The 288,358-nt window shown below is 39.1% G+C and overlaps 2 protein-coding genes and 4 non-coding genes across 15 annotated transcripts; 3 read left to right on the top strand and 3 right to left on the bottom strand.

Moving 5' to 3' along the window:
- Window positions 1-27,307: 27,307 nt before the first annotated feature.
- NR4A2 (nuclear receptor subfamily 4 group A member 2) lies at window positions 27,308-45,191 on the bottom strand. 5 transcript variants are annotated; one of them, XM_032755672.2, is made up of 8 exons: window positions 35,342-35,582; window positions 33,524-33,647; window positions 32,180-33,045; window positions 31,272-31,401; window positions 30,719-30,882; window positions 29,595-29,797; window positions 29,025-29,203; window positions 27,308-28,875 (listed from the first exon to the last, which is right to left on the bottom strand). In XM_032755672.2, the coding sequence occupies exons 3-8, from the start codon at window positions 33,041-33,043 to the stop codon at window positions 28,619-28,621; spliced, it is 1,797 nt and encodes a 598-aa protein (XP_032611563.1). In that variant the 5' UTR covers window positions 33,044-33,045; window positions 33,524-33,647; window positions 35,342-35,582; the 3' UTR covers window positions 27,308-28,618. The 5 variants fall into 5 exon arrangements, 4 of the variants coding, with proteins under 4 accessions (XP_032611563.1, XP_058297842.1, XP_032611564.1 ...); XM_058441859.1 differs by having other exon boundaries at window positions 32,180-32,867; XM_032755673.2 differs by lacking the exon at window positions 35,342-35,582 and adding an exon at window positions 44,899-45,191 and having other exon boundaries at window positions 27,336-28,875.
- Window positions 45,192-99,883: 54,692 nt separating this feature from the next.
- Window positions 99,884-99,955, top strand: TRNAA-CGC (transfer RNA alanine (anticodon CGC)). The gene has a single exon. It is a non-coding gene; the product is annotated as a tRNA-Ala (tRNA).
- Window positions 99,956-100,261: 306 nt separating this feature from the next.
- Window positions 100,262-100,332, bottom strand: TRNAG-GCC (transfer RNA glycine (anticodon GCC)). The gene has a single exon. It is a non-coding gene; the product is annotated as a tRNA-Gly (tRNA).
- Window positions 100,333-109,415: 9,083 nt separating this feature from the next.
- LOC116809968 (small nucleolar RNA U13) lies at window positions 109,416-109,518 on the bottom strand. Its single transcript, XR_004370122.1, has one exon. It is a non-coding gene; the product is annotated as a small nucleolar RNA U13 (small nucleolar RNA).
- A 9,487-nt stretch (window positions 109,519-119,005) lies between these two features.
- Window positions 119,006-284,795, top strand: GPD2 (glycerol-3-phosphate dehydrogenase 2). 6 transcript variants are annotated; one of them, XM_058441852.1, is made up of 17 exons: window positions 119,006-119,023; window positions 176,149-176,258; window positions 196,249-196,420; window positions 211,479-211,603; window positions 212,908-213,005; window positions 214,030-214,193; window positions 248,084-248,248; window positions 249,082-249,226; window positions 256,182-256,375; window positions 267,572-267,706; window positions 268,108-268,283; window positions 268,832-268,963; window positions 269,882-270,040; window positions 277,654-277,766; window positions 277,848-277,926; window positions 278,436-278,534; window positions 281,514-284,795. In XM_058441852.1, the coding sequence occupies exons 2-17, from the start codon at window positions 176,157-176,159 to the stop codon at window positions 281,637-281,639; spliced, it is 2,184 nt and encodes a 727-aa protein (XP_058297835.1). In that variant the 5' UTR covers window positions 119,006-119,023; window positions 176,149-176,156; the 3' UTR covers window positions 281,640-284,795. The 6 variants fall into 6 exon arrangements, with proteins under 6 accessions (XP_058297835.1, XP_032611559.1, XP_032611562.1 ...); XM_032755668.2 differs by lacking the exon at window positions 119,006-119,023 and adding an exon at window positions 137,111-137,441; XM_032755667.2 differs by lacking the exon at window positions 119,006-119,023 and adding an exon at window positions 137,713-138,133.
- LOC116809948 (small nucleolar RNA U13) lies at window positions 123,868-123,971 on the top strand. The gene has a single exon (XR_004370108.1). It is a non-coding gene; the product is annotated as a small nucleolar RNA U13 (small nucleolar RNA).
- Window positions 284,796-288,358: the final 3,563 nt, after the last annotated feature.

The raw sequence follows: 288,358 nt of genomic DNA, 5'->3' as shown, positions 1-288,358 counted from the left end.
TTATAAATGCTTTATGAACCCTGGCTTCAGTGTTTTGGGGCCCCCAGGCACTATTTCATATATTGTTTTAAAGCTTATTATAAACCCAAAGGAATTAAAAAGAAAAACTTAAATCAAATATGGGTTGTCAGTTAGCGTATGGTAAGGTATAAGCATATCTGCTACAAAGAAAATGCATTCCTTCATATTCTTTACATGTAACTAAATTATTTCTAAAATGTGATTTTTCCACAATTCTAAATTCTGATGTGATTTGGGAAAATATGAAATTGATCTTGGGAACCTTTCTCCATGTGAAAATAGGTGGATTCTTTCAGGTATTACCAACTTCTAAGCAAGCAAGGAATCTCTAACAGATTGTCATACAAGACCACAGTCACGTGTCAATCCATTTTTATATCTATATCTCTGCCGTGCACTACTCTGTGTCTGCAAGATCAGATTCTAAGAGCAGCAGACTATTGAAATAAATAATATCCCAGATAGTTCTGTTCTTCGTTTAAAAACTGCTGTCATCCTCTCCAATAACTACTCCTATTTCACTCCACCATCAAACCCCCAACACAACCACCACTATTACTATGCCTATTACTAAGAAGCCACTGTGCTGGGGCCATGTTCTTTCAGAGTTGCCTTTTTCTTGCTCACTTACTGTAGTCTTTTGGATGCTCTCTGTCTGGAATAACTTGTTTTCAGTCCGACACATGTCTATTCAGTCATGTTGGAATTAGTGAAATTTCCCCTAAGATAATACAACTGTATAATTTGATACTTGAAAAAAAGCATGCGTTTGTTCTCTTACCTAATGAGCAGTAACACTTGGTTGTTTCACCATTATTTCACCATTATTCCACATTGAATGCATTCAAAATGATCTGATTGGCTTTCCAAGACAAGACAACTGAATTGAGTTCTATATTTCTGTCAATAGCATTATTTTCACATTTGTCAAATCTCTTAATTTGTTATTTGTTCTTTTTTCCTTCTTATTCATGCGCCATAGCAAATTAATCCATAGGTTACATTGGAGTTTCTCTCTAAATGTTTCTCACATTCCATTCCCTTCCCTGTCATTCCCTATCAAGACCAACATTCACCATTTCATGCCTAGTTTATTGCATGAGCTTCATAAATCACTTCCATTCAATCTATTCTACAAATTGCTTCCAAATTGTATTCCAAAAATACAATTTTTTTTGCTACTCCTCTGCTGAAATTCTTTCGTGGATGTCCAATAACTAAAAACGATAGTTCAAACTCCTCAGTTTAGAACATGTTTCACTTTCACTTTATCAAAATCTATCCCATGTCAGAATTCTCTGATTCCCCTAACTGTCGCAGGATTGGCATGGGCAATCTGCACCAGAGGCAAGTCAGAGTGCAACAAATAATGCACTCAAATTCAGAGAGGCAGGAATCAAAGCCAAAGACACAAAAATTTAGAGTTTAAACCCAGTGGAGAGACACCTACAAATGGATCAGAATCAAGGAGCAGTTCCTAAGAATGAAAGACCTTGTTGATTTACATGATCAAAGCCAAGGAAGATGGCCCTAATCCAACCTTCGAATCTTCACTTTCATATACTACCCAATATAAGGTTTCCACTGAGGGCAGCAGTGGTTCTCAGACTACCTACAATACTTGTTAAAACAGATTTCTTGTTAAAACAGATTTCTTGTTAAAACTACCTATCTACAATACTTGTGTCTCTGAACTACCTGCAATACTTGTTAAAACACGTTTCTTGTTAAAACTCCCAGAGTTTCTGATCCAATAGGTGTGAGGTCAGAAAATCTGCGTTTCATTTCCAAACAAGTTCCTAGGTAAGGCTGATGAAGCTAGTCTGGGGACCATACTAGCTTCAGTGTGAGAATCAGTGCCCTAGGTAAACACATTCTCTGCTCTCTCTTAAATGTAAAGACCCATTCTGAACTCCTACAAACTGGTTAGGATGACCACTTCACTTCAACCAATATACAGCCTACTCAGACTACAATCTTACATGTAACTCTCTTTTCTTCTGGTGCTTACATCTTTATTGTCTGTGTCTCTAGCACTGTTTCGTTTTGTTTTGCATTTTAAGAGATACAGAGAGAGAGAGTTATTGAAAGTACACATGGTAAACTTGGATCCTACTCTTGCCTCCTTGGACTCTTATCCTGTCTCCAATGGTGTGATTTTAACCAAATAATTTAAGCTCTCAAGGTCTCTTTTCTCATTTGTGAAACAAGGATAATAACATACCTTTATTTTGTGCAAAGATACCAAAATTTTGTTAGTTTTTCCACCTCTACTAGTTACTTTCCAGTTATATAGTCTTGGTATTATGACTACCATTTAGAGCTTTTCCCTGCCTTCCCAATTCTGGAGGTCAACATGGCCACAAAACATTTGTTTTATGGGACCTTATAAACTCTAGTTGTAAAATTTCCAAGGTAAAAATGCTCTGGTGATAGTTAAATGTAACCCCCTCATTTGAACTCATTGTCAGAAATAACAAATTTGGTACATGATATATCAGACTCAATGTACTTTTTTGATCCCACCTTCTCAGCTTTTATTGAGGTGAAAATGTTGTCGACATGGTGTGAATTGGTGTAGTTAGTGGAGAAGGGGGTAATTTGGCCAAGAAAGTCAGAGAAACACCACACAGGAATTCTTATTTAAAAATATAAATTCTATCGTTACTTAGCCCATTATTGTACCTTTGCTTCTCTTAGTCTTAAAAGTCAGTGGCCCTGGCAATCTATTGCTCAGTAGGAAACTACTTAACAATCATTTTATTATGCTTGTGATTCTGTGCATCAGGAAATCCAGGCAGGGCACAGCAGGAATGGTTCGTCTCTGTTCCATGATGTCTAGGATCTTACCTGGGATGGCTCAAATGGGTGTATTATAGATGGCTGGGATAATTCAATTGGGACTGCATGTCTGGGGCCTCATATTCTTAATGTGGCATCTGCTGGGGCTGGAATGTTTACAATGAGTTTCTTCACTCACATGCCTGGCATTTGTGCTGGGGTCACTGAATCAACTGGGGGCTGGTCTACATCTCTCTCTCTCTCCACACATCTTTCTGCATGACTAGCTTAGGCTTCCTTCCAACATGGCTGTCCAGGGTTAACTTCAAACATTTCTGAGCAGCAACAATTCATCTCTTCTTCACTTATGATGCAAAGTTCTCACATGCTCCTATAAACACATGCTTTTCTTTAGTCCATGTTTTATTTTATGTTATGCCTCTTACTTCTTAACATCATATTAAACCCTACTTATATGGTCTGAACGATTGCCTACCCCTAAAATTCACATATTAAAACTGAATCCCCAATGCAATTGTATTAAGAAGTGGGGCCTTTAGAAGGTGATTAGGTCATGAATGGGATTTGTGCCCTTATACAAGAGAGTTGAGAAAGCTTGTTTGCCCCTTCTGCTGTGTGAGGACACAGCAAGATAGTGTTATCTATGAAGCAAGAGAGCAAGCCCTCACCAAATATTGACCTTGATCCTGGAATTTCCTGCCTCCAGAACTGTAAGCAATAAATCCCTATGGTTTATGAGTTACCCAGCCTAAGGTATTATGTTCTAACAGACTAAGACACATACTTTGCATTGAATCCTAAAACCAGCTCTGACAAATACCACTGTAATATCATAGTAAATATTTGATCAAAATTAGGCAGCACATCTACTATAAGTAATCACAGTACTTTCAGAGGCTCGCACCTGTAATCCCAGCACTTTCAGAGGCTGAGGTGGGAGGATCACTTGAGCTGGGAGTTTGAGGCCAGTCTGGGCAACAATGGAAGACCTTATCTCTTCAAAAAATAAAAAATAAAAAATTTTAAAATAAGACAGGCATAGTGGCATGCACCTGTAGTCTCAGCTACTCAGGAGGCTGAGGTGGGAGGATGGCTTGAGCCTGGGAGGTCAAGGCTATAGGGAAATGAGATCATGCCACTGCACTCTAGCCTGAGTGACAGAGCAAGATCCTGCTTTTTTAATCAATTAATTTAAAAAACGAAACTAACTAAAAATGGGAGCAATAGCTCTGGTGCCTAACTACCAAGTGTCAGTGTCAAATCCTGGCTTCAACACTTGTTGGCTGTGTGATTTGGGGCAAATTACTTAATCTCACAGTGCTTTAGTTTCCTCACCTCTAAAATGAAGAATATAAATATACCCTCTTTACAGGATTGTTTTGATGATTAAATGAGTGAATGCACATAAAGGATACATCGTAAGCACTCCATAAATGATAGTTGTAAATAATTATTCATTGATTAATAACTGGCCTGTTCTCAAAAGGTTTAAACAAGCCAACTGAATAATAAGACATTATACATGTAAACTTACTTCATACTTACGATGTTATCTTTCTAGGAGTAGTAAACAAAGCACGTATCTCCTGAACAAGGAAAAACTGTGATTCTCATCTGTAACTACTATCAACTAAAATCAAATTTTTTAAAGACTCACTACTACTCACTACTAAAGACAGCTACTAGTGAGAAAAAAAAATTCAACAACTAAAAAATAACACAACAGTGTGGATTCCCTGTTTAGTTGTCTATACTTTCCACTAGATGAGCAAGCACTATGTCTATCTTTTGCATTTTAATTCCTGCTCTAGCATATTGCCTGGCACATACTAGGTGCTCAATACATTGTTAAATGAAATAACACTAAAGTCTTGAGTAGCAGGGTTGATGGTACAAAACAATAAATTCATATTTGTCTCAGTAATTTCTTTTGTAGGGTTATTTTTCAATATAGTTATTCTACACATCAAATTATATTAAGTTCTGACATATGTTTTAGGCCAACCTAAGACAATGAAAGTAACAAGGCCATGTATGCAATGTTGTTTACAAGTTGGAAAAGGGTTGTACACCTTGTGAAGATTTCATACACACACATGCAAAGATTAAAAGTATTTTTAAATAACTTCTATAAGCTTCATTTGTCTGGAAAAAAATTATGTATCCAGATTTTTTCATTTTACAACAGTGTGAAATAAATATGCCTCTCCCCTGTGCATACTTCCTTGCAGGCACTGCTCATGATATAGTGTCTCTGCTGATTTTTTCTGAATGCTTCATTAGACTAAGAGTCTATGTCTTTCATGTTTGTTCTCCCAGTATCTGGTATACAGAAAAAATCTATATGTTATTTGTTTAATTAATTCACTAATACTTTATTTTCTATATGAATTTCCCCTTTAGGCATATTTCACCACAGAAAAAATCATATTTATCTAACTCACCATCTTCAAACAAGAATGAAAATGGCTCGGTTTTCATCGTCAGTGACCACCCATGGCCCTCCAGATAACGTTAACAATATTTACAGGATCTTGTGTGATTTGACTCCTGCTTCTGTCTCCATACCCATTTTGTGCCATTTTCTACCTCACAACGTCTCTCAGACTCCAAGTGGGATGTGTTTTATAAATTGGCTAACCAGGAATTCCTTGAATTGGATCAAAAAGAAAAACTTTAAGTCTCTAGCTAGCCTATTATTTTAAAAAGGAATTTGAGGTAATAATTTTTTTGTCTGGTAGGGATCAAGAAGAAAGAATGCAGCTTATTCCACAAGGGCTTCAGTGATGGCTCCTTTCTCTGATTTTTGATTGTTCTAAACATGATATTATCTCGTCCTTGAATTATAATTTATTTTGATTAGAGATTGATTCTTTCTTTAGTAAATTATGTATAACCTTGAAATAGATACATGGGCAGCTACAAATACATGATTTTTAAACAATAGGCATTACATTTGTTTTTTACCATAAAATTTCAAGGAAATATAAATGACATGATTTTCATGGACATATTTGCTTTTTTCTAACCATAGTTGAGTGCTTTACACACCTTCATGAAATAGCAATTTACCTATTCTTGTTTTAGAGGATGAAATCTTCACTTTTGTTCAATCTATTACATTGTCTAATTCTTTGAAAAACAAATGCTTATTTTTAATATGAGCTATATTTTCATATGTACCAACATTCATTTGCTCTTCCTCTTACATAAAAGATCATAGTTTAAATATATGAATATTTTTGTATAGCATTTGTGTTTTTCTTTTCTCTAAGAAAGATTGAGCATTTACATTACCCTACTTGAAAAAGAATGGCATGAAATGGACACTTTTTGATGTATAAATAAAATAGCTTTGGAATAACAGTGACATTTCTCTTTCAAAATCCCCTACCCCTGATTTTTTGGTTTACCTTTACAGAAACTTCAAATGAACAATTATGACATACAAAAATAATAACAATAATAAAAAGTCACATTCTACAAACATCTGCCTATGGAAAAATTCATAGCCTTCAAGTGGACCATGCAATCTGATGCTCTGAAATGTGACCCAGACACACAAAAGCTGCCTTTAAAACAGAATACAGACCAGGCGCAGTGGCTCACACCTGTAATCCCAGCACTTCGGGAGGCCGAGGCAGGCGGATCATGAGGTCAGGAGATCGAGACTATCCTGGCTAACACGATGAAACCCTGTCTCTACTAAAAATACAAAAAATTGGCCGGGGGTGGTGGCACGCGCCTGTAGTCCCAGCTACTCGGGAGTCTGAGGCACGAGAATTGGTTAAACGTGGGAGGCGGAAGTTGCAGATCGCACCAAGGCACTCCAGCCTGGGAGACAGAGCAAGACTCCATCTCAAAAATAAAATAAAATAAAATAAAATAAAATAAAATTGGAACACAGTAACACTTTGTGGCTCCAGGTTATCTTTTGCACAAGATTTGCCAGCAGCAAAATACATGACGAATCTGAATCTGAACTTAAGAATCTGAAACTAACAGGTGATACAGAGAACCCCAAATGGACCTCTTCATAAAGAAACCAGAGAGAAAATTTTTGCAACCTACCCATCTGACAAAGATCTAATACTTAGAATCTACAAGGAACTTAAACAAATTTACGAGAAAAAAAAAAAAACACATCAAAAAGTAGGTGAAGGATATGAACAGAAACTTCTCAAAAAAAGACATTTCTGTGGCCAACAAACATATGAAAAAAAGCTCATCATCACTGGTCATTAGAGAAATGCAAATCAAAATGACAATGAGATACTATCTCATACCAGTTAGAATGGCAATTATTAAAGTCAGGAAACAATAAATGCTGGCGAGGCTGTGGAGAAATAGGAACGCTTTTACACTGTTGGTGAGAGTGTAAATTAGTTCAACATTTTGGAAGACAGTGTGGCGATTCTGCAAGGTTCCAGAGCCAGAAATACCATTTAACCCAGCAATCCCATTACTGGATATATACCCAAAGGATTATAAATCATTCTACTATAAAGACACATGCACACATACGTTTATTGAAGCACTATTTACAATAGCAAAAACTTGGAACCAACCCAAATGTCCATCAATGATAGACTGGATAAAGAAAATGTGGCACAAATACACCATGGAATGCTACACAACCATAAAAAAGGATGAGTTCATGTCCTCTGCAGGGACATGGATGAAGCTGGAAGCCATCATTCTCAGCAAATTAACACAGGAAAAGAAAAGCAAACATTACATGTTCTCACTCGTAAGTGGGAGTTAAACAATGACAACACATTGACACAGGGAGGGGAACATCACATACTGGGGCCTATCAGGGGGTGGGGGACAAGGGGAGGGGGAGCATTAGGACAAATACCTAATTCATGCGGGGCTTAAAACCTAGATGACAGGGTGATAGCTGCAGCAAACCACCACGGCACATGTATACCTATGTAACAAACCTGCACCCTGCGTGCTCTGCACCTGTATCCCAGAACTTAAAGTAAAAAAAAAGAAAGAAAGAAAGAAACCAGGCAACATAAGGATATTTTCAAAGAACCGAATGTTATCAGCTACCAATTTGTGATGACAGAAAAGAATATCAAAATCCTTTAAAACCCTTGTCTTCTCAACACAGGTCAGTTATGCACAGGTTGTTTGTTTTTTGTTTTTTTTTACGTGAACCATTATTGAACAAGTTTGCATTCTTTACAGCAGTACGTATTTTTAGTTTCAATATAATTCCTCTTTATATGAGCAAACTTTTCTCCATTTTATAAAGTTTTCAAGGATTTAAAAAATTTAAAGTCTTCATATACTATTTATTCTTCCACAATAGCATTAAAAAAAAAAACTAAGTCATTCACATGGGAAAAACTGGAACTCTTGATCCTAGGTTGAGTCACATGTGTGGTAGCTGATTTATTCCTGCTTCTCTCTTCTCACTAATCAAAACTGATTATTAGTCATTCCTTGAGACTTTCATAGCCAAAGGCTGTTGAACCAATCTTGATAGATTTTCTTTATACTCTGTACTTGATGCATTCTTCAAGAAAGGCAAAACATGTTAGAAAATAGTAAGTGACAAATAGGTTTTCAATTAATACATTATAAAACACTCAGAAATAAAATGTTGCTTGTTGCATGATTATAAAACCGATTCTCATACTAGGATGATCATAATTTTTAAAATATAGATTACAATGGTAGAAAATATTCAGAAGCCACAGGATTAAAATAAGGGATGACTATCAAAGCTATCTCTAGATTCAATGCAATCCCTATTAAAATCCCAATACCATTTCTTACAGAAATATAAAACATAATTATAGGCCAGGCACGGTGGCAGGCGCCTGTAATCCCAGCTACTTGGGAGGCTGAGGCAGGAGAAATTGCTTGAACCCGGGAGGTGGAGGTTGCAGTGAGCCAAGATTGCGCCATTTCACTCCAGCCGGGGCGACAGAGCCAGACTCCTTCTCAAAAAATAAATAAATAAACAACAAAAAATAAAACACATTCTAAATTTCACATGCAACCACAAAAGGCCTTGAATAGCCAAAAAAAAAATTTTGTTGAGAAAGGAGACAAAGAGGAGAAGAGAAGAGAAGAGAAAGCTGGAGACATCACAATTCATGATTTCAAAATATATTGCAAAGCTATAGTAATTAAAGTAGTATATGGCCAGGGATGGTGGCTTGGCCAGGCACAGTGGATCACAACTGTAATCCCAGCACTTTGGGAGGCCGAGGCAAGTAGATCACCTGAGGAGATCAGAAGTTTGAGACCATCCTGGCCAATATGGGGAAACCCCATCTCTACTAAAAATACAAAAATTAGCTGTGCCTGGTGATGCATGCCTGCAGTCCCATCTACTCAGGAAGCTGAGGCACGAGAATCGCTTGAACCCTGGAGGCTGAGGTTGCAGTGAGCCGAGATTGCATCACTGCACTCCAACCTGGGCAGCAGAGTAAGACTCCATCTCAAAAATAAAAAACAAACAAAAGTAGTATAGTACTGGCATAAAGACAGATATATAGACGAATGGAACAGAATAGAAATCCCAGAAATAAATCTACATATACATATATACAACTCATCTTCCACAAGGGTGCCAAGAATACTCAGTAGTAAAAGGACAGTCTCTTCAACAAATAGTGTTAGGAAAACTAGATCTCCACATGCAAAAATTGGACCCTTATCTTACACTGTACACAAAAGTCAACTATAAATGGATTAAATATTTCAACATAAGACCTGAAAGTATAAAACTTATAGGAAAAAATTTAGAGGAAAAGCTTCATGATACTGATCTTGGCAATTTTTTCATGAATATGACCCCAAAACCACAGGCAACAAAAGTGAAGACAGACAAATGGGACTAAATCAAACTAAAAAGCTTCTATACAGCAAAGCAAAAAACCAACAGAGTGAAAAGGCAACCCACAGAACAAGAGAAAATATTTGCAAACATATACCTCATAAACCTGATACAGGGTTAATTTCCAAAATATATAAGGAACTCTTACAATGCAATAGCAAAAGAAAAAAAAGACTGATAACCCAATTAAAAATGAGCTGAAGACTTGAATAGACATTCCAAAGAAGACATACAGATGGCCTACAGAAAAGATAATCAAGGTACTAATCATCAGAGAAATGCAAATGAAAACCACAATGAAATCCAATAGCCTCACACCTATTAGGATAGCTATTATCAAAGATAAACAAGAGAAATGTTGGCAAGGATGTGGAGAAATTGAAACCTTGTACACTATAGGTGAGAAATCAAAATGGTTCAGCTGTAGCTGGCACAGTGGCACACAACTGTAGTCCCAGCTGCTTGGGAAGCTGGGGCAGAAGGATTACTTGAGCCCAGAAGGCTGCAGTGAGCTATGATGGAAGTACTGTACTCTAGCCTGGGTGGCAAAGCAAAATCATGTTGAAAAGAAAAGAAAAAAAGGAGAGGAGAGGGAGAAGGAGAAGGGAAGAGAATAGAAGAGAAGGGAAGAGAGGAGAAGAGAAGAGAAGAGAAGAGAGGAGAGGAGAGGAGAGGAGAGGGAAGAGAGGAGAAGAGAGGAGGGGAAAGAAGGGGAAGGGAGGGGAGGGGAGGTCAGGGGAGGGGAGGGGAGGGGAGGGGAAGATGAGCTACATTGAAAGGATGGAGGAAATTGAAATGAAAAGAAGCAGGGGACAGTAGAAATAGCTTGGAAGACAGCCCATTTCTCAACTGTCATAATGAGAAGTCAATAAATAATGTCCAAAACTGAGAAATCAAGAAATAAAAATGTAATCAATATGTTTAGAAAAACCACTGAAAGTGATTCCTTCTAGGAAGAGAGACTAGGAAATGGGGAGAGGTAATGTCAAGAGACTCCTGTACTTATAAGCCTTTACAAATGATTTACTTTCTTTAAATCATATAAATATACTGCTTTAATTAAAAATTAATTTCTATATTAGGAGAAAAGTATATACTGTATGTATTGTAACAGGAGTAGGGAAAGGTTCTTAGGTTCTTGAAGTTCTTACATTGCCTGGTGCAGCACACAGATGAAAAAAACCAAGATGAGGTATTTAGAGTTTCTAATAATTGGTCTGTCTCCATAGCGTCTATGGCCACCATCCTAATGCTCAAACCTGTATAGCCAGAGTGATTTTTATAAAAATATAATGTTTTATTTCCCAATTCTAGTTTCATAAATTGCTTCCTATTGCCTATTTGTCAAAATATAAAATAAACTCCTTTATATGGCATCTTAGTTTATTTTCTGCTGTTATAATAAGGTACCAGAGACTGGGTTATTTATGAAAAATAGAAGTTTATTTTGGCTCATGGTTCTGGAGGTTAGGAAGTCCAAGGGAATGGCACTGGCAAGAGTCATCCTGTAATGGAAGGCATTACATGGTAACCTGTCAAGAGAGACAGAGAGAGAAAACGGAGCCAAACTCATCCTTTTTATCAGGAACACACTTCCAAGTTAAATAATTCACTCCTCAGGTAACAGCATTAATCCCTTCATGAAGGCAGAATTCTCATGGCCTAATCAACTCTTAAATGTCCCTTCTCTCAACACAGCTGCATTGAATTCAGTTTCCAACACATAGACTTTTGGGGAACACATTTAATCTGCAACAAATGGCTCGCAGAATCTAGATTCTTTATATCAGTCCAACTTCATTTTCCATTAATACCTCCTGAGTTTTATATACACCAGCATTTCCCAGAAAAATCCCAGATCTCATATCTTTATGCCTTCAATATTTCATTTCCTTCTTATCTAAGAACCAAACTCCTACCCTTACTACATCCAACACATGGCTCATAGGCCCCCATTAGAGTTCTTCACATATTGTGTTGAAAGTGTTTGTTTTCATGTATGTCTCCCTTACAAGGTTGTAAAATGGCTCAGATAAGTGACCATGGATTTTATTTGTCTTCCCAGTATCCCTACCCTCTCACACATAGAGAATTTGCCACAAAATTGATCAAATACATGAATCCAAAAGAGGATCTTTACATAGAATAGCAGTACAAACCACGAAGTACAACGGGAGAATCAATAAGGAGGAAAAGCAGAATTGAAATAGAAAGTAATTGTATTCTCAGAGCTCAATAAGATTGCAGTAATCAAAGTAATAATAGCTTACCAGGAATTAATCACTAATCAGGCATTGTTCTAAGCATTTTATACATTTAAACCTCGCAACTACCCTAAGAGAAGATCATATTTTTATTTCATTTACTGATGAAGAAACTGAAGCATAGATAGGATAGGAAAATTGCCCATGGTAACAGCTAGTAAGTGGCAATGCTCAATAAACATGGATGTTTGGTCATTTACCAATTGTATTAGTCCATTGTCACACTATCTAAGACTGGGTAATTTATGAAGAAAATAGGTTTAAATTACTCACAGTTTCACAGACTGTACAGGAAGCATGGTTGGGGAGGCTCCAGGAAAATTAAAATCATGGCAGAAGGGAGAAGTAAAAGCAAGCACCTTCTTCACAGGGAGGAGCAGGGAAGGGGGAGAGAAGAGGGAAGTGCTACAACACACTTTCAAACAACCAGATCTCATGAGAATTCTGTCATAAGAACAGCAAGGGAGAAGTCCACCCCCATGATTCAATCACCTCCCACCAGGGCCCTCCTCAACACTGGGTTCAACACGATATTTGGGTTGGGACACGGAGCTAAACCATGTCACCAATGATACCTAGTTTTACTTCAATGTTCATACGAAGTGCCAAAAATCCCAACCTATCTTACAGGTGATACAATGCATTGCATTACTGAGTTATACAGTAACTACTATTTTGCAATTGGTCAACCTTCACATTCATATCCAAATCTTTGGAACTGTTCCCCTAGTACTCCTAAAAGATTCTAAAGCTACCATTCCACTGGAGGCTATTTCTTTCATTCTCTGCAATTAAAATAAAATATGTAATTTTCAGCAAGGTGACTAATTAAATTCCCAAAGTGCTCCTAATATGAACACAAACTAGGCTGACCCTTCCCTTGAAAACTCCAAACTGATCAAGACAAAAGGGAGGAAGATATGTAAACAGAGTCTGGTATACACTTATGGAAAATAAAAAGCTCAAAGACAAGAGTTCACCCTACTGAACATGCCAATTCCTATTTCCACATGCCTCAAGACCCTGGACCCTCAATGGGAGTTCAAAGTCCTCAGAATGATGCAAAGCTGGGCACTGTGGCTCTGTCTACTTGCTTATGTTTTATCTCTCTGACCTGGCCTGTTTTAAGCAGATGAACTCTGAACCTGCAAAGAAAGTTTTAGTTTAATTATGAAACAAATGTTTTGCTTGTCCTTGGTTAGGTATACCATTATTTATGCCCCAATCAGTGTCAGAGCAATTTAGTATCTGTATATGTAATAATATATGTTGACTGCCTCAAGCATTTTTTTCTGCATTGTGTGCAACTTTAGAACATGTCATTATTTATAAATCCACCAAGAAAGTGTTAAGCAACAAAGCTCACCATTGTCAAAAACTCTCACATTCATATGAACTTAAATATTTCTTATTCCTTGGAAAAAAATCAGTGGAAGTTATTCACATATGTTAAAGAATCATCTCAAAAAACTACTTTTTCTATAAATAAATACATTTTGTATAAGTAAGCCAAATGTACATAATGTAATTTAGCTACACTTGGCATCCTAAAAACACTTGGGAGAGTATTCACTAAATCATTCACTAAATGCTATAATATTCTGTCACTGTATCATAATATTTTATATGCAAAATATGCCCTGCCTAAAGTGGGCCTAAAAACAGTCATTTCTGAGACGTTTATCTGGAATATAAATGTGTTAATGCACTACAGGGTAAAACACTGGAGTGCCTAAGAATTTCCACTGAGCCCCAGAAACTTATCAAAAGATAAATCTTTCATTCCTTTTAATGGAATATTCAAAGTACTCAGCATCTAAATATTCAAGTGCTCATAAAAATTTTTTTCAAATTCCTATCCCTTGACAGGTTACCCTTTGTTTAGTTGGAGTTAAAATGGAACACTGTCATTGGCATCCAAGGGAAGCAAGACAATATTGGGCAAGAGAAAAAAGATAGCCTTAGTCAACCTGGTGAGATCACTTCAAGCTTTATCATTTTACGATTCAAGGAACAAACAAGTGCTTATCTTTCTAAGAAGATAACAAATGTTAACTGCCTCAAAAATGAATAAAATTCACAAAATAGACATTATAAATATTGCACAATGATAATAATAATGTTCTCAATTATAAAACTGGAAACAAAAATCAACCCCCTCGTCTCTCCACATTGGAAGTTTTAAATTCGCAAATAGTTACAGCAGAAATGTTTCGTGTTAGAAAAGTTTATAATTAGTCTTACAAGAAAAAGTCAATGATTGCAGCTTTCTTTGATTAATTTTTTGTGCAAAAGTAAGGTCATTTTTCTATCGAATCACTAAGACAGTAGCACAAGTAAAGCAGTTTAACAATTATAAACGTTTGCTTACAGCATAGTCTACCTGTGTAATCTCTTCTTTATCACTTTTTAAGACAGAAATGATTAAATTAAATCTCTGGGCTGAAGAGTTTGCTAAAATAAAAACAGAAATTATAACCATTTACAAAATGAAGAAAATACATACTGAAATCTTACAGCATCTTCTCCACTTAATCAAACTGTCTAGTAAATATCATTCATTGACTTTTATTAGGACAATGCAGTTTTTAAAACTGATTATTTTTAACAGATAATAATAATAAATAAAAACACTTGGGATCTCTTGCAGCAGAGTAAAAAGGTACCATGTAACATTTTGTCACCTTGAAACTAAAATTATGTGGAAAGTTTTGATATAAAACACACCTAATAGAAATTTAAAGACAGTACAAATAGAACCAGTTAGATATAACTGACCACAAACCGTCACATATGTACTGGCTAACACAACAACAACAATCCTTTAAAAAAAATAAAAACAAATGCTGGGATTTTTTTTCTTTTTTTCTTCCAATCAGTACAGTAAATGCACCAGAATTCAACGTTCACTACCTAACTTAAGAGAAAATATCTACGTGCACCTCCAAAATGATACCTCACTGTTAGAAGCTTAAATTATAAGTACAGGAAATATCAGTTGAAATAAAGACAGACTATAAGTCAGTATTATCATGGAATCATACACAGGATCCTATCCAGAAATAATTACACTCAGCCTTCTGCAGCATGCACGTCCTGGAAGCCTGCATATGTTGGCTTCTCAGCAGCCTGACAGCAGGCAGTTTCCAATTGCATGGAGAAATGGAGAGAGCTCATGTTAATGAGATTCTCCTTCTGCATCTCTCTACCTCACATACTGCATCTTCTAGCACAGGAAAATCACTCTTCTACTAAGACAGAGAAAGCAGGAGATCCTTATGGGCCTTCAGTTCACTTACATTTTTTCTTTTTCTACCCTTAATGTTTTATAAGGCATTTATGTTCCTCCTTGACACTAGAAGAAATCTTTTCCTATGCTTGGCTTCTAAGATAGGATGCTTTGTAATATCCTTTCCCTCACTTTTATGCTTATATGACTTAAAGTGGCCACTTCATTTCATTCATTCTTTTTCCTTCCTAGTTGAGCCATGTTTCAGAAGGAAAAGACAAGAAAAATAGTAATCAAGGACAAATAGAACACTTCTTACTTCTTTTATCAATTTGATAGTGAAGATTGTCCCATCAACATCATTATGAGGACAATCATTTCATGAGAGGAATATTTTATTAAAAGAAAACATTAGAATCCTTTTATTACACTGACCAAGCTAAGATTACCCTACTATAGAATATATGGTTGACAGTACATGTAATGCTAAGAAGAGCTGTGAAAGCAGGAATGGTCCTATTTTTAGGACAGCTTCATTTAACATTCACTCTGACCTTTATTGGAATGTGTCATATTTAATTTAAACTACATATGAAGCTCCTCACATTCTAAATTGAAGTAAACTATTGGGTTTTTCTTTCTTTTCCTCCTCATCTAAAAGTTTTCCCAGTAGTGAATAAGCAGTTTCTTTTTGCATTTTGAAAAACAGAATAATAAACCAATGCAGTTTACTAATTCCTCAAAATTGTTTCCATTATTTTATAAGTAACATCACTGCAAATTATGTTTTCATAATCTACCAAATTATTCTTTACTTATTTCTTTCCCTGTACCTCAAAGTTATTGCCACTTTGGACCAATCTAAACAATTCATCTCCTACCTTGGTATTTACACTCTTCAAGTAATCATACATGGTTTTCTTGTCTCTCCTCCCCACTCTGCTGCCCGTCTTGTTTGGGTAAGCAATACATAATTGGTTCTTTTAATCTGTCCTCATAAGTCAATTGCACCAGCCCCTTAATCATTTTTGTTGTGCTTCTCTGAAATCTGTCCAATTTGTCAACATCCTTCTGGTGCTGGGACATTCAGAACTGCATGCAAGATTCTGGTACTGCCTCATCAATGCTTTATACAGAAAAAAGATGATCACCTCTCTTATTCTCTTGGTGAGAAGTCTCTGGGCATGCAGCTTCAAAAGCATATGAGATTTTTTTTGCTATAAGTTTATACAAAATATTTCCAGCTAATTTTTTTCTCTAGCCTTCATTCCAAGCATTAGCATTTTACAAATATTTCTCTTGAACTCATACTTTGTATTTCAAATTTGTGCTGAGATTTGTATTAGATATATTTGTTTTCATCTTTCTCAGCTGAGAAATGCTTTATTTTTTCCATGTATGCCTGACCTTTCTTTGTGCCACTGTATTTCTCCAGCGTCACCAAGATCTCGATTCAATTCCATTTATGAGTGTAATTAATATGATCTTTGCCCATTATAAGGGTTATTAATAATAAGGTTAAATAAAAACCTTATAACAGCACCCCCACTGAATCACTCCACACAAGTCAGCTTATTGCAGAATAACAGTTCATTTTATTTATGGTCTCTCAACCAATTTTCAGCACATGTGACAGTGGCCATGTTAATATGAATAAGATTTGAAATAAGGTTTTCTGAAACTGTATCACAGGTTTCATATTCCTTTTAGTTACCGGTTTTGATCAAAAGGTTGTTAAGTTTGACTGCTGTGGTTCAGTCTTCCATTTTGGAAGTTACTGTTATTAGCTAAAGGAAAAAAAATGATTAGGCTATTCATAGTACCAGAAGATTGATTTCTCTAAGTAAAAGCCATAGGAACACAGACTTTTAAAAATAATAAGCATTCATTGTAAAATCATATACATTTAATAATATGCCTAGTTTCCATATTTATGGTCCTGTTTCACTAAGTTATCATCAAAATTTATGAATATGTCCACATAATACAAGTATTTGTATTCAAGTAACAGAAACGAAGAAAAGTGCTTATTTACAGCTACTTGTTTATAGTACCTGCCTTTCTCTCATACATTGCTACTTGCAATCTAATGAATGATGCATTTCTCACCACACCAACTTTCCTATAATCATCAAATTCTATAACTATTTTACATGATGCTACATTGGAATGCTTATTTTGAATACATGTTAAGGGAAATTAACTCAAGGAAAAACAAGCACTTGATTTTCTTTTTCTTGCTTTTCAGTTAAGTACAGACAAGGAACGTAATGAATGAATCAACAGTACATATTTTGATGAAAGCAATGTTGAGCATACAAAACACTGCACATTCAAGAAAAGCCTTGCATTTTTCCTAACTCATAACATTGAAAATGAGATTCACAATCTTGTTAGTGTCAGACTATAATCATTCACATTGCTCTACAAATCAAAATAATATTTTTTAAAGAACAACACTGCACTTTCAATGTTAAAGTTTTATGTTGTTTTGTGTTTTATGAATGAAATTTTACTCAGGAAGATCCTCAAAGGGATGTGAGAGACATCGAGGCTTTGTTAGTCAAGAACAGAACATGAGAAGGTACTCTTAGATAGTGCATGCAAGTTGGTCTCTTGATACCATTTGAATTGTAAGAAGCAACATTAAATACCTCTGCTTACTGAAAGTAAACTTATGCTATCCTGGTCAAACCCCAGGCCACAACTGCTACATGTGTCATGGAGGTGATGTGTTAGTCTCCAGGGAGAGGGTACAAAGGAAAGTGCACATAAAACTTTCGCTCCAGAGGAAAAGAGCCCTGACACCCTGGACAAGGAAAGTTGCCCCTCTGTCCTCCCACCTGAAGGTACAGTGCTGTCCTGGCATGTGACAACAAGTGAAGATTAAAAACAGGAGAAATATCTGGGGCAAAAAAATGTCAAAGCCTTAGAGTCACTTACAGTCTTAAAGAGAATAACATTTAAAGGGAAGCCACATTATTAGTAACATGGGCTTTAAAGAGGAAAAAGGTAATTAGCAACATCTTAATTCTGAATTATGAAACTTTCAGCCAAATCTATCATTAGTCAAGTTAGAATAGAAATTAGAATAGACTGTATAGCATTCGGTTTTATCACAAAGGTAAAAACGTGATAGTTAAAGCTTTTCAATCAAAAATTTTGCCTTTTCTAATACTCAAAAAAAAGTAGCATCGTAGTCATAAATTTGAAAAATGCTTCACCAAGGATTAGTTTTAAACTCACTTATTGAATTCTACCTAGAGAATTAATATAGATGATACGAAAGGAGATGACCACAGTATCAAACATATATCCTATTCAGTGAACACTATTGACATCTGATTCTACATATACTTAGGTATGTGGTTTTTTACATTATATTTACCTCAAGGCCACCCAGATTTTCAGTTCAATTGGCAATTCTTTACAAGGGACCCTTTTATCCCTTCCAAATATAAATGGAGGACAAATTTACATGCTGCTCAGACTGATTTTTAAAATCTATATTCATTACCCAAGATTCAGGTGCACAAATTCCTTGACTCCAGACAGCATAATCACTCCATAGAATTGCTTTTCCTTATTTACTAACCCAGGACCACTGCAAGTTGGAGATATGTGGCATTTATCGAATATATTTTATCATATATTGCTTCTTTTAAAATCAAAAATATCTTTTTATGAATTCCTCTTTTATGCTTATAGTATAAAAATCAATAATAGCCTAATTCATTAAAACATTATTTGCATAAGTAACAAGCAAATCATTCATCCAATAAGCAGACTTGGAAACCCCAAATATAAACACCAAAAGCTGCATTTTAGTAAGAAAATATGCACTATTGGGGAAAAAATGCAAGACAGACAGAGCAGTGCACCATACATAAAATGTCAAACATGTCAAAACACTCATGAATACCAACATCTCCCACCACACCACGACCAATTTTAAAGGTTATTTAGGGCTCACACATCTACAAGTGCAGATTTTACAGCAGCGGACTTTATTTTTCTCAGATATATTAAAAATAAGTCACTGATGTGTCAAATGTTTTCTATGTCATTTCCACACATGTGGCCCATGTAGAGAATTCTGCCCAGAATTTCTGAGAGCAGGACAATTACACAGAACACAGACTTCTGGCACCGAATAGATTCATTATGGATTTGTTAGAAGCTTGTTTTTAACTGTATCAATTCAGTATGCAGGGAGGATAATTAGTCAAAAGACCAAGAAAGCAAATGTAGCTATCTTCATTCCTCAAAAATAGAAACCCCTGTTAGGGTCTCCATAATTCAACTTTTCAGAACTTCATTTCAGAAAGACACTTTGAGAACATGTCACAAGGCTTCCTTGTCCCTAAATCACTGATTATGAATTATTTCCGGATTACTGCAGACAAGTAAGTCTTATAAAACAAGAAGCATAACACATGCAGAACATACTTATCCTACTTCCAGCCCTCAGATAAGTGAAGCTTAAATTAAATGTCAAAAGACGAACAAAATCTATTGTATAAGCAAACAGCTGACCTAAATCCACTATATTTTGTTTGTCGAGTGTGTATATTCTAATAAATTTTATAATATAATAAGACTATTTTTGCCACCCTTTGACCACACCAAGTTAGACGCAGACAGTCTTCTGAATAAATACTACTCTCTGCTTGACTGTTTCAGCAAAATCTATTTATACCATTTGTTAGACTGTGAGAGTAGCTCTTAAGAAAATGTTAATAACAGCTAAACACTGTCTACCACAAACATAGAAGAAGTAGAAGAAAGAATAAAAGGTTTGTGCATAGCCAGCTTTTCATTTTTACAAAGTGGCCTGCTCAGGACTGTGAACTAACTAATATGCAATTTGGTTTTCCTGATAGGAAACCTAGAAGCTTGCTGAAAACTCAAATGATTAATATAAGGAAATTGAAACAGCTTGAGGACGAAAAACAGTTTTCTTTTTTACTACTTTTAATATGACTTTCTCAATGGCATAAACACATGCAGCAATCATTCCCACTCTTTTCTTGGGCAGCAAAGCAAGCAACTCAGAACTTCTTCACCCATAAACTACGAAAAGCAATTAAAATAATCCCTTCTTTAAAATTTCAGCGAGAAGAACATTATGCTATTATCACTTACCCCACTGTGGTTTCATGTCAATGCTCCCCTCCAGAAGTCTGAACATGCCTGAAGCAACATCCTCAACTCTCAGCAGGTGAGAAAATCTTTAGTTAGTTTCTGGAGAAGCAGAAAGTTACAATCCTTCTGGGACAGGCAGTGCTAGGCAAGGCACTTGTAAGTTCATATCCTGGCTCTCAGTTCGAATTCCAACTCTTCCATGTACTTATAGGCCAAGATACTAAACGATAGCTCTGAACCTCATCTTTTCATTTGTAAAATGGAAATAACAATGCCAACGTCATATTTGGAGTTGAGAGGATTATATGATATGAGATCTGGCTTTGCAACATGTAGTAGACAGAGTTATTGTAATGGAGGAATGTCAGAAACCATGGAATGTGTCCTCTGTCTGCCACCTGCTTCTGCCCTTCACAATGGCCCAAATCTTTGAAGGAGTCCACATCACCCCTGCCTAAAGATTGCAGCACCACTTAGGAAACAAGCTCTCTGACTAGAATGGAATGATAGGAAATGCAAGTTTCCATGCCAATGATTTTGTTCCTTTTAACTCCTTTATGACGTACCTTGAAAAATCTGTGTGGTCCTCATTAGCCCAGAGCTTCCCATACTTAGAGCTACACTCTCCTAACATAGTCCTGCTATGGCCTCTATATCCAACTTTCACCTTATACCTACCTGCCTGCCCAACACCCAGCATCCTCCATGTGCCCTTTTTATTCACTTCCACAGATCTCTTCTTACTTTAAACTCATTCACATTATTGTTGGCACCCTGGCCATTTTAGTCCTCTCCTTCTCATCTCTGCCTTCAACTCTAGGACTCTGATTAAATAAATTCTCTAAATTGCCTCCTCCTCTTCCAACTTCTCAGTCCCTGCTCACCAGATCATTCACAGTATGGTTCATTATCTTCATCCATCCCTATCTCTACCCATTTCCCCCAAAAGCTTTTGCTTCCTCCTTCGTGTTTGGCAATAGCATATAAATGAGAAGGCCTGTGACATGGACAATGGGACATGCACTACGGTCCCTTTTCTCTAGCTTTCCTCTATGCCGTTTTTGCTGTTCACTCTCTTCCCAGGTACCAGGTTGCTGAGGAAGATGAAAAGGGGGTGGCTACATGTGCTTATGTGCTTGTCCCCCTGGACCTTCCTTATGACACCCACCTGGCTTCAAGCAGATAACAGGCCAGAGGATAAAGAGATACAGAAGTCCATTGGAGTGGTGACCAAAAACGAACAAACCAGAGTGAAGAAAGAGGACTGGCCTGAAAACCACAGTAGTAGGCCAGGCATGGTGGCTCACACCTGTAAGCCCAGCACTTTGGGAGACCAAGGCAGGTGAATCACCTGAGGTCAGGGGTTTGAGACCAGCCTGGCCAACATTGTGAAACCCCATCTCTACTAGAAATACAAAAAAAAAAAAAGAAGAAGAAAAAGCTGGGTGGGGTGCCCACACCTGTCAGGGAGACGGAGGCTGCAGTGAGCTGAGAACGCACCATTGCACTCCAGCCTGGGCGACACAGCGAGGACTCCATCTCAATCTCAAAAAAAAAAAAAAAAAAAAAGAGAGAAAGAAAAGAAAAGAAAAAGAAAAGAAACCACAGTGCTGAGATTCCCTTATCAGTATCTGTCAATAAAGGCAGCCCTTTCTCTCACTTCCTGTACAATGTGGTCCTCAGTAGTGACACTATCAACCTTTTTAACTGAGATCCCCCCATAAATATATTTCATAGTGTCACCCAAGAAAAATTGCAGCAAACAATGCTTAGACGTCTTATATTTTTGCTATCCTGCAAAGCCCTCATAATTTCTATTCTGTTATTCTTTCATTTCTTTAGAAGAAAATTCTGATGGCAACCCAATATAGTATCTTTGAAAACCACTAATGGGTCAGGACCCTCAGTTTGAAAAACACTGGCCTACTTGCAGCTTATTGATGAGGAGTCCTCTCTGTCCTTACCCTTCTCAAAATCCCAATTTAATTTGAGTTTGTCAAAACAATCCTCTCGTCCAAGCTTCCAGAGCCAAGAAATCGTGGTAGACTCAATCCCTCTGGAAGTCCCTCTAGTACCCGATGAAAGACTTCTCACACTCGCAGCAGCCGCCCTCTACTGTACCAGGGACGTCTCTAGCAGAAACTTGGGCATTGTATCTGCTAGAACGGGTGACACATGTCCTGGAAATTCTAGTTTATCTAAACACAGGTTGAGATAGAAATAAGAAAAAATGGGAGTGAGAAAGATTAAGTGTGGGAATAAGAAATGAGGAGAAAAGCGTTGAAGTTGAGCTCTCCTAGGATCCTGGTGCTGGCTCGGCGCTGTGTCCAGTTAAACTGGGCGCGACAGGGTTCAGCTAAGCCAAGAAGGGGGAAGCGAGCGGCCCGCAGTCAGCATCTTGAAGAGAAGAAGGAGCGCTCCCAGCCGCGGGAAGATAAGCGTACAGGCGGCCCCAAGGCCCACACAGGCGCAGCCCTGATCTGGCCACTTGACTAGACGCTCGCTCCAGCGCTCGCAGGCCTAGGGCTCCTTACAAGCGTTGCGAGGAGACCTGAAAGCGGGGCGGGGACGCGCAATCTATCTTCAGAGCTTTGGGTCGTGAGCACACGTGTGGAGCATGGTTGTGGCATGGGCGTCTGGCCCCTCTCCTAGACCTCCACGAGGTGCGCCCTCACCACTAGAAAAAGAGTTTTCCTCAGTGTCGCGTGGGAGGTCGCCCCAGCCCAGCTCAGCGTTCGAAGAGACCAGAGACTGACCGGGAATCGATGGGTGCAGGGAGAAGCAGCAGACGCGCTCCGCCTCCTGTGCTCGTGCCCTAGCGCACCAGACCCGACCTAGAGCCGACTGCAGCCTGTTGCGGCCTTCGCCCTGAGGGTGGGGGGCGGGGGGATGTAGAACAGCTGAGAAAGACGCTGGGAGCAGCTGAGGAGGAAAGGGAGGGACACCGAGGAAACAAAGTTCACCCAAGTGAATGCGTCTAATTACTCCAGGGTTCTCTCCGCAAAGTCTACGACTGCAAGCAGCAAAGTCAAACTACGTCTCCAAAACGCAGTGGGCAGAGCAGGAGGGCTTGTGTCTCCATTTTCGCCTCAGGGCGGATCGCGGACACAAGTCCTCTCCAGTAATTCCGAAGCCTCGAAATAAGACTATGCTGGGAGGAGGGGTTGGGGGGTGACTAATAAGAAGGCGTGGGGGTGGGGGTGGGGAGTACGCGGCAAGAACCCTGCTTTCCAGAATTCTCCCGCCACTGTCTGCAGGGCCCAGAGCGCACGTCGCGGCTAGGGACCAAAATTGCCGCTCTCTTCGAGCGCCCCCAGCGTGGGGTGGGGCCCTGCTTTCCCGCGCCAGGACCGCTCCACCAGGCGCCCTCCGACGGAAGCTGGACTTTTCTTAAGGAAAGGCAAATTAAAAGTCGGAGGAAAGATCTTTCTTGCGGCCCCAGCTGTCGTTCCTAGTGGTCTCGGGGAACATACTAAAGGAAAATGACTTTAAATGACAGTCTTGCCATCCTAAATAGTCATGAGCAATATTTTGGTTTCTAGCAAAATTTAAAAGTAAAATGGGGATTGCCGTATGTTCATTTTATTATTAAAAACGAATTACTAAAAAGTGATGACCTGTTTGGAATTCATATCTTGCTTACCAGCAAAGTCAGCCAGTATCGACTGAACACAATAAATGCAGGGGTGCGAAACGTGATTGCTCGGGTTCGAGTTCTGTCGGATGCACCGATCTAAGCAGAACTTTCCCGAAGACTTGGAATTGGGTGCGCTTTTTTTTTTTTAAGTCGTGGCTGAGCCCTATGGGGAAGAAGGGTTAACTGGGCGTCGGCTGAGACCCCAAACCCTCTTCCTCCTCCATGAGACTCCAAAATTGAGTCAGTCCCAGCCCGTAGTTGCCTGGGAAGCTTGGAATCCTGACAAATTCCAGGGTGCGGACACGATGCAAGCGTTCCTATTCTGACAGCGGGGACAAGTGGGGAGGGGACCTTACAATCTCCTTTGCAGAAGAATGTACGAGAAACTAACTTCCAGGCCTCTATTCAATAGTCAAAATAATACTGAGAAAAAGTTTTAAAATCTCCAAGAATAGATACTCTCCTTTCCCCTTCCACCTTGAGGGAACCTGTCTCCATTTTTGACCTGGATTTGAGAGCATCGGGGCTTGAGACAAGCGAGTCTTCCACAGAGAGAGGCGAGGCCCAGGCGGGGAGCCCCTCAGCCTTTACTCTCGGCACCTCGGCGCTGCCGCGCGGCGGATACAAAAGGAAATGGACGAGCGTGCGACGCGAGGCGGGGAGCTGGTGGCTCGAAGATGCGCAACACGCGCAATGCCTAGAAGTGCTCTGGTGTCACTCCCCTGTACAGGACCTGGAGAGATGGAAATGTATCCTGTACTGGAAAACTCTGTGATCAAAATATTGCAATGAAATTAAACTTTTCCCTCACAGGTCTGTTTGTATCTTGGAAACATTTCTGCAATGCCGTCGCCTAGGTTTAAAATACAATTAGATAATTTGATATTCTCGTTGACGCACTGACACCGAGAAAGCCAAGAGATTCTCCAAGCAAAGTGAAAATGAACCTTCAAATGACATTCTTAAGTTTTCAAGAGTATCTATATCTCCTTGTTGTGCTCCTTGCATGCAGAGAACCAGTGGCCCCGTAAGACTTATGACCGGTGTTTTTTAGGGGAGGAGGCACCTAAACTATCTAGGAATGGAGTTCAGCGCCAGAAAGAAATACACAAGATAAGGTCGTTGGGTGCCGCTGTCACTGCAGGGCGCCATCGGCTCCCTGGGCCTTACATACGTCTCTTGTGAGAATCGGCACCCCAAATACACTCTCTCTCTGTCTCTCTCACACACACACACATCCACCCATCCACAGCGGAAGGCCAGCAGGGCACCCAAAGAAATTGTGGCGGTCGCCTGGACCGCAGAAAGGCAGACCTCAGAAAGGAGCAAGCGACCAGCGCTGCTCACTGCTCACTCGAGCTTTGAATTAAGGGCGTCTTTCCATAAACTCAAAATGGGGCTAGATAGCAAAGACTTAAAATTAGACCTTCCCTCAGAGCTGAGAACTGTATGGTCATGTCTTCGGAACAATGATCATATATTTTCCATTGCTGGAACGATGCACAATAACTGAAATGCTTAAGAGGACGTGGGAATACCAGGACGGTATGAAGCCCTCATTACAAAGTTTAATCTCTTTCTGAAGAAGGTCATGCAACGTCTGGCTTTTGGCAATGTAGCGTGTTTGTTGTTTTTCCTCACTTTACTCCTAGAAACATTAGGACAAGAAAAGTCCTCAGCTGCATCTGAAAAGATGCAGGAGCAATGCATGCGACGCTCTTTACCCGAGCAACTCGGTGCGCGGCCGGGAGTTTGACAGCGACTCTGTGAAACAGAAAAGGCACTAGCCAATTTGCAACTTAAGAATCACAACTGAATGTTCAGCGAGCTGGTGCAGTCGGCACGCGGACGTGGTGGAGCGTCATCTCTGCCTACTTTGACCCCAAATTCCCAGGAGGCGAACTACCCGACACCCCCTTGGCCTTGGGTGTTGCGCCGCCGCTTCCTTAAGGGAGAACCAGTCACAGAGTTCGTTTCTGGGTTCAACTCTCGGGGATTGTGTGACGGAATGTCATTGCCTCGGTGCTGCAGACACCTGCGAGGGAGATGAGTGCTGAAGGCTCTGCAGATTCCCAGCATTTCTAAAGAGCTTTTCTCTTTCTCTTTACTTACTGCTTTGTGGCTTTTCTTGGGCATAAGATGTGAAAACAAAATGATAGGGCTAGTCTCATCCTTTCAAGAAAGTCAAGAAATTGAACATTTCGTTATTATTTAATCTCTTAATGTGGCCACCCTATTTGTCCCTCAGTTGCCCGGAGAAAAACGCATCTCGTAAAAATAACCTTATATTGCTACCGAGACCTGCATTCTCTTTTTGCTGACCCGCAAAACGTGTCTTAAAAAGAGGGGAAACAAGCAAAAGAAAACCTGAGCGCTCTCATGACAATTTACAGTTCTAACTCTGCATATTAAAAACAATAACACTCTTCGTAAATTTCAGTGACCCAAAGGCCATCTGTAATTCACTAGGGTCAGCGAAGGAGACTGTCCCCATCTTATGCTCTCTATGAATTCATGGCTACCCTAAGGTGAAACTCATTGGACCTCATCTGCCCAGCGACAAGGGTTCTGGGCGGAAGCAGCTTCTACAGCATCAGTTTCCTTTCTTTTTTGAAAGTTGGTGCTGGGTGGAATCCTAGAGGCCCGGCTACAACATGCTTATACTAGGCCCAAGACCCAACACACAGATATTTTATCATGTACCTGAGAAACTTACATGGGAGAAATTATATTCTAAAACTACAAATTGCACCTCATCACCATCCACTGAATGAGGAAAATAAAGAGTTGTAAGAAATACCTCTACTGAGCTCTGCTCTGTGCCAAAGTGAACCAAGGCTCAAAGGGCCTGAACTGCTTTGCCCTTTCTCCAAGACCCAACAGTTGTAAATTGAGAAATTGGAAAATCAGAGATTACACACAACACTCCTCAAATCCATGTTGACTTCTTGAGTCTTAAAAAGATAACTTCCTAATCACTGTGCAAGACAAATACTTGACAAGACTCCGACCTTGTTCAAGTTCAAAAGCTTTTGGGTCTCCAGAACTTCTCTACTGAAAGCTACACTTACTTGCAAAGTTAACAAAAGAATTGAGATATTCTAAATTGATTCTAATAAATATTGGTCACCAGACTGGAAAATTCTGGTTAAGAAAAAATATTTTACTGAATTATCTGGATAATTATTCTGGTTCACCTGATTTCTTTTGCCAGAATAGATTTAGGCTGTCAGTTTAAAATTCAGATATTGAATAAGTGACCTATTCCAAATTAATCTCCAACTGTGTATGTTATGTTGCTGTTTAGTCATTATTTTTTCCTGACCCAAAAAGAAGACAAAATTCTGTTCATTTACATGGTTTATTGTTGTAAACATTAAAATTGTCTTTCTCAAAGAAAGAATTTATCAGAAAAAAAAATCAGCGTCTCTAACTTTCATACACCATAGAAAAAAAGGCAGTGACTCATATCATGTGCCATACTAGAAATATACAAAGAAAAATACTACAGAATATGGCAATATTAAAATTCTTACTCAAATAAAATAATAAATTAACTGACAATTTTAGACATAAAAAAATTCAAAGTGCTCAGTAATTTCCAGGGAGTTATGTATATTATAAGCACTCTGGAAACAGTCAAAAGCTGCTGCATGCAAGTTTTGTTTAGCTTTAGACAACAAAATAATCAAGATATAAACTTTCTTTTTATCAACATCAACGGTACATACAACACTTACAAACAAGGAATGTTGGACGGTGTTACAAACACTATGTGTCCCTTTTGTCAGGATTTTCTGATGTGTAATACTTGTGCCCACCTATTTTACAATTGAGAAAATGTTTAAGCTCAGATAACTACCAATCTTTATAAAATCTAACAGACTACATAGTGTCTGAAATACTATTTATATAATATAGACATTACTGAAGTAGCAAGTGCCTATAACATTTTCAACCTAGAATCAACATGCTTGTCCCTTTTTTATGTATTTATTTTCTTTTTTTTTGCAAACACACTTATCTTTTAGAATTTGTAATATTTATTCATAAATAGGCACAAAATAATTTAAAAAGCCAAACTGCATTGGGTAAATTTACAAGCCTTTGCCTTCTTCAACTCATGCCACCCACGCAACATTTAGTTTTACTATATATTACAGCTTTCTTTACAGCAGAAAACTTTGAAGTCTTGTTAAAGGGCAATACTTGTGGGTCCCCTTAAGATGTGTCTGTGTGTGTCTGTGTGTGTGTGTGTGTGTATGTGTGTGTGTTACATTTGTCTGAACTGCAACAACCGAGCATGGCCAAACATTTCCCATTATACATTATAGCAATCTTTCTTCTGAACAACAAACTGATTTTTAAACTGAGAATAAAAAGTTTATACCACTGTATTGTGTGTAGTCCATGTTCTAAATCCAGGATGCCCCGGAGCCAAAATGCCCTTTCAGGTTCTGCCTGCAGGTTAGGAAATAGCAACAGTTTTTGTTTGTTTGTTTGTTTTCTTTAGGGATCAAGGGGGCTGGGAGGGTTACAGAAATGGGGGGCAGCTTGAGCTGAGACAGCTCACACGGCTATCTCTGCCCATGTGACTTGCCCCCTCTGGACAGTTTCCGTTATCTTTCCAGTTCCTTTGAAGTGCTTGGGAGGAGGTCTTAGAAAGGTAAAGTGTCCAGGAAAAGTTTGTCAATTATTGCTGGCGGTGGCACCAAGTCTTCCAATTTCAGGTAGAAAATGCGCTGTAGCCCCTGTGTGCAAAGGGTACGAAGTTCTGGGAGCTTCCCCAACAGTTTGGACAAATAATTGGGGCGGTTCAACCCCCCATTGTTGAAAGTCACGTGGTCTTTGAGACAATTTACAATCTTGTTTTGCAGCTCTTCCACTCTCTTGGGTTCCTTGAGCCCGTGTCTCTCTGCAGAAAACATAATCAGAAACAAAAGAAGAATGTACAAGACAGTTAGCTAGTTGGCAAAACCAAGGAGAATATGTGACAAGGGAAACTCAGGACAAATCCTGCTAGGCAGTTCTGGAGGGGAAGCGCCCTGCGCCTGCAGTACTGACCTGTGACCATAGCCAGGGCAGCAATGCAGGAGAAGGCAGAAATGTCGATGTTCATATTCTGCAAGTTGGAGGAGAATTCAACAATGGAATCAATCCATTCCCCAAAGCCACGAACGCATTGCAACCTGTGCAAGACCACCCCATTGCAAAAGATGAGTTTACCCTCCACTGGGTTGGACCTGCAATTAATACCAAAGAGAGAGAGGGGAGAAAAAGAGAGAGAGAAAAGCTAAACAACTAATTACTTGAAGAGCAATAAATGAGGGATTTAAGAGGCACCTAATTACTGAAGAGTTAATAAAATGTAGACCAGTGGACCTTGAAAGGGTTTAATTTCATAACAATCAGGAACGCCCCCTATCCCACCTCCATTCCATTCATCCAAGGCTTCTGGGCTCGCTCCCTCCCTTGTCTTTTTTTTGTTTTCTTTCTTTTTCTTCCTTTCTCCGACTTTCATTTCCTGTTCTGTCTGTTTCTCTACCCCACCCTCTGGTTTCCCTTCCTCCCTTTCTTTTCCTTTCTCGATTTCTCTCACAACCTCCCTGGATTGTCTCCTCCCTCCCTCATTACCTGTATGCTAATCGAAGGACAAACAGTTCTAAGAAAGCTGATTCAAAAAGCAGGTCTTGGTCGGCTTTGGGCAGGTCTGCGAAGCCAGGGATCTTCTCCGCCCAGCCCCGGATGATCTCCATGGAGCCAGTCAGGAGATCATAGAATTGCTGGATATGCTGGGTGTCATCTCCACTCATCTGATAGTCAGGGTTCGCCTGGAACTGGAATTTCATTTTAAAAAGCACTTAATGAGGTTCTCTAAAATATATAACCCGTGAAATTGCTAACCCCGTTTCTAGTAGGGGAGCCAGGTTTTTATAACAATTAAACCTCTCTCTGACCAGTAAGGAAATTAGATGTTCCGGGGCAATTAATTCAATTAGGGATGGTGCTACGAGGTCGCTGCTTTAAATATGTAAATTACCATTTCCATACAGACTAAATACAGTGCCATCCAGCCCTGGGAAACGTTCACTCTTATCTCCACAAAACAATTGACACGTTAGTATTCATGCTAGTCCCAGAGTGGGCCTCGAGCTGAGAGGCCCTTTTGCAAATCTTAATAAAATTGCAGTCGCTACCAGGTTTGCTCAACATACTTCCTCCAATTAAAGCCCACATATTTTTCACAGCTGGAGTAAAAAGGATCTGACCACTTGATCCCCCACCCCACTGCCATTCTTTACACCCTCTCCTTCTCTTCCCTGACCCCCAGACAGGCCCCACATCCTTCCCCAGCACAGTGCCAGGAAGGATGAGAATTAAAGCAGCTATCTCTACGGAGAACTGGGAATAAAGTAGATTGGGAAGGGGGAGAGTTTGTACAGCCCCTGGATTTCATGGTAGAGGCACTGGTGTATATGAAAGAGGAGGGGTGATGGGGTAGTGGGAATTCACACAGCTTCAAACCCTGTGGCGTGTCCCTCTCCTCCTTCCTCTGTCCTGTCCTCATGTCTATGCCCCCAGCTACATGGATTGTCTGAAGGTCTGAATCCTGAGGCCCTGGCCAGAGCTGCGAGGCATATACAGCCTTGCTTGCCTTCTTTACCCCCATTGAATCTGAGAGTTAATGGTGGATGTGGGGAGGGGTCCTGCCCATCTGTCGGTTTGTCCACATGATATCCCCCCCGCCAGCTTCTTACCCTGGAATAGTCCAGGCTGGTCATAGCCGGGTTGGAGTCGACATGGGCCCTGACGAGGGCACTGATCAGACTCACCGGGGGCGAAGGGGGAGAGGGCTCCTGTGGGCTCTTCGGTTTCGAGGGCAAACGACCTCTCCGGCCTTTTAAACTGTCTGTGCGAACCACTGCAAAGGAAGAGCCCTGTTAGCGCCGCTTTTCCGAGCCCAGGCCCAGCTGCTGCCTCGGTCCCTCCCCGGGGAAGGCCGCAGCCGCGGGGCACCAGGCTGAGCAGCTCAGGGCCCCAGTGCTCGTAAAGCCTTTACTGACTAGAAGCATTAAAAAATGCGGGGTTATTTTATGTCTTCCTCCAAATGGGTCGTATAGTTAAAGGAGAGAAGGGCCTGGCGGCTTTCTCTAGGGGAGGCCGGGCAAGCAGGCAGCTGCAGGGTCCTGGAGGCCAGACTGAGGGGGTGTCGGAGATCCCCAGCACCGGGAAGTGGCACATGATGCTGGAGTATGAGCAGTGGTTTCCTAAGGGCGCAAACTGGAGGGTCGGCAGCTCCCCCCAACCTACCTTCTTTGACCATCCCAACAGCCAGGCACTTCTGAAATCGGCAGTACTGACAGCGATTCCGGCGACGCTTGTCCACTGGGCAGTTTTTATTTGCTAAACACACGTATTTTGCATTTTTTTGCACTGTGCGCTGCAAAAGGAGACAATATAGACCAACTTTTTTTTCTTCTTTTGAAAATCAGGCAACTCGGAGAAAATTTCTATTATGTGGCTGGGATCTATGATTCCTCCCCACAAACAAACACATACACACAATTCCATTTTATTTTTTTCTCTTCCTTTTCTTTCTTTCTTTTCTTTTTTCCTCCCCCAGGGCATTTAACAGAAGAAAATTGATAGCGTTAACATTTGAGCTAACCTTGCCGCTCCTTGCTGTGTTTTATATGCCAAGAGAAGGAGAAGGAGACGCTCAGTAAATACAAATCCGTGGGCATTCATATTATTTACATTCCTTGGAGACCTTCTCTATTTAAAATGATAAGATTATTCAATCAGGATGGCGAAATAAAGAGATCACTTAATTTGACCATAGGGAATTCTGTTCCACTTGGTTAGCTCAGACACGGTTCTCTGTCCTAACCAATTTCATTCTGAACAGGGAAGACAGCTCCTAGCACATGCAAATGACCCTCTTCCAACTCCGGCTCCAGCAACTTCGGGCGGGGTCGGCTGAGTGCGAGAGGGATGCGACCCTGGCCTCCCAGTCTTTCTGCTTCCCTTTCTCAGACACCCGGAAGTCCCCACCGCAGCCCATGGTCTGCTGCAGGGCAGCTTCGGCGGACCCCGGAGAGCTGGGCAGTCCCCGAAGAGCTGGGGCTGGGCTGCTGGCACCTAGGCGGAGGGCACACTCCGGGGTCCCGGGCATTAGGGGCTCCCTACCTGCCTACTCCGCTCCCGCCAGTGCTCACCTTAAAGAAGCCTTTGCAGCCCTCACAGGTGCGCACGCCGTAGTGTTGGCAGGCCGCGTTGTCCCCACACACAGCGCACAACCCCTCGTTGGAGGGGGAGCCCCGCGACGGCGGTGAGGGCACCTGCGTGTCGAGAAGCTGCGACGCGTGGCCGATCTGCAGGCCAGGGAAGCCCATGGACGCGGGCTTGCGAATGGGGTTGGGCACAGCGAAGGTCTGCCCGTCCACCACGTGGTGGCTGCCGGCGGGCTCCGGGTTCATGGGGACGTGCAGGGGCCCGTCGAAGCGCATTTGGCAACTAGACACCGGGGTGCCAGGGGGCGATTGCTTAAAGGAGAAGAGGGAGAGGCGGGAGACTGGCGTTTTCCTCTGCTCGATCATGTGCGTAGTGGCCACGTAGTTCTGGTGGAAGTTGTGGAGAGACCCCGGGTCGTCCCACATGGGGCTGTGCTGCACCTGGAAGCCCGGGGTGGTGGGCGTCGGGGGCGAGGAGGGCTTGTAGTAAACCGACCCGGAGTGCGGCATCATCTCCTCAGACTGGGGGGGCAGGTGGCTGTGTTGCTGGTAGTTGTGCATCTGAATGTCTTCTACCTTAATGGAGGACTGCTGTCCGGACAGGGGCATTTGGTACAAGCAAGGTGGCTTGACGTCGTAGCCTGTGCTGTAGTTGTCCATAAAGGTACTGAAGCTGGGGAGAGAAGTGGTGGCAGTGATTTCAGTGTTGGTGAGGTCCATGCTAAACTTGACAAACTCTGGAGTTAAGAAATCGGAGCTGTATTCTCCCGAAGAGTGGTAACTGTAGCTCTGAGAAGCGGGGCTGGCTCCTTGAGGCGAGGACCCATACTGCGCCTGAACACAAGGCATGGCTGGAAATGAAACAGGGTGATAACACACTCAGCCTGGTCAACTGAACACTTTCTCCCGGGCTGGGGTACACCTGGAGCTACACCGGCAGCCCGCGGCAGTCAGAGAGCATGTAGGGGCGCAAGAGGAAGGGCAGGAGAGAGAGAACGCTGCAGAACAACAGTGTAGGGCGTGGAAAGACTAACCAAATAAAGACCCAGAGCTAAAAAGCTACTGAGGGTCTACACTCCTGGGTATTTCCAAACATCTCCCCCATACCCCCCACTCATCCCACTCAGATGAGCCTCTTCTCTGAAGCTCAGATTCAGCAGTCTCTTTCTAGAAATGACCATCTAGAAATGCAGTTGAATTTCACAATGAGAAAGTTGTTCCCGAAGGCGATGGGTCGGGCAAACCTTAAGTTACAGGGTTTGCCTTGTCCTGTTTCTTGATGTTTGGGGAACTCCGGAGAGTAAAGGAAAGAAATGAAGTTGCACTAACCTTCAGCCGAGTTACAGGCGTTTTCGAGGAAATTAAAGGTGGACAGTGTCGTAATTCAATGAAGGACAAAGTTTCCAAGATTTTTAGAAAAGCAATGGGGAGTCCAGCCTGTCCAATCTCCTCCCTGAAATACAGACACAGGAAGCTTCAGGGTTTCTTCCCGACAGAGATTCAGCTGGGCATATGTAGACTCACCAGGCAGGCCCTTCCATGCCTTCCCTGTTTGTCTCATTGGAAATGAGTGGGAAGCCTTTACCAAACACAGCACTTAAAATGAATGTATAAAAGAAATGACTTGAAACAACAGAAAATACCACCCATTGCACTGTGTAAATCCTTGCAGAGAGAGGATCCTGCAAGAGGAAAGCTAGTCCATGAACTCATTTAACATTTATGATGTAATGAACTGGCCCCTTCGCTATAGTGTAGGTGGAGAGGTCATTTCCATCTTAGGTTAATTCAGGACCTGAGTATGAAGACTAGAGTCTGAAAATACAGCATTGGAATCTTCTCTTGCATTTTTTTTTTTTCCTGTGGTGAAATTGCCTTTTCTTTTGGTAGAGGGGAAGAAAGTAGAAGTCAAGAATATAAAATGAGAAAACAATCTTCCCCCTTACAAAATGTTAGAAAGGCCTTGACTGAGAAGGCAATTTGAGTGGAAGCATCCTTACTTCTAAAGTGCTTTTGACAGAGCACTGGGATTGGAGCTACAGATAAATTGATGTTCACTTTTCCAGAAAACTTGTCATTCAGCATCTTTAATGGTCACAAGGCTTGATGGTCACAAGGTGGGAAGAGGGGATTTACTTTTCCAGGAGCTTCTTAGGTCAATTGCAGAGGGGGGACATACTGCTTATATGGTATTGGCACCAATATTAGAAGTGTTTCCCAGCACAGCAAGATGAACACCTTCCCCATAATGCCTTCCACGATCTGCCTTTCTGGAACAAGGCATTCTTGTGTCCTAGTAATTTTCAGATGTTCCCACTTGGAAGGCATTCTAGAGCACAGTCAATCTTATTACTAATGAAAAAAGAAAGCCAGTATCCTCTCTTTTTATTCTTTCCCCTCCTCCACAATCTTGCTTCATAGTGGTGGTGGGGGTGGGTGGGAGATTACCCAGAAAAAGCAGAAAGGAGACTCGAACCCCACAGCCCTTAGAGATATTCCTGTGTTGGATATTAACCCCCTGGTAGCTCCACAGTTTCATAACTGTACTCTTTACACATTCATATTCTCTCTCTCTCTGACACATTCGCAAACCCAAGGACAGCATATGTCAAAACCAGAAATTTCAGGCAACTTAGTAACAGGACACGCTACCAACACCACCCTTACTCAACAATACCAGGGAAACATCGCGCGCTGGCCAGCCGCGGAGACACAGTTCCCAAGCAACGCATAAACTGAAGAACTTTCTCTCCCTGTCAGTTTGTGGGCAGCTTCCCGCGTATACATAGGACTTGGAGTCTCCGTGTTCACAGGCCACAATCAATTCCTCACTAACAGCAAACTTTGCGCACATTTCCGCGGGCTAGTCCTCAGCTCCCAAACTGTGGAGTCTCCCTTCCACGTCTACCAATGAGGAGCCTGGAAGCCTCTGTCGAGAGCCAACTCCCCACTAGTGCCAAAGCCGAAGTTCGAACAAATGCCCCCGGTAACTGCGCGCACGCACTCCCCATCCTTCGGTCCCACTCTCACTAGAAGCCTCTGGCTCCCACTTCCAGAGAACCTGTCCCACACAAGTGGAAAGAAGAGACGTGCAAAAGAAGGAAAAAGCATAAAAGAAGGCGAACTGCATGGGCTGCATCTACTCACTTAGGAGTTCTCCGCGTCTCTCTTCATTCATTCAACTCCGCCGAAGTGCAGTTCTCTCTGGGAGCCCGGGCGCCGGGGTCGGGGAGGGGTGGGCGAGCTGGGCGAAGGGAGCCCGGACACCTCACGGAGGGAGGGAGCAGGGACAGGCGGCCGGCTGGACAAGCAAACGGGACCGCCGAGCCGTGCGCGAGCCGCCAGGCGGACTGGCCCTGACCGCCAATGTGCCTTTGTTTATGTGGCTCGCGCTGCCGCTGCCAACATGCACCTAAAGTCTCCGCGCGTCAGCGCGCGTCAGCGGCCCGCCGCCCAATCGCCGCGCTGCCGCGCTCCCTGGACTCCTGGCCCGCGCTCGCTTTGGTATATTTCCGACCTGACGTCACGAGCAGGGCCGATTTTAAGGTGGGAACCGCTCTGCGTTCACCTTGGTAGCCAACTTGGGTGGTTTTTGGTGTTTTCTTTTTTTCTTTTCTTTTTTTTTCCGAAAGAGGTGTGACCTCTCCCAGGTCCGCGCAGCCCGCAGGGCCGCGACACTTCACTTTCCCCGAAGCCCCTGCGCCCTCGCAGCGGCTCGGCCGCTCACATGTGGGGAGGGTGCAACAAAAGCACCGGCGGAAGGGAAGGCCGGCGTGGGCCAGGTAGCACGCACCTGGAGCCGCACGGAATGGGATGTGCCTTGCAGCGCCCTAACCTCTCCCACCCACCTTCGTCACCCCCTTAGCGGAAGAGCTTACAGATGTCCCATGACACGAGACGCTCAGAGGGCTCACGCAGTTCGGGTGGGATTTCCCTACCCGGTTCATCCCCTTTTACTCCCTTTTCCTGTCCCAGGCCTTCTCCTCTTCTGGCATATATTCATTCTCATTATCTCTCTCTCTCTCTCCCCCCACCCCCACCCCCCACACTCCCATCTGAAAGGGAATGGGAGTGGGGGTAGGGCCTATTTTTCTGTTTCCTTATTTCCATGCAGTGCCCACGTTCGATGGAGGACGTGGTGCGTGGGAGGGGTGAGGAAAGGGAGAGGGTAGACAGTGACCGTGACCCAGCTCTTTAGAAACCCCAAAAGTCAGAGTGAAGCGTCGCCCCTTTTCCTTTCGCAGGCAATGCAGCCGAGCAGCAGGCAACAGGTGCGCCTTCTGCAGAAAGGTACTCTGATTCCCACCTTCTGCAAACTCTCTTTCGATACTCCTCGGTGCCCACCAACTTGTACCCCTTCCACGAGTTTTAGGGAAATAAATCGACCTTCATTTGAAACACAAGGTCTATCACAGCCTCAATCTTAGAGCCCAGAAAGACTGGACAAGAAAAGCGAAGCGGGTGGGGATTGGGGGCAGCGTCTCCGCAAAGCGTAAGGTGTGAGCCTACAGCCCAGCCAGGAGAGGGGCCCCGAGCTGGCTGTGGGAGCGTGTCCCACCCCCGCAGCCGTCCGAGTCGCCGCTGATTCTGCTTTGCAAGTCATTTCCCCTCGCCACGCCGAGGGCGCAGGGAGCTTTCTAGCAAAGGCAACGCCACAGCTCCGGAGGGCAAGCCCCCTCCCCGTCTCCCCGCCGGAGCTGGGAGGGCTTCCTAGGGCTTCTCCCGCGGGGCTTCCAGCGGCCGGGCCTTGGGAGGGAGAGTTCGGAGCCGCCCCCGCTTTTCTACTCGCGCAGAGCGTCCCAGCAGCCCCTCCTTTCTCGGTGTGGCTCGCTTCCAGGCCGCCGGGACCCTTTTGCAACTTGCCCCCCTACTTGTGTTCTCAGTACCGGCTGATGGCTCCGTGGAACTATTCAGGATCCCGGACTGCTCAACCCTAATCTGCAGCCCCGCCTCTGCCTACTCCCTGCTGCCCCCAGCTCGCCGGCGGCTGGGGAGGCGTTGCCATCAGATGCCCTGCGGCTGCCCCAGGAAGCCGCGGGCTCTTCTGCGCCGCAGCCTCGGGGAAACCTACGTGACCACCTTAAGTTTCCCCCAGATGTTGCGGCTGCCGCTGCTGCTGCCGCCGCCGCCGCTGCTCGGCGATGCCCTAGCGGGCGCGAGAAAAAAAATAAAACCAGGAAGTGGGTGGGGGGGGGCGGGTTGTGGTGGCGGGTGAGGGTGTGTGAGCAGGGGGATGAGGAGGGGAGGGCGAAGAATAGCATATTAGCATGAGTTCGGTAGCGTCAGCGCCCCGTGGGCAGAAGCGATTCCATGCGAACGAAAGGGAAAAAGTGAGAGTTTGGAGAGCTGGGGAGAAGGAAGGGGGTGGGGGTGGCGGTGACGCAGGGGCGCAGGCATTGACGCACCGGCCAGGCTGGGCCCAAAATAGCAGCAACTCCAGCTCAGAGGCGCCCTCCCGGGTTCCCTTCCCCTTCCGCGAGGGAGCAGGGTGCGGCCACGGGAAGCTTTCCTTGATCCCCGCGGTGGGCGAGGCTCCCGGCCACTATTTTCAGGCAGTCGGAAACTCAAGCACAGGCACGCCAGGATGGCAGTTATTATTTTTTAATATAGTCCTAGGAAAACGGGGGCCGGTAGAACTTTAAGGTTGTAACCACCAGCCTCCATACACATACTCCCGTTTAAGGAGATACATTCACTCTGCACGCTTCCCCCTCCCTCATTGCCATTAAAAACACATTCAGTTTAGGTTAGGTTGAACCTGGGACAATTTGAAAATGCCTCCCCAGAGAGCTGAAAAGTGTCCTGGAGTTCTTAAAGTGAGCTCCAAGGAAGCCAAACATTGTAATACGATGCCTTATTCTTTAATAGCAACCTGTCGAGTGCGGCTTTCTGATAACAGCCTTTGTCCAAGTCTTAATGCAACCAAGAATGAAGGGTAGTTTTCACAGCAGCTTATTATAACAATTATTAACAACTGGGAATAGAATGATTAAGTATAAAATTAAATATAAATTAAATATAAATTGAGAGAAAGGGGAGAGCTTTCTCATCTATTCTATCATCTGTGTAAGAGTTCTCTCCTCTTCAAAGTCCTATTCTGGTTTCTGGGAAGCTTTTACTGTTTCTTAGGAAGACACGCCGGATGTAAGACTGTTAAACTCGTTTAAACCAATTTTGAATAAGCTGCTTCTTAGGCTGGGGTTTCTGTAGGGCCCGGATGAGCTGGGTTGGAAAGGATTCAGCATATAGATCAGAAAGTGTTTTTAAAAAAAAAAAAAAAAAGGCCACGCTCAAAACCCCAGACTAGTTTTCCTCACCAGATTGTGATGGGACGATGTCTCAGTAGCACCGCCAATGTGTGTGTAATTGACTGATCCAGTCAGTAGGGGGCCTGACTCTACAACGTTCAAGAGAATCACACACACACACACACACACACACACACACACACACACACACACACACGCTATTTACTACCTAAGCTAAACCAAAGAGAATGCTGCAGGCCCAAATATTCATATTGTGCTGGAATTCATAAATAACTAAAAATTTTTTATTCTATTCTATTTTCTCCAAAAGGGAAACAGTTTTAACACATGGGATTAGGTTCACAAAAGATTTTCTTTATTTCCTCCTGCTCATGCGTAACTCACTGTTAGGTCACAGAAGGAAACAATCAAACTGGTAATAAAATCTCTCATTTTATCACCAAGAAGTTCAAATTGGCATACAGTTTGGAAAAATGAAAGCATGTTTTAAAATCCTATGATTACCTGTTTAAATAAATTATAGTTTAGAAGGAGATTCCTGTGGGTATATTTGCTAGTACATAAGAGAATGCTTTTGTGCATACAGATTTAATTACACATATGGAATCAAAATGTAGAATTGAACAACCTTTCAGAATATGTTAAAATGATGCTTTAGGCTAAAAGAAACTGAAATTCTGCATTTATATGACTGCAACGCTTCAAGATTCTTGAACATAAATAGTTCAAATAAAGTATTTTATAACTCAATTAAAATGACAATAATGGCTTTTTCAGGCCCCCACAGCTGATATAACTTCAAACTATTGCCATGTATAAATGTGTAAAGTTACCCCACAATGAAGGTCTATTTTCTTAACAATTTTTAAAATGGGAGTAAAAATTGCTCCTATTCTCTTTTGAAACCAATTGAAATAAGTTAAAAAGCATTACTATTAAGAAACACTATTGGATGACCACAGAAAAACATTTAGGAAGGTAATGTTACTATATTATCTTTTATGACATTAACCAATATTAAGCAGAACATATTGGTACATGTAAACATATTTTCATTAAAAATCAACATAAATAATACATATACTCACATCAAAACCAAAGTATTTTATTTTATGCATGGCTAGGCAAATTATACTTAATAAAATTGAGCTTTTGGCATAATTTAGAAAGCAAACATGAATGTAATCCCATAGGATTTTCTATTTTAATGCATGGGAAAGAGACCTTTAGGGATTTATTTCACCATTCTTCCCAAATGAATTCAGAATAGACCTTACAATGCAGATACAGTGAGACAGACATACCTGTTATGCTGTAAGAGTTGAGGCAACTTTAAGATTTTTCATAATAAAATTACTTTGTAGAACCTATTTTTAGCATTAAAAGATATATATTTTAAATTACATTTAGACAAACTAATTCACAGCATTTGTTGCCATTGGGCAGTAAGTCACATTACTGATAGAAGAAATAAATTTTCACTTTGAAAAAAATCTGTTTCTGAAAATACAAAATTAGTTTTTACTTCTGAAAGTTTTTTTGTTGTTTTGCTTTTGCCATTTCATTTGCATTGACAGGATATTAACTGACCAAATTGTTTGTTCCTTTCTCATAGGATGATTAAAGAACAAGTCAATTGCTTTGTTAATATTCACATTTTGGGTAGTTGTAGCTTTTATTCAGTATTTCTCAGCCAATTTTTACCAAAAACCACTTAACGCAAATACTTTTAAAATTATTTTTCTTTGATACAGAACTCAGTACTAGAAATGTGTAAAGATGTGCAGAAAAAAAAGAGCATTCTTTTTTCTAGAAGCATCTTCTTGTAAATTAAAATTATAAAACTGAACATATGGTAAAACCTCATGCCACTCAAAAAGTATTTTGCATAATAAAATTCCTTCTTTTTTTGTTAATACTTGACACACAGTAACCATCTCCTAAATACTTGCTTTTAAATTAACCACTTAATATTTTCTTATTTAAGAACTATTTTTTATTAGGCAAAGAAGAATAACTTTGGTTTTAGATTTCATTGCTAATTTTAGTAAACATGGGTATCACTAAAATGTACAAAGTCCTAAAAGACAGTTTAAAGATTCTGAAAATAAGTTGCTACATGCTAAGAAAATATCAAATATCTGCAAATTCTAAAAGTAGTTAATAACATTAGTAACACTACCAGTATTAGATAGCATTTATTTAAATTTAGATAAAATACATACATTTTGCAAGTTTTTATATGTAAATCACAAGCTGGCTAGTTTTTGTTCTATCTTTAATGATAAAATAACCACTTTTGATTTTTTCCTCAGACTAATTGGTGGATGGAATGTCTTAATTTAATTTTAAAAATGAAGGTATTGATAATATTGCAACAAAGACATATATGCCCTTTTCCTCATCAGAATTCTGCAATTATCAAGCCTACAATTTTAACACTACAAAAGTAACTTAAAGCAAGGACCCTTATAGTGATAAGTAATAAATCTAATTACCATATCCTTTGAATAGATGTAATATAAATTTCATTGCTCACTTAAAAGTTCTAAAGTTAACAGCATAAACTTGAAGTTGAGTAATTAAGTAATCCTTATATAGACACTTATTAAAGTATTTATACATATTATCTTAAATCTACATCTATCATTTTGCCAATTAAAATTAGGACTTTAATTGCAATTAAGTAATTTAATTGCCAATTGAACAGCAAAATTGCTAAGTGACTAATTTTAATGCCTATTTTAATTACCAATCATGACTGGGGAGGGAGCTAATCAAGTTACATCAAGCAGCACCAGAGTAATGATGTGAAAAAAAAAAAAAAGGTAGAACAAACATTCAAGGCTACATGCTTCAAAAAAAGAAACATAAATTAAATAAATGCAAACACAATCCCATAAATGTATAAAATACTGTATTTCAATATCTTAATACAGAACATGAAAGAAAACAAGATTAATGAAAGAAGCCCCTGTCAATCTTCAAAGTAAAGGCAACCAAAGTCAAATTTTATATGTTATTTACATGGCAACCATGCTAACCCAGATAAAAACAAAAGCTGTATACAGTTGAGAATAAAAGGCTGTTTCCTGCTTGGCTGGTTAAATATTTACAGACTGGTAGTTAAAAAAAATTCTTAAATGAAATACCATAAAACAGAGAAACAAGTTTCCAAATGCAACAACGTGGATTTTGCATTTGAAAAGCCAACAGGGCAAGTGCAATGGGGCACTATACTCTTTCCTGGTTGTTCCTCTCAGCCACACTCACTTGAATGAAGAGTTCTATGAGAGGCCTAATGCCTATCCATAGCTGTCCCATGTTACCTTGAGAAAAACAGACACCTGGCCAATCTTAAATATTTTAAATTTATTCGGGAGTAAAAATAAGAAAGCAGCTAGGATTACATCACAGTTAAAATTACTTAGCATGGGGAATATACCTAATTCAATAGTCTTTCTTCATTCAGTTAGAATAAACATGCCCACTCAAGATAAAGACTGAAAACCAGCAGGCAACCAGAAACACTGGTGAAATTTTTCTTGGACAACACAAATATATTTTCAAAAGTTTTCATATTCAGACTAATTCTCAGATTAGCAATATGGAGGGGCACTATTGAAAGGAGGAGGTGAAGTTGAGAACTCAAAAAATAGAAAGTGATTCCCTGTAGACAGTAACAATTCTAGTACTTTCTGACTATAGGGTTTCCCTTGGTAGCCAGCCACCTCATTTAGAGTAACAATGGACATCCATCAAATCTTCATTTAAAATAAAAGTCATGCTGCAAGATACATATTTTATTTTTGTTGCCATATATATATACCAAAAATATACCTACTTATGTCTACAAAAGGGCCCAAGATTATTAATGAAATATATGTAAGCCTGTAACTTGAGGAAAAGCAAATCGTGAGGCTTGGGATTTTATTTACTAATGGACTTCAATTCTGAAATGAAGCACAGCAGGACTTTTGGCCTGGCTTTTGAAGAAGGAACACTTTAATAATCACTGGGCCTGACAAAAGACTGCAATATCTGTTCATGACAATAACAGCTTTATAAAGCAAGTTCTGTGTGACTGATTAAAGGACACACTCACCGCCTATTCACAAGTCATGGAGATGGAGTCATTATTGACAAGCTCACCATCACTACTGATCATATTTAAAACACATCGAGTGCTGGTGCTACAAAGAGAAATAAAACCTCAGCCATCAAAAGATTTAAAAAACAGCCCCAGAAAACAAGATTGCCATAACTTATGTATATCTTAATGTGTTCTGTATAAGATTTTCTCCTGTATACACACACAAAAGATCTTATTTGATAATAATTATCCAAATTATCGAACTAACTCAAGCACTAGGTAACAAATCAGCCACTACAAAGGAAAAAAAAAAGGAGAAGCATCGTCTTATAATTTCACAATAATTCTGAAAGGACATGATATATAGACAAACTTTTAAAATGTTAACACTTTCTGAAACTTGACATGACTGAAAGTAAATACTTTTTCGGACTGTTCATGTCTATCTTGGGCATTCTGCTAGTCATTAGTTTACATGAATTAATGTTTACATAGAGCCAGAAGCAAAAAGTTTTAAAAGTATGTCTCTACCTTTCAGATATCCCTTAGTAGGTAAAAGTAAACATAAAGTTTAGAAATTCTAGTAAATTATTTTACTTTTTGCCCTTATTGTCTTCCCGTGTGATCTATCTGTATTAGTGAACAGAAAATAAAGGATACAGTAAGACGACCACGTTTATAATCTGAAATTAAATCAATCAATTAAAACATTTTATTAGTCACCAGGATATTTAAAAATGAGACCTGTGAAATATTGCAGAATCACTCCACTAGGAGAGAAGCAGCAACTTAAGTATGCTGTCACTGATATGTTGGGAGGAAAAAGCAAACTACCAGTACCACCATGTACATGATTCAAATTAAGCTACATAAATCATGAGTGCATGGGGTTGTGGGTAGAGAAACTGGTTCGCTGAGGAGGTGCTACTTGCATTTCCTGTATTTCATATTTCTGAGAACTGTCTTCTGTAATTTCCAAAGTGTAGGAATGGTTGAAGTTTGAAAATAAATGGAGAATTTCAAACAGTTAATGAATAGATTTAGGAGCTATACTGAAACAACTAGCAGAAAATACATTTTCCGGAGTCCTTTAATTTTGTACGCTTAAAAGTATGGTGTTCCTAAAGATGGCTAATTCTTGTTGAAGTAACTAGCTCTGGAAGTCATATTTTCCATTTCTCCATACTTCATCTATTAATCAGTTGACTGGCAATTTCCGACACCACAGTTTTGCTAAACTTTATAAATTTTGCTTCCTCCAGAGGTAGGAGGGGGAAGGAGATGGGCAATACAGAAACAGATTTTACAGCCAGAATATGACAGGGCCCCTTAAACTACAAATAGATGTTGTAGAATTTGAAATGTAACTCTGTAGCTCAATTTATACCACAGAAATTGCGAGATGCTATCTTCCTGTTGTTATAACGTATCAGGTCAAGGGATATAAATTGTACCAGGTAATTCATTTTGCTGTTCAGAGAGTCATTAAGTTCCTCCCAGAATATATGTGATTGATATCCCTGGAGGTGAAAGGCTAAAGGAACCATATGGCAACATGTTGCATTCCGTATGCTATCTGCCCATCCGTGCTTAAGCTGTCATTAGCAACATCTGTACCTTACGGAAATCCAGCTGCGCCGACGACGGCTGACGGAATTGTACTTGGGTGGGGGGGAATCTAGCTTAGCGCCATTAACTTGAGACTTAGAGTCTATCTACCAGGACGGATGGAAGCTTTCACAATTAGACGAGACGACACAAATGCTTTATTAAAGTTTAATTTTGAACTCCCAATTAGCGAAAGTGCATTACAAATCGATTGCAATTTCCTAAAAGGTGCAGCAAGTTCTCTGCCTGCCTGCCACGTGCGAGACGCTCCACAGCGAGCTTCCCCAGCTCCCGGCAGCAGAAAGGGGATGGTTCAGAGCCGGTCTCCGCATCCCAGGAAGTCCCTAAAATCCGCGCCAGCCCCTCCTCCCGCAGGGCGGGGGCGTCCACTGCGCGAACCCGCCAGAGGTGTAGGGGGAAGTGTGGGGGGCTGGTCCGCAGCCTTCGAGGGGTGGGGCGACAGGAGGGAGCGGCCGGGGGAGGAGAAACAGGCGGGCGGCGGGAGAGGGGCCTCTATTATCTCGGCTTCTCGGGAGGAGCCTCATCTAGTCAGTCACGCAGAAGTTTCTCTTTCGCTCTCCGCGCTACACACGCAGATTGGCTTCCAGCGCGCAGGCGAGGGGGGCGAAGGAGGGGGGACAGGAGTCGGGGAAGGGCCGGCCGGCGTTCACACCCACCCCTGCTCCGCTCCTCCCGCCCCAAAGTCACCCGACTCTAGGTCCAGGATACGTTACCTGCCCGGCGCTCCCGGCCCCTCGGTCACCGCATCCCCCGCTGGGCGCGCCTGGTACGGGTCCCGCTCCCCGGGGCTCACAAAGTGGCCGCCCCCGGCTGGGTAGATGCCCCTCTCTCGACATGTTGGGGCGGTTTTTGGGGTAGAGGGAACGCGGGAAGTGAAAGCGGAGGCTGGGGCAAGGGGAACTTACTGATAAAATAGAAAAAAAAAAAAGCCCACAGGGCCCATGTCCTGGCCGGGGGCGAAATAGGCCTGTTACCTTTCGGGGGGTCGCGGCCGACAGGGAAGGGAGCCGGGGAGTCGCCCGCCCCCCTCCCCCCTCCCCCCGCCCCCCGCCCCCGGCCCCGGCCCCGGCCCCGGCCCCCGGCCGCCGGCGGCGGCGGCGGCGGCGGCAGCTGCACACACAGAAGCCCATTGTCACCGGCGCCCGGCGCGCAGCCCCGCGGACTCGGCCCCGCGGCCAAGCGCGTCAGCGGCCCCGTCAGCCGGGCCGGGCTCCGTGACGCGCGCGCAGCCCGCGCTATAAATAACCTGCCGCCGGGCGGCCTGGGCGGCTTTCCAGTGACGCTGGGGCCGAGGCGCGGGAGGAGGAGGGCGAAAGGAAACAATAAAACCGCCCGCCAGCCTCCCAAGCTTCCCTCCTCCCTTCCTGGGCCGCCCGCGGCCCTTCGCGCCGCGCTCCTCTTTCACCGCCCCGCCCCGGCGCGCCCTGCGGGGAGCGCCGTTCGCGGGTGGGAAGGAGCCAGGCGTGCCGGCGTCCCCGAGTGCTGCCGGGGCCCCGGGGCTGGAGGGGGTTTTCCCCGCACCCCGGGATGGCGAGGAGGGAACTTGGCGGCAAGTTTAGCGAGGGGATCGCTGTATTCCTTTCTAGTCCAGTTAAAATGACCCGAGCTTTTCCCGCTCCCTCACACACCTATTCTAGTACAGGTCGGATGCGTTTTTGTGGTAGTTAAGTCCTCAACCGAAAACAAAAGCGAAAAACCTGTCGTCTTCAACGTAAGCATTATCTGGGTTTTTGTGGGGCCAGGCTTGCATTAGTGTTTTCATTCGGGGGGTTGTATTATAGAAAGGGTGCCCCGTAGTAGCAGCGTGGGCAAGGGTTCCAGGACCCAGGCTGTCAGCTCCGGTGCATTTACAGGTCCTTTTGCCGTAGAACTTAGCGTAGGCCTGAAACATGGCATAAATGAACTTTCTAAAAGTCTATAATCTCAACGTTAAAGAGATTACTTTTTAACTTTGGACTTTAATAAAGGCTCCCACTTAAAAGGGGCTTTATAGGAAAGTATTAATATTTTTGTGGAGACTCTCATTGCTACCTTCCATACTCAGGCAATTCTGTCACACACCCTGACACTTGTCCTACTCATTAAGGTACCCACATACAACTGGAGGTAGTCTGTTTTCTTGGGACCATCAATTAATAGACCATAAAACTGTATTTCGTCTTGAGCAAAATGTCTCAGCTGTGAACATGTTTTCTGAGGTGCTGGTGTAGATGTAGATATAAATTTGCAGATGCAAGCAAGGTAACTTGGCATGGGTAGAGTGAGTTACTAGTGTTGGGGGAAATGGTTCTTAGTTCACTAGTGAGGCAAAGTGGTATAGTAGAAGGTTCTCTGAGCTGGGGTTTAGAAGATAAAGAAATTTGAATTTTAATTATGTCTTCACTGTACTTTTCTGTGCCACCTTGCAGAAACCACGGCCTTTCTCTGCCGCACTTTCTTCATTAAGGACTGATAGTTCCTTTTCTACCCTAACATTCTAGGATGTTAAAGGATATTGTCGTGTCCAGGGATAAAGTGTTATCAAATATTCTTCATTAAGGACTGATAGTTCCTTTTCTACCCTAACATTCTAGGATGTTAAAGGATATTGTTGTGTCCAGGGATAAAGTGTTATCAAATAAACATAAGCACCCAATGTCTCATGGGAGACAGATAACAAATGTAGATTAATTTGGTCTTCAGACATTTTAAAATTTTGTACATCTTAAAATATATTAGGACCACTTCAGGAAAATAATGAATTAAAATATACCATTAAAACTATTTTAAGAGGAAAAAACAGTTGTCACAGTCTGCCTCATTTACAGGACAGCAGACATATTTACAGTCTAATGATGTCACAGGCCCTTTTCAACACCACGTTTTCTCGTGTGAGCAAATGGATTATGGGTAGCAAAATGCAATGAGATCACTTTCTCCAATTTTGCTCCCATTTCTGGTTTGTGTGGTTTTTAAAAGGAATGTTTCCGTTGAAAGACACTGAATTGTTTATCACTAAGTGGTGTTATTGAGACAAGGGAAAGTTTTCTGATTTACCTTACCAGTCAGAATATACTTTATTCTTCTTTCTTCAGGTTGGTGAATCAGAAAACATAAAAGTGGCAAAACAAGTTTAGAGCCAAAACGTTTGCTTCATATAGACACCGCCAAAGTGTGATCACAACTAAAAGTTAACCAATATTTTTCCAGTTCCAAAAGCACATCTGTCTCTCTTTCCCATAAAATGTTTGATATGTCTAATTTAACTTAGCATTAAGGTTCTTTCTTCTGCTCCTTATAAAGAGGTATTTTTCTTTCACTGCTATTTTCCTGAAACACTGAGCTTCTCTCATAATTTTAAATTAAAGCCCTTTGCTTACTTCTTATCCCTTTTTAACGTGATGAGTTCCATTTTCCATTATCCCTGCCCTTAAAAATTTAATAGGATGAGAACTAGCATATATTGGCGAAATTTGAAACATGCCCGATTTTAGAGGGGAGGAAGGAAACAAGATTAGCTTTAGAACCAGTAGAAATACAGTAAAACAACCAGTTTCCTCAAAACTAACAAAAATAAAAAAATCATAACAAAATTCGTGAAATAGGGGACTGAAAATATGGAAAATATTTTATCTCGATCTCATTGATAACATAAAGCTTGTTACAATTTTTCAAACATAGTGAATGTTTTAGAATGTGAACATTTCCCAATCTTCTGAAGTTTCTGTCTACCTGAGGTTAAATCCTTTGAAAGACTCCTCTACAGCAACAGTATTGAAGAATTTATTAGAGAAACTACAGTGAACTCTTGCCTTATTACTCAGTTAATCCTGATCTATATTTAGAGAGTGGTGCCAGCCAGGTTGAGGCTTCAAAGGAATGAGCACAAATATTTACCATATCCTGTGCAGTAGAGTTTTGGTGATTGAAATGAAAATTCATCTTGGAAAATATCACTGAAGTTATAGTATAAGCAAATCTCAGCAACCTTCAATGGATAAATAGAAGGTTAACAAGAAAAGTGATGAGGGATTCTCAGTATTCCAAATGAAAGAAAAGGGACAACTCAGATTTAGAGGTAGGAGCCTTCTTCATTTAAAAGGCCAAGAAATTCAGGCAGACAGTGTCTTAAAAATAAGGGTGACTAAATTTAGGAAAATTATAGGGCTCCCAACATCAGTTAAAAATGTGGACATATACACACATAACCGGCCCTTCTCATGAGGCTGTCCTGATTTTAATGGGTAATGCCTCAAGCTGCCCAGACTTTGGTATCCCATTGATGGGAGCCACTGCAAACAACTTTGTTGTTCTAGTATAAATTATCAACCCCCAACTAGGATTTGTTAACTATGAATTTTTTAAAATCCTTTGTGTGGGTTTAGGGTCCTAGACTTGTTTGCCCTTGGGTTCATTCCTGGTTCTTCTTTCCCCTCCTCTGGTCCATATCACAGGGACACTAATCCCTGCAAGCTGCATTTCCAAGCTTCCTTGTGAGCTGGTTGCCAGCTGGGTTTGAATGGGAAGCTGGAGGAGGACAGTGGAGAACTGGAGGGTAGGAAAAGCTAGGGTGTTCCCCACCACACCGCCACACTCCAGCTTCGGCCAAGTGACCCATGACCTCTGACCCTGTGCCCCAGTATCACAGCCTTTATTCTTCCATTTTGGAGTCATAGTGGCTTCATCCTTTTGAAAAATAACTGTCCCTTTTTTGGTTTCTTAGCTCTCTTCTCACCTGTTTTACAAATTTATTGAATTAAATTCTCCCTATGTTAAATACTCAGAGCAGTTTCTGTTTTCGTAGTTGGAGCCTGAATCCATATATCCCTTTGAGAGGAATTACTGGACCGTATACACGGAAAATTCAATTATTCCTTGAATTTCTTTTGCTAGGAATTCTTTTTTAAAATGTGCTACTTAGAAGTGCTAATAAAGTGTTCAGTCCTCAGAAAAGCAGGATAAAACCTAATACACTTTAAAAAATCAATTTCCCATGGGCATAATATTAAAAATTATAAACACAAAATATTAACTTCACGTAAGTCAGAACAGGGCAAATACATAGCTGAGGCTGAGACATAAATTCCACGCCAATAAGAAGGGTGGCATATAATACCTGTCAAGGCTTAATTTACATCACACATTTGTGAGGCCTACTCATTCACTAGCTTGTTTGCCAATGGTCTCCGCCTCCTCAGATCTTAAACGAGAGAAGGAGAGACAGAAAGAAGAAAACACCTACATTACTAATTTGAAACCTTATTATATATGTGATTCCTTGGAATAATATTTTGAAATCTACATCATGTCTGTATTTTTCGTCTCCCTGTATTTTCTGCTATTGCTTCTCTCCTCCCTCTCCACCCCTGTAAGCAGATCTCCTACTGGGTGTTCATTGTCCCAAGAAGAGGTAAAAGGAAATGCAAACAAAAATGATCTATGAATATTTCTGGCTTTGTTTTATAAAATCCTAAATTCTTTTTTTTTTTAATCCTAAATTCTTAAGAAAAATAATCCAAAGTATCTGGAAGAAGCTTCAAAGGGGAAAATATTTTTCTGAAACTGTTAAAAGGATTCCCATGGGCACATACAAGGGGAGAGAGACAGAATGATTAGGTTTCCTGAGGGAAACTTAGTGGACGGTTTTTACCAACATAGGGAAGTGTAATCTTCTGCACAATGTTGTGACCCCAATGTCCTACTGGGGAGAATTCTGGCGAGTAGCAGGGAAATGTACAGCAGCCTGCAGAGGAGCATGGAGGAAAATGTGGACTATAATTGAGCTGTGGATGCTCAGATAACTCAGGAGCAGGCAGGGAAAACAAAACAAGAAAAAAAAAAACAAGTTTGTTCTCAAGGGTATCAGAGCTTCCTGTCAATTCTACCTTTAAACACCACCCACACCTGCCACTTCTGCCAAAGGGAAAAAAAAGTGGCTGTTTCTTTCCTCTTCCTTTAACTTTCATTGTTTCTTACCTGGACTTTGGCAACAATGCCTATGTTGCCTCTTATCATCAGTCTCTCCCTCCTTGCTCTGGCCTGTGCCTGCTGAACACCTTCTTTATGGTTGTCTTTCTAAAGAGCCCTGAGGACAGTTGCAGTGGCTCACACCTATAAATCCCAGCAGTTTGAGGGGCTTAAGAGGGCAGATCGCTTGAGCAAGGAATTCTAGATCAGCCTGGGCAACATGGAGAAACCCCCATCGCTACAAAAAATACAAAAATTAGCTGGGTGTGATGGCCTGTGCCTGTAGTCCCAGCTACATGCTGATGTAGGAGGATTGCTTGAGCCGGGGAGGTCGAGGCTGCAGTCAGCCATGATCTCACCACTGCACTCTAGCCTGAGCAACAGAGCAAGACCTTGTCTCAAAAACAAAACAAAACGAAACAAAAACAAAGAGCCCTGGCTCATTTCCCTTCCCAGTGTTCTGCTAATATACCTGTAAAAACCTTTCTGCCTGTTTATTGGCCTCAGGATTTCCATTGAAAGCTGCTCCTCTCATTTGAAGATTTAGGTATTCAAAGCTAGTGAATTAGGCCTTTTGTAGAACCATTAAAGATGTGTTATTTTGTTCAATTAAGAAGTGCCCTTAAAGTCATTTGTCATGCTAAGAGGATTCCATTTAAAGATTTACCCATTTAAAGATTACCCAGGTTTTCAGTATTGAGACAGATGGTACCACAGTAAAAGCAATGATGTCCTTGAAAAGCTGTTAATTTTGTTTGGGAAAGAAAATGTTCATATAGTGATCAATAAGGGTTGTAGGATATGCATCTTTAATAATTCTATAATTCTGTCAGATATTTCTGGTCCTAGATGAATCTGGGTGAGGAGAGATGGTAATATGGCATCTGATAGAGAGCATGGTGAGGTTCATGAATGCAAATTTTGGATACAAATGGATTTGTCTTGACACATTAGTTGTAGAATTCATAGGCAGGACTCTTCATCTCTGCACCATATCATCATAGTTACATCACGGTCTTTATGGCACACATAGCCCACTTAATTTTCTGAAAAGTAGTTATTTATGGCATTTTCAAAAATCTCCTATGAAGTTAAGTTTATGCCTGAATTGCTAATACACATAATGGGCAGAGTTATAAATACATACAAGAGAAATGAAGAACCTAACAACATCCCCCTGTAACCATGCCATTGTAAAGGGACCCAGATATAGCTTTGAAATCTAATGGGAATTCCTGTTACCCCTCTCTTTTCATATCTCTGGTCTATGTTGATTGAATGGATAGCATAAGGCTGGTATATAGAGTCTTGTCCTCATCTGTATCATAGAGAACTACATGACAGATGTCTTCATGTCTTCATAAATATCATTGATATAAGATTTCTCCTATATCAACAATGACTTTTAATACCTTCAACTTTGGTATTTAGTTTACATGCCTTACATTCAAGAGCTCTTCACCCACTGATGCCCACATATGCTAACAACTGTTCTGATCCCAGCAGGAGTAACAGATTTTATTTCTTAAGCATTGCAGAACTACGACCAGAGTGTTATTATTAGATGAAAGATCCTCATACTGGCTTTGCAATAGAGAAAAAAGAAAGAATTGAGATGAAAATAATCTAGGCTATTTAAAAATGCCCCACATTTTCAAAATTGTAACTGAATTTGATTTTCAAAGGCAACATATTCAAATGCTCAAAATTCAAATGATACAAAATTTTATACAGAGAGTAATTTCTATGGTATCTTTGTTCCCCTGCCATCCAGCTCTTTCCAGTCTAAACCAATGTTATAAAATGTTTGTATTTTCTCACAGAGATAGTCTATGTATATAGAAGCACATATATGTTTGAGTATGTATGTTGTCTATTTTCTTTAAACAACTTCTCTTGGGGATAGTATGAGCACATAAAGAGCTTAAAAATTTTTTTTTTTATTATACTTTAGGTTTTAGGGTACATGTGCACAATGTGCAGATTTGTTACATAGGTATACATGTGCCGTGTTGGTTTGCTGCACCCATTAACTCGTCATTTGGCATTAGGTATATCTCCTAATGCTGTTCCTCCCCACTCCCCCCACCCCACAACAGTCCCCGGAGTGTGATATTCCCCTTCCTGTGTCCATGAGTTCTCATTATTCAATTCCCACCTATGAGTGAGAACATGCGGTGTTTGGTTTTTTGTCCTTGCGATAGTTTACTGAGAATGATGTTTTCCAGTTTCATCCATGTCCCTACAAAGGACATGAACTCATCATTTTTTATGGCTGCATAGTATTCCATGATGTATATGTGCCACATTTTCTTAATCCAGTCTATCGTTGTTGGACATTTGGGTTGGTTCCAAGTCTTTGCTATTGTGAATAGTGCCACAATAAACATACGTGTGCATGTGTCTTTATAGCAGCATGATTTATAGTCCTTTGGGTATATACCCAGTAATGGGATGGCTGGGTCAAATGGTATTTCTAGTTCTAGATCCCTGAGGAATCGCCACACTGACTTCCACAATGGTTGAACTAGTTTACAGTCCCACCAACAGTGTAAAAGTGTTCCTATTTCTCCACATCCTCTCCAGCACCTGTTGTTTCCTGACTTTTTAATGATGGCCATTCTAACTGGTGTGAGATGGTATCTCACTGTGGTTTTGATTTGCATTTCTCTGATGGCCAGTGATGATGAGCATTTTTTCATGTGTTTTTTGGCTGCATAAATGTCTTTTTTAGAGAAGTGTCTGTTCATGTCCTTTGCCCACTTTTTGATGGGGTTGTTTGTTTTTTTCTTGTAAATTTGTTTGAGTTCATTGTAGATTCTGGATATTAGCCCTTTGTCAGATGAGTAGGTTGCAAAAATTTTCTCCCATTCTGTAGGTTGCCTATTCACTCTGATGGTAGTTTCTTTTGCTGTGCAGAAGAAGAGCTTTTAAATTTTTTTGTGGTTACATACTATTCCACTGCAAGAATGTACATAATTTATTTCAGTACCAAGTAGATGGACACTTAAGTTGTTTCCAATATTTTGCTAGGACAAAGGTATGCTTGCACCTATATCATTTTGCTTATGGGTAGGTATTTCTTTGGAATACCTTCTTAGAAGTAAAATATTTTTATTAAAGGTATTATCGTCATTTTTAAGGAATGTAATTTATTCCTTTTTAACTGTGATTTTGAAAATTCAAAGAGAGGAAAGGATAAAATTTGGAAAAATCAGTCTTCCTCATACTCCCTTTGCCCAACTACACTTTTCCTTTCCCCAGGAACAAATATGTTGCCACTTCATCTATATCCTTGCAGAGATTTTATACACACACATACACACACACACACACACACACACAAGCTTACACATATGCCCATGTGCACACATGAAAGTTCATATAGGATAATTTAATTTGTTTGTGCAAATTTGTGTTTTCTTCCAAATTGCAGTCTACAAAAATCAGAAGGTTATTCCCAAGTTGCTGGCTGAAATGCTTCATTGTAACCACTTAAGACAGAAATATACTCTTATTGCCTCATGTGTCATCATCATTTAATGTGATAAAATAAATTCCACCAATTTTCTCTATACACATCTGTTCTGTGTGGAGGAAAGGGAGCTATAGAAAAATAGCCCTCCACTGTACTTAGCCCCAAAATTTCTGACAAGATCCAATCTAGATTTTCTCCTGTATGCCTGGTGAAGAACAGGCGCCCTGTAATCCTAACCTTCCTCTAAGCATTCCCTTCCCCTTTCTCTTGTGCGGGATATCTTGTTTCCTCCAACCCATGTAACCCTCTTTTTCTTAATGTTCTTTCTGGCTCTCTGTCTCCCTACACCCCCTTACATGCATTCTCACTCTCAGAATATATCTTCCAATAACCTCAAAGTAAGCAAGAGTGTCTGGGAAGTACATTTTTTGAGATCTTGCGTTGCTGAAAATCTCTTTATTCTCCCAACCTACGACTCCCACCTCCCAACTGCCATCTGATTAATAATTTGGCCAATAATAAGAGTTCTAGGTGGGAAATTTATAGGCATTACTCCCGTCTTCCTGTCAAATCCAATGACATTGTGATCCGTGATCTCCTTCTTTTTTTTTTTTTCAGTTTGTCACTCAGGCTGGAGTGCAGTGGCATGATCATGGCTCACTGCAATCTTGACCTCCTGGGATCAAGCAATGCTCCTACATCAGCCCTCTGGGTAGCTGTGACTGCAGGCCTGCATCACCAGGCTCGGCAATTTTTTGCATTTTTTGTAAGAGAGAAGGTTTCTCCATGTTGCCCAGGCTGGTCTTGAACGCCTGACCTCAAGTGATCCGACCACCTCAGCCTCCCAGAATGCTGGCATTACAGATGTGAGCCACCCTGGCTGGCCCTCATTGTGATTTCTGACTCAATTTTTTTTCTCTCTGGAAAATTTCACGATCTTCTCTTTGTCCCCAGTGTCTGTATATTTTATTTTTTTCCCTTTCTGAAATTCCTTTTTTTTTTAAATGATGGACCTCCTGGACTGGGAGTTTTTCTATTTCTTCTCTATTCTTTTTCATCTCATTTTGTTTTTGCTGAGAAATTTTCTCAATTTTATTTTCCAACTTACATTCTTATATATTCAAAATTTTATTTATTTATTTTTAATGTGGCAAAATACACATAAAATTTACCATTTTAATCATTTTTGATTCAGTGGCTTATTAAGTATACTCACATTGTTGTGCAACCATCACTACCATGCATCTCCAGAACCTTTAAATCTTCCCAACCTGAAACTCTCTACCAGTTGAACAAAAACTTCAAATTCCCCTCTTCCTCAGCCCCTGGCAACCAACATGTTCTGCCTCTATGAATTTGATTACTGTGTATGTAACTCATGTAAGTGAAATCATACACTTTTGGCCCTCCTGTGACTGGCTCATTTCATTTAGCATAATGTCTTTAAGATGCATCGATGTTGTAGCATGTGTCAGAATTTTCTCCCTTTTTAAAGGCTGAATAATATTCCACTGTGTGTACAGTTGGGCTTCCATATCTGTGGGTTCCACAACTAGATTCAACCAACCCCACATAAAAAATATTCAAAGAACAATGACATCTGTACTGAACACGTAAAGACTTTTCTTCTTGTCTCTGTTCCCTAAACAATACAGTATAGCAACGAATTACATCACATTTACATTGTATTAGGTATTAAAAGTAATCTAGAAGTTGTTTAAAGTATATTGGAAGATTGTGTAGTTTATATGCAAATACTATGCCATTTTGTTTTTTATTTTAATTTTTATTTATTTATTTATTTAGAAACGAGGTCCCTCTCTGTTGCCCAGGCTGGAGCACAGTGAAACAATCATATTAATAGTTTACTATAGGCCAGGTGCAGTGGCTCAAGCCTGTAATCCCAGCAGTTTGGGAGGCGGGCAGATTGCCTGAGGTCAGAAGTTCGAGAGCAGTCTGGCCAACATGGTGAAACCCCATCTCTACTAAAAATAAAAAAATAAAAAAGAAATAGCCGGGCGTGGTGGCATGTGCCTGTAATCCCAGCTACTCTGGAGGCTGAGGCAGGGGAATTGCTTGAACCAGGGAAGTGGAGGTTGCAGTGAGCCGAGATCGTACCACTGCACTCCAGCCTGGGAGACAGAATGAGACTCAGTCTCAAAAAAAAAAAAAAAAAAAAGTTTACTATAGCCTTAACTCTTAGGCTCAAGTGATCCTCCAGCCTCGGCCTCCAGTCCAAGTAGCTGTAGCTACAGGTGTGTACCACTGCATTTGACTTACACCATTTTATATAAAGGGCTTGGGAATCCATGGACTTTGGAATCCTTGAGAGATCCCTGGTAACCAATTCCCCCATGGATACCAAGGGATAACTGTATCACGTTTTTTTATTAATTCATTTGTTGATAGACCCTTGGGTTGCTTCTGCGTTTTGGCTATTGTAAATAATGCTGCAATTAACATTGATGTATCATAGTTTTATTTGTACTATTGTATACATTTTTGTTTTTTGAGAGTTCTCTTGTTCTGTGTTCCATTTTTATACTTTTTTTCTTTTATCAAAGCTGTAATATCTTTTCTTAGTTCTCTAAGGATATGAATGGTATGTATGTACATATATATGTATATTAAAATATGTATGTGCACATTTTTAAAATCTATTTTTCTCTGCATGGTAGCCATTTCCTCAAGTTGCATTTGATTGTTTACTTTGGTCTCCCTTTCCATGTTAGAAGTTTTTATCAGATTTCTTGTAATTCTTGATTTTCTGCTCCTCATAATGAAAACTAAAAATCTGATTGGGAGTTCTGCAAGCCTATGAGGCTCAGTAACCTTGAGCTTTACTGCAAGATGAACTGGGAAGACTGTTGGGTATCCTTGTTAACAGTATGTTGATGTCTTTCCACAGTCTGTTCAGTTTACCAAAGAAAAATCTACCTATCTCCTCCCTCAAGGGTAGAGATCCCGCTCTAGAGATGGAGTGTCCTGGGTTCCGAGTGTGGAAAGGGGAATAAGAGAATGTTTTCAATAGAATATTCAGGTCTTCAGACATTTGTATCCTTCCTCACTCCAGAAGCAGTACTGTACACTTCTCCAGAAAATAAAACCACAGACTTATGACCAAACTGGGAGAGTTAATCTCCTAGTGGCATGGAGCTGGGAAAGACAATAAGGAGATGACTACATCTGAGTCAGCTTTCACCTACTCCTTCCTATTTTAGCAGTGGTCATCCTTGCTACATTTTCAGTTCCAGAATTATCTTGTCTTACGATTTCTTGAAACTTTTGAGGATTCTCTTGTATTAATGGAGATGCTTCTCAGCTTTCGCCATTATCAACTTGGTTTCCACTCTCTGGGGTCTGCAAAGGCAGTCAGGTTTCATTCATCTCCTTTTCAGTTTTCAAAACTCTGTTGCTGTTATCTCCTCTTGCTCTCATCCTTTTGTGTCTTCAAACAAAATTTCAAGGTTGCTTTAACAGAATTTCCCGAAGTGGTGGTGGTGAATATTGTGCAATCCTCACTCTAACTGAGCTGGTATAGCATAGTACATGCTTGGTGGGAAAAGAGGTAAGGATCTTCTTGATTCAACAAACTTCCAATAGATTTAAGGATTTAGAATTTAGTTTTATGCCATTAACTTAATGTTGCCTTATTGAAAATTTTCTCGTTTCCTCATCTGAAGGCAATATCTAGAAATTGGCTTGTTTCTCTACAAGGAAGACTTTAAACTTCGGCCTTAAATCATATAAAGTACCATCCTGAAAAGCCAGTTGACATGTCAGAAGTTAAATCTATTTTTTAATGTAAAATTTGCTTATAGATACTCTACTAGAAGGAATCACTGAGAAAATTGTAGTTACTTATGATGGACTTTAAATTATAAAGGAGGGCCATGCAAGGGGTTCATGCCTATAATCCGAACACTTTGGGAGGCCAAGGTGGGAAGATGGCTTGAGGTCAGGAGTTCAAGACTAGCTTGGGCAACCTACAGAAACCCTGTCTCTACAAAAAAAAAATTAAAAATTAGCCAAATGTGGTGGGTTTTGCCTGTAGTCCCAGCTACTCAGGAGGCTGAGGTGGGAGAATTGCTTGAGCCCAGGAGGTCAAGGCTGCAGTGAGCCACAGTGGTGCAGTGAGCATCACTGCACCCCAACATGAGCAACAGAGCAAGACTCTGTCTCAAAAAAATTAATTAAAGAAAGATAAATGATTTGGATTGTTTGGTCCCCACTTATTAGAAAAGGACTCCTCTAGGAGGTCATTTTGAAAAATGTGTTATTTGAGATCATTACAATTGGTCAAACTCAAGTAGTGTTGCAATAATCAAATGAACCTTCAAGAAAAAAATAAAAATAAAATGGCACCTGGTTATTACCCAGATATATCTGTTCTCTCTGCTTCATTTTAGTCATAGCTATTTAATTTCCTGAAACAAAAAACAAACAGATTTTTCACTAATGTCAGTACTGCAGAGCTAGCACAGGACAGAAGAGCCAGCTGTACTCGATTTCGTCTTATGCATCATCAACAAAATTGGCAGCTAAGTTCTGATTTCAGAGTCTTTATGGTTAATGATGATGTACAAGCTGTGCTTGATTTTCAGATACAAGACTGATCTTACTTTGCTGACAGAAAAATCTATTTTTGATATGTAAATTGAACAAATTTCATGCAAAATTATTGATGTAGGATAAACGCAGATCATGAAGATACCATTTTTAAACTCATCTTTAACCCTAAAACCATTTAGGTTTATTATTATATCTTCATCATTCCTACAATTATTAGCGTTACAATGATGGCAACTAAGCATTTAACTAAAATTGCATTCATGTTTTATGAATGAGTCATATATTGATAACTATTATACTCTTAAGAATGTGATTGCAATGAAAAGGAGCAACAGAACTAATTAGTAATTGATTATATTAGCAGCCCTGTTCTGGGTATAATGCTAATTCTGAGCCGTGTTACAGGTGATCATGGGTAAAATCTAACATTATGTAAAGAATGGTGGAACAAATAGGTGTGAAGGAGAGAAAAAATGCTTCCTTGATTATAAACTCTTTGACAATAGATATTACATCTCAGTCCCTGCTTAGGAAAGCTACTACACTTTTAAATTCATACAAGTTTATGTGATTGCACTTGCTAATGGTATACCATTGGATTTTTTTTTAGAGGCAGCAATATTGGCCTTATGCAAAATTATATAGCTATAAAATCTTGTCTTAGCTTTTTTTCATCTTGTCTCCATTTTGGATTTCCCACCACAGATACTCAGTTCTTTTGTGCTGCCTGTTTCTTGAAGGTATTACTCCCTACCCACCTCCTACTCAAGTTTGCCTCTCCCTTATTCCATACCTGTTACTCCTTAACCTTATCAAAACTTCCCTGTTCTTTATCCCATTCTTTTAAGATTTTGCAAGGGCACACAAGTGAAGAGCCTAAAAGTATTTACTTTTTAAAATATGTTTTCCTTTTAGGAATATAGATTTGCATTTTTAAGAAGAACTCTTGAAGACCTATTGTTAGCAGTCAAAATGTCACATCTTTCTGTCTGTCAAGAATGGCAAAAATCCATATTTTACAATAACTGGCTTTTACTTATTGATTCTACCCAGCTTAAAATGTGTTTCTGAAGCATAATGAGATAGAGATTAAGATCAAGGGCTTTGCAGTCAGACAGACGTAGTTTTGAAACTAAACTCTATCCCTTACTGGCTGTCAGTGATGATTTACTTACCTCTAAGATGGGACAGTGGTACCCACTTCATTGGGTTGTTGTGAGAAATAAATTCATTAATGTTACGTAATATGAAGGGTCCAATAACTATGAACTGTTATGATTATTTATGTAATTGAAATTATATAATTCAAACATTTGTATAATTGAAACATTGCTTTTTATTGGTCTCAAATATAGGTCACATACATTTACATATAGGAATACTTGCACTCTATACAAAGGAAATGTAAACCTAAGTAAACCAAGGATATGTAAAGCATCAAGCTTTATTCAGCTTTGTTTTCCAAACAGTGTGTAGCACCGACTTTGTATATAATCATTGCTAAATCAATGTAGAGTTTTATTCAATCACCATGAAATGTGTTTAATAGAATATATATTTCCTATAAAGCAGAAATAGCTCCAACAAAGAAAAAAGATTTGCACACTAATGTACTTCAGTTGTATTAAACCAGTCTTGTGTTTTTCTTCAGTTAAAATCAAATGAAGTATTCTCTTGAAAGATGGGTCCATTTCTTTTGTCATCTCTATAGCAGAAATCTCACAAGTCATAAGCAATAAACCAGTATCCTAGGGCCTAATTTACTATCAAGAAGAATATTAGATACCTTCAGATTACTAGTAAAGTGTGCTAAATTGTACCCCAGGGGTCTAAAAGACTTCATGTCTTCCTATAAATTACAACCTTGCTTATTATCAGGAAATAATTTAAACATTTGAAGAAGCTATTTTAATAATATCAATAAAACAATATCATTAAACATCAGTTTTTATAATATCAACAGCTTACTATTAAGCTGTTTTAATAATATCAACAAAATATCAAATTGGACCAAAAGTGTGGACCAATTTGGTAGGGGATAATTAATGACGTGGGAGTTAAAAATCTTTCAGAAATGGGGGTGAATACCTGTTATTTAGGAATCATTAAAAATGGGCATCCAAGAAGCCATCTTCAAGTGCAAAGCTAACTTAGCATTTGAGGTAAATTCAATCCAGGGATCTTTTAAAACTGTTAATACAGGTTGAGTTCAAGCCTCTGTCATAATGACGGACTAGTGACTCTAAGTTTGTCTGGTGCAAAACACCAGTCTCTCAAAGGGACAATTTGATGTCTCACAAAATCTAAAAGTCGCTTGATTGAAAGCTGTATAATCATTTTTAAATATTAGAGAAAGCCAAATTAACCTCCTTAGCGACTGCATTTTAGGATATAGACATGGACTGAGTAAGAAAATCTTTCCTGTTTCCATATTTACCAGTGCTTGTGTCTTGCTTCTTTAGAAACTCCAAGTGTTTGTACCTTGCCCTTTCCCTCTTAATTGTAGTCAACTGATTGGAGTCAACAATACTGGGCATCCTGGGAAAGAGATGGTCCCAAGCCTCTAGATGAGAGCCACATCTTGTGTTACACTGGGGCCTCTCAAAAGCAGATATTCTCACCAAAATTTCTGCTCCTGGTCAAGAAGTCACAGCAGTTCCATGTCAAGGTCTTTTTTTAATCCCTGGCTACGACATCTGGGAGCAGCAGATGTTTGGTAGCTTCACAGCTTCTTTCTTAAATGGGCAATCCTCCTTCTCCAGGAGAGTATCAAATACTCCCATTTTAACCATGTTTCTGCTTTTTCCCTCACTGATCATCACAAGCCCAAACTCTATTACCAGCTCTGTTTATTACAGAGTCAAATCAGCCAAATTGAATCCACTCCCCATTTTTGTAAATAAAGTTTTACTGGAACACAACTATATCCACTTCTTTACATATCGTCTATGGCTGCTTTCACTCTAAAAACGCAGAGGGTTGGCTTTAGCTCAAGCAGTTAGACTCTCCTCATGCTAGAATCTCCATCTGTCCAATCTCCCTGCTGGGGTCCAAGACCCACAGATGCTTACTGACTCTTTAAAAAATTAATTAATAAATAAAAATTTGTAAAGTAAAAGGCAGAGTTGAGTACTTGAAATGGAGGCCATGTGACCCACAAAGCTTAAAATATTTACTATCTGTCCCTTTATTTAAACAATATGCTGACCCCTAGCCTAGATATTCGTTCTTGCACTACTATGTATATCTACTCATCTGACCTACTCTTTCACATCTGCCATCCCAACCCCTTCCACTCAGCCATCTACAGCTGACAATCCATCATCAACATGTGTGACTGCATCCTCAACATCATCTTGAATGTTCCCTTTCCTTTCTTGCTCTAGGTAAAACCTGGCTGTGCGCTGTTGAAATCAATTCTGTTGCAGTCATATGCAGTGGAATCTGTTCTTCTTTTGCATCCTACCTAACCAGACCCAGCTCTGGGGTGAGTGCTTTTCTTGTTCTCCAGTGCCATTTTCAGACCTATTGTCTTCCTACATCCTTCCAAACCCCAGGATCTGTTAAAGTTGTGCCACCAGAGTTTTTTGGGTTTCTGTAAAGATGAGATCTCACGATGTTGTCCAGGCTGGTCTTGAACTCCTGGGCTCAAGCAATCCTCCTGCCTTGGACTCTCAAAGTGCTGAGATTACAGACATGAGCCATCACACCTGGCCCTGTGCCATCAGACTTTGGTACCTATTCCCCTTCCTTGTTGCTGTCATCTAGAGAATTCAGTTAATTCATTCTTTGATAAATTTAGCACCTGGCTCGTTGGGGCTTTTTTCATTATTATTCTGATGTTATTCTCACTCACTTCCTTCTTTCTGATTTCAATGCCCACTCAAATAATACATCTAATACCTTAGACTCCAGTTTCCAGATCCTCCCACATTACAATAGAATGATATTATTCTTCACCCACCATCAGCTATCCACTCCTGTCTAAGGTCATACTTCTGACCTTGTAATCATCAATAAGTCCATCATCTCCAATATCTCTAGTACAAGCGTCCCATTCTTTGACTATTGTCTTCTATCCTAAAAGCTCACTAAACCAAGAATATCTATACAAACAATATCTTGCCTTTATTAAGACTCTCTAATCTGGTGAGTCTATGACTGAATCACTATCAATCTGTCCTTTTCAGTTACTCCCTTCCTTATTCACTCACCTTAGACTCTGTAATACATTATTAAGCCACTGTTTGATAACACCCTTCACTCCCTTGCCTCTGCCACCCTCCTTCACCTTAGCTGAGCTGCAGCCCTCTTATACCCAATGGTCCCCATGCAACAACACAACTGAACACTGGTGAAGACAAAAAATTATGCTTGCTAGCATCACTTTAAATTCTGGCTATAAATCTCAAGTGGGTAGTCGAGCAATATTATTAAACCTGTAGGACTTTTGCATTCCCACTTTCCAAAATGATAATTTCACCTCATGTCTTAACTCCTTAAATCTCCTGACCCATTTTACTGTTCATACTCTCAGCTTATAACATTGCTTCATAAATCGTTGAGAAAATAGAAGTAGCTTGACAAGAATTCCCTCACCTTTCCAATCAAATATTATCTATCCTCCTCACTCTATACCTATTTTCTGCCTGCTCAATTTATTGTAGAGCAACTGTCTCTGCTGCTGTCACTGGTACACCCTCTGGTTTTACTCTGGAATTCATGCCCCCTTCACCTTATTAAAGGTTTTGTTTCTCAATTCTCTGCTCATTCTTCCCTGAATCATCACTTCTTTCCTCAATCACTCCCACTGTCATATACCAGTTCTAATAATTCCTTTCTTACACACACACACACACACACACACACACACACTGACAATTAAAACAATAATAATAGCAAAAAGAGCAGCATAAAGACCCTCACTTCACCTTCCATCCTCTTCCAGTGGTCTCCTGTGTCTCAGCTTAAATGTTTTCCCAGAGGGGTCTTCTTTGTCCACCCATTTAAAAGTAGCAGCTCAGTTACTTTTTATCATATTATTCAATTTGAAGTCTCTACATTGCATTTATCACTCTCTTATGTGTATATATGTTAATGCTTGTTTACTGTTTTTCTCCACCTCCCCCCATATTAGTGACTTCTGTCTTTTCACGTCTGTAATCTCAGCATACATGATAGGCGAAGAAAGTCCTCAATAATAATCTTTGAGTGAATGAACGAATGAATGAATGAATGACTCTGTGTGTGTGTGTGTGTGTGTGTGTGTGTGTGTGTGTGCGTGTGTGTCTACAACTAGACCATAGGATTCACCAGGGCAAGGACTTTGTGTCTTATAAGTCTTTGTAGTTGGTGTTTAATAAACACTTGTTGCATGAGTGAGTGAATCATTGCTCTAAATGAGCAATAATCTAAAGATAAAAGTTATTAACATGATGTTCCGCTTTTAAAATTTGCATTGGCATTTTTACTTTAACAAAATCAAAATGATTTCTTTTAGGATTATACTAATTCCTTTTAAACTAGTGCTAATTTGTGTGACTTATCCATATGCATCTAAATTAATTTTTCTAACTTTAACTAGAGCTTATAAATAAATAAGTATACATATATGTATGTAGATGGATGGCTATATATACACCTACCCACACATATATAAAACATATGTTAGTCCTGTTCTAAGGATCTGCCAAACTTTCTTGGTAAGACTTGCCAATTGCAATCATGTGACAGGATGACAGTTCTCTTCTCTGGGAGAAGTCCAGACTTCCAGTGTCTGGGACAGAAATAATGTAGACCAAGAAACATATATAGCTGATGATGGATGATTTTTGGCTCTCATAATGTGAGGTTTGGTCTTCTTATTGGGAGACTATGAAAATCATTAGATCAGAAATTATTTTTATTTCTACTCAGCTGAAAGAAGTTTTCCTTCTAGTATTTCTGTATGCAGGCATACTGCAAAGACAATTTGCTTGGTCAATATGGGTTTATACTAAACTCTACAACTCAAAGATAGGATGAGATCCTTTTGCCAGTGTAGCTGTCTTATTTTTATTGGCATAGTAACTGTGTGTCCAAATATACACCAATTATAGATGTTTTCCTGTTGTCAGTAATATGGTACTGTTTAAGAGTGAAGACGTTTTCACTCTCAGGCAAAACTGATTCTGAGGACACAACAGGGATACTTCAGTGATTGCATTTATGCACAAAGAGGAGGTTAACAGTTAGGAATGCTTTCAGTTGTAAGCAACAAAATAATTAGCAGTGCTTCAACAAATTGGGGCTCAGTGGCTCAATGACATAAGGAGTGCCATCTCTGCAATTCCATTGACCTTCCTGTCAAAGTCGAATGATGGCTGCAGTGCAAAAGTGTCCTAGCACACCTGTCCTAGCAAGTGTGCTTTTGCTAGGACAGGTGTGCTAGAAGCAGGAGGTGGTGTGGACAGGTGAGTTTCTCTTTGTGCTAATATTCTCTTATCAAGGAGATAAAAACATTTATCCTCCAACAAACTCCTCCAACAAACTTCCCTTTACATCTTATTGCCTCTCAATTTGTCCCATGACAGTTCCTAGACCAGCTGCTGAAGCTACCTTTCCTGAGAACTAAAATCCTTGCCTGATTTCTGAACAAATGGGGGCTCCACTTGAAAGAGTGGATAGGGGAATGGTTTTTGTGATGGCAAGGAATAGAGCCTGCCACAGCAGGCTAACAACCACACTCATGAGGTTTCATGGAGGAGATCATGCGTATGTTGAATTCAACAGAAGCTGACAGGTAATAAAGTTGAGAAAGGTTGAAAAGGCAGAGAGAGAGAGCTGCTTCTGCAAGTGTATTGAACAATCAGAGGCAAATAGTTCATTACAGCTGGGCATTCTGTACATGTAGATTAGTGAGACATGACTGCAGAGGTCAGCAGACCTCGTGCCATAAAGACAACATGGAAGCAGGGAGTCAAGTTCTCATACCTTTGGGCATTCATTCTGAAATTGCTAAAGGAGCAAATAAATATCTGTCTGGGCTTTCCTGCCATACATGACTGAGAAAATCCAGACATTTCTCTATATTAAAGAAAAAGGAGAGAGCAGTCATTACTTAGAATGTCTTTTTGTGCTTGTGCGCACGTGCTCTCTCTCTCTCTCTCCCCTTAGCTAAACCTTCCCTGGGGAGTTTTCTGCATTTTGCTAAGCTAGATTGTACTCAATGGGTTATAGAGCCCCAGAAGATTTTTCAGCTACACTTCGCCCACTAAAACCTTTCGAGAAAACAGGCTGAATGCTTGCAGTGAAACTAGTCCTGCTACCCTAATCATTGTTGATCAGGCCAAGAAACCAGTACCTGAACCCAAATTTGTCCCCATAAGAACTCACCATATTGGGTAATGACAAACCAACAAAATTAGATCTCCTCACCTTGAGAAGGGAAACTGAATGAGAGATGGATGCTAGAAATGTCAGTAGCAGAAGCAAGGTGCAGAGGAGGGAGGAGAGAGGGCAGAGGGAAAGAGCTAGAGAGAAAAAGAAAAAGGGGAAAGTGAACAACGGCTGGGCTCTGGAAATTAACATAATAAGTCTCTGGCTATTGGAAAGTGAGGAGGAAAAAAGAACACAGAAAGTGTCAATCAACTCTCAGACAATTCTTTAGTGACATGGACCATATTATCATGATTATCATCAGCTCATAGGAATCATTAAATCTATTCCCAAAATGCAATCTAATATTCTCCCAAGGAATATAATATATTCAAATAAAATTGTTGACAAAGGTTACAATCGTAAATTATTTATCAGGTTGAATTACTCCCCACCTTCCAGAGAAGTCTCAGGTTGAGGTCTTTGGAAATAGTCATGCCACTGTTTCCTCTTTGAGTTTATGGTTAATGGCTCGGAGAGAAGTCTTTTCTTCCCTGGGTAGTTCTGAATAAGAAAACAATAGTCAAACTTGAATGTAATCACTGAGGCAACAAGATAAAGAAAAGTAAGGTTTAGTTAACAGAACTGCAGACCGGAAGACACAGGATTCATGGATCTGCCAAGGTGAGGAATACAGCCTGAAATGCAAATAGAAGCAGATTGGAGAACAGGAAAGAAACTTCTGGAGAAAGCAGGCAAAGGGACCTGTTCCAGTGGAAGCACACTTTATGTCTCCCAGAATAGTAGTTCCCCATCCTGGCTTCCTGTCAGAATTACCTGCAGTTCATTTCAAAAAACACATTTCCAGAACTTGCTCAATTCCTGCCGAATCAAAATATGACTTTTTATGCAGCTGGCCTGGCACCCACAAATGATGAACTTTTTCCTGTCCAGAGGAAAATATCCATGATGATGGCAAAAGTCCTTTCTTGAGAGCCATCTTTTATTCTTGGACTAAGGTCATCTTAATTTTTTATTATAATATTCTTCCTTTTATGAAATTGTTATGACAAAACATGATGAGGTTTTTTTTTAATGTTCTTAGCAAAATAAAAATTAGCAAAACTATTGCTAGGTCTATGACCTTGGATGGTTCACCAACATCACCGTCACTAGTTCCTGATTTTAAAATAACCTGGCTGGGCACAGTGGCTCACACCTGTAATTCGAGCACTTTGGGAAGCCAAGGCAGGTGGATTGCCTAAGGTCAGGAGCTGGAGACTAGCCTGGCCTAACATGGTAAAACCCTGTCTCTACTAAAAATATAAAAAGTAGCCTGGCGTGGTGGCAAGCACCTGTAATCCCAGCTACTCCGGAGGCTGAGGCAGGAGAATCACTTGAACCCGGGAGGCGGAGGTTGCAGTGAGCTGAGATCGCGCCATTGCACTCTAGCCTGGGTAACAAGAGCAAAACTCCGTTTCACAAAAAAAACAAAAAACAAAAAACAAAAAACAAAAAAAACAGTAGTAAAACCTAACAGCATTATTTTGTGTAGATTATAGGAAATAACATGTATAATACGGCTGGTACATAAGAAACACCAAATATGTTCTCTGTGTTATCAGGTAAAATACTTTGGTTTGACTCTTGTTACTCAAATGATAGGATGATTTATTGTTTCAGGTAAGTGAAACGTCTTGACATTGTGATTGGCGTCCATTCTTGTTCAAACAGGACTCTGCTTTTCTATATTTCTTTCTGTTGTACCCTCCACTATGTTTTGTATATGCCTCTGGTCTATTTTCTCAAGGTAGCCTCCAGGATGCACAGAGTGAGACAGGATGCTTTTCCCTAAACCAGGAACAAAATTCCAGCCCTAAGGAGATTGGACCACTCCCGACCAATGAGTTTGGCCAGGGAGGTCATGCACTGATTGGCTCAACCCTGGATCAGTCTACTTCTCAACCAATCAAGGTGCTAAAGGAAATAGGATTACCCTAAACAATTTAACACACCAGGACTCATTCCTGAAGCTGGAGATACTGTAAACACCATCAAAACTGTAGGGCTTAAAAGAATTTAAGTTGTAGGAATTGCCACAATTCCCTTCCTAGACTTATTCCCAAATATACTTACTATGGACTACCTGCATACAGCAGCCCCTTCACATATTTTTACTGCCTGTCATAAAGTAATTTGGGTTACATTTAAAGAAGCTGCCAGCACTTAATGCATAGAAGTACTAAAAATTTGTTACTGATGTTTGAAAAATATAGAAAATTAGAAGCAGAATGGCTGGGTGTAGTGGCTTACACCTGCAGTCCCTACGCGTTAGGAGGCCAAGGCAGAAGACTGCTTGAGGCCAGGAGTTTGAGACTTGGGCAACATAGCAAGGCTTTGTCTCTACAAAAAATTGAATAAATGGATAAATAATAAAAGAAAAGGAAAGAATAAAGAAAATTAGAAGGGGAAGAAGCCTCTTATTCCACCAGAAAGGGTAAATGATTATTAAAATTTAATATATTCTTGTCTTCTTTGCATTGTGTGCATGTATGTTATGTTACATATAAAATTGCATATGTTTATATTTTATTTTATTTATTTATTATACTTTAAGTTCTAGGGTACATGTGCACAATGTACAGGTTATTACATATGTATACATGTGCCACGTTGGTGTGCTGCACCCATTAACTCGTCATTTACATTAGGCGTTTCTCCTAATGCTATCCCTCCTCCCTCCCCCAACCCCATGACAGGCCCTGGAGTGTGTTGTTCCCCACCCTGTGTCCAAGTGTTCTCATTGTTCAGTTCCCACCAATGAGTGAGAACGTGGTGTTTGGTTTTCTGTCCTTGCGATAGTTTGCTGAGAATGATGGTTTCCAGCTTCATCCATGTCCCTACAAAGGACATGAACTCATCCCTTTTTTATGGCTGCATAGTACTCCATGGTGTATATGTGCCACATTTTCTTAATCCAGTCTATCATTGATGGACATTAGGGTTGGTTCCAAGTCTTTGCTATTGTGAATAGTGTCACAATAAACATATGTGTGCATGTGTCTTTATAGCAGCATGATTTATAATCCTTTGGGTGTATACCCAATAATGGGATGGCTGGGTCAAATGGTATTTCTAGTTCTAGATCCCTGAGGAATCACCACACTGTCTTCCACAATGGTTGAAATAGTTTACAGTCCCACCAACAGTGTAAAAGTGTTTTTGTTTCTCCACATCCTCTCCAGCACCTGTTGTTTCCTGACTTCTTAATGATTGCCATTCTAACTGGTGTGAGATGGTATCTCATTGTGGTTTTGATTTGCATTTTTCTGATGGCCAGTGATGGTGAGCATTTTTTCATGTGTCTTTTGGCTGCATAAATGTCTTCTTTTGAGAAGTGTCTGTTCGTATCCTTTGCCCACTTTTTCATGGGGTTGTTTTTTTCTTGTAAATTTGTTGAAGTTCTTTGTAGATTCTGGATATTAGCCCTTTGTCAGATGGGTAGATTGTAAAAATTTTCTCCCATTCTGTAGGTTGCCTTTTCACTCTGATGGTAGTTTCTTTTGCTTGCTGTGCAGAAGCTCTTCTGTTTAGTTAGATCCCATTTGTGAATTTTGGCTTTTGTTGCCATTGCTTTTGCTGTTTTAGTCATGAAGTCCTTGCCCATGCCTGTGTCCTCAATGATATTGCCTAGGTTTTCTTCTAGGGTTTTTATGGTTTTAGGTCTAACATTTAAGTCTTTAATCCATCTTGAATTAATTTTTGTATAAGATGTAAGGAAGGGATCCAGTTTCAGCTTTCTACATATGGCTAGCCAGTTTTCCCAGCACCATTTATTAAATAGGGAATCCTTTCCCCATTGCTTATTTTTGTCAGGTTTGTCAAAGATCAGATGGTTGTGGATGTGTGGTATTATTTCTGATGGCTCTGTTCTGTTCCATTGATCTATGTCTCTGTTTTGATACCAGTACCATGCTGTTTTGGTTACTATAACCTTGTAGTGTAGTTTGAGGTCAGGTAGCCTGATGCCTCCAGGTTTGTTATTTTGGCTTAGGATTGTCTTGGCAATGCGGGCTCTTTTTTGGTTCCGTATGAACTTTAAAGTAGATTTTTCCAATTCTGTGAAGAAAGTCATTGGTAGCTTGATGGGGATGGCTTTGAATCTATAAATTACCTGGGGCAGTATGGCCATTTTCATGATATTGGTTCTTCCTACCCATGAGCATGGAATGTTCTTCCATTTGTTTGTGTCCTCTTTTATTTCGTTGAGCAGTGGTTTGTATTTCTGCTTGAAGAGGTCCTTCACATCCTTTGTAAGTTGGATTCCTAGGTATTTTATTCTCTTTGAAGCAATTATGAATGGGAGTTCACTCATGATTTGGCTCTCTCTTTGTCTGTTCTTGGTGTATAGGAATGCTTGTGTTTTTTGCACATTGATTTTGTATCCTGAGACTTTGCTGAAGTTGCTTATCAGCTTAAGGAGATTGTGGGCTGAGACGCTGGGGTTTTCTAATTATACAATCATGTCATCTGGAAACAGGGACAATTTGACTTCCTTTTTTCCTAATTGAATGCTCTTTATTTCTTTCTCCTGCCCGATTGCCCTGGCCAGAACTTCCAACATTATGTTGAACAGGAGTGGTGAGAGGGTGTCCCTGTCTTGTGCCAGTTTTCAAAGAGAATGCTTCCAATTTTTGCCCATTCAGTATGATATTGGCTGTGGGTTTGTCATAAATAGCTCTTATTATTTTGAGGTACATCCCATCAATACCTAGTTTATTGAGAGTTTTTAGCAAAAAGGGCTGTTGAATTTTGTTGAAGGCCTTTTTGGCATCTTTTGAGATAATCATGTGGCTTTTGTCTTTAGTTCTGTTTATATGTTGGATTACGTTTATTGATTTGCATATGTTGAACCAGCCTTGCATCCCAGGGATGAAACCAATTTGATCATGGTGGATAAGCTTTTTGATGTGGATGTGCTGCTGGATTCGGTTTGCCAGTATTTTATTGAGGATTTTTCCATCAATGTTCATCAGGGATATTGGTCTAAAATTCTCCTTTTTTGTTGTGTCTCTGCCACGCTTTGGTATCAGGATGATCCTGGCCTCATAAAATGAGTTAGGAAGGATTCCCTGTTTTCTATTGATTGGAATAGTTTCAGAAGGAATGGTACCAGCTCCTGTTTGTTCCTCTGGTAGAATTCGGCTATGAATCTGTCTGGTCCTGGACTTTTATTGCCTCAGTTTCAGAGCCTGTTATTGGTCTATTCAGGGATTCAACTTCTTCGTGGTTTAGTGTTGGGAAGGTGTATGTGTCCAGGAATTTATCCATTTCTTCTAGATTTTCTGGTTTATTTACATAGAAGTGTTTATAGTATTCTCTGATGGTAGTTTGTATTTCTGTGGGATCGGTGGTGATATCCCCTTTATCATTTTTATTGCATCTATATTATTCTTCTCTCTTTTCTTCTTTATTAGTCTTGCTAGCAGTCTATCAGTTTTGTTGATCTTTTCAAAAAACCAGCTCCTGGATTCATTGATTTTTTGAAGGGTTTTTTTATGTCTCTATCTCCTTCAGTTCTGCTTGGATCATAGTTATTTCTTGCCTTCTGCTAGTTTTCGAATGTGTTTGCTCTTGCTTCTCTAATTCTTTTGATTGTGTTGTTAGGGTCAATTTTAGATCTTTCCTGCTTTCTCTTGTGGGCATTTAGTGCTATAAATTTCCCTCTACACACTGCTTTAAATGTGTCCCAGAGATTTTGGTATGTTGTGTCTTTGTTCTCATTGGTTTCAAAGAACATCTTTATTTTTGCCTTCATTTCATTATGTACCCAGTAGTCATTCAGGAGCAGGTTCTTCAGTTTCCATGTAATTGAGCGGTTTTGAGTGAGTTTCTTAATTCTGAATTCTAGTTTGATTGCACTGTGGTCTGAGAGACAGTTTGTTATAATTTCTGTTCTTTTACATTTGGTGAGGTGTGCTTTACTTCCAAGTATGTGGTCAATTTGGGAATAAGTGTGATGTGGTGCTGAGAAGAATGTATATTCTGTTGATTTGGGGTGGAGAGTTCTGTAGATGTCTATTAGGTCCACGTGGTGCAAAGCTGAGTTCAATTCCTGGATATCCTTGTTAACTTTCTGTCTCATTGATATGTCTAATGTTGACAGTGGGGTGTTAACGTCTCCCATTGTTATTGTGTAGGAGTCTAAGTCTCTTTGTATGTCTCTAAGGACTTGCTTTATGAATCTGGGTGCTTCTGTATTGGGTGTATATATATTTAGGATAGTTAGCTCTTCTTGCTGAATTGATCCCTTTACCATTATGTAATGGCATTCTTTGTCTCTTTTTTTTATCTTTGTTGGTTTAAAGTTTGTTTTAGCAGAGACTAGGATTGCAACACCTACTTTTTTTTTGTTTTCCATTTGCTTGGTAGATCTTCCTCCATCCCTTTATTTTGAGCCTATGTGTGTCTCTGCACATGAGATGGGTCTCCTGAATACAGCACACTGATGGGTCTTGACTCTTTATCCAATTTGCCAGTCTGTGTCTTTTAATTGGAGCATTTAGCCCATTTACATTTAAGGTTAATATTGTTATGTGTGAGTTTGATTCTGTCATTATGAAGTTAGCTGGTTATTTTGCTCATTAGTTGATGCAGCTTCTTCCTAGTATTGATGGTCTTTACAATTTGGCATGTTTTTGCAGTGGCTGGTACCGGTTGTTCCTTTCCATGTTTAGTGCTTCCTTCAGGAACTCTTGTAAGGTAGGCCTGGTGATGACAAAATCTCTCAGCATTTGCTTGTCTGTAAAGGATTTTATTTCTCCTTCACTTATGAAGCCTAGTTTGGCTGGATATGAAATTCTGGGTTGAAAATTCTTTTCTTTAAGAATGTTGAATACTGGCCCCCACTCTCTTCTGGCTTGTGGAGTTTCTGCCGAGAGATCAGCTGTTAGTCTGATGGGCTTCCCTTTGTGGGTAACCCACCTTTCTCTCTGGCTGCCCTTAACATTTTTTCTTTCATTTTAACTTTGGTGAATCTGACAATTATGTGTCTTGGAGTTGCTCTTCTTGTGGAGTATCTTTGTGGTGTTCTCTGTATTTCCTGAATTTGAATTTTGGCCTGCCTTGCTAAGTTGGGGAAGTTCTCCTGGATAATATCCTGCAGAGTGTTTTCCAACTTGGTTCCATTCTCCCCGTCACTTTCAGGTACACCAATCAGACGTAGATTTGGTCTTTTCACATGGTCCCATATTTCTTGGAGGCTTTGTTCGTTTCTTTTTATTCTTTTTTCTCTAAACTTCTATTCTTGCTTCATTTCATTCATTTCATCTTCAATCACTGATACCCTTTCTTCCACTTGATCAAATCGGCTACTGAAGCTTGTGCATGTGTCACATAGTTCTCATGCCATGGTTTTCAGCTCCATCAGGTCATTTAAGGTCTTCTCTATGCTGTTTATTCTAGTTAGCCATTCGTTTAATCTTTTTTCAAGGTTTTTAGCTTCTTTGCGAAGGGTTCGAACATCCTCCTTTAGCTTGGAGAAGTTTGTTGTTACCGATCATCTGAAGCCTTCTTCTCCCAACTCATCAAAGTCATTCTCCATCCAACTTTGTTCCACTGCTGGCAAGGAGGTGCATTCCTTTGGAGGAGAACAGGCAGTCTGATTTTTAGAATTTTCAGCTTTTCTGCTCTGGTTTCTCCCCATCTTTGTGGTTTTATCTACCTTTGGTCTTTGATGATGGTGACGTACAGATGGGGTTTTGGTGTGGATGTCCTTTCTGTTTGTTAGTTTTCCTTCTAACAGTCAGGACTGTCAGCTGCATGTCTGTTGGAGTTTGCTGGAGTTTCACTCCAGACCCTGTTTGCCAGGGTTATCACCAGCGGAGGCTATAGAACAGCAAATATTGCAGAATGGCAAATGTTGCTGCCTGACCCTTCTTCTGGAAGCTTCATCTCAGAGAGGCACCTGGCTGTATGAGGTGTCAGTCGGCCCCTACTGGGAGATGTCTCCCAGTAGGCTACTCGGGGGTCAGGGACCCACTTGTGGAGGCAGTCTGTCCATTCTCAGATCTCAAACTCCGTGCTGCGAGAACCACTACCCTCTTCAAAGCTGTCAGACAGGGACGTTTAAGTCTGCAGAAGTTTCTGCTGCCTTTTGTTCAGCTATGCCCTGCCCCTAGAGGTGGAGTCTACAGAGGCAGGCAGGCCTCCTTGAGGTGTGGTGGGCTCCACCCAGTTCGAGCTTCCTGGTGGCTTTGTTTACCTACTCAAGCCTCAGCAATGGCAGACGCCCCTACCCCAGCCTTGCTGCTGCTTTGCAGTTCAACCTCAGACTGCTATGCTAGCAGTGAGTGAGGTTCTGTGGGCATGGGACCCTCTGAGCTAGGCACAGGATACAGTCTCTTGGTGTGCCATTTGCTAAGACCATTGGAAAAGCACAGTATTAGGGTGGGAGTGTCCCAATTTGCCAGGTACTGTCTGTCACAGCTTCTCTTGGCTAGGAAAGGGAATTCCCTGACCCCTTGTGCTTCTCGGGTGAGGCGATGCCCCGCCCTGCTTCAGCTCACACTCTGTGGGCTGCACCCACTGTCCGACAAGCCCCAGTGAGATGAACCCGGTACCTCAGTTGGAAATGCAGAAATCACCCATCTTCTGCATCACTCACGCTGGGAGCTGTAGACTGGAGCTGCTCCTATTCAGCCATCTTGGAACCGCTCCCTCCTATATTTTATTTTAAATCAAGTTTTAAACTAATAGATGTTTCTTTATTATAAGGGAAATATCCAGTCAACTTTTAAAAATAGGAAAATTTAGACATGTGAAACAAAAAAGAAAGGAAATGAGAAAGGGAAAGAGGGAGGGAGGAAGAAAAGAAGAAAGGAGGGAGGGAAGGAATATAGAAATCTTACTGAGATATCATCTCTGTTTTTCAGTATGCATCAAATATTTGTTTTATGTAGTTGAGGTAAAGTTATTTATACTTGTGTTTTAAGCATAATTAACAAACATTCATTTGTCTTAGATGACAGATAATATCTACCACTGGATGGTTTATTAGTCTTTCCCAATTAAAAAAATGACTCAGTTAATCAATATGAAGTTTAAAGATGTGGGAACTTATAATTCAAGTTTCTTAGCAATAAAAATGATCACTATATTGCTGTATGTAGATCTATTTTCTAGAATGGAAGAAAGAGACTATAATAATTCTTGGAGTGTGGCTCACAAATTTGTAAATAGTTTAGCCCTTATTTTAGAATTTTATCAAAGTAGTACATGTATATGTTATGCCCTAAATGTTTGTGGTCCTCTAAATTTATATGGTGAAATCCTACCCCACAAGGTGACAATATTAGGGAGTAGAGGCTTTGGAAGGGATTGAGTCATGAGAGTGGAGGTCTCAATGGATGATATTAGTCTCCTTATAAAAGAGGCCCTGGGGAACTCATTGCCCCTTCCACCTGTGAGGATACAACTGGTGGTGCTGGTCTGTGAACCAGGAAATAGGACCTCACCAGACACTGAATCTGCTGCGGGCTTGATCTTGGACTTCTCAGCCTCCAGAACTCTGAGAAATACATTTCTGTCATTTATAAGCCATCCAGTTTATGGTACTCTGTTATAGCAGCCCAAATAAACTAAGAGACCATACAATTTTAAAAAAACAAATGCAAACACAGAAGTCCTCCATTCTACCTCTCCTAGTAGTTCTTATTTCATTTCCCCAGAGATAAACACTTTCCATTCTTTTAGCTATCTCTTCTAGACTCTACTGTCTTAGGTGGGTGTGGAGGCCCATGCCTGTAGTCCTAACTACTCAGGAGGCTGAGGTGGAAGGATCACTTGTGCCTGGGAGATGGAGGCTGCAGTGAGCTATGAATCATGCCACTGTACTTTAGCCTGGGCAAAAGAGTGAGACCCTCTCTCAAAAAAGAAAAAGACTACTGTCATAGCTCTTGACCAATTTAATGCCATTTATAGAGGTACTGATTTGAGACTTAACCTTTCGCATCCTAAATCTGAAAGATAAAGATCTAGCATTCTTCTACCCCCAATTTTTGGTTAAATGAATACAAATTTGTTTATATTGCTACAACTTACCACATAAACATTATTTATAAATCAGTATGTAATTTATTATGATTTACATTTCCTTTCTTCTATGACTTTGATTTCTTGAGCTAATTATTGTTTATTCTTCTTGTTATTATAGTTATGTTTGCTTTACTTTCTTTATATCTAATATTATTCACCCTCCAAAAATCTTTTTTCAAAATAATTTCAACTTTTATTTTAGATTCATGGGGTACACGTGCAAGTTTGTTATCTTGGTATATTGTGTGACATTGAGGTTTGGGGTGTGAATGATCCCATCACCCAGGTACTGAGCATAGTACCCAATAGTTTTTCAACTCTTGCCCCCTTGCCTCCCTCCCTGCTCCAATAGTCCCCCCGTAGACATTTTTATGTTCATGAGTATCCAATGTTTAGCTCCCACTTACAGGTGACAACATGCAGTATTTGGTTTTCTGTTCCTGTGTTAATTCACCTATGATAATCACCTCCAGGGGCATCTATGTTGCTGCAAAGAACATTATTTCATTCTTGTTTATGGCTGTGTAGTATTCCACGGTGTATATGTACCCACTTTTTTTTATTCAATCCACAATTGATGAGCACCTAGGTTGATTCCATGTCTTTGCTTTTGTGAATAGTGCTTCCATGACCATACAAGTGCATGTGTCTTTTTGGTAGAACAATTTATTTTCTTTTGGATATATACACAGTAATGGGATTGCTAGGTCAAATGATAGTTCTCAGTTCTTTGGGAAATCTCCAAACTGCTTTCCACAGTGGCTAAACTAATTCACATTCCCACCAACAGTGTATAAGCATTCCCTTTTATTCACAACCTCAACAGCATCTGCTGTTTCTTTGACATTTTAATAACAGCCATTCTGACTGGTGTGAGATGGTATCTTACTGTGGGTTTGATTTGCATTTCTCTAATGATTAGGCATGTTGAGCATTTTTTCAAATGTGTGTTGGCTATTTGTATGTCTTCTTTTGATAAGTGTCTGTTCATATTCTTTGCCCATTTTTTAGTGGGGTTATTTGTTTTCTGTTTGTTCAGTTAAGTTCCCTATAGATTCTGGATATTAGACCTTTACTGGATGCATAGTTTCTGAATATTTTCTTCCATTCTGTAGATTGTCTGTTTACTCAGTTGATAGTTTTTTCCTTTTTCTTGCTGTGCAGAAGCTCTTTAATTTAGTTAGGTCCCACTTGTCAATTTTTGTTTCATTGCAGTTGCTTTTGAGGACTTAGTCATAAATTAGTTCCCAAGGCTGATGTTCAGAATTCCTCCAAAAATCTTTACATTGATAGTTTAAAATCAACTACCCCACTGACAGGAGAAATGTATCAATAGAGTCAAATATATCAAGTTCCTATTTCTTTTTGGTTTGGTTGATTTGTTTTTTTTTGTTTTTTTGTTTTTTTGGGTTTTTTTTTAGTGATATCACTTCAACCCCATCGTTGCAGTATCAAAGACCAACTACTTTCTAGACCTTCTGCATAGCTGTTGTCTTGGGAATTCCCCTTGCAACACTCTATGTTGACTATTTTCTAGACCTAAGACTTCTCCTTTTTTGATGTACTCCTTCACTTTTGTAAAACAAATCATACATTGGAGGGCTTTTTTTTTTTCTTGAGAAGTTCCTTTGTCTGATCAGTTTTTCAATTTTTACTTACACTCAATTGATAGTGTGGGTGGGTAAATAATTCAAGGCTAAACATTATTTTCTCTTGGATCATTAAAAACATTTTTTCACTCTTCCGGCATCCTGAGTTTGGATATATTCTTTGAATATAATGTCTGCTTCCACTTACTTTTATCACAGGTGTTCTAAAATGTTATCATGTGCTTTGATGTCGGTCTCTTTTTATCCATTGTACCAAGAACTCGTGAGAATGTGTTCTTTGGTAACAATATTTTCTTATATTATTTCTTTTGTCATTTTTCCTATCCATTTTTTCTTCCTCTACTCTGGAAGTCTTATTGATCTGATTTTCAACCTCTTTTGTTAGCATAATTGATTATCTTATTTTTCCTCTCCTGTGGCTGGCCTTTTTGCCTTTGCTAGTATTTTCTCTGGGTGATTTCCCCAACTTCATATTCCAAACATTCTATTAATCTTTAAAATTTCTGCTGACATATTTTTTAATTTCTAGAAACTGATTTTTTCCCTTTTCTTCTCCACTTCTTTTTCTTTAATAGCATATTGTTCTTGATTTACAGATAGATCTCTTAGATTTCTGATTATATTAATTATAGGTTTTTTAAAACACAATTTTCTTTTAAACTAAATTTAACTTAAATTTAACTCCCCCTACCCTGCCATTTTTGTTTCTTCTGCATTCAATCTTATCTCTTTTTAAATCTTTTTTTTCTAGTTTCTATTTTGGAGGTTTCACTCACATTCCTGGGCTATTTGGCAGTCTGTTCACATTCAAGATAGAAGCTCTGGATGCTGATTAGAGGCTATGTGTGCATGAGCACACTCATGGAAAGGGGAGGCGGGGGAGGGAATTTGAAGTGAGAGGGAGGTTTGCTGACTAGAGGCTTTACTACAGTAGGGTGAAAGGAAAGGCACCTGGTTGTGCAGTCTCAGTATTTGCTGGCCTTTTATTTCAGCCAGTCTTTTTGTACTAGTTTTCTATAACAAATTACCACAAACTCAGTGGTTTAAACCAACACGAATGTGTCTTACAGTTGCATAGTTCAAGTCCAACAATGGATCTCACTGGGCTAAAATGAAAGTGTGGGCATGACTCTGTTTCCTTTGCAGAGAATATGTAAGATAATCTGTTTTCTTGTTTTTCTAGTGGTCAGAGGCTGACCACATTCTTTCACTCATGGCTCCCTCCAGTTTCAAAGCCAGCAACGGCTGTGGAGTCTGTCTCACATCTCATTCCTCTGACACTAACATTTCTGCCTCCTTCTTCCACATTTAAGAGTCTCTATGACTACATTGAGTCACTTAGATAATCCAGGATAATCGTCTTATTTTTACATCAGCTGATTAGCAAACTTAATTTCTTCTACAACCCTGACTCCCACTTGCCATGTAACATAACATATTCACAGGTTTGGGGGATTAGGATGTGGACGTCTTTAAGGGGTTACCCTTCTGCCTATCACACAGTAAAATCTCCTGTCTGATGATCTCTTCTAGGAGCAGAGCAGGGTATAGAGCTGAGATGTTTCAATATTTTGTGGGAATTTCACACATTCCCTGTTTTCTGTGGGGGCTCACTTCTGTTTCTCTGATATGTGTTGTTTCCCCAAGTGTGGATTCTCTATGGTTTAATTTATCTAGAAAATGAATTTGGCTCTTTCCAGAGATAAAAAGAAATCCAACCAGATGCTTGAAATCTGCTTTAGAAGGTGATCTGATAGTTCCCAAGGGTTGGCATGAGGGGTACTCATGCTGTATGGGTAGCTGCTGGGCTGGGTAATGTGGGATAAGAGGCTGCTGGAGGCTAACAGCTCCCTTTTCAGACATTTAGACATTTGAATAATCCTTCCATTTTCAATTCTAGCCAACACTCCCACCTTTTTAGATTCCTGGTGAGCCTGAACCTTCTAGGATTCATCCATCTGTTTTCCATCTTTCCACAAATTAGACCCCTCCTATAATTTATTCTCACATTATTTTTCCCCTTAGTGGTTTTATACTTTATTTTATTCCTTTATTTTTATTTTACTGGTATTTCTGGATCAGAGATGAACTAATGTGATCATTAACCAGAAGTTAGCATTTTTTAACAGTGATAAAACCAGAGAACAACAGATATTATTTTCAGTTGTCACTAAACCCGGAGAAAGCTTCCATATAAATTGAGAGGTACAGATTTGCAAACAAACATATATGTTTAGCAATTGCAAAAGTAAACAAGTAAAGTAAAAAATAAAAAAGAAGAGGCTAGGCACAGTGGCTGATGCCTGTAATCCCAGCACTTTGGGAAGTTGAGGCAGGCGGATCACAAGGTCAAGAGATCAAGACTATCGACCATCCTGGCCAACATGGTGAAACCCTGTCTCTACTAAAAATGCAAAAAATTAGCTGGGCGTGGTGGCACTCGCCTGTAGTCCCAGTTACTCGGGAGGCTGAGGCAGGAGAATTGCTTGAACCCGGGAGGTGGAGGTTGCAGTGAGCCGAGATCGTGCCACTGCACTCCAGCCTGGTGACAGAGCAAGTCTCCATCTCAAAAAAAAAAAGAAGAAGAAAGAACAGATTAGGGAAGCATTGCAGATTAAGAATTTTTCAAAGCTGCAGAATTCATCTATCACGTTTTCAACTGGATTAACAAGGGGGTTCAGAGTAAATGAGAAATGCTATGCAAGTTCATTCGTATCACTACTTCTGCATTTTTGAATTCTAATTTTTAATCACCTCTGAGTTATCCAGATTATAACTCCAGGACGTACTATTTTCTCAGACAATGTTTATCTGAGAGTGTTTTCTTTTTGCCCTTCTACCCGAAAGAAAGACTGTTTGTTCAACTATACATTTTTTAAAGTTTTTTCTCGAGGTCTTTAGATGTTTCTCCATTGTCTTGGGAAGGTATTGTGTAGAACTGTGAGGCCAGTTTGATTTTTGTTCCTAACAGCCTGTTTTGTATGTTTCTGAGACTTTTTTTCTTTTATCTTGTAGGTTTTGAAACCATAAATGTAGACAATTTGAGCTCGATGCTATTAATAGTCTAAAAATAACAGCAAAATTGCTCTAACAGATATATGTATTGACACATTTCTGAGATTAGGGTAAAATAAGGAATAATGTTACAATCAAGAGCTCTTGGAATCAAATATAGTCCTGCTTAATTATCTGTCCTAATTAAAAGCTGTCTTAAGTTTTAAATCAGATTTTCTGTGGGTCCACAACTGGGATTATAAATTAAAATTCTGTAATAAGCAGGATAACTTAATTGTCTGGAAATTTCTTACTTTAAAATCTATGTGAATCTATATAACTACTTTCACCTTCCTATTTCAGAATATCAAAGCCATAAAGGCTAGTGTTTACCCTCTTTGTAGGCGCTAACATATATGTAGAGCTTTAGCTTTTATTACAGAGTGTACATTGTTATAGTCTGACTTGGTCATTTTGGAGGCAAAAAAAAAAAACTTTCATAGATTTAATTATCATTTTAATTTTTCACTTTAGATAAATTCTCTATTCAAATTACAAGCATCATTTTGTGTATTTCTTTTTTTTTTTTTTTTTTTTTTTTTGAGACGGAGTCTTGCTCTGTGCCCCAGGCTGGAGTGCAGTGGCGAGATCTCGGCTCACTGCAAGCTCCGCCTCCCGGGTTCACGCCATTCTCCTGCCTCAGCCTCCCGAGTAGCTGGGACTACAGGCGCCCGCCAACACACCCGGCTAATTTTTTGTATTTTTAGTAGAGACGGGGTTTCACCGTGTTAGCCAGGATGGTCTCGATCTCCTGACCTCGTGATCCGCCCGCCTCGGCCTCCCAAAGTGCTGGGATTACAGGCTTGAGCCACCGCGCCCGGCCATTTTGTGTATTTCTAACTCGTTGTCTCAGGGTGTCATTTTTGTAGGGCCAGATATTATTCATTTCTATATTTGAAAAGCCAAGCCCAACAATAAACTTGCAAGGAGCTGAGTGGGGGCAAAATGTGGGTGGTGTGTATTTATAACAAACCTGTATTTAAGAAAGGAGTCACAACAACCCAACCCCCATCACTCTACGCTCCTCTGGGTCTCCTGTATCAGGCAGTTTAACCTCTGGTTTTAATTATGAACTTCCCATCTGGAGGCAATGGGTTGGAATTGAACATACACAGGATATTTGCCTTTGGGAGACCTGTTGGCCACAGCACCCATGCAGATTAATTGAGGAATGGTACTGTCAACAGCATTATTTAACAAAATCTTGAGAGTTTGAGGTCAGGGAGAGGATCCCTGTTGTGAAGCTGTAGTGCAGTTGAATCAACAGTGAATACAGTGAAAATGTTGCAGGAGATGAGAAAGGAATGCAAGTCCTGAAACCTGCCCAGGAAGAGATTTGCCTCGATGGCAGGACTAGAGAACAACATAACACATCAAACAATTAATTGCTAAATTTTTGCACAGAACATAAGGAATTTGGTCTCATATATAACCCAAGGGAGTCTCAGTACTGACTGAAATAGGCTCTGAAATGTTTAGGGACACCACTATTATCTCCATAGCCTCAGATATATATATATATATACACACACATATATATACACACACATATATATACACACACATATATACATAGTAAATTGCACTATAGTTTACTCCCATTTAAATTAAATCTATTTAATCTTCATTCTCCAATGGAGAATTTTTAAATTGTGCTCCTGACCATTCCTTTAATGAACAGGTAAAGTCCTGTCAGTAAGTTAAATATTTCAACAACTGTCAAGTGCACTCATAAGCAGAAACTTCTCTTATTATTATTGCTGGGTCATGGCCAATAGAATGGAACTTCTTTTCCTCATCAAAACAAGGTAAATCAAGAATTCATTATCTTGAGTTTCACTCTGGATGTATGTTTCAGCTTTTGGCCTTGCAACTTGTCTGTGACAGATCTGGTTAGAGTTGATGAATGGTCTTAATGGTGAGTAGAAGTAATACTCTTGCCCTCTCTCACATTGTTCACTGGCAAACTATTCCAATATTTTCTGGTACCTTTGTCTGATAGAATTCCAGGATCATGATGGCTCAGATTAGTCAAAATCATTCAGAAAAGTTTTCATTCAAATCCCAAAACCATCATGACATGGATATCAAAACTATATATCATCACAACTATCAGCCACAGAAGAATTTTTAAATACCTCTCATTGTAGAATTATTTCTTTATGATGCAAATTGAAATTCAAGGCAAGAAGTAAAATTCTTCAAGCCAACAAATAAAATAAATAAAACAATAAAATATAGTAAAAATTCAAGGCAATAAGTAAAAAAAAATAAGGCACTTATCTCAAATTCCTTCAAAATTATCCTACCTATATATCCTGGGGATCTCATGTATGTAAGTTTCTAAGCTCTATGATATCTATATATTCCTGGTAACTGATCTATATAGTCTGTTTAATGCAGTTTAGAAATAGCTAATATTTATTATTTCTATGTATCAGGCACTATTATTCTAAGTGATTTGTGTATATTTACTACTCAATCTCCATTTACCTTTTGTTATTTCTATTTAAAAACTAAGGTACGAAGAAAAAAATAACTTTCTCAAGGTTGCACAGGTAGGAAGTAGCATAACCAAGATCCAATCCCAGGCAGTCTGATTCCAGCATCGAAGTGCTTAATTACATACAGTAATGTAGCAAATTAAAATTCTTAATTTGCTACACACATTTATCAAATCCTATGATTTTAAATAGAGTTTCGACTGGGAGGGGGAAGCAAAGGAGAACTGCTAAAAAAAATGCAAGAATCAAATGTTATACTGCTGTGTTCCTTTTAAAAAAAATCTTTTACTGTCCTCATGGGTACAAAGAAATGTGTCACCACCCAGATACACACTAAATTGGATGTTCCAGAAATGGATTTGAATTCAAAATCTTTGATAATTATAGATAACAGACATGGGAGAACCTAATCTAAACAAAATCATTTGAGCTAAACACAAAGCTCAAATTAATTGTATAACCTAGAAATGCTCTCTGAAAGGCTAAATCTTTGGATTTTCATACTATTTGGAAAAGGAGTAGGTTCTGTTAATAGGACAGACTTCGTGCAACATATGTTAAGAAAAAAAATTGGAAGCACTTAAAAAATACAAGCTTGGAAGCTCAATCTTGCAAAAATGGAAAAAAATTCCTTAAAATATTTTGGAGCTTTTAGGAGAAAGTCAATATTAAAATTAGTACGGAACATAGAGAAAGGGCTTTATGAGTCGAGTGACTGTTGTTTTTCTAAATGTCAGCATGGAAACCCAAACAGAAAGAGGTGAGTTGGGTCCCTGGAAAGACTGACTGGGAAAGCTGAGTGTTAAGTTTGTGACGTGGTTGATGGCAACCAAAAATTGTCAAGTGCATGATGACAAAGTATTTCCTGGAACTAGGGGCTGCTTCAAGACATATAAACAAGGGTCATGTTGTGGGGGCATGTGCTTTAAACCAACATAGGATCTATATGTGGTGATATTACCAGCGGTTTGAACAATGTCAGACAGAACTCTCTGGAATTTGGAAACCATTAACAGTTAGTTTGAGCTGTATACTGAATTGACAATCTTTTTATACAGCAGGGAAAAATAACCAACTTTAAAACATAACTTATACTCTACTTTTATTTTTGTATCATGGAAAAGAACCAGTTTTAAAATATAAGTTGCACTCTGCTCTCATTTAATGTTACGGTCTTGAAAATATAATCCCTATCTATTAACAAAGGAGTAACTTTGTTGTAGCTTTAGTGTCTCTCCCTGAAAATCGTATTTAATTCAGTACTTAATTTTAGTCAAAGATAACTTTGTCTAAAGGTGTGACCACGTACTCCTAAGTCAGGCAGGAAAGTGTGTTCTATTTTAAGGTTACCAAACCTCTCTGGGCCTTAGTTTTCTCATTTGTAGAAAGGAAGGATTGGTCTAAACTGTCTATAAGAGTTTATGGAGCTTTTTTTTAACCCTCCCGTGTAATCAAACTGAGATGTTGATATTTTCTAGATTGGCTATTAGTTCCAATAGAAGAGGAGCCTAGAGGGGTGTGTGTGTGTGTGTGTGTGTGTGTGTATCAGACACAACCACAGTACTAACATATATACTTATAGAAATTATACTCACAAATGAATATGGTGCTTGAGAAATTTACCACACTGTAAACAAAATAAGAAACCCTCTCTGAAAACTAGAAAAGGGCTGGGTGTAGTGGCTCACTCCAGTAATCCCACCACTTTGGGAGGAGCACTTGAGCCCAGGAGTTCAAGACCAGCCTGGGTAGCATGGTGAAACCTCATCCCTATAAAATAAAAAACTAGGAAAGAAACTTGTCTAGTTTTCCCAACATGCTCTCTCCAAAACATTTTTCTCCCCATGAAAGTAAGAAAAGCACTTTGTAAAATATCTAAAACATCAACCTAAATAGTTGTGACTCTTTCTAAAGCTTTGGCTGTTTCTGACTCACATCTTACCATTTATGGGGAAAAAAGTGTTTTTCTTTAAAAGTGTTCCCCCTCTAATTAAACAGAGGTGGAACTTGAGTCAACAATGGATTTCCGGAAGCTGACAAACTAAAATGTCGATAAGCTGTCAAAAGACATGCTCTGTCCAAAGCTATTATGAAATTGCATTGATCCTGAATTCTTAAGAAGAGAAAAAGACCTTTAGATTAAAAAATAGGCCTTAGGAGGAGCAAAGGAACATTAGCCTAATCATGATTCTTTACTTTTACAAACTCTTTCTGATCCATTGGCTGGCAAAAGAAGGGTAAGGCTTGCCAGATTTTCAGGGAGGAAGAAAATCTCACACTCTTCTGGCCATGTGGCCCTTATATTCTCTCTACAGTACTTCCTAACCCTTTTGTAAAATGAAGAAAATTTGTTTAGAAAAAGGCCACCAGTGCTTAGGAAACAGACGAGCTGCATGGCTTGCAAGATTTTGTCTTCTATCTACATTTGTACTTGGGGTTGAGGTAGGAAATTCTTTATGCAGTGATCAGAGAGCAACCTCAGCCTCCATAAAACTTTTACTAAACCAGTAGATTTCAAATGTTATGGTGATGGTTGCAGAACTTTGTGGGTATACTAAAAACCACTGAATTTTATACTTTAAATGGGTGAATTGCATAGTATGTGAATTCTATCTCAACAACGTTGTTATAAAAATTTTTTAGTGTGTGTAGTCAACTAGGATGCTTGTTTAAAATACAGGTTCATGAGTCTCAGGTCAAAGGACAGAATCTCTAGTCACTGGGTACAGGCAACTATATTTTAAACAAACATCTCTGGTGATTCTAATGAGATTATCCACACTTTTAAGGAAATAAAAAAAAGATGATTTATTTTGGTATGTCCCCTAAAGCAACTAAACAAACTCCACAAAAGTGTAGAATAATCAATTTAAAAAAAATCCTTCAGAAATCATAATTTGCTCTAATTCCCATTTTTTTCCATTATGAATGTGAGTATTACCAGGATAATAGGAACCATGATAAAAAAATTTCACTAGCGCCAGGTCAGGAGTCTTCTCAGATAATAATTAATATGAGCACTTAACAGACTGCAAATAAATTTTGTGAACATTTTCTTACTGAATCTTCACAAAGACCTTGTAGAGTTGTAAGAGCTGTAAAAACCACCCATCTTCTACAGATGGGAAGATGGATTCACCAAGGTTAACTGTTTTGCCTCAAAATACCCAAGTGATAATTGAACAATTGGTTTGGAAACCAGTTCTTCTGACACATAGTTCAGCACTCTTCGCTATAAAAATCTGCCTTTAAAAATGCTTTTTCAGCATGTACCAGCATGGTCTGCCCCTAACCTTTAGAAGCTATTGTTTGAGCACATTTGTAAAGTTCTATTGTTAATGGTGCTAACAAATTGCACATCTTTTTTTTTCTATCTGCAACACAAAAAGAAAAGGCACAATTTGACACATTTACCCCAAATTCTCTGTGACATGCTTGTGTAAAAAACTGGATTCTTGTATATCAGTAGGGAAGAGCATATGTGAGTGTGTGTGTGTATATATTGAGAGACAGAGAGAGACATATTGTATCTCTTTGTGTATGTGAACTGTTAAATACAACTAACATTTACTGGATAACTACTGTGCTGTAAATCTTTCCTCCTGTCACCAAACTCTTCCCCAATTTCTTGAAGATATAGGCATCTGGCTCACTGCCTGCTCCGCTCAGATCTCTCCATTCTCGTGAGGTGAATTAAATGTCCTTCTCAATATCGCAGGCCTCTCAATTCCTTGATCTCATCTTTATTAACCTTCACCTCCATTCCACTTTAGGTATCCACTCTGGACCACGTCATCACCCTGAGCTTCCCCATCTTTGAAATATTTATTCTAAATATCCCACTGGCCACAGCTCTCTAATATGACTTCAAGGAATTCTCCAACCCATTTTTCTCTATCCTTCTTTCAAGAAACTCTTAGATTCTATGTTCTTCTCTTAATTAATACTCTTGTCAATTCCCAAACCTCCTGGCACCATTGTCCTTTTTCCACAAACACCTGAAAGAATCTCTGCCCAGGCAACCTTGTGATCTCCTTCCTCTGTGCCTACTTCCAGGGCTGGTGGTTCTCCACAGTCCTCCCTCGAGCCTCATGGAGTCTCAATGCTGCCTAGAAACCCTTACAGTCTTTAGAGTTTTTCCACTTTCTTGAGGTCTTTCAACACAATAAGCTGACCTTAAGGCCAGTAAGCATTTTTTTTGAAATAGAGTCTTGCTCTGTCGCCCAGGCTGGAGTGCAGTGGCACAATCTCAGCTCCCAGCAACCTCCACCTCCTGGGTTTAAGCAATTCTCCTGCCTCAGCCTCCCAAGTAGCTGGGACTACGGACATGCACAACCACACTTGAGTAACTTTTGTATTTTTAGTAGGGACAGGGTTTCACAATGTTGACCAGGCTAGTCTCAAACTCCTGACATCAGGTGATCCACCCGCCTCGGCCTCCCAAAGTGTTGGGATTAAAGGTGTGAGCCACTGTGCCCAGCCAGAAGCCTTTTTTGGGGGGAAAGTTTCAATTTACTATCTATAAATCTATAAAATTAACTGTATACCAGAACCCAGCTGCTCCTGCTTTTCTTTTTCTACATTGAGATAGGTGTGTCTCCCTTCTGCTTAAGGGAGACAAAGTACTTTTCACATATCTTTATTGTCTTCCTCTCTCTGATTCCTTCATATTTTCTTTTAAACATACTGAATCCTCTTCTGTCTTAAAATAAAAAGAAAACAATAAAAAAACCTTTCTTGGCCGGGCGCGGTGGCTCACGCTTGTAATCCCAGCAGTTTGGGAGGCCGAGGTGGGCGGATCACGAGGTCAGGAGATCGAGACCACGGTGAAACACCGTCTCTACTAAAAATACAAAATTATTAGCCGGGCGTGGTGGCGGGCGCCTGTAGTCCCAGCTACTCGGAGAGGCTGAGGCAGGAGAATGGCGTGAACCCGGGAGGCGGAGCTTGCAGTGAGCCGAGACTGCACCACTGCACTCCAGCCTGGGTGACAGAGCGAGACTCCATCTCAAAAAACAAACAAACAAACAAAAAAAACCTTTCTTTCCTCAAGCTTTCCAGAATCTATTATCCTTTTATTTAGTTGCTCAAGTTAGCAGCTTAGGAATCATTATTTATTCTTCCCTCTTTTTTATCCTTTATATGCAACTGATAAACAAGTTCTATCAAATCCATCGCCTCAGATCTCTTTATTCATGCATTTTTCTCTATTTTCTAATGCAAAGGCTCTAAATCTGTGCTGTCCAATAAAAATATAATGTGAGGGCCAGGCACAGTGGCTCATGCCTGTAATCCTAGCACTTTGGGAGGCCGAGGTGGGTGGATCACTTGAGGTCAGGAGTTCGAGACCAGCCTGGCCAACTTGGTGAAACTCCATCTGTACTAAAAATACAAAAATTATCTGGGCATGGTGGCGTGTGCCTGTAATCCTAGCTACTCAGGAGGCTGAGGCAGGAGAATCACTCGAACCCAGACGGCAGAGGTTCCAGTGAGCTGAGATTACGTCACTGCACTCCAGCCTGGATGATGGAGCAAGACTGTCTCAAAAAAATAAAAATTATATATATATAGTGAATCACATATGTAAATTGTTTTCTTTTTTAATGGAAAATACCAGAAATACATTTATGTAAAATCTTTTAATGTTTTAGGAGCCACAAAAAGTAAAAAGAAACCCTAAGATTAATTTTAACAATATATTTTATTTAATCCAATATGTCAAACATATTGTCATTTTACATGCTACAATATGGATGAAATTTGAGGGCATTATGCTAAATGAAATAAGCTAGTCATGAAAAGACAAATACTGTTGATTCCACTTATACGAGGTACCTAGAGTAATCAAATGCATAGACACAGAAAGTAGAATGGTAGTTTCAGGGGCTGAAGGAAGGGGAAAATTGGGAATTATTGTTTAATGGGTATAGATTTTCAGTTTTACAAGATGAAAAGAGTTCTGAGTTCTGGAGATGGATGGTGGCGATGGTTGCACAACATTATGAATGTACTTAATATCACTGAACTGCACACTTAAAAATGTTTCGGATGATAAATTTTATGTTATGTATATTTTACCCTACTCCGGAGGCTGAGGCAGGACAGTGGCGTGAACCCTGGGGGGCGGAGCCTGCTGTGAGCCCAAATTGCGCCACTGCACTCCAGCCTGGGCGACAGTGAGACTCCGTCTCAAAAAAAAAAAAAAAAATTATCATTTTAGGCCAGGCACGGTGGCACATGCCTGTAATCCCAGCACTGCAAGAGGCTGAGGTGGGCAGATCACCTGAGGTCAGGAGTTTGAGACTAGCCTGGCCAACATGGTGAAACCCCGTCTCTACTAAAAATAGAAAAATGAGATGGATATGGTGGTGCACGCCTGTAATCCCAATTACTCGGGAGGCTGAGGCAGGAGAATCTCTTGAACCCAGGAGACAGAGGTTGCAGTGAGCCAAGACATTTATAGCCAAGACTATAAAATGACTATAGTCATTTTAACATGTCATAAAATATATGTATATTTTAACATGTATATATTTATATATACATGTATATATAAATATATATAAACTATATGTATATATTTTAACATGTATATAATTTTATAAAACATAAAATATATTTTTAACATATATAGTCATTTTAACATGTCTAAAAAATATTAGTGAGATATTTTACATCTTCAATTTGAATTAGTCATATTTTAATAGATATTTGTTGCTAGTGGACACCATATTGGACATCATCATCTCTTACCCATATCCATCATAACTTTATGGGATGCCAGGAGGAAGCTTCCAGTGGTCTCCTTGCTTCTTGTTGGGGCCCCCCCTTAGATGTTCTACAACATAGACCCTTATAAGGGCGCCCTTTATATATTTTACATACTACAGCCAGAATGATTTTGCTAAAAATAAAATTTCATGTTGTTTTCCTCCATAGAACTCAGCATGTTTCTCACAGTTCTGTGAGCTCTTATGGTATTTACAAGGATCTGCATAAACTGAACCTTGTCTACCTTCCAGCTTCATCTCTTCCTTTTCATAGTCCACAACATAGCACATGCACACACACAATTTAGTTTTGCTTTTTAAAACCATTATGATCTTTTTGTATTCTGGGTCATTGCATATTCTGTTTCTTCTATTTAGAATTCTCCTCTTCATCCCTCTTATCTCTGTTCATCCTCAATAGGCTAACTGCTGCTCATACTTCAACTCTCCTCAGAAACCTTCTCTGATCCCCTAGGTCTGGATTAAGTATTCTTTCTGTGTGCTCACATGGAACTCTTAACTCCTTCTGCCATATCCTTTATCAACACTTTTTTTTTTTAGAGATGGGATCTCACTATGTTGGCCAGGCTGGTCTCTAACTCCTGGCCTCAGGCAATCTTCCTGTTCAGCCTCCCAAAATGTTGGGACTACAGGCATGAGCTACCATGCTAGGCTTTGTCACACCATTGATACTTTCTTTATATTTGGTTGCCTCCCCGCTTGACCCTAAGTATAGTGAGGGTAGGGACAGCTCTAACTTTGTAACTTTTTTATCCCCAGTCCCAAGCATAATGCCTAGCACACAGTAGGTTTTCGATAGATGTTCACTGAGTAAATGAATAAATGTCTTATTTTTCAGGACCAGAAAAGAAGAAAGGGAACTTTTCTGATTTGCAAATTTTCTTTGATTTAAAAGTATGTGTGTCTCTTGTTATTTCTTGATTTCTTGGATCTCATAAATTTCCAAATAAATTTCCTTTAAAAAAATAGCTTAAGGTAGGTTTGAAATGGTAAAGAGCATGAAATAGACAAGATAAGCAAAGACAAGAAATCTTGCCAAAGAGAATGACTGAATTGCACAGCATACGTTAGAAGAATTAACATTCAATTTTGTAGCAAAATAACTTATTAAAGGTAACTGATGAGTTCCATGTCACTCAGTCTAATAGGAATTTTAAATCTTGGGTATCTACCCTGACTTCTCAGGTGCCAGACTTTTCCCGTTGGGATTCCTGAAACTGTTCTGCTTTTTCTTTTTTCTCAATTTGGCTGTACCTGTTCACTCTTCTTTCTCAGCCTTTAAAGGTGAGTGTTACTCAAAGCGAGAGAGCCCTCAACTAGTGTGATAACTCTGACAACACTGCTTCTCATCAAAGTATGTCTGTTTGGGTCACAAGGGCAACATATGTCTATATGCTTATTTTTGTCCCAGAGAGAATTATTCTTTTTAATAATTAGAATTTAGGTTCTGTTGTGGGAAATTGAGATCCCAAATCAAGTGACTTAAACATGAAGAAAGTTTATTTCTCTCTCATAGAAGTCCAGATGCAGACAGCTCAGTGCTGGCATGGTGGCTCCACAGCTGTCTACCACCCAAGTTGCCACCACCTGCCCAGATGTGGCCTTCCTTTTTGAGTTTCATCCCTCACTTTGCAGCTAGATTGAATCACTAGACTAAGTTCTGGCTAATGGGATCTGAGGGGAAATAAGGCTCACAACTTCCGGGATGTGTCCCTAAGGAAGGAGATGTGGGCTAGGCTCAATGGTTCACGCCTGAGTTGTAATCTCAGCACGTTGGGAGGCAAAGATGGGTGGATCACTTGAGCCCAGAAGTTCGAGACCAGCCTGGGCAACATGGCAACACCCCGTCTCTACAAAGAATACAAAAATGTGGCCGGCATGGTGGCTCATGCCTGTAATCCCAGCACTTTGGGAGGCTGAGGCAGGCGGATCACTTGAGGTCAGTAGTTGGAGACCGGCCTGGACAACATGGTGAAACCCCGTCTCTACCGAAAAAATACAAAAATTAGCTGAGCGTGGTGGCGCATGCTTGTAATCCCAGCTATTTGGGAGACTGAGGCAGGAGAATCACTGGAACCTGGGAGGCAGAGGTTTCAGTGAGCCGAGATAGGGCCACTGCACTTCAGCCTGGGTGACAGAGCGAGATCGTGTCTCAAAAAAAAAAAAAAAATTATCCAGGCTTGGTGGCCCATGCTTGCAGTTCCAGCTACTCGGGTGGCTGAGGTGGGAAAATCACTTGAGCCGGGAAGGTAGAGGTTGCAATGAGCGGAGATCACACCACTGTACTCCAGCCTGGATGACAAAGCGAGACTCCGTCTCAAAACAAAAACAAACAAAAAATGTCTTTTTCTTTTTTTAATTCTTTGGAGCAAATGTGTTACTACAATAAAAGGTAGAACAGATATTGGAGACAAGTAGCAGTCTTTAACACAGCCTTAGCATTTCTTCAGACTTAACGCTAATGATACAGCCCTGGGGTACAAATTTAAGGGTGAGATAACCTTGGTTTGATTTCTGCTTTGAACGTCTCTACTTGTGTGAACTTGGGCAAGTCACAATGTTTTCGAGTATTTGTTTCTTCCTTTAATACTCTATGCAAAGCTCCACACTATAGAGTTCGTCATGTTGTACTGCAGTTTATCTTTGTGTTCGCCTCTGCTTGGTTCATCACCCTACACATAGCACTCCCTGTTAACAGTTACGGGCTTTTACTTAGTAGTTGTTCCCCCACCTCTCTAACAGCTTTCTCCTTTCCCTATACATTCAGAAGAAACCATTGTCTTTGATCCTTTTTCTTTTTCACATCAGTTACACCAGTGGTCCCAAACCTTTCAGCCCCAGGGATTGGTTTCGTGGAAGACAATGTTTCCACGGGCCGGGGCGGGAAGGGGGTGGGGGCGCGAAAGGGGTGGGGACGCGGGCAGGGGCAGGGACTGGTATGGTTTCTGGATGAAACTGTTCCACCTCAGATTATCAGGCATTAGATTCTCATAAGGAGCCGGCAACCTAGATCCTAGATCCTTAGCGTGGGCGGTTGACAATAAGATACCTATTAGAAAACCTGTTAGAGAATCTGTTGCTACCGCTGATCTGACAGGGGGCAGGGCTCAGGCAGTAACGCTGGCTTGCCCGCCGCTCACCTCCTGTTATGCAGCCGGGTTCCTGCGGCCTTGGGGGGTCAGAGACCCCTGAGTTACACACTCTGGACAAGTAACCTCTCAGTCACATGAATCCCATCCCATTGTTAACACGTTCCTTTCCATATCCCCCCTCTTTTACTTGTTATAATTTACATATTATAAAATGTCCCCCAGACACCCCACTTTTTTTTTTTTTTTTTTTTTTTTTTTTTTTTTTTTTTTTTTCCCCTTTTTTTTTTTTTTTTTTTTTTTTTTTTTTTTTTTTTTTGAGACGGCGTCTCGCTCTGTCGCCCAGGCTGGAGTGCAGTGGCGCAATCTCGGCTCACTGCAAGCTCCGCCTCCCGGGTTCAGGCGATTCTCCGGCCTCAGCCTCTTGAGTAGCTGGAATTACAGGCGTGCTCCACCACGCTAATTTTTGTATTTTTAGTAGAGACGGGGTAATGTACCCATTTTAACTGTACAATTAAGTGATAGTAAGTTTATTGAATTGTACAAACATCACCATAATCCAGTTTTAGAATATCATCATTACCACAGTAGAATTCCTTTTGCCCATTTACCCTTAAACACCCTTTTAACCAATCTCCCACATGAAATTGTGAGCCAGCATGATTATTGAGAACCCAGTGAATACTTAGTGCTATGAGGAATTCACAGAATAAAATACAATAGCTAATCTCAGCGGAGTATAGCTAGTTGATAAAACGAGACCTCAGTCAGCAATCACGATAAGAAAATAGATATCCTATTCTTGGCTTTTGTGAATAGGGTAGTACCATTAGACTCCAGAAACTCCTATAGTTGAGCAGATCACCTAAATCTTGAAAAATCTTTCCTGCCTCATAAAGGTAGCTATTTTTTTTTCTCTTTCCAGTTTTAAAACACTTTTTTTTTTTTTTGAGACAAGGTCTCATTCTTCACTCAGGTTGAAGTGCAGTGGTGCGATCTTGGCTCACTGCAGCCTTGACCTCCCAGGTTTAGTGAATCCTCCTACCTCAGCCTCCCAAGTATCTGGGACTACAGGTGCATGCCATCACTCCTGTGTAATTTTTGTATTTTTCGTAGAGATGGGGCTTTGCCTCTTAATCCTGTCACAATGGCAACTAAGTTCCCAACATACGAACTTTTGGGGGACATACTCAAGCTATAGCAAATATGTACCTCCTTCTGTTTCCATCTATTTGTAAACAGCATCTAAATTATGGAATTTGCATATTTCCAAGTAGACTCTAACTTACTACTCAATAAATACTTCTAAAAGCAAATTATGATCACTATAATTTTTCACATTGGGGTACTTTCTGAAAAGAGTAATGTTTATTAACTTTCTCTGAATTAAATGTAACCAGTAGCTTTTTGGCCCTCGGGTTGGTATTAATGATTATTAGCTGTGATTATGAAGAATTATTAAGTTATGGCCCTGAGGAGCAAAATAATGTATTTCAAAAAGCTACTTGTTCCTATCGGTAATGAGTAAAGCAATCCAGTCCTTTTTCATTCAGCAAGCCACAAGTACTGGAATTCCCTGAGACCAGGTGTAGATGACTCTCCTCCCCACCCATCTCCTTCTTTCTTCTTGAGCCCCGCCCCCCCGCCTTTTTTTTTTTTATTTTTTTATTTTTGAGATGGAGTCTCACTCTGTCACCCAGGCTGGAGTGCAGTGGTATGATTTTGGCTCACTGCAACCTCTGCTTCCTGGGTTCAAGTGATTCTTCTGCCTCAGCCTCCCAAGTAGCTGAAACTGCAAGCACCCAGCACCATACCAGGGTTTTTTTTGTTTTGTTTTGTTTTGTTTTTCAGTAGAGACGGGGTTTGTTATATTGGCCAGGCTGGTCTTGAACTCCTGACCTCAGGTGATCAGCCCACCTTGGCCACTCAAAGTGCTGGGATTACAGGCATAAGCCACCATGCCTGGCCTCTTCTTGAGCCTTTTTAATGGCCAGCAAATCATCAGGGAGAGACTACTTGAGGAACTCATTCATGTAATATGATTATGGGGTGGGCGAGACAGAATGCATGAGGTTAAGAAATACTTGTTTTTAGCACTTGAACACCTGCCTCCACCAGCTTCATTTTATGTGAAAAAAAAAAAAAAAAAAAAGAGAGAGGAAAAGTTGGAGTGAGTAAGCTTCTTTCACCCTCTAGCACTGCAAATTCCTGAGTGCAAAGAGCTCTGGGCAGAAGTCTTCCACTTTCAGAATTATGGCAGCCTCGAGTGCTCATGCATTCAATGAAGAACTTGAGAAAGTATGTGCTCAAATGCAGTGATTCTGTACCTTGTCTGCATATTAGAATCACCTGGGTAGCCTTTCAAAACAGCTACCAATTAAGTAAGTATATTTGAAGGTGGGATCTAGGCATCAGTATTTTTTTTAAAGCTTGCCAGCTACCTCCAATGTGCAGCCAAGGCTGAGATGCACTGGCTTAATAATAAGTTTCTTATGTGGACATGCTAACAGCTCTCAGGCAGTGGCTCTCAGCCTTAGCTGCACATTGGAATCACCTGAGGGTTTAAAAACTATTGATGTGGGGAAAATGGGGAAATGTTGGTCAAAGGGTACAAACTTTCAGTTATAAGATGAACAAGTTCTGGGACTTAGTGTATAGCATAGGTGGTGATGGATGTGTTAACTTGATTGTGGTAAGCATTACACGGTGAACACATATATCAAATCATCATTTTGAACACCTGAATGCATTAAATATTTGTCAATTATGTATACATATATATATATTTAAAAAGATGCTGATGCCTGGACTCACCCCTAGAGATCCTAATCTAATTGGTCTTGGTTTAGGCTCAAGCAAGTATCGGCATTTTTCAAAGCCTTCCTCAGTGAGTCTAATGTACAGTCAGAGTAAAAACCACCACTGGACTGGGAAAAAACATTTTGGCTTGTACCCAGCTCTGAGGGAAGGATGCTCAACACCTCCTGGACAAAAAGTGCCAGGAGCTGAAGCAAGAAATGTGAAAAGAGTGCCAGAGGTAGATGTCACCTGCTTCAAAAGGGGGTTTAAGGTCAATCCTTGTGTATTGGTCAGGGTTTTCCAGAGGGACAGAACAAATAGGATATATATATATCTATATATATATATATATATATATATATCTCCTATATATATATATACTCGATCTATATATCTCCTATATATATATACTCGATCTATATATATATATCCTATGTATATACTCAATCTATATATATATCCTATATATGTATACTCGATCTATATATATATCCTATATATAAATACTCGATCTATATATCCTATATATATATATCCGATATATATATCCGATATATATATCCGATATATATATATCCGATATATATATCCGATATATATATATCTGATATATATATATCCTATATATATGTCCTAGGTATGTATGTCCTATATATATGTCCTAGGTATGTATGTCCTATATATATGTCCTAGGTATGTATGTCCTATATATATGTCCTAGGTATGTATGTCCTATATATATGTCCTAGGTATGTATGTCCTATATATATATGTCCTAGGTATATATGTCCTATATATATGTCCTATATATATGTCCTATATATGTCCTCTATATATATCCTATATATATGTCCTATATATATCCTATGTATATACCCTATATATATGTCCTATATATACCCTATATATCCTATATATATATCCTACATAGATATATATATAGAAGTGTATTAAGGAGTATTGACTCACACCAATCACAAAGCAAAGTCCCACAATAGGCTGTGTGCAAGCTGAGGAAGAAAGAAGCCAGCAGTGGCTCAGTCCAAGTCTAAAAGCCTCAAAAGCAGGGAAGCTGACAGTGCAGCCTTCAGTCTGTGACTGAAGATCCGATAGCCACCAGCAAACCACTGATGTAAGTCCAAGAGTCCATAGGCCGAAGAACCTGGAGTCTGAAGTCCAATCCAGCATGGGAGAAAGATGAAAGCCAGAAGACTCAGCAAGCCAGCTTATCCCACCTTCTTCCACCAACTGGAAGGTGCCCAACCACATTGAGAGTGGGTCTCCCTCTCTCAGTTCACTGACTCAAATGTTAATCTCCTCTGGCAACACCCTCACAGACACACCCAGAAACAATACTTTACCAGCTATCTAGGCATCCTTCAGTCCAATCAAGTTGACACCTAATATTAATCATCACACCTTGTGAATTATATGTGTGTGACACAGACTGAGAATAGGGGACTGTCTCTAACCAAGAGAGATGTGGGGAGCATAGATGATAGAACTGGATTTTAAATATTCCTAATTTTCGACATTTGGTGTATTAGGCTATTCTTGCATTGCTATAAAGAAATACCTGACAGATGGTATTTTTTGTTGTTGTTGTTTTATTTTTATTTTTATTTTTTTGAGATGGAGTCTTGCTCTGTCGCCCAGGCTGGAGTGCAGTGGTGCCATCCCTGCTCACTGCAACTTCTGCCTCCTGGGCTCAAGTGATTTTCTTGCCTCAGCCTCTTGAGTAGCTGGGATTACGGGCGCGCACCAACACACACCGCTAATTTTTGTATTTTTAGTAGAGATGGGGCTTCACCATGTTGGCCAGGCTGGTCTTGAACTCCTGACCTCAGGTGATCCACCCTCCTCAGCCTCCTAAAATGCTGGGATTACAGGCATGAGCCACCTCGCCTGGCCAGAGACGGTAATTTTTAAAGAAAAGAGGTTTGATTGGCTTACGGTTATGCAGGCTGTACAGGAAGCATGATGCTGGCATCTGCTCAGCTTCTGGGGATGGGCCTCTGGAAACCAACATTCATGGTGAAAGGCAAAGCAGGAGCAGGCACTTCACATGGTCAGAGCAGCAACAAGAGAGTGTGGGGGAAGGTGCCACACACTTTTAAACAGATCTCACGAGAACTCATTCACTATCGCTGAAGACAGTACCAAGAGGATGGTACTAAACCATTCATGAGAAAGCACCCTGTGACCTAATCACCTCCCACAAGGCCCCATTCCAACACTGGAGATTACAACTGGACATGAGATTTGGGTGAGGACACAGATCCAAACCATATCATTTGGTCATCCTCTTTACATATTTGAGCAGAGCTGGATCCAACAAGCTTTCCTGAAAAGGCCCCCAATCCAGAAATGCACCCGCTGCTTCACCTCTCCCATCAGCCATAGTGGCTGAAAAAACCCACTAAGTGAGAGCCTTTTTGATTAAGGTAGGCCAGTAAAGCAATTTCACATCCCCTGTTGGCTTTAGAGCTCTAAATCAACTTTACGTCCTATGTTGGTTTTAGAGATCAGCCTCATTTGCTTTATCAGATGCACCTACATAGCCTGAACTCTTGAAATGGGAGGAGTGAACATTTAAGAGGGATCTTCTCTGGGCTCTGAAATTTCCGAATTGCTTGAGAAAAAAAAGCCCCCAAAATGGAAGGCCTCAGGTGATGGAGAAATAACCATAACATGAGGAAGAGGATCCCCCAAAAAGATGATAAAGTTGAAGACGCCAGAGGCCATGTTTCCCTCATAGTGAACTGAATGGTATAGTTTAAATTTGCATTGGGTGGAGAAATGGCTGTGTCCCCATTTCCTGATTCAGAATCAATTGAAGATGCTCATGTTCTAGTGCCTGAGGGTGGAATGCAGAGGGTGATTTGGACATGTTCAGGCTTGGTAGAGCAGAGCTCTTCAATGACTGTCCTCTTGGACATTCTGTATTATATTTGAATTAGATCAGCCTGTGTCCTGTTCTAGTTTAAACCGAAATTCAATTATGAGCCATTATTTGCTTAAATTACTGTAAGCAAACACAATGGTTTATTTATTTTTAATTCAGAAGTTGATTGTGAAACTTGTGGTTTGCTCAGAGTGATTTTGAAATCTCTGTTTTCTGCTCTGGTTCTCGGCTTGCTGACCAAATGGTCATTTATCGAGAGTGCTCTGCAACTGAAGGAAGTGGAAATTCTAGGCCCTCACGGTGCTACCTGTTGGGGCCAGCCTTACAGGTCAGCTGGAAGTGACGGTGACCCAGCTACCTCGACACCAGATCTCTACCCTGCTCCCATCGGAGTGTCTGAGGCTTCCACCACTCAGCTTTCACCAGGCTGGGGTGGTATCAGCTTAAACTGTACCTGAAAAAGTCAAACACACCTCATCTCACTATACTGCAAGTCAGCACATCGATTTACCTAGCACTCAGCCAACTGGAGAGGCAATTTCAGAGGGAACAGGACTCAGGGTAGGTCTTTTAATTTGGAGCTTGGGTACCATTAGTGGTTAGAGAGGGTTCAGAGGACATTAAAGGAGATGTTCAATGACTTACACTACGATCACCACTTACCAATCCGTTAAGACTGGCCCAGGGTGTGAATATCAAAAGGAGAAAAAAAAAATCTACCTGGAGCAAGTCCCCTGCCCCGATATTATCATAGTTTATATATGATTAAGCCACAGGGAGGGTGGTGGTATCATATTCTTTCTTTCAGTTTGAGCCTCATGAAAATGAAGAGCAAGCTGCAAATCATTTTTATCTGCAAGGGGTCATCTGGCTGTAACCCCTACATAAGCAAGGTATGGGGATTTGGCGTGAACACGTGGTTTTCCTGAGATGTGCATTTATTTTCGGGGGTGAAGAGTGTTCAGGTAAATCCATAACGTTTTCGTGTGCGAAGAGAAGGTCTCCACCTTTCTGCTCCATGAACCAGCCTCCATGGGTAGCAGACGCGACGCTCGCGACACGGCCCGAGCGCTGGGCCCGGGCTCGAGGTTTGGACCGGGGTTCTACCCGGCAGCAAAGCCAGAGGCCGGACATACCACGGCCTCCTGGATCTGCGGCGCCTGCGCAATAAGCCTGGGGAGGCGTCAGCTCCGGCAGGCACTGGGCACCGGGGAGTCCCGCCGCTCTGGCCGCGCAGGGCACCGGATCTATCCGGACGTCCAGCAGAAGTGCTCTGGAGTGAGGCCTCATTGGTCCCAGCTGAGCGTTTCGTTGGCCAGCTCGTTGCGCGAGGTCTGAATGCACAGGGGAAACAACTTAGGGTGAGTATGGGAAAAGAAGAAACACATTTCAGAAGCACTCACCAATATAAATTCTTAAAAATAAAGATCTTAATACAATGATTTGACTAGAGGTAACAGACTGAATGAGTATGGATACCAGAAACAACCTTTCGGCTGGGGGATGTAGCTCAGTGGTAGAGCGCGCGCTTCGCATGTGTGAGGTCCCGGGTTCAATCCCCGGCATCTCCAAAACAGCCAGTGTTCGCGTTTTTTTCCTTTTCCTCCTTTCCTGTTGATATCTTAGAACACTTACCTCATTACTTGTACGTACATTTTGCTCACATCTAGGCCGCCCAAAAACAATATAAAAGGAGGGCTGAAAAAAATCAGCGAAGCTCAGGGAAACCACCTTTTTGACTGCTCGAAGTAAAAGTGAAATAGGGAATTAGCTTTCATTAATATTTCTTTGTTTGCATGAGTCGAGTGTTTAAAGGCCCTGTTATTAAACTTTGAGGCTCCTGTGATACCCACAGAAAAAAACTAAAAGTCAAAGTTTGCATTGGCCGGGAATCGAACCCGGGCCTCCCGCGTGGCAGGCGAGAATTCTACCACTGAACCACCAATGCTTGCAATGCAAAGGGTTTTCTATTCTTTACTAGAAGAGATTTACACCAATGCTTGTAACACAGAGTTTTCTATTCTTTACTAGAAGAGATTTACACCCTGGTAATTCTACTCTAAACAATCGTGTATTTGTGTATTCAAAAACAGAAAGCAATCAAATTTTTAATCACATAATTATCATAAAATATTAGAAAAACATTAACATTTACAAAAATTTTCATTATACTAACTTCTTTAGAACTTTATGAGATTCTTTCTTCTGAAACTCTCTGGTGAAGGAGGCAAATGAAGATTTTGTTATATATGCACAGGATTACACAATCACCTAGCCTATCTTCAGACACTTAGATAATTTATAACAACTCTCCCTCCAACCCCCTGCCATTTTTTTCTTTTATTATTTTACCTATTCAGACAAATACATAATGGAGATTTGTTAGAAATTGGGAACAGAGGCAAAGAAACAGGGAACAGAAATTTGAACACTGACCCAAATTTATAATTTGGAAATTGGTAAATTGAAACTATGTGATTTGCATAGGGAACTTGAAATATTGATGATTCAAGCCAAGTGACCTGAATTCTCTAAGCTGCCCCTTCCGTCATTTAAGACCCTTTTTAACTCTAATAGTATGAGTCTGATCCTTCACCCTTAGTTTCTAAGGAAAGTGAAATTGTGAATGATACAACAAAAGATATAGGAGGGGAAAAAAATAAAGTGAAGGAAATGAATTTATGGAAATTATTCTAAATACGAGATAAAAGGCTGTGGATATAGGCAACATTGGCTTTTTATCTCTGGGAGGGAAATACCTAACAATTTCCAGAATCTTTGGTCAAGAAGAATTTGGGGAAAAGTTATGAGAAAATAACAGCTAACACATAGCAGTAACTGTGTGCCAGGCTATGTAAGTACACTACACACGGACTTCAACCCCGTGAGGTAGGAGGCTGAGGCTCGTAGAGGCAAGAGTGGAACACACAGTATTATGTTCAGTGTTGGAGTGCTTAGCACTGCCCGTTCAGCCTACACCAGAATAGGTCACTGTGTATTGAAACTCAAATGCTGCATGTAGTTTAGGACATTATATATTAAGAATAATCAAATGGTGTTAGAGAAAGATCATAAAAGGCTACTGAAATAAGGTAGTGACTTCTCCATTAGGATTCATCTTTAAGGACTTCTTAGTGTGTGGGTAAAAAGCAAAATCTGAAGACAAATACAGAATTATAAAGACATAAAAGATATGAAGGGATTAGGGAATTAGAGAATCAGATTATAATCCTAAATAACCTGTGGAAGAACAAGGTCAACTCATTTTACTTCTTCTAACTTTAGTTAATTCTTTAAAATGAAAGAAATGGGGGAGAAATGGGGTTTTAAAATCCCATTCTGAAGTGATGTACCTTTCCAGAAGTGCTTCAGGGCCATTGGCTGGTAAGGCCTCACTTTCATGGCGGGGACTACAGGTGTGCACCACTATGCACGGCTAATTTTATATATATATATATATATTTATTTTTTGGAGAGAAGGGAGAGGTGTCTCGCTATGTTAGCCAGGCTGGCTTCAAACTCTTGAGCTCAAGCAATCCTCCCTGCTCTGTCTCCCAAAGTGTTGGGATTACAGGGGTAAGCCATTGTGCCTGGCCCCCGAGATTCTTAAATACTGTTTTTAATTTTGAATCCTAACTTCAGAAATCTAAAGAATCTTAAATTATTTAGTTCAGGCCTTCTCGAAGTTTTTATTTTGAACGTGTAACCTAACAAACAAAGGCAAATAAATAGGGCATTTAAAAATGAGCTGGTGGAACTGAGGGAGCAGGGCAATAAAAATGAGGCCTCACCAGCCAATGGTGAAGCTCAAGTGGGAGGCCTGAGGTCGAAGCTGCAGAGAGCCAAGATCGTGCCACTGCACTCCAGCCTGGGCGACAAAGTGAGCCCCTGTCTCAAAAAAAAAAAAAAAAAAAAAAACCCTCAGAACACAAGGAAAAAAGTCTTATGTAAAACATTACTAGTGGCCTACCTAAAAGCCTTTTTATTTATTTTTTCTTGCTAGAAGTCCATTCTAGTTTACCTAGCCCAAGGGACAAATGTGGTGCTCTAAGCCAATTATCTCATTTTTCTTTTCAAATTGATCTGAGGTGTGCTTTTCACTGAATCCCTGCCAATGAGGGCAAGAATAGTCAGCTAGGAGTTTCTGAGAAAGATGATATGGAAGATCTCTCTTACCCTTTCTCCTTGTATGAGGGTGTAATGCTTGGAGCTGCCCCAACCATCCTATGACTTGAAGGGAGACAGAAGGTGATCCGGCAGGAAAATAGAAAAAGGCTCTACACCATCCTGAAATTTTTTTTATGTAGACTTTTGGTTAGGTAAAGTCCTCCATTGTTTAAGTACGCTTGAGTTGAGCATTTTGTTACATGTAGCCAAAAGCATTCAAGGGATGTGTGTGTGTGTGTGTGTGTGCCTGCACGTGTGTGCATCCAGCAGTCCATCCAACTCCTTCTGGTACAAGAAACCTTCTGTTATATAGATAATCAATACTTTGAGATATGGGTTAGGTTAACTTGCCTCTTTTTCTGTATTTCTCTGTCACAATAGCAGGTGTGTAAAACAGGTCTCATTAAATATTTTCCCTTGGCACTGTACTTTTTTAGAGATGGGTATGTGACTAAATCTGGGACAATGAAAAGTCCTTGCCAAAACTCTCTTGCAGAAGTTTTAAGTAAAAACTGTCTTTTTGCTGGGTTGTTCAGACAGCTTGAGTGTATAGTTTGGGTTGTCCAGAAGAAAGAGACAAACATATTCCTAATATGATATTGAGCCACTAGAAGCAGCCATGCCTGACTAGAAAAAATTCTGGATTTTGTGTTTATATGAGTCAGTAAATTGCCCTTAAACAATAAGTGGTGGCCTAAGCGTAGTAATTCACACCAGTAATCCTAGCACTTTGAGAGGCTGAGACAGAAGGATCACCTGAGGCCAGGAGTTTGACACCAGCCTGGGCAACATAGTGAGACCTTGTCTCTACAAAAAATAAAAAATAAAAAAGTAAATTACCCAGGTGTGGTGGTACACACCTGTAGTTCCAGCTACTTGGGAGACTAAGGTTGGAGGGTTGCTTGAGCCTGGGAGTTTGAGGCTGGCTGCAGTGAGCTATAACTGTGCCACTGCACTTCAGCCTTTGCAACAGAGCAGGACCCTGTCTCTAAAAAAACATACAACAACAACAAAATTAGCCTTTAAAGTTAGTTTGAGCAGTATTTTGCTAGAATCTTTACACAAATTGAGAAACACTTTTACCCCAAACATGGTAAACTTAGAGAACTCATTACCCAGGGTGTGATATAGACTAATAATATTAAAGTTTAAGAAAAATTTAGGCCAAGCGTGGTGCCTCATCCCTGTAATCCCAGCACTTTGGGAGGCCGAGGTGAGTGGATCACCTGGGGTCAGAAGTTCAAGACCAGCCTGGCCAATGTGTGAAACCCCGTCTCTATTAAAAATACAAAAAAAGGCCGGGCACAGTGGCTCATGCTTGTAATCCCAGCACTTTGGGAGGCCGAGGCGGGCGGATCACGAGGTCAGGAGATCGAGACCACGGTGAAACCCCGTCTCTACTAAAAATACAATAAATAAATAAATAAATAAATAAAAAAAAAATAAAAAAAAAAAAAAAAGGTGGGCATGGTGGTGCGGCTGTAATCCCACTATTCAGGAGGCTGAGGCAGGAGAATCCCTTGAACCCAGGAGGCAGAGATTGTGGTGAGCCAAGATTGTGCCATTGCACTCCAGCCTAGGAAACAGAGTGAGACTCCATCTCCAAAAAAAAAAAAAAGGAAAAGAAAAATTTAGAGAAATTAGTCGATGATAACACTACAAGGAGACAACAAAAACCATGAGAAAATTTTTAGGACACATTCCCAGCTTGTTGGAATAAGGTAAATTCTGTTGCAAAGAAGTTTTGGAGCATTTGAAGGAATATTCAGGCAACAGTGTGACAGAGAAGTAGAAAGAGGAGAAACTAAAAATAGAGAAATCCATTCAGGAGGTAGTTAGGAGTAGAGAGGTGGTGAGGTCTTGAACCAAGGTGAAGGCTCTAGCATGAGGTTTGTGGCAAGACAGAATGAGGAAGAAAAATTAATCTAGGAATCTACCTTACGTGATTGGTAGACTTGTGGTGTAGTGCAGAAAAGTAAGGAAGAGAAAATACTGGGAGGAAAGAGGTGGGGTAAAGCACTCATTTTTGGAAATTCTGACTTTGAAGTAAATAGGAAGAAGTGCCTACTAGGTGGTTAGATCAACCCCTGGAGAAATCAAGCCTACAGAAGTGGATTTGGAAGTCAATCACCTGAGAGGTGAAATGCAAAAATGTGGAAATGGAGAATATCACACAGAGAAAAGAGTGCTGAGGACGCAGCCTTAGGGAATGACAGGAATTTAGGAGCCAAAGTTGGAGAAGCAGGACAGTGGCATCTGTGGAGGCGGGCAGACCCCCACTTCTTTTGCTAATTCTGAATAATACAACATGACAAACACACATGTCAGAGTGTTTCATAGATATACTGTGTAGTAATCCTGTTTCACATCGGGAATGCTGTAGTAGGCAGTGATTTCATTATCTGCGTGGTCAAGCTTGAAGAGATCAGAGGATGGCCAACAGTGCCTTCTGGGTGGTACACACTAACACTTCCCCTGGTCTGCTCTGTTCCCATGCTCAGATAAGAGGCTCCCATTGAAGCTGGTAGAGAGAAAGAAAGCACTTGAGCACCGTGAAGTGTTACACAATCTTCTCTTTTAGGCAACCCTGGCCATTGTGACACCCAGTGTGACAGGCAGAGGCTTGTAAGTTGCGTCATAGCACCTTGGAGCACTTGCTCAAGGTACCAAGTTCCTAGCTGGTGTTAGCTCATCATAGAAAAGTGGCCAAGCTTATATCATCTGAAGAAAGTAAACCGTTCAGAAACAGAAATAGTTCATACAATACAAAGTCACCAAAGCAATGCCTTTCTTTTTTTTTTTTTTTCACCTGTGAGTGATTGTATTGATTTAATACACACAGCTTATTTCTGTCCCAGGTTACAAACTAGCCCTAGGGAAATGGTGGAGCCAGTCATTTGGATTGCCCTTTACTGGCTGGGAATTAAATCATTACTTATTCCATTTTAGAATCACAAGTAGTACCCTAAGGCCTACTTTCCTAAGGATTAAAATCAAGGCATGGAAATGAAGAATCCAGGTGTAATTCTCAGATGCATGCAGATGTTGAGAATGCAGCAATTTTTCCTGGAAAGCTGTCACTGCAAAATCATCCTGCTCACAATATGCTCATTCCTAGTCCTCAAGCATGTCCAATTAGTCAGCAAGTCTGATTTCTCCTTTTAAAATGGCATTGACTCTTGTTCTCCCTCCTCATGCCAATCTCTCCTACACAGTGCAGACAATTATCAGTTCACTCCCTGGGCTACCCAGGAAACCTCAGATTTCCTCTGCCATCCTGCATGCTGCTACCAATTGCATTTTTTCCTTTCCCTCCCCTACTTCTTCTCTCTCTCCCTCCTTTTCTTTCTTTCTTCCTTAATTTTGGAAATTTCAGTCATTTCTTTATTCCAAAACTGAATTAATTTTAAATCCATACAGAGTCCTCATGGTGGAGGAAATGTGAGTGGGAATTCTTTACCTTTCTCGACTCTCATCTCTGGGTGAAGCATTTATTCAAATACTTCAGAGCTGTGCCGCTTGGCAGAAATAGCTTTCACTTCCCTTCCTAAAGCTCTCTCTTCTTCTTCTTCCCAAGTTATTTGGGTCTTTTAAAATATATGTTTTTTCATAAGAAACCCACATGTATGGTGCAAAATTCAAAAGGTATGAGAGAGTATTCATTGAAAAGTATGCCTGGCCTGGCACAGTAGCTCAGCCTGTAATCCCAGCACTTTGGGAGGCCAAGACGGGCGGATCACCTGAGGTCACGAGTTTGAGACCAGCCTGGCTAACGTGGTGAAACCCTGTCTCTACTAAAAAATACAAAAATTAGCCTGGCATGGTGGCTCATGCCTGTAATCCCAGCTACTCGGAAGGCTGAGGCAGGAGATTCTCTTGAACCCGGGAGGTGGAGGTTGCAGTGAGCTGAGATTACACCACTGCACTCCAGCCTCGGCAACGGATCCCAGGTTTCCTTTCCTAGAGGAAACCATTGTTACCAGTGTCCTGTGTTTCCCTTCACAGATATTTCTATGTGGATATAAACATTGCAACTTTTATTAAAAATTTTTTTAATCTTTTTTTGAGAGACATGCAATTTATTTTTAAGCACAAATGGTACATACTATACATACTGTTATGCTCATATCCTTTTCTCCCCCCAGAAATATACATCTTGGAATATTATCCTTAGAGCACATAGAGCTAACTTTATCTTTTTAGTGGCTCCATATTCATTTTTTAAACTGTCTTTTATGGACTAGGAATTAAAACATTATTTTTTCTATCTCACAATAACAAGCAGTACCCCAAGGCCAAGTTTCCTAAGGATTAGAATCAAAGCATGGAAAAAAAGAACCTAGCTGTAATTGTAAGATGCATGAAGACAGTGAGCAAGTCCATGGCATGGAGGTACCATAATTACCTGAGCCAGTTCTTTAGCAGAGGGCATTTAGACTGTTTCTAATCTTTTGCTAGTAGGAACAATGCTACAGTGAATGCCTTGAATGAATGCCATTTTGTTCATGTATGAGAACACCTGCAGGATAAATTCCTGGGAGAAAAATTGCTAAATCAAAGGGTGAGTACATTTTAAATATTGCAAAATTACTCTCCAAAAATGTCTATTTTTCTTAATCATTGCATTTATTATATTACTCTTTTGCTCCCAAACATTAGTGGATCCTTGCACTTATTTAATCTTCTGCTGTCTCCATGTTGTAATTTTTTTTTTTTTTTTTTTGAGACAGGGTCTTGCTCTGTCACCCAGTCTGGAGTGTAGGGGTGCAATCACGGCTCACTGTTGCCTTGAGGTCCCCAGGCTCAGATGATCCTCCCACCTCCGTCTCCCGAGGAGCTGAGACTACAGGCATGTGCCACCACACCGGCTAATTTTTGTATTTTTTGTAGACATGGGGTTTTGCTATGTTGCCCAGGCGGGTCTCAAACTCCTGGGCTCCAGTAATCTGCCCACCTTGGCTTCCCAAACTGCTAGGATTACAGGCATGAGACACCAAGCCTGGCCAAGGTAGTGTTCTAAATTATCAAGATTCTTCTCAGCATTAATAGTCTGTGAACTTTTTATATTGTTTTGAAATATGAAATTTTGCAGTTTAGGAGAAAATAAATAAGTTTGATTAAGCTGAAAACATGTACTGCTAAAAGAGGTCTTGAAAGCATCACCTGGGAACTGGTTAGAAATGCCGACTACAGGATGGGTGCAGTGGCTCTGGCCTGTGATCCCAGCACTTTGGGAGGCCGAGCTGGGTGCATGGCTTGAGCCCAGGAGTTTGAGACCAGTCTGGGCAACATAGGGAGACCACCCCCGCCGATCATCTCTACAAAAAATAAAAACACTAGCCAGGCATGGTGGCGTGAACCTCTGTAGTCCCAGCTACAGGGGAGGCTGAGGTGGGAGAATCTCTTGAGCCCAGAAGGTTGAGGCTGCAGTGAGCTGTGATTGCCCCACTGCACCTGCTAAAAAAAAAAAAAAAGACAAGAAAGGCAAATGCAGCCAGTTCCTGAAGGATCTTGGCTGCTGGGTGAAGTTTGGGTGAGGCCAGGTAGGCTATTGTGTTATGAGTTAAATTGTGCTGCCCAAAAATTTGCATGTTGAAGTCCTAACCCCTCGAAATGTGACCTTATTTGGAAATAAGGTCTTTGCAGGTGATCAAGTAAAGATGAGGTCATTAGGGTGGACCCTAACCCAATAGGACTGGTGTCCTTATAAAAGGGAAAGTTTGGACAGAGAAACACGCACACCATCTGAAGATGAAGACTGTGGTTCAGGTTGATGCTTCTATAAACTAAGAAACAAATCACCAGAAGCCAGAAAGAGATATGCAGCAGATTTTCCCTCTCTGCCCACAGAAAAAATCATTTCTGCCAACACCTTGATCTTGGATCTGTGGCATCCAAAACTGAGACAATGAATTTCTAAGCCACACAGTTGCTGATACTTGTTATTGGCAGCTCTAGCAAACTAATGCATTAGGTTATCAAGAAGTAACTCAGCAGTTAGGATACTATAGTCTTACGTTTTTGACTTGGCAGAGACCAGTATGTTTGTGCAGTAATACCATTAACTTCATTCTTAATATTAGTTCTTGACAATTTAAGCAACACAAAGCTAAATACAACAATAATAGTAGAAAGTCTGCTGAGTGTGGTGGCTGACATCATAATCCCAGTTCTCTGGGAAGCTGAGATGGGAGGATTTTTCAGGGCCAGGTGTTCAAGACCAGCCTGGCCAACATAGGCAGACCCCCAACTCCACAAAAAATAAAAAAATAATTAGCCAGGCGTGGTGGTCATGCCTGTAATCCTAGCTACTCAAGAGGCTGAGGTGGGAGGATCACTTGAGCCTGGGAGTTTGAGGTTGCAGTGAGCTATGATTGCACCACTGTACTCCAAACTGAATGACAGAGGGAGATTCCATCTTTAAAAAACAAAAACAAAAAACCTAGAAAGTCAAGGAACAATTCAGCATAGTTAGGAGAAAGGACCTATATTCCATAAATAAACTATTCGCCAAAGTTAACATCCTGGACCAGGTGTGGTGGTTCATGCCTGTAATCCCAACATTTTGGGAGGTTGAGGCAGGAGGATCCCTTGAGGCCAGGAGTTTGACACCAGCCTGGGTCAACACAGTGAGACACCAGCTAATAAAAAAATTAACCAGGCGTGTTGAGGCAGAGGATCCCCTGAACCCAGGAATTTGAGGCTACAGTGAGCTATGATTGTGCCACTGCACTCCAGCCTGGGCAACAGAGCAATATCCCATCCCAAAAAGAAGAAAAAAGGAAGGCTTATAGATGATAAAAGTAATTGACAGCCACTTTTTAAAAATTAGCTTTTTGCTTTTATTTATGTATTTTTCTTCCATTTCAGGTGGGGAGTGTGTGACACCATAACAAAGTTTAAGGGCAGCACATCTCACACATGTGGGTGAATACTCAGTCATCATGCTTATAAACTACAGAAGGATCTGAATGAGTTTCTAGAATAATTCCTAGTCTAAAGGTTTGTCGTCCTATTTTCATGACTATTTTAGGAGCTAGAAGCATTAAATGTAATTAATGATTGTGAAGAGTTGCAGACACAGGCATAACACAAAGCAAGGAGGACACAAAACCTCAGGGAGGCAATAACATACTTTTATTTTCACATTCAATCCTATAAATATCATTGCAAAATCTATATATTTGTTTTGGCACATAATATTTTTACTAGTCATCTTAGCTTTGTGAATTTTCTGATTTGCTCTTTTTAAAAAAGATAACCGTATTTTTTTCTAGAGATGGGGTCTTGCTGTATTGCCTGGGTTGATCTTGAACTCCTAGGCTCAAGCAACCCTCCCATCTCACCTAAATAAGATACCCTGATAGGAGCTTCCAGGCTTAACTTTGGTTGAACCATTAACACATTTGTCTTTATTTTTTAGTTTTGCTCATGTATGGCAAAGTGCTGCATTACAAAGTCATATACCATTTGACTCTGTTTTGCTCCTTAGAATTAATGACTACCTTATCTAGATTTTATGCTTTAAAGGTAATTACTGCTGTTAGTTACTTGGAGACCTCTTCACTTTTCCCCTTTCCTCAATTTTATATATATATATATATACAGCGTTTGCCACAAAAGGATATTGCACTGGTAAAAGGAACACTCCATTTGGTCAATTAACAGAATGTCTAACATAGACAAATTACTTCCACTTTAACATGATTTTTTTCCCCACTTCTAAGACAAATTTTATGTTATGGGAGAAAAATAATAGGCTTAGTGAAAATAAATAATATTACGTATAGTGTTATAAGAAACTAGATGTTGTCTAACTTGAACAGCAAAATAATTACCATAAACTAGAATACTTCTAGTTAACAGATGAAAAAACAAGGGAGTAAGTAGCTTATTTAAAATCCTTCAAAAAGTAAGTAGAGGGCTGGAATTCTGACTCTAGAGCTTATATTCTTGACAACTTGTCTGGGCTCCATAACAGATTGTCTGTGTACTTCATTTCTATAACTTTCCAGTCACGTAAGTTCTCTCTCTCTCTCTCTCTCTTTTTATTTTTAAAGTTTTTTGAGATGGAGTTTCACTCTTGTCACCCAGGCCAGAGTGCAATGGTGTGATCTTGGCTCACTGCAACTTCCACCTCCTGGATTTAAGCAATTCTCTTGCCTCAGCCTCCCAAGTAGCTGGTATTACAGGCACCCACCACCCTGCCCAGCTAATTTTTGTATTTTTAGTAGAGACAGGGTTTTACAATGTTGGCCAGGCTTATCTTAAACTCCTGACCTCATGTGATCCACCTGCCTCGGCCTCCCAAAGGGCTGGGATTACAGGCGTGAGCCACTGTGCCTGGCCATAAATTCTGTATATTAAACAAAGCAGCAGTGAAAATTTCTAGCAATTTTTCCATTAGCACCCAATAGCTGAAAGACATTGAACTAATAAAATGTTTTCTGCTATGACCTTAAGGGTCGTTAAACCTAAAGTTGTTCTTCAGAAGGGTAAGGAATTCCAAAAAATAATGGTCATTATCTGAATTTAAGATCCTGTATTACAGAATCAATACAAACTATAAAAATAGCATTTAAAATGTTTGAATCATTGATAAGAATTCTTCCTACAGAATCTTTCATGGGCTTTAGGAATATATGCCTAGCCAGGAAAACCAACCTCACTCAGATACGAAGTCACTTCTTTGTTTCAGTTTACCATCTGGAGCAAAAGTGCTTGGCCACGTCATTTGAAAACACTGAAACCATGCAAAGCTTCTCTTAGTAGTATTGAGTCACAAAGATGTAGGATTTATTAGTCAGCCTTTAAAAATATCTGCAGACAACTGTATGAAAAACTTGCCGCATTGTACAATCCTTAGGAGTATAGGATTTGGCCAGGAGTGGTGGCTCACGCCACTTTGGGAGGCCAAGGTGGGTGGATCATTTGAGGTCAGGAGTTCGAGACTAGCCTGGTCAACATGGTGAAACCCTGTCTCTACTAAAAATACAAAAAAATTAGCCTGGCATGGTGGTGCATGCCTGTAGTCCCAGCTACTCGGAAGGTTGAGGCAGGAGAATTGCTTGAACCCAGGAGGCGGAGGTTGCAGTGAGCCGAGATCGTGCCACTGCACTCCAGCCTGGCACAGAGCGAGACTTTGGCTGAAAAAAAAAAAAAAATACAGGATTTGGTCAGACTGCCAAGGTTTCAATTCCATCTCCATGTTTTACTAGTTCTGTAATTTTGATGCGGGCATTTAGTCCCTCTCTCTCAGTTTTCTTCTTGGTAAAAAGGGCATACAATTGTGTGTATCTCATAGGGTTGCTGTGAGAATTAAATGGGCTAATGCACATAAAGCTCTTCCACAGTGTCTGGCACATAATAAGATTAGCTCAATAAATATTAGCTACATGTAACAAATGAGAACCAATATTGTAAAACCTGCTTCTAACCAGTATAAAGATGAGCAACATTTGGCTTTGGATTATCCTAAAGAAAAAACAGTAAGCAGAAAATTATACCTTTTAAAACCATGACGCCAGGAGCAGTGAGTGGCTCATGCTTGTAATCTCAGCACTCTGAGAGGCTGAGACAGGTGGATCAATTAAACTCAGGAGTTTGAGATCAGCCTGGGCAACATAGCGAAACCCCGTCTCTACAAAAAACACAAAAATTAGTCTGGCCATGGTGGCGGGCGCCTGTAGTCCCAGCTACTCGGAGAGGCTGAGGCAGGAGAATGGCGTGAACCCGGGAGGCGGAGCTTGCAGTGAGCCGAGATAGCGCCACTGCACTCCAGCCTGGGCGACAGAGCAAGACTCCGTCTCAAAAAAAAAAAAAATTAGTCTGGCATGATGGTGTGTGCCTGCAGTCCCAGCTACTTGGGAGGCTGAGGCAGGAGGATCACATGAGCCCTGGAGGTTGAGGCTGCAGTAAGCTGTAATCATGCCACTACACTCCAGCCTGGGTGACAGAGCAAGACACTGTCTGAGGGTGGGTGGGGTTGGGGGAAAAGATGAGCAACGTGTTAAGAGGACAAGTAATTATAAAACTGAGAGAAGAAACTGCATAGAGCCAAAATATATTTTCCCTGAGCTTGTAAAAATGGCAACTCTTTATTTCATCAATATTCCATAACCTTTGCTTATTCTTTTTAGAGCTATCTTGGTGGGGGTGATATTGAAAGTAATAATCAGCCAGGCGAGGTGGCTCATGCCTGCAATTCCAGCACTTTAGGAGGCCGAGGCAGGTGGATCACCTGAGGTCAGGAGTTTGAGACCAGCCTGGCAAACATGACGAAATCCCATCTCTACTAAAAATACAAAAAAATTAGCCAGGCGTGGTGGTTCGTGCCTGTAGTGCCAGCTACTTGGGAGGCTGAGGCAGGAGAATCACTTGAACCCAGGAGGCAGAGGTTGCAGTGATTGGAGATCGTGCCACTGGACTCCAGCCTGGGTGTGACAGAGTGAGACTCCACCACAAAAAATAAATAAATAAATAAAAATAAAAAAAAATAAGGCCTGGCCCGGTGGCTCACACCTGTAATCCCAGCACTTTGGGAGGCAGAGGTGGGCGGATCACCTGAGGTTGGGAGTCCAAGACCAGCCTGGCCAACAAGGTGAGACCCTGTCTCTACTAAAAATACAAAATTAGCCGGGCATGGTGGCACATGCCTGTAATCCCAACTACTTGAGAGGCTGAGGCAGGAGAATCGCTTGAACCCAGGAGGCAGAGGTTGCAGTGAGCCAAGATAGTGCCATTGACCTCCAGCCTGGGCAACAAGAGTGAAACTCCATCTCAAATAAATGAATAAATAATTCCTGAATCTTTTTCCGTGGGAGTGTGGAAAATACGGATAAAGTGATTTATATGCTCAATATAATTAATGAATAAGCAGAAGTATTCAATTGAATTTAGTTTGCTTCAAAAATTCAGTCACTTCTGCTTAAATAACTTTAAGGTTAAATTAAGAAGAGTTGATGCAAATGCACATATCACTTGGGGACAAAGTTTGATTTTCCTTATTATTAAAGAATAGGGTCTTGATGTTATTCTCACTTTTCCATTTAAAAAATGGAATATAAATAAAGAACAAATGTCATCAATGTATTCTTATTTCAATATTCTAAGTGAAATTAGAATATTGCTTTCAGAATTGATGTTTTAAAGCAGAGTATTGTTGTTGAACATAAATAACGTATAAGTGACTATCAACCTATGTTTCTCCATTCTTTAAATTGTATATAAACTGCAGGTTAAACCCAACAGTTCTGTGGTAATTGATGTGAAGCACAAGGGGAGAGAATCAATGTGAGGTCAAATGTTCACATTAAAATTTAAAGAATAGGTCTATTATCTGAAAGGATTCATAATGCTTCTTATAGATATATCTAAATGTGTTTTTGTACTAAGAAATATTTGAATCCTGAGTAGCTTAGATATTTACATGCTTTATGGAAAAGATGTGAATCAAATGATCTAAGTTACTTTCTAGCTCTGTAACTCTGTGACACTTCAACGGCTTTTGCAGCATATTATTAATATTAGTGAACGTTATTAAAAAAGAAATAAACTTTTTACATTCAAAGTGGATGAGTTCTAAATATATTTTCAAATGTTATTGGGACTAGCATTACTTTAACAAAAACTTGCCTTTACAATGATTATTATATCATTCCCATTTACATTTTTCAAATGGAGATGTCATCAATTATTCCATAAATATTCTAAATAACAATAACAGCTCTAAAAGGGATACATAGACCTTTAATATATATTGTTAAATAAGGATATAAAATATCATATAATATATAACTAGATTCAGAAATTATATGATGAGTTAATGGGCTCCTATTTCCTCTTTCAGACAATATAATGACAACATGTTTTTTTTTTTTCCATAGGTTATTGGGGTTACGTAAGTTCTTTAGTGGTGATTTCTGAGATTCTGGTGCACCCATCACCCGAGCAGTATACACTGCACCCTATTTGTAGTCTTTTATCCGTCACTCCCTCCCACCCTTTTCCCCCAAATCCCCAAAGTCCATTGTATCATTCTTTTTTTTTTTTTGAGACGGAGTCTTGCTCAGTGGCCCAGGCTGGAGTGCAGTGGCACGATCTCTGCTCACTGCAAGCTCCACCTCCCAGGTTCACGCCATTCTCCTGCCTCAGCCTCCTGAGTAGCTGGGATCACACGCGCCAGCCACCACGCCTGGCTATTTTTTCGTATTTTTAGTAGAGACGGGGTTTCACCATGTTGGCCAGGATGGTCTCGATCTCTTGACCTCGTGATCCGCCCACCTCGGCCTTCCAAAGTGCTGGGATTACAGGCATGAGCCACCGCGCCCAGCCGTTGTATCATTCTTATGCCTTTGTGTCCTCATAGCTTAGCTCCCACATATCAGTGAAAACATACAATGTTTGGTTTTCCATTCCTGAGTTACTTCACTTTGAATAATAGCCTCCAGGGCCAGGCACTGTGGCTCATGCCTATAATCCCAGCACTTTGGGAGGCCAAGACAGGTGGATTACCTGAGGTCGAGAGTTTGAGACCAGCCTGACCAACGTGGAAAAACCCTGTCTCTACTAAAAATACAAAATTAGCCGGGTGTGGTGGCACATGCCTGTAATCCCAGCTACTCAGGAGGCTGAGGCAGGAGAATCACTTGAACTCAGGAGATGGAGGTTGCAGTGAGCCAAGATTGTGCCATTGCATTCCAGCCTGGGCAACAATAGCAAAACTCTGTCTCCAAAAAAATAAATAAATAAAATAAAATAAAATAAAACAAAAAAATAGCCTCTAGTCTCATCTAGGTCTCTGCAAATGCAGTTAATTCATTCCTTTTTATCTTGAGTAGTATTCTATCATATATGTATATACCACAGTTCTTTATCCACTCGTTGGTTCATGGGCATTTGGGTTGGTTCCATGATTTTGCAATTGCAGACAGCATGTGTTTTTATTAAACTGTGGAGGAGTAGAAGAAGGGAAGTCTAATCCAAACTCTTTACTTTTCATTAACTATTTAGGTTATTTTTAAATATTTCTTTTCTTTTTTTGAGACCACATCTCACCTTGTCACTCAGGCCAGAGTGCAGTGGTGGGATCACAGATCATTGTAACCTTGACTTCTCAGGCTCCAGGTATCCCCTTGCTTCAGCCTCCTGAGAAGCTAGGCCTACAGGCATGGGTCATCATGCCCAGCTAGTTTTTTTTTTTTTTTTTTCTTTTTTTTTATGGAGACAGGGTTTCACTATGTTGCCCAGGCTGGCCTGAAACTCCTGGGCTCAAGCACTGCTCCCACCTTGGCCTCCCAAAGTGCTGGGATTATAGGTGTGAGCTTTGTCCACCTTTTAAATATTTCATTTAGAACTTTCATGTGTCACTCTTTCAGACACTGATGATACATCAGTGAACAAAATAGACAAATATCCCTGCCCTTGTGACACTCACATTCTAATATGGGGTGACTGGCAATAGACACAATAAATAAGACAAAATATATAGTATGCTAAATCATGATAAGTGCTGTGGATAAAAAACAAAACAAATAAGAGGTTAGAAAATGTTGGTGAGGAAGAGTGGTGAAGGCTCATGCCTATAATCCTAGCACTGCAGGAGGCCAGGGCAGGAAGATTGCTTGAGGCCAGGAGTTCAAAACCAGCCTGGGCAACATGGTGAGATTCAGTCTCTGCAAAAATTTTTAAAAATTGCCATGCAGGCCTGGCACGGTGGCTCACACCCATAATCCCAGCACTTTGGGAGGCCGAGGTAGGTGGATCGCCTGAGGTCAGAAGTTTGAGACCAGCCTGACTAACATGGTGAAACCCTATCTCTACTAAAAATACAAAAATTAACTGGGTGTGGTGGCACATGCCTGTAATCCCAGCTATTTGGGAGGCTGAGGCAGGAGAATTGCTTGAACCCAGGAGGAAGAGGTTACAGTGAGCCGAGATAGAGCCACTGCACTCTAGGCTGAGTGACAGAGTGAGACTCCGTCTCAAAAGAAAAAAAAAAATTGCCAGCAAGGTGGCGCACTCCTGTAATTCCAGCTACTCGGGAGGCTGAGGTGGGAGGATCAGTTGAGCCCAGGAGGTTGAGGTCGCAGTGAGCTATGATTGTGCTGCTGCACTGCAGCCTAGGTGACAGAGTGAGACTCTCTCTAAAATAAAATAAAAAAAAAAACATTTAAATAGAGTGGTAAGAGAAGGCCTCACTGAGTAAGTGACATTTTAGTGAAACCTGCAAAGGGGTGAAGAGTATTCTAAGCAGAGAGAATATCAGGTGCAAAGTTCAACGTCCTTGAGGTAAAAGGTGATTTTTAAAGAAACAGCAAGGCCCTGTGGTTGAAATGAAGTAAAGTAGGGGGTAAGTGATAGGAGATGAGGTTAGGGAGATAGGTTGGTAGGTGGTGAAACCATGTTTGCAAAAACTGTAACAGTGAGAGAAATCTATCATAACTGACTCTATCTTGCTTCTAACCTCACAAGCTAACTGTCCTGTCCTTGCTCTTTCCTGGGCATAGTATAGGAGGAATTTAAAGTTTAACTACAAAGCAAGGATGAAAATAGTCCCTTCCCAAAACTAACGCCCTAGTTGTTTGGGGACTGAACCCATCTTTGTAAAACTAAAGAAAGGCCCCAAGGTTAGAATTATCGGAGGGCCTGAATTCTGCTAAGCCATAAGCATAGTTAAGAGATAACTAGCCATTGTTCCCTATCTTGTTTAGTGTTCAGGAGTCATGTAGCTGCAGGTCACAAGATTTGTAACTTCCCCAATTGTTCCTATAGATAACATCACTGTTATAAAACCAAGGAGTGGTCTTTGTGATATTTTTTATTTAGTTAGTTTTTGAGACTGAGCCACTCTCTATCGCCCAGGCTGGAGTTCAGTAGCATGATCTCTGCTCACTGCAACCACTGCCTCCCAGGTTCAAGCAATTCTCCTGCCTTGGCCTCCCAAGTAGCTGGGATTACAGGTGTCTGCCACCACACCTGGCTAATTTTTGTATTGTTAGTAGAGATGTGGTTTCACCATGTTGGCCAGGCTGGTCTCAAATTCCTGACCTCAAGTGATCCTCCCACCTTGGCCTCCCAAAGTGCTGGCATTACAGGTGTGAGCCACTGTGACCCACCTGTGATATTTGTTACTGGTAAACAGACTGAGGCTTCTCAGACCTGTGACTCATACCAACAAACTGACTCAACTGGTCCTGTGACCCCATCCAGAAACTGACTCAGCATACGAAGACAGTTCCGACATGCCTATGATTTCATCTCCAACCAGTCAGCAGCATCCATTCCTAAGCCTCTGCCTGCCAAATTATACTTTAAAAACCCTAGCCTCAAAGCTCTCCAGGAGGTAGCCTTGAAAAATCTCTCCCATCATTTCACTTGGCTGCCTTACAATAATCAAATCTTTGCTGCAACACCACTGTCTCAGTGTATTGGCTTTTCTGTGCAGTGGGCAACAAGAATCCACTGGCGGCCATGGAAAGGATGTTGGCTTTTGCTCAGAATAATATGAGAAGCCATTGGAAGATTTTGACCAGAGAAATGGCCTAATTTTACTTCACAAGTATACTCTGGCTGCTGAGTAGAAAACAGAGTGAACTGGGGCAAAGAAGAAAGCAATGAGGTAAATTAAGAAGTTATTTCAATAATCCATGCAAAAGATGGAGGCTGGGACCATGATGGTAGGAGTGCTGATAGTGAGAGGTGTTTATTGCAGGTCTTCCACCCAATCATATCTTCCCCAATAATCTTACCTGTATAAAAGCTGACATAATTCGTCCTCTGAAATCACAATGGAAAATGAAAAATATTACTTAAGTGAATGTATCAGGATGCATGATTTAAAACTAAATGAAACTATTTCAAAGTCTCCTTATAGTTTATATTACTTTATCCTAAAGTTCAAACTCATTTGCCTGGCATACAGGAAAGGTAAAATTTGATTTTTTTCCTGTTTATCAAAATGGTTAACATCAGACTTGATTCCTTCACTTATTCATGTTTTTTGGTTTTTGGCTTTCTTAAGATTGCAGTCTCACTCTGTCACCCAGACTGGAATGCAGTGGCATGACTGTCTTTATTCATGTATTTAAAAAAAGATTCTTGAATGCTATTAAGCTTACAGGACCTGGATGTTAGCTGCTACCTGACTCTGCTGAAACCTCACCTTGGCTTTACTCAGGCACTTTTGGTCAGTTATTCCTTTGTAATCCTGTGGCACTGAAACATACCTGTCATACTTACCACTCTGCATTGCATTTATTTGTTTAACTGTCTGGTTTCCTCATTAAATCAAACTAAACTGAACTACAGCAGTTTAGTTCAGGATTAAGGATTATTTATCTTTGCATTTTCAGAAGCTAGCACAGTGTCTCTCATATTGTAGGTGTTCGTTGAAGAGTGATTTGATCAATTTTATTCAGAAGAATCTGTTTGGGACCACTTTCTGCTTTGTCTTTGATCTCATTCTTTGCAAGGTGAGTGATCAATAAAAAAGGATCACTGAAAAGTTACCAAATTTTATTTGATTAATACCAGTCATTAGGTAAACCCTGAGACTTTGATTATTACAATTAAACATATGCCAGGAGAGGCAAAGTCTTAATAGGCAATGATTTCTTATTTGTATCTTGTGTATTCCAGTTCCTGAACAAGCTACTAAAAATAAGTCAATTTGTTCCTTAATTTACCACATATTTATTGAGCACCTATTATGTTTGGATTTTCCAAACACTGTTAGTTCGTGAGATGCTTTTGGTGGCATATGGGCATTTTACAATTTTTCTTTATTTTACATATATTCAAGGGTAATTCATGGAAACTTTTTCCTAGGAAAAAGTTATATTTTATGAAAAGTAAGTTGATTTCCTAGTCAGGCATATTGGCACATGCCTGTAATCTCAGCTACTTGGGAGGCTGAGGTAGGAGGATTGCTTGAGCCCAGGAGTTCCAGGTTGCAGTGAGCTATGATTGTATCACTACTCTTCAGCCTGGGCAACAGAGACCCCATCTCTAAAAATAAAAATAAAGAATAACAAGTAAATTGATTTGAAGAAAAATGTTACATTAGGCTGGGTGCCGTGGCTCACGCCTCTAATCTGAACACTTTGGGAGGCCGAGGTGGGCGGATCACGAGGTCAGGAGTTCGAGACCAGCCTGGCCAATATGGTGAAACGCCATCTCTACTAAAAATACAATAATTAGCTGGGCATGGTGGCATGTGCCTGTAGTCCCAGCTACTTGGGAGGCTGAGGCAGGAGAATTGCTTGAACTCGGGAGGAAGAGGTTGGAATGCGCCGAGATAGAGCCACTGCACTCTAGCCTGAGTGACAAAGCAAGACCCGTCTCAAAAGGAAAAAAAAAAAACCCACAAAAATTAGCCGGACGTGGTGGTGGGCGCCTGTAATTTCAGCTACTCGGCTGAGGCAGGAGAATTGCTTGAACCTGGGAGGCGGGGGTTGCAGTGAGCCAAGATCGTGCCACTACACTCCAGCCTGGGCGACAGAACGAGACAACGTTTCAAAAAAAAAAAAAGAGAGAGAGAAAAAGAAAAATGTTACATTAATAATTAAAAAAAAGGTCCAAAAATAGTGAGAGGTATGTATAAATATTACAAGTTTGAGAAATAATATACCATGAATTATGCGATAGCAACCATGGGACTTCTACCCATTTTCCCTGACCAGCCAAATGGACTGTGTACGGGCCAAGGTGAAAGTTTCCCCTGGGCCGTCTGAAGGTTCACTGAAAATCACTGACATAAGGCAGATTAATAGGAGAAAAGGCATTCAGATTTATTTAACATGTTTACACGGGGAGAATCACAGTGATTACCCAAGCACTGTGATTCCGAAGCTTTCATACCATCCTGGTGTATGTTATGGGAGGGGGAAGAAAGGGAATTCTGTTGAGGGCATTATTAGGGAGAATGAGTGGATCGGAGAACAGATTAATTTGTACATTGTCTTGTAAAAGGTTCTATTCAGGTGTGGATTCATTCTTGGCCTTACAGGGAGGGAAAGAAAAAACAATTATTCCTTTAGATGGATCTGGATTGTAGGCGGATAAAGGCTTAGGGAGAGACTGGGGTGTGAAGTAGGGGGAGGTCAGGGAGGCCCGGAGGCTTCTTCAATTCAGCATGTCAACATGCCATATTTCGGGGTACTGTTTTCTTTCCTTCTTTTTTTTTTTTGAGGGGGGGGTCGGAGTTTCACTCTTGTTGCCCAGGCTGGAGTGCAATGGTGCAATCTCAGCTTATCGCGACCTCCGCCTCCCGGGTTCACGAGATTCTCCTGCCTCAGCCTCCCGAGCAGCTGGGATTACAAGCATGCACCACCACGCCCGGCTGATTTTGTATTTTTAGAAGAGACGAGGTTCTCCACGTCAGTCAGGCTGGTCTCGAACTCCCAACCTCAGGTGATCGGCCCACCTAGGCCTCCCCAAGTGCTGGGATTACAGGCGTGAGCCACTGCACCCAGCCCGGAGTACAGCTTTCTAAACTCCAACAACTGTGAAGTATGATCACTAATAATGAAGCTTAGTTTTATAAAGAAATGGCATTTATTTTTAGTTTTAAGGAGAAAAGCTTCAACATTCCAGTTCTTCTTTTGTTGTTGGTGTTGTTTCTGGCGGCTTTACATTTATCTGTCTGAATGGCATAAAGCCTCCTTACTGATAGGTCTCATCGGGATCTCTTCCACTCCCCGCATTTTCTCTTCTGGTTTTCTTCTTTTCTTAGCCTCTTTTGTTTTCTTTCATAATCATCATCCTCCTTACCATCAACAAGAACAAGGTTGAAGAGACAGAATATGGTTGAGTTTGCATTTACAAGTAGAGGAGACTGGTCTTCTACCATCTCCTTAAATTTTCACCTAAGTGTTTTTATAGTGAAATGATTATCAAAACATATAATTTTAGGTACCAATCAAAAACTTGTAAGTGCTCTGTGGCTAATCCTGTTTTTCTTAACCAAAACCATTTTCTTATTTAAAACAAAAGGTGATGCTGACTAAAGTTACACAGCATTTTTAAGGTCTAACAAACTTTGAAACTTAGCTCTCTAAGTATATTTGGAATACAGAAAATTGTAGAATACACAAATGTCACTTGGTCCAAAATGTATTTTTCCCTTTGGGTTTATTCCAAATCCTACTATACCTAACTGAAAAAATTATTTAACTATTTAATGAAATGTTTGGCATCCTAACAATTGCTCAGATTTTATTGCAAGGTGGTTATCTCTAGTCAGATTCTTTTAAGAGACTAATACAATGAAATACATCTCTATCAGATGTATTTCTTTCCTTTTTTTTCTTTTTGAGGCGAAGTCTCACTCTGTGGAGTGCAGTGGCGTGATCTCAACTCACTGCAACCTCTGCCTCCCCAGTTCAAGCGATTCTTCTGCCTCAGCCTCCTGAGTAGCTGGGACTACAGGTGCGTGCCACCAGGCCCGGCTAATTTTTTGTATTTTTAGTAGAGACAGGGTTTCACTGTGTTAGCCAGGATGATCTCAATCTCCTGACCTTGTGATCAGCTCGCCTTGACCTCCCAAAGTGCTGGGATTACAGGCATAAGCCAACCGCTCGTGGCCCATCAGATGTATTTCTACCTATTTTGCATCTCTTAAAATATCAACTAGATAATGTTAAATAAAAGTGCCATAATTTCTCCTATTTTGGTTTCAGCTGCATAATTTTACAATTTAAAAGGTTGGTCAATAGAAACTAACATGATATAAAACCAAAACTAATTTTATTTCATTTGGCATCTATTGATCATACTTTGAGCTGTTTAAATCTTTTTTGCTGCAACCTCCTATAAAGTCATTTACACGTTGAAAATAGAAATTGGTATATAAGAAGGAGATACCTAGAGAACTACTAAGACATCATTTAGATCTCATTTTTTTCTCATTACATCTCCTGGAATGTTAGTGAATGAGTTTTATATGCCACAGGATGCTAGAAAGAATTTAAGATACAAGGCTCCTTGCTGCATATTCACTATAAAAGCAGTGAAGCCCAAATAATGCTCCAAAAAACAAATGGATGGGACATGTATTTTTCATGGAATGTTTTTTCCTTGTTGAATCTACTCACAGATTCTTTATTGACAGCCTACAGAATAGAGTTTATTCACAATTAATGTGCATGCAAATCATCCAGGAAACTTCTTAAACTGCAGATTCTATACAGTAGGTCTGTGGTAAGGTCTGAGATTCTACATTTCAAATAAGTTCCCAGGTGAAGCTTTTATCACTAATACAGGAACCACCCTTTGAGTAGCAAAGATCTAGAATAGGTTGTTCAATATGCTGTAGTCTGAGGACTACCTACATCTGAATTAGCTGAAGTGCTCATTAGAATGCAGATCCTCTGTCCCCAAACTGTTTTTACAGAGCTGAAATCTGTGTACCTACTCTTTACTCCTAGGAATAAGTCTTTTATATAATCATTGCAGGTTATTTTTCCATACACTAAATTAAAAACAATGACAACTTTGCGTTAAGTAGCTTGCAGTTCTGTACTTTTCCTGGGGGCAGAAAGAGGTTGAGTAGATATTAGAAGAGTAGGATAAAAGGTAATAGTTGTTTGGCTTACTGGAAAATTCTGTCTGGTATGTGGATCACGAAAATGTGCGTGTTAACATTTTAGGTGCTCCAACTCTTTAGAGTCTGCTAAAGAGTTGAATGAAAAAAAAAATCCTCAACTCTTATCCTTCAATCTTTTATCTTAGATTATCCCCAAAGTTCTCTTTTGAAACTACTCATCTTTATAATCTACTAACCCAAAGTATGTCTTGCCTTAGAGTATGATGTAAGATCAACTTGAAGGCAATGAACTTCTTCCTCTTGATGTTTTTCTCTCACTTTTCTTTCTGCCTCTCTTCTGCTTATCCTTCAATACCCAGCTCTGGTATCCCCTTCACCTGATTTTCCTTAAGAGTGCTAAAAAGTATTAAAAAGTATTTAAGTCAGGTGCATGGGCTCATGCCTGTAATCCCAGCACTTTGATACTCTGAAGAGGGAGGAAGGCTTGAGCCCTGGAGTTTAAGACCAGCCTGGGCAACATAGTGAGAACCCACCTCTACAGCAACAATAAAAAATTAGCCAGGCATGGTGGTGCATGCCTGTGGTCCCATCTACTTGGGAGGTGGAGGTGGGAGGATTGCTTGAGTACAGGAGTTTGAGTCTATAGTTAGCTATGATTGGGCCACTGCACTCTAGCCTGGATGACAGAGTGAGGAAAGTATTTAAAATGTTCATCAACTTTGACTCAATTTCACTTAAAGGATATATCCTTAAGAATCAATTTGACAAGTTATCTTTTTATAGTTCATAAGTGTGATGATTGGGTTTTTATGCTGTTGTGTGTGATGCCCCTCCCTCAAACCTTGTCATGATGTTGGCACATTACCCATCTGATGTTAAAAAAGAATCAACTGGACAAGGAAACAAAGATATTCAAAGTAATGTTATCTATAATACAGATTGGAAATTGTCTTTGTAAGTTGTTGAATAGGCAGTAAGCAGAATAAATTAGCATATACCTTTCCATTAAAATACTATGGAGGCAGGCTGGGCACAGTGGCTCACACCTGTAATCCCAGCACTTTTGGAGGCTGAGGTGGGCGAATCATGAGGTCAGGAGATCGAGACCATCCTGGCTAACATGGTGAAACCCCGTCTCTACTAAAAATACAAAAAATTAGTGGGGCATGGTAGTGGGCACCTGTAGTGGACAGAGCGAGACTCAGAAGAAAACAAACAAACAAAAAACTATGCAGGCAGTAAAAACAAAGATATAGGTTCACATTTCTTGTCACTGAAAGGTGTTCTCAATATTTTGTTGAAAGAGGATTTATAGGACATTATATTAATAATAATTCTAATATTAAAAATAAATACCATATTTAGTTCACTGATGCGGTCTAAGTGCTTAGAATGGAGAGCCCAATAAATATTTGTTAGGTGAATGAATATATTGATTGCTTTATATGCCCCAGGGATTGTTCTAAGAACTGTATTTTTATCTTCTAATTTATCTTTACAGTACTCCACGGAGGTAGGTCCCATTACCCATATATTATAGATGAGGAGACTGATGCTCAGAGAGATTAGGCAGATTGCCTAAGGTCATAAAGGTAGTAAGTGACAAGATTTGGTTTTGAATGATCTAATTCAAAGCCCATGTTTTCACGTATTTTTGTTTTCTATTATTTTTATAAGTTGTGCATAAAATGTCTATAGCAAGTTATTAGGTTGGTGCAAAAGTAATTGCAGTTTTTGCCATTAAAAGTAATAACGCTGGTTAATTGTGACCTAAGTGATCAGATTATAGGGGCTGGGTTTCTTTTTTCCTCTTTTGTATATATATTTTCGTGTTTCCAAAATGAACATGAGTTCTTTCTGTAATAAAATACCTACATTAAAAAGAGCATTTTTGGTTAGTTTCACCACCACTGACAAAAAGACATTTATGGGATTTTTCTTTCTGGAAAGAATGAATCATTTCCTTGCCATGCTATCTCAAAACACTGTTCCACATCTATTTTCTGCTCTTTTTACTCTCTTATGGTAATTATTGTTTCAATGCTGTTCTCTCCAACTTGACTAAGTTGGAGAATATATTTTATTTATCTCTGTATTTTTAGGGCTAATACAATGCCTGGAGCATCAGATATATATCCAAAAAGATTTATTTAATTGAAAAAGAATCTTAAAATAGTAAAATCAGTGTTTGTCATTCCATTTTTCTTTGCCCCATTCCTCGTGCAGTAAAATATTTTGTGTTTGTTCCCAGGTTCCGCCAGGGCAGAGCTGATCTCCGCTGCCCTTTATCTCCTACCGCTAAGAGCAGTAGCCAGTAAGTGTAAAATAGCCAGTAAGTGTAAAAAATCAAAACAAAGCACTTTCCTATCTCTCCAATGGAGTAAAAGCAGTGAAGCCCAAATAATGCTTAGTTACCAAAAGCCACGCCAGGTGGCTAATCGAAAGGGTATTGATTTTAGCCAGTAAATAGCCCTTAATATAGCTGGAACCCAGGTTGAATATGCAGCTTGATAATTAGCTAATAAAGCAAACAAGGGCTGGAGAGAACGTGGTGCAGCTGGATAAGCAGCAGCCCATCATCCAGGAAGCTCACCTATGTCTAATACCTTCTCATACGAAGGACTCAGGTTACCTTCAGGACTTTGCAGCCATTAAATAAGGGAAAAAAAAAAAAAACTATAAACCTATCATAGAATATGAGATATAAGTAAAAGCAGTTGTAAATGTTTTGCAAATATTACATGCAATAGTAATGTTTCCTGAAGACAGATGTTGCAATTTAATAATCTTAAGTGAGGAGGTTTAATAACTATTTTAGATCATCAGGATAATGTTTAGTGTTCTAGGATAATTATTAAACAATTCTCAGTTCGTTAAATCATCTGATACTCCAGACAAATCCATAGCTTGGTTATTTCTCATATTATCCTGCAACTGCTCAAGGACACCTTAAAGTGGTAGAGGCCAGTCAGGAAAAGAGAGAGGAAGGCCGGGCACGGTGGCTCAAGCCTGTAATCCCAGCACTTTGGGAGGCCGAGGCGGGCGGATCACGAGGTCAGGAGTTCAAGATCATCCTTGCCAACATGGTGAAACCCCGTCTCTACTAAAAATACAAAAAAATTAGCCGGGCGTGGTGGCGGGTGCCTGTAGTCCCAGCTACTCAGGAGGCTGAGGCAGGAGAATGGCATGAACCCGAGAGGCGGAGCTTGCAGTGAGCCAAGATCACGCCACTGCACTCCAGTCTGGGTGACAGAGTGAGACTCCGTCTCAAAAAAAAAGAGAGAAAGGAAGAAGAAAATCAAGGATAAAGGGTCATAGAGCTAAGGAAACAGATTAAAATGAAAGGACTTAGATCACAGATGGTAAATTTGAAGACTAGATGTGAGCTTTAGCATCCAAATGCATTATATCAAAACTGCACTGTTTTTTGTTCTTGTTTTGTTGCCTTTTTAAGGTTTGACTGCTAATAATTTCTTAAAGTCAAAAAAGTATCTTGCACAAAAATCCCAGATTTCCAGTTTATTTTGAGAATTCAGAGTACTTAGTAACACTGGGCTTAATTCTCTCATGACAACAATGGACAAAAGCTTTGTAGAGGCTGCTACTTTTATTTATGCTAAAAATTTTGATTATGAACATCTTAAAGCTTATTGTAAATTAGAAAGAAAAATATCTATTCATCTACCTCTAAATTCAATAACTTAATACACTGCCATATTTATTAAGAACAGTTTCCTACATAACACCGATACTAACACACTGAAAAAAAGCACTGCAATTTCCTAATGCCATGTTTACTCAGTTCATATTCAAATTTCCCCATTGTTCCTAAAATGTCTCTTATATTCATTTTTTGTTTTTGTTTTTGTTTTTCTGGAGATAGGCTCTTGCCTGTCACTCAGTCTGGAGTGCAGTGGTGTAATCCTGCCTTGCTGTAACCTCAAACTCCTGGGCTCAAGTGATCCTCCAGCCTCAGCCTCCTGTGGAGCTGGGATTACAGGTGCATACCACCAGACTTGGCTAATTTTTTTATTTTACATTTTGTAGAGACAGAGTTTCACTGTGTTGCTCAGGATCATCTTGCTTTGATCTCCCAAAGTGCTGGGGTTACAGGAAAGAGCCACCATGCCTGACCTGCATTTATCTTCTTTTCAAGCCATTATTCAATTAAAACACATACTTTGTATTTGATTATGTCACTTAAGTCAGTTTTACCCCAGATCAGACCCTCTCTCCCTTTTCTTTTCTTCTGTGACAACGTCGTTGAAGAGGAATCAGTTATTTTGTTGACTAGAATTTATACCTAACGGGTTAATTAACTCAGGTTAAGTATTTGGGGCAAAAATCATCTAGAAGTGATGGTGCAGACTTCATATTACATCGCATAAAGAGGTGGGTAATTTCTGGTTTTCCTAGCTGGTCACAAAAAGTTTGATACCAGGTTAAGGTTGAGAGCCAACCCCTATGGATGTGGCATGCTTTCTCCAATTTGCCACAGACCCCACCACTCCTTATTTGTTTTACAATAGCCTAATGAACTCACTTTACCTTGCCTGGGAGGCATATGTGAAATCTGACAGTGAATACTATAGTCTGGGTGTGTGATAAAAGTATATACTCCTTGTATTAGTTCGTTTTCATACTAGTGTAAAGAACTGCCTGAGTCTGGGTACTTTATAAAAGAAAGAGGTTTAATTGACTCACTGTTCAGCATGGCCAGGGAGGCCTCAGGAAACTTACAATCACGGCAGAAGGTGAAGGGGAAGCAAGACACCTTCTTCACAAGGCAGCAGGAAGAAGTGCCCAGCAAAGGGGTAAGAGTCCTTTATAAAACCACCAGATCTCATGAGAGCTCACTCACTGTCGTGAGAACAGCATGGGGGAAACTGCCCACATGATTCAATTACCTTCGCCTGGTTTCTCCCTTATCACATGGGAATTATAATTCAAAATGAGATTTGGGTAGGGACACAAAGCTTAACCATATCACTCCTGTATCCCTAGAACAATAGAATAGTGCCTGGTACACAAGTGGTGCTCAACAAATACCCATTGAAAGACTGATGTTAGAACCATCTAAATTAGAAACACCTGGAAGGAAACAGGATGCGTGGAAGATTTTGCAACCCATGTTCCTGAACTACATGTAGCTCAGAGAAGCCTTTTGTCCTTATATAGAGAGAGCAAACTGGAGAGGCTGCCAGCTCTAGGGAATGTTTTTTTTCTTTGAACTGGAAAGAAAAGTACAATCCCAGTGGAGAAATTTTTTTTAAAAAAGAGGAAGAATAAATTTAAGATTCTGTGGCAGTCAAAGGTTTTTGTTATGAATGGCCCAATGCAGATTGGGCTTTCCAGAGCAGATATTGAGATGGAATATGACATGCAGGTGATTTATTAGGATTAATACTTCTGAAAGGAAGAGGGCGGAAGCAGAATTGGGCAGAGGGAGAAATTGGATTGTGATGCAATCTCAATCAACCCCTGAGGGAGTTCTAGAGCATATATGGCCCATCAGAGTTATTTTCCAATTATCTGGCTGAGTCTCTATATCCCAGCCTCATTCAGTCAAGGATAAGAACTAACTCAGCAAAGGAATGACCTTGACTGAGGCAGCTTTCAGCAGTCCAGACAAATTCTGAAGGAGCTGGCTGCTGAAAGCCACTTACTGAAGATGCTTCCAGGAGCTGGAGATATAAGTTCTGCTTGAAAGAGGAACTGAGTGGTATAGCCATCTGCCTGCCTCGGACCCCACATGTAAAATTCTACTCTTATCTCTAAATGAGGCTGTGGAAATAGTTACCGAAGTATTCTTTTGCTAAGAATTAGTTGACTAATTGTAAACACTCAAATTATACTGTAATTTTTTTCAACCTTGTTTTAGTATTTATTTGTTAGGAATCTCAAAAAGTACAAAACAAAATGGTCCAGGTATCTCTCAAATTTTACAAGGCTCTGGTATTGCTTGAATGTCCCACAGGATACAAAATTGAGCCCATTTACATGGTTGTAAATTGCTTTGGCATTCTGAATTAAAAACATCCTACAAATGTCAGTGATGTACTGAAGATCTTGCTCTAGAAAGATAGATTGGCATTAGTGCCAAAGGGAAATAAATGGAGAAAGCTGTATTAGTTTCCTATTGCTGTTATAACAAATTGCTGCAAACTTGGTTGTTAAAGCAATGGGAATTTATTGGTTGAGAGTTCTGGAGGCCAGAATTTGAAAATCAGCATCCCTAGGCTGAAATCAAGGGGTCAGCAGGGCTGCACTCCTTCTGGAGACTCTAGAGAGAATCCATTCTGTGTTTCTTCCAGTTTCTGGTGGCTGCAGGCCTTTCTTGGCTTGTGTCTGCATTACTCCAATCTCTATATTCATGGTCACTCTGTCTTCTATTCTGCTGTGTGCATACAATCTTCCTATTACTTTTCTCTTTTAAGGATATGTATGATTGCATTTAGGGCCCACACCCATAATTCAGGGTAATCTCTCCATTTCAAGATACTTAATCACATCTGCAACTCCCCCCCTTCTCCCCACTGCTGGGCCAAATAAGGTAAAATTGACAGGTTCCAGTGATCGGAATTTGAATAACTTTGAGGAGGCCATTATTCAGTCTACCACAGTGTAGCTTCTCAGTCTTTGCTTTAGCTCTCATTAGGCTGCAGACTATTTGCTTTCTACCTACTGCAACAGCAGGAACCAAAAGGACACCCTATGTAAAGTGAAAGGATACCCTATGTCCAGGGTAGGCCTCATGGTGAAAAAACTAGAATTTCAACCTCCAGCATTTTGAGACCCACTTTAGGAAGGCCACGTTTGTGAGGGCAGGACTTTTGCTGTATTTCAATACTATAAGAGCACCAGGTTGACAGTGAAGAACACAATAAAAATTGCCTTGTACCACATTTGACTATTGAAAGATATTTTTTAGAATACACATTACTCTAGATTTACTAGAATAAAAAAGTTTCTAGATGCCCTGACACCAGTTTGTAGCTATCTCTCATATGTCAAGTTGTCTCATTCTCAGAAACTTGGCTAAGAGTTAGGCAGGAAGGGAACAGGATTATTTATTTATAGTGTGGTCTAGAGAATTTTTAAATAATACACTTCCCATTAAATTGTAAAATTTCTCCTTGATGGATGTTACATTTAACCATTCTCTCCTTCTACTTTATGCTTCCCTAAAGAGCTCTTTCAAAAATGAACTTTAATTTGTAACTGAAGGATAACAGAACAAAGATTCTCTACTTTCTTGTCTTCTATTTTCAGGCTTTATATGATGATTTTGCTGATAGAGGAGGAATGAAGGAGATTTGCTTTTCAGGCTGAGGAACAGCACCTGTTACCCTCTGGCCTATGCTCCGTGTGTGTAAAATACTCTCCTCTTGGCTTAGCAGAAATTAGGTCAATGCCTACCTGTTTCAAGGGTAAGATACAACATCCTCACTTTAAAGCTAATCATGTACAGACATAAATCCTGTCTGTTGCTATTGTTATGCTGTTTTTGCTATTTAAATTCATTCATTTTCTTTTTTTAAAATCATATTATAACATTATAAACAGTGGTGAAGTTTATTTTAAGCATTTACTGCTGAGATTTAAACCATTTCCAGGTTATATAAAATGTATTCAGATGTGGGACTGAACAAATCTCCAGCTTCTTGGGTTATTTACTGTTGGTTCAGTTACCTCTTTCACTAGGATGATAACTAAGCTTTACTCTGAAAAGCTCAATTCTCTATTTTGTTTCAGCTCCCACATCAGAATTTAATACTTATTCATGCTCTCTGCAAGAGTTTCTTGGGACATTTCTGCTTACCCACACTTTCCTGCTGTTATTAAATAGGAGGCTATGTTCCAGAGACAACATTATTGAGTTTACATCATCAAAATTTATAAAAGCTAGTTTTCAGTGCTGCCCTGTCCCAGGGACAAAGTGGATTCCTGTTTAGGGAAGGAATACACATTTCCTTTACCCTCAGAACCTTTAAATCTAAGTAAGTTTCTTGGTGCCACTTTATATTGATGCTTTAGACATTTATTTTAAGAATACATTCCCAGTTCTTATAAAGCAGAAATAAAACTTAAAGTACCCATTTAAAAATATATTTAGTATTTTTATTTCATCTTTTCAAGGATCATATATTTTCACTTCATTCTTGATCCTAACTCTTTCAGAATCACTGACATGGAAAGATTTTCTGTTGGATATTTTTAGATGTCTATAACTCTGCTGTTAATAATTCATGTATCAAGTAGGTGGAGATCTACCAAATGAGTTGTTCTTATCTTAAGATCCTAAAGTGATTGGTCTGATCCTGCTCAAGGATTTAAGATTTTCTTGGACAGCACTGCTAATCTTTCAGATACTCTATATTCGTTTTGTTTATTGGTAAGTAATAAACTTGTAGTCTTTAATTTTTGGTTAACTTCTTCGTGTTTGCAACTATTGTTAACAATGGATACGATTATGTTAGATGCATATATAACATAACTTTCTAATTCACATAAACTACTTAAACTTTACCCAAATTAAAGAATATAATGAAAAAAATATGTGAACATACAAAGCTCAGAACAAAGTGTTTTGGCAGGATATGCTTGGGATTTAGGGAGGAAAACTGACATTGGTAATAGTTCTATTGGCAACTTATATACCAGGCATTTTACAAATATTATCCCACTCAATCCCAGTTTGGCCATCTGGTAGGTGTGGTGTCTTCAGCATATTACTTAATAGTTTTGTACCTTAATTTCCCCATTTGGTGGAATGAAACAAAAGAAAAAGAAACCCAGAAAAACAAAATACTTACATAGCTATGCTGAGGATTAAGGATTACATCACCTTGTTAAGACTAGTGCCTGAGATAAAGTAAACACCATATGAATGTTTGATATTAACATCCTTCACTGATAAGGATACCGAGGTTCTGGAAAGCTAGAGAACCAGACCATGGCTGAAGAACTTATAAGAGATGACTTGAGCTCACACAGTGTTCTCTATACCAAGGAGTTTCTCATTTTAGTCTTGGCTTCATGTTTAGCTACTGTTGTAATACCGCTGAGCTTTGGTTTCGTTTTTTAGAAAATGAAAGTGTGGGGTTAACATTAATAGCCCAGTTCAATTCTAGTATTCCATACATTTTACTTTGAGCTTTGGTAACCAATGAACACTTACCTGGCTATGGGGAAAATTTGTTTTTCTCTAGAAGTGGGTAAGGACTAAAATAATTGGCTCTAGACATGTGGTGGTCATTAAAAGTACATGGTAGACTCATCACTGGAAGGTGCCCACATAGTGGGAAAATGTCAATCCCAGAAGCTGCGTTTAAGATGTCTTAGTAGCAAGTAGCCTACTCTCCAAGTTTGGGAAGGAAAAAACTTCTTGCTCATTTTGTTACACTAGGATATAGGTGACAATCTAAATTTGTCTGACAACACAACAAAAACAAGATAAATGAATGGTGGACCAACTTAGGCTTCTGTAAGACAGGAATGGGTGAAAAAGGGAAAGCGTTTCAGATTTTTGTGGCCATATGAGGATGAAAACCCATGACTGTCCTTGAGTTTTCTTAGGCACAGGAGAAAGGAGTTAGGTGGCACCAAAGTTATTTGACACCAAAAATCTGAAAGACAGTAAACATAGTTTCATTCCAAATGCTGAGTCATTCTTATGGGGAAGAAGAGAAACACTTAAGACTCACTTCCCTGAGGCCTTAGTCTTCACTAGATTGCCTTCTGCTGAAATAATTACTTCATGTTTTAAGATTTGGTTATGGTCATTGTTTCCTTTCTCATACCCCCACTTAGTCTTCCTACACTTTTAGTTTTAAATCTCTTTATTTGTTTGATTTGGTTTTAATACTATAAGCAAAAAGGAAGCAGCAGCAAGTGTTTGTTGAGAAGGGAAGGTTTTTGTTTTGTTTTTTTTTAATATTGTCTGTGGAGCTAGCATAGTAATTATTGAGAGCAATTCCTAAATTAATGATTATCTCCCACTTCCCCATGAAAGTATCTTAATAATGAAAAGAAAATGCTTAGGCATATAGGAAATTGTGTTTCTGTTACATTGTCTAATCAGCAACCAAACCCTTTCAGTGGAATTCTTGTTATATTAGGAGAAAGACACAGGGCTAGAGATAGGGAGGCAGAAAGCTACTTAGATACTCATAAAAAGAATTGTCAAAAAGGCTTTAAAGTGTTATGTATTAGGCTAGAAAGAAAAATTTGTTATTATATTTTATTCTCTTTAGAAAAGATTCATGGAATAAATAGGGCATAGTGTTTTATTTTATAAGTGTCTGTGAAATCTGTTTTTTTTTTTTTTTTTTTTTTTTTGGAGATAGAGTCTTGCTCTGTTGCCCAGGCTGGAGTGCAATCTCAGCTCACTGCAACCTCTGCCTCCCGGGTTCAAGCAATTCTCCCACCTCAGCCTCCCGAGTAGCTGGGACTATAGGCGTGTGCCACCAGACCCGGCTAATTTTTGTATTTTTTAGTAGAGATGAGGTTTCACCATGTTGGCCCGGCTGGTCTTGAACTCCTGACCTCAGGTGATCCTCCTGCCTTGGCCTCCCAAAGTGCTGGGATTACAGGCGTGAGCCAACGTGCCCGGCCAGTATCTGTAAAATCTTAAAAGAATGATCATAAACCTCTACATTTTGAAATTAATGTTCATTAAAATTTTTTTAATTTCCATTTTTATTTTAGATTCAGGGGCTACATGTGTAGGTTTGTTTCAAGGGTAGATTGTGTGGTGCTGAGGTTTGGACTTCTACTGATACCATCACCCACATACTGAATGTAGTACCCAGCTGGAAGTTTTTCAGCCCCTGTCCCCCTCCCTCTTTTTGGATTCCCCAGTGCCTATTCCCATCTATATGTCTGAGTGAAACCATGATTTAGCTCACACTTACAAGTGAGAACATGTGATACTTGGTTTTCTGTTCCTACATTAGTTTGCTTAGGGTAACGGCCTGCAGCTGCATCCATATGCTGCAGCTGCATCCATGTTGCTACAAAGTGATTTTGTTCTTTTTTAGGGCTGTGCATTTTTAAGAATTAACAACTTTGAAAATATGCTCTAAATAACTTATGCTCTAATTGCAAGTCAGCAATGTTTTATTGGAGAAAATTATCTACTATACAACAGTTTCCTATTTATTTTATTCAAGTCAATAGTTGAGATTAGATGTGTGTATGAAGAGTGGGAGAGTGGGAACTATAGAGCAGAGGTGCACAGTCTTGAAAAAAAAGATTCAGAGTAAATTGTATGCTGATCAGGTGAAGCTTCCTTCCTTGTCTGTGCCCATTGACCCCACTCCCATGCACACCTTTTTCCTTCTGTGTCCTTCCTGAATCCCACCAGATGCCAACATCCTTCTGCTGTCCTTTGGTTGTTCTGGGCCCCAAATTTGGCAAGAGGAATCATGTCCAGTGCTCCTGACTTTTCTCTATCTCCAACTATGTCCTACCTCCTATTCTGTACCTCCCCCTGTATCCAAATCAGACCCAGGGGCTGATGGTCATGTGTTATTGATATAAGAACTGAATCTTATATCAGTTCTTGGCTTGTTAGTGAAGCCGCCTTTGCAAAATTATGACCTAGACAGTGAAAGAGATCTAACTTAACCGACTCCAACTTGTTTCTAACCTACAGACTGTCTTTCTTCAGTCCTGGGCGTAGGCTGAACTAACTTTGGGAAAAACTTAGTTTACAGCTTATAGTTTTAACAAAGATGGTAACAGCCCTTCCCAAAGCAGACCTCCCTCTTGCCTGGGGACTAGATTGCCTTTGTAAGACTAACAGCCATGAAAGATTAGAAACTATGGTTAAGGAGTCATTCTGACCCTCCCTAAACTGCTCCTAAGATCAGTGCTTGAGATATTTTGCAGACCTTGCACTTGACGGATCAGCTGGTACCACCTAGATCAATAAACTGACTCCTCTGACCTTGTGGCCCTCCACCCAGGAACTGACTTAGTGCAAGAAGACAACTCCAGCTCCTTGTGATTTCATCCCTGACCAATCAGCACTCCTGGCTCAGGGGCTTCCCCCAACCTACCAAAATGTCCTTAAAAAATCTGCTCCACGAATGCTCCGGAGTCTGATTTGAGTAATAATAAAACTCTGGTCTCCTGCACAGCTGGCTTTGCGCGAATTACTCTTGGAATTCCCTTGTCTTGATGAATCGACTCTGTCTAGGCAGCGGGCAAGGTGAACCCCTTGGGCGGTTACATTAGCTAGCAGCGTGACTAGGACTAGTGGGGAAAATAATCAGCTGACATAGTATGGATTAGACCAGATCGCTCACCTAAGCATTCTTTTCAAATCAAGAAACACTTAAACATCGGTTATATTCAGGCACTATGCTAGGCACTAGAGTACAAAAGTGAGTAACTGATGGTCCCATTTCCCAAGCACTGAACTGATCTGGGATAATCGGTGGGAAGGAAATCCAGGACTGGCACCCAATTCAACCAGATTATTCCTTTTCTGGGTAACATGTTGCATTTCTAGATAAATGATTAGGGTTTGAAAAAAAATGATAAAAATATTGGTTTGATTTGTCAAACTAAAGAAAAAACTGAGGCATACTTAATATAACCAGTCTCATGATGTTGCCCAGTCACAAGTAAGTTTTTATTTATTTAATTTTTTTTTTTTTTTGAGATGGAGTCTCGCTCTGTCGCCCAGGCTGGAGTTCAGTGGCGCCATCTCAGCTCACTGTAACCTCCGCCTCCCGGGTTCAAGTGATTCTCCTGCCTCAGCTTCCTGAGTAGTTGGGATTACAGGCGTTCGCCACCACGCCCGGCTAATTTTTGTATTTTTAGTAGAGATAGGGTTTCACCATATTGGTTAGGCTGGTCTCGAACTCTTGACCTTGTGATTTGCCCACCTCAGCCTCCCAAAGTGCTGAGATTACAGGCGCGAGCCACTGCGCCCGCCTGGCCACAAGAAAGTTTTTAAAGGAAAAGAAGAGGCGGTTTCCAAGTTGTTTACCAATAATTTACATAAAAACAACAAACTATTGATTGCCTATAGATTGTTCTTCGTATCACGAATTCCAGGAACATGAAGATATGGTTGGGTAGTCAGTCATGAACAAAATGCCTTTAAACAATCGCCCCTGAGCATGAGTGTGGGGGTGCAACTTATGTCCCATACTCGAGGTCTCTCTGGGCCTGATAAATTTTGCATACCTCACATTGCTCAAATGCTCTGAACTATTTTTCTTTTCTCAATTACAACTTCTTTTTTCTGGTTGCTCATTAGATTCAACTGGGGGGAGCTTTTAAACCGTGGTTCTCAAACTTTAATGTGCATCAGAACTACCCCAAGGGCTTGTTAAATCTGGGTAGCTCAGCCCCAGCCCCAGAGTCTATGAATCAGGTCACTGGAGTACAGTTTCCATCAAGTTCTCAGGTGATGCTCATGCTGCGGGCTCCGGTGACTACACTTTTAGAGCCAGTTTTAAAATACAAAGGCTTGTAGATCCCACGTCCAGACTGATTCATTGGACTTGGGGATGGAAATCTGGCATTCCACCCCTTCCCGCCCCCTCCCCCCAATTTTAATGTGTCCAAGGGTGAGAATCATTGCTCCTCTGTGGACTATGCATGGTTCCCTGAAGTTACTGAGTTGGGGATTTAATAAATATATGCATTCCTCTGGGTCAACTACAGGAATTCTGCGGTATTTAAGGACATTAAATGAGTGACTTAATACTTTAAAAAAATACCACTGCGTTTTTGGTTCACACTAATTTTCTTCCTTCTTTTGGAAAGGCATTTCCGTCCATCTCCTGGATATTTTCCAATACCACGATAGAAAGGTTATTAGTACAGCACCCAGGGGTCTTCGGAGCAAAGCTCTTAAAGAAGTGGGGTCCATCTGAGCCCCAACTCTGCCTTCCTTAGGTCCCCTTGGGCTTGTCTAGCCCTAGTAGTTCCAACAAGTGAGCTGGGCATGCTCAGTGGGCAGGGTCGTTTTTTTTTTTTTGGGTGGCGGGGGGTTGCAAGTGGGAAGCCTGCGCCGGGGCTCTCCGCCTCCCCCCACCTGTATGAGGCTGGGTCTGGGGAACCTGTGCTCAGCATTCCACCCCCTGGAGCTTGGGCTTGGTCTTCCCTGCGGGTCCCTGCGCTGACATTCAGGCGGGGAGCCAGGAGGCCTGGCGCGCCTCCAGAGCCCGCCGGGGGAGCCGGGCGAGGGTTCTGGGCTCTGACGGCGGGGTCGCAGGGTCGCCCGCCTCCTGGACACGTCTGTAGGCCTAGGGAAGCCTGCCGGCCGGGAGGTACAGAGTAGGAGAAGCCAGATCCCGGGGCGGACAACGAGAAGTCATCAGGTAAGCCAGCCCCGCCAGCGTGCCGGCGGACGAGTGTCTCCTCTCCCGCAGGCAGATGGCCGGGGCGGCCCGCATGGGCGAGGGCACAGGAAATCGGACACCGCCAGCGTCTTCCCCAGCCTGGCCTAGCTCAGGCTTTCCAGTCCGCCAGCCCGCTGGCAAGGCGGGGCGGAGGTCTGGAGTCCGGCACCGCCGAGGCACAAAGCAGGAACTGCAGCCAGGGGCGAGGGCCCTTGCGTGAGGCGCTGCGCGACCCCACCCGGCGGCAGGACCCGCGTCCCCGTCTAGTCACGTTCATTGGGCCGCGGAGACCTCCTCGCTCGCCGCCCGCTGTTCGCAGCGCTTTTACCTCCCACACCCGCGCCAACCCCGGCCCCGGTTCCCGCCCGCACTTCCGCGTTTCCCCGTTGGGCCGGAGGAGCCTGGGCCCGAGGTATCAGGGCAGGCGGTGGCGGCCTCGCCGCCCTGGCCAGCCCTCCGGGAGGGAGCAGGCGCGGGAGCGGGAGGAGGAAGTCGGGAAGAGGGAAGGCGGGGGCGCGGCCCGCCAGGCGCTCGAGTTACACCCGCCCAGCCCGCCTCGCTGCGAGCACCCGGGCCGAGGCTCTGATTCTGGGGGGAGGCCGACTCCACCCTGGCTGGAGGAACTGGGTGCTCCTTCCCGCTGGCCCCTCGCGCGTGAGGATCTATCTCAGGTGTGTGCTTCCTGGGAGACCCCTTCCCCCGCCCCTAGGATTCTAGCGGGGAGTGGTCCCTTTCTGACCCGGGCGAGTGTTCTGGGACTCCAGTCTTGCGGTAGGTGGTGGCGGGAAATGGGAAAGATTTAGAATTTCTTCCCACTAGCAGAAGATGGATTCGCTCTTCTCTAGGGTTTTGTTGTTTATATTTTGGAGGCGGCATTTGTAAAATAGTAAAGTGGCAGGACTTTTGGGGCGAGGGTTGGTACCCCATTGAAAGTTCATGCAAACTTTTAGCTTGTAGATGCGGCTAGTCTGATAAGGATTGTTGCTCCCTTCCGAAGCAAGAGTGAGAACGAGTCTGGAGGAGGGCTGAGGCTTCTTTGAGAAACTCAGCTGCTGGCGTGTGACCGTCCTAGGAGGAAATGGAAGGTGCACACTGATAACTTAAAACAGCCTCCACTCCCTATGTAGTAACTTCTACCAGCAAAAATAGATTTGCAAAGAGTGCTTTGGCAGGAAGGTGTAGCTGGGTGAATGAAGTGCTGCTCTTAGCAGATGGTCTCTAGTCTGGCTTCCACCTTGTGCAGTGGAATATTCACTCCCAGAAGAGTTCCAGAGTAATTTACAAACACAAATTCTTGCAAAGTGTTAGTGACATGGGCAACCCAAATCACACAACACATTATAAATATCATAGGAGGCAGCTATAGAAATAGCAGCTAGTCAACTTATACTTGTATAAATAGGTGAGGGAAGGAAGTTAGTAAGTGACAGGGAGTCTTTATTGCTAAAACAAAACTGTTAGTATTTTGCATGTGTTCCAAGTTTAAAGAGATGTGAAGTTTCTTTTTGGCGTGTGGAGGGTGCTGGCAGCTGTCACACTGGGCCCAGGCACTTCTTGGTAGCTACTGACCACTCTAGTCCCAGTCCTACAGTTCTTGCTGGCCACCACATGACATCTGGATGCCATTGCCCAATGGAGACCGTGTGCAGCCTGGGGAACCTTGTGATGTGGATGTTGAAACCCCCCTCTGTTTCTCACAGGGGTGTTATGTCAAATTACAACACTCCCTTGACTTTTACAAATCAACTCGTCAAATAATACAGCAATATCTTAATGAATAAATGGATAAATACGGGGTTTTGGGTTTGAGAACCAACACTGGATTCATTGCAACAGTCCATTCTCATAGTTTATAGAGTCACTTTATTTTATAAAGAAATTCTAAGCAGCATTAGAGCTCTGCCTCCTTCTATCTCCCTCGTGATTCATTCAAAGATTCAATGGCTTGGTTCAGGAATTGACAAAAGGGCCACAGTGTTACCAATTGTTAGTGAGTGTTACCACCCCCTTTTAGTTTTTTTTGTAACTATTTAATCTCATTGTAGATATTTTAAAATATTTGATGATTATTGTGCATAACTCGTTGGCAAACTATTATAACTCTGAACTTATCCTGTTTGGTTGTTTTCTTTCATCTCTAGCATGTAAGTTCTATGAGAGTAGCAGGGCTTGTTCTGTCTTGCATACTTTCAAAACTCTAATGCCTGGAGTGGTGACTAGCTTGTAATACACCCTCAATAAATGTTTTCTCAATGAGTGACCTCCAATGCCTGGAGGGGTGACTAGCTTGTAATACACCCTCAATAAATGTTTTCTCAATGAGCGACTGAACTGTGGAACAAACTCCAGCTGAGGGTAGTTGCGGAGCGGGGAGCCAAAGACTTTGGCCTTAGGTCATCTTTTAAAACTCAGCCTCAATTGTCTCATTGGCAAAATATGGATAATAAATGCTGTGACGTGTGTAAAATTGCTAGCAATGTACCTGGCAAGTAGTAGACTTCAAAAGACTAGCTTCCATCCTATATTTTTCCTTCTTATACTCAAGTAGGAAAATATGGGCAAAGAATATAGTTAGCTTGAAAATTTGGGCAAAGAATTCTTGCATGTTGTGCATGAATTATCTGTACATTTTTTTCGGTTAGTTTAGTGTGTTGGGATGGGGAGAGGAGAGGCGAGTTAGTGGTAGCCATGGTTATTAGAGAAGGGAAGCAATTTTCAGATCAGTATCTAATTTCTCAGTTTTAGTTTTTGAATGTGATGATGTTTCTGTTTAGGTTTTCCAAAGCTTGATTCTTTCTGTTTGTCAACACCTGGACTCATGGGGGCTATCCTAAGTGCAGAAACAACACTTCAGAAAGAGGACTAGAAATCAAATATATGAACACTAGTCTTCTTAAATGAAATTTTCTGTATTCTTGTGCAGCATTATATTGTGTAATAAGTGCTAAATAAAAAAATAGTTATCCTCTTTTGAGAAGCTTACAGTTGTTTAACAAGGTAAAACATAGATGGAAAACAATTGGAGACCAACATAAGACCTTGTACCATCATTTTTCCAGTGGTAGGATGTTGGCCAGAACTGATGTGATTATGAAGGAAAAGGTTAATATTGGCTCAAGTGGTTGGAGACAGCTTCCTGGTGAAGAGAATGCCCCTTCAGTAACAGAGAGACTTAACATTTCCTGAAGACTATGGAAAAGATCACCTTTGTTTTAGGAATGTTTGCTATTGTGTACTTCATTGTACGAAAAAGCCAACATAATCGTGTACTTTCAAAAATGATCTTTCTGTTGAAAATTATATGGGAAATCTTCAGTAAAATTTTGCATATGCAAGAAATGAATACTTGTCACTATGGCTGAAGTTTAAAGCTCAGGATTGGCGTTAAAATGGTAACTCTTCATTCTTGTCCACCTTTAACACACTTGCTTAAAAATGTGTCAGATAGGCCAGGTGCAATGGATCACACCTGTAATCCCAGGACTTTGCTTTGGAGGCCAAGGTAGGTGGATCGCTTGAGCCCAGGAGTTTGAGACCAGCTTGGACAACATGGAAACCTCATCTTTACAAAAAATACAAAAATTAACGAGGCATGGTGGCACGTGCCTGTAGTCCCAGCTTCTCAGGAGGCCAAAACATGAGAATTGCTTGAGGCTGTCTCAGAAAAAAAAAAAAAAAAAAAAAAAAAAAAAAAAAAAGCGAGCCAGGCAGGCACAGTGGCTCACACCTGTAAATCCCAACACTTTGGGCTGGGAGGCCAAGGCAGGCAGATCACCTGAGGTCAGGAATTGGAGACCAGCCTGGCCAACATGGCAAAACCCTTTCTCTACTAAAAATACAAAAATTAGCCGGGCATGATCGTGGGCACCTGTAATCCCAGCAGGAGAATTGCTTGAACCCAGGAGGCAGAGGTTGAAGTGAGTCAAGATTGTGCCATTGCACTCCAGCCTGGGTGACAGAAGGAGACTCTGTCTCAAAAAATAAAATAAAAATAAAAAAATAAAAAATAAAAATAAATAAATAAAAGTGTCAGATGGCCTGCCAGTTACTCTATTCAGTTTTGACAATGGGATATATTTTATATATTTTTTACTTGGAGTATAAGGAGAAAATTATTAGTCATCAGGGTTGAGACCCCTTTCAACCCGCTAAATTCAAAATTGTTACTTGGGAGATAGAGAAGAACTGAATGGAACTAAACTAAGAAGATATTATTAAGTAAGTTTTAGTTGCTCATCAAAATACTTAAATAATTCCATCATGTCTTAAGACTTTTGAGATAAGAAGAAAATTTGGAAGTGGTATGTTAGGGGAAGAGGAAACTAATAAAGTGTGTTTTACTTTTCTTTGTTTTAGAATTGTTGACATGATGCATGAAAGAAATGTATGAGGAAGATCAAACTCAACTCCAAGTGAGAAAGACAAGGGCCAATGTGACTGCAAGTCAGGAAATCTCTAACAATTTTAGAATAGACTTCTTCCTGTAATATATGACCAGGGAGTGATCTCAGGAACATTTAAGAAAAAGAAAGGAAGAGATGTTGATGGTTTGAATACCTGAGGATGTTTAGATAGTGATTGTGGTCAGAATGTATCCAGAATTCTAATTTGTGTCCTGATGTGAATGTGACCATGTTGGTTTGTTTGTTTGTTTTTGTTTTCCCTTTGGCTTGTGTTCTGGGATTTGATCTCTCGTTAGAGGCTCTTACTAGTTCTTTGAGTTGTGTATTTCTTTCTATATCATTTCTGTGCTCTTATTTCCTATTTTTCAGTAGAGAATTTTATGTTCTTTCAAAACCAGATTTCTGATTCATGCAGCAAAAACATGATTGCTTCGGTTCAATTAGTTCACAAAATTAGTGGGAAAAATTGGTTAATAGATGTCTCTTCTTCTCAAGTACAAATGTATTGTGACATATTGTGATATAGTAAGAAAGATACTTGTCCCCAGTTCTGACTAAAGAACTTTTAAGACCCTTCGAATCTCTGGAATGAGGAGTGTCTTTTTCTACACTGCTGAGATGACAGGTGACTCTTGGTAGAAGCCTAGATAGCTTCAGGATGGGGATGGGAGCTGGTGCCAGAGGAACCAACTACGTAATTAGAGGGTTCGAATTTCAGCTTCACTCCAGACCTATGGGGAGAGGAGAGGGGCTGGAAATCCAGTCAGTCACCAGTGGACAATAATTTAATCAATCATGCCCACATCATGGAGCCTTCATAAAAACCTTAAATTTTGGAAAGCTTCTGAGTTGGTGAATACATGGAAGTGCTGGAAGGAAGGCATGCCCAGAGAGGGCACCCCTTCTCGCATTTCTTGCCCTGTGTACTTCTTCATCTGGCTGTTGATTTGTGTCTTTTTTAATACCTTTTGTAATAAACTGGTATATGTAAGTAGGCCTGTTGTGGTGGCTCACACCTGTAAGCCCAGTACTTTGGGAGGCCAAGACAGGAGGATAACTTGAGCTCAGGTGTTTGAGATCAGCCTGGGCCATGTGGAGAGACCCCGTCTCTACAAAAAATTAAAAAACAAACAAACAAACAAAAAAACAACTAGCCAGGTGTGGTGGTCCATGCTTGTAGTCCTCGCTACTCTGGAGGCTGAGGCAAGAGGATCTCTTGGGGCCAGGAGGTAAAGGCTGCAGTGAGCTGCGTTAGTGCCACTACACTCCAGCCTGAGTGACAGAGTGAGACCTTGTCTCAAAAAAAAAAAAAAAAAAAGAACAAAAAAAAGTAAGTAAAGTTCTGTTAGCCATTATAGCAAATTATCAAATCTAAGGATGGGGTTGTAGGAACCCCTGATTTGTAGCTAAGTCTAACAGAAGTGTGGATATCCCGGGGCCCACTATTTTTGACTGGCATCTGAAGTGGAGGGCAGTCTCATAGGACTGAGCCCTTACCCTGTGGCGTCTGCACAAACTCTGGGCAGTTAGTGTGAGATTGAGTTAAATGGTAAAACATTCAGTTGGTGTCCCTAGATAGTTTCTTGGTGTGGAAAACCCATACATTTGGTGTCAGAAGTATTGTGACTAGAGGAATAATTTTTCTTTACATATGTATTGACAAAACTTAAAGACATTATTTGGGGACATCTTTTAATTTTTCAGGCAAAATGAAAGATTACTTATGTACTGTATTTTTGACAGTGAGATACTGTCAAAATCTGGGTACTTTAGAACAATGATTGTTTGATTTAGATTTTTCAAGCCTTGTATTTTTTGAATACTAATATGTCCTCTGTGGAATCTCATATTTGATTGTCCACATATATCCTTCTATAAAAGGGTTTAATATAGTGGGAACAACAAACCTGACAAGCTATGACAGAGAGACTGTTTTCTGAAATCAAGATTTCTAGAAGCTGCTACTGTCAAATGAGATAACCTCTGAGTATTACTTGGTGACAATGGGGTGACATGCTTAGAATACTTTGCTACTTGTATCTGCTGATGACCACCAAGGCCAAGTAGAAACTTTAGATAGCCATATACATATGTGGAACAAAATTTTATGTTCAAGGTAAACTTATTAGGAAAAACTTTGGTCAAGATTTCAAGAAAACATAAAATAAGCTTCTAAGCGTACTTCAAAAGTGATGAAAATAATACAGTTCAGAGTACTAGGTTCTCAAAAGTTGTTTTCCTTTAATTTGAACTGAATGAAAGAAAGGATATTGGCTAAGTGTTGACTCATGCCTGTAATCCCAGCACTTTGGGAGGCCAAGGTAGGAGGATCACTTGAGCCCAGGAGTTTGAGACCAGCCTGGGCAACATGTGAGACCCTGCCTCTACAAAAAATAAAAAATAAGCTGCGTCTGGTGGTGCATGCCTCCTACTTAGGAGGCTGAGGCGGGAGGATCCTTTGAGCCCAGGAGGCCGAGGCTGCAGTGAGCCATGATTGCATTACTGCACTCCAGCTTGGGCAACAGAGCAAGACCCTGTCTCAAAAAAAAAAAAAAAATAATAATAATAATAAAAAGAAAAGATGTTTTATTTCATTGTGGTAATGCCCAAACTGCTTTGATCATGTCACTCTCTCTGCTCCACGCTTCCATGGATTACTCTGCCCTATTTGATCACGTTCTAAATATTTGTCTTGGAATTAACTCAGAGATTCCTTCATTCTCACCCTAATATTAAGGCGCTGTCCTTATCTTCTCTGTGATCCAGTCACATTGGACTAATTGGAATTCCCTAAATATATATTATTCCTACTGCTGTCCCTATTCTGATGTTTTTCCTTCTATTTCACTTTTTGAAATCCTAACAAACCTTGAGTGCCCTGACCCCTGGCTACTAGTTTTATGACATTTTCCCTCACAGCCCCAGTCAGAAATGTCTTGTATATTTTCTAAACCCTTTAGCTACTCTTTTTATGCTACTCATAATTCCCTTATAGATGCTTGTCTCCTGTAATTATTTGCACACATGCATAATTTTCTTTCCTATGGAAGATCATGCTGGATCTTACACAGTTTTATAGACCTCACATGCCTAATCCAAGTGCCTTTCATGTGGGTGACACCTAGTAAGTAGTTGTTCATTAATGGTTGCCCAATAATTCAGTTATCCCTAATTCAAGCAATAAGTGATGAGTGTGCTGGGTGTGATTGGATGCCAGATACCACACAGGCAGGTGTATTTCAGGTAATCTATTCAACTGGATACTTTAAGCTTTATCTTTTTTTAGGCATCTCCCTTCCTACATATTTGGCAGTTTTAATCTTTTTATTTTTATTTCAAAATTTTTTTCCCTCTCTTAAGGTGCTGAGAGGTTTAATATCTTAAGGATATTTAGGAGAGGGAAGGGGCGAAGTGACATTATAAAAGGAATCCTTGAAGAAAATCAGTGGAGGAATCTACAAATAAGGAGGCCACTTAATGTCCACTGAGGACTCAGCACCTCTGTCAGGACACCAGGGCTTCCTTCTCTTCACCAATTTCTCCCTTCCCCCTACTTACCCACCTAATCCAATCTCTTAAGAAAGAATCTGGAAAATGAATTCATAAAAAGATGACATAAAAATTACCTTGTCCCCCTTATCAAAGGTGTTGGATTCTATGGGGACAATGCATTGGGGACCATTTATGTGGGCTAGGTCAAAGGTGGGCAGTGCCTACTTCTGAGCATTCCTGCAGCCACATTATAGCCAGTCAAGTGTGGCTTTGGTCAGTGTCTGGACCTTTCACTTTTTTCCTCTGTCAAATAATGTGGCTGGACTGGATGAATTTGAAGTCCATGGAGAGCATGAAATGTTTATTTCTCTTGTCCTGCCTAAAAGGAAGCCAGTCATGGCCACTGGGTTCTGTTTGCCTCTGGACCCTGGCCTAGATTTTCCTTTTATTGCCTGGAGTTTGGGGTTTCCTTGCTCTCAGCCTCTCCAGGTATAGCATTCACATCTAGAGGCTGCCACATTCCTTTTATCTCTCTTCAGGATTATGCTCATAGGACCTATCATAACAAGTATATAACAAGTATATTTTCACTTTTTTCTTTCATTATGTTTGCTAGTATTAACCCCTTTTCCCCATCGCCACCCACCATTAAGTAGCTGGGATACTTATCTAAAAAATATAGATTCCGCAGGGGGCAGTGGCTCATGCCTGTAATCCCAGCACTTTGGGAGGCCGAGGCAGGTGGATTGCTTGAGGTCAGGGATTTGAGACCAGCCTGGCCAACATGGCAAAACCCTGTCTCTACTAAAAATACCAAAATAAGCTAGGCGTGGTGGTGGGTGCCTGTATTCCTAGCTACTCGGGAGGTTGAGGCATGAGAATTGCTTGAACCTGGGAGGTGGAGGTTACAGTGAGCCGAGACCACGCCATTGCACTCCAGCCTGGGCAACAGAACAAGACTGTCTCAAAAACAAATACACACACACACACACACACACGCACACTAACATAATTTTATTTATTATTATTTTTAAAGACAGAGTCTTGCTCTGCTGCCCAGGCAGGAGTGCAGTGGCACATTTATAGCTCACTGCAGCTTTGAACTCCTACCTCACGTGATTCTTCTGCCTCAACCTCCTGAGTACCTAGAATGACAGGTGTGTGCCACCATGCCTGGCTAATTTAAAAAAAAATTCTTAGAGACAGTGTCTCACTATGTTGCCCAGGCTGGTCTTGAACTCCTGGCCTCAAGTGATACTTCTGCCTTTGCCTCAGAAGTGCTGGGATTACAGGCATGAGCCCCTGTGCCTGGCCAGATTCACAGAATTTTAAAATAGGAAGGAATTTAGCAATTTAACCTAATGTGGTCTTTTTCTTATTAATAATAAACAGCAATGACAAGTATTTATTAAGCAGTTGCCATTTTCTAGGCACTGTGCTGAGTACTTTGTGCACATTTTTAAATGTATCAACAGTGAACCCTGTCATATCAGGGAGCAAACAGGCACAGAGAAGTTAAGGGACTTAAAGCCATGCATGTAGCTATTTTCTGGTATGGCAGAAACTCCCTTAAAAACTGTTTTAAAAACAATGGAATCGAGAGATAATCCTATTCCTATTTCTGTAATATATTTCCTGACTTTTGCAACATTGTATTCCACTGCCCAACTCATTGAACTTTGCCATTTAACACTTACACTTCCTAATGCTTTACCTTGTAGTTCACCAGTTTTCACCAATGATGCTGAACTTGTTTAAATAGTTGCATACATAGCACAGCATGCCTATAATGACATTGCCTATTATTTGACTTGTAGGAATCCACGATGTTAAAATTTTCTTAGTCTTAATAGATGTAGAAGCAATGTGCAACTTGGTATCAGTCTTCTTTTCTACTCCTATACTTGGGTTTCTGATGGTTATTGTGAAAACGAAAATGATTGTGTGTATTGGAGATGTATAAAAATGTATGTTCTCCAGCCTTAGTCATGAGAGAGTTATTTTACCTTTTTCTACACAATACCTTTTCTATTTCTTGCTGTAGATTTTTTCAAACTTTCAGCATTTTCTTTGAGTCTTTTATGTCACCCAGGCATTTCTTTATTAAAAGATGATGGTTAGTGGTTAGGGTAGGCTCAACTGTCATAACTGAAAGGCCTGAAAATAGATACAAGCTCAAGCACAAGTTTAATTTCTGCTTATATCATGGTCTTTGTTGGTGGATCACTTTCCTCTCAATGATTCAGGCACTCTGGATTCTTCCATTTTATGACTCAGCAATTCCTTAGGGCTTTCTTTTCAACTACAGCCAGCCAGTGGATGGTGAAAGGGAAAGGCAGGAAGCATATCTACTTTCTAAACACACAATCTTATTTTTTTTGAGATGAGTCTTGCTCTGTTGCCCAGGTTGGAGTGCAGTGGCACGATCTCAGCTCACTGCAACCTCTGCCTCCTGGGCTCGAGTGATTCTCCTGCCTCAGCCTCCCGAGTAGCTGGGATTATAGGCATGTGCCACCATGCCTGGCTAATTTTTGTATTTTTAGTAGAGATGGGGTTTTGCCGTGTTGACCAGGCTGGTCTTGAACTCCTGACCTCAGACAATCTGCCCGCCTCAACCTCTCCAAGTGCTGGGATTACAGGTGTGAGCCACTGTGCCTGGCCTTAAACACATAATCTTGAAATGAATGCATTAGTTCTGCTCATATACCATTGGCTGGAAGTCTGTTGTGTAGTGATACTTAGCTGAAAGGGAGATTGGCACATGTAGTCTAGCTGCAAGTCCAGGAAGAAGAGAATATGCATTTTTGATGACGACTTAGCTGTCCCCTTCACAGTGTCCTTGCTTTTTTTTTTTTTTTAAGATGGAGTCTGGCTCTGGCACCCAGGCTGGAATGCAGTGGCACGATCTTGGCTCACTGCAACCTCTGCCTCCTGGGTTTAAGCCTCAGCCTCCAGAGTAGCTGGGATTACAGGTACGTGCCACCACGCCTGGCTAATTTTTATATTTTTAGTAGAGACGAGGTTTCACCATGTTGGCCAGGTCGAACTTGTGATTTGCCTGCCTTGGTCTCCCGAAGTGCTGGGATCACAGGCATGAGCCACAGCACCCGGCCTTTGCCTTCTATTATTCTGAGAGAATTGAAATAACATGTCCAATCTTAATATTTTTCTCCTTTCCACATCATTTTTATATCTGAATCCATCAACCCCTCGTTAATTCTTGACCTAGAGGTGGTTATCCAAAGTTGATGCTTTCCCCTGTACTCTGGATCCCCCATTCCCTTCAGATGCCTTATTCTATGAAATTTTTCTGTGCTTACCTGCATGTATTTATTTGTTTGTTTGTGTTGGAGATGCTGAGATGCATTTCAAACATTTACAAGAATGCTCAAGATTCTCCCATTACAAAAACAAACAAGACCAATAACAAACATTGCCCCTGTGCACCATTCTGCCCTCTTGCTACCTGCTCTCTTTCTCCTTTCCTTTAAGCTGTTCTTCCTTAAAGTACTTTTTGTGCATTATTTTTCTACTTCTTCACCTTCCATTCCCTCCACAACTGTTGGAATCTGTCTTCGATCTCAGATGAATCTCTCTCTGTCTTTCTTTTTTTTTTCCTGAGACAGGGTCTTATCCTGTCACAGGCTGGATTGCAGTAGGACAGTCATAGTTCATGGCAGCCTCGAACTCCAGGGCTCAAGCGATCCTCCTACGTCAGCCTCCTGAGTGGCTGGGACCCCAGGTTCAGGCCATCATACCTGATTGATTTTTACTTTTTTTTTATAGAAATGGAGCCTTGCCATGTGGCCCAGGCTGGTCTTAAACTCTTGGGCTTGAGCGATTCTCCCTCCTTAGCCTCCCAAAGTGCCGGGATTACAGGTGTGAGCCTGGCCCAAATCTGTTCTTGTTATGATTATGAGTGTCCTCTTGACCGACAAATCAATGAGATTTTATTACTTGAAATTTCCATGATTCTTCTCATTCTCTTTTCTGTGAAACTGAGTTTTCACTAGGCTGCTGTGACATCTTCTCTTGTATTACTCCTTATGGATTTCTTTGCAGGTTCTTTGCCTTGATATTGGAATTCCCAGGATCTGTCTTTAGTTCACTCTCTTTTCTCTGTTGATGCTTTTTGCACCAAGTTCATCAATATCCCTGATTTCAGTCAATCCCAAATCAGCATTCTTAGGCAGACTTATTCGCTGAACTCAGGCATTTCCACTTGCATGTCCCACAGTTGGGTCAGGACCCATAATTTCTTCCTTCTTTCCCATGCTATTCTTTCCTTTTTGACAAATGCCATCCTCTTTTCTCTCACTGCCTACATCATCCATCCATTTGTTTTTTAGGTCTATCAATCACCTAATATGTGTCAGCAATTTTTTCCCTTTTTTTTTTTTTTTTTTTTTTTGACTCTTGCTCTGTTGCCCAGGCTGGAGTGCAGTGGCACGATCTTGGCTCATTGCAACCTCCGCCTCCCAGGTACAAGCAATTCTCTGCCTCAGCCTCCCAAGTAGCTGGGATTACAAGCACCTGCCACCATGCCCGGCTAATTGTTTTGTATTTTTAGTAGAGACGGGGTTCCGCCATCTTGGCCAGGCTGGTCTTGAGCTCCTGACCTAGTGATCCACCACCTTGGCCTCCCAAAGTGCTGGGATGGGATTACAGGCGTGAGCCACCGCACCCGGCCTATGTCAGGAATTTTTCTACAAATAAGATTATAGTGGTATACAAAACAAACACAGTTTCTGTTCTTGTAGAATTACGTTTTAGTGGGGAACAAAGAAATAATAATGCTTAAATAAAGGAGAGACATGAGAAGATAAGAGTTGTATGCATATTTTGGATTTGAATCATTTGGGAAGGCCTCTCTGAGGACTTGACATTTAAGCTGAGTCGTGAATGACTGGAAGGAGCTTGCCATGCAAAGTTGAGGAGCAGAGCAGTCCAGGTAGAGGCAGCTGGCCCCAAAACACTAATAGCAATCCTTATCTGACAGACATCAGAAGGCAAATAAATCTGGAACTTAGTGGGTAAGAGTGAAAGGTGTCTGTATTGGTGTCCTGTGGCTGCTGTAACAAATGACCACAAACTTGGTGGCTTAAAACAACAGAAATTTAGTCTTTTATCATTCAGGAGGCTGGAAATCTGAAGTCAGTTTCACTGTGCCAAAATTAAGGAGTTAGCAGGATGTGCTCCCTTCTGAGGAGTGAATATGGTCCTTAACTCCTTCACGTTCTGGTGGCTTCTGGCATTCCTTGGCTGTGGCTGCATCACTCCAGTCTTTACTTCTGTGGTCACATCATTGCATTCTCATCTGTATCAAATCACCCTGTCTTCTTCTTACAAAGATGTAAAGTGATTACATTTAGGGTTCCCCCTGGTAATTCAGAATAACCGTTCCCTCTTAAGGTCTTAATTTAATCACATTGGTGAATTTTTTTTTCCTTATAACATTCACAGGTTCCAGGGATTCAGATGAGGATATGTTGTGGGCGTCATTATTTAACCTACTGCAGTGAAGGGCTGGATCCTATAGGTCTTTATAATCCAAGGTGAGATGTTTAGATTTCATTCTAGGGTGCTAGAAACCATTAGAGGATTATATGCAGGCAAGAGAAACTGTGTGGTTTTGCTATAAAATAGTCTTTCTTAATTTCTTCTCACTGTACCTTTCCAAGAAGAAAAATCAAATTAAAATTAATTAATTAAAAACTTAATTTCTCCCCAACAAGAGAGTACTGCTTAAATGCTAAGAAGATTTTGTTGGGTAGAGCTGAAGTTTGGAGGGCCACAAACAATTGTGATATGCAATATTTTTTCACCTGCCAAGAAGCAACTGTGGGTGATATTGCTCTCATTGAGAATACATGCTATCAAAGACTATGCTGGCTGCTACAAGTAAACAGAATATGGGAAGTGGGGGTTAGTTAGTCTATTTTGGTTGCCTAACTGAGAACTTATTATTGAATGGACAACCATTGTATTAAAGATAGAATAAAGTGGGCTGGGCATGGTGGCTTATGCCTGTAATCCCAGCACTTTGGGAGGCTGAGGTGGGTGAATCACATGAGGCCAGGAGTTTGAGACCAGCCTGGCCAATATGGCGAAACTCCATCTCTACTAAATATAAAAAAAAAAAGGAAAAAAAAGAAAAAAAAGAAAAAAAAAAGCTGGGCATGGTGGCACATGCCTGTAATCCCAGCTACTAGGGAGGCTGAGGCAGGAGCCTTGAACCTGGGAGGTGGAGGTTGCAGTGAGCCAAGATTGTGCCACTGCACTCCAGCCTGGGTGACAGAGTGAGACTCTGTCTCAAAGAGAAAAAGCATAGAAAGCAGTGGATAGATTCAGGGTATATTTTTGAGATAGAATTAGTTGGGTGAACTTGGCTGCTAGATTGTTTGGAGGAAACGAAGAAGAATAAAACAAAGGCTTGCATTTTCTATTTGAGAGCTGTTCCACTTACTGAGAAGGGGAGAGCTGGGAGAGAGGCAGACCTGACGGAAGATAGAAAGTGTTCTGCTTTGGCTAAGTTTGAAGTGATTATTAGATATTCCTTTGGAGATGTCAGACAATTGGGTGAATGGGGTTTGGAGATTCTGAGAGGGGTTTGGCTGAGGATACAGACTTAGGAATTATTTGCATATAGGTTATATTTGATACTGGATGGAGTTACCTACAGAGAATGTAGATAGAGAGAAGCAGGCCATTGAGCAACTATTATATAGAAGAGAAGGAGGAGTTGCCAGTGGGATAGGAAGGAAAGCAGAAGAGCATGGTGTCTCTGAGGCTAAGAGTTCAAAACATATTAAAAAAGAGATGGTTCTACTATGTTAATTATAGAGATCACATTTGGTGAAATAAGGTAGTTTGTGATTTTGACAATTTGACATATAGTTTAAGGAGAGGCTGAGACAAAGCTTATTGGATTGAATTGTGGAAGTAGAGACAGTGCTTACAGACAACTCTTTCAAGAAGTTTCATTATGAAGGAAAGCAGAGAAGTGGGAAAGTTTTTGGAAGAGGACATTGGTCAAGGGAGGGTTTGTTAGAACTAGAGGATAATACAGTGGATTTCTATGCTGACAAAATGATTAAGTAGAGAAGAGGAGCTGATGAAGGTAGGAGAGAGTGATGGGTAATTGTACGAGTAAAATTTCTGAAGAACCAGGAAGGAAGGGGATCTAGTGTACAAATAGAATGATTGGTTTTTACTTGAAACAGGCACATTTTATTAGTAAAAGGAAGGACTGCAGAGAGAATGAGTACAGAGGTGGATAAGTCATCATTTGGGTGGTGGGAAGATGAAATTTTTACCTAGTTGCATCTACTTTCCCAGTGAAGCGTGATGATATTGGGATGTGGAGGGGTGAAACAGGTTTGGAAAAAGAGATTTGAAATGGCTATTTTGAAACATCCTGGGGAAATGTAATAGGATTGTGGGTCAGTGTGGATTGCACGTTAATGATTTGCAGCTATGAATTTAAATTGAGGCCAGTTGTGGTTGCGTGTTTTTTTCCCAGTCAGTTTCTTCAGCTGTTTGGGTGGAGATGTGAAACAGGCAGATAGTTGGGTTTAACTGGTTTGGGGATTTGCCAAGTAAGAATGAAGCATGAAGAGAGGAGCAAGGGAGTTAAGGGTGCTTGGAAGGGAGAAATTACAGTGATGGACCTAATTTAATTCTCAGCTAGACAGCAGGAGAAGTGACTGATAGTGAAGCAAATAGTAGGGTCAATGGACTGAAGGGCCAGATAATGCCAATATGGTGGAATGGAAATTCCAGATTACAATAGATAAACTGAAGAAAGAGAAGGTGGTGTTTACAGTATGGGGTACTTGAGGCTGGAGTCTGCGGAGTTGATATAAATAGTGGGGATGCCCAAATCAGAGGTTATGATAATGAGGTAGGGTCAAAGCAAAGGTCATCAGAGGTGAGGTGGTTGAGGAATTGGAGGCTTCATGTGGTTGTAGAAAACAGCAATGATGGCCGGGCCTGTAATCCCAGCACTTTGGGAGGCTGAGGTGGGTGGATCACCTGAGGTCAGGAGTTCGAGACCAGCCTGGCTAACATGGCAAAACCCTGTCTGTACTAAAAATACAAAAATTAGCTGGGCATGATGGCACATGCCTGTAATCCCAGCTACTTGGGAGGCTGAGGCAGGAGAATCGCTTGAACCTGGGAGGTGGAGGTTGCAGTGAGCTGAGATCACGCCACTTCACTGCAGCCTGGGTGACAGAGCGAGACTCTGTCTCAAAAACAAAAAACAAAAAAGAAAACTGCAATGATGAAGACAGATGAGTTTGGAAAGGGAAATAGGTGTGAAGGTCATCAGCAAATAAGGGGAAATAGCAGTAGTTGGGTAGATGACAGCGAGAAGGGATAATGGGTGGTAAAGTCTAATGGCATAAACTTCAGACAGGTAAGACTTTTGAAAGAGGATAGAAGAGAAATTGGAAGTTGAGCTGGAGAGACACTTAATCCACCTCTAGGTTAGGGGATCTTGGGGTTATGAACAGAGTCGTTACTCAAAGTGTTTGACAACTGATATGAAATGGTAACCAGCTGATGTTGGTCTTCCATCAGGAGCAGGGTTCTGGGGGCCTTTTGTGACACTAGATATTAACTCTTTAATCTCTTGATCATAGCTAGTTGTGAACTGGTTGAGAGGTATTTTGATACTTTAGCAAATGCCATAGCCATCCTTGTTTATACTGGCTGAAACTAGACTTAAGTATGAGAATATAGGGTCATGTGTGGTGTCTCAGGCCTGTAATCTCAGTGCGTTGGTAGGCCAAATGGGAGGATTACTTGAGGCCAGGAGTTCTAGACCAGCCAGGGCAACATAGTGAGACCCTATCTCTACGAAAAAAAAAAAAGTGATAATATAACCAAGCTTCTCTTTATATGATATTGGGAAAACAGTGTTATTAGGGTTCAACCTCTGAAATTCAGGTTAAATCTTACTTTCTTTGTGTTTTCAAGGTTTAGTTTGGTGAAAGGAACACTCAGAGAAGAGAATATAATGCAGTTTGCTGGGGATAGAGTTTAAGTACCAGAGGGCAGAGTGGGAGGGAGGGAGGCCTGGGAAGGTGAGAGATGGGGAAGATTGGTCTTCTGGTGATGACTGAGGAAAAGAGGGCTGTGGAGTATGCTAGGGTTAGTCCTGGTGATGTCTTGGGGGAAATTGGGTAGGGACCATGTGGCAGCTCCTGTTGCTTAGTGGCCAGGGGTGAGCAAAAGCCTTCTTAGTGTGTCTGTAGCCTAGGTCATCTCCTGAAGACGTAGTGGCCAGTTGGAGTATAAAGGCCTCCTTGGGGACCAGCTGCCCTTCAGTGGCCAATAGCATGAGGTGCTCTTAGGGCCTCTTCTCAGCCATGATGGTGGTGTAACCCCTGGGGGAGAGGGAGGGGTCTTCTGTTTGAAGGACTAAGGACTGCCGTTCCCAGGGAACACTCATCTTAGCAACTCTCCCTCCAAAATGGATTTGGACTTTGTGCTGTCCCCTCTGTAATGACTATCGTTGTCTTAGTATGGACTCTCAGGAGTTGCATCCAGTCTCCTGACTGCCCTGAATCCAGTCTTCTGATTTCCTTACTCCCAGATTCATGTTCTTTTAGTTTATCTCTCAAGACTGCTCTGGAAAATTAGGAATGAGAGAATGGTCTTTTAAGTTCAAACATGGTTCTATCTAATTCTACTAGGAATGTTGTGAAGATGAATGTAACACATCTAAATTGACTAGCACAGTCCTTATAACACAGTATGTAGCCAAAGCATATGCTTAAAAGCCTTCTTGACAATCCTTTGTCTAATGACAAAGTCCAAATTCCTTTGACTCGTATATAAAATTTCCAGTGATTTTTCTGCCTTGCTCTATTGAGTTTCATTGCCTCCTTACTTAGGATTACTCATTCCACCCTATGCCCTAGTCAGTCCACACCCTCTTGTTCTTGAAAATGATGTGTTGTTTTATATCATTATGTCTTTGCTCATAGTCACTCTGGAAATAGTAAACCTTCACCGTTAAAGTTACATATTGCCTTCCCTAGAAACCTCCCCTGATGCTTCCTGCCTTCTCTTTCCTTCAGGGGTAAGTAATCCCTTAGCCTCTTGTCCTTATTTTTATCATTTGTATTTGTGTTAGAATGCTCCTCTCTAAGCTATTAGTTTTTTAAAGGCAGAAACCAGTAAGTGATTCATCTTTGTTTACCCATGGTCTAATACAGTAGGCGCCCACAAATGTTTGTTGAGTAAATGAAAACTCACTGCATATTTGAGTTTCCATATTGCCTTTGGTGAAATCTAAATTACATATTTTTTACTTCTTTTTTTTTTAACAGTGCAGGAAATTTTTCTGATGAAGTAGTAGATGAGTGCAGAAAAAAACTGATGTCCATTTAGTTATTTAGGATGGGAAACAGACTTCATCCTGTGTTCTTTTCCTTCTACTGAGTGACTTTTACTGCTTGATTTATCCAGTGATTTTGCTCACCATTGCCATTGTTTTTTGGTGAATTGTAATCATTAACGTTTTCAGTGGTACACCAAAGAAATGCAAACAAATGTGATTTTCTGGTTGTTTAATTGGGCATTTTCTAGTGCCCACTTACAATTGTAGGATTGGGGTATGGAGCCTACTAGAATATTGGTGAAAAGTCTAGTCCTTTAGGTCTCTTCAAATGTTGGTCTTCTTGGGCTAGGTGCGGTGGCTCGCATCTATAACCCTAACACTTTGGGAGGCCTGAGGTGGGCAGATCACCTGAGGTCAGGAGTTTGAGACCAGTCAGTCTGGCCAATATGGCAAAACCTTGTCTCTACAAAAATACAAAAATTAGTTGCGTGTGGTGGCGCACGACTGTAATCCCAGCTTCTTGGGAGGCTGAGGTGGGAGAATTGCTTGAACTTGGAAGGTGGAGGTTGCAGAGATGATGCCACTGCGCTCCAGCCTGGGCAATGGAGTGCGACTCTGTCTCAAAAAAAAAAAAAAAAAAAAAAAAAAGTTGGTCTTCTTTATCCTACATGAACTAATTAATTCTGTATTCCAAAGAATTAAGCTAATGCAAATCAGATGGCAGCAGAATGAATCAAGTAAGAGTGGGAAGGGCAAATGTGAAATGAGGGGGCAGGAGTGAATCACTCTTTAGTGTAGATGGATAGGGAATGCTGGAAAGGGGAGGGTGAAGGTGGGTTGGGGACTGTGGGAGAGTCTGAGCAATAAGGAGATGGCGTAGCATGGGTAAAGGTGGTTTGGGCGACACAGTGGTTAGCATGCTCTGTGGTTAGCATGCTCTGTGGTTAGCATGCTCTGCATGAGTGACCAAGCAAGGCCCATCTGGGCACTTGAGATGGGGTCACTGACCCTCGTTCCCCAGTTCTCATTGTAAGGTTAAACAAAGATGCAGTGTATACTTTTATATTTTGAGATTAGGGTATCATTCTAGAAGGCACACATTCTTGAGAAATAGCTTGATTTCTTTAAAAAAAATTGACTCATAGACTGTTTCCATGGCATTTTAATTTTTTATTAGTATTTTTTCCTAAGGTACTTAGATGGTGTCCAGAGTTTGTGATAGAGCCAGAAAGCAACTCCCCACCTTCTCTGAAATAAAAATAAATACCAAGAAGTACTATTCTAAATAGAGGACCAGAAACTACTCATATAGGTCAAAGTTGTCCCAATGACTTGGGTTAACTCAGGCCACAAACCTTTGCTCAGGCTTCTTACAGGGCATTTTTTTTTTTTTTTTTTGAGACGGAGCCTCGCTGTGTCACCCAGGCTGGAGTGCAGTGGCGCGATCTCGGCTTACTGCAAGCTCTGCCTCCCGGGTTCACGCCATTCTCCCGCCTCAGCCTCTCCGAGTAGCTGGGACTACAGGCGCCCGCCACCACGCCCGGCTAATATTTTGTATTTTTAGTAGAGACGGGGTTTCACCGTGGTCTCGATCTCCTGACCTCGTGGTCCGCCCGCCTCAGCCTCCCAAAGTGTTGGGATTACAAGCGTGAGCCACTGCGCCCGGCCCTTACAGGGAATATTTTTAATCTGCCAATTGACAGACTACTAGAGATAGAGGTTATGAACATTGGACTCCATGTGATTAGAGCCTGACCTGAAGTGAAAATCCCCTTGCCTCCTTCTGACCTCTGTAACAGGTAACCTGTGACTCGGAAATAGATCTGCATTAGATGCTGGGCTTCATATGGATTTATTTTTGATAGAACACTCTGAAATAAGAGTGTCCATTCTATTTGAGTGAATGTTTATTTGGGGGAAAGATGCTAGAGATATGCCAGAAGAGGCTGCCTGCCTGTCTTTTCAGGGAAACAATGGGATTTATTTCCCCAACCTGTGAGTGTTAAGTGTACTTGGTTGTTCAGAACAAAGTGCTGGTTAGGCCAAAGCACGGTTGTGGCCCGATGGAAATTGGTTGGTTGCTTTTGCTCTCTCGTAACAATAGTCTTCTATATCCCAATTCCACGTGCAAATGTGGACAATGTGTGAAAAGGCCAGAGCTTATTGTAGATGCTCAGTAATGTTATGTATTAGCAGTGGGAGTTGTTGGATAGCAGATGTGTTTTTATGCTTTACGTACATTACCGCGAATTCTCAGTATAACCTGTGACAAAGGAGATTTTATAAATGAGGAAGCTAAAGCTCATAGTCACACAGCTAGTAAGTGGCTAAGTTGGAATTCACCCAGGGCTGTCTGTGTCTTCTGTCTCCTACACTGGCTGCCTCCTGCACTGAATTTTCTCCTGGGTGTCATTGGTGTCATTTGAATATGCCAAGGACAGCAGCCTATGACTAGCAGGTCCCTGGCTGTGCCTATAGGAGTAGCTGTGTTCCTGCAGGCAAGTACTAAATTATCACAGGGTGGGGAGAGAGAGGGAATGTTGGCCCCCATTTTAGGGTGGTCTGTCTCTTCTCTGCGCATCTGTGGACTTCCTTTAGGGCCTGGCACAGTGGAGGGGCCCCCTGGGTGTATTAACTAAAGAGATTCTGTAGTTATGGAGTTGAAATTTGGGAAACACCCAATTCCAGGAAGGTTGATCAGCTTTGCAGTTTCTGGTTTGATTTGTTGTTGGGATTTCCAGTGTTGCATTAAAACTGCAAATCCCCGAGGGGCTGTAATGTGCAATAACTAAAAATGTAGGGCAAGTTTAGGTGCAGCTTAACTCAAGCTTAAATGGTTATTGTGTCCCATGCTCAAGGCAAATTCATTTTAGTTAGGGTGGAGATTTTTTTAGAATGAGGTAGATAATTCTGTGACATTTTCCAGTTCTTACTCAAAGATTCCTAATAAATTGTAAAGGCAAACTATTCTTTTTCTTTTTCTATATGGGTCTTTTACTGTAGTTCATTAAAGATAAGAAAAGTTGTATAACAGGAAAATCACTCAAGTAGTGGTCAGATGATATGGGATTTGGTCAAATGTCAGCTATCCATCTGCATGGTGCTCTTTGGAATTCTTTTTTTTCAGATCTCTTTCTCTTATATGCATGCACACATATATTCCACATTTTTTTCTAATTACAAGAATAATTCATGCTTATTTTAGACGTCTAGAAAATAATGCACACAAGGAAGAAAATAAAAATGATTCATAATACTACCATTCAAAGATGAGATTTTTAACATTTTGGGGTATATTCTTCTAGCCTTCACTTGTGAGTGTGTATGTGTGTGTATGCACATATACTTTAAAACAGAAATATATATATATATGTATACACACACGGAGAGATACTGTTTTATTTACTTTTGTTCCCTTCATAATTAATGTTCTACTTGTCCGTTACCCCATCTCTATCCAGAGTGTACTTAACCCAGAAAGGATTAATTCCTACAAGGTAAAGAAATTCTAGAATGTCTAACTTATTTAAGGGTACCATTTTTTTTTTAGACTTTTCTTTATTATGATTCTTTTCAGTATGAAAGTGTTGCTTTTTCAAGTCAGAGTGGGTTAAGGGGATGTTGATGGCAGTCATTTGGCATGGTGAGTGACTTACCCCTACTGTCCAGTTTAGGTGGGAAAAATGGCAGAAGGCCTTGGAGTGCCAAAGGCAAAGGTTATGGGTCCAGCAGTGCCATGAAAAACGGAATATAGGCTGGGCGCGGTGGCTCACGCCTGTAATCCCAGCACTTTGGGAGGCTAAGGTGGGCAGATCACGAGGTCAGGAGATCCAGACCATCCTGGCCAACATGGTGAAACCTACTAAAAACGACTAAAAATACAAAAATTAGCTGGGCGTGGTGGCGCATGCCTGTAATCCCAGCTATTCAGGAGCCTGATGCAGTAGAATCGCTTGAACCAGGGAGTCAGAGGTTGCAGTTAACTGAGATCATGCCACTGCATTCCAGCCTGGTGACAGAGCAAGACTCCGTCTCAAAAAAAAAAAAAAAAAAAGAAAGAAAAAGGGAATATGTAGACGATCTCAATCTTTTATGTGAGGACACTGAAGTCCAGGGAAGTCTGATGGCTTTGTTTAGGCTGAGACTATCGTAGGGTAGACTGACACCTCAGGTTGCTGACTGCCCATTCTGTGATCTCTGCAGAGCACTTGGCTGCCACATAAAATAATCTGAAAAACACACCATGTTGCTGGCAGCTGGCAGACGAATGACGGAAGGAGTAAACTCAAGTGCACTAGGTGAGGTCAGGCCTGAAGGTCATTGGATTGATACTGAACCTGGCGTTTTGACATGAATCCTATTAGAAATGCCACTTAGTCACTTGCCTCCTGACTGCTTCATGGTAGGAACAGAGGCTCACACTATGGCCTAAATTTTTTGGATTGAGTTTTACTTAATATTATCCCAATTTTATCTCAGACATTATCTCGAAATTATTTCAAAATTTATGGTTGCAGAGAGGCTGTTGAGTATAAATTGCTAATGTACTCTGCTGAATTCCATCAGCTATGTGATTTGACTGAGAACAGTACGATCCTAGCCCACTGGGGTCTGGTGAATTGCATCTGCTCAGCTAGAGTGTTCCTTGAGCTGGAATTGAAATGCATGGCCCTTTGGTTTCCAGTGTGATGCCAACACTCGGGCAATTGACTTTTGCTCTTCAGTCTCCAACAGGGGGAAAATTATGAAATAAAATGGGGATAGGCCAGGCATCCTCAAGATTCAAACCCATAAATATAAATAACTGCAATTAATCATATGCAGTCTCTCTTGCCTATTAAATCTATACTCAGCTGGGTCAATAAGCTTCACACAGCTCTTAACTTCCCGGCCTGTGGTTGGTGGGAAATGTTCTGGGTGCCTCAGCCTTTTGAGATGTGATCTAGGGTTCTTTTCCAATATGGGTCCAAAATCAGTGCAAATTATAAAGAGTTGTGGGTTGAGAAAAGTCACCTGCAAACAACCCCAGCCCAAGGGGAAATAGAAATATAAAAAAGACTTCTGTTGGCATTTAAGAGGCTCTCTTAGTTGACACTGTCTGTTCATTGTTACTAGCCTGTTAGACTGAGTGAGATGAACAGTCTTTCAAGTATGTAAGTTCAATACATATTTACATTCAAGTTTATCCCTAAAGTATTTGTTTCCCTATTATAGAATCTTGTTGACTGCAGTTGGTATTTTTGCCTGTTTTCTCATATAATTTGTTAACTCTTTCCCCCTCTTCCATTGTGTCCTTTTTTCTATACTTGCATCTACTCATTATGAACATGGCTAATGGTATCCTAATGAAAAAGCAACCCTCTCTCTCACCTGGGGGTCATTGGTGTCATTTGAATATGCCAAGGACAGCATCCTATGACTAACAGGTCCCTGGCTGTGCCTATAGGAGTAGCTGTGTTCCTGCAGGCAAGCACTAAATTATCACATTATCTCTCTCTCTCTCTCTCTCTCTTTTTTTTTTTTTAGACAGGGTCTCACTCTGTTGCCCAGGGTGGAGTGCAGTGGTGGGATCTCAGCTTGCTGTAGCCTTGACCTTACAGGCTCTACTTTTACTTTTATTACCCTAAAAGGCATCCTCTATACTGCAGCTAGGGCATTTCTTCCTTTCTTTCTGAAATATAAGTTTCATCGTATCATTGTACTGATTAAAATCCTCCACTGACTTTTTTGTTTGTTTGTTTTTGAGACAGGGTCTCACTTTGTCACCCAGGTTGGTGTGATCATGGCTCACTATAGCCTCCAACTCCTGTGCTCAAGCAATCCTCCTGCCTCAGCCTCCTGAGTGGCTGGGACTATAGGTGCATATTACCATGCCCAGCTCATTTTTTCTATTTTTTGTAGGGACAGGGTCTCACTATGTTATCCAGGCTAGTCTCAAACTCCTGACCTCAAGCGATCCTCCCACCTCAGCCTCCCCAAGTGTTGGGATTACAGGCATGAGCCACCATGTCCAGCCTATCCCAGTTATCCTCTAACCAATTATTTCATCTTTATTTTTTCCTAGTAATTCTCACGTTCAAAATACTTAATTTTTATGTTTGTTTACACATTTATTTTTGTCTCTTCCAATCCATGAGAGTAGAGGAATTCCCAGCCCCTGGAACAGTGCTGGGGGATCTGCCAGGCATTCAGTCAATCCCAGTTGAATGTATGTTACCTGAACCAATGCTCCTCTTCCTGTCTTCTTCACTTGGGTAGGTCCTTCAGGGATACTTTCCTGAGTATTTGATGGAACTCTTGCTTTGGTTATATTCTAAGAAATTACAATTTTAATCTTTCCTTTGCTAATGGTATGTTTTCAATAAGCCAGTTCTCAAGGAATTTTCGAGTTTTTTAGAAGCAGCAGATGGATTTTTTTGGTCCATTTATCTGCAAACATTTCTTTAAATCCAGGAGAGCACAGGAAAATATACTAATTGTTTCTAGCGCAGAAGCAGAGAGTGTTGCCATGTTTTCTCAAGATAATGTGGATCTGTTCAGATGAGGTAGAATTGAAATAAGAATTTTCTTTTTCTAAGGCCTAGACTCTGTGCATTGTACCTGGTTTGACATTCTTTTTTTTTTTTTTCTTGTTTGAGACGGAGTTTTGCTCTTGTTGCCCAGGCTGGAGTCCAGTGGCGTGATCTCGGCTCACTGCAACCTCCGCCTCCCAGGTTCAAGCAATTCTCCTGCCTCAGCCTCCCAAGTAGCTGATTCCAGGCATGCACCACCAAACCCGGATAAATCTTTTTTTGTTTGTATTTTTAGTAGAGATGGGGTTTCTCCATATTGGTCAGGCTGGTCTCAAACCCCCACCCTCAGGTGATCTGCCTGCTTTGGCTTCCCAAAGTGCTGGGATTGCAGGCATGAGCCACTGCACCTAGCCTGACATTCTTAACTCTATGTAAGAGGCTTGGGTAGTTTGTTTCATTCACAGCGTGTATAGCAAAATCCAGATGTTTTCTGGTAAGCTCCACTAACCTGAAACGCATAAAAGAAGGGGGTAAAAAGATCCCTGAAAAGTTAGAGCCAGAACATTGAAAACCAAGTGTTAAAAATTCTAGTAAGTAGCTTAGAGCTATTTACTTGTATTTGAAGCACAGTTAAACTAACTTGGCTCTCACTTTTCTAACCACAGTGGTAACAATGACGAGTTAATAGGTGCAGCACACCAACATGGCACATGTATACATACGTAACAAACCTGCACATTGTGCACATATACCCTAGAACTTAAAGTATTTAAAAAAAAAAGAAGAGAGCTCAAAGATAAACAGGGAAGATTATCATCAGCCTGATAGTTTGGAAGAAATAGGAAAATTGTATAAAGCAGAGAGAGGAAGAATTCATACAGGAACAGACTGGGACCTGGGACCACAAAGTAAAGGGGTTAATAGTGTTGTCACTCCTGTTATTCCTGAGGCCATCACCGTATCATAGTGTGTACATATGGATGGCTGTAAGTCATCAAAAATTGAATTCATGGTTAATATTATTTATTTAAGAAGCCAAAGTGTGACTTACATTTTTGAAATATAGTATTTTAATCCAAAAGAATACAGAATTTTTTTTTTTAACTGTATACTCCACTCAGATGTAAACTCTTGGAATGCAGGGATTTTTTTGTGTGTGTTCTCTGTTTGCTCAGTGCCTGACATATGATGGATGATCAGTAAATAATTATTGAATAAAACCATGAATGCAAGTTTTAATTATCTAACAGTGCTAAATAAATAGGACATTAAGAGAATGCCACATTTAATGCATGAGGGTTGTTTTCCCCTCTGCATCTATTGAATGAAGAAAAACCATAAAGTAATAAACTTTTAAAGTTAAAATAGCTTTGGACATTTTGAAGGCTAACTTATACATAGTTGGAGTGAGGATCGGCAAGTTCAAGTGATTTGCCTGAAATCACAGAGCAAGTTAGTGGAAGAGACAGAATTACAAGGGAGTCTTTCCTACCAGAATACCCCCTGATGATTTTCTTTTTTAATTTAGAGTTTTGGGAATACAATGTAGAGAATTATATATTTTTGGGAAAGACTATAGAGTTCTTTTTTAAAAAAATATAAATGACAGCTTTAAAAGGAATATTGAGTCGAACCCTTTATTTTCTCTATTTATGCTATTTAAATTTTAGACCTGTCACCTCTATGGTATTAGCTCTGTAATGTTGATACCCAGCATCTTATGCAGAATGACTAGACTATAGTACTTGAATGCTTCTCATGAGGATGTGTGCCAGCCCTTTTAAAGAAGAAAAGAAATATCTTTTTCTTTAGTTTGGAAAGGATGCCTCATTCAAGTGGGGAGAGTAAGATCTTATGACCAAGACCATTTTAGCCAAAATGACTGAGAGAGAAATACAGCTTTCCTCATTATTTTTGCATAGGTGAAGGAAAATGTAGTATATTTTCTTCACTTTTTTTGGAGTGGGGATGGAGCATTTAGGAAATACATTGTTTTCACTTACTTTAAATGGGAATTTTGTTAGCAGTATGAATTACTTCAATCTGTTTCTCTCCTCTGATTCTTATTTCCTTGTGAGTCAGACATTTTTACGAAGTGTAATCAGTAAGCTAAATATTCTAATACATGATTATTTTCACTACAGTACATCTCAGGTTTTCTTTTTCATATATGCATTTTGTATCTGTACTTTGGCTCTTTGTTGTAGTTCCATTTATACTTGTGGATTATTAGATGTACAGAGGAGTAAATTTTAAATGTAAATTTCAACACGTTACAGGAGGAAAAAGACTACAGGATGGAAAAAGTAGTCAGCTTTGTTTCCTAGGGATCTTCTCTCTGTCAAGGAAACAGAGTGACTGGTCTTCCCACCCCAGCGCACTTCTTGATCTCTTGTAACTCTCAGTCACCACTTATGCATTAAATATATGTGTAGTGATGTTTGTAATAGAGCTGTATTCAAATTGAGAACTTTCTTTTACAATGTATAAGTAAATTAGCTGAAGTTATTGTGCTATAACTAATTATTATTAAAAATTCAGTCATAGTTAAAAGAAATAAGCTCAGGATTTGTTAAACCATCTTCAACAGATATTTCCCCAAATACATTTCTAATGGCATATAATGCAATTTCAACAGGAAATTTTGAAAGAATTGGTACATTTTCTTTTTTTTCTTTTTGAGACAGAGTCTTGCTTTGTTGACCAGGCTGGTGTGCAGTGGCATGATCTTGGCTCACTAAAGCCTCCACATCCTGGGTTCAAGTGATTCTCCTGCCTCAGCCTCCTGAGTAGCTGGGACTACAGGCACCCATCACAACGCCTGGCTAATTTTTGTAGTTTTAGTAGAGATGGGGCTTCACCATGTTGGCCAGGCTGGTCTTGAACTCCTGACCTCAAGTGATCCACCCGCCACAGCCTCCCAAAGTGCTGGGATTACAGTCATGACCCACCGTGCCTGGCCTAGACTTTGTTTTCTTATGAAACATTTTACAGTATGTATTCAACAGCCATGATTGTCGTTACTCTGTAAGGCTTTGTTAGTTTTAATAAATTTTGAGGGAAGGCTTGATATGTTTTAATCTTAAGACAGACATTTAAAACTCTTTGATTTGCAGCTTATTTTATAGCAAGGTAAAGGACTTTTTCTTTTTCTTTTCTTTCTTTTTTTTTTTTTTAGAGACAGGATCTCATTCTGTCACCTGTGCTGGAGTGCAGTGGTGCCCTCACAGCTCACCACAGCCTTGAATTCCTGGGTTCAAACAATCCTCCCACTTCGGTCTCCTGAGTAACTGGTACTATAGGCATGTGCCATCATGCCCAGCTAATTAAAAAGATTTTTTTTGTAGAAACAGGGTCTCGCTTCCCAGGTTGGTCTTGAACTCCTGGCCTCAAGGGATCCTCCTGCCTGGGTTTCTCAAAGTCTGGGATTATAGATGTTAGCCATCCACCACTCCAGGCCTTTTTCTTGTTTTGATTACTGAAGTAGATTCTATAACAGCATGTAAAATGTAAAAGAGCATTTATGCTGCCAAAGGAATGTCAACCATTATCTTAACCCAATAAAGGGTTAGTAAAGGGGCAGAAAGACTAAAAGAAGCACAGGACTAGTATGGTCTGTTTGACTAATGAACTTCTTTTGAATGTTATCAGTGAATGTGTTTCATTGATAACATTCCTGCCTCCTCAAGGCAGATTTAAAGTTTTTCCCCCTGTTGTGCTGTCTCTTTTTCATGCTAAGTCAACCATTTCTTGTTAGTTGATTTAAATGAAAGTTTGTTTAATTCCGTACTAGGCATGTTATCTACTCAGTTCCTTAACCTGACTTGTGTTTTTACAAGGGGTTGGCATTTTTGTGAAGGAATGCTTCAAGTTTTCACTTGGGAGGGACATTTTATTTTGGGGCTCTCAGGGTTACCCTCAATTACGTATATGGTAAGCAAAGAAGGCAGAAATAGATTTTAATGGAATATTAAAGATAGGATTGTGCGACTTTAAACACAAATCCGTGAATATATCTAGAGTGATACAGAATATATATTAACTTTGATTTTAAAATGAATTTAAAATGGAATACAAATTCACTTGCATGCACTAACTATAGTTCTTTATGACTTTTATAGCAATTGTATGGAAAGCAAACATAATAGAAACTATTCTATTATGAATTAAGCTGTGGTTATTTGCATTTAATGAATATAATGAGCTTCATTGATTTCTTGTAATTCTATAGTGAACCTCATGAAATAAAGAAAAAGGGTCAAATTTGTGACTATAGTTCCAGTGTGCATTTTAGAAATGGTAGAAAGCATAAGTATGTTATATGGCAATTGCCTTGGAAATGGCATATATTTTGTAAAAAATTGGATCTTAAATAATGCATCACTACTAGAGTGCAAACATACATCCTTGTGTTCCTCTAAGGCTCCCTCCCTTTCAATGCATTTTTGTTTTAGAGGACTTTGTGAAATAAATGCTTGATTAACAGTTATGACATTATATATTAAACTTAACTCCCCCATCACACATCAGAAATCCCCATGTAATAATGTTTGCAATAAATTTTTTATAAACAGAGACTTCTAACTGGCTCACTTTAAATAGTTATTGACCTTATTTTCTCCTTCTTTGTACTTTTTACTTGCATTTTTTGAACTCTGCCCCTGAAACCAGCTCAACCCGTCTCTTAGCCAACTTCTCCTGTCAAGCTTCCAGGCTCCTGCCCTCCTTTGAGGCTGAGAAGTGGTCCTGGGCCAACCTCTTTCTCAGTCATCCATAGCTGTGGGTTTGCTTCTAAAATGATATAATTGACATAAAGGTGATCCAGGGAGACACAGAATTTTCTAGCTTTACACTATGTGAATTGGTATAAATATAGTGTTTATTTTCTTTTACTTTCTCTTCGTTTCCTGATTTTTTTTTCTAATTTTTCTTTATGGAAATACTCTTCCTCTGTTAAAATTGTTTACTTTCTCCTGGGGAGGGGTGGGCCCTTCTGGCAGTAATTGCCTGGGGAAATAAATGGATTGGAAGTGAAAGAACCTGCCCTTCTTGGAAGCGGGCTGGCCTTTTGATAGGGTGTGGAAGTCAGGGACAAAGCTAGAGTCTGGATGCCTTCCCAGCAATGTGTGAGTGTGTTGCTTTAGCTTCTTCCGCCACAGTCCAGAATTTTGTGTATTTAGAACCTGAGGATTATGTTTCACACATTTCTGTTGACTTTTACTTGGTTTTTTGATTTATCTTACGTTATCAGAATAATGCTTTTCTCAGTGACTTCGGAAAAGCCTTTTTGTTTGTTGTTTGATGTCCTGTTCAGTGTATATATTCTTTACAACTATAGGTTGTTATTGTTGTGTTTGTGTGTCTTTGCTTTTGATATAATAGAGGAAAGGCTAAAGAAGGTGACGGAAGGATAAAAGTGTCTTCTGTTTTCTTAGGACTTGATACATTCACTTCTTTCCATAGGGATTGTCTTTTGTGAAGAACTCTTGGGTCAATTTCCTGTCCAGTCTTGGCCTAAATCCTTTTTAAGAGCAACAACAACAAAAAACGAGAATTCACTTTCAGTTTACAGACTAGACCTCCTCTCTGTTTCCAGAGAACAGGCTAATGTGCCTCTTCTGTTTGATTATTTTGTTCATTAGGTCTGACAGCTTTCAAAAAGTACACTTGAGGGCTCTCTGTGCGTTTCTGTAGGAATCACATGTGTAAGATACAGGTGTGTAAGTCCTTCTCTGCTCGGCTGGGGGAATGCGTTTGCAGGCAGAGTACTAATCATGATCCCCACAGTAAAGTAAAACTTGGGGAAAGAGTAGTACATGGTATGCTTTGATTGTTACTTGTCTGAGTAAGCACTTTATCAGCATATGTTTGGTGTGTCTGAACTATGAGATACCTCCTTCAAGGGAATTGTACAAAACATTTGTTATCACATTAATTGGAATAATTAAAGGTTTGCTTGCTAAAACACATCTAGTTCAAGCCACCCAGAGATCTTGACTTTTGTAGTTAAAAGGGTGCTGCTGGGAGGGAAGACGCTTTTGAGCTCACTCCTTCTGTTTTACTGTGGACTTGCTGTCAAGCTATCCATGATTACAGACGCTTTTGCTAGGACCTTCTCCGATGAGGTTCTATACGCTTATTTTGTAAGACTCATGCACTTTTCTTCAATAAGTCACTGGATTTGTATGCGAGAGTGAGGCCTGGCCCTCTGAGTTGTGCCTTCCATGGGTGTGACCGTGTGACACAACTCAAAATAGTTGAAGGAGTGGGTTTTGCATGCACAGCTACAGAAGCAGGTGACTGCACAGATGAAGTGTAAGGAGCATTTGCTACCTTTGGACCACAAAAGGCTTAGGTAAAGGGCTTAGTAATTAAAGGGCCACCTCTAGGTTACATCTTGGGGTTTTTATTTAATGTTTGAAATGCCTTGTACATCTGGATTTCTCAGTGTAGGTGATTGGAAGAGCATGGAAGGCTTTTATTTATTTTTAATTTCTTTTTTCTTTTTAACTTTTCTGGGTACATAGTATGTATACATATTTTTGGGTACATGAAATAATTTGCTACAGGCATGCAATGTGTACCAGTAATATCAGGGTAAGTGGGGTATCCATTACCTTAAGCATTTCTTATTTCTTTGTGTTATGAACATTCCAATTACACTCTCTTCGTTATTTTAAAATGTACAATAAGTTATTGTTGACTGCAGTCACCTGTTCTATCAAATACTAGTCCTTATTCATTCTAACTATGTTTTTATACTCATTAACCATCCCCATCCCAACCTCACTACCATCTCCAACCTTTGGTAGCCATCCTTCTACTCTCTGACTCTCTGTCTCCATGAGTTCATTTGTTTTTATTTTTAGCTTCCACAAATGAGTGAGAATATGCAAAATTTGTCTTTCTGTGCCTTACTTATTTCACTTAACATGATGTCCTCCAGTTTTACCTGTGTTGTTGCAAATGAAACAATCTCATTCTTTTCTTTTTTGAGACGGAGTCTCACTCTGTCACCCAGGCTGGAGTGCAGTGGCGTGATCTCAGCTCACTGCAACCTCCACCTCCCAGGTTCACGTGATTTTCCTGCTGTCTCAGCCTCCTGAGTAGCTGGGATTACAGGCGCCCACCACCACGCCTGGCTAATTTTTTTTGTATTTTTAGTAGAGATGGAGTTTCACCATGTTGGCCAGGCTGGTTTCGAACTTCTGACCTCAAGTGATCTGCCCACCTTGGCATCCCAAAGTGCTAGGATTACAGGCGTGAGCCACTGTGCCCGGCCTGATCTCATTCTTTTTTATGGCTGAATACTACTTCATTGTGTATATGTACCACATTTTTGTTATTCATTTGTCTGTTGATGGACACTTAGGTTGATTGAAAATCTTGGCTATTGTGACTAGTGCTGCAATAAACATGGGAGTGCAATATGGGATGCCTTTATATCTTGCTGGAGAATACATGCCCTGAGGACAGCAAGGCTGGTTGTTGAAATTACTCTTCTGTAATTGATCTTTGAGCTGTACTCTCCGCCCCTCCACTGGTCATGCTTGTAAGGGATGGAGAGAAATATGCTTACTTCTATGCTGGCATAAGAATCAAAACCCTGAGAAGTTCTAAACTAATGGAGAGCATGGGGATTAGAAAGGTAATTGAGGTTTCTATATAAGAAACCAGAAAGATAGGAGAGTTTTTGTAAACATAAAGGTGTTACAGGAAAGGGGTCCCCATCCAGATGCCTAGAGAGGGTTTTTGGATCTCACGCAAGAAAGAGTTAAGGGTGAGTCCATAAAGTGAAAGTGAAGGAATAAAAGAATGACTACTCCATAGACACAGGGCTGCTGGTTGCCTATTTTTATGGTTCTTTCTTGATAATATGCTAAACAAGGGGTGGCTTATTTTACCCAGCTCCTATTCAAGGTGGAGTTCCTCTGGTTCACACGCCTCTGACAAAGGGACCCAGGGCTTATTCCACAGAGGAGTGATAAATGTATTTGCATGGAATCTTTTTTTCAACATTTGAATTTTTTTTTTTTTTTTTTTTTTTTTTAAGACAGGGTTTTGCTCTGTCGCCCAGGCTGGAGTGCAGTGGTATGATCATGGCTCACTGAAGCCTTGAACTCCTGGACACATATGATTCCTCCCACCTTGGCCTCTTGAATAGCTGAAACTAGAGGTATGCACCACCATGCCCAGCTAATTTTTAATTTTTTTTTTTAATAGAGATGGAGTCTTGCTTTGTTGTCCAAGCTAGTTTTGAACTCCTGATATCAAACAATGCTCCTGCCTTGGCCTCCCAAATTGCTGGGATTACAGGTATAAGCCACTGGCCCAGCCCATTTGCATGATTCTTACTTGTGCTAAGTTTGTGTTTTGATAAGTAAGTCTTCTGGAAGAGAGAAGATAAGACAAGAAGATGAGGAGGAGAGTGAGTACTTTTTAAAGAGATTTCAGAGGCCAGGAAGTGCGATGTGGTTCTGGAATAAATTTGCTTGTGCATAGTTGCCTTGCCCATGAATGGGAGGAGGCAGAAGTGGTGGGTGCACTCAGGGACTTACATGAAATAGGATGTGAGGCGTTGTTCTTTGTTAAAAGTCACTGTCTATAATGGGAGCCATACAAAGACATCTAAGAATTGAGCTGAGCCAGGTAGGTTGCAGCAGTCAGGTACAAACAAAGGTCAGCAAACTTTGAGAAGTGGCAAATTTAGTTTTTGTTTGCTGGCAGTAAGTACATTTTATTGTGTAGCAATTACATCTGTCAGTTTTAGGCAAAAGTTTCCCAAATACCTATTACTCTTGGGAGTTTTAGACCCAAGTATGTATCTGTGCTGTTTTCTGTGAGTAGATGTTCCGTCAAGATCTCAAATTTTCTTAGTTGCAAGCTGAGCTTCTCTTCTTCCTTAAGCCTGCTTCTCTTTCTAGATCTTAATATCGAAATGTTGGGGCCATTTTCCAGCTGCCCGAACTAAAACCTCTTACTGTGTTCAGTCTCTTCCTGCTGCCTCCTGTAATTGGTTGTCAGGTCTTGTCATGCTCTCTAATTGAGTGCTGTCCTTAGAGAGTTGTGCAAAACATCAGTCTCTAGATTTGCACTCTTTAATGTTGCCTTAAACCAGGCTCTTCTCTCACACGGGATCTATTGCATTGCCCTCTAATTGGTCTCTCTGCCTTTGTAAGCTTCAACACAAAAATCTACTTGAATAGTCTTTACAGAATGTTAGACAAAACATCTTACTTCCTTAATCTACAGCCTCTACTCCCCATTGCCAACAGGATATCATAGAAATATCTTACTTCACGTGTACACAGTCTTCCTCTCTCTTCCCCCTGGACTTCTTTTTAAACCCCATTTCTAGCTGCACATCATCTCCAGCCAAATGAGATAACTATTTGTATGCCTAGAACATACCGTGATGCTCCCCTTTCTCCTCCAGTTGTCTTTCTCTATAACGTTCCCTACTCACTCCCCTCCAAATTCTTTTTTTCCCCTTCAAGACCCTTCTCCAAAATCCTCTCTTCACTGAAGCCTTCTTTAATTCTTTTAGTCAGAGTCAATTTCTTGCAACATTAAAATGATATAGCACCTTGCTTTTTTTTTTCTATCAGACTATTTATAACACTCAGTATAGCACAACTAGTTATAAGACAGAGTTCAGAGTTACAAGACACACTTTGATATTTAATCCTACAAATAGATTAATTGCTTGTGGGCAGTTAGTTGATAAACTCACAGATATATTTAGTTGAGCACCATTTGTTTAGGTTTTGCCAACTTAGCTGGTGTTTTCCTTGCAAGAATTAGAGCTAGCTCTGGTCTATGTCAATGCAGCAGCCAGTCCTGAGTCAGCATATATGTGATTTAATTAAAAGGCTATAAAACATGGATTTGAAGCTATGATAAATAAGCTAATTCTATTTTTTAATATTTTTTCCCCTCTGGTTTCCTTGAACATTTATTGCAGAAGTTAGTAAAGATTTGTGTATATTTTTGGTCCCCTTCTTTGCTAGTTTTCTAGTAAAACTGTTACTTAGAAGGAAATAATCTTTTTTTTTCTTTTGTAATCATTGTGAAAACGTTTCTCCTTACAGTGGTAGATGGGTACATGTTGTCCACAGCATATGGTTTATATAGTTCTAAATTTCATTCTTTCAGCATTAAAACAAAGTTCTTTTTTAAATTTTTTATTTTTTGAGACAGGGTCTTACTCTGTCACCCAGACTGGAGTGCAGTGGCTCAATCTTGGCTCACTGCAGTCTCTGCCTCCCAGGCTCAAGGGATTCTCTTGCCTCAGGCTCCCGAGTAGCTAGGATTACAGGTGCATGCCACTACCGCCTGGCTAATTTTTGTATTTTTAGTAGAGACAAGGTTTCAGCATGTTGGCCAGGCTGGTCTTGAACTCCTGACCTCAAATGATCCACCCACCTCGGCCTCCCAAAGTGCTGGGATTACAGACGTGAGCCACTGTGCCCGGCCCTAAAACAAAGTTCTTACATTACCTGGCAGAAGATTGCTAGTAGATACTTTGCTAGAGACTTCTTCATTGCCTTGGAGATTAACCCAAATGCCAAGGGCCTGAACATTTGGATGATTGTTTGAGAATAGGGCCTTCTTTTGGGAGCGACAACAAAATATGGTATAGCTTTTGGGGAGAAGTTGCCTTTTGAGACCAAAGGCAGGACAGAACCACCCAGGGCTCAAGAACATAAACTCAGTCTTGTTTTCTCACTTAGTAGGCAGTGACTTTGGGGAAATCCTCCATTTCCTCTGAGCTACCACTGCCCCTTTTATGAAATTAGATGTTGTGAGGGTGAAATGAGCTGATGTTTATAAAGAATTAAAAGCACAGTACCTGTTACCTGGCAGTGATTGTTATTGTAACATTCATAACAATAACAACAATCATGATGATAATCTTAGCACAGTCAAGTGAAACTGACTGATTCTTGCCTTTGTTTTTGAGTTAGCCAGATGACTATACAGAAGGATTTGATCACAGTAGAAATAATGAGCCCCCAAGCATACATTATTTTTTGAAATTATTGAAAAAGGAAAACTCTTTACTGATTATAGTTGATATTATTGCTAACTCTGCAAGATGACATGAGAATGTAGTTTTTTGATAGTATTAGTGGCTCATTGGGAAAATGCATGAACATATCCTCCTTCGCAAGTTTTGGTCTCTGACAAATCAAATTAAAACAATACTGTCAGGTAGGCAGGGAACACAGGGACCCACACATTTGGAAATACTAGCTTCAAACTTAACTGGCTGAATGAACAACTCTGAGAATGAAACATTTTCATTGACTGTGTTGTATATAACATCCCTGAGTTGGCCATGTTGATGTGTGGTATCCTTTGTGAGGTCAACAATGACATTATCAACAAGACAGAAGCAGTGATAAGTCAATCAGTCACAACACTCATATCCTAGGGACCACCACACTGCTATGAGTCAGGCATGTGGATTGTTTAAGGTAAACAGCAAATAGAACTAGGACTTTATTCTCTGTCTCCAGTTGTCAGAGGAACCCAGTTAGCCTTCAGATGGCATGCTATCTCTTGGCTGCTAGGGCTTCCATTGTTGTGTGATAGACACCCATGTGAACATTTGCAACAGTACATCAATTGGTGATAGTGAGCTATGACAAATGGGTACCTGCTAAGTTAGGGTTTTTACTATCCCGGCAACCTAGGATATAAGGTTTTGCCTAGGGTTGACTGAATGATGAATGGTGGCCCCTAACCAGCATACACCCACTATCCTGCATAATTTGGGAAAGAGAAGATGGTTGATATAGCAAAGGGACAGTAAAGAAGAGACCTCTAGCAGCAGAGTACATATGCTTGTGAAATATTTTCCTGGTTAGAATCTTTAAAAATTATTTTTAGAGACAGGGTCTTGTTCTGTCTCCCAGGCTGGAATGCAGTGGCACAATTGCAGCTCACTGCAAGCTCAAACTCCTGGGCTCTAATCCTGGGAAGAATCTTAATTAAAAAGATAAAGTTTAGAATTTAGGAATTTGTCAGGAAGAATGAGATCAGAAGAAAAAAATTTTTAAAATGCCACCACATATCAGTATATAATTTATAGTATCCTAAAATGAGTTTTCTATAGAATCATAGTTATCAACTATATTGCAATTCTTTATTTAGGATAGTATGATAATAGATACAGTTTATTCAGTATGGACCCAAATATTTAACTGTATCATAATTTATGTTGAGATACTGTTTTTTTAGTATCCTAAGTTGAAACTACCTTCATAATAAATTGTTTTCTTGAGTTGTGAGGTATCAGTAGAATGTAATGTGTGTTGTCCAGACAGGCCAGTGCTCCACCCCTACAAGGAAATAGGGTAGTGGCTTCCCTGTTTCCCTGCTTTTGTGAATGTAAAGTCTTAGGCAGGTCAAATTACTCAACTCTAGAATTTTTTTTAGTTGATCACACAGGATTATCTTTTTACGTTTAACAGTGAAAGCGGACAAAAGGATTTTTGGTGGAATTTTCATTTTTTTGCAATCTTCTTAGTTTCTGAAAAAGTTAAAGAATAATTTTTAAGTCCTCATCAAAACTTTAGAAAATTCCATTATCAGTCCAGTAGTGGAAAACAAGTGAGAGGAAAGAAAGTTAAGAGCTAACACAATGCAGAACTTGAGAAATATTCAGTGGAGCCGAGTGCGGGGTGGCTCATGTTTGTAATCCTAGCACTTTGGGAAGCCAAGGTAGGAGATTGCTTGAGTCCAGTTTGGGCAACATAGCAAGACCTTGTCTCTACAGAAAAAAAAAAAAAAAAAAATAGCCATGCATGGCGGCACGCACTTGGTAGTATCAGCTACTTGGGAGAATCACTCGCCTAGGAGTTTGATTTTATAGTTTGCTATGATTGAGCCACTGCACTCTGGCCTGGGTGACAGCGCCAGACTCTGTCTCTACAAAAAGAGAGAAAGAAAAAAATATAAATACAGAGAGCACAAATATACAGTGAGTGCTTGATCTGGAGGGTTTTGTCTTAAAATTTTGGTGTCATGCAACTCTGGCTAGAAGAAAACTTTTTTTGTTAAGTTCCCCTAATGAAAGGAATTACAGCAGGTTAAATGGGTCAGTTTGTGAAAGCATTAAGGCATAATACCTCTGACTTCTTACCTGTAAAGTATACTCTTTTTTCTTGAGACGGAGTCTAGCTCTGTCACCCAGGTTGGAGTGCAGTGGCGTGATCTCGGCTCACTGCAACCTCTGCCTCCTGGGTTCAGGTGATTCTCCTGCCTCAGTCTCCTGAGTAGCTGGGATTACCGGCGTCCACCACCACGGCCTCCCAAAGTGCTGGGATTACAAGTGTGAGCCATCGTGCTCAGCCGACTCTTTCAATAATAGAAATATAACACTGCTGGCTTTTGGCTGTAGTGAAAACTTCATTAGAAAGGGAAAAACTTGGGAAGGGAGTCTTACCACAATTTGAATTAAACACTTGCCAAAGAACCTGAAGCAAGCTGATGTTTATTGTCTTGTTGAGTGACCCAAGACTTCTTTCTGCTGGTTCTCCTTGAGGAGAGGATTAGGTATGGAACAAATTTACAAGTATGGCATGCAGTTTTGTTAAATACCCAATAACATTTCTTTTCACAGTTCTCTTGACTTTATACTGTTTAAATATCCTCAGTTTTCTCTTAATTTGCTTTTCTTTCTTTAATTCCTGTCGAACCAGAAAGTAACTTTTATGTAATCAATTCCCTTGTCCAGAATTTTTTGGCTATTTATTTTGAGTTGCAGTATACACATTGGTTTGTTAGTAATTTCCTTATTTTATGTTTTCTTTTCTAGTTTAACATGGTTTCATAATCTACACAGTGTCTTTTTATTATTGGGATGGTTATGCGATAACCATCCCAATTAACTTCTTTTTGTTTCTTATTTTTCTTTGTAGGCTAAGAAATGGCATTTCAAAAGGCAGTGAAAGGGACGATTCTTGTTGGAGGAGGTGCTCTTGCAACTGTTTTAGGACTTTCTCAGTTTGCTCATTACAGAAGGAAACAAGTAAGTAACTGTACTTGTGTTGATTACAGTATGCAACTTAAATCTGCTAAAGAGCTGTCTATGGGGAATGTGTGCACTAACGGTTTTGTTTAGAAATTACTTGTGACGTTTCTCAGTTTGATCTGAAAGATACTAATTTAGAACAGTGCCTTAATGATCCTGGAGAACTGTGTGTATCTCCTTTTTTAAAAAGTGAATTTCTTTTTCAGGAAGCATTATTTAGCCTGTGTTTTGGCTCTTTGGTTTTTAAAAGACTGCTTCATTTATGAGTGCCAGGGTTTCTTCATTTAGACTTTCCTTGTCTAATTCATCGAAATGTCTGGATACCTTCTATGTTCCTGCCAAAAGTTTGTCTTATTAGAAGGCAGGCAGCTGAGAAAGGAAATGGAAAAGAAAAGGCTCAACTGAATCCTGGTTTTATTTCTTCAAGGTTTAGTTACTTATGAAGTATTACTTTGTATTAGGTAAAAGTTTAAATGAAGGAAAGCCAGGAAAATGAGATTGGTAAGAAGTTTCCAAATATTATAAAGTGTTCAGTTTCTTTTCTTTTTTTTTTTCTTTACCTTACAACTGTGACTTCCCATAGTTCAAATTGATTCCAGGAAATAATTTTGCTGAATGGCTTTGTTCTTTTCAGGCTTGAAATGCTGGCAACCACCTTAGTAGTTAGTATCAGTCTCTTGTTCCTCCGTCCCATGTCATTAGGACATTTTGTGATACTAGCTGTGTAGTGCATTTCTTTCTCAAAGATGAAGGTGAAGGAATTTGGCAAACAATTTCTAACTGAGTGATTCATTTTTCACATTTTTGTGGCTGCCTTTAAGCCATGGTTTGTCTTATACTTCTTGTTTCTGTTTCTTTGTGCTACAAGGTGGTGGACCAGGTTCATTGCTTGCAACCCCATATCCTGAATGAGGATCACTTTAAAAACACATTATTATGGCCAGGTTCACTGACTCAAACCTGTAATCCCAGCACTTTGGGAGGCTAGGGCAGGCAAATCCCTTGAGCCCAGAAGTTTGAGACCAGCCTGGACAATATGGTGAAACCCTATCTCTACAAAAAAATACAAAAATTAGCCAGGCATGATGGTGTACACCTGTAGTCCCAGCTACTCTGGAGGCTGAGGTTGGAGGATTGCTTGAGCCTGGAAGGTGGAGGCTGTAGTGAGCTGAGATCGTGCCACTGGACTTCAGCCTGGGTGACAAAGTGAGACCCTGTCTCAATCAATCAATAAAATATATAAATAAAAACACATATTAGGAAGAATTAGTATGCTGGCCTATCATTAAAAAACCCAACAAGCCAATTTTTATGTGATTCCTGCTAAAGATGGGTGATATCGAATAGTCTTTTGATCAGTAATAGTCTTTTGATTAGTGTTAGTCTTTTTCTGCCTTCTGAACTGTGAGGACATCACTCTCAATGCATGTATGTTGCAGTTTTTATTTTTTTAATTGACACATAATCATTATACATATTGATTGGGTTCATAGTGGAGTTTTGATACGTACAATGGTATTATTAATTCACTGACTTGGTATTGAAACTCTTCCTCATCCGTTGATCATGCTTTTCTTTTAAAAGATTGCCTTCGTTCCTTAAAAGCAAGTGTGAAAACATGTGGCTTCTGCTGAGGCTATTTCAGAAGTGCACTTCTGTTTGGGACATGGGCATTAAGGGATTAGATTACTTCTGCCATCTTTACTGGTGCTATCTGAAACGATACTGAAAAATGCCAATGCCAAAGGTCACGATATCTAATATGATGAGTTGTTGCTAAATTTATATGTGGTTTATATCTTTTAACCACAGTAAGCATGTTCTACTTCAGAGTTTATAGCTTAAATTTGTACCTAGGTAACACTGTTCTATCCCTTTTTGTGGTTTGATTTCTCTCTAATAATTGATCTTAAAGAATAGAATAAACAGAAGAGACTCTGGCCCCAAGCAGTCAAGTTATAGGTGGATTTTATTCAGTAAAATCAAGGCAAAGTAAAGACCTATTGATTCCTGGGACATTTTGTCATTTTATCTTTCCTAAGTTAGACATCCTGACCACCCTAATAGCCAAATGAAATGGATAGCAGCAGCTTGAAGTCATTTATAATTTTAACCTGACAAGTTCTGTTGAAAAAAATTACTACAGGCATATGCAATCAATGAGTTGCATAAGAAATCCAACTATGTGCATTTCTTTTCTGGTGATTCCTGTCCCTTTAAGATACTGCCATTAGCATGTATTTGGGGGGTAGCAGATGTGATGTAGCCGTAGGGACTGGCAAAAAAATAATAATAATAAAAAATAAAAGCAAGAATGAGAAGAGGAAACAACCTATTCCAGACATTGACATAAAATGACCACAGGCCTCCATTAACTCAGCTGTCCTCTCTCAGAAAATATCTGCCAATCAGAGCCATTCTAGGGGGGGAGTTTTCTTGACTTCAGTAGTCAAAAAAAATCTGCCCTTTGAGATACATTAATTGGCTGCGCTTTTGTTTGTAGAAGCTGGGGCCTTAAATGTGACTAGGTATGCTCCATTTTTCTGCAGAATGATGCTTAAAGTATTGGCTTGTTACAGGTATATTTACCTACTGTATTTTTGTATTTTTTCTAGTTTCCTAAGAAGATTCCAATTGATAAACTGCCTTTTATTAAGAATAAGTTAGTTTTGAAACCCCAAGTTCCTGATGTCCTAGAGAGCCACCTATTGACTTTGGTTCTGGCACATTTTGCTGTGTTCTTGCATGCTCTGTCTTCCTGGCCCCTGGCTTGTGCCATTTGATACTCCCAGGACAAAGCTTCTTCCCTGAAATACAAGAAGGGGCTATATTCTAAATACAAATGGATTGAATATAAAAGTTGGTACATTGTTAGAACATGTTTGGTGATAAGATAGTACTATGAGTGTTTAGGTGCCAGGTCAGCTCCTGAAAACCTTTGAGTCAATTCTATAGTTAAATTACCTTATATTTGTAAAGAAAGCAATTGTATATTCTTTAAAAATTAATTAAACATAAGACAGATTGAAATTGAATAAGACGTGGTTTCACTTACCTTTAATGCAGTTGCTTGAATCAGAGCCATTGTAAGTGGGAGAATAGAGGCCTCCATGGAGACTGGTGTTTCTGGGAGCAGGTTAGGGGTTAGAGGTGGTAGCAATGATGCTTTTGTCTCACCCTACTTCATGGTGTGGCTTTTCTTCATACAAGCATATTATTAACAATGCTATTACTTAGGTTTATCAATGATGAATAGTGCCCACTGTTGAGCCAAGTGAACTCTAGAGGTTTATTATTTTTATTTTCTAAGGGAAACAGGTCAGATTTAGAAGAGATAGAGGAATGCGAGGGTTGTTATAGCCTAAGGAGAGGGCAATTATTATTATTATTATTATTCTTTTGGAGCTAGGCAGCCTAAATCTTCAATTCCAATCAAGGAAGTTGATGAGGAAAGGAGATGAAGGTTGGCTGACTTCTTTTGCTTGTGTCCACCTGCAGGGAAGAAGGTTTGTGGCCACAGATAACGTCCACCTTCCAGGCCTTCCTCAGTTAAGCATCTGAGGGGTTTTAGCATGGTCTTAAGGTGGCTTCCTCTTCATTTTCTTGTCCCCTTTTCTTTATTTTCCACCCATAAGCAGGTGACAAAATTTCCACAAAGGGAGCTTGAGTTTTCTTCTCCCCAGACCAGCTGTATGCCAAGGAACGAGAGTCTTAGAACTGCGATATAAGCATTTTACCACTCAAAGAAACCAACCCCACTGGGAATGGAGCAAGCAGGCACTCTGTGGTGGTGTAGCGATTTTTTAGATCAAGTTGATTGTGATTCACTATTTAGCATAGGTTGGTTTAATAATACACTTTTAGTTGGATGAAACTTTGAGGTCATCTTATCCAGTCTAAGGTCTAGTGAAAGGAAGTAGCACTTCGTAGAGGAGTCTCCTTTTTCTAATTCCAGGCTGGTGGGAGAATGGAGTAGATGAAGAGGGAAATTTAAATTAGGAAAAGGGGTCATGGGATACTTTTAGAACAAGCAAACCTTTTTGAGCAACAGAAGTAGAGAGCATTAAAGTCAGGGATCCATGAGGAGTCCTCAGGAAGATGGGAAGGTTGGGATGGGAGTGGCCAGGGAGAATGAAACAAGAATAGAGTGGGAAGGAGTACAGGGATTTCACACAGGGCTACCCTAGTCTTTTTTCTTTTCATTATAGCCCAACGGCACTGTTTAACACTTTTTTTTAAAAGTTAACATTTATTTCATACCTTCTAGGTCCTAACTGGAAAAATTGATGTGATGATGTGGGCTTTTCTTTAACCCCAGTGATGTGGTTGATATGACAAGAATCTATTCGGGTCAGAAGAGTGGTCTTTCTCACATAACACATTCTAGGTTTGTTCGTTCCATGACCTGGTCTGAAGGTGTGGAGGCTTTGTGAGCCGAGGTAAAACTTGAGAACCACTGAGAGCTTTCTCAAAGCCCGGATGTGAAAATTTTTTTCCCCGCGCACCATAAATAGGCAAGGAGTGGGCTTCAGAATATGGAAATCAAGATCTCTCTCTCTCTTTTTTTTTTTTTTCCTGAGATGGAGTTTCACTCTTCTTGCCCAGGCTGGAGTGCAGGGGCATGATCTCAGCTCATTGCAACCTCTGCCTCCTGGGTTCGAGCGATTCTCCTGCCTCAGCCTCCCAAGTAGCTGGGATTACAAGCACCCTGATTCTAAGAAGATCATTCCTCCCAAGGTCTCTTTTTAATGGGAGGAATGATCTTCTTAGAATCAGGGAAGTAAGAAATTCTCATTGATTGGTGTGCCATTCATAAGCAACAGAATAAAAAGGCCAAGAGTGTGATCTTTAGAGCAGTCTCTGCAGACTGCCTAGCTGTACTTTTCTTTTTTGAGGTATGTTTCCTTACCTTTATTTATTTACGTATTTATCCCTTTATTTTTGTTTGACATGTTATAATTGTACATATTTATGGAATGCAGAATGATATCTCTGTGCATGTATACAACATGTAACGATCAAATCAGGGTAATTAGCATATCCATCACCTCAAACATTGATCATTTCTTTGTGTTGTGAACATTAAAAATCCTCTCTTCTAGCTTTTTGAAAATATACACTAAATTATTGTTAACCATATTCAGCATATAGTGTTACAAAGCCCTAGAACTTATTCCATCTGGCTGTAACTTTGTGTGTATTAACCAACCTCTCCCTGTCTTCCCCCTCCCCTCCTCTTTCCAGCTTTTAATACCAACAGTTCCACTCTCTATTTCTATGAGCTCAGTTTATTTTAGCTCCTAGATATGAGTCAGAACATGAAGTATTTATCTTTCTGTGCCTGACTTATTTCACTTAACATAATGTCCTCCAGGCTCATCTGTGTTGTTGCAAATGACAGGATTTCATTCTTTTTCTTTTTCTTTTTTTTTTTAAATAGAGATAGGGTCTCGCCATGTTGCTCAGGCTGGTCTTGAACTCCTGAGCTCAAGCTCACCCACCTTGGCCTCCCAAAGTGCTGGGATCACAGACGTGAGTCATTGTGTCTGGCCTATTTCGTTCTTTTTAATAACTGAATAGTATTCCATCGTGTATACATATACCACATTTTCTTTATCCAGTCATCTGTTGATGGACATTTAGTTGATTCCATATCTTGGCTATCGTGAACAGCTAGTTCTATATCTTAATAGCTGAGTGACTGTAGGTGATTTTCTTAAATTCTGTCAGCCTCATTTTCTCCCTTCTATAAAACAGGGATAACAGTGGTACTTCCTGCACAGGTTTATTAAAAAGCAGTGAAGCCTGGGAGAGTTCCTGGAACATAGGAAGCTTGCAAAAAGTGTTACCTCTTATGAGATTCCCAAGAGATATGAATATAAAGTGCGATTGTAGTCAGCAAACAAGTTGCTCTTGTCACTAGAGACCTTGAATTCACAGACACTTTGTTAAAACTTTTGGGATTAGTAGCAAATGGTATATCCTTCATTTTAGGTTATAGGAGAAATGGCTCAAAGACAGGGGTACCAACACTCTTCTGTTTTCCTTTCTGCTTGCTTCCTGATCTGAGGATGAGCAAGAATATCAACCCCAATTGTTGACTTAACCTCTCTAACTGTTATAATAAGTTCCTTGAATTTCCCACTGTTTCTTTCTTTTTTTCTATGTAGGCTTATGTGAATTATGGCATACTTGATTTATATAACTGATATGTTGCTAAAAAGTTAACAAGAATATAGTCCCTTTGATAAATTAATATCAATGCCATTTATTGAAATTCTGTGGTGAAACATTCTTTAAAAACAGGCAATATTAGGGAAAAAACCTCTAATTTTTTGGGGGGGAATAAATCTGAATTTTTATGTATCATTGTAGCTTGAAATGGAATGCAATTAAACTAATTTCTTCTTTGCCAAAGTCAGTGATGTTCAAGCATGTTGATATTGTAATAGGTGTTGATGACAGGATCTTCATGATTTGCAAAATAACCTCTCACTTTGTAAGAGACATCAATTCTCTGTGCTTGGGCGTGGCTTAGGAAATACTATAGTTCACTTTGTTATATGTGTTAATTAAGGGAATATTAAAAAAAAAAACCCTGATAACAGTGACGTGTTAGGTGAGTTGAAATACAGGTAAGCCTATACTACCTTTGTTAGTGTCAGCAAAACCCAGGAGGAAAAATATTTATGCTAATGAGAGGCAAAGTGATGCATGGGTAATTAAAATCAGCAGGAATTTTGAGAACATTGTTTTAACTTGTAATTTCAGTCTCTCCCTCGCCATACCTTATTTGTAAGAGTTCTAACAAAGTAGTACTTTTTGATTAGTAGTACCAATGACTCAGAAGTTTTAAAGTCAGTAGCAAAAGATAAGATTGGACAAGAAGCAAAAAACAACAACAATAACAAAAAAACAAAAATAACAAAAAAGAATGAACAACTCTAGTCAAAATAAGATCTACTTTAGGATTTATTTGAATAGACCCCAAATAAAGCAAAATTTAGCTTCCTGAATGTGTCTGTTATATGAGTGTGGCTGGGTTTTGGTGAACCTGTTGTTGTGTGTGTAGGTTATAAAAAATTTCAGAATTCCAATTTCTTCATAAAGATAATGTAACTTTACTCACAGGCTTTTTTCTCTGCCAAGCACTAAGTCAATACATACAAATCAGTGATCACAGTACCTGGCACATAGCAGGTCTTCAGTATCTGCTTTACTTCTTTCCCTTCCCCTGAGGTAGGATATGAACATTTGAAATAGACCTAGCCTTGTCAGGCATAATAAGAAAGATATAACATCAGAGTTTTAAAAAAATAGCTGAACTTTTGGTTGGCACACTTTTGCTTATATTGGTGACTAAACAGATAAACAGGTAGAGAAACTTGAAGTTCAAGTGAGTATTGGTTGAAGAGAAATCAAAATCATAAGCATAGTATCTAAGATATGATGTCAGTTAGGAAACAATTTAATCTTGTGGCATCTGCAGGAAAAAAAGAAAATAAAGAAACAATTTAAATTATAAAAATTCCACTTAAGCATTGCTTTTCAGCAGTTTCTTTGTTTGAATATAACAATTTGTTTATCTTTTGAACACCTTAACATTTTCGATCATTTAACCTCAATTAGAAACATTCTTCAGGTTCTTGAACTAAGGAGGATCTGTGGGTTTGAAATCAGTGTAACTCTTCCTGAGCATTGATGTAGCTGTAGCTGAAACTATCACATGACACATTTGCTTGCTTTTTTTTTTTTTTTTTTTTTTATCAGATTGCTTTTAACTTTGTAAGTCAATTCAGGCTACTAGACTTTCTTGTTCTCCCTGAGTAAACAATATTCTATCTGCAGAGGCATTTTGCATAGGTTTGTAAGCAATCTTTCCACCCCCCTCCACCCCTAACTTTTTTTTTTGAGACAGTGTCTCACTCACCCAGGCTGGAGTGCAGTGGCGCGATCTCGGCTCACTGCAGCCTCCACCTCCCAGGTTCAAGCAATTCTTCCTGCCTCAGCCCCCCAACTAGCTGGGATTACAGTCGCCCGCCACCATGGCCAGCTAATTTTTGTAATTTTTAGTAGAGACGGGGTTTCGCCATGTTGGCCAGGCTGGTCTTGAACGCCTGACCTAGGGTGATCCACCCGCCTTGGCCTGCCAAAGAGCTGGGATTACAGGCATGAGCCCAGTCCCAATCTTTCTCTTTAAAAAAAACCTTAGGAAGTGCTATAAAACGAATGTTCCTAAATAGTCTTTATTATTGTTTTTTTCCTGTACCTGTTGATGGCAGAATAATGTTGCTTTTTAAAAATTCTTTCCTTGATGGCCAGGTGTGGTGGCTCATGCCTGTAATCCCAGCACTTTGGGAGGCTGAGGCAGGTGGATCACCTGAAGTCAGAAGTTTGAGACCAGCTTGGCCAACATGGCAAAGCCCTATCTCTACTAAAAATACAAAAATTAGCCGGACATGGTGGTGGACGCCTATAATCCCAGCTACTCAGTAGGCTGAGACAGGAGAATTGCTTGAACCTGGGAGGTGGAGGCTGCAGTGAGCCGAGATCGCACCATTGCACTCCAGCCTGGGCAACACAGTGAGACTCCATCTCAAAACAAACAAACAAACAAAAACAAAACCCAATTCTTTCCTTTAGCATAACTGAAACTCTGTACCCCTTGTTCAACATCCGCCTGCCCACCCTCTGCTTACCACTATTTTACTCTCTGCTTCTATGAGTGTGACTATTTTAACTCTCACCTATAAGTGAGATCATACAGTATTTGTCTTTCAGTGTCTGGCTTATTTCACTTAGCATAATGTCTTCCAGGGCTATCCATGTTGTCAGCAATGTCAGGACTTCCTTCTTCTTCTTTAAGGCTGAAAAACATACCATTTTATGTATATACTACATTTCTTTATTCATCCATCTGTTGATGAATGGCGTTTAGGTTGTTTCCATATCTTGGCTATTGTGAATACATTCTTCATAGGATATCTAACACTGTAGTTCCCACCTAAATGTTAAAATCAACTAAAATGGCCATTTCTGATGGTGGAAGAAGGAACTCATGGTTGAGTCATAAGCTACCTGTTTGCATAAAGAGCCATCAGCGTTATGTCAAATGTGAAGGTAGAAATGTCTCTGCACCATGGCTTTCTAGGGCTTGCATGTGATGATCTGTTCTTTTGAGGTGTTGTCTGTATGGATTTATTTCCTAATTTTTAATTTTGTAAATGATGATGCCTCATCCATTCATAGTCCATTCTCTATTGTGTATGGACTGTATGCAATGTAGGCGAGTTGTAAATATTGGTTTGTAAAACTAAGCACATCTCAAACTTGTGTATTAATTGAAGTAAGCTAATTGGTATAATAACCAATCCTCAAAGCTCAGTGGCTTATCATAATGCATGATTATTTGTTGCTCACATTACAGTTCAATGTGGATAGGTGGGGACCCTATTTCCTGCAATTATCCAAGGACCTATGTCTCTTTATTCTAGTGGGTCTGCCATGCTATAGGGGTCTCACCCCACTGGATCATTTCTACTCCACTATATGGGAGTGTTCTCTGGAAGAAGAGAAAAAGTTTTGTTAAGCATTTAGCCATTACGTATGTGTCTTGAATTTAGTTTCTAATCTGGTGGACAAATGAGCTATATTTCTTTCGATGAGAATTTTATTGTTAGGGTTATGCCAAAGACTGTATCATTCATTTGCCTCTCTTATTTAGAACCCTTTGCATGGATTCCTGGAAGAACTGTTTTTCTCTTAGAAATATAACTAAATTTGTGCGAATGTGTCTGATATCTAAAGCTTGATGAGGATTCTGAATAATCTGTATTTTAGATAAGGCCAGTTGAAACTATTCTTAACTACTCTATATGGTTAACTGTTTTTTCAGAGACATGTTTCATCAAAGCACTAAAATTATGCAGACAGAGCTGGAAATGTTCTCTGAAGAGCATCCTATCATCTTCCTTATAATTTTGGTTTTTATTTAACACTTAGCCCCCAAAGTGGGGCCATGGCAATATCTTTGAGTTATAACTCACATCAGGCCTTCGAGGAGTTTGTGATGCTATTTTGTTGCTGGCATACAAAATCAGTGAGGTTAACTGTACTTCTATAGGTCACTCAGTGAGTCAACGACTGAGCTATGATTAACGTTGACAGCTGGTGAGCTGCTAGGCTGTTGCTAACTGAGCAACATTGACATTCATTTTGATTTGACTTTGCATTTCATTTTCAACTATCTATTCATTTTAAGGCCTTTTTAAAAACTTTTTAGGGATGTTGTAGACGGAGGAAACTTTCTATAAATGCTTTGGGGAGAGTCCTTTAGCTTCCCTCTCCCCACTCCCCATCCTTCAGCTTAATAGTTAAATTATGTTTGTGCTAGGAAAGCATCTTCTAGGTAGTTTTAGAAATAGATGATTTAAATAGAAGTTAGGCGATTCCAATTTTACTTTATTTGTTTTGTAATTCTGTAAACTAATTGTACGATAGTGAGTACCAACTAGAAAAATTATATTTGATGAAATAATTCACAGAGAAATGATGAGTATGCATTATAAATTTGGCCAAAATTTATTTTTGAACATAGGTTAAAGTGTAGCTGAAGGCCATCTAGATTATAAAGCTTGGAACCAGCTGGTTGGCTCAGTTGGGCATCATTTTATTCACCTGAGAGGGATGGGGAAAGAGTGAGCCCTTTTTCACTTCTGGATCTACTTCCAGATGCTTTGGGGAGATTATTAAGAAAAAGTGCTGACTGGGTGCATTGGCTCATGCTTGTAATCCCAGCACTTTAGGATGCCAAGATGGGCAGATCACCTGAGGTCAGGAGCTTAAGACCAGTTTGGCCAACATGGCGAAACCCCACCTCTACTAAAAATACAAAAATTAGCCAGGTGTGGTGGGGGGCACCTGTAATCCCAGCTACTGGGGAGGCTGAGGCAGGAGAATCGCACAAACCCACAAGGTGAAAGTTGCACCTTGGAGCTAAGATCGTGCCACTGCACTCCAGCCTGGGCAACACAGTGAGACTATGTCTCAAATAAAAAAAGAAAAAAGTGCTATTTCATAGAATTCTGTGTGACAACTTAACTGCCCAATGTGGTTGGCTTTAGGCTAGGCAGATGCCCTAGGACTTCTGATCTCACTAACTGCTATTAACAGTTCTGCACTGCTGATGCCAGAAAGGCGGGCACATCTAGAGGCCCAAGTGACCCATACATATAGGCAAAGATGACCTAGCAGAGCTGAGGACATGAGATTTGGAGTCAAACCTGGGATCAAATTTTGCTTCTTTGAATTACTTGCTCAAGGGATAACTAAAGGTTTCCTCACTGGTCAAAAGATTCCTCCTTTCTATGGGAAGTGTGAGTGACACCTAAGGAGCTAATGTTAGGGGTGTGAGCTGGCAGCTTCTAGGCAACTAATGGTTCTATTTCTTCTTCCTTCTCTATCTACCCCGACCTCAGGCTTACTCTCCAGGTCCTCTGACTTTCAGTGAGCCATCAGAGTTGAAAAGCAAGCATATATTCTGTTTTTAAAATATTTGAAAACCTATCTCCCAAATCTCAGCTCATATAGTCAATTATGTTGTTAACTTGTTTGAAGTACATATATTCAGACAGAACCAAGGGGTTTTCCTCAATTTTTAGCTATAAAAAGTTTGATAATTTAAGTGTTTGGATATTTTCTAATTGCTATTAAAAGAACTTCTGTGTGATTTCTCAAAGGAATCACAGTCACTTAAAATCTGGACAGTACCTTCAAGGTGAACTAGACCTTCATTCTCAGCTACCCCAGAAGGATGGGCTCCTCTTTTTTTGTGTGTGTGGACCCCAGTGGAGATGACAGTGTAACCATTGGCAACTCTATCTACAGAGTGATCATGAATCCCTCACCGAATATGTTTACACTGAGAAATGTTGCTTACTCTCATGTAAGTGCAAGAAAAAAAATGTCAGTTTTTAGAATCACAAAGTGATTCAGGAAGTGAATAAAGGCCATTAAAACATCTTAAGATTCACTGTGAGGAGATGCTTGTTGGATTTTCCTTTTAGGAATATATAAATATGGTTAGTCTTTTTTAGTGACAAAAAGCAGGAAGCAGTTTCTCTTAAATCTAACGATTCCATTGATCGAATCATATATTATGGGAGAGAGTGACGGTTGCAGTCTGAGGTGATTTGCATGAGACCCTACTTTATACTCCAATTATTACTGTACATGATTACAGGACAACCTGGTTGTTAATTGCCTGTGGTCTTAAATATGCACTTCTTTCAGAAATAGACACTAATTATTAGATCTTGTTTTTGGTCTCACCCGAAGTTGCAAGTGTCTAGGATTTTTTTTTTAATTTGCAAGTCTAATGATATACAGACATAGTAAAACTGATCTCATTCTGAATCCTGTTCAGGGTGAACGTTCTCTGGGATGTAAACTATCAAAGATTGTGAACTTGGCTTTCAGTTCTTTGTAGGTGTTCGTGTGAGTCTCTTGACAAAACCTGTATGTTTGCTATCAGAATGCTGAAGGAATTTTATCTTTCTAAAATATAGATGAAAATTGGTTAACAAGTTGAAAAAAATCTACTTCTCCCATAATTAAATATAATAGAAATAACATCAAAGTATTATTACGTATTAGATATTCTCCCAATTCCACCAAGATAAAAATTTTGTGTTTGGGAGCTGTGGTTGGAATTATGCTAGGCAAAAGGCAGTTTGTTTTGTGTGTTAGGCTGTCCTCTCTTCTGGCTTCAATGGCTGAATTAGGGAATTGATCCTGAATTTGATAGAGCTGGAGTTGTTCCTGTCTTTAAGCCAAGGTTGGTGAACTCATGTGTCTATAGGGGATACAGTGATGAGGTACAAGTGTGAAGCCAGTGAGCAGGAATCCTGGACTAACAAGAGTGCACAAGCCCTGCCTAAGGATGGCAGCTGCTACTCAGTTTTAGCAGATTTATCTCAGATAGAAATTCTGATTTAGATGTGAAATATAGCAATTTAAAAATATTGGATGTATGATTTGGTTTTTAAGAAAGTAGTGTGCTAAGCAGAGAAAACATTCTAGTGCGACTTCTAGTTTTAACACATGCTCTTCCCACTTCCTTTCCTGGTTTTTGTCACCCAGCTAATGCCTATTACTTTTTCTCTACTTGATTTAGCTACATGTTCCAAGAAGCCTTCTTGGGTCTGTATAAGAGGTGCCTCCTGTGGCTGTTGTAGCCTCTTTTCTATGCCTATATCCACTTTTTAAACAATGTTATAATTGCTTCTTTTTGTTTTGTTCCCTGGGCTATAGAATCCTCGAAGGCCTCCACAAAATACTGATTGGATGAATAAGTTTAATGAATAAATGATGGTGGGCCCAGGGTTTCCTCAGGACATAGAATTTTTTCCTTCCTTCCTTCCTTCCTTCCTTCCTTCCTTCCTTCCTTCCTTCCTTCCTTCCTTCCTTCCTTCCTCCCTTCCTCCCTCCCTTCCTCCCTCCCTTCCCTCCTCCCCCCTCCTCTTCCCTCCTTCCTCCCCTCCCCTTCCCTTCCCTCTTTCCTGTTTCTTCCCCTCCCCTCCCTTCCTCTTCCCTCCCTTCCTTCCTTCCCTCCCCTCCCCTCCTTCCTTCACTACCCTCCTTCCTTCTCTCCCCTCCCCTCCTTTCTTCCCTCCCACCACCCCCTCTCCCTGACACAAGGTTTTGGTCTCCCAGTTAATATAGGGCCTGTGGCCATTCCAAGGCTTCTCCTAGAACCTCCAGATCAATCCTTCAATAAAATCTGTATCCCAAATTCCTGTGTAATCAAACTGCCTTAGAAAGGAGGGTGAACAACGGGAGGGCAGGTCTAGGAAGATTTGGAACCCAAAGCCCTCTTGTCTTAAAGCGTGTTGTTACCTGTTTTATTCTTGCTGCTTTTCTCCTTTTTATTTCCCCTCAATCAACATATTCTAGGAAAGGTAGAGTGCAGATGTGTTTTTGTGACTCAAAACCATATGAAGCCAAAATGAGTCTTTTTCCTGTCATAATTATAAGTAGGGCCTTAGGCTGTGTTTACTGCCTCTAAAATAAACGTGGTACTTAGCTTCTCAGTTGCAACACTTTCCAGCTTTTATGAAAAAAATAAACAAAAATAAAATGTTATTTTAAAAAGTAGTGTCAGAAAGTAAATAAATTACCCTTAATAGTGCTGTATATTTTAAAAAAATATTTTGGAGGGACTGTTCAGTAAAACCTTCAAAACAAAACTACACCAAACAAACTACTTTCTAGATTTGGCAGCTGGTCATATCTCACTCTATTATAACTATTTAGTATGCTTTTTAAATTTTTTTCTCAAATTATATGTGGTGTCAGAGTGGTATAGTACTGTTAACAGTCTCTGTTGCCAGGCTAAGTTCAATTTTCAGCTCTACCATGAACCCGCTGTGTACTTATGGACCAATTGCTTAACTTCTGTATGTCTCAGATAGTTCTGTAAAATGCAGATCTTAGTAGTACCTAACTCATATAGTTATTGTGAGGATTAAATGAGTAGAAAAAAAGCAAAACCCTTAAAATAATGTCTGGCACATAAATGCTCTTTACATAATTCACTTATTTTTTTTTTGAAGTCAAGTGTATTGAGATACAATTTGTAGTATAAAGTGCAGGAAAATTTACCCTTTATAATTTATAATTCTATGAGTTTTGATAAGTACATACAGTTATGTAATGAGCACTGTGATCAAGCTGTAGAACATTCCTATCAGCCTCACCATTCTTTCATGCCCTTTGTAGTCAGTCCTTGTACCCCCATTCCCAGACCCTGGCAACCACTGATCTGTTTTTAGATTCTGTGCTTTGCTTGTACAGAACATGATATAAACAGAAGCACTGGAATCATGTAGTATGTAGACTTCTGAATCTGGCTTCTTTTGCTTAGTGCAGGGATTAGTAGACTTTTCTGTAAAGAGCTAGATAGTAAATGTTTTAGACTTGCAGTCCATACAGTCTCTGATGCAACTATTCAGCTCTGCTATTACAGTCATGGACAACACATAAATGATTGGATGTGGCTATCTTCCAGTGAAACTTTGTTTACAACAACAGGGAGCAGCCAGATTTGGGCTGAAGACCATAATTTGCTGACCCCTGATTTAGCATATTGCATTTGAGGTTCGTTCGTGTTGCTGTATGTAGCAGTAGCTTGTTCTCTTTTATTTCCGTTTATTATTCCATTGCATACACAGTTTGTTTAGTCATTCACCAGATGAAGGATGTTTTAGTTTTTTTTTCCAGTTGAGGACAATTATGAATAAAGCCATTGTAAATATTTGCCTACAGGCTTCTGTGTGAACACAGATTTTCATTTCTTTTGGGTAACTATCCAGGAGAGGGATTGCATGGTTGTGTAGTATGTGTTTACCTTTATAAGACACTCCCGGCCAGGCACGGTGGCTCACACCTGTAATCCCAGCACTTTGGGAGGCCGAGGCCGGTGGATCACGAGGTCAGGAGTTCAAGACCAGCCTGGCCAAGATAGTGAAACCTGTCTCTGCTAAAACTACAAAAATTAGCCAGGCATGGTGGCAGGCACCTGTAATCCCAGCTACTCGGGAGGCTGAGGCAGGAGAATCGCTTGAACCCGGGTGGCAGAGGTTAGAGTGAGCCGAGATTGTGCCACTGCACTCCAGCCTGAGCAACAGAGTGAGACTCCATCTAAAAAAAAAAAGACACTCCCAAACTGTTTTCCAAAATAGCTGTATAATTTTGCATTTCTATAAGCAGTGTAAGAGAGTTTCAATTGTGTTGCATCCTCACCAGCACTTGGTATTGCCCTCCCTACCTTTTTCTTTTTTTGAGACAGAATATTCTCTGTCACCTAGGCTGGAGTGCAGTGGCGTGATCTTGGCTCACTGCAGCCTCCTTCTCCTGGATTCAAGAGATTCTCCTATCTCAGCCTCCTGAGTAGCTGGAACTATAGGCGTGTGCCACCATGCCCGACTAATTTTTGTATTTTTAGTAGAGATGGGTTTTGCCACATTGGCCAGGCTGGTCTTGAACTCCTGACCTCAGGTGATCCTCCTGCTTCGGCCTCCCAAAGTGCTGGGAGTGAGCCACTGCACCTGGCCTTTTTTTTTTTTTTTAAATTTTATCCATTGTAAAAGACCATGAAGATTCTTGGAAACCTGAGTAAAGATATACTCATTTGGAAGCTCTTGAAGGGTTTTATGCACGGAAATGACATTATTTGGGTTTTTAAATGATCACTCCAGTTTTAATATAGAAAAATGATATGGAAGGAGGCTGGGTAAATGTGTGAAGGCCTTTGGGAGAATATCATGTTAGTATAGGGGAGAGGGAAGATACCTTGATTTGAGAGGTAGCAGTGGAGATGAAGTGACTAGATATGGAAATTTTTTAGAAGGTGGAATTGATAAACTCAGTGATTGAGCAGATACAGGACTTAAGAGACTGGGAGCTCTCAAGGTTGTTTCCACATTTCTGGCACCAGCAACTACATGTATAATGACACCCTTACTGAGATGAGGAACATTGACAGAGAAAAAGGTTTGAGAAGATAAAGTAATTGGGCCAATTTTGAGATATATGTAAGACATCCAAATGGAGGTCTCAAGTAGGCAGTGTGAGATCTGGGTTCCTGAATGGTGGAACAAAATTAGAAATTATTGTGGTATAAAGGATATTTGATGATATGGGGTACATAAGATTCTCTCTCTCTCTCTTTCTCTCTCTCTGTTGAGTTTAGTGATTTGAGGAGAGTGAATTGGATAGACCTAAGAGGAAATTTGGTGTTTAATTTTGGGCAGTAGAGTGACATACAAAGGAAGCTAAGAGAGAGTGATTCAAAGAGGCTGGAGAGAGAAAGAGTTGTCCCCAGATGCCCAGGTGAGTGAACAATCATTTGTGCATTTATTGGATTTGGTGGCATAGTTGGCATTTAGTCAGTTTTGTGGTTGTTGGTAGTGATTGGGTGTGTGTGAAAATTCAGATTAGAGTGAGTGTGAGGAGGAAGGAGTGAGGCAGTTCTTTCGGGAATTTTTAGGATAATTGTTAGAGATATATATAAGAGGTGTTTATTATCGTTGAGACTGAGATAGGTTAGAGCTTGGTGATGAGAAGGACAAGGGAGGGAGTGAATATAGGAGAAACAGTGTTGTTAACGGAATGAGATCCTCACACACTAGTGATGCCTTTTAGATCCAGCAAACTTGATGAAGGGAAAACTCAGTCAAGATTAATGTTCACATTTAGAGTAGAATAGAGGACTTTTAGTATTACCAAGTTCTAATGAACTATATCATAATATGGTCTTTAAACTTATTTCTCAAGTATTTCTCGAAAACTTACCAAGCAGAAAATGTCAGCAATCTTTTTGATGTGTGAAAATGCTCTGGCGGTTTAGTCACTTGTCAGTCTCATGTCCAAGTCCTACCCATCTGTCCTGGCGCAATTGAAACCCTCAAATGAAAGACTCTCCCTCCCTCATCTGAATGGCCATAGCCTGGCGTTCTTTCCCTCTAGTGTGGCATTTATTCTTTCTATGTACTTGTTATATATATGTGTGTGTGTGTGTGTGTGTGTGTGTGTGTGTGTGTGTGTATGTATACATATTTTTTTTCTCATCAGATGGAAGGCAAAGACCATAATTGAAATATGTTCTTTATAGTACCTACTGGTTACATTTATTTAGTTAACAAACTAAATGTACATAAAGGTAAAAAATGGGGACATGATTATTAGCAGATAATTAAAAGAAGCTATATGAAAAATAAGATTTTTGTGGTTTGGTGTCAGAATTTGCAGCCTGATAATAAGTTTTTGTTTTTATGAAATTTAGTAAAACATGTTTTGAAAATTCCTAATTATATGTGACTAAAAGATCAAATTATTTAAAAGAGTGATAACAGAAACAACTCTGGTGGTTACTTTGTCATTTACCAATGACTTTCAGATTATTATTCCACTCAGACTGAGGATAATCCAAAGATACAAGGAGAAATCACAGGGGTTTTTGTCACCATTTTACAAGTGAAGAAACCAGAGATAATGAGTCAACAGTTACATTGCTGGTAACTGGGTGCTAAATCCCAGGCTGGGATCTTCTGATTCTAATCTGGATTTCTTTCAGTTTACCCAATGGCTTCTAGATTTACTTTCATAGAAATCCAATTGGCCTTATAATAATTAAATGCAACTGCAGGGGGTAAGTGGGTTTCCTTTATTTGAATGAATTTTAAAAATCACTTATTTTGGGTGATTAGGATAATCTCTTGGTAACACCTGAGATTACCTCCTCTTGCACATGCTTTGGCCTGTTGGTCTAGAGCTTCATATGGGGCTTTTGCAGCAGAATGGGAAAAACACCACCATCATGGATTGCAATGATGCTGTGATTTGAAGAAAAGAATATGGAAGTCACATATCTGTGGAATACTAATAGAGCAATGCTGGCCAGTACTGTTTGCTATAGTGAACAAACCTAGCATTAGCATTTTGGAAAAAAACCAGACACCATTTTCCTGTGTTTTTGACTCTGCCTTCTGGCAACTACTTATTTTTAAAGTCCAGGATCATTTTTGATTTAGGATGATAAGCTACATTCTTTAAGAAACTAGAAATATGGAAGGTCATTATTTTTTAGGAGGACTATGTCAGGGCCTTTAATTATATTATTGTTGAAGTTTCATAAAAACTGTAATAATGGGCTGGGCGCGGTGGCTCACGCTTGTAATCCCAGCACTTTGGGAGGCCGAGGTGGGTGGATCACGAGGTCAGGAGATCGAGACCACGGTGAAACTGCATCTCTACTAAAAATACAAAAAATTAGCCGGGCGTGGTGGCGGGCGCCTGTAGTCCCAGCTACTCGGAGAGGCTGAGGCGGGAGAATGGCGTGAACCTGGGAGGCGGAGCTTGCAGTGAGCCGAGATCGCGCCACTGCACTCCAGCCTGGGTGAGAGAGCAAGACTCCGTCTCAAAAAAAAAAAAAAAAAAAAAAAAAAAACTGTAATAATGGGCTGGGTGCAGTGGCTCATGCCTGTAATCTCAGCACTTTGGAAGGCCGAGGCAGATGGATTGCTTGATTCTAGGAGTTCAAGACCACGCTGGGCAACATGGTGAAACCCCATCTCTGCGAAAAATACGAAAATTAGCTAGGCTTGGTGGCGCACACCTGTAGTCCCAGGTACTCCGTAGGCTGAGGTGGCAGAATCACCTGAACCTGGGGAGGTTGAGGTTGCAGTAAGCTGTGATAGTGCCACCGCACCCCAGGCTGGGCAACAGAATGAAGCCCCATATCAAAAAAATCCAACAAACTGTAATAGTATATTTATATTACTTTCAATATATAAAATCTATAGTTGTATATTAAAATATTTAATATGGAAGTCTTTGACTAAATTTTTCTGAAAAATATAATTCTCATTAAACATAGCTCATTATTTAGTACCTTCTGTTAATAAATTCTTTTTAATTGTACTGACTTTAACTTATATACCCCCAAACTCTAAAATATAGTTTTGTCAGGAGAACTGAGGAATGAAGAATGTATACTTCTGAGAAAGTGTGGAAAGACATGAAGTCCTTTTTCCTCCTCCTTCACCACTTTAATGTTATCTGAATGAATTGCTAGTATTGGGTAAAAAAATCTCCTTATGTTCCCTTATAAATTGCCTTAGATAAGGTATTTGGGAATTGCTATACAGTGTTGTGAATAATTGAACTTGGCTGTATATGAAGCAGTTGAGACATTGAATCTGAAACTAGGTGTCCTATGGCTAGTTGTGATTCATGAAAAGAAATACACCGAGAAATTTAAGGATTGTTTTCCCCCAAGGCAGTTGGTCCTATAACTCTATGTGGACTGTGGACTCTCTTTAGCTCTTATATTCCTTATTTCTATTAGAAATCTCCTTTTAGTATATTGTAAAATTTGTTAAATTGACATTCCAAATGGACAACTGAAAGTGATCTGCTTTTACATCAGATGAACCTGGCCTATGTTAAAGCAGCAGACTGCATTTCAGAACCAGTTAACAGGGAGCCTCCTTCCAGAGAAGCTCAGCTACTGACTTTGCAAAATACATCTGAATTTGATATCCTTGTTATTGGAGGAGGAGCAACAGGAAGTGGCTGTGCGCTAGATGCTGTCACCAGAGGTAAGTCTTTTTTTTTTTTTTTGAATTTTAAGTTCTGGGGTACATGTGCAGGATGTGCAGGTTTGTTACATAGGTAAGCGTGTGCCATGGTGGTTTGCTGCACCTATCAACCCATTACCTAGGTACAAGCTCAGCATGCATTAGCTATTTATCCTGATGCTCTCCCTCCCCCTGCCCCACCCCAAAGGCCCCAGTGTGTGTTGTTCCCCTCCATGTGTCCATGTGTTCCCATTGTTCAGCTCAGAGGTAAGTCTTGATGTGGATAACACTTCATCCCTTCTCCCCAGTAAATACACAATATGCAGTCTATAATAGTGAGGCCACATTTCTCTCTGTGTTTCCAGATTTTCCATCCTTAATGAAGCACCTTCACAGTTTTTGAAATATAGGCACTGCACAACTTTAAAATGAAATATAACTCATTTCACGTCAATGAATTTATTTAAAAAGAAAACTTTATATTTTATGAGTTTATTAATTTGATGTTCTGGTTTTTTTTAAAGCACATATTTGTATTTATATAAAATAAAACATTTTTATATCACTTGAAATCACATATCAGTCAATGGTAGAAAAATTTATTAAACCGAAGTAATTTATTAAAATCATTATCTTTGTTCATGTATCTCTTAAAATCATCTCTTCCAGTGAAATATGGACTGCAGTTTGCAAAACTTTAGTTCATGCGAATAAATAATGGAAAATATTGCTAATCTATAGTTCTGTCTCAGTCATTCTATTAGTGGAAAGGCATGATGAAAATGGAAACGTGACATGTAATGAAAGAAATTTTAGTATAGAACACCAATGCTCTTGGATATGTTGTATTTAATAAAATACTACGTTTGTTTTGCCTGTGGATATTAGCGTGGAATTTGGAGTCGGGGAAATCTGGGTACTTATCCTGGCTTAACTTCTTTAACAGATGTGTATGTGTTGGGGGACGAGGGGCAAAGCACTTAATTTGTCTAAGGTTCCTTGTCTTTCAAATGAGGAAAAAATACCTTCTCTGAATGATTGTTGTGAGAGTTACATGTTAATCATGAAGAGACTTAGAACGGTGCTTGTCACACAAAGTAGAATTATAGATAGTAAATTATAGATAGTATTATAGCTGCTGTTACTAACATGAATGTAAAAGACTTTCAGAACCAATTGTCCTGGAGAAGGACTCCATTGTGGTATCCTCAGATGTCTCGAATTGGGTAGGATACTGCTGCAAGGAACTTTGACTGTGGATTATTTTGGTTGCTATATAAAGTTCAATATTTATTATATTTTAACACTGAATGGGAATGATTTATTAGATGGAATAATTCTTCTCAGATCAATTAAATTACTACTGCAGCCACTCTTGATTTAGTTACTTTATGTACCTGGCAGAATCTACCCTTATGGAAATAAAAAGAATTTAATGAGGTCTACACACACACACACAAAAGTACCCTAGATGACTGATTTCACAGGACCCACACTCAGGTTTCGGTCCATGCAGACCTCACATCCTAAGTCGTTTTTGTCAATGCTAAATAATGGCAAGTTCAAAATACAGGCACAAGAAGTCTACTCTGTTACAAAGTTGACCCCAATTTTCGTAAAATTTTCTGTCTCCAACCATGAAATATAATTTGAGCCAGATTAACCTTGATACACTAAGGCCTAAAGGAAGAACAGTTTGAGAATAGTTTTTGAGAATAGATAATTTGAATTCAGCTTTTTTCCCCTTGAAGGCCTGGGAAAGAAGGTGGAAAGAGGGGACACATTCCCAACATAATGGAGGTCTTGTTTGGAACTACTCCTCCTAGAAATTAGACTTTACTAGGTGATAATTTTGTATATCAAAGAGGATCATTTCCCCAGTAGGATTCAGGAAAGTGTATTTCTTGGTATCTGCAGGCATTTTCATGCTATGTACTAAAATATATAGCCATTCTTTTTATTTTAGTTTTACAAATATATGCTGAGTGCCTGCTGTCTGCATGGCGATATGCAAGGTGCTACAATGAGCGTACAAAGATGATTGATAGAGTTGGAACCGTTAGGATGCCCACAGTTCTATAGTGCTTGTTTGCACAGACCAGATTACGTGATAGAGAATATGTGAGCCGTTTAAAAGGCTCAGGGCCATTATGGACACTGAAAGATGAGGGTAGTCATATCTACATAGAATGGTCAGGAATGGGAAACTTTACTCATGCTATTTGGCATAGGTAACATTTTAACAGGCAAACATTGCTTGCTCAGAGTGTTCCAGTATGAGAAAATGTGCAGGAGGAACAGCATGGAATCAGTGTATATAGGAGACAGCATGTGTTGTAATTTGGAGCATTGAGGCTATATATGAGAGAACATGGGAGAAGAGTGGAAAGGCAGGGCTGGGTCTGGTATGCTAGGGGAAAGCCTTTGGGCTTTATTGAATAGACCACTTGGGAGATACTGCCTTAGGTTTGGTGATGGGGAATGGATACACGATACTGAAGGAAGAGTCATGAGCATAGGCTTTCAAGAGAAAAAGAAAATAGAAAGGAGGTAACGATGGTATGGTAGGATATAAAGAAGGGAGACAGTATGTTTCAAGAATGTTTTCTTTTTTTTTTTTTGAGACGGAGTCTTTCTCTGTCCCCCAGGCTGGAGTGCAGTGGCGCGATCTCGGCTCACCGCAACCTCCACCTCCTGGGTTCACGCCATTCTCCTGCCTCAGCCTCCTGAGTAGCTGGGAATACAGGCGCCCGCCAACACGCCCGGCTAATTTTTTGTGTTTTTAGTAGAGACGGGGTTTCACCGTGTTAGCCAGGATGGTCTCGATCTCCTGACCTCGTGATCCACCCGCCTCGGCCTCCCAAAGTGCTGGGATTACAAGCGTGAGCCACCGCACCCGGCCTTCAAGAATGTTTTCAATTCCACTTCAAATTTTTTTCAAAGAGTTTTACTCTTTTCTTTTTATAAAGATAAGAGTAATCTGAATATTTCTGTAGACTCAGGGGAGAAAAGTCAGTGCTAGGGGAGAAGAACCTTAATATGCAAGTATTAGGTTGGTGCAAAAGTAATTGCGGCTTTTCTCATTACTTTTAAATGTCATGTACCAACCTAATAGCAGAAGGGAAATATAAGGAACAAGGTCTTGTGAAAATACAAGGAAAGAGATATCAGAGATGTATCTTGATTTTAGCAGGAAGGTAAGAGACTTGTTTCTCAGGGACAGAAACAAAGGGTAAATTCTAAGACATAAAGAGTTTGTGTGAGTATGAAGAGCTACTCTTAAACAAATATGAGGTGAGATGTTCTACTTATGGGTGGGAGTAAGGGATGTCATTGCAGAGAATATGACAGGAAAATAGGGGTTTCTTTGCTGTTAGAAAATTTAAATTTATTATCCTCATGGGGCATTTATGTGTGTATGTGTGTATTTATATGTGTGTGTGTGTGTGTGTGTGTGTCCAGTATTACTGAGAGTAGAGGTACAGAAAATAGACAGTCACATAGAATCTGGAATGGAGAATTGACTGGATATCAATGATGAAAAGAAAAAATGAGACAAGATTCTATGAAAGCAGAGGAAATTGTTGAAATGTAGGCCTGGAGCTGATAAGGGGTCATGAAGTTACAAAGCCAGGCTTCCCTGGAAGAGTTAAAGGTCGGATTGCAAGACTTCAAGTGCAGTAATAATAAGGCAATCACTAAGTGACTTTTACTCTTTTTCACCTTCTGAAAAGTCTTACTATGTTTGCCTCTGTGCACTTTGTATATTTATAGTTTCTAAAAAAATAGACAAGATTGTATTTCTTTTTTGCAGTGTGTTTCTTTCAAATAGTAGTGTGTTTATATCAATCTTTACATTTATATAGTATTCATGATTTTTAATGGCAAAATTCCATTTTATTTATTTTCATTTAATAACTTTATGGAAAAACTCATTGCATTGATGTTCTTATTAATTATTCTTTAGGTTGTTTTTGGGTGTCTTTTTTTTTCTATTTAAAACAATACTATTTGTCAATCAAGTTCTGAACCAGCTCTGAGAATAGTAAGACTAGTGAGATGTGGCCTTGATTTCAAGGAACAACTTAGCAGTTTATTACTATTTATTGAACAAATAAACTTTTTCTTCTGGCAGTGAAGGGCATTCCATAGTGATCAAGGTATTAGCTAGTATATTAGCAGGTGATTGTGGGTGATAATAGTTGTGGTGGTGATGATAAGGATGACAATTTTGAATAGTTAAGAGTTTCCAGAGCCTGAAAGTTGATCAGGTTTTTAATTTTTACAGTTAGTAGTAGCTAAGAAGATGATGTATTTTTAATATATCTTGACATATTAATTGTGGTCTTAAAATAATTGCCTTATTTTATATATGTGGAATTATGATTTATAAAAAGGATGGGCAAACTTTAGCTTGTATTTCTTTTATTATGCTGGTAGCCCTCTGGGGGTAGTGTTTATAATTAAAATTTATAAAGAGATGGCTGAAGGTAATCTATATTTATCCTTTTACTACAATTCCTGATCATATCAGTGGCCCTCTGAAGTGTGAAATAATCATGGGCATTTGGTTAATGAATTGTGCATTGTTGCTGTTCATTCATGGAATTTGCTCTTTTATCATATTTGATGCTTCACTTAACAACAAATTTTGCTTTCTCTGCATTTGATATGTTTTCACCAAATTATTCCTGATTGTATCCATTAATCTTTAGTCACATTTGACAAAAATAAATTACTGTGATCTTTTAAAGTTACCAGTAATAATTAGATTTTTCAGGACATCAAAGTTTTTGGGGGAACCACTAGATGTTCAAGGACTTGTACAAAAATGTTTGCATGAGCTTTTTGATAAAATACTGTGCCCAAATGCAGTTTTAGTAATGGATAAACAAAGACTATAGAGGAAAGACAAAAAGTCATGGAGTCTTCGTAATGAACATTTATTTGCATTCTTATCATCTGCATTTTCTTGGGAATCAATTTTCGTTTGTTTCATTTGGGAGTATTATTTTATAAACACAATATGCAGACTTCTCCTCACGTTTTCCTGCAGGTTTCTAGGATCAATAGAAATTGCTTCACTCTTTAACACCTCTATGTCCCGTTCTAGGACAGAAGCCTGTCCCAAAAGTCCAGTTGTGGGCACTTTGCTCCCAAAGGAAGCTGGAAAAGGAGAATCTGATAAATATATTCACTCCCACAGATTCTTCAAGGTGTTCTCTTTAGCCTTTTATGTTCTTTTATGTAACTTTACCTGTATGTATCTGGGATTACCTAGTACATTTTTGGTTTAAAATCTGATGTATTTGCATTCTTGATGGGCCTGTAGAAAATAAAATAAAATAAGATCTGATGTGTAAAATTTAACCTTTATGTCTTCAGTTCAAATTCCAGAGAAGACTGCCTCTTTCTGGAGGAAAATATTAATTGTAGTTCTCTTGTTTACAAATGCAGACTTTTATAAATGGTATTTGGCTAGAAATTCTTGAATTCCCACTCTAATTCCTAAGGCAGTATAGTGCAGTGATTAAGGACACGTATTATGGAATTAGAATGAACTTGGGTCATGTCTTGGCTTCATTGCTTACTACCTCTGTGACCTTCGACAAGTGGCTTAACCTTACAGAGAGCCTTAAGTTTCTCAGGCATAAATGGAGGATAATAATAACATTCTTCTCTATAAATAAACATTTGGGAAAGGAAGGAGGTGTGTGCATTGCAGGATAAATGCAGAAAAGGGAGAGCCTTAGAGACAGTGCATTCTGAGAATTATGGTCTCCACCCCTCCACCATGAAGGTAGGAGAAAATTCTACTTCAGAAGCTAGAATTGCAGGAAGTGAAAGTTTGCTCTTTGCTGGACACAGCTAATTAGACTAGATTGCAAATTTCTCTTAAAATTAATCTGGAAATTTAACATAATTTTAATTAATGTAGTGCTTTCGTTTGGCCAGGGTCAGGGAATGGACTTAAGAAACTAAAACTTTAAGAAGAGAACTACACCTGTGAGATTTACTAGACTGATTTTGAAAAAGACTAGTGAAAAGGGAAGTAGAGACCTATCAGATACTAAAGCGTATTCTAAAACTACTGTAATTAAAATAATCTGGTAAAGGAATAGAGAATCAGTCATGGAGTCTATAAATTAGTCTAACTTTAAATACATGAAGTTTAGAATATGGTAAAGGCAGCATTTCAAAACTGTCATCATTAGTTACTTAATAAATGATGTTGGAGTATCCACTCCCCCCAATTTATATATATGCGTGTGTGTGTGTGTGTGTGTGTGTCTGTGTATGTATGCATGCATATATATTCTGTTTTATCATACTCCATGTGAATCAAGGATGTAACATTAAAACATCATAAAACTATTAGAAGCAAGTATATGTAAATTTTTTTTAAAAATGGGGTAGGAAAGGTGTTTTTAAGTATGACACCAAAAAGCCATAAAGGAAAAGCCTGCTTTTGATTTTATAAAAATTAAAATGTATCCATGGCAAAAGATGTAAAAGCAAAAAGGTGAAATTTGGGAAATATTTACAAAATAGCAAACAGACAGGGTTTATCTCAGGTTTTTTTTTTTTTCAAGTTTTGTTTTGTTTTGTTTTTGGAGACAGAGTCTCACTCTATTGCCCAGGCTGGAGTGCAGTGGCTCTGTCATAGCTCACTGCAGACTCAACCTCCTGGATTCAAGAGACCCTACCACCTCAGCCTCCTGAGTAGCTGGATCTAAAAGTGTGCGCCACCAGGCCTGATAAGTTTTTAAATTTTTTGTAGAGATGAGGTCTTGCTACATTGCCAGGCTGGTCTAGAACTCCTGAAATCAAGTGGTTCTCCCACCTTGGTCTCCCAAAGTGTTGGGATTACAGGCATGAGCCTCTGTACCTGGCCATTCTACACTTTTCTAAATCCTTTTGTTATGTTATATCTGTGATAAATAGTATATAGCTAGATTATATTTATTTATTTCTTTTTACACTTAATAGACTATGTCTTTTAATCAGTAAATGGAATCCATTTACATTTCTTTGATGCCGTGTGCATCTGCTTTGTATTTTTTTAATCTTTCATGCTTTTTATTTTGCTTCTTTTCCCCCTTTTCTGCCCTTATTAGATCAGTTTTGTTTCATGCTGTTTTTCCATACCCTCAACTCTGTAAGTATAGTAATGACCATCCTTAAGTACCATCAGAGACTTTTTGTGGAACCAAAAGACTCCTGCGCTTGTTGATTTTGGGGACCTTGCAGACTAGCTGCTGAGACAAGTGGTGCCTTGGCTGTGGTGCTGGTGCCAAGGCTGTATCTGTCTTTCTGCTTCCTGGGCCCAGAGAGTGGTCAAGAGAAGCTTGTCAACCTCCTTGCACAAGAGGCAGAGACTTTCTTCAGTCCCGACAATCAAATGCTCCTCTGGCTTTTTTACCTTTCCTTGTAATGGATAATTATATTCCTCTTACCCTTTTGGAACTGAGATCTTGATTGCCTTTGCCCATTTTTAGACCTTGAACCTGGCAAGAGAGAAGCTTTTGGTCTAAACATTCTGCTCTGAGTTTCTGCTGCATTTCAAGTCCATTGAGTTTTAATCTTATTTTTCAGTCAATTATGTCCTTTAAAATATATGCATATATAATTTTCTGTGTTTAGAGAAAAAGAAGAGTTCAAAGCTGAGCTCACAATGTCATACTGGTCAGAATTTTATTTATGACAATATTTATAATGGCAAAAAATTGGAGTCTGGCTTAATAAATTGGATATTCAGTTATTGAAAAGAGATAGATGTATAAGTTTTTACAGGGAAAATGGCTAAGATGTGTTACAAATTTTAAAAAAGCAAGTTGTGAAGAATGAGTGCTAATTTTTATTCGTTTTTAAAGCAAGATGGTATCAGATTGTGTTCTTTAGTAAGCATAGAAAAGTTTCTGATAAAATATATAAGACAGTTTTAATAGTTAACATTGTTTATCTGTGGATTTTGTAACTAGGAAACCAGGAGGCCATTAGTATAGTTTTTTACATCATTTTCTTTTTTTGCCTTTCTATATTATTTGGATATTCTTCCTCTCTTTGAACATTGGGTATGTTTGATAATACCAAAGTAAAAATAAAAAGCAACAGCAGCAACTCCCTTATTCCTCAAAATTGTGTTATTGCAATTGTTACAGCCTAGTACAGTTTTGTGACTCCATAATCATGTGTGTACTTAACAAACTAGAAAGTATGTTAATGATGTGTTCTAACAACATCATATCTCTATTAATCTGTTTTCTAATATAATTTATCTGTTTTCTAATATAAACATAGAAATAGATATTAAATAACCAATTCAATATCATATATTTATATAAAATGCTAACATTCACTTTTAGAAAATACCAGGCCAAAGCATAGTATCCTGATCGTGAGGATTAACAAGTCAGGATTACTTTGCAGCTTTACAAGAGGATGATATTTTAGAGGAATTGATCCTTCCCATAAAATGTTCAGCCTTCGGGTTAGTCCCTTTTCTTATTAATGGCAATGGCTGTCTGAAATCCAAAGTTAAGTGCCCAAAGCTTTTCTAAAGAAAGATAAACTCACCTTTAAAAAAAAAACTATATAATTTTTCCTTCGTGCAGCATGTGGCTTTAATACCTGTTCTTATGGTGCTAACATACAAAGCATCTTAAATTTTTTGATTTTTTGTGCTATTATCTTGATGTCTCTGATACTTATTTCAGAGTGATTATTCTCACCTTTCTATTTAGAAATATCTTAATAGTGACATTTCTTAAAATTTATTTTAATGATATAATTAAAGATACAAGGAGTTTAAATGAAAATATAATCTTGCAGTACTATCTGTAATAGTGAAACAATGAGATAATCCAAATGTTCAAAAATAAGAAATTGAATAAATTATAAAAATTAATAGAATACTATCCGCATGTTAAAAATGAAATTATAGAAAAATATTTATTGACATGGGTAAATGTTTACAATAAACAGTGGTAAATGAAAAAAAATCAAATATACCATATGATCCTATTTTTACAAAAATGTACATATGTGATTATATACATGCATAGAATATGTGAACGTTTAAATACCCAAATGTCAACTGTGGTTATCTCTGAGTGGTGTGATTACAGGAGAGTTTTATTTTGTTCTCTTTGCTTCTCTGCATTTATTATATTGAGCATGTTTTCATGCATAATAAGATAATCAGTAAAAGGTATTAAAATATACTTCTGTTCTATTTCATGTTGTGAAAGTTAAATGTCGTACCATTTTTCCTCTTAGATTGTAATTATCCTTCTATATTCATCCAACTGTTTTGATCCATGAATTGGTTTAGTTGGAAGTAATTACACATTCTCACTCAGGTCAGAAAAGACAAAGTTGTAAAGAGCTGTGTTAGTTCATACCCCTTGCCCCACCTAGAAGATACAATTTCAGCTTGCTAACAGATGAGATGGTAAATGGAATATAGATTTCAAGTTGACTTTATTCTTCTACTCTAACTAATCTTATTATTCTGCCTAAGATTTCAGGTAATTTTACTCCAAATATTAATATTTTATAACTGTCGCAAAATTCCCCAGACTACCTACTAAAAGTAATCAATAATAAAACAAAGCCTTAAATAATAATACTACCACTCCCACTAAATGTTCTGTTTCATCTTAATAGAGATAGAGCTTATTGCCTTCCATAAAAAGTAGCTGCTAACAAGAAAAAAGAAAAAGAAAAAAAAACTTATTATAAAATCTTGAACTAATTTAGTGAATCACCTTCAATACATAGAGAGGCCAGCCCTTCCCTGCCTGTAATGTAAGGAGGTCACTCTTCCCACTCTGAAGGAAGATCTCTCCCCAGCCTCTTCAAATCCATAGTAAGGAGTAGTTGCTTGAATCCTGGGTGCATTATTTTTTATGCCCTTCAGACTTAATTATTTTACCTAAGAACACAAAATCCTAGCATTGAATATCACTTAATACTATTTACTCTCTGAGAAGATAAAACACCTCCCTCTTTTCACTTCCTTGCCTTTACTTAACATACCAGAAAACTGAACTCTTAATTTGATTTCAGTAATTTTTGAGCTGAGGAAACAATTTGGATTTTTGAGAATTGAAACAGAAAGGGACAGATTAGATAACAGAACCACAGAAGAACCTCAAAAGGCTTTTAAAAATGTTATTGTCTTCATTGCAGTTGGTTGGTTAATTAGTTAAGAAATAGTTGAGTTGCAGCTATGACTTCTAATAATGTCTTGATTTTATTTTCCTCCTTTCTACTTTTCATTCAACAAAAATGAGAGATTTAAAACATTTAGCATATAATAGCAGTTGAAAATTAAATAAAATTTTTAGAGTTTTTTTGTGGTTTGGAAAACTTTCAGTAATACTTTTATGTTATGTGGCATTTTAATATATCAATTTAGCTATAACTTTGGAAACTAAAATTTTAAGTTTTTTGCTCTGGAAGGAGCAGTATCATTTCTTTCCAGAAATTCTGGTGGGTAACTTGATGATTTGACACTAGAAATAATGGGACAAGAAAAAAGCCTGGTTTGACAGAGAGGCCCATTTTAACTTTTGTTGGTATTCACTAGGGTTTCTCACATAAGTACATGTGATAACTTTTAAAATGTCCAATACTGGAAAAAGCAGTTTTGAGAGCTTTAAAGTGTTAGCTCTCACTTAAATATCCTGAAATATCCTCCTGAGAGGGCTTGCTAATTCCTAGAGTAGTTCCCTGCCTCACACTCTGTCAATTTGGGAAATTAAAAAAAAAATCCATCCTGACAACACAGCCCATAAAATTTTCTCTTTATATCACTCTTCAATACCATCTCTGCCTTGTGAGGCCGGATTCTTCATTGCCCCAACTCCTGTTATATGACACTGGTCCTCCAAAAGGTCTCCTGCCTCCAGTCCTACCTCTGCCCCTCATTCCTGCAGTCAGAGAAATCTTTTCTGAACCTTAATCTGATTTCTCAGCTGAAAACATCTTGATCGTTCTCCTGACAGTCAGCATAATAGTATTTCTCAAAACAGTATCTGAGAACTTCTAGAAAAAATTTAAATGTTACTCCTTTTTTATAATAATAAATTAACAAGCACACCCTGGTTCCCCAGAATGGATACCTTGTAACTGTGTAAAATACCAAAAATACTAATATTAGTGCTTGCCTGTGCATGCTACATCTTTTTGTTTTTTTCCCTTGAGACGGATTCTCACTGTATCACCTAGGCTGGAGTGCAATGGCACGATCTCGGCTCACTGCAACCTCCACCTCCTGGGTTCAAGTGATTCTCCTGCCTCAGCCTCCTGAGTAGCTGGGATTACAGGCATGCACCACCATGCCTGACTAATTTTTGTATTTTTTTTTTTAAGTAGAGATGGGGTTTTGCCAGGTTGACCAGCCTGGTCTTGAACTCCTGACCTCAAGTGATCCTCCCACCCCTCCCAAAGTGCTGCGATTACAGTCATGAGCCACCATGCCCAGCCACTTTTTCTTTTTCTTTTCTTTTTTTTTTGAGATAGGGTCTCATTATGTCATTCAGGCTGAAGTGCAGCAGTGCAATCTTGGCTCACTGCAACTTCCGTCTTTTGGGCTCAAGCGATTCTCCCACCTCAGCCTCCCAAGTAGCTGAGAATACAGGCACATGCCACTATGCCCGGCTAATTTCTGTATTTTTTGGTTGATACAGGGTTTTGTCATGATGTCTAGGCTGGTCTTGAACTCCTGGGATCAAGTGATCATCCTCCTGCCTTGGCCTCCAAAGTGCTAGGATTAAAGATGTTTTTTTCTGATGAAACATTTGTTTCTTAAACTGATCCAGGACACATAGCTCTGTTCTCAGAGGCATTTTCCTTTTGAGGAGATCTGGATATTACTTACTTGTGAGAAACAGTGGTTAACAGGACAAGATCCAAATACCCGAATGTGTAAGAAGAGCCCTCTGAGATCTGCCTTGCCCATTCTTTGTACCAGCACTCCAGCCCCTGAGTAACAAGCAGCCCCTGGATAAGCTAGGCCATATCAAGTGTTTGCCTTGTCTTTCTTAAGCTGGGTTTTGTCAATGATCTTTCCCTTTCTTCACTCCACCTGCCCTGAACACATACTTCTCTGTAGACTCTTCTTTCCTGACGACTCCATCCCCAAGTACAAGGAAAACTCCCATCTCTCCCATCTTGGCTATAGTTAATCTTCACACAGGGAATTGTGTCATTACAAAACTATCCCCAACATTTGGTGGAATAAAACAACAATTATCATCAGCCAGTTTCAGTGGGTCAGGAATCTGGGTGAGCCTTAGCTGGGTACTGTGGCTCTGCATCTCTCATAGTGGACAGTGCTTTCTAATAACTCGCATGGTTGTTGGACTGAGGTCTCTGTTCCTCACCACCTGTTGACCAGGAGCCTCCATTTGTTCCTGAACTCACAACATGACAGCTTGCTTCACCAGAGCAAGCAAGCAGGAGGGCAATAGAGAATACTGGAAAGAGAGAGAGCACTTCCCAGTCTTTAATGACCTAATCACAGTAGTGCCATGTCACCTGCTCATTAGAAGAAAGGTGCTAGTCTAGCCCACACTCCAGGGCAGGGGGTGACATACTAGGCAGTTGGGAATTACTGGAGACTGTCTAAGTAGTCTGTCTACCATATCCTGTAGGATACCTTAGGGTAGCTATCCCTAAGAATAGGCCCAGGTGAGCAAGCTGTGGGCTGTGGGGGAGGTTCCTTGTCCTCTCTCAACCTTGTTTCCCTGCCTCTCATGGTGTGGGCATCTTGATGCCATGACAGTGATTCCAGGGTTTAAAGAGAGGTATATTTTAAATAATCTGGCTCTTAAATATCATTTGAAAGTCAACTCCCTCGTCTGATCTTCAGCTGAAGAAAAAATGGTCTATTTTAGTGCTAGAAGAAGAACTCTGTGTTGGACTTACTAAGAAAAGGTGATATAGCTCACTGAGATAGTGCATTCTTAAGAGATTTGCAAATTTAATTTTTCTGGGTTTATATCCTGAATTTACCTTGTAACCTGGAGTATGATGAGAGTCTTCTGGATTTTCAAACTTGGCCTCTATTAAACTGCTGCACTTTGTGTACTTGCTTTTCTTTGAGCAGGGAGATACCTGACAGCCTAGGCCATGTCTAATTCACTTCTAATATCAGGATTTTGGCTCTCAATATTCTTAAAAATATGTACCAATATTTTTCTGTGTTCTTAGTATATTCAGTACTAAATTTGCTAGGCATTGCTAGGGTTTTAATAGCTGAGAATTTTACAGGTCTTTCTCTGGCATATATACTTAAAAGGAGTGACCTGGGGCTGTGATACCTGTAACTTTTGTGTTATTTTTCTAGGTAGTTAAAGCATTAACAGTTTTTGCCCTTGAATCAAAGTTCTCTACTTTTCTCTCCACAGCTTCTAAATATTTTGTCCTTTTGAGTCAAGGGAATTGCCCTGATTTTATGATGACATTTGGGTACGATATTTAAACTGTTAAAAGTTATAAAAACGACCCTTTGGTATTAAATGTAATAAGTGGCTTTGAATTGAATACATGCACAGGTTCTCCTAAATGAACTTTGTGAGTCCAAACTGCTCTAGTTATGTATTCTCATTGTAATTGGATTCTATGACATTCTTTCATCCTCCAAGAGTCTTCCAGGCCATGAAAATTCCTCATGGCTTGGTGTCGATGTATATTTTGGGTCTTTTGGGGTATTGGCTTTCATCTCTCAACTCCTGTGTGACACCTGTAGTACTGATGGTCATCTCCAGTCCTGAAGAGGCAGGGTGTCTCTGCAGCAAAACAAAACTAGTTACCCCTAGGAGATCTATAACAGCCCTCAAGTAAAGAGGGCATGGGCAACTTCTAGAACTAACCTATCTTTGCTCAGCCTTTCCTTATCAAGAATGTGTTCTTCTTCTTCTTCTTTTTTTTTTTTTTTCCTGAGATGGAGTCTCACCCTGTCACCCAGGCTGGAGTTCAGTGGCACGATCTTGGCTCACTGCAACCTCTGCCTCCTGGGTTCAAGTGATTATCCTGCCTCAGCCTCCCGAGTAGCTGGGATTACAGGTGCATGCCACCATGCCCAGCTAAGTTTTTGTATTTTTAGTAGAGACAGGGTTTCACCATGTTGGCAAGGTTGGTCTTGGACTCCTGACCTCAAGTGATCTGCCTGCCTCCGCCTCTCTAAGTGCTGGGATTACAGGCATAAGCCACTACGCCTGGCAAGAATATATTCTTTACTCATGATTACTCTGCGCAGTGTTCATTTTTACTGGCTTGTATTTCTTTGTAATTCTAAAATATTTTCATGTTCAAAGGTTTTAAATTAGACTATAAACACCTCAATATCAGAACTTATTCTCTCTTTCTTTCTTTCCCTTCCTCTTTCTCTCTCTTTCTTTCTTTCTTTCTTTCTTTCTTTCTTTCTTTCTTTCTTTCTTTCTTTCTTTCTTTCTTTCTTTCTTTCTTTCTTTCTTTCTTTCTTTCTTTCTTTCTCTCTTTCTTTCTTTCTTCCTTTTTCTTTCTTTCCTTTCTTTGCTATCTTTCCCCATTGTATATCCACCATAATACCACTCCAGACGCATTTCTCAACAGAAGTCAACACACAGAAGGAAGTCCAGTCTAGATTTATTCATGATGCATGCATTAGAGTAGATCAGAGATGAGGGGCTGCATCAGGTCTGTACTGTTGTGAGAGATGAACGAGAGTTCTAGAAGGCTTTGCAACAACATTCAGTTAACTTTACATGGGCAGAGTTGGGTGCTAGTCTGTCCTTTGACCTTCTAAGTGCACCAGAGTATGTTACTGCCATGAAATTGCACTGTAATATTTTCTAGTTGTGATTCATTCACAGCTTAATATGCTTCTAGTTCTGGCTTGACTTTTCCCTCAGGAAGAGCCTAAAATCTCTTCATTATAATATAGACAGTGTACTGCACTTTGAATACAAATTTATCCATGTTCAGAGTAATTTTTCTTGTCATTGTCTCTACCCTGGAGAAGTGCCTTTAATGAATTACATACAAATTGTGTAATTTAAGAAGTTAATTTGGTTTTCTGGTTACACAGGACTAAAAACAGCCCTTGTAGAAAGAGACGATTTCTCATCAGGGACCAGCAGCAGAAGCACTAAATTGATCCATGGTGGTGTGAGATATCTGCAGAAGGCCATCATGAAGTTGGATATTGAGCAGGTAATTGTGTATGCTGGTTGTTAAACAAAAATTGCAACTATGCTTTTTTCTACCCAATTAAATCAGGTTTTTTTTTTTTTCTTTAATGGCTTTTAGCATTTCCTGTTGGAAATACCTATTTAGTGTATTCTACTGGAATATCTTTCGGGAGAGGTGTGTCAGTTCTTTCCTGTAGCATTATGTTTATGGGTAATCAGGGGCTTTTTCTTCACAAGCATGTTGAAGTAGCAGATTTACAAAATCACTTTTGGATGTGTTGCCTTTTAACAATTGTGACTGGGTTTTTGCCCATGGCTACCAAATTGCTACTTTGCAAGCACTTTCAGGGGAGCTATGTTGTAATGCAGGGGGAGTGCGAAATTGATCCTCTTAACTATAACTGCAGTGATAGGCTTATATTGTCACTGACATATTCTGAAGGAAAAGATGATCTGAGTCATGCTTTTCTTATGTCACACTTTATTGTGTCCAGCCTGCCACCATTTGGAAACTGCCAAGGCAGTGTGGAAGATGACATTTCCCAGAGGGGTAAAAAAAATCAGCTGAACTTCCTATCTCTTTTTGTACATGAAGAACACAGTGGCACTGGCTTGACATTGTCAAGTTTTGAATCTGTCTCTTTTTTTTTCTTGACAAGTCAGTTTTGAATCTGTCCCCTTTTCTTATATTTCTCTTCAGCATCGTGATGGATGCAAAGAAAACAGCATAGGATTTAGAATCAGCTAACTTGTGATGTGTTCAGGCTTATTTACTCAAAATCTATGAGTCTGTTATCTTATTTGTAAAATTAGTGTTATAATAGCAATGCTGGCTTTTTAGAGAGGCATAATGAGGACTACAGCAGTTAAGACAAAAGCCTTTTTATAATCTGTAAAATACTGTGCAACTGTTAAGAAGCATCATTGCTTGGTTTCGTGAAGGCAAGATGCAAACTTTTAGCATGAATTTGAACAATCTGTTATCTCCTACAAAGAAAAAATATTATGGGGAACTGAGAAAGGGAGACAATCCAGAGGATGCAAGATAAATGGCTACAATAATCTTGTAACTCAAGTCAGGAAAATATCTTACACCTGGGAACTCTGACGGCATGTTTTTCTCCTATGCAAATACGGTTAAGGTTTCTAAAAAATCTTTGAGGTTGACAGCATGATGTATTATTAGAAATTTGATTAGGAGGGAGCTATCCTCACTCAGAGGTAGAAGGTTTCTGTGTATCAATCAGTTGGCAGGGTGTCTATTTGCCATTTGAAAATATTATGATCTGTTACTGCCAAACTAATTTTCTCTGTTTTGCCTTTCAGTATAGGATGGTAAAAGAAGCCCTTCATGAGCGTGCCAACCTGCTAGAAATTGCTCCCCATTTATCAGCTCCATTGCCTATAATGCTTCCAGTTTACAAGTAAGCCTTTTGATATCACCTGTATGCATTTGCTTCTCTGCGGTCAATAGAACAACAGTTTTAATGGAAATAATCCCCCAATGCATATTTCATAATGTGGTTTTAATTGGTCCTAATCTTTAATCCTTTTCAAGTATTTTCCTTTGTTGTATTTAAAAGTATGGCTTTTCTTAAATTACTCTCTACTGGCCTATCTCTAGATTTTAAAGGCAAAGGAGGTCGTATTCTGTATTTGTAATTAGTAGTTTCTTACTCCAGTAAGTTTCTGAGAGTATATAGATGAGCAACTGCATTTGCATTAAGGAACATAAGAGGATCATGTGCAGACTGTAAATGGCTGAGCTAAAGTATCCTGTTGTAAAATGTAAACATACCATGTACCACTTGAAACCCAAGCCATTTTGAGTCATGTTATGTGTCTGAGTTAACCAAGGCTGAAATTTGGTTAGGAAGTGTCAGATTATAAATTATAAAACTTAATTTTCCTAATGTTGTTAGAGCTATCCATGAAGTTGCCTTACGCTGGAATTCAGGTAGTATGAACAAATAGATTATGTAACTCTTTTAGCTACATTAATGTTGTAGGGGGCTGGAAACAGATTTTTTATAATTTTGTTCATCCTTCCTCATAGATTGCTTAGGACTTCCTGAACTGGTGATTCTTAATCCTGGGTGCACATTGTCATCATCCAGGTCCCCACCCTAGTCTAGTTAAATCAGTTTCTGGATGTATGAGGCTTAGGCATCAGTATTTATTTTTAATGTTCTCCAGAGAATTCTAATATTCAGCCAGGTTGAGAACAACTGCCTCAGAGAAGATTCATTTAAAACCTCATTGATTTATTTTACTTATAGACTTCAGCTAAGTTGGTGTCAAAAACAGTTGCATAAGTCTGTTTCTTTTGCAGTCCACTTCTAGGTATGCTTTGTTTTTCTTAAATGAAAAGTGTCTTGTAGTGTAAGGTAATATTCTATAATGCTATACTCTGTTTCTAAAGAACTTTCCCCCCTATTTATGCTGTAGGTGGTGGCAGTTACCTTACTACTGGGTAGGAATCAAGCTGTATGATTTGGTTGCAGGAAGCAATTGCCTGAAAAGCAGTTATGTCCTCAGCAAATCAAGAGCCCTTGAACATTTCCCAATGCTCCAGAAGGACAAACTGGTAGGAGCAATTGTCTACTATGACGGTATGTGATATATTTTTTTTTCTCACAAGATGCTTTTCTCTCACTCATGACCCTTATAGTGTATTCTTAAGGAGATAGTTTTGCGTCTTTAAATACTAATCTTACACAACACACAAACGCACGTGCATGCACATATTCATCATTTTCTCTAACAGTGGCTGAAAAACTAACCATAACATTTTACCTTTAATACTGTTTATTTTACATATTTGTTTTCTTCTTTGATTTCTACTTTGTGTCTCATGGTTGGTTTGGTCCATTTCTCATCATTATGAATTTGTTCCCCACCCTCATGCCATGTAATTTGTTATGTGTTTGCTAGTGAATATTTGCCTTATGAATATATTATAATGTTGAAAGCAGCTGAGGATATGTTAGGTTTTCTAAATGAAACCTCCATTTTCAAGGGTTATAAACCTAGGGGGAAACATGCCCTGTGGGCTGAAATTGACATGTTTGTATTTTGCACAGGACACAATTCTTGAATGTATAATTTATATGATGAAGGTAGATGACCATTGCGTCTGTTAAACTGCTCTGAGTTTTTATTGCTTATTTTATTGTTGTTAGATGTTTTCTAATAGTGACATTACCTAGTGGCCATTTGCCATGTGTTCAATGTTCATTCTTTTTTTTTTTTTTTTTGCATGTGTGCAATATAATTTTGTACACTTTTATTTGAAGGAACACTTAATATATCTCCAGATGGACCACAAAACAATATAAAACAAAACAGGCAAAGCGATTTGTAAAATTTTACTGGTAGTTTTAAAGAGTGTGTGAGATTGGAATATAGTCCAAGGGTGTCCATTTATAAGGAAATAGCTGAACACAGATAATTATACATGTTCAAAAAGTCCTAAAAATTTTGTGATGCAGAGGACAGCTTAGATTTGATACCTCAGTGAGCCCCCCACCCCCATTGTATTATCTTTTCTATTTAGTATTAGATATCTAAACTCTTAGCAAGAAGAATTTGTTGTTGTTGTTTTATTTTTTTCAGGATACTTTGATATTTATACTGAATACTTTGGATGTCCCAAAGGCTATCCCTGTGTTTTTTTCTTCTTTCCAGTGTTACATTTCTGAACCAATTCAGCTGTCAGGCTTTCATATATAAATGCAAAAAGTATATGTACAGAGAGGGAAAAGGGGACCAAACTCAAGAAAATGTCCTAGGATCAACAATACTGGAAAAATGTTAAGGGTCTTAGGCAAACATTAAAAGCTAGAAAATTCACAGTTTGCAGTGCTTCCCAGCATCTGAACACCACAGGGGGGCCACTTAACTATTTTTTGGTGCCCTTGATTGAGTCTACATGTTAAAGGACAACCTTAACTGTGAATTTGCTTTCTCTGCATCAGACCCTTAATGTTAATCCATTGTAGTTTATTGGGTGATTATAGTAAAGAGGTTTTTGGTCCAGGAGGAGTATGAAGGCATTCTGTAAATAGCATCCTCCCCATCCTGAGATGGAAATGTTTGTGGCCTTTCCCTCTTATTACTAATCCCTCCTGCACAAACCCTCTCACATACTTACTCATTTTCTATACTTCGTGATCTATTGGGCACTAACCAATTTTATTTGTAAGCTTGTCAATATCTGAATCTTTTAAAAATAAGTATTAGTGGGCTGGGCATGTTGGCTCACGCCTGTAATCCTAGCACTTTAAGAGGCCAAGGCAGCCAGATCACTTGACCCCAGTTCGAGACCAACATGGCGAATCCTCATCTCTACTAAAAATACAAAAAAAATTAGCCAGGTGTGGTGGCATGCACTTGTATTCCCAGCTACTTGGGGGGCTGAGGTGGCCGCAGTGAGCTGATATCCTGCCATTACACTCCAGCCTGGGTGACAGCATGAGACCCTATTTCAAAAAAAAAAAAAAGAAGAAGAAGAAGAAAAGAAATATTAGCAAATGTCATGTCTGAATTTGTGACATCCTGTTTTACATTGGTTTGGTATTGTTGTGAATTATGGATTCTTATTTGGTATTGTTGTGAATTATAGATTCTTATTGATTCTACATGGAGAAGCCAAGGGAAACCTTTGTTACACAAGGCAGAAGAAAGATTATTCTCTTAGAATCAGGAGGAAAAAGAATTCTTTAATCTAGAATTGAACTTTATAGCCTGTTATAGGTTGCAAAATTATGAGCTTAGCAAAAATTCCTGAAAAATTTAAAAAGTATTTAAAATATTTTCAAATTGCTTTTTGGAAATCGGTTGTGAAATCTTAAGTCTTGAGCCAAAGGAGTAAAAATAAGTATATTCTACTCATTTGATATAAATAATTTGTCTTTTGACCTTGTTCTGAAATGGTACAGGCCCAACTGTATCATACTTGAGGTGAGGCAAAACAAGCATGTGCAACAGTGTAGTTCTGTGGTTTTACAACTATATTTACATGTGGGCAACTCTTGTTTTACATAATATGGTGTGATGATCAAATTGAATATTGACATGGAAATAAGGTGACGAGGAGCATGTAGGTAAAAGAATTAAATGAGTAAATCCATGCTCAACAAAAGGAATGAATGCCTTTTTTCCCTTTGACTGGAAAAATGTTATTACAGTATCATCCTGCTACTAAGGTATTTCAGAGAGGAAGATACTTCAATGTGAACTTTTATCATTGCAAACCCAAGTCTAAACATTGTAGTTTATAAGATAAGCTTTTCTTAACAAGGAAAATACATACTCTTCATAAATCACCATGATGAGAATATAACAACAGTCACTGAAGTGATTTCAAGTTGCATTCAGGCTTCTTGAAATAATGTTGAATTTACTTTAAAAATAATGTATTGAGGTGAAATTCAATAAAATTCAATTAAAATTAGCCATTTTAAAGTGAACAGAAATAATTTTTATAACTCCCACCAAGGGAGAATTTTGAATCTGATGAAAAAGTGGCGTAAGTAATCAAATGAACTTTTAATTTTAATTAATTAAGTTTTTTGAGACAGAGTCTTGCCCTGTCACCCAGGCTGGAGTGAAGTAGCATGATCATAGCTTCCCACAGCCTCTAATCTCCGGGGCTCAAGCAATCCTCCTGCCTCAGTCTCCCAAGTAGCTGGGATTACAGTTAGCATGTGCCACTATGCCTGGCTAGTTGTTTTTTACTTTTGGTAGAGACAAGGTCTCCCTGTATTGCCTAGGCTAGTCTTGAACTCCAGAGCTCAAGGGAGTCTCCCTCCCTGGACTTCCAAAGTGTTGGAATTATAGGTGTGAGCCACTGTGACCAGATAATCAAGTGAACTTTTAACGCTGCAAGAAGTTTTGCTAACTAAAAACTGTTATTAGTAATAACTTATACACTTACTTCAGCACCCATGAAAAGTGAAATATAATGGTGTGAAAATATAGTGGGACAAACTAGTAAATGTTGCCATTAATGTGGACCAGGCACTGAGAAGATCTGTAAGGTATCTTCAATGCAGAGATGTTAGGGCTGTAAGAGGTTTCCTCTGAAGTACAAAATGTACAAAGATAAAAATTTTAATTTTTCATAAACACAGTTCATCCTAATTAAATTCTGATGGCCATTTCATATGATGAAGGCAAAGTTTGTTCTCCCACAAAAGTTCGTAAAGGTAATAAATAAGTTCCATGCACTTTTCCCTCCAACATTTTACATATTTTTTTAAATTTTTATTTTTTGTAGAGACAGGCTGGTCTTGAACTCCTGGCCTCAAGTGATCCTCCCGCCTTGACCTCCCAAAGTGTTGGGATTACAGGCATGAGCCACTTCATCTGGCCCTTCATACTTTTTGATGTAGTAATTATAGTTACTGTTCTGTGCATGGCATAAGTATGATCTGTGCCATATTTTATTGTTAACCACTGAAAAACAAATTCACATAAATGGAGGAATAACTGTCATCTTTTTAAATGCAGACAGAGAGAATCTCAAATTTCTCAGTGAAATCCATATGAAACGAAAGTTGGGATAGTAAATGACATGCCAGTTTTTTCTCCAGTTTTATTTCCTTCTTATATTCTGTTAGAGTAATCATATAGTCAACTCACTGGTTTTCTGGCTGAGACATGTCCTAGTATTTTCTAACTTGCCTAGTAGAGACTCACAGCTGGCCATTACTGCTGAGAAGGGAGTTATCAAGTAGAGAGTATGGTGACCAGGCCAACTTTCTCAAGTCAGAAGAAAGTGTTTAGGGCATGGCATGCTTGGGTGACTTGACAGGCTGTGAGATTATGTGAACCAGCTGTTAGGGGTAGCCAGTTTTCTCAGGAACTTATTTTTTTTTCCTCTATTTGTTCCCAGAGTGGATCTCTGTGGCTATTTTAGTTAGACTCCAGTCATCCAATCTAGTACACAGAAAATGAGCTATAATTAAAAATCATTAAATATTAAAAACCATTAAATACCTCCATTGAGCCATTATAAAATGAAACTGAAGAACAAAATTACAGCTTTAAATTCTTCCTTTCTGAGAGTCAAGACATTGACAGAGATGTCTGTTGTTTCATACCCGATGATGTTTCTAAGTATTCCTTATGCACATATGAAAATAGCAACTATAAGAAATTACATTGCCTTTTCCTCATGTAAATAAAAGTTGGTTACATCCATGTTTCAAAGGGGGAATTAAAGCCCAGGTTTCACTAGAATATTCATTTTTATTCCAGCCTAAAACTCACAGCATACAAATAGATGAATTCAGCTCGTGAGAGAGCAAAGCCAATTTAATCTCTGGCTCCCCTGAGGTAAATGTAGTTCACGGTCCTGCCCCCACCCCAACCTCAGCTATAATCCCTGGCTCCTGGAGGTAAAAATGCACTGAAGTGAGGAAAATTCTGCAGCAGGATATAATGATCCAAAATGACAGGGACAATAATGACAATGAATTTCATGTCTCCCAGTCACAAGCTGGAGATGCTTGACTAGGCTGACTTATACAATTAAATTGTTACAGGTACAGCAGGAGACGCAGTTAGCTGTATGCTTTGGGGAACGATGCCTCTGGCAAAAGGCATATTGTGGAATCCAGGTTCTTTTGTTAGGAGCAAGCTATTACTCCTGTAGGCATGCACCCACAATTGTACACTTTAATAAAAGAAAGCCCAGGTTAAAGACAAGTCTTTTAAGGTGTTGATTTTGTCTACTTGGAAAGCTAAAAAAATCAATTACCAGTATCACAAAAGTGATTTTTTTGGTCTTTTTGTTGTTTGTTTTTTCATTGAGTTCCTGGAACATAAGTAAAATCTTAAAATGGTGTCTTTAATCCTCATTTACACTATATGTAAACAGAGTTGTTGAATGAATTGGGTGTTATCTACTTTAAATCAGACAGATATTAATTTCTTCAAAACAATAGAAATAGATTGAACAGATAACTGAACAATGTGGATTTACAAACAGAATATTAATAGCAAGTCCTTTAAGCAAGTTTGGGCTACTTGCTTCTTAATGCAATTCTTGTGCATTGGAGTGGTAATCTCCATAATCTCCAAAGTGAAGGGTGTGAACCTCATGAGGTGCACACAACCATCCACTAGGGTATAGGAAGAACACATTAGAACTTCTACTTAGATATGTTTTTAAAGTTAAAGTCCTTATAAATTTGAAATGGTTCAAATGTCTATAATTATAAAAACAGTAGTATGTACATTATGTAATTTATAAATAAATATACATATTGGAGATACATACTGATATTTACTTTTGGAATACTCAATTTAATTTTTTGGGGGGTGGCCACTAGTAATTTGTCATTATTTTATTTCTTTGATAATTGGCTATTTAAATATTTTCAAGATAGATGTGTTTAGTGAGAGGACACATTGCTTTGGAAAAGTAAACATAACTAAATCCCTTTCTTCATCTCCCAGTGTTTAATTTCTATGAAATTTAATTGAGGTGGCTGAAAACATAAAAACAAAGAACTATTGAATAAGAGGAGGTATTGGCATGATGCATTAAAAATGTGTATTTTAAAAAAATTTTCATCTTAACATAATGCATTTATTTTAAAATGTAAAGTTCTATTTGCCGACAATTTCCAGGGCTCCTGACCCTTTTTGTATCCTTATTATTGTACAACCAAGGTTTAAAATTATGTAAATATTGATACACATAAAAGAACATGTGTGGCACATATGTAAGTTGTAAAGTTAGTCATTAAGATTGTGGGATCCACAACTGTCCTTAAAACCTAGTGAGATAGGAGAGTTGCCTGGACCCTTCGTGGAACTTGCAACAGGGATGTGGCTTGATTACCTGGCCGAGTGCTCAAACCCCTTGTGGGTGGGGGAGCACCTAGGCAAACAGGTGCCTGGGCCAAGGTGAGTGCCTTTGGGCTCCGGCCCCATGGCAGCATCTAGGGGTGTGTTATGATTAATGCTCTTTTAGCAGTTGCCATCCAAGATGGCTAAGTGTTAAGCAGCTCAGTGGAGAATCAGGGTGACAGTCTTTTACACCTTGCCCTCTTGGTACCCAGGTTCTTGCCCAGCATCTGGGAAGAATCAGGTCATACAGACTTGGAGGATGGTGAATGCAGAGGTTTTATTGAGTGGTGGAGGTGGCCCTCGGTGGGATGGGAAGCTGGAAAGGGGATGGAGTGGGAAGATAACCTCCCTCTCTCCAACCATCCAGCTGCCTCTTCTTTTCTCTTATTCTCTGCCACGCCACTCCACTCCTCTGCCAGTGGAATTTGGGGTTTTTATAGGTACAGGATGGGGGTGTTGTGGGTCAGGGTGGTTTTTGAAAAAACAACATTCGGGTGGGAAAACAGGGATGTGAAGTTCTCATTTAGGGCCATGGGCCCAGGCTTGTGGATGGGGCCATTGCCGGGGAACTGCCCTCTCCTACCCAGTATTTCCCTGCCTCCTGTCCATGTCACTAGGATATTACCAAGACATTGAAGCCAACTGTGACTATTCACCATTTCATTTTCTCATTTTCCCTAGAAATAACTGCTATGCTAAATTGTATTATTAGGGTTCCTGGTCTTTCTTTTTAATAATCTTATTACATGTACATGTATTTCTAAAGTAATGTATTGTTCAGTTTTATTTATTTATTTTTAAAATTATTTTTATTGTTATTTATTTATTTATTTATTTTGAGATGGAGTCTCACTCTGTCGCTCAAGCAGGGTCCAGTGGCACGATCTTGGCTTATTGCAACGTCTGCCTCCCAGGCTCTAGCCATTCTCCTACCTTGGTCTCCTGAGTAGCTGGGACTACAGGCACGGGCCACCATGCCCAGCTAATTTTTTTGTATTTTATTAGAGATGGGGTTTCGCCATGTTGCCCAGGGTGGTTTCGAACACCTGAGCTCTGGCAGTCTGCCTGCCTCAGCCTCTCATAGTGCTGGGATTGCAGGCGTGAGCCACCATGCCCGGCTGTTCAGTTTTATTTTTAAACTTTGTAAAAGTATTATATGATGGTTACCTAAGGTGATATAAATTTTGTAGAGCAGTTGGACATGCCTAGAAAAGTTCGGGGTACCTTGTGATCTAGTAATTTTATTAGTAGGTATATGCCTTAGGGGAACTGTTGCATGTGTCTACCAGGGTATATTTACAAAAAATTCATAGAAGCACTGGGTATAATTTCAAAAAGGGAAGTAATGCAAATATCCATCAAGAGGAAAATGAATATTTAATATACAGTCTGTTCACATAATGGAGTAAAACACAGCGTTGAAAGTGCGTGAACTATAAACTGAACAACACAGATGAATCTTAGAAAAATAATGTTGAAAATGGCGTGATAAATTGTTTTGGAACTGTAAACATTGCAATCATACTAGAAAGCTACTTTTCAAAGTATTGTAGGGTCTTTAAATCAATCAGCAATATGGAAGGAGATGACTTCGGTTTACAAACTTAACTGCACTTTGAGCTCTGCGTTCCACATCTATAAATTTAGGCTTATGACACCTAATTCATAGGCTGTTTTGATATTTAAATGAACTACTATAATAAATGCAAAATAATTTATAAGTATAAAACATTACTCCCATATTATTTTTTTGGGGGGGTCCATTTCATGGATACTCTGTAGTCCACCAAATTTCTACTTTTTGTGAAAATATTCCAAAGTGAAGCATCAGTTCCACAAGCATCCCCTTGTATGTTTAAAATTGGAAGATTCTTATAGAAAAATTTGCTGAACATTCTTAGCATAAAAGGGAAAAATATTGCACATATGAACGTGCTCCAGGTAAGTATAATCTTTGAAGTTTAAGAATTAAAAACCATAGCATTTTATTAGAACTTCCTCTAAAGATTCCCTCCTCTTAGACATTGATTTAAAACATACTTGCTTTTAATACTTCTCCTTGTTCATATGCAATTTTACACTTCTAAATTAAATGAATAGTTTTAATCTTGATTTCCTACTGTCAGCTTTCCTGTTGTATTTCTCCTTGTTTTCTGTGAGTTACATAAATGAAACTGACATCACTGCTCATATAGCAGGCATATTTTTTTTTGCCCCCAAATGCTGCCTTTTTGCTATTCAGTGTATCTGGATACCAACTAATGCTAAATGAAGTTTGACATGTACCCCTAAGAAACAAAACTTATAAATGGTGGCTTCAAAGGAAACCTTGAATAAATAGGACACACTGTGTCCACCCAGGCTAACATCCAGCATATGTTTTAGCTTCCTGATGATGAGACAGAGCAAAATAGCCCCCAGGAAACTTGCAATTGTTTATTGCTCACTTGCCCGGCATGTATTAAATACCAGGCTTTCATTCTCTTATAACTTGCTTTTTTTAAAATTAAAATCCACCAAAGTAGATTTGATCAGGTATAGCAAGCCGAGATAGTAGTCATCCATATTTGCACTCTGTTATAAAGCTTAAAGACAGTGCTAAAAGTTCTCCAGTAGTATGATGTATGTAAGTTGTTTGAACAGAGTTCTAGTGGGTTCATAGTAAGCTATTTACCTCTCCCACTCTGTGGTTCAGTTGACCCATTTTAAAAAGATTCAGGATCAAAGGCAGAAGCTATTGTATCAAAAATCTTTGTCCACTCTTCTCTTGATTTACTCATTCATCCAAAAAATATTTATGGAACCTCTACTATTTGCCAGGCATTGTGCATATATGCCATATATTTTGCCAAATACATGGTCCCTACTACCAGCAATGTTTTACATTTGTGTAGCAGAGTGTGGTTTTTTAAACTTTTTTTTTTTTTTTCAGAAATTATCTTTGAGCCAACTTTGTATGTATGCTGGGATAGGATATTATGATCTCTATTTTACAGGAAGGAAGAGGAATCATAGCTAAAAATCTATATTGATATTTTAGATACATGGGGATGTGAATATAATTTTATTTTTTAGCTAAAAAAAGGACTTTACAAAATGAAGATTATAGCATCATGGCTTCTTTTAACTACCATTGATTTTTTTTTTTCTTTTTAAAGACTTTACTTTTTTAGAGAAATTTTAGGTTCACAACAAAATTGAGAGAAAGGTACAGGGACTTCCTCTTTCCCCCCTGCACCCACACATGTTTAGACTCTCCCACTATCAACATCCCTCACCACAGTGAAGCATTCATTACAGTCACTGAATCTACATTGACACATCATTATCACCCAGAGTCCATAGTCTACATGAAGTTTCACTCTTGGTGTACATTCTGTCAGCTTTGATAAATATATAATGATATGTATCCACCACTGCCATATCATACTGAATAGTTTCACTGGCCTAAAAATCCTCTGTGCTCTGTCTAGTCATCCTTCCCCCTCCCCTAACCCCTGGCAACCAATGATTTTTTCACTGTCTCCAGAGTTGTGCCTTTCCCAGAATGTCATGTAGTTGGAATCCTACAGTATGTCAGCTACCATTGATTTTTAAGTTCGTTATACACTTTTAAAAAGTAGCCAAATAGTTCAACAAAGGCTATCCAATTTTATTAGGGAAAACTCAAATATATGCAAAAGTAATGAGAATAATAAAATTAACTTTCAATTTTAACACTTATAAACTCATGACCAAACACTTATAAACTCATGGCCAGTCTATACTCTCATTTCCCCCTTCCCCCACTCCCCACTATAACAAACGTTTTATCCATGGATATTTAGTCTGTATCTTTAAAGTTAAGAACTCTCAAGCACAGCCACACCTAAATTGTTCAACAATAATTTCTTTTTAAGATAGATGGATGGATAGATAGATAGATAGATAGATAGATAGATAGATAGATAAATATTTTATGGAGACGGGGTCTTGCTGTGTTGCCCAGGCTGGTCTTGAACTCCTGGGCTCAAGTGATCCTCCCACCTTAGCCTCCCGAAGTGCTGGGATTCCAGGCATGAGCCACTATACCCAGCCAACAATAATTTCTTAATATCAAATGTCTGGTTATGTTCACATGTCCCTTATAATCTCATAACTTTATTAGGCTCCTGATTTTAAAAACCAACTCATAAAAAATAGACAAAATCTTACATATAAGTTGATTCATTCTTTTTATTGTTGTTATTATATTTTAGATTCAGGGGTACATGTACAGGTTTGTTACATGGATATATTACTGCTTAATGGTGACTTTGGGGCTTCTAGTGAACCCGTCACCCAAATAGTGAACATTATACTCAATAGGTAGTTTTTTAACTCTCACCCCCTTTCCACCCTCCCACATTTTGGAGCCCCCAGTGTGGATTCATTCTTTTTTAACTGATAGGTTTCCAGTCCCTTTTTTTGTTTCCTCGTGGTTTTATGTAACAGTTTCCCTTTGATGTAAATTGGTAGACTTGTCTCATTAATCTGTTGCTGCATAAGAAGGAACACCTAAGCTCAGTGGCTTAAAACAATGATTGGTTATTTCTCATAGTTCTGAGGATGGATGGGCTCAGCTGGGTGGTTCTCACTTGGGGTCCTTCTATATAGTGATAGTGAGATGGCAGCTGGGGCTGAAGTCTTCTAAAGGCTTCTTTACTTACCTGTTTGGTGCCTGGACTTGGAAGGCTGGGGTGGCCATGGCTTGGTCTGGCACCTCTTTCACCGTGGCTTCTCTGTATGGCTAGCTTGGACTTTTTCACAGGGTACAGACTTCTTATGTGGTGGCTGACTTACCCCATGAGCCCACCAGGAGACCAAGGCAGAAATGGAGGGCTTCTTTTGACCTAGCCTTAGAAATCACACAGTGGTGGCATTTTCATCACATTCTGTTAATTAAAGTAAATCACAAAAGCAGCCAAACTTAAAGGAGAGGGGATTACAAAAGTAAGAAAAGCAGAAGGCATAGTTTACTGAGGAGAGGTGGGACATCTTTGGTGACTAGCAGCAAAAAGGCTAGATCAAATTGTTTTGTCAAAAATACTTTATGGGTGATATAAATTTCCATCACACATCTGTTTACCTCTTTTTTATTTTTTTAAATTAGTAATTATAATTATTGCCTAGGTTAAGGGGTTATAAAATGTTACTTTTATAATTCTATTTTTCCTTCTTTATGGGTTAGTTGGATTACTTATAATTTCCCTGCATCAGCTATCTGCCTACCTTAAGGTATATTGAATATAGGAAAGTCTGGATAAATGCTTGATTCTTTTCATTTATTTGTCTTCAAAAATAATGAGTTAGCTTTTTTAGTATCCTCCAAATGTAATGAGATCCTTTTCTGAGGGGAAGATTGTCAACATAAACTCGTGAATTTGAAGTATTCGATAGATACATGTCAATCCATTAGAATTATTGATGTTCATATTGCCCATCTCTGGCCCGGGGCACTTCCTCCAGTTGGCCCCTGAGCCCTTTTGATACCCTGTCAGTGGTCTATGATGATTTCTGTGCTGTTTACTGTGACAAGATACTCCAGTTTCATCTTGAAACTTTCCTGCCCTAGTTTTGGAAGCAGCCATTTCTTCAGTAACACTTGACTCCCTCGTGTGGAAAATGGTAACTAGGGACCATAGTCTATTTGCTATGAAGGTTCATTGCTACTGGTTGGTCATTATTTCTAGGCCTTTCAATAGAAAAAATTAGGGAAAAAATTATGTGAAGAAGAAAAACATGATGAGTTCTTAGATACAGTTCCACTTCAAATTTATTATTACATGATTTTTATTTAACCTTATCAATCAGACTTCCAAAACAGTTTATTTTTCAGTTTTGTTGTTGAATGGGGACATACAGACAAATTACTGTCTTTTAAAATGACATGTTTATTTCCTATAAATGTGATTATGCCACCATTTAATACAACAGATAATTTCATTTTGCTTTAGATGATTAGGAATTTATTTATTTATTATTTATTTATTTTTTTGAGATGGAGTCTCACTCAGTCACCCAGGCTGGAGTGCAGTGGCGCCATCTCAGCTCACTGCAAGCTCCGCCTTCTGGGTTCATGCCATTCTCCTGCCTCAGCCTCCCAAGTAGCTGGGACTACAGGCACCCGCCACCATGCCCAGCTAATTTTTTTGTATTTTTTTAGTAGAGACGGGGTTTCACCTTGTTAGCCAGGATGGTTGCTATCTCCTGACCTCATGATCCGCCCTCCTTGGCCTCCGAAAGTGCTGGGATTACAGGCGCGAGCCACTGCGCCTGTCCAGGAATTTATTTTTTTAAACTGTGCTTTTGTTTTATAAATTATGTAAATAAAGGGTTTTAAAGTAAAAAATGTAAACAAAGACAATTCAAACAAAGCTAGCTTCTTCACTTGTTCTACCCTATTCCCTCCTTCTCCTTTTAAATTAACTTAAAATTTTTTTTAGGATTTTGGTGTATTCTTTTAATGTATGTATGCATATGTGTTTATTATATGTACACTTGTTTTTGCTCTCCCTGCTATTTTGTAGGTGGTAGTAGTGCCTTGCTTTTTTCACCTGATAGAGTAGATATTGCTTTCCATAAGTATAAGAGGCCACAAAATTTTAAAAGGTGAATTTAAAAGCAGGGACCAACTTTTATGGAATTACATTTCATAGCCATGTTAACTGCTTAGATCAAAATATACCTGCTCATACAGCCTTAGCCATCAATAAACCACACTTTCAAATTATTTTTCTTTTTATAAGTGAAAATAAAATCTTATTTCCTTTCTTTGGATACCACAAAACAATGACACATCCACTAGTCTGATCTGTATAGAGAGCTTAAAATTAATCAGAGAATCTCAAATGCTGTTATTATCATTATGTAAAATATGCTGTGATTTGTTCAAATTTGCTAAAATCTGGTTCATAACATTTGCTTGCATTGAATGCTAATATGCTTAGTCAGACTAAGTGCTTCTGTCAATTATAGTCTTTTAAATAGATGAGTCTGTCTTATACTAATATGTGAAATTATACTTCTTGGTAAAATTTGTGTTGATCTGCTTTATATTAATGGTGCGTTTTTTAAAATTTAGAGATAAAGCTAATTAATTGTAGTTTAAGTTTAAGATATAAAAGTTTGAGGGACTTTCTGCTTTTGTTTCAAAGACATTCGGAGAACACATGCCCAAGAAATGTAAGCCGTGCTTAAAAATACTGCATTTTGAAGCTTGCAGTAACTATCTAATGAATTCGTCTCAGAGTAATTCTCCTTCAGAAACAAAATCTTGTAGGTCACATTTGGAAACAAGGAGAGAAGGAAATAATTGACACTGCAATATGGGGAAATAAATGGGAAATAAAAGGCCATAATGATTGGTCTTCAGGAAGCTGTAAGGATTGTTCTTCAGGAACTAATTTTTCTTGCTACTTTATTGTGTGGACAATATAATGCCTCACGTATCTGTTGGCATAGTCCCTAGTTTCTCACTGCTGTACCCATTCTTCACATATTTTCTAGCATTTTTTCAAGAGGATCAGGAGTCTTTTCCCAGATATCTGTTTGGGAAAAGGAAGAAAGAGAGTAAAAAATTAATAATTAAATCAATTTTGGAGTTATTCTGCAGATGACACACAGCAGCTTTCTTAGTGTAATGGAAAGCCAGGCTGGTATTAAGCATCTAACCTCACAAAGAATGGCAGTAATAAAAATATCTCTTCAATTAAAAGGCCCCACACTTTAGTTTCAACTACCAAGCCTTGGAAATGTAATAAAAAAAAAACTGTGAAAAAAAGTCTTCGGTACATAGTTTTTATAAATATAACTAACACCTTGGTGCAGATTATATTCTCTGGAGCCAAATAGATTACTATTTTAGAATGTGAATTTTCAAACTAGTTTCATTATTACTATTAATACTTACTCATATCACACTTATATTAGTAAAACCCTCTGTAGATCACTATATCCACTCACAAGCATGGACCACACAACACCTATTTTTTTTAACTCGTCTTTGCACATTAAAAAACATATAGGCACATGCAACTAACCTCCCACACAAGTTAAATAACTATTGCTCCTTTTCTGCTCAAAACCAAATATATACTCTTGCATTCACTGGAAAGTTACTAGTATATGATTTGCTATCTATTCAGACGAATAATATTTGAGAATAAAATATAAAAGTATATAATAATGAAAGCAACTACCAAATTGAAAGCAATATCAAATAATTTGTACTTAATATGTTTATGTCAAAGATGATTAACATGTAACTGATTTACCTGGGATAGATCAGGTAAATCAGTACGCCAGAAACTTCATATTTCCCAGGAATTTAAAATTTTCTTAGTTTTTAACCCGAGAAATCCTACAAAGAATGGATTTGGTGATTTGTGTTTTATTTTCCTTAAGAAGGTTGAAGTCTGAAAGGTAACTGAGAAGTGGCTCACAGGCCGTTCTCTCTTTTAATAATTCCCTGTGTGCAAAGCATTGTACTTCAATAGTTACCTCAGAACCATTTTAGTGAAAAAGAAGGTAAAAATACATTATCATTAAAAAACTAATCTGAATATAGTCAGGATTTACAAATAAGATAAACTACTCTCATTCTAATAAAAGAATAAAATAAACCCAATTTATTATTTTCAATAGTTGCCTCTTCCAACAGCATTTAAATAAATAGATAATAGTCCATGCTAATTGTAAGAAACATGTCTATTGTATAAAACAAGATTGAAACATGTCTATTATATAAAGCCAGATTGACATGTATATTTTTGCCTTTTTCCTCTGCCTTCTACTTGTATATTTCTTTTTCTCATCACAGATTTTGGTAAAATTGGTATTTTCATTATCCTTAAGTATGAGCAAAGAGAGAGAAACATATTTCTCCATTCAATTATGTCAATTTTTTAAAGTAGCAAACAACCTTGTTTGTTTACTTTTTATGTTTTTAGAGACAGTGCCTCACTTTGTTTACTGGGCTGGACTTGAACTCCTGGGCTCAAGTGATTCTCCCACCTCAGTCTCCCAAGTAACTGGGACTATGGGCATGCACCACGGTGCTTTGCTTAAGACTCTATTTTTTTTTTTTTTGAGACGGAGTCTCGCTCTGTCACCCTGACTGGAGTGCAGTGGCGCAATCTCGGCTCACTGCAAGCTCCGCTTCCCGGGTTCACGCCATTCTCCTGCCTCAGCCTCTCCGAGTAGCTGGGACTACAGGCGCCCGCCACCACGCCCGGCTAATTTTTTGTGTTTTTAGTAGAGACGGGGTTTCACCGTGGTCTCGATCTCCTGACCTCGTGATCCGCCCGCCTCGGCCTCCCAAAGTGCTGGGATTACAAGCGTGAGCCACCGTGCCCGGCCAAGACTCTATTTTTAAAAAACCAAACATAAACATTACTGACACAAACATAATGAAATACATATACAATTTAGAGTAATATTTAAAGTGACGTAAATACCTAGATGCAATTAAACACTTCATTCACTGAAGTTAAATTATTTTAATTTGCTACATTTGCTGTTTAATGTTACCTTGGTCTTCTCTTCTCCCCATCCCATCCCAAATATGAATAGTATTTATTCACCCCTGCCCCCTTTAAAAATATATATATTTAAAATCCACAGATTGGGGTCAGTTTTGGGAAGGGGGATTTCTGCTGAAACTCCACATGTGCTCCTTACTGCTGGTTGATGCTTTTGATGTTCTCACCCCTTGAGGTCAGGAGAACACAGACAGGAGAGTAAGTGGCAACTGTAGCAACCCCAGGCTTTGTGGCACTTTTCTCCAGAAGATGCAAGGGTATTTTCTGCACATCAGCACTGGCGCTGACAGTAGATAATTTCTTTTCATTTACTTTAAAATGGTTCTAACAAAAACCGGGGTCTCTCATTTGCAAAACCAGCTGTCTGTAGCAAAGCAGGGCCTTCTCTTAAGAGCCAGGCTGAGGCCACAGATGTCATGTGGCACCTGTATGTGGAGGCCACGAGTGGTCCATTAACCGGATCTGGGCTGAGGCCACTGAGTCTGCACCACGGACCTCACTCCTGGAGGCCAGCTGCAATGTTCCCACCTGGCCAGGAAGGGCACTACCCTTCTCAGTCCCAGAATGGTAATCTGAGGGCCCTCCACAACACAATGGGGCCTTCAGCCTGGGCATGGACCACTGTGGTGCTTTCCCTCCCTCCATAGGACAAATGGAGGGCCACAGGTTCCAGCAATGCCTGGAGCCCACTTGGGCCTTTAATATCCCATCTTGTCACTTCTCAGGCCTCTGCCTACTCCACCAAAAGGGCTGGGGAGGCAGTCCAAAGATGGGGGTTATAGATTTATGTTAATAAATATATAATATATATGTATATGTAATTTTATTTTTATTTTTACTTTTTTAAGTGACAAAGTCTCGTTCAGTTGCTAGGCTGGAGTACAGTGGAGTGATCACAGCTCACTGCAGTCTTGACCTCTTGAGTTTAAGCAAATCTCCTCAGCCTCCGACTTGCTAAGACTACAGTTGTACACCAACACATCTGGCTAGTTTTTATTTTTTAAAAACTCTTTGCAGAGACAAGGTCTTGCTTTGTTGCCCAGGCTGGTGATGAACACCTGGCTTCAAGTGGTCCTCCCACCTCGGCCTCCCAGAAGTACTGGGATTATAGGTGTAAGCCACTGCGTCCAGCCCCCAAATTTTAATTTAGTTTTATCTGCTACCTTTTTGTGATTATGTATCTCAGTTCAACAAGCCTTTAGTTACATCTAGGTATAACTGAGGGCCTTCTGTGTGCCAAGTGGTTATCTGTGATTGGACTTTTTCTCTTCTCCCCATGTACTCCCCCACCATTAAATTTTAAGGAGGTACTTTTTCCTTGTTATTTGCACTTTTTGAACAATAGGTTTCAGACAACTTACCCCTGTAAATTCGCTTTGAATTATGGCATTTTAACCATTTTTCACAAATATTGAACTTGAAATTTTAGAGCCGTCAGGAGGGGCTGATCCTAGCAGCTCTTTTATTGAAATTATTCTATTGGTGGCAATAGGAGTTACTGGAGGGCACTGCCACCCAGAAACTGGATGAAACCAAGTCAGAAATTCTGAGTATAACTGACAAAGGCTTTATAGGAATTTAGAAGGGCATTGGGTAGTAGAGGGCTTGGGAAAAAGTAAATTCCCTAATTTCCTTCTCTGTGACCCACATTTGATATAGAAATCATGATTTGTCTAGTATTGGACAGAATCACAAATAAGGATTAGTTGCCATAAAAGTTTTTCTAATTTATATTGTGTAAGAGCTGTAGTGCTGCATCAGAAAGGAGTCTCTGTTTGCTAGAAGAGCTATGTCTGCAGGTGAGGCCTAAAGCCTAAAGGCCTGAGGGGTAGTCGGAGGTGGGAGAGAATGAAGTTACTCCAGACTTTCAAATTGTTCCTCACCCTTCACAAGAAAGGAAGTTTCCTAAGGCTGAAGGAAGTAGCAGTCACTGAGTGCAGGATGTTTCTCTCGGTGCAGTGGGTTGTGACCACTCATTGTCGTTTTCTTTCTGTCCAGAGTAAAACAGGCATCCTTCAGAAATTTCATAGCATGTAGCCCTGAAGAGCACTTAGCTAGATTGTGGTGGTTTCTATATGTGTATTTGGTTAATCTGTTGAAGAGAAATAATGAAAAGCTGAGCAGTCTTTTTCTCCTCCATCAACTCATGAGCTATGAGTTCTGGAGAAATGTTGGAGAAACCCTTGACAGCAGTATTTGAATTCTCCCTTGTGTTTCTGTTGCTGAAGCTGCAGCTTCCAAAATTGCAGGGCTTCTTGACCAGGCTGCGTCTCACCATTCAGCCTTTTAGTCCATTAAAGAATCTGATTCTGGCAGCAAGACCTCAGGTTTAGATCTTATTAGCTCTAGATAGTTTTTTAAAAATCTGCCCTCCAGAAATTTGCAGAAAGTCCCAGATAAGAGAAAACTTCCTGTCAACAGTGCTGAATTTCATGGTGTGTGATTATTGGGAAGAAGTTGACTGAATGTTGATATGTGATACTTCTGAATTGAGGTGTGCCCAATGTAGGTCTAGGCATACATTATACTGTTGCTGCATGTATGTAAACTCTTAAAATTGGAATGGGAGAGTTCTCTGACCCCCCCTCGCAGGACGTGCAATGGGTGTGGCTCATCTGTTCGGCCACCATGCTCAAACCCCTTATGGGAGGGGGAGCACACAGATGGGCAGGTGCAGGTGCCAGGGTGAGCGCTTTTGGGCTCCAGCCCACGGTAGCATCTAGGGGTGGGTGTCTGTGACTCCTGAAGCCCCAGTGGGCATGTCACAGTGCTCCTTTAGCTCTGCCATCTGCAGAAAGCTAAAGCATTAACTAGCTCAGTGCCCTCTTGGTACCCAGGTTCTTGTCTGGTATCCAGGAAGAATCAGGTCACAGACAAATTGAAGGATGGTAAATGCAGGGTGTTTTATTTCCAGGTGGAGGTGGCTCTCAGCAGATGGATGGGGAGCTGGAAAGGGGATGGAGTGGGAATATGATCTTTGCCTGGAGTTTGGCCGTCCTGTGGCCGATCTCCTCTGTGACCATCCACAGCCAAACTCTTCTTGACATTTAAACGCTCTTTCTCTTCTCTCCTTCTCTGCTGTGCCACTCTTCTGCTTCTTTGCTCTTCTGCTTATCTGTTGTCTGCTCATCTGCTCGAGGAGCCTGGGATTTGGGGTTTATAATGGTACACGATGTGGGGGTGTGGCAGGCCAAAAGGAAATGTTTGGGTGCAAAAACAGGAATGCCTGTTCCCATTTACGGCCATGGGTTTCCAGGCTTGAGGGTGGGCCTTTGCCAGGGAACTACCTTCTTCTACCCAGTATTTCCTTTTCTCCTGTCCTTATCAAAATGAGTATCAATACTCTATAAGATTTTCTTTTGTTTAATTCTGTACTCTATTCTTCAAGATTAGATTTAATGTATTAGTCTTGGGATTGGAATGGCTATAAAGGAAGCAGCATTTTGTATAGTAAGTTGAGAGAATCTGTAAATTTATAGCTTTCTAAGTAAGATAGTATTCTCAATTGTTTTTTCACATGACTAGCATTTACATTTATTTATGTATCTATTCAGTAATAATATGAATACCATCTATAAGTCAGCTAATGTGATAGGTAATGGAGATGAACAGAATAACATGAATTGCTTTTTCTTAAAAAAAAACTCTTTAACAGAGGATACAGACAAGGAAACCATTGATTTATGGTTGCCTGTGAGCAGTTCTGTGACAAGCATATACTTAATATGGGTATGTGTATGGGAGAATCTAGGAAAGCTTCCTTAAGGAAGCTTTAAGGAAAATTTAGTAATGCTTTGCTAAATTTTAAGAAAGGGTAGTATGGCCAGGTAAAGTGAGTGGGGGAGGAAGTTGACAGGGAACACTGGCCAAAGCATGCAGGCCCATGGAATTACAGGAAGCAGTTGTGTAGAGCTTGAGTGTAGTGTGGTGTAGGTCCTGAATCATGGAGGACAAGGTATGCCAGGATGAGGAGTTTAGTTTGAGTTCTCTAGGCAATGGGCATCCAGTGAATGCGAACAGCATTTGATACAGGTACTCAGGGTGCAGAAAACTGAATGATTAATAGGAGGGCATTGGATGAGATTTTTTGCTGATGGGAAGGAATCCTAGGTGAGAGAGGAGAGAGAAAGAGAGAGAAAGAAAGAGAAAAAGACCTGGGAGAGAGAGAGAGAGAGAAAGAGAGAGAGAAGAGAGAAAGAAAGAAAGAGAGAGAGAGAAAGAGAAAAAGACCTGGGGTGGGGTGGGGGAAGAGACAGAGAGAGAGAGAGAGACCTGGGAAAGAGAGGGGGGTGGAGAGAGAGAGAGAGAAAGAAAGAAAGAGAGAAAGAAAGACCTGGGAAAGAGAAGGCATATTACATGGGACATTATCCATCTGCTTGCTTAAATTTCTTGGACAACTCCAGCATCTACTACCCAGATTTTCTTTCTTTTTTTTTTTTTTTTTGCTAGTTGTCTTTGTGGCTTACCTCTTTATTTGTGTAGCCGCCCTTTCTTGTCTTTTGTTACATCTTTGATTTGGAAGTGAATTAATAAATGAATGTCAAGTGTTCCCAAATTCTGTTTTAAGAATAATCTAGATCTTTTAAAGCTTCGGTAATGTGGGCTTTAAAAAATCTGTGATTTCCCCAACTGGTTTATGTCAGTATTTTGGAAAGAATATCAGTCTTTAAAGCGGTGTTAGAGATATAAACCCTCTGGGGAGTGAAGAATGCCTGGTGCATGCTAATTTTGTACTTATCCAGGTGGAAGAGAGAGAGGAATAGCCAAAGCTATAGATAGAACAAAGGCATGTCAATTGCAACCTGGTCTCAGTTTAGGCATAGCTCTCCTCACCAATCCCCTATCAGGATATTAGTGGCTTATTTATTTATTTTTAACCTGTATCATATTAAGCTCTTTGACAAATCGCATTTTGATTTATAGTCTGTGCTTTTGGCATGTGCTTTAATGGCATTAGCCAACTCTAGACACATACTGAATTCATTATGTACCTTATGTATGTAAGTAGTAATACTTCCTTTTAATGAACATACGGTCACATCAAAGTGCTGCGAGGTTGTTTTACAAAAGCATCTTTGTGTGGTGCTCCTCAGAAGTTTTGAGATGTGTATTAAGTTGAAGATTAATATGCTGTATTTTAAGTTGTATTTTAATGGAGTAATGTATTATAATTTTGCCCTCTCCTTAAGGTGAGTAGACTGTTTTAGTCTGAGTCTTTGATTCTTAGGCTTTGGTTCTTAATTAGAATTCAACATTGTTGATATGTAAATTGTTTGTGACCGGATGAATTCAAAACTCAAAAAGTTAAATTGCCTTTGAATTTGTATCCTCAGCTATGATATTGATTGAAAGTCGATGAGTAACTCTTCTTCTTGTTTTCTATAGGCAGTAAGAAATTCACAGAATCTATTTACAGCTATATGTGACAGCACTTAACCTTGACTATATCTGCTAAAAGGTTTCTTGACTTTAAAATGTGGATACTCTTCAATATTTGAGGTCAAGGCTTCTCCTAAGGTAGAGGCAGAGAAGTAAACCAGCAACAAGTAGGGCTCAAGATCTAGCCTGTCTGATCAGGCTTCCAAACCAAGGAGTGGCAGCAGTCCAAACCACCTGTCTCTGCTGACTAGGCAATCTTAATAGCCATCCCACTCCTCATCAGTGCATGGGATCTGAGCACAGGTCTAAGCAGACTAATAGTTTTCTTAGTGAAGTGATCCATGGAATCAAATGCATGACAGTATCTTCAGGATTCTTTGAGAAGAGGAGGGGGCCTATGGAGGACAGTAGGTCATCCCCTTGAAAAGAGAGATAGAGGCCATTACTTGAGGGAAGAGCTAAGCAGAATGTCAGAGCTTTGGCTAAGCAAACAGATGTGAGCAGAGTTCTAGTTCAACTAGGAGCACAGAGTGAGAACCAGCTATTGGGGCAGGAACTCTTCTGTTTGATGTCTACGGTGGGAGAGACTGCACACTGGTGAGCACAGGGATTCCTTTGTGTAGGGGTTCGTTAAAGACAGATAACCGTTTTTGGGCAGATAACAGTTTCCAGAGGGATGGGGCTCCCTGTATAATGCTAGGGGCTGCCAGGATTGACTCAGGATTGACTCAGGGACTGCGTGGGGCTGACCCTGCAGGTTGAATGCTGTCAGTGATTACAACAGGGCAAGGGCACCTTGACTGTCTCGGAAGCTAATAGAATCTTTCTTTGACAATAACCACTGGCAAGCATTTCCAGGAAGACTTTGAAAATTGCTGGGAGTCTGGGCAAGAAACTCTACTCACTAAAAGCATAGTATTTGATTCATTATAAAACAGAAGGAAAAACGTTAGTAATAGACATGGTATGTCCCAGCCTTGTATAGTTGAAAGTAAAACTAAGTAATACATTTTCAATTTGGTGTAACATTGTGTAATTTCTAAATTTATTATTATTTTAAAATTATAGGAAATGATTAGAATTATGAGGGTGTGGTTCTTCTGTTGTTTGTTTTTCACATTTGAGTCTTACTAACATGTCACCATTGTCCAGCATTTCAGAGATAAAGGAAATATTTTCGACATTCATTGAAACTGTTTTGGTGAAAGAGCTATATTATGGTACTATTTAATTTTTATAATAGTTTGTCAGAAATGAGATTAGAGCCTATTTATTGAATTATCTTATTTTGAAACTCTCACTTATTTATTGAGTACAGATTAGAATCAAACTGTTTAGAATATTAGAAAAGTCTTTTTCAAGTACAAAGGGCAGAGATTATATCTGTAGGTAGTTCCCCCAAACCCCCGAGGGGAAGTTTTGTTTTAAATGTTTACATGTTTTATATTGACACATTTGTTGACTTAAAAAATATGGCAATAGCATCCAGCATAGTACTTGATGTATGTGGTTGCAATTTGACATTATTTTATTGATAACTATATTGTGTATAAACTTTCTTTTCATGTCTTTTTATGTGGGAGACATCAGATATTCTACTAGCTGTTAGGAGGTAGTGAAATTAAGTTGATTCTCACAGTATTTGCACCTCAGTCTTCTGCCTCAGCATGTGACCTTGCCTGTGAAGGTTCAGAATAGGTGTTTTATTGTTTCCCTTAGGGTGATTGGGCTCTGGTAAATTGATTAGCATTAGCCCAACTCACAGCCTATTGAATCATGAATTGATTACTTTAGACAACAAATAGTTTAACATCTTCCTACATGCCATACATTGTTGTCCTTGCAGGAGATAAACTCTTGGAGATGATGGTGGGGGATAGAACCAAGTTCCTGCCCTTAATTTATTCATTCCTTTGAGAAGTGAAACATTCATGTAAAACAGATGACTCAGATTGCTGTTAAAAAAAAATAATCCAGTAGGGCAAACCTATTTGAATAATCAAATTAAGATCAAGATTGGCCTGGCACGGTGGCTCACACCTGTAATCCCAGCACTTTGGGAGGCTGAGGTGGGTGGATCACGAAGTTAGGAGATCGAGACCATCCTGGCTAACATGGTGAAACCCCGTCTCTACTAAAAATACAAAAAAATTAGCTGGGCATGGTGGTGGGCACCTGTAGTCCCAGCTACTCAGGAGGCTGAGGCAGGAGAATGGCGTGAACCCAGGAGGCGGAGCTTGCAGTGAGCTGAGATTGCACCACTGCACTCCAGCCTGTGCAACGGAGTGAGACTCCATCTCAAAAAAATAAAAAAAAGATCAGGATTTTGCCTAGTAACTATAGAGTTCAAGCAGAGGCAGTGAAATGGTCTAAACTATAGCTTAAAAAACAATATCTGTTAAAAATATCTTTGTCAAGTAAGTCTGAATATTTTGCTTTTATAGTTAAAAAGATAATTAAATTCTGACTTTTTCATTTCATCTTTTAGAGTCTCAAGCCCCATATAAAGTTTCCAAATAAACATTGAATCTGGGTTGCTGAGAGATGTTATTCTGATAACTGAGGAATGTTTATGATTGAGGTATTAAATAAAAGGTTATCTTAACAAAAGGAGAAGGAAGGTAAATGTAGTAGAAGGCAATCTGTTAACAATATTAGCTTCATTCTTATAATGCTTTACAGTTTACAAATGCTTTCACATATGCTGGAATCTGATTATTTCAGCGGCTCTAGGGGATTGGTAGAGAGGCTGTTGTTAGACCTACTTTATAGATGAAACAGACTCTGATGAGGACAGGGATGTCCCCAGAACCTGAGTTAGTGGCAGGCTGGGTCCTGAACTCACATATTCGGAGTCTCCAGCATCAGTGCTCTCCGATGGGGGCCAAGAGTTAGCCTGCTTTTCATGTAAATGCCCTAGTACACATTCCTTTCAGAAAATCAGGACGTTGGGTTCAGGTCAGACTGATTTGATAACAATTTGATAAGGTGTGCAATCTTCCTGTGATTAAAGAGAGAAATCTGATAAGGTACAAGACTTACCATGAAACAGATAAAGGTTCTCTCAAAAGGCTGCCTCCAGTTAGAATTCCCCAGCTGGTCCTTGGCACGTGGTTCCATGTGTTTATTATGTACCTCACACTCGAAATCACCCCTGGGGCAGGTTGAGCCATTCCAGCATTTTGTAAAAAGTTATGTGCATGTACTCACACACAAATGAGGAAAAGAGGACTGAAAAGATGGTTCTGTGAAAGTGAAAGGATTCACTTGCTTTTCCCAGTCGTATTATGAAAGATGGTTTAGTTATATCAAAGGGCTTCTTTTGACTTGTTGTATAATTCGGTTCTTGAGTTTTCAGTTGGCTTATTTCAAATTTTGTAAATTGCAGTTTATAAAATTGGAGGGCCCTGGGAGATCAAGTTCCACCTGTGGCCCAAGTAATGAGGATACTGAGATGAGGGGTTAGGGCTTGCTTAGGTTTTTGTTGCAGACAGGAAAAATAAAAAAAATCTGGTTGACTTAAAGAGAAAAGAAATTCTCTGATAGGACATTGAGCAGCAGGCAGAAATACTGGGAAGACAGAGACCTAGCTTGAAAAATAAGGGACTAAATATGATTTGTAGCAACCACAGCCACAGGCAAAATCCTGACCCACAACCAGTGCACCAAAGACTTGATTGCTGATCACGTCACGTCTTGCTGTGCCACCACTGCTGACATCTCTATTGCTGCTGCCCCTAGAAATGGGATGGTACTGCTATCATTGCATCTGCCTCTGGATTAGAGGTTCTTTGGGTCACTACCTCTAGACTGAAGTCTGTGTTGAGAGCATCTGACTGGCAAAGCCAGGTTAAAGACCTGTATCCCAGGGGACCATTCTTCCTCTCCTATGGGATGGTAGAATGCCTTTCTGCAAGGCTTACAAGATAGAAGGAGGGGTTTAGATGCTAGTAGGCAAAACCAAACCACACCAAAACATGAGACAGTTATCTGCTATGGAAACACACCCATTGTTGGCTATTTAAGAGGTTAGAACTTGAGTTTTCTGAATTTTCTCAGGATGCCAAATTTATAGCTAATATAGATTTCCTTTTTGAAAAGTGACAGAGGCTCTGTGGTTTGTAAGAGAAAATGAAGTCCTCTGTAGTAAGATTTAATAATTCTAATATTTTGAAACAATCCATTTTCCTGTCAACACTGTTTTCCTCTGGATTAAAAACCATTCCCCATCTTCCTATCCTTCGTGACATACAGAAAAAAGAATCTTATTTTTCAGTGGTAAAAAGTGGAGAGAGAGAAAAGGAGTAAAAGAAGAACAAACAGTATTCATGAAGTGCAGAGATTAGAGGTTAGTTGTTACAGGGAAAGTTTGCCAGATTGATGAGCAATAAAACCATTTAGAACTGGGAAATCTTCAGGGCTTTTGTTTTTAAAAGTTATTTTAGGCAATAACCACATCTTGTCATTATAGTCTTTGCTTTCCAGCAATTCCTTTTTACCTTTTAATAATAAAAGCTAATATTTATTGAGAACTATTTTGTCACAGCATCATTACCTATCTCACTTCTTCCTCACAATAACTCTGTGTTAATCTCATTACTATTCTCCTTCCATAGCTGAGAGATCAAACCTTAGATTAAGCAACTAGCATGAGATTTCATAGTTCATAGATGTGGGACTTGAACTTAAACATATACACCTGTGAAAGAAGCTTTGTAAATCTTCCTTTAACTTAAGAGAGAAAATAAGGTATGTGTAGAATGCTGTTTGGTAATATTTTAAGAAAACTGCAGAGGAAGGAGAAAGGAGGTGTGCTAGAAAATCAAAAGACTTTTGGGAGCATGTGACTCCTCCACATTAGACTTGTACATTTGCTCTTGTATCCCTGCTCCAGGACAGCTAGGCCATTCTGATCTCTTTCAATTTCTGTTCCCCACCGTAGTACTTAGCTTAGTGCCTGGTGCATAGTGGGTGTTCAATAAATATTTACAAAAATAATTAATCTCAAGCATCCTCAGGACAGGTTCCTGGGCTTAAGATGCCATGCAATTTAGACTGCTGCTCTCAGTAAAGAAATAACTTTACCCTCGAAGCCAGGCATTCCAAGAAGGTTTATCAATGAATTTAGTGCATTTCACAAACAAGGAAGCTTACCAGGGGTTTTTAGGCCATATAACTGGATAGCCTGTGAAAGATCTCTATAGCATGTCTTGCTTCCTGACTTTCCAACTTCACTTCAATTAATTTTGTCACATTGCTCCCTTTTCCTTTTTCTTCCTTAAACGTATTAAATGCTGTTTTTTTTTTTTTTTTTTTTTTTTTGTTTTTGTGGTCGAGAGAGAATGGATTGTCCTGGGAAAGGCACAAGGAATCTTCATTGTAAACTAATGTGTAGAACATTTTTTACAGAAATAGTTAATGAATACCCAAAGCATGCTGTTGCTTGCAGTTTAAATGTGGTTTCATTTTTGTTCAGCTCTAGCTTCTAAGTGTCTTAAAAGGAGAAAACTTACTTTTCATTAGATTCATTTAAAACTTTCTCAAGAGAGGAAAGTCCTAAGGGTATAGAAACTTTATGTACTTAAATATATCATGTTAAGGAACTTCACAATGTTTCGTTTATATGGGGCCAAAGACCACAGATCCACCCCGATTGCTAATTATTGAGATTGCAAATAGCTTATTTCAGAACTTAGGGTGAGACAAAAGAAACATGAAGGAACAAAAGGCCCAGGATAATGAAAAGGATATTGTGAAGGGAAAGGCCTGTAGAATTATGATGCAGGTCACATCCTGTGCCTGCATTTAATTGTACCTTTGTATTTAATAATAAAAATGATTACATGCTCACTGCTAACAGGTGTCCCTGCTTCAGAACTGTAGTATGGATAGGTGACAGCAAATTACTCCAATTCATAAACTTGGAATATTATGATTTTATTTTGAGTTTCACCAGTCTATACTAGAAGACATTTTCTGCCAAAATGTACATCAACCCAGGAAGATTTTTAAACTTAGCCCCTGATAAATATACATAAAACATAGGTGAATATTTTAAAATATAAATGAAAGAAAAAATCAACTTTGCCAGGCACTTAACACATTGAGGTTGTATTAATACCATAGTCACATTTCTAGTTCTTTATATTTTATATAAGCTTTGAATGTAATGTAAATTAGCAGTGATGTAAGTGGTCTTTCTGTTAGAACTTAATTGCCTCCTTTATGAATTTTCTCTAATTCTTGCTTAACTTGAACACTTTCTGTAACTGCCTGTCCAAAATATATCCCCTTCCCTAGGGATTTGTTCTCCCTGTCCTCTGTTTTTCCCTTTATTGCCATTATTGCAATAACAATGTTCTTATTAATCTGTTTGATTTTATCTGTCTTCCACATTAGAATGAGGTTCCATAGGACAGAGACCAAGGTAATCTTATTCTCCCTAAATCAGTGGTTCCCTAGTACCTTGACCATGCCTGGCTCATAATGTATACCCCCAAAAATATTTGTTAAAGATATTCGTTAATCTGCCACTTACCGTCTTAGTCATATACCAAAACCCCTGCTTGCTACCTTAACTTTATCAGTAGCCTCCTCCCTTTGCTTATGTTTTCACCAAAGATTTTGTGGTTGAAGACATTCTATTTCCATTGTCTATTTGGTAGCTAGGTAGAGAGATAATAGTCCCCCTTGATCCCATGACCATAGTTGAATGGAGGTTGAGGGGTTGGGGACTGTTCTTAGACTCTTTAAGCCTTGAGCACATTTCCTTTATTTGATCAGCCTCTGAACTGTAATTCATTCATATTTGAATGGCGGGCATTGAGGCTGTTGGAATCATTATTTATTCGCTTATTCAGGTACCCTATGCACTAAGTAGCTCTTGTGGCACAAATGAATCACCTTTTATTTATAGTATTTCTATAGAAAAAATAATTGAGTTCCAAACATACAGTTTTGAAGATAGAACCTGTTTGTAAATGGGGATTAACTTTAGTAGAAAATTGGCTACATTGCCTATATGTTATCTATTGCTATAATTCTTCATACAGATAACCACAAACGTGAATAGCATAAAAATTAAAAATAATTAGGGTTTATTGTACATGCATTGGAATGCTCATCAGGTGGCTCTTCTGATATAGTCTGGGTGGGCAGGGTGATTTTCTGTTCTCCATTGAACTTGCATTCCTCTGTGGAGGTATTGGCTGTCTGTCAGCTGAAGTAGGATGGCTTTAACTCAGGGGGCTACTCAACATTTGCTGCCATCTTCCTCCTGGTACCATTAGGCTAGCCTGGGCATGTCCTTTTAATGACATTGGCGGAGGGCAAGGGCACAAGCAGAAACATACAAGTGCTCTTTTGAGCCTCTGTTTTTGTCATGTTTACCAACATTCCGTTGGCCAAAACAATTTCACAGGGGTGAGTCGAGAGTCAGAGTGGGGCACTGTGAGGACTCAAGGCAAAGGGCATGGCTACAGGGAGGGGTGAAGGATTGGGACAATTTTTTGCAATATATTATATAGCCCATACAACCTAATCAAATCAAAGTTTATAGATCTAATGGAAGCATATGATTTCTGATTTCCTTCATGAAACACTTATCTTTCGGGCTTTACTGATGCCCAGTCTCTTTTTGATAGGCTGGGGGAAAGTCAGAGAAACCAGAGATGGGAAAAGGTTGAAGTGAGATCTTGAAAGGGATAGGTAATTATTAACTATTAGCTATTGCATGCATTGTATAATTTCAGAGGTACCCAGCTCATCTCCTTTTATAGGACACTGAAGCCCAAAGCAGTACAGTGTATCACCCACATTCCCCCCGCCATGTTAATGACACAACCAAAAGTTGCAACTCAATCATTCTAAGCCCAGAGCCATTCTCCACAATATCTTTTAAGGTACATTCTCCCTAAACAGCCTCGTATGCCTCCCTGACCCCTGTCACTCCTCACACAATCACTTTTGTAAATGGTTTATGTTTGAAAATTGCATTGTTATCACAATTCACCATGAAGAGTGGGTTCTTATTTTGAGTTTTCCTTTTTAAGTTTACACATCATACCTTAAAGCAAAATAATCCCCTTATGTGTGTGCATGTGAGTACGTGTTCATGGGCACACACACATGCATACACACACATGCATGCCTACACACAATCATTCACACACACACACACACCACACACTATTTTGCCCTGCCTTTACCTGAGTATTTTGCCCTGCCTTTACCTGAGTATTTATAGTATAGTATTCCCTATTTTGCCCTGCCTTTACCTGAGTATTTCCAATCAGAAAGGGACATTTTGAATATAGTGGTTATATTAAATCAGCTTGAGTTTAGTAGGTTAGCCTTTGAATTATCTTTGCTAGACCTCTAAGGGGGAGCTGCCAGAGAGGTCACTGTGACACTCTCAGTCTGAGACAATGAAGCATGTGGTATAAATTTAGTTAGAAATGAGATTAAAGCTTTAGGGAGGTATTGTGTCTTACCAGCATCATTTTTCCCCTTTCTTGAAGTAGTCAAAATGATTGCACAAGACTCAGGTCAGGGCACAGGGACATGGAAGGAAATATTCTCAACATTTCAACAGTGGCAGTTTTTAATTGATGAAGTTATGGACAGATGCTATTCTAATTGAGAACCATTTTTTCTAACAAATAGAGTTTCTATACTGGTAGGTAGATATCAGATCAATAAGTCTGTGATAAGCATACTATTTAAAAGTATGCTATATTAAAAGGAAGCTTGTATGTAGACTGTCATGCATCAGAGTTTTAGACCTGAAGAAACAAGAAAATCCCAGATAGTTTTATACCTGTTTTTTTTTCATATTTACTCATTCTTCATACTCTATACATAAGTGATTATTTTTCTTTTTTTTGAGCTATTTTGCATGTTAACATAGTTGCCAAACTTTGACTCTGAGGAGAGCAATATTGCTGTCTCCAAAATATTTATATTTGAGGCCTATCTTTTAGACAGTTACATTCTAAAATGTGTGTGGTCCTGCATTTTTCACTTAAAATATCTCTTATTCTGCTCTGTGCAAGGTCATTGAGGATTAAGACAAAGTTTTCTCTACCACCATCAACCTTCATTCTTTTTGGTGGGTAGATTTTATATTTTGTTTCTCTAAACAAGGGAAAACAGTTATAGTTCCACCTCTTGAGTGCTTCCTCTCCTATGAGTTGTAAGCTCAGTATCTGCACATATGCAAGATTTCAAGTGCAAAAGAGAACAGAGTCGGAAACAGATTTTCACAGTTCCCGTCTGGGTCCTTGTGTAAGTGCCAATGTAAAGCTATTCGGTGATTAGTGAAAAACAGTATAATGTTGCCTGGCTCTAAGGAAACAGCTTTGAAAATCTAAACTTAATAAGCAGATCAGTTAGGTGGGGGTTTGGGATTATTGTATCACATTCCAATGGCATGCAGTGTTGTCAAAAACTTTTTTCTCCAGAATAAAAATTACAGGAGGCATAGAGTTACCTTTCAAAATGTCAGGAAAGAGGGGGGAAATTAGTTAGGAATAATGAAAATATATCACTTATATCTCAGGAAGCATACACTGTGAGCATCTGGGTATCTCAGGGTAAGGGGTAGATTTCGTGTGGATAAGGGAGGAGGAGGTTTACCCTGCATCCAAGGAGGTAAATGGATTAAGCTGAATGTCTGGGAAGACGAGGATCACTGGGTGGAGTTGTGATGCCCAGGGCTTGGGGGTACCATCAGATTACTTGCTCCTCAAGTTTTGGGAGCTAATAATACCTGTGCTTGCATTTCCCTGCAAAGCAAGGGATACCTTCTGGGATAAGTCCCGAGGGAATCACTCATAACTATTTCTGCTTCCCTCCCACTTATTCAACATAAATCTAGGGCCTAGTTTGGGGTTAAATTCAGATTTTACACATTTATATCTCTGTCACATTTCTTGCCACCAACTTACTGAAGTCTGAAATTTCTTTAACAAGGAAAGTATTCCATCCCATAGTTAGAGATATAAGAATTTCAATACCCGTTTGTTTAACACAGCAAATGGGATTAGGCTAAACTTAACAGTAATTGGAAACGTATTCTGTACCTGATAATAACTAGAAAAAAAACAAAGACAAACAAGTAAGCCTTTCTGATTTCTCTTGAGATGTGGGAATTGTACAGTAATTACAATGGGATGTAAGTTTCATGAAGATAGAGATCACCCTGTATCTTTCTCAGTTATATTCCCTGCATTTGTCACAGTGTCTGACTCATAACAAAGGATTTCCATTTTTGTAAGTAGATGGACACATGGATGATTCTAGTATCATAAAGACTATTTAAAACGGTGTATACAAGATAAAATGTTGACCCAGAGGAAGCAGTGAATAATTTTGCCCTGGAAAGATGCAGATAAAGGGAGACTTTCTGCATCCCTCCAGGAGATGCAGAACTAGACATTTGAACTTGATCATGAGAGATGAACAGAAGTTTCTCAGAATTTCCAGGATGGTATCCAGCCAGAAGAACAAGTATGTGGAAAGGCACTGTGGGAAATGACATGAGTGTTCAGGGAGCTACAAATAACTTCACAATTCTAGGTAGTATGAACCATGGCAGACGAGGATCATATCATGAATGGCCTTTTTGTGTAAGTGACATCTCAGATTTGAGTCAAGACAGCTGCTGCTGGGAACCGGGGAGTGGACATAGAAAAACAAGGACCATAGGAACTTGTTTCCACCTCACATTTTAAACTGAAGTTATCCTTGCTTACCTGCAGTCGTATTCAGATTTAGATGCTAATTAGGGAAGATTTGTTAGTATGGAAGCAACAGAGCTTGAAGAACTATAACGTATACTGCTCCAATGAGATTTTATATTTTAAACACATATTAAAAGAAAATTTTATCTTTTTAAAGTCACCTTAGAGTCAGATGAATGTGTAACTATTTTCTAAAGGAACTATCATTTCATAAATGGAATTTCTGCCTGGTTCCTTTAAATAGTGACTTCATTTAGGATTTAAAATATTTCATTTACACATGGCTTTCCAGAGGCTTCAAGGCACACCTGAATGGGTGAGCGTTTCTCTATGCCTATGGTGAGAGCAAGCATGACTTAGATTTCTTGTACTACCAGATATGTGCCTTTGTGGGGCAGGGTGTTTCCTTGTTAGATATATAAATTAACCAGAAAGATTGGGTGGGATAGGTACTGTGTTATTTTCTTAATTTAAGGAGAAGATCTATAATGGAAATTTTATTTGGTTTCTTTGGACTGTTTTATAAAATGTATTCCAATTTTAAGCAAGCAACCATACATTAATAAAAATTGATTTCTTAAGCTTAACTTCAAATATACTTATGATTTTAAGCAACTATAGGATCATGCTGAGTTGAAACTGTGGAACTGCTACCCTTCCCACTTATAGCTCAACTACTGCTATTGTCATTGTTGTTTTTTCTTCTACTTTCATTCTATTAATTGTTAGACAAAATATCTCCTTATTTTGCATGTTGATGTTTAACATGTTCTCCACTTGATAGAGCATTTAATTTTGGGGGGACGGTTCTTAGCCGATTATATTAGTTCAGTGGTTTTAGAATAAGACGTTTGTGGGGAGGGGCAGCAGAATCTTCATTCATTGATTCTCTCTTTATAACCTTGCCCTTTTAGCTGGAACAGATTACTTCTGTAGTGCTGCTAGCCCTGCACAGACTGAATCACAAGGAAGAAACTTTACATAAACCATTTATACTAAATGTTTGGTATGCTGGCAACATAAATCAACAACAATATCCATTACAAATTCATCCCTTTATCAGTATTATCTTGATAGAACTGATCCCAATATGTGGGAATTTGAACCCTGCTTCAATACATCTAGCCCTAGATAATTAATTATTCAGGGCACAGAGAACCTTGGCCCTGCAATGTAGAGTAATTCTTCCTGGTCAGCGTTAACTCCACTGGCAATAATAAATAGAAAAAGTCTCTAGTGATGCCAGTATTTTAAAGTGATTAATCATCTTTCCCCCCTTCTCCTCCCCCTTAGTTTTCTTTAACTAGGATTTTTCAGCAATAAATCTTTAACAATACAGGTAGGAATTGTTCTGTAATTAAATTTTGCCCTGCTTAATTTCTTACCTTTTATGTGTGATTAAAAAAAATGTTACATTTTAAGGAGCCCTGATCAAAATTCAAACCAAGAAAAATCCTTTTACAGAATACTGAGAAATGCTCTATGGAAGATTAAGCTCTTGATTTTGAATATTAGATAGAGCACATACACATAAAAATACTCATAAAAATTGTTCATCAACACCAGTTGGGGTGTCAAATATTCTAAAGTTTTGAATTGCTTCACTTTCATGCTTACGATTTGTCTGTATTAGGAAAAGCCTGACATATACATATGTTCCAACACTGAGAGAATAATTACTTATTTCTTAACTTTCAGATAATTGATGTCAGCTCTGTAGGAAAGAGATATTTTCACTATTTTTATGGTACACGAAATGCACTTGCTGAAGCGGCAGGTAGATGCCTGGCTGAGAATGACCATGTATTTTTAAATTGTGCCCTGTCAAGCTGCCCAGCCATCATGTATATCCTGGGTGGCAGGGACAGATGTGACATATCTGTTGTGACACACTTTTGTACCACCAGTCTGTGGCTCGAGGTGACTCCTGTCCCTCCCCTGATGCTTTCCCTGCTGCAGGACAACATAACGATGCACGGATGAACCTTGCCATTGCTCTGACTGCTGCCAGGTATGGGGCTGCCACAGCCAATTACATGGAGGTAGTGAGCTTGCTCAAGAAGACAGACCCCCAGACAGGGAAAGCGCGTGTGAGTGGCGCACGGTGCAAGGATGTCCTCACAGGTATGCCAGGTCTCTGGGAGGGAGGTATTTCTTAGTATCTTGCCTAGCTTATATAATGACTGAATTATAATTTTTCTGTCACTTCTCTTTCATTTAAGCCATGCTTCAGGGTCATATTAATTATATTAGTTACTGTCAACAATGACTGGTTTAACATGAAAATTTCCCTTGTGGGACTTGGCAATTTTTCCCCTTTGTATTATAGTTGTAATAATGATAATGATAATAATAAAATGCCCACCAAATTCCCACAGCTATGAATGGATTCCTTTTTCTTTACAAAAACATGTTATTAATAAAATTAAATAAATGTGCCAAGTTTCAAAGTATCATTTGGGTGACACAGGCATTGTTACACGTTGTTAAAGTGAATCATCTTTAACTTTATTTAGATTTTCATTATTGCCCTGGCTCTAGCGTCATATAGGTAGGCAGTTTCCAAATTATATCATTTCTTGAACAAAAACTCTATGATGTACATTTTCTCACAGCAATGCTGCTCACACATTTGAGTTTTCAGGAGAAAGCGGCTTATTTACTCATTCTACTTTTTCATGTTTGGTGCTTTGACGCTGGGCACTTATAAGATCGACTAAAATCCATAATGAGAAAGTGGAATGCTTTTCTTTCTTCAATTCGGACTTGTTTTTGGTAAATTCACTCAGATGAGAGCCTTTTGTTTGGCTCTTCAATAACTTGAGCTGCTCAGGTCACTTAGTGTGATATGCAGTATACTTCACCATAGGTTAAGTTAATAGATGAATTAGTAATACACAACATCTGTTAACAGAGAAACAAATGGGATGTGTGATTAATGCCACTTTCTTTCACAGGGCAGGAATTTGACGTGAGAGCCAAATGTGTTATCAATGCCACGGGACCTTTCACGGACTCTGTGCGCAAAATGGATGATAAAGACGCAGCAGCTATCTGCCAGCCAAGTGCTGGTGTCCATATTGTGATGCCTGGTTATTACAGGTAATTGTCTTCCAATGTGGCAGTTGTCACCCGAGAAAGAGGGTCAGGAGAGATTGTCTGGTTTATTTCTTCTTCTAGCATAACAATAGATGGTCTAACTTGCTGTTCAGAATCAGGAGAAATAAGTAAAGGAACTCTTCCAAAACACAAAATACAAACCAGACTTGGGAAGTTTTAGCCACTTATGGCAATACTCGTTTCTAAGGATTAATCCTTTGGGATCTATTTTTCTTTGTTCAGTGTAGTCACCTTCAGAGACTAAGCATTCGTATTTTTGAATTAAACTTTTACTTAAGTCATTAGCAAAATTAATTTTGCAAAATTTTTTGTAAAGGACATATTTTAGTTAAAACAATAAGACATGAATTTTGCAGAATACCCAAATTTGCTTATGAAGAATCTGAAGATGTAGGCTACCCAAGTATTCTTAGGTTTATAACTTTTGAAACACATTTTTAAAAAATATTGTAGCAAGCAAAAACCAGATATATCTAACCTATCAAATTAACAAAGATAATTGAGGATGAAGAAATGGGCAAGAGTAGAAATAAAATAAGAAGAGCTGTTAAATGAAAATCATTTAAGCTGGGTGATGGGTACATGGAGCGTCATTAAACTCTTTTTATATATGTTTGAAATTTTTAATAAATTACAAAAGAAACATTTGTGTGGTTCTGGCTAAAAAATAATTACCCATAACGTACATTTTAAGGTATTTATAGAAAAAATTCATATAGCCATGCTAAGGGTATAGAGCATGTGTACTGTTTTTATTTCCATATGTGGTGAACCTAGTAGGCAAAATAGTAATTCTATATGAAATAATGACTTAGGTGCAACAGTATTCATTATGGCATTGTTTGTAGTTGAGAAATATTAGAAGCTACTTCAGTTCCTCACCTTAGGGTAATAAATAAATTATGGCATAACCACACAAGGGCATATTCTATAATCATTAAGAATTATAATTATAAACAATTTTAATGCCCTAGGAAAACACTAATGATACAATGTTAATTTAGAGTATAGGACTTGGTATTTTATATGCTGTAGGTTCTAACAATGTATATAGAAAAAGACTGGAAGGAAATATGTTAAATGTGAATGGTGATTATTTCTAGGTAATGTGATTATGGGTGAGAGTTCTTTCTTTCCATGTTTTAATAATTTTCCATAAAGGGAATATACAGCTTTTAATATTTGATTAAGTAGGTGTGTTGAACCTATGATATTTTGTTTAATACTTCTATTCTCCTAGAATGCTATCCTGCTATGCTATAGATCATGCTGCCTTTTTAGTTGTTGGTTGTCTGGTAACTAAATCTTCCTGAAGAGTCCAAGATGCACCTAATTGGTACCAGATACACTTCTGAGAAAATCATTAAAGAGAATTTCTTATCCACCAACTTCCAAGATTTCCTTTGTGTTTTCAGAATGCGTATGTGAGAGAAATAATAGTCTTTAGGATTTTTACTTTGGACTGGAGACATCAAGGTGCCTCTTAAGGCACCACTGCATAAGATAATAGAAATGTATGCAGTGGTACCTAATTGAGTTTTTAAAACTGTTAACCAGAAGCTTAGTTCAAATGAAAAGGAGAAAAATAAATATACGTAAATGTCCCATATGTTTCTTGTATATAGAGAAGTTTTCAACATTAGTTCCAGATGCAATTGTATATGCTTTTGTGTTCGATTAAAAATATCTAAGGCCAGCTAGTTTATGAGTTTTTGTTTGTTTGTTTTTAAGTATCTCTAAGAATGGAGTGTAGATGTAATCATCATACGTCTTATATTTGTTTAGCTTTTACTAGATTCAACATATTCTCATGTGTTGTGTGCCTTATGTTTTCTTCACTATCATCCCATGATGTCAGAAGACACATATTATTCCCCATGGGCCTTATGTTAATTCTGTCATTAAATAATTAAATAATTTGGGACAAGCCATTTTATTTTGTGAACATTAGTTTTCCGGTCATTAAAATGGGCAAACATTCTGCTCTTTCAGAGTGTAGAGACGAGGAGATTGTACGCAGAATTAAAGTGATACCTTGCTATAGGACTTCTGGGGTTTGTTCATCACTTTTCCTTGGGCTGTGTGGCCTGGGCAAGCTACTTCTTTCAGCTTCTGTTTCCTTCTATCTTTTTGTTGTTGTTGTTGTTGTTGTTTGAGATGAAGTTTTGCTGTGTCACCTAGGCTGGAGTGCAGTGGCGCCATCTTGGCCCACTGCAACCTTCGCCTCCCGAGTTTAAGTGATTCTCCTGCTTCAGCCTCCCGAGTAGCTGGCCCGCCACCACACCCAGCTACTTTTCATATTTTTAGTAGAGACAGGGTTTCACCATGTTGGCCAGGCTGGTCTCAAACTCCTGGCCTCAAGTTATCCGCCCGCCTCGCCTCCCAAAGTGCCGGGATTACAGGCGTGAGCCACTGTGCCCGGCCCCTTATATATTGATAATACCTAACTGGTATAATGTTTGACAATGATTCTTGGATTATTTTTTCTCTGTTTTATAGAGTGCTGTATCCCCAGCTATTGGTACAGTGTCTGGCACGTAATAGTGCCCAGTAAATATTTTTTGAATGAATCCTACTACATTTTTTATGTTAACTTGCTTACATTGAGACTGTTGCTTTATTTATATTAAAACTTTAATGTAACATTTATGAGATTTTTTAATGTAGAGAATTGAAAATATGAAAATAAAACATGATTCTTCAACTTACTGCCCAGGTAACCCCTGTAGACAAAAATAAATAAATAATGTAAGTACATAACTAGAAATTTCAGTCATCATAGAAAAAAATAAAAATATGAAAATGAAAATTGAAAGCCTGACTCTTATTCCCCCTACCTTTTGTTCCCTCCCCTAGTTCTTCTCTGGTAATTAATAACCTCTTCTTCCCATTCCTTCCATAAAATCATGTTTTTACAAGCACAAATGTGTATTCTGTTAAAAATGTTGTGTGAAAGTGGTCATGTTGCATATGTTGTTCTATATTATGCTTTATACACTTAGTAACAGAGTAGATTTGGTGTCTTTTAAAAATAAAGGTATATATTACCCAGAAGTAATATTTTAAAAATTCTGAATCCTAAAAATTCAGCATTAGCTTTAGGTCTCCTGAGGCATGAAGGTGTTAGTTACAGCTAGGTCTGTCTCAGGCTAAGATGCAGTAAGTGACCTCATTCTATGTTGGGAGAAATTAATATCCCCATTTTTAGCACTGTGAGCTATAACCACTACACATCCTGTTGGAAGCTTTGAAGGAATGGTCTGCAGCCTAGTTCCCATTCAGGCTGTCTTGCAGATGAGCCCCTTCTCTTTGAATTGTGACCTAGATTAAGGGTTCATTCCCTCATTCAGGACTGACCTTGAGGCAGCTGTACTTCTGGCATCCCAAAGGGTTGGTTTTCCTCTTCCTATCAAGTCATTCTCTTGGGTGATATTAGGAGATCCCAAACTGAAATGTCTCTGTGGTATCATCAGTCAATCATACTTAGCAGCTGTCACTCAACAGTTTTGACTGGGTCTTCAGGGATGAACCAAAGCTTCTGGGGCTGCCCCACACTGGCTAATGATAATTTAAGACCAAGCATGTTTCAGTTAGAACCTGATCCATTTGGAAATGCAGTGAGTTCAGTAAGCATTGATTTATTGTGTGTAGGCTGGTAAAGGAAGAGTAAGGAACCATATGTGCAGTGTATCTTCTTGGGCTGTTTTCAGAAGTATCTTTATAGCATTTGTTAATTTTGTTGTAACCTTAACTAATGTTCCAGTTGTGGAATTATCTTACACCATGATAGCAGCTTTTTGGGGGAAGAGGGGAAGAAGGAAAAATTGTTTTAATTTCGGAAAACACAACACAGAAATTATTTTTAAAGCTGCTCTGTATATTAAGAACAAATCTGGAATTTCCATGAGAGTTATGGCTAGATGGTCTTCCAAAAGCAACGGTAATACACCAAATGACTGAAATACATGAAAATAATCATCTCTGTTTAGCCTACTGATGCTTTTTACTACTGACAAGAGGTCAATTTTTTTCCTATAATGTGTGTGCATACTGTTAGCTCTAACACTGATTGCTAAGTAGTTAACAATAAATTGATTTCAGTTTAACTAAGGGCACTTCAGGAAAGTGATGGTCTGCATGAGAAAAATATTCATTACATTTAATCCTAGACACGCACATAAATTAGTAGCAAGCTTTTCCTCCTGATGTCAAATGAATCATATATATTGAAAAAAGACCTGTGCCTTGTTGCATTGTGTATACTATCGCTATAGTTGATATCCATTCTCAAACTTTAGTGTGAACTTACAAAATTAATCCTTCATGAGAAAACAGACTTTTCCCTAAGGGAAAGTATGAATTAGGTAATTTAGAACTGATGAAAGATATTTCCAAGTGGATTCTTAAATTTTTATACCATTCGTTAATAGCTTTGTCTTCCCTCTGTGCTTGTTAAATTTATGTTTGTCACATATGTCTTCACTTAAGCAGTTGATTCTCTACAGGTTCCAGTTACGTGTGTGTTGGTAACCATCATGTTCACCTTTTAAACTAATTTATTGCATTGAAAGTTTTTAAAAGATTCAGTAGTTGTGCATTTCTAATGGTATTTCCTTTTTAGGTTGATGAATATTATAATTTTATGACTAAATTTATCAGGTTTATTATTTTAGACACATCATATGATGTCTGGTCCTTGATATAGTCATATAAAACATGTTAGCATATAATTTGTTTATCAATTGTTAGAATATGGAATTTTTTTTTTGTTTCAATATAGTTCTGTTTATCAAATAGAATGAACTCTGAATCTTCTAATCTCATTTCTAATCTCAAAGTGACTGATGTAATCTAAGGGCATATCAATCCAGGATCAAAAAATATACTTACAAACATGTGACTAGTTTGTTCTGGGATTTTTAGATAGTTTTATGATAAATACAAAGAAAAAATGATCATATTTAGAGAGCAAAAATACTTGATATTTGTAGTTTTCAATATATTAGAGTAAAAGTAAAATTATTTTCTCCAAGTAACCCTGAGTGAAGGTGGGACTCTGAGCTGAGGTTTAAATGATTGCAGACTTCCAGGGTGCTTTTTGGATTAGTTAAGTAGAAGAACTTCTACCCACTCTCTCCGGTGTGTCTCAGATAGGCTGTGAACAGTGACTTCTTTCTGCTAAGGCTGAGTAGACATGGCAAGTGTTTCATGCGGCCGAGGGTTTTTTGAAGAGAAAGACTCATACTCGTTGTGGTTTAAATAAAGGAGATGCATAAGTTAAGCTGCCTATATGTTTCTTTTTTAATATAAAATATTATTATTATTTTTTACGCAGTTGTTAGCCTCTCATTTTTACACATTGGGATAAATCATTTTAAAAAAAATGTTAAGGGAATGATGATAAAGATAAAAATCTGACTGTACGTCTTTTTAAATTTATGTGTAAGAGGAGTGTCTTGAAATTTGTTCAAACCAAATAGAATTATGTTTCCTATTTAAAAAATAATGTTAATAGAGGCTAAAAACATATTTATAGAAAATACCAGTAACACTGGCTTGATACAAGAATCCAGTCAAATTGAAGCAGCTATCTGAAGATTTGTAGTGTTCTACTTGAGTAGGACACTTTAAGATTCCTCTCACTCTTTTAACAACATCTCCAAATTTCTTTGAATGGCTAAGGAATGAAATAAAACATCAGCTTTTAGTGATTTAAAAACAAAATGATGGGTTTTGTTAATGTTTGTTTACAGTTGCCTCTTCTTTCAAATATGTTTTATTATTTGATTTTAGAATAGTAAATGTCAGTAAATATTTTTGACTATAGTTTTGGGAGATTTTATATAGTCTTTCAGTAGAGGCAGCGTTGTACCTTGATTTAGCTTAGTACACTACTAGTGTCTTTTATGTAAAAGATTTTCATTGCTAAAGTGTTCCTCTCCTGTTTGACCTTATCCTAGGACATTGTTATTTAGGGAATAGTAAAAAATGGAGCTCTTTTCTTCTAGAGGCACTTCTTGAGATTTTTGTAACCTCGAAATAAAGTAGGAAATCTCATATTTGGTGAAGTGGCACAAGTTCATCTAGGCATAAAGTAGTAAAGAACTTTGTGATTACATTTTAGTTTCTAGAAAGGTAGACCCTTCACTTTCTTATGTACTCCTGAGAATTTCTACTGAGCAATGAAATGTCAAATGTCTCAGGAAAATACTTTGGCTATTCTTGAAAAAAGGTTGAAGACATATCCTTAATTTACCATTATAAAGGAAATTATAGACATTTATCCTGCTGACATTATCTGATGTGAATGGTCCAAGGAGTATGAAATGAAACTCAAACAGTTGGAAGTTGAAGCCCACTTTCTTTTTTTTTTTTTTTTTTTTGAGACGGAGTCTCGCTCTGTCGCCCAGGCTGGAGTGCAGTGGCGCAATCTCGGCTCACTGCAAGCTCCGCCTCCCGGGTTCATGCCATTCTCCTGCCTCAGCCTCTCCGAGTAGCTGGGACTACAGGCGTCCGCCACCACGCCCGGCTAATTTTTTTTTTGTATTTTTAGTAGAGACGGGGTTTCACTGTGGTCTCGATCTCCTGACCTCGTGATCCGCCTGCCTCGGCCTCCCAAAGTGCTGGGATTACAAGTGTGAGCCACCAAGCCCGGCGAAGCCCACTTTCTTAATTAGCCTTGCATTGTTGAAGTGGGGAAGGAAAGGGTAGCTCTGCTATGGAATATTATTATCATCACATTTGTTTCATTGTTTTGTTACCTAAGTTATTTTTTTCTTTTAGGAGTTTCTAGATTAGGGTAGGGGAAGTGCAAGTAATAGTTCATATCTTTTTTGTTTGCTTATTTGAGAATTAATGAATAAATAGTTTTTTGAATGCAGATTAATGTTAAACTTCTGGAATTTTCAGAAATAAATAATCCTTCTTTGTACCTCAGCCCAGAGAGCATGGGACTTCTTGACCCAGCGACCAGTGATGGACGAGTTATTTTCTTCTTACCCTGGCAAAAGATGACAATCGCTGGCACTACTGATACTCCAACTGATGTTACACACCATCCAATTCCTTCAGAAGAAGATATCAACTTCATTTTGAATGAAGTGCGTAATTACCTGAGTTGTGATGTTGAAGGTAACTAAGCATTCCTTTAAGTTTGTCTCTCTGTGTCCATATCTTCCAAGCCATTCCAGCTCTCACTGGATAGCTGCTATGTCTCCAGTCTGACTCATCTTTGCACTTGTCCTCCTATGCCTCTTAGAACATTTATGAGGGCCAAATTTTAACATAATGGGGAGAAATTGCCTTTTCTCCTCTACTTTCTGTACCCACATGAAACTTATGCAGTCCTTTTCTGATAATTTCTAATGGCAAGATCAGAGTAGCCCCTCTAGCTCTGAACACTCATGTGCTTCCAGAAAAGGATGAAATGTGTACTTCACAGTTTAATTTCTGCAGCTTAGGAAGGTCTAATTTACAGATGCAGGATATCAATAGGAAATAATTAAGCAAATAAACGAGAGGCTGGAACTGTATTTGTAAGATGCTTAATGGTCTGTTACTACATGCAAAGTATAATGTTGATCAGTGGATTTAGCAAAGAAGGATAAGTTACTTATTTTAATGGAAAAAGTCAAAGTTTACTTCCTTCCTATTCTTACTGGGGCATTTCAACTTGACTGTCAGAGCATTTTGCTTGGTGATTTGTGTAGTTGTTTTTTTTTTTTTTTTTTTTTTTCATTTAGGCCAGTCTCAGAAGTTCCCCAACATTGTGCTTCTATATTTCTTCTCTCAGTTGAGTCTCACCATGCATCTAGTCACTCAAACTAGAAATGGTATGCTTACTTTTGGTATCCGTTCTCTTTCCGTATCCAGTCTAATGCCAATCTGTGCTCACTCTGAATACCAGGCAGGTCCCTCAGCCACTTCATTGCTCTGGTTCACATCTGTGCCATTTCTCACTTGAACAGTTGCATTGGCCCCACAATGGCCTCCTTAGGTCAGGTCTCTATCCCTCTCCAGTCTAATCCCTCTACCAGAACTTTCTTTCTAAAACACAATTCTGATCATCACTTCTCTGCACAAATATACGCTTTAGATATCTTCTCATTGACTTTAGGAAAAATGCTAAATTCTCTTGCATGAAACATAAAGCTTTTTGTTTTGTTTTGTTTTGTTTGAGATGGAGTCTCACTCTGTCACCCAGGCTGGAGTGCAATGGTATGATCTCAGCTCACTGCAATCTCTGCCTCCCAGGTTCAAGCGATTCTCCTGCCTCAGCCTCCCAAGTAGCTGGGATTACAGGTGCCCGCCACCATGCCCAGCTAACTTTTTTTTGTTTTTTTTTTTTTTCACTATGTTGGCCAGGTTGGTCTCAAACTCCTGACCTCATGATCCACCGGCCTCGGCCTCCCAAAGTGCTGGGATTACAGGAGTGAGCCACCGTGCCTGGCCGAAACATAAGGCTTTTTACAACTTGTCTTTGCATGTTTATATTCAACTACTCCCCATCCCTGTATTCTGTGGTCTAATCATGTCTTATTAGGGTTAATGTTGTCTTATTAGGTTTCATGTCTTATTAGATTGAACCTTCATGTCTAATTTAGGTTGAAGCTTTGCTCTGGGACACCCTTTTCCCCAACTCTTCATCTTGGCAAAATTTTTATACTGGAGAAACCACCTATTCTTTGTATTCCTGTGGGATGTTGGTCATATCGTTTGTATATCTCAACATTATATTATAGGTAATAGTCCAAGATGTATTCTCACTTGAAGCTCCTTGAGGGTAAGGATTCTTTATTTGTATTTAGCTGCAAATCTTGATCATCTTATTCGTATGCTACTCATGATTGTTTTGAATTAAAATAAGTTAGTTATGGATTCATGGTTTTTGATATGGTAGCCATTTCAAAATCTATATTAAAAATAATCTTCATATATTTATATCAGAAATCTTATAATGTTGATGTCAGTGAAGGACATGGAAAAGCACTATGTTAGTCTGAATGCAACTCACTAGCATCTGTGTATCCTTTTTCCCTGAAGGATTTTTTTTGGTTATGTGATCCTGCATTTGTAAACAAAACAAACTGCTTCAAAAATGGTTCAGGTGACGCCTAGTTTAACTGACGAATCCATATTGTATAGTATTAATTGCTTTTAATCTAAAGTAATGGATGTAGTTTCATTCTTAATAGAGTCTCTTTGGATATCTACAATAATTGTATAAAGTATACTAAATACATATCATTGAAATCCATGTGTGGTTAAGGTTTATACTCACACACATACACACTCATACATGGTATTTGAAAAATAGTTTGACTTGTTTAACATCCATGTTTAAATACTGAAACTGCATTACAATTTTAGCTTGGTACTTTTTTTTCATTTTGTGTTCTAGGAGGGGCTTCAACATTGGATTATATTTTAACATATTCATTACTGTTAATGAATCTTGCTTCATTTGTAATTTATCTGTATATAATATTTGTTGAAAGTGGGTTTATATCTGGGCCTGAAGATCAGGAAGTTTAGATTGTTGGAGCAAGATATAAAATTAATTCAAGAGCAGAGAACTCAATGTTGACAGTTTCCAAAATCTTAAAGTTCAAATGCAGCAAGGATGAGAAATGTAACTCCTTATCCTGCTAAGAAGCTGGATGTGCTGGAAGCAGGTGTGGGTTCCAGAAGGCTGCCGTGCCCATATTGTGGGTGGGGATCGCTACCCGTGAAGTGAGCGTGGGGCTTTAACGGAGACTGGATCACTTATGTTCTACCTATAAATACATGGAAGACTTGGCATACCTGGTTGGTCCATAAAAGTCTTTTCAATTAACATACCATTTTGTAGTCAGCGAATAGGTGAAAACTAACAAACAGTTATCGTTAATTCTGATGTTTGATAAGAGTGTTTGAAATTAATATCTAAACATTGCAAATCAGGTCTTTCTCCTGGTGATCTGGGGACATCTTGAGATTAAGAGTCCTCCAGGGTAAAAAGCAGAAATGACAGCCATTTCCTAGACTTTATTGATTTCCCTGTGTGCAGCACCTGTCACAACTTTTCTACTTATAAACTTACTCTTCAAAAAATAATTAACAGTGATTCTTTATGGCTTCTTTTCATTCTTATTTCTAATTGACTGAAGTATTCATATTTGAGGAATTATGCCTAGTCTTAATAAAGAGTATCAATTAGCTGAAGTATGTCTGTATCTTAAAGTGAGGCCAGTCAAATCCATATTTTTTCTCAAGGAAATTTGGTGAAAGCTGCTATTCTCTTCTAGGTGGATGAAATGTGAAAGAGAACCTCAGCTTCAGCCACCATTCAGTTATTCAATTACATGCTACTGTTAAACATATTTTAATATTTATAGTTATATGCCTCATTTTAAAAAACTTTTCCTATTATTGAGCACTTCTTATGTGAGACACTGCTAAGCAAGCATGTTACCTGTTAGATCTTTGATTCCTCCTTAACAACCTTACGAGATTTATTTAATAAGTCCCACTTTCTAGTTGAAGAAACTGAGGCCCAGTGACATTAAGCTTTTTTTGAGACGGACTCTCACTCTGTAGCTCAGGCTGGTGTGCAGTGGTGTGATCTCGGCTCACTGCAACTTCCGCCTCCTGGGTTCAAGCAATTCTCCTGCCTCAGCCTCCTGAGTAGCTGGGATTACAGGTGCGTGCTACCACACCCGGCTAATTTTTGTATTTTTAGTACAGACTGTGTTTCACCATGTTGGTCAGGCTGGTCTCGAACTCCTGACCTCGTGATCCACCCGCCTTGGCCTCCCAAAGTGCTGGGATTACAGGCGTGAGCCACCGCGCCCAGCCTAAGCTTTTTGCCTATAGCTAGTTAGTATTGGAGCCATAATTTGAGTGTAAGTAAGTCTGGCTCTAATACTTGTGCTTTTAAATATTGTGCAGTACTCTGATTGTTGGTTCTGGGTTTCCTGATGGGATACTATGTGCACTAGGGAGTGGTAAGCTTATCAATTCATTTCATGGAAGCTGCTAGATACCTTTAGCATGACAATGACCTTTGCTCTGCACTGACTTTATTTGAATTAGAATGTTAAACTAGAGGAGGTTTCCTGTCTCATAACTAATCCCTTGGGCCAGTCTTTACAGATTTAAAAAATAAAGTATGATTTAGATCCTAGAGCAATAGTTTTGAAATGTTTTACATTCACTAGGGTTGAAATAATCATTCTAAAAGGATTTATTAAATGGGTAAGTAAAATTCCAACAACAGTTTCTGAGCCTCCCCAAATGGCTATATCCTCAAGAAAAAAAAAGTGTCAAATCTTAACACTCCATGCTATTCACAGCAGCTGCCACACTTCTGCAAAATGCGTCGGAACAATTCTGAAAAGCATTTTGCCTGTTGGGAATAAGACCATGTCTTCTTTTACAATTTAGAAAGCTTTCCATTCACAGGCTGAATTTTCTAGATTACTTGTTTGTTCTTTTCTGAAATGGGTAATTGATAGTTCTGCGTTTCGTATTGAGTTAGGAAGAAAAATGATCTTTTGAAAAATGTATCATTAAGTCTGCTGTGTAGAGGTTAATCAGAAGGATGCAGTGACACAACTAAGCTATGACTTAACAGGATTGAGAGAGACAGAAGATTTGCTGAGTGCTTTCTCCATGTAGTTTTTCCTGGAGTCCTTCTTTAGGCAGCTTCTCTACTTGTACATAGGTTTTCACATAGGCAGTTAGTAGTGTTTATAGATTGCCTGTTATTCAATTAACAACTGAGCTGGTCATATCAACTCACTGCAGACCTGCCTTTTCATTGCCAGAGATTGTACCAGGGTTATCAACTTACACAGGCTTGGATGTCTTCCAGCTGTTTAATTATAGTGTCACACGCTTTGCTTTTTCTAGTTTCATTAGTTTATAAATGTAATATGGTATCTTATTTATGTGATTAACACTTCATTTCAGCAGGTTAAACATGCTGGTAGAGAAGTATTGATTTCTGACACTGTTTCCCTTGTGTTCATTTAGATATTTTCACATGCCTTTTATTGCTTATTTTTTGAAAGTGGCAAACATGAAAAAAAAAACCCCAAAACGTATGCCTAAATAACTAATGTGAAGCTAAACTGCACATTTAGCTCTTAATTGTCACTTCCTGTGAGCTTTATTTTCTACTAATTTTTAAAACAAACACTTATCTTACCAAGTATAAGAGTAAAAATATGAATTATAGTTTGAAATAATCACATCATACTTAATTTTTTCAACTAGCTGTGAAAATTGTCTGTTCAACTTTTCTATTTATATTTTACCCTTTACATATTACATATACTAAAACCTGAATGAGTTATTTTTTGGGAATGTAATACAAATGATTCTTTAACATGATGGTAAGAGTATTTTACTTTAATATTGCCAAGTACTTTTATAGTTGTCACTTAAAAAATTAACTGGGTGCCCTCTAGGTGAGCCAGTCTAGTAAGTGGTCTTTAATGACGGATTTTTCTCAACTTTATTTAATAGTAGTTTTTTTTATTTCATCTTGTTTTATTTAAAGCATTCATGTGATTTGGAAGGAAATATCCAGTTGTTCAATATATATAGTCACTAGAAACCTACATGAAGCCTAGCATATTATCTCAGAGCCCCAAGCATTCTTGTTGGTTTTGGTAATACCAGCTCTTATAGTTTGATATAAAAAGTTTAGAGAATGCTTTAATATTCCACTTAATATTTACTGAGAACTATATATGACCCTTTACTAGATACAGTATTTGGGGCATTGAAAAATATTATAATTGACACTGCTGGAGACTTTCAACATGGTGAGAAAGAGATGAAGCAATAATGAAATTTTGTTAAGCTATCCTGGCAGTATGAGAACTAGAAAAAATTTGAGCTCTAAAGCATAGAGGCCATGAGTTATGTTATTTTCTTCACATGCTATACCATGGAGAGTTAAAGTGGGTGATGGTCACTTATTAATCTTGACTGTAACCTGTATGGCAGAACTGGTTTCTGGGTGAGAACTTGAGGGTGGCAGTACTTAATTGAATGAAAATGTGTTTCATTTGTTTGAATTTATGAAATTAGCAAGAGAGGAGGAAAGGTTGAAATGGTACATATTGACATGAATGATAAAGTGTTTAGGAGCTATTACAGCAGATTTTATTTTATTCTCATGAGCAAAGGAAGTACAGTCCAATTTCAGTGAAAGGATGCTCCATTGGAGATGTAGGCAAGGTGGCCAGCAGAAATAACTAGCTTAATCTACCAGACAAGTCTGAGATCTACTGCTTGGAGGCTTTTTACTGTAGAGCTGCTCTGTGCTATATGATAGCCATTAGCCACTTGTAGTCATTTAAATTTAAATTAGTTACAATTAACTGAAATTTGAAATTCAGTTGCTCAGTCAGGTGAACCACATTTCAAGCGCTTAATAACCACATGCTGCTAATGGCTAGTGAATTGGATCGTGGAGCTATGTACAGAATGTCTCCATCTCTGCAGTAAAGTCCATGGGACAGTGCTGATCTTGAGAATCTAGAGGTGTTTAAATATACACTTAGAGAAAGACATACTCAATTTAATAGAATCGTTGAATTTGGATTTGTTTGTTAAGTAAAATAAAGAAATTCATTATCTTGTAAAACAAGAACTCCAGATACAAGCCTTAAGAGGTGAATAATGATTTGTCAGGGTCTAAGATACATTACCCTTATTTATCTTCACTGTACCATCCTCCAAGGTGGTTTCATCCTAAGGTTGTTTCCCCTGTGGTTGCTTCATGGCTGCAGCAGCACCATGCAGAATTTATAGATATTCTAATGATACTTTATTCAGACTAGCATCTACTACCTTAAATCTTTCTTGAAAAAACTTTCGTTAGGGTTTACCAGTGTACAAGATTTCCACTGTGGGTAAACAGGTGATATGGAGAGGAACCTTTAGCTTCGTCAGTTGCTGTCTTTTATTCAAGAAGTTGGAATTAATGTCTCACATGTTTAGCTGTGCTGTGCCCCTTAGACATGGATTATACCCAAGGTCCTGAGCAGTCATTACTGAATGAGTGGTGAGGAGGTATAAGCTCTTAATACTTCAGTGGCAAATAGAGTTTTGAATCATCCATAAAAACCATTACATCTCAAGGTTGGGAGGGGAACTGTTGCAGGTAAGCTGATCCAACCACCTTCTGGTCTAATACTGTATAAATCCTGTAGGCCATAAAGACTAATTCATATTTTAAATAAGGAAATTTGATCATCTTTAAATGTATTATTTTTAATAAATTTATTCCCAACATTCAACTGATATAATTCTCAGGCTAAAAAGCTGAACCCTAAGATGTCAAGCAAAGTAAATTAAAGTTCTTAACACATTATGAACTCTTTGTGACTCGGAATGTTTTCTTAACTCTTTTTTATTTTTGAGTATCAACTCCAGCAGTGAGTATTAAAAATGGTATCAATATAGATAATGTTTTACACAGTATGAAAACATTATGAATGGATGAATGAAAAACTTGAATGTTTCTGTTTCAGACAATACAATTTCATAGATGTGCTTTTCTGCCTGTTATAACAGAAAAGGTAAGGCATTTGCCACAGATTATTTGCATATGCCTCAAATTTACTCTGCAAAGCCTAATTTTCCATCAAATAACTTTAAAATTAGTCAGAGAGCTTCAAGAGTTGGAACCAAATTCCTGATCAGTGTGGCTACCTAAGGAATTTCACAGACACTAGAGGGACTGTGGGGTGACCACAATGACGTTGTAAGTGGGTTTGCTAAGTTTTATTTTTATCTCAGAGGGTGATGCGAACTCTAATGGAAAATACTGGTAATTTCCTCGTTAGGTTTTTGGTAACGATTAAAACACTTTTTACAACTTGTTTTGAGGTTTTATATGACTGGTAAAATTGTGTAAAGCAGGAATTAATCCCCATTCCACAGAAGCCATCCAGATTAAATCTATTTAAGAGAATGCACACATCAGAGGGGGCACAGCTAGAGATGGAATCCCAGCATTGAGATCCTGTATTGTCTCCAATTAGTAAGACTGAGAAGGCTTAGGCTTTCCTCGCCAGTTAATTATGTTAGTGTTTCAGTTACAGTGTTTGGATTATGGGTTTGATTGAACATCCTGTAGAGGTGATGGGTATCTATTCTTTCAGATTATAGTTATGTCATGTCAAGAGTGTAGCCTTTAAGAATCTATAGTAAAATATGCCAGATTAACTTGAGTTGAATTTATTTTTAGCAGAAACCTATTACTCATTTTAGATCAAGATGGAGAAATTATCTGTCATCCAACATAGCTTGTTTTGCTTATACTTGGTAAGGCATGGTTTTGTTTTATTTTGTTTTGCTTCAGTAAGAACTATTCCAATCATTTCAAGGAGTTTTTGTGACTTTTTACACAAAAAGTCTGCTAGATATATACCTAACTACTTTTCAGGTGGTGTTGTATATAAATATACAGGATGTTTACTGTACAAAGGCACATGACCAAGGGTTGAGTGGGAACTGAAATCCAGCCCTGCCCTCTGCTCACAAAACTGTGATCCCTGAATGGGATTTATGGATTTGAACTAAACCATGGACATGGTATGGGCTAATAAAGGTCCTGATACTTCCGTATTCTATGTAAAATATTTCCTTAACCCTTTCATAATTTGAGACTTGAATTATATCAGTTTATCCTTTTATCTTGATTTTTAGATTATGGTTAAATATGCAGAACATAAAATTTACCATTTTAACCATTTTTAAGCATACAGTTCTGTGGCATTGCGTACATTCACATTGTCATGCAACCATCACCACCTTCCATCTCCAGAACATTTTTGTCTTCCTCAACTGAAATTCTGTAACCATTCAATACTAACTCTTATTCCCCCTCTCCCAACCCCTTGGCAACTACCATTCTACTTTCTGCTCCTATGAGTTTGAGTAGGCCAAGTACCTCATATAAGTGCAATTGTACAATATTTGTCCTCTTGTGACTGGATTATTCATTTAGCACAATGTCTTCAAGGTTCATCCATGTTGCATGTCTCAGAATTTTCTTCCTTTTTAAGGCTAGATAATAGTTCGTTGTAAGTGTATGTTACATTTTGTTTATTCATCTGTTGATGGACACTTGGTTTGCTTCCACCTTTTGGCTATTGTTAATAATGCTATGAACAAGGTTGTAAAACTTTTCTCTGCTCCATTTCTTTGGAGTATATACTCAGAAGTGCAATTGCTAGATCTTATGGTAATTCTAAATGTTTAATTTTTGAGGGATCGCCATACATTTTTGATAGTAGCTGCACCATTTTACCTTCTAGCCAGCAGTGTACAGGGAGTTCAATTTCTCCACATCTTCACCAGTATTTGTTATTTTCTGTTTCGTTTTGTTTTTGTTTGGTAATATCCATTTTAATGGGTGTGAAGTGGTATCTCATTGTGGTTTTCATTTGCATTTCCCGAATCATTAGTGATGTTTACTATCTTTTAATGTGCTTATTGGGCATTTGTATATCTTTTTTGGAGAAATATTTATTGAAGTCTTTCATTTTTTAATTCAAGTTGTTTGCTTTTTGTTGTTGCATTTTAGGGATTTCTCATATGTTCTGCATATATGATATATTCTTATCAGTATATGATTTACAGATATTTTCTCTATTCTATGAGGTACCTCTTCATTCTGTTTTTAGTGTCTTTTTAATATTGATGAAATTTGTTTTATCTATTTTTTTCTTTTGTTGCCTGTGCTTTTGATGTCACATCCAAGAAATTATTGACAAATCTAGTGTCATAAAGCTCTTCTTATATGTTTTCTTCTGAGTTTTATAGTTTTAGCTCTTATGTTCAGGTCTTTGAGGCATTATGAGTAAATTTTTGTATATGATATAAGATAAGGGTCCACCTTCATTCTTTCACATGTGGAGATCCAGTTTTCCCATTATCTTGAAGTTTTCAAGACTATATACAGTCAATTTTTTATCAATATGGGTAATTGCTGGGAGTATGATAAAGAAGGAGGGCACACATGACCCCAAGTCACAGTTGAAGCAAAATTATACTCATGTTTCTGTTATCCAGCGATGGATTAGCTGATTTACCACAATAAATGCAGCAGGACCAGGTAGGCATTATTTTCCCAGTAGTCTATATCATCAGGCAACTTTCAGTCTGGTGCCCATAGTCAGCTCCCATAGCTAAGCCATTCCTGAAGCTGATCTACATGAAGAAGGGCAGATTCCGAAAATTCTGCCCTTGGGTCTTGCCCTTGTACCTGATAGACGAGAACCATAGCTTACCTTCTCTCTTCAGTCATTTTTAGATTAGTAATGAGTGCTGTTCAACAGCTGTCTAATTCTAATGATAAAATTAATCAGCCTGGGTATAGCTGGGCATTGTATTTTGACAGAGATAGTAAAGATATTTTCATGGCATCTTGAGTATTGAAAGAACTTCCATACAATATAACTCAAGTATAATGTACCTACTGGGAGAAGCCAGTATACCTGTTTCTGTGTCAGTGCTAAAAATAATGGAATGAGAAAAGAAAAAAGGCAGAGTATGGAAGTTGTCAGAAGTTGAGAGACAGTACAATTTAAGAGGTAAGAATGTGGACCTTAAACTCAGAAAGAAGAAGGTTCTGATGCTGTTTTACCACATATAAGATATTTTTGCCTTGGCCAGGTTTGTTGCCCAACTTGGTTTGTTAAATGTTTGCATTCATCTGCTTTCTGATCTGTATGGTGAGAATAATAATAACCAATGCTATAGGGCTTTGTGAGATTAAATGAGATGTCTATGTCAAGTGCTTCGCACAGTGGTAGGCCTGCTGTAAACACTCAGGAAGAGGGTGGTATTGGTGAGGGGAGAAAATATAATATCCTGTTACAGGTTTGTTTAATTTATTAAGGATCTTTGTCTTCCCTGAGAAGAGATAGGAAGATGTATTCTAGAAGGAAATTTAACAATTCATGCATTGTTAGGATTGGTTTTGATTGTTTCCGCTTTTTTTCTTTCTTGTTTTTCTAACTGCTCCAGGTTGCTTCAGCTGGAAGGCTGCTAACATTTGCCTCTTTTGCTTCCCCTGTGGTATCAATGTCAGTGATTTCCAAAGTTCTTCCTTTTTCACGGAAATTATCTTTGTAACAGAATAATTCTTTATGAGTTTTTCTTGCACCTGTCCACAAACTTAGTTCTCATCTTTAGGCTTTCTCTCCTTTTTAAAGTGCACACGTGTATTCCTGTCACCGAACTCTTTTTATTAACTGTTTAATATTTTTATCAAAATATTTTTGAGCAATGTTCATAACGCTTGGCATTGATTCCTACCAGTGAGAAGAGGGGACGTCCTGGCAGCATGGAGTGGAATCCGTCCTCTTGTTACAGACCCCAAATCTGCAGATACTCAGTCTATCTCCCGAAATCATGTTGTCGATATCAGTGAGAGTGGGCTTATTACTATAGCAGGTATGAGATACTACCTTGTTATTTTCTTTTCTTTCTTTTTTTTTTGTTATAGGGACAGGGTCTCACCATGTTGCCCAGGAGGGTCTTGAACTCCTAGACTAAGGTGATCCTCCCACCTCAGCCTCCTAAAGTGTTGGGATTACAGGCATGAGCCACTACACCTGGCTTTCTGTCTTTTAATTTGGATGTGCTTTAGATATAAGTTTGACTTAAATTGTCCTGCCAGAATCTCTTTTAACTTGATTGAACAAGCATTTTTTTTATTCTGAGTAAAGTTTTACACAATCCCATGTTTGTTACAAACAACAGGAAAATTCTGTTATTGGTAAGTTGATAAATGGTTAATTATAAGAAAAATAAGGGGTGGCAACCTGATGAATTGTCTATCAATTTCTTTGTAGGTGGAAAGTGGACAACTTATCGGTCTATGGCAGAAGATACCATAAATGCTGCTATCAAAACTCATAATTTAAAAGCAGGACCAAGTAGAACAGTTGGGCTTTTCCTTCAAGGGGGTAAAGATTGGAGCCCCACACTCTACATTAGGCTTGTCCAGGATTATGGACTTGAAAGTGAGGTGAGTGTGCATTGCCACATCATCTTACTCTTTACCTAATCTCTCACTGTTGCCAGTAACAGAACTGGCAGCAATCAGGTCTCCCTGACTGTGATTTCCTTTTGCTGAATACATTTCTGCGAGTCTACTGTGGAAGGAAAAAAAGATGATCTTACTTTGCTTTACTTGCCCAACAAACCATGTACACTTTATGAAATGTATTTTGTTAAAAAGTGGAGTTTATTTGGTTTGTTTCTAGTGTATAGGGCATCCCAAATTCTGTCTCAGGCATGAAGAAGGCTGTTCTTCAGAAGTGATATCAGGAGCAAAATGAAGCTGAAGCTTCATCAGTCATTGATACAGTGATACATGTGTAAGAGAGTTAGTGCTGGCCTAAGCATTTGAAGCCCAAGTGGTTTCCTCCCACAAAATCAAAATCTAATACTCTCTGAGAGCTATTAGTTACAGGCTGTAAGGAAACTGACAAGATAAGCATGTGTGCTTTTTGCTTTGTGCCTAGAAGCTATTGATATTCAAAGTGCCTGCCTAACACAGCTTTGTTTCTCTAGGTGGCACAGCATCTTGCCGCCACCTATGGTGATAAGGCCTTTGAGGTGGCCAAAATGGCAAGTGTGACTGGCAAAAGGTGGCCTATTGTTGGAGTACGTCTTGTGTCAGAATTTCCATATATTGAAGCAGAGGTATGTGAATGGTCACATAGGAATTTCATGTCTGCCATGGGATACCATTTATCTGTTCATTTGTCATCTTCTTTAGAAATTATATGTAGCTAAGTTTTAATGCACATATGTCAGCTAAAACCATGACTACTGTGTCTTTCCAATACAGATCCTCTTATTTATAAAATTTTAATCTTAATTCTGAAGTGATATTGATAGTGGTAATAATAACAACATAAAATATAGATTTCTTTTTTCTCCATCAAACTGTCTCTAAACATGTTAATTCACAGTTGTCCCTTTTGTGCATTTGCAGCTCTTTAAGTTTGTACCACTCATGTCCTACCTATATATCTTGTTGTGACAGTTTCTCAAAGATTTAGGTCTTGTTTCCCATCAAGCTTTCCAGTTTTGTGCGATCAGAGACCAGGCTTTGTATTTATTTGTAATTCACTGTGCCTTAAAATATCGATGTCCAGTGAACATTTACTTGTTGATTGAATTCAGGGTTCCTATATTCTGGTTACTCTAAGACAAAAAACTACACAGACTAAAGAGGTGAGATCATAACTTTTTGACACTCGTCCTTTTCCTAGTCAGCTATGTAAATTAAAATCCACATTATGTATAAGCATAGAGAGGTAAGTGATGACTGTGGATGGTTAATGAGAAGTGATGCAGTTTACATGTTTATGTCAGGTTCTATTCAGGAAAAAGGCATTAACTCTTGTCCAATTTTTGCCATTTTCCAAACCTCCTTTGGCAGGCAGATGGAAAACTTGTGTGATGCCACTGTTTGTCTCATGCCTGCTGGAGGACCAGAGAGTATAAAGAAAAATATTACCTTTCTGAAGCGCACATTTTTTTTTAAGTGAAACTTTATTTCCCATTTTCTAAAGAAGAGTCTCAACTAATAATTTTTCTTTAATTCAAACTCAGGTGAAATATGGGATTAAGGAGTATGCCTGTACTGCTGTGGATATGATTTCACGTCGTACTCGCCTGGCCTTTCTAAATGTCCAGGCAGCAGAGGAAGCCCTACCCAGGATTGTTGAACTGATGGGCAGGGAACTGAATTGGGATGATTATAAGAAGCAGGTATTATATAGAAGTCTTTAAAACCACGATTCCTATTGTAAACGTGGAATGGCTTAATTTGTTAGTAGAAGCTAGCATAATTTTTTATGATAACCTTAGATTTCTTACCAATTTTTCTGTGTGTGTGTTTAATATTGTTAGGCCTTAGAAAAATGGAAAGATATTCCATTTAAATTTAGTTGTTTATGGAAAATCTCTTATAGAAAATGCTCATAAATTTGTGGTCATAATTCCTGAAAAAGAAAGATAATAATGATTGTAGTATGGAAACTTTTCTGGTTTTCATTGAAAACACTCTTGGAACATAATCAGTGAAATGCACACTCCTGCTAGTGTGCCTTTGGTAAGAAATGTGGTTTTTCTGCCTGAGCACTAAATGCTTATCATTTGTGTCATTTGAGATTTTATATTTATATTCCAAATTTTAAAAGCTGGTGATGCTCAGATGCATACACACACACACACGCACAACACATACATACATACATATACACGCACACAAACACACATACAGGGTTAGGCTAAGTAGATCCTTATGTTTTTTAATTAATCCAAACTCTTGTGATATGCAGAGGGTAATGAAGCATTTTTATATATTCATAAAATACTTTCTGTATTCATTGGGTTCTGTTCCTTTCCCCTAGGATCTCTTGAACCCATTTCATTTAGGCACTTTTGCCATCACTTTGCTGCGTTAGCTCTGGTCAATCTCACCAGTAACCTCCATGTTACTCAATAAAGTTGGTAACTTGCAGTCCTTGTTTTACTTGGCCAATTAGCAGCATTTGACACAATTGATTCCCCCTTCCTTCTTGAACAATATTTTGCTTTCTGGAACACCACCTCTCTTGGATCTCCTTTTACCTTCCCAAAACTACTACTCCTATAGACTTTTCCATGTCATAAATAGCTATCCTTCAGTTACTCAAGCCTAAACATTAGTATCATACTTTATGCATTCTCTTACACCCTATCTAAATCCATCAGCAAATCATCCCATATTTATGTTTAAATAACTGTTTGAATTCAACCCTTTCATTTAAAAAAATTATTTTATTTTTAATTTTTTTTAACAAACACTTGTGTTGAAGTGAATTCAACCATTTCTTAACACATCCAACTTCCATCACCCTGATTCAGGTCACCGGTATCTGTCACATGGATTACCGCAATAGCTTCCCTCCCCTTAACTGGTGTCCCTTCTTTAACAACTTCAGAGTTCAGTTTATTAATACAAATCCAGATCATTGGATATGTCTGTGTGAAATTCAAAGGGAAGGCTTGGGCTAGAGATATAAATTTGAGTTGATATTTAAGCCATCAGACTGGATGAGATTATATAGGGAGTTAATGTAGTCAGGTGACAAAAACAGTCCAAAGGCCAAGCACTGGAGCACACCAAAGTTTAGAAGCATAGGATATAAGGAAGAATCCAGGAAAAAGAGAAAATAATAGCTAGTGAGATTGGAGGAGGTGTAAGAAGATGCAAGAGGGAATTTTGACCTAGAAGATAAGAATGCGTATCTTAGTTCATTTGGGCTGCTATAACAGAAATACCATAGACTGGGTGGCTTAAACAACAAACACTTATTTCTCATGGTTCTGGAGGCTGGGAAGTCCAAGATCAAGGCATCAGTAGATTTGGGATCTGGTGGGGGCCTGTGTCCTAGTTTATAGACAGACATTGTATTGCTGTGTTCTCACATGGCATGAGTGAATGAACATTATTGGGCATCTATGATACGTGCTGACAGTGCAAGGAAAGAATTAGTCACATGGCCTGTTTTTAAAGTATTCTCATTATGGTATAGATTTCCAAAGATGATTACATATCAGAGTCACCTGGGAAATGTGGGAGGAAAGGGTTTGATTTTAGGAGTTCCTTAATCCTGATCATGCCTCTGACAGGGATAAAATTTACCCCCATTGTATAGCTGAGAAAACAGGTTCACAGAGTAGGACTCTTTTCAGAGTTTATATCAACAGTCAATTGTAGAGCAGGGATTGAAACCAGGTATTCTGATCCTAGAGCATAAGCTTTTTCCATCCTGTCTTGCTGTGTCTGCATTAGCTGTACTGGTTTATAGCTGTTGAAGTCTTGAGCTTTAGTTTGATTAGCTAAAGCTCCGTACAGAGGCAACACAGGAATGAAACTTACTCCTGTGCTTCTGTCAGTCCTTTTTACCACATAGAAGGATTGGGGATAATGTGTTCTTCCAAAAATTGTGGTTGGAATGATTTGAATATGCAGGAACATATTTTATGCTAGGAATTCAGGCTGTAGGAGGTAGGAAGGAGGAAGAAAATTCTGTAAACTGGTTGTGTTTGGCCCTACTAAGGAAGCTAGATTTAACTTCAGTTCATATTTTATGAACAGATTTACGTGCTCAGAAATGCTCTCCCATCCCCCTTAACAAAGTAACATAAATAAAGACCTAAAGCTATTACTCAGTATCTGATATGTAGGAGTATTAATGAGAGCTATGGACAGTCTAGAGAGAACAAAGGAGGGGGGAAAAAAGAATTAAAAGGTTAGAAAGTTGGACTTCTGAGAAAAGGTTAAAAGCATTGGGATTATTTAACCTGCAAAAGTGAAAGAGGAACAAGGTGATAAATAACTCTCTGTAGATGAATTGTGCTTGTTTTTACCAGTCAATACTTAATGAGTGACTTGTATACTGAACATTGCACCAAATATTTTAGGAGAATACTAAATAGCTCATAGTTTTAAGATCTTAAAATCTAATTGGGTTGTTATAACACATGTGTAGCTCTGGCATTTATACATATTTTCCAAAATTTGGAGAAATATTTCGAGAAACTGTTACTCAAGACCAAAATCCAACCAACTTGGAAGAACTGATTAGGGAAGAAGGCAATGTCTCGGGGAGTTGGGGATTGTTAGAGGAGTTGGCAGGGACATTTAGAGAGAAAAAAAAAAAACATTGCCAAATGGTGTTCTGCAGGGTACAAATTAATATACGTGAAAAAATGACTACATGGTCAAAAGAGTGTGAGAAATTCTGAGTTAAACAAGTAAAACCACTTCCTTTAGTGCAATTGCAATTAGAACCTTTAGAATGGTTATGCATGTTTTCAGTTTCCAAAAAGGAACTTATTTGGAGACAGACCCAACTCTCACTTTTTGGGAGAACTGGGTAGGAAGGGGGCTAGTACTTAGAACATATTTTGTGAAATGCTGCCCGATAGGATTTGATAAGGTGGATTTGATCATGTTCAGACAAAAGATCCATTTTTCATTCAGAGACTGTAAAGAGAAGACATTTAAGTAGACTGACAGTCTCACAAAAATACATTTTTTTTCAAAATTGATTCCAATGAGGAGGAAAAATGGGAGGCATGTGAAGACTTTGAGTGACTGATTAAAGCAAGCTGATAAATACCAAATGTAAAACAGATAGAAGCCAAGTGCTCAACAATGAAAGGAGCGATATCAGGAATAATGTGGATGTATATGAGTAGTGTCAGGTATTGTTTGAGTGTTGGGGAAAAAATACTCAGGGCACCAAATGTAATGTTTAAAAATTGAAGAAAAAAACAAAAGCAAATAAGACCTAATCTAGATCATTGCTTAAGGTGGCAGGCATCATATTCTTGAATGCTGGAGAGTAAGGAGAACTATTCAATTTATAATTTACTACCAATGTCTTTTTCCTTCTCTCTCCCTGTTTTTATGTGTGAAAAGAGCAAAATATAAATGTTGCTAAGAATGAATAGATAGTGAAATAGGAGGCTACCCTGAATGAGTTTTATGCCAGTCCAGAAAAATTATACCTTAGAGTACTCAGAGAATTTGCAGTTAAGATTCTCTTGCTTGGGATCAGCTTACTGTTGAACTTTAAAATACTGTAGCAAATAGGAATGGGACCAGAAGACAGAATGGGCAAATGTAATACCAAATTTCAAAAACGAGAGGAAAGAAAAATATAGTTTGCAACCTAGAAACTAATGGTCTTGGCATTGATCTTGCATAGTTTTCTAGATTGTGACATTTTAAGTTTATTTTATCAGCATTTATCAAGAAATAGTAATCACGGAAGCTAGTAAGGAATCACTTAGGCAAAATCGTTTTAGATATATGATTTTCTTTTCTTTTTTTTTTTTTTTTTTTTTTTTTTGAGACAAGGTCTTGCTATGTTGCCCAGGCTGGAATGCAGCGATGTGATCATGGCTCACTACAGCCTCAAATTCCCAGGCTCAGGTGATTCTCCCACCTCAGCCTCCCAAGTAGCTGGGACTACAGGCACACACCACCATGCCCAGCTAATTTTTTAAATATTTTTTGTAGAGACAGGGTTTTGCCATGCTGTCCAGGCTGGTCTCAAACTCCTGGGCTCATGCGATCCACCTGCCTCAGCCTCCCAAAGTGCTGGGATCTTAGGCATGAGCCACCACACCCAGTCCTCATTTCCTTTTTAGATAGAGCAAGCAGATGGCTAGATTAGAGAATTTTGATTCTATAAAGCATTTTAGAAAGCCCCATATGATATCTGTAAAACTGGTAGATTTATAACCAGTTAAATGACAATGGCCTCAGAAGAGGTTTCTGGTAGTAAGTCATAAGCACCTTGTCCTAGATCTTGACCTAGTCTACCTTGATTCAAATGGTTAAATTACAATGTTGATGGCATGCATCTTTGATGTACCAATAACAAGATACCAGAGGGAGAGTGAATGTTTGATGATGGATTGAAACAATGGGTGAAATTTCATTAGATATAATTTAATAGAGATAAATGGCAAACCTTACATTAGGTAGAAAAACAACTCCATCCATTCAAGATAGATTTGACAAGGCTTAACAATAGCACGTGTGAAAAAGAAATATGGTTTTAGTTAACTGTGAATGCATAGCCATTAACAGTGGACCATGGCTGCCCCCAAATCCAATTGCAATCTTAAGCTGCATTAATAGAAATCATATATCTAGATTGATGATGCTGATAGTTACTCCCTTCTAGGTACTTGCCAGATCTCTGTTGCAGTGTTGTATTTTGTTCTGATAATTGTATTATACGACAAACCGGTTGTGGTCTGGAAGAAATTATACAACATGGTATAGGGATTTGAAATAATGTTTTATATAGTAGTTCTAGACTAAAAGAAAACTCTAAGGAGGAAAGCACATGATACTATCTTTAAATACTTATTAAGCTGTGATACAAAAAAAAAAAAAAAACATTAGGTTTGTTCTACTGTAGGAAAGATTTGTTAATTCCCCCAAAACTGGAAGAATTTCAAGGAGGTGGATTTAATCTCACTGTAAAACCTTCTAATAATTGGAAGCAACTTTCAGCAGTACTAAGTTACCTCCCCAATGCTAGAGTTGTTTAGACAAAGGCTTTGTTCTTCCATTTTTGGAATGTTATAAAGGGAATGTAGGGTAAGGGAAGTACATTGAGTACCGTTTATGAAAAAATATCTTCCAGCTTTGAAATTCCATAATTCCTTGCTTGATGGAGTATAGATAAATTACACATGCAATGAAGGGCCATAAATCGAGAAAGAAATTGTTGTCGCAGGGAAGCATCAGAGGTGGCATTTCCAAGGAGATGGATTTTGAGCAAGTTGTGTAGAAAATGGCTGGGTTAAAGTGGTGGAACAGCAAAATAATTTTATTTATGACCACTGGTGGGTTTTCTTGTGAAAAATCTGCCAGTGAAAAATGCCATTGGAGATGGAGACTTCACAGACAAGTTTTGTATATGAGATACACATGCACACATACACACACACAAACACACACATTTTAAATTTATTTTTTTAAGCTGAGAGAATTATTTCATGTTGATAATTTTTTATTTTGTTATTTAAGAACATGAAGGAAGAATGTTTCTAGTATCTATTTCCTAAGAAAAGGAAAGCAGGAAAGGAATCATGTCAGAAAAAACAACAGATGGCTGGGCACAGTGCTTCATGCCTGTAATCCCAGCACTTTGGAAAGCTGAGGTGGGAGAATCAATCACTGGAGCCCAGTAGTTCGAGACCATCCTAGGCAACATAGGGAGACCCTTATCTCTACAAGTAATAATAATAATAATAAATTAGCCAGGCATAGTGGCATGTGCCTGTAATCCCAGCCACTTGGGAGGCTGAAGTGGGAGGATTGAGCCTGCAAGGTAGAAGCTGCAGTGAGCCATGATTGTGCTACTACAATCCAGTCTGGACCACTGAGCAAGACACTGTTTCGGAAATACAAAGTTTGTCTTCTCAAGAAAAATCAATAAGGGGTCTTATCACCAACATAACCAAACACATATAAACACATTTCATGCAAGTGTATGTGTCATTGCTTCATTTTCTTCATTTCACTTCACATTGGCACTGTTCTTCAGACCAGAATTTGGGAACCATTGAGTTCACAAGATCCTTTGATGGGAAGTTGGGGAATTTAAGACTTGTTCTAGGTTATACTCAATAACGGTCAATTTCAAAATCTCAGTGGTTCATCGCAGCAAGCATTTCTTTTTCCCTCACATTACATGAAGGCTGCATGTTAGCTGCTGTGGCCCTTCTCCGCATTCTAGACTGGCTTCAGATCTCATCTGAGATGTGCCCTTCTTATGGCATAGGAGTAAGAGAGGCTAAGTAAAACTATAAAGTTACCATGAAAGCTTTTACTCAAAAGTAGCATATATCATACCTATTCATGTTCCACAGTCCAAAGTAAGTCACACGGCCAACTCACATCAGTACAGTTGGGAAGTATATGTGTGTGTGTGTGTGTGTGTGTGTGTGTGTGTGTAGCACAATATATATATGAGGAAAGAGATTTGTGAACAATATATGCTACAATAAAGTCATTTCAGAAGTTTTTAGATGGGAGAATGACATGATGAAAACTAAGAAAGACAATATTTGCAGCAACAGCTAGTATTGACACTGAGGACATTGAAAACAGGAAGAGTAACTTGAGGATAGCTTATTTCTTCTCATGACTCTGTAACTTCACCTAAGTATCAGAATCTCAGTGGCAAAATCTCAGCACAGCTAATCTCATGAGATATACCTTCGCACTTCATGTCACATTATAGTGACAAATCCAAGTTGTTCAAATCCAAGATATCTTCACCTTTAATTACTTTTTTTTTTTGTCACCAACTACAAGAATTTGATCCTGTAGATTTTGTCGGTCAGTTTCTGTGTAAGAATACTCAGCAGTAAAAAGAAACAAAATACTGAAACATGCAGCAACATGAATGAATCTCAGAATTATTATCCTATGTGAAAGCAGTCAAACACAAAAGACTACATACTATATGAAACCTTTTATAAGAAATTCCAGAAAAGGCAAACTCTGGTGACAAGAAGCCAGTCAGTGTTTGCCTGTGGCTAGAGATCATGGGAAGGGATCAGCTGCAAATGGACATGAGGAAAGTTTTAGAGTGATAGAGATGCTGTAGATCTTAATCATGGTAGTAGGTACATTTTATTCAATATAAATTTTACTTCAATGAAACTGGAAGAAATAAAAAAATTGTGCTGGTTAGATAAGTAAGGATCAACTTCAGTTTATGAAGATCAACAGTAAAAAAAGGAAAAAAATCAATAATTATTTCCATATATGAACTTTGTGTGTATCTCTGTTTTAGGAACAACTTGAAACAGCCAGGAAGTTTCTATATTATGAAATGGGCTATAAATCTCGATCAGAACAGTTAACAGATCGCTCTGAAATTAGCCTACTGCCTTCAGACATTGACAGGTACTTATAATAAGGTCTATCTTTCTCTCTTTTTTTGGCCTATGTAAGTATATTTTTCCATTATTTAATCTTGTGTTCCAGGTATAAGAAGAGATTTCATAAGTTCGATGCAGACCAGAAAGGCTTTATTACCATTGTTGATGTTCAGCGTGTATTAGAGGTAATTTTCTTTGGTTCGATGTCAGCCTCTGATACTAGAAGAATATAAAGATATTAGATGTTTTTCTCATCTAGGGTTTTCTACAAGTAATATTTTTGTTATAATTTTTAAAAGATTAGTAACATTAGTAAAAGCATATGCATAATTTTTTCTTTTATTTTTTTGAGACAGAGTCTCACTCTGTTGCCCAGGCTGGAGTGCAGTGTTGCGCGATCTCGGCTCACTGCAACCTCCGCCTCCCGGATTCAAGCGATTCTCCTGCCTCAGTCTCCAGAGTAGCTGGGACTACAAGTGCGCACCACCATGCCCGGCTAATTTTTAAAATATTTTTTGCAGAGATGGGGTTTCTCCATGTTGGCCAGGCTGGTCTCGAACTCCTGACCTCAACTAATCTGCCTGCCTTGGCCTCCCAAAGTGCTGGGATGACAGTCGTGAACCTCCTTGCCCAGCCAAAGCATATGCATAATTTTTAATGAAACTGTATTATTCTATGCTTTTCTTTTACTTAGAGTATCAATGTCCAAATGGATGAAAATACACTCCATGAAATTCTAAATGAAGTTGATTTGAATAAAAATGGACAGGTTGAACTCAATGAATTTTTGCAGGTGAGTTGTGGTGTGCTTTTATCTTTTGTTTGTCATGATCATAAATGCATGTTCAAGAATGGATATTTAAAACAATTGTCAGATTATTCTGAAGAAGAAGAAAGCTCGAAGCCAGCAGAGGTTGATATATCTGCCCTCAAGTGTAAGGCTCTACTGTGGTGCATGTTCTTTTCCTTTTTTTGTATAAGAAACATTCCATTATGTTGGGCAATTTAGATTAAATCCAAGTTATTTATCATAAAGGGTTGAATATGAAGCATGCTTTTTAAAGACATATGCCATGGCATATCACAGCTGGACCTTTTTCTTTTACTTACTTTTCTTTTTCTTTTCCTCTACTTCATAAGAGGCAACACAAGATTTCTAATCTTTTATGTAGAAAATTTTTAAAATGTATGGTTCTATTCACTAATGAATCATATGCATTTGAGAATTTAGTGATTAGATTCTGGCATTATAAAGAACTAGAAAAACATAAGGAAGGAAACTTGTACTTTGGGGTCAAGACCATATAATTTTAAGTATTTCCATTTCCAATTGTTAATTTATTCAAGGCTCTGTTGTTTAATCTTTGTGATCATGCAGGAAATAAATTTTGTTACTTTAACTTCAAACTGGATGCTACGTATTGTTTCTTGAAAGAAATTTCAACAAACCCATACATTATTTCTAGCTGTCCATATGACTCTGATCATATGAAGAATGTATTGGGTTTCCAAGCAGCTAGGTTTTTTTCTGTAGTGCTTCTTGGGCAGGTATTTCAAATGAATGCCAGGTCTTGCTTGCACCATGGCAATGATGAATGCTGAACATGAAATAAATTAATGCTGGGGATTTTGGTCAATGTCAGCCCTTTCTTCACTGTGTCAAGTTAAACAAACAAGATCAAGGCAAAGGAAATGGTAATTGTCTCTCTGGAGATGAGCTGCAGATAAGAGCATTGTTGAATCTAAATGCAGAAAATTTTCACAGGTTGTGTCCAGCATTACAAAAAAGAATGTTTGGTTCTTTAGCTTACTGTTTAACTAAATACACATTTTAAATTGAATTTAAAATTTATGCTTGGGAATTAAAACACCATTTAATGCATTTTTTGTGTAGTTTTTCTGGAGAATATTTTATTGTTGCCCTCACAATGTTAGAAAACTTTTCTTCAAAGAAATGGCCTGTGCTTCATTTCATGTGTTGTAAATAAACAGCAGAATTTAAGGTTGAAAGACATGGCGCTTTAGAAACAATAAGAATCTGATTTTATGAATATGCTATGTGGTTTAGATTTTAAGTAATTTTCTTGAATGCAGTTGAGTTAAAAGCAGGAGATAATTTAAACTATCTGCAGGTTTCCTTGTAGAGTTTTTTTTTAAATAATTGAGTATTTTTTGTCCAATTCCAAATGAAAGGGACTATTCATGCTTCTACTAAGAACAAATACACAGTGTAGTTTTCAACTTTAAAATGCTGACCATATTCCTCATGAAATATATGCACATCCAAATGTTATTTTTTCTTGTAATATGGTTTCTAGATACATGTAGTGTTTAAAGAAAACTTTGAGTTTTTAGAAGTTGGCACATCATATACTGTCTATGGCTTAAAAAACCTCTAGCTTTGTCAGTTGTGTTAGCTCTGATAAACTTTGCAGGTCTTCCTGGAATCAGAGACAAAGCAATAAACAATAAATTGTTCCATCTTTAGATGTCAGCATTCCTTATATTACATCATTCCTCAGATGCAAAGTATATTTGGAGGGTTTTTTCCGTTTTTTTTTTTTAATATTTTGCTCTTCTGCAGACTAAGAGCCCATGTTTATCCCATTAAATATATTTTTTGAATGTAGATACGGTTTTTGAATAATCTTCACGGAAGGATCACTATAGATATCTCATGGTTATATGACTTTATTTCTAAGTCTGGGTTTTAATGACACTTTTGCATGTAGGAGTCCATCTCTAATAAGCAATAGCTTGTGAAACAGCTTTTAATAAGGTCATGAAATTCTGATCCAGCCCCTTGGCAGATGTCTCTGACTCTTATTCAGAGCTCTTTTTAAGCAACGTGTCTCTATAGGCTAAAAGCTATAACCCTAAAAATATTTTGAGAATTTACATACATACATAGATACATCACATATATATATATATATATAAAATGTGTGTGTATATATATATGATGTGTGTGCATGTGTGTATATATATATATATATATGAGATGAATAGCTAAATCTTTTATTTTTAAAACAAATAAAAAGATTAGGGAAGTGAGATCAAGAAAAGCAAATAGTTGAAACCACATCAAACTTGAAAAGGAAAAAAATCCCTATGCTCATAATTGCAAAGTGCCTTCCAGATTAAAGGCCTATGCCCGCTGCCTGCATGTAATTTCAAGACTAATTCTGATTTTATCCATTGGATAAAAATGAATTAGCTAAAATCTGGGCTGTAGAGTGCTTTTAATTCTTAAGGTAGGTCTCTGGGTCCATTTTCAAGGAATTAAATGTAAATTATGTTAAAAAGTCTTTAAGGAATTTGGATTTAGGGGAATTGAAGTTGTCAAGTACAGTAACATTAAAAAAAAGGGTAGATAAATATAGGTCATGGTTTGTCTTTGTTCAATCCCTGAGATTCCTTTTTAAGATTTTAAATGGAATTAAAGATCCAATATTTGAAGTTGCTTAAAAAAAAAAAAAAGTGCCTTGAGCACATTAAAGGACAAAAAATGATGCATTAAGATTTGCTTTTAGAGGCAGGCTGATTTACTAGATGGATGTAGTTTTTGCGGCAGTGGTAAAATACCTGCCTATTCCCCTCTTTTGGAAACGTTTAAAAATTAGACTCTTCTTGTCTGAGCTGTAGTACTTGTTAAGGTCTTTGATGGAGCACTTAATTACCTCTGTCTGCTGCAATTCTAACGATTATAATGCCATGAAGAAGAGAGTAAGTTGGCCTGCGTTCTGAATCTGTTGCATATTTTCTCTTTAAGCTGATGAGTGCTATTCAAAAAGGAAGGGTATCTGGAAGCCGGCTTGCTATACTAATGAAAACTGCAGAAGAGAACCTCGACAGAAGAGTTCCAATTCCAGTGGACCGTAGTTGTGGAGGATTGTGAGTCTGGGCAGTAAATCCACAGCCAAAAACATAGAAACGACAAATCACCATGTAACAACCAGAGATGACTGAAACCACTCTAAAATAATGAATGTGGATAGCTGCCTTTTTTAACACTAGAAAACATTCCAAAACTTTAGGGTGTTGGTGTATTTGCCAGCTTTATTTGCTGTACTTTATTTGTATTTGCCATTCAGTCTAGCTTTTAAGTGTATTTTATTCTTTTTCTCATTTTCAATGCACATTAGTTTTGCATCTATTTTGTGACCTGTTAGATATGACACATTCTCTTTTTTATTCCTTTATTCTAAATGAGTTCTAAAAACAGAATATTTTGGCAAAAATCGAAAAAAGCTGGAGAAATTTTGTGACATGCATACAGATAGCATGTGTTATTTAAAAGAGTTACCTATTGAAATGATAGTGTTTCTGGAGATTTCTCAGCCCCATCTTCCTCCAACTTGTCTACCTTCCTCATGCAAACAATATTCCACATTTTTATATCTAGAGCATGACTGGCTAACTGGAGAGGGAAGGAGAAGTTTAGATCTGGTTACTGGAGCAAGTCTCAAAGAGAAACTCTGAAAGCTTCCAGAATCACAGGTATAAGACAAGGATAGCATTGACATTTGCTGGGAGTTACAGTGATAGTTTCATCTCAGCAGTTCATTTTTTTCTTCAGTCACTGCTGGTTTTCTTGACTATTATAGTTGCCAGGAAGATCCTTGCTCTTCTTCCTTTAAAACCAGCATTTAAATGGCAATTTGGATGTCATAGGATGAGACCAAATTTATCTAATTATTACAGTAGTAATACATTTAAGAGTTAAAAATGTGTTTTTATATATCCACATAAGATAAAAGATTCAATTCCCAAGCCTAAATTTTGAAGCATGTGGTATTATCAAATCTAGCTTACCATATTTTGGGGGGGGTACTTGCAACCATAGTAAAGGAGGATAGAATAGACTTTAGTTAACTTTAATTATAATTACATGTCAAATAAGGCACAAAACCAGTTTCCAAGGTCATCATGGTTGCTTAAAGTCTTTCCCCTTCTGTACTCCATGGAAATATTCTCAGTAAACCAAAAACAAAAATGGAAAAATAATCACCAACCCCCATCCCGACACACACACAGTCCAAAGCAAAAGTCAGTGTGTAATGAATTTAACAAGTAATGCAGTTTGGGATGCTTTTGCTACATTTTGGTGGCATTTTAACTAGTTATCTGAATATTTATTAATCGTACTTCCTCTTGTAAAGTTAACTACTTATTTTGTTGTTGTTTTTTTAACATCAGGTTCTGTATCTAATAGGGGATGTAACACTTTATTTCACAGCAGGTTTTTATTGCAGAGACTTGAAGTCTTAGTTTTTTAAACTGGCACATAAAAACACTTTTTGCTGTTATTTTTATTTATGTCAATACTGCAGAGTATCTTTACGCCTTATTCAAGTGGATTCTGAGCCTGTATGTGACAATGTAAACACTGGAGGTTCACTCACCTACACACTCACCCACCACCTCTGAAACAAACAGAAACTGCAGAGAAAGACAGCATCTTAGCTCATTTTGTTTTTAAATGAGGTTTTAGACGCTTGCCACTTCCTAAGGGAAATCCTAAAACAGAGCAAGTGATGCTCCCAGGTATCACTGTGAATTTCTTTCTTTCAAAGTGTGAATTTTTACACTGGCTTTTTCATTTTTTTAAAGTAATTGAAGCTTGTGGCTTTACAACTTGGTGTTTTTTGCTATCCAGATAACAAGTTTCATTGTTTAGAACCCAGTGACACTGAATAGGTAGATAAATTGTCCTTTAAAATATCCCAGATGATATACACAATATGGTACATTTGTGCTCTCTCTCTCTGTTTTTCTCTTTCTCTTTCTAGTTAGATCAAGATAATGATGACTTGTGCCCTCCCTGATTCTGTTACAGTAGGGCCCGGGCAGATCTGTGTTTGTTAAACAGGCCTCGTTTGTGCATGCTTTGCTATGAATGAAGTTCCTTTAAGGACAAAGAAAAGCACACTTTTCTTCTTTTGAACATATCTGCTTTTACTTTAAATCTGCTAATTTCTAAAACATAGAGTCCTTCACCAATCCCAGAGACTCAATTTGGAAATGAACTGATTTCAAGCCGTTACTGTGAATAAAGCACCCCAGCATTTTGTATAAGTTCTTAATGAAACCTGTACAGCTTCTTTACCTGATTTAAGAAAGGGAGACAAGAAATGGGAATAAGCTTCTTCAAAATTCATTCCAAGCACAAAAGAAATTTTTTCCCTTTGCATATAAACTTGACATCAGTTGATTCTGTTGGGGTCGGGGTGGGTATACAGGGATTGCCTTTTATTATCAAGTGATTTATTTCAAGAGCCTTTGAGGGGATTCAGGTGAAGGAACTCCCATCTGTGTTGGAGAGTTGGATACTCCTTTAAATAGCCCCCACCACAGTCATAACAATAATGATAATGCTGGATTATTTGTTAAGCCAAGGTTGTCTGCCTCATATCCATCATGCTGTTTGCAATATTCTTGCTTTCAATCAATTTATACTGAGTGTAACTTTAGGATTTCTGCTATTAAATGCATGCCCTCTATTCTGCTTCAGTTTCTGGTGTTGCTTTGTCTGTTTCAAAATATGTAGCTTCCTCTTTTGTACAACAAAAAACTCATTCTCACTTTTACTAAATATACTGTAAGAGTCATCATTGATGTTATTTTTCTCTTTCTTATATATCTGTAAAGATTTTTGGCATATGAATGTAATATTAAAGTCAATGATGCTATAACTTGCAGTGTTTGCATCATGTCAACCTTTTTGAAGGAGTGAAAAAGCCCTACTGTGTTTTTAAAGAATAGCAAGTGTAAGCTCAGTACTAGAGTGGATATACACACTGCATGTTTTCATATGTGGCACTTTTATGTATCGTGTTGGGTTATTGTTCTAGATTGGACTGTTAAATACTATGTTTGAGGCTGGGTTGTCATTTTTATAACTGTCTTGGTGTTTTATGGCCATTATTTATTACTTTTGATATACAGAATGAGCTGCATGCATTTATAGAGCAATAAGAGGATGTATTTAATGTGCCTTGTTTTTAACTGAATAAGAACTGGAAGCATGAATCAATAAAACTGATTAAAATGGTCTATTTGCTAGCATTTTGATGTTACTTGCAGTCAGACAGATAACTTTGATTACTGTAGAAGTTTAAAAAAAGTTTGAAAATATTTTTACAAACTGTATTTTCGATGACACAAAAGTGAAATATCTACAGAGATAGATGTAATTTTATAAGACTGCCAGAATTATTTGTATTAATTTGTTGCTGTAGCCTTTAGGGCATGACTTCTATATTTGCGCAATCCTATTCTACAATTACATTCATCCTATTACAGCTCAGTTGAATTCTTTTTTCCTTTTCTTTCCTTATTTATTTATTTATTTATTTATTTTAATCTACCAGAGCCTTTCAGCCTAAGCGTTCCAAGGCACACTGATGAATTTTATCATAACTAAAATCAATAGAAATGAATGGGAAAGATTACATAATCCATTTTGATCATCTTATATGTCAAGTTAGTGCAGGGTTGCCAAGTGTTGATAAATGCTCTGACAGAAAAAAGTGCTATATATTTTCATTGTCAGTAAATCAGTAAAGCTGTTACCAGTTTTAACACAAGTTTTATAATGCCCATGTTATTTTATGGGGTTTAATTTACACACGTAGACAGAGTATATTCTCCATTTGTGGTTTAGATGTGCTGCCTCCTGGTTCTGCATGCCCAAAGGCATGTGTGAGCTTCTGAAGGTTCTTTGAAATCGTATAGAATACCCCAAAACAATGGCTCCCAGACAGACTTGGAACAATAAACTGTTTGTTCAGTGCCTGGAAAAAAATACGTGGCAGCTTAAACATTTTTTGTTGATCTAGCTTATCAAATCTGATAGTGCTTTAAAATTTTTTAATATATAATTTATCAAAATATTGCTCCCAAGTGTATAAAATTTATAGTCATCAAAAAATATGATACTAGCATCAATATTTTACTATCTTTGTCAACATTGTACTGTCCTTGGTGTCAGATTTCACCTGATGACATTTGACTTATGAAGGAAGGAAACAACAAAAGTTTTAAATTGATCTGGCATCCTCATAGTGAAACAAATTCTATATAGGAGACAGAGATGATGAGCTTTTTGTGCATGTGTTTTGTATTTTAGGTCTCTAATTAGCTGCCTAACTTGTGAAATACAGGCACAGAACATGATATATTTCAGCCTTGATGATACCAGAGGTAGTCCTGTGGGTCCTGGGCTCTTTGCAAAAAGTAATAGATATCTTTATATTTTGTTAAATACCTGGTCCACTATAATAAGATTCATGTGATCTAAGCAAAATACTATTTTAGCAGAATTTTCAGGACGATCTTTGTTCTCCACATTTGGCATTTGAATTGCATTGCTCAGCATACCCTACCGTCGGTTCCCTGTTAATTGTATTCACATTGGAGTTGCTTCAATCTAGGGAGGTTAAGGTTTGTATGCTGTAGTCATAGGTAATATATCATCTTTCAGTAGAGGAGGTGGGAGGATTGAGTTTCATAGTACCTACCTTGATTATTAGTGCATGGCCCAGACTACAACTAGTTCCACCAGCTTCTAAGCCATTCATGCCTATGGTCTGTGCCTACAGCAGACATCCCTGCTCTCCTTTTCCAAGTACAGTGACTCCTACAGAGCCTAGGTTCAGTTTTTTCATTTGCTGCTGCTAGCTTTCCTTCATTGTACCAACCAGTTGGGAGGTGTAAAATACATATATATGTATATGCTTTGGCCCTGGTGCCTATAAAATAATAGTTTGGTTAAGGACAATCTTGAATTGGAGGCAAATCTTTCATAACTACAGAATTTCTTTATTTGTTTTAGTCTTATACTATAAAACTAGGTCTAAATTTATTATTTAAATCCAATTTAGGCATATCTGATTTTGCTTTAAAAGCTATCTTATTGTTTGTCTAAGTGATCTAAATGTAATGACCTCAATCAACATATCACTATTCTTTAACCTGACCTTAATGCCCTCTTAAACAGAGGCTTCCCTGTCTGCTACCTCCTGCCTCCAAAGATTCAAAGTAAATAGTCACTTCTTCCCTTTTAATTTCGTGCTTAGATTTTTCTCACCTTTGCTTCAATATCATTTTTTTGTTTTTCATCTCCATCGTTAATTGATTTACAGTTCATTTTTCTGCATATAGAGTTTTTCCTATCCAAGTTAAGAAGCTGTAAATCTTAGATCCATTGAAATGACAGTGAGAAATATTTCATTTTATCCCATGAATCATTTGCCATCCTTATTGCAGACAAATGGCAAAATTATGGTGTACCATGTTTTCATAAATTACTCCGCCGCCCCCCCACCCCCATTCCCAGTTCATTTCATTATCTGTTTGGAAAGACTGTAAGAGTCAGAACCCAGACACTTGTGGTAAACAATTCTGATTTTACAGCAGGCTAATCAAAATTTCATAACATTACAAATTAATTCCTCTGGTACTGTGAAGAATTTAATTCATGTACAAAATATATCATCTATTTTATAAGTCAAAAATAGCTTGATATTAAAGTACATTCTGTGATTTGCTAGTATAGCAAAGGGGAAGAGTGCCAAATTCTTTAAATAATGTATATAATTTTCATAGGATTTCATATGTCAAAGTAGTCATTTATGTCTTGAAAAGTATGTGCTTCGCACTGTGTGTTTGAACACTATTAAAAAATCATGGCTTCTTCCAAAAAGGACAAATCTTAGGTTTTCATTTCACGTGTGACCTAGAATGAAATAACTTTTATACAGGGACCACCCTGAACCCCCATTAGGAATACCTCCAAAAGTAAAAACCTGAAAATATTTCTAAAGTTAAATATTTTTAAAAAGCAATAAATGAAATCAGTTTTTATAATGTTATAATGTTACTAAAGAGATTTGGCTATTTTCCTTAATCTCCATTTTATTGTCAGATCTTTTAAGAAAGCATCATCTCTTTTATTGTTGGATCTTTTAAGAAACTGTGGTCACTTATTTATACAGTTGAAAAAGTCAAATTTATCCTGATAAATATATTTGTCATAGTGAGCTGCTCAACTGTTTTCAAAATGGGCCATTTTTTAAATGGAGCTTATCCAGCTTGATCCATGCTTGAAGCAGCACTGAACCATTAAATAAAAACCTGGGACAAAATGCCTTTGAAAAGGGTTAATTAGCTTTAATATTGACTTATTCCATATAGGACGGTAATAGACTAGAACATTTATTTCCGTTTTGGATCATTAAAAACTGGCGTTAGTTCTTCAACAATTTGTTTCCAATAAATAAAAATTGGACCAGAGTAGTTTTAGTATAAGCCACAGTTCATGATACACTTCTTAATGAACACAAAAACGTGATCACTATTTCCCAATTCATCGTAATTCCATCAGAAACATTGTCTGCAAAATACAAGATCATTAAGCTCCAGAAAGGAGCATTTCTATTTTAACCCTAAAAACGGGTGGGGTGTGGAGGGAGTTAATGTATGGCCTGAAAACTCCCTAAAGCTAAATTGGCATGTGCTGTCCTTGGTGTCATTTTTCTCTAACAGTAGGATTCGTTCCCATCTTCTTCATTACTTAGTTTTCTCCATTCATTGGCTTTACACTTGTAAAATATT

The sequence above is a fragment of the Hylobates moloch genome, unplaced genomic scaffold (assembly GCF_009828535.3).
Source record: "Hylobates moloch isolate HMO894 unplaced genomic scaffold, HMol_V3 SCAFFOLD_1, whole genome shotgun sequence".
In the NCBI taxonomy this organism is placed as follows: Eukaryota; Metazoa; Chordata; class Mammalia; order Primates; family Hylobatidae; genus Hylobates; species Hylobates moloch.
Note: the sequence above shows the minus strand (reverse complement) of the source record. Positions and strands in the feature narration are given on the sequence as shown.

Coding starts and splice junctions, on each gene's coding strand:
- GPD2 (XM_058441852.1), top strand. CDS start 176,157: ATGGCATTTCAAAAGGCAGTGAAAGGGACGATTCTTGTTGGAGGAGGT. Junction 268,964..269,881: donor TTCCATATATTGAAGCAGAG/GTATGTGAATGG, acceptor ATTCAAACTCAG/GTGAAATATGGGATTAAGGA. Junction 270,041..277,653: donor GGGATGATTATAAGAAGCAG/GTATTATATAGA, acceptor TCTCTGTTTTAG/GAACAACTTGAAACAGCCAG.
- NR4A2 (XM_032755673.2), bottom strand. CDS start 33,043: ATGCCTTGTGTTCAGGCGCAGTATGGGTCCTCGCCTCAAGGAGCCAGC. Junction 29,798..30,718: donor CCAGCCTGGACTATTCCAGG/GTAAGAAGCTGG, acceptor ATGAAATTCCAG/TTCCAGGCGAACCCTGACTA. Junction 29,204..29,594: donor GTCCTTCGATTAGCATACAG/GTAATGAGGGAG, acceptor TATTAATTGCAG/GTCCAACCCAGTGGAGGGTA.